Raw genomic sequence first — 288,358 nt, forward strand, 5'->3', positions numbered from 1 at the left:
GAGTTTTTTAAGTCTCTATCTCCTTCAGTTCTGTTCTGATCTTAGTTATTTCTTGCCTTCTGCTAGCTTTTGAATGTGTTTGCTTTTGCTTCTATAGTTCTTTAAATTGTGATGTTGGGGTGTCAATTTTAGATCTTTCCAGCTTTCTCTGTGGGCATTTAGTGCTATAAATTTTCCTCTACACACTGCTTTAAATGTGTCCCAGAGATTCTGGTATGTTGTGTCTTTGTTCTCATTGGTTTCAAAGAACATCTTTGTTTCTGCCTTCATTTCGTTATGTATCCAGCAGTCATTCAGGAGTAGGTTGTTCAGTTTCCATGCAGTTGATCGGTTTTGAGTGAGTTTCTTAATCCTGAGTTCTAGTTTGATTGCACTGTTGTCTGAGAGACAGTTTGTTATAATTTCTGTTCTTTTACATTTGCTAAGAAGTGCTTTACTTCCAACTCTGTGATCAATTTTGGAATAAGTGCAATGTGGTGCTAAGAATGTATATTCTGTTGATTTGGGTTGGAGAGTTCTGTAGATGTCTGTTAAGTCTGCTTGGTGAAGAGTTGAGTTCAATTCCTGGATATCCTTGTTAACTTTCTGTCTCTTTGATCTGTCTAATGTTGACACTGTGGTGTTAAAGTCTCCTGTTATTATTGTGTGGGAGTCTAAATCTCTTTGTAAGTCTCTTAGGACTTGCTTTATGAATCTGGGTACTCCTGTATTGGGTGCATTTATATTTAGGATAGTTAACTCTTCTTGTTGAATTGATCCCTTTACCATTATGTAATGGCCTTCTTTGTCCCTTTTGATCTTTGTTGGTTTAAAGTTGTTTTATCAGAGACTAGGATTGCAACCCCTGCCCTTTTTTGTTTTCCATTTGTTTGGTAGATCTTCCTCCATCCCTTTATTTTGATCCTATGTGTGTCTCTGCACGTGAGATGGGTCTCCTGAATACAGCACACTGATAGGTCTTGACTCTTTATCCAATTTGCCAGTCTGTGTCTTTTAATTGGAGCATTTAGCCCATTTACATTTAAGGTTAATATTGCTATGTATGAATTTGATCCTGTCATTATGATGTTAGCTGATTATTTTGCTCATTAGTTGATGCAGTTTCTTCTTAGTGTCAATGGTCTTTACGTTTTGGCATGTTTTTGCAGTGGCTGGTATCGTTTGTTCCTTTCCATGTTTAGTGCTTTCTTCAGGAGCTCTTGTACGGCAGGCCTGGTGGTGATAAAATCTCTCAGCATTTGCTTTCTGTAAAGGATTTTATTTCTCCTTCACTTATGAAATTTAGTTTGGCTGGATATGAAATTCTGGGTTGAAAATTCTTTTCTTTAAGAATGTTGAATATTGGTCCCCACTCTCTTCTGGCTTGGAGAGTTTCTGCCAAGAGGTCTACTGTTAGTCTGATGGACTTTCCTTTTTGGGTAACACGACCTTTCTCTCTGGCTGCCCTTCACATTTTTTCCTTCATTTCAACTTTGGTGAATCTGACAATTTTGTGTCTTGGAGTTGCTCTTCTCGAGGAGTATCTTTGTGGCGTCCTCTGTATTTCCTGAATTTGAATGTTGGGTAAGTTCTCCTGGATAATATCCTGAAGAGTGTTTTCCAACTTGCTTCCATTCTCCCCATCACTTTCAGGCACACCAATCAGATGTAGATTTGGTCTTTTCACATAGTCCCATATTTCTTGGAGGCTTTGTTCATTTATTTTTAGTCTTTTTTCTCTGAACTTCCCTTCTTGCTTCATTTCATTCATTTGATCTTCAGTCACTGATATCCTTTCTTCCAGTTGATCAAATCGGTTACTGAAGCTTGTGCATTTGTCATGTAGTTCTCATACCATGGTTTTCAGCTCTATCATGTCATTTAAGGACTTCCCTTCATTGGTTATTCTAGTTAGCCATTTGTCTAATCTTTTTTCAAGGTTTTTAACTTCTTTGCAATGGATTCGAACTTCCTCCTTTAGCTCGGAGAAGTTTGATCATCTGAAGCCTTCTTCTCTCAACTTGTCAAAGTCATTCTCCGTCCAGCTTTGTTCCGTTGCTGGCAAGGAGCTGCATTCCTTTGGACGGGGAGAGGCACTCTGATTTTTAGAATTTTCAGCTTTCTGCTCTGTTTTTTCCCCATCTTTGTGGTTTTATCTACCTTTGGTCTTTGATCATGGTGATGTACAGATGCGGTTTTGGTGTGGATGACCTTTCTTTTTTGTTAATTTTCCTTCTAACAGTCAGGACCCTCAGCTGCAGGTCTGTTGGAGTTTGCTCGAGGTCCACTCCAGACCTTGTTTGCCTGGGTATCAGCAGCAGAGGCTGCAGAAGAGTGAATATTGCTGAACAGCAAATGTTGCTGCCTGATCGTTCCTCTGGAAGCTTCATCTCAGAGGGGTACCTGGCTGTGTGAGGTGTCAGTCTGCCCCTACTGAGGGGTATCTCCTGGTTAGGCTACTCAGGGGTCAGGGACCCACTTGAGGAGGCAGTCTGTCCATTCTCAGATCTCAAACTCCGTGCTGGGAGAACCACTACTCTCTTCAAAGTTCAGTTGGAAATGCAGAAATCACCTGTCTTCTGTGTCACTTGTGCTGGGAGCTGTAGCCTGGAACTGTTCCTATTCGACCGTCTTGGAACTGCCCCTAGAATGGTGTCTCTAGGTTTTCTTCTAGGATTCTTTTCTCTTCTCTTCTTCTTCTTCTTTTTTTTTTTTTTTTTTTTTCTTTTTTCTTTTTTTTTTAGGGTCTTCCTCTCTTGCTCAGACTGGACTACATGGCATGATCACAGCTCACTATAGCCTCAACTTACTGGACTCAAGCAATCCTCCCACCTTAGTCTCCCCAGTAGCTGGGACTACAGGTGTGTACAACCATGTATGGTTAATTTTTGCATTTTTTGTAGAGACAGGGTTTCACCATGTTGCTCAGGCTGGTCTCGAACTCCTGGACTCAAGTGATCCACCTTCCTTGGCCTCCCAAAGTTCTGGGATTGCAAGCATGAACCACTACAATCAGCCTCTTCTAAGAGTATTATGGCTTGAGGTCTTACATTTAAATCTTTTATTCATCTCAAATTTATTTTTGTATATGGTGACAGGATCCAGTTTCATTCTTCAGGATATGGCTAGCTAGCTACCCCAGCACCATTTACTGAGTAAGGAGTCCTTTCCCCATTGCTTATTGCTGCCAGTTTTGTCAAAGATCAGATAGCTGAAGGTGTGCAGCTTTATTTCTGGGTTCTCTGCTCTGTTTCCTTTGTCTACGTGTCTATTTTTGTATCAGTACCATGCTGTTTTGGTTACTGTAGCCTTATGGTGTAGTTGAAGTCAGGTAATGTGATGCCTTGCACTTTATTATTTTTACTTAGGATTGCTTTGGTTATTTAGGTGCTTTTTTGGTTCCACAGGAATTTTAGAATAGTTTTTTCTAGTTCTGTAAAAAATAATGTTTGCAGTTTGATAGGAATAGCATTGAATCTGCAAATTTCTTTGGGTAGTATGGCCATTTTAATGATATTGATTCTTCCAATCCATAAGCATGAAATGTTTTTCCATTTGTTTGTGTCATGTATGATTTCTTCTAGCAGTATTTTGTAATTCTCATGTAGAGATCTTCTATCTCCTTGGTTGGGGGTATTCCTAGGTATTTTTTTTTCTGTCACTATTGTAACAGGGATTGCATTCTCTATTTGATTCTTAGCTTGAATGTTTTTGGTGTATAGAAATGCTACTGATTTTTGTACATTGATTTTATATCCTGAAACTTTACTGAAATTGTTTATTATTTCCAGGAGTCTTTTGGTGGAGTCTTTAGGGTTTTCTAGGTATAGAATCATACAATCCTTGAAGAGATACAGTTTGACTTTTTCTTTTCCTACTTAGATGCCTTTTGTTTCTTTCTTTTGCCTGATTGCTCTGGCTGTCCATTCCAATACTATGTTGAATAAGAGGGGTGAAAGTGGTCATCCTTGTTTTATTCCATTTCTCAAAAGGAAATGCTTTCCACATTTGCCCATTTGGTATGATGTTGGCTGTGGGTTGTCATAAATGACTCTTAATGTTTTGAGTTATATTCCTTCAATGCTTAGTTTGTTGAGGGTTTTCATCATGAAGAAATGTTGGATTTTGTCAAAACTTTTTCCCGTGTCTATTCAGATGATCATATGGTTGGGTTTAATTCTGTTTATGTGGTGAATCATATTTATTGATTTGCATTTGTTAAACCAAACTTGCATCTCAGGAATGAAGCCTACTTGATCATGGTGAATTAACAAGCTGTTGGATTGGTTTGCTAGTATTTTGCTGAAGATTTTTGCATCTATGTTCATCAGGGATATTGGCTTGTAGTTTTTTTGTTGTTGTTGTTTCTCTGCCAGGTTTTGGTATCAGATTGATGCTGGCTTTGTAGAATGAATTAGAGAGGAGTCCCTCCTCACATTTTTTGGAATAGGTTCAACTGACTTAGTTTTGACTATCTTCTTATTATTATTACTATTGAGATAGGATCTCACTCTGTTGCCCAAACTGGAGTGCAGTGGCAGAATCATGACCCACCATAGTCTTGATTTTCTGGGCTCAAGTCATCCTTCCACCTCAGCCTCCTTAGTAGCTGGGACTATAGGCACAGCCCACCATGTCTGGCTAATTTTTTTATTTTTAGTAAAGATGGGATCACACTATGTTGCCCAGTCTGGTCTTGAACTCCTGGGCTCAAGCAGTCCTCCTGCCTTGAACTCCCAAAGGGCTGGATTATAGGTGTGAGCCACTGAACCCAACCCATTTTGTCTATTTTAAGTCTTTTCAAAGAACCAACTTTTGACTTTGTAGATTCTATTTATTGTACTTTCTGTTTTTGAGACCATGAATTTTGTTCTTAACGCTATTATATTCTGTCTTACAATTTATTTTGTCTTTTTTTTTTTTTTTTTTTTTTTTGAGATGGAGTCTTGATCTGTTGCCTAGGTTGGAGTGCAGTGGCATGATCTCGGCTCACTGCAAGCTCCACCTCCCAGGTTCATGTCATTCTCCTGCCTCAACCTCCCAAGTAGCTGGGACTACAGGCATCTGCCACCAAGTCCGGCTAATTTTTTTGTATTATTAGTACAGGCGGGGTTTCACCGTGTTAGCCAGGATGGTCTCGATCTCCTGACCTTGTGATCCACCTGCCTCAGCCTCCCAAAGTGCTGGGATTATAGGCATGAGCCACCGTGCCTGGCCCTTTTGCAGACTTTTTAAGTTGCATGCACAACTCACCCATTCTTTCTTGACATAAACATTTAAGGCTATTTTTCCCCTAAAAACTGCTTTTGCTAAGTCCTTTATGTTTTGATATGTAATCTGAGGTGAGGCATGCATTCCAGGCAGAGAGAACAGCCAAGACTGGAGACAGGTGTATGCCTGAAATGTTTAAAGAACAGTGCAGAGCTGATGTGGCAGAGGAAGGTGAGTGAGGAGCACAGTGGCAGGTCATGGGGTCAGGAGGGAGGGTGAGACCAGATCACTTAGGGACATGTAGGTCACCCTAAGAACTTTGGCTTTTGAGTGAACCAAAAAGACATTGGAGAGCCATGAGAAGAATTGTGATATGTCCATCTTGTCTTCTTAGAAGTGCCCTCAATTAAGGCCAGGGTTAGGAGTTTGATGAGAGAAGCTTCAGAATGCTGCATTCATTTAGTTTCATTTGCAGCCTTTAGTAAGTGATTACTAGGTGTTAGACACTGTGCTAGCTACTTTCCAAACATTTTATTTTAATTTTCAACAGCTGTATGAGAGAGCTATAACAATAACAAACAATAATAACAGCAACAGGAATAGTTGACGTTTACTGAGTAGTTACAATGTGCCAGGCACTATTTTATGAACTTTCATCACTTAATCCACCATCAAACCAATGAAATAGATAAAACTATTGTCCCCATTTTATAAATGAGGAAACTGAGGAATAGAGAGACTAAATCACTTGTCCAAGGTCACCTGGCTAAACCCAGGCAGTCTGGCTGCAGAGCTTTACCTCTTGGCCAATACACAATACTGCCTCCCTTGCAATAAGCTTTTGAGGATGAAGAATATTGGGCTTAGTGAAGTTAAAAAACTTGCCAAGTTCACATCCTTGTAAGTGATGGCTATGGATTTTGAACCCAGGTTCATCTGACTCTTGATTCTGATTCCCTGGTGGCAGATGGTACCAGCTGATAGCCTCCCTGAAAATCCTGTTGGACATGTAAAGTCAGAGTGAGAGAGGGTAGGCAACATCATCTTAGAAGAGAATGGCCAAACTATTCTGAAGGCCATGCATTTTCTCCTTTTGCTCCATTCTACCTTTCAGATAGAACTATTTTACTCTGTGTAACACTTGATATGCTTGTTTCCTTCCATTCCTTGAGAACACTGGCCACTTCTTGTCCTTCTTTGTATCTTGAGCACCTAACACAGTGCTAGGAAGTAGGTGCTTAATAAGCGCTTGTGGAATGCTAAAAGATTATTTAACCTCTTTCCTAGAAAGAAGACCCAGATTCATAGGAGCTTAACCTAGTGCATGAAAAAGAGAGATCTTAACACATCCGGTGTCAAGTAGGGTACCCCATCTTAGTCAATATAGTTTTCATCATGACAAATAAGGTGAGAAAATGTGTGGTTAAATTATACACATTGCTCAAAACAAAATAAAATACATGGATCTAAGCTGCTGAGCTTTAAATGATTTTTGGTAAGTATTGAAATAAATATATTAAGAAAGTTAAAAGTTGTTTTTTTAAAAAACACCTTTTTAATAACACGGTGATTAATGTCAAGTGATAGGTAAATATTACTGAAACAAAGAGATACAAACTAAATCTGACTTTTGGTGTGATATACAACTCTATCAATAATGCTGTATGCAAATTCATCAGAACTAGAAATTTTCTGGTTCTGTTTTCATCCCTTCATCCACCATCCCTGCAAAAAAAAAAAAAAAAAAAAAAAAAAAAAAAAAAAAAAAAAAAAAAAAAAAAAAAGGAAAAAAATCCCAAGAAGTTTCTAAACTTTTAAAATTGTTGTGAAGATGGAAGTAAAGACCATGGCTGACAACTGTTTAAAATGAGGGAAACTCAATGGAGCACAGAGAACTTTGCTTTAGACATTGTATTAGTTTCACTGCTATAAAGAATTACCGGAGACTAGGTGATTTATGAAGAAAAGAGGTTTTTTTTTTTTTTTTTTTTTTTTTTTTTTTGAGACGGAGTCTCGCTCTGTCACCCAGGCTGGAGTGCAGTGGCCGGATCTCAGCTCACTGCAAGCTCCGCCTCCCGGGTTCACGCCATTCTCCTGCCTCAGCCTCCCGAGTAGCTGGGACTACAGGCGCCTGCCACCTCGCCCGGCTAAGTTTTTGTATTTTTAGTAGAGACGGGGTTTCACTGTGTTAGCCAGGATGGTCTCGATCTCCTGACCTCGTGATCCGCCCGTCTCGGCCTCCCAAAGTGCTGGGATTACAGGCTTGAGCCACTGCGCCCGGCGAAAAGAGGTTTAATTGACTCACAGTTCCACACGCTTTACAGGAAGCATGACTGGAGGCCTCAAGAAACTTACAATCATGGCAGAAAGCAAAGGAGAAGCAAGTACCTTCTTCCCATGATGGTGTTGGGGGAGAGAGAAGAAGGAAGTGCCACACACTTTTAAACCATCAGATCTCAGGAGAAGTCACTTACAATCCTAAGAGTAGTAAGGAGAAAATCCACCCCCAAGAACCAGTCACCTCCCACCAGGCCCCTCCTCCAATTCGACATGAGATTTGGGTGGGGAAACAAATCCAAACTATATCAGATGTTCTGACTAAAAGGACGTATTACGTTTTACATTTAGTCTGTAACTCTGCATCATGTCATGAATCACATTGCTGCCAAGAATGTGTAGTGAGCTAAATGCATTATAGGAGTCAAATTACAAGGGAAACTCTCCATTGTCTTCAGACACTCTCTTGAGGTCTTAGATAACCTCTTCTCAGCCCTCACATCTCCATTTCAACCAAAGGGGACCGAAGGAGGAGCAGAATATTTTCTCAGTACAAGTAATTTTAATCCTTTATCAGAACTCAAGACTGTCCCACTGGGGGTTGGAGGCTAAGGGCAAATCACACTCTGTACCTTGTTCCTTCTCCAGTACCTTGTTCCAACTCCACTTGCCCTTCCCTAGCCCATTTCAGTAAACAGGCAAAACTGGATTTAAGTAAGCCTCAAGGAGAATCTTGCAAGAGAAGAATCACAAAGCAGTAAACTGTAGCAATTAATTATATGCATTTTTAATGAAACTTGGGTGTGTTTTTTTTAGCATTATCTTCATTTATTCCCACCACTACCCCTAGAGTTACTAGTATCTTTGGCTTTCTGAAGAGAAGGGAAATTACAAAGCCCTGGTCAGGGCAGTGGTTTTTATTAATGATAGCCTGAGTAGGATATATTATTAATAGTTGAGAATATAAGCTTTATAACTGACTGACCCAGTTTTGAATCCTGACCTTTTACTTTATGGCCTTGAACAAATCACTTAACCTCTCTAATTCTTAGTTTTTAAAATCAGTTAAATAAGGTAATAATACCAATTTATAAGATTTGTTTGAGAATATTACATAAGAACATTGTATAAAGCATGATGCATGCTACATTGTAAATACTCAACATGGTACATGTTAATATTACTATTATTATTATATTTTATTTATTCAATAAAGGTTATTGATTAATTATGAATCCCATAAATTGTGCTGACCGGACTCACTTTAAATTTGTAACTACAAATCTCAAATGACTCAAAACAGTCCCAGATTATTCTATCTCATTGCCCTGGTAACTTCATTTTCCTCCTTCCCAAGATAACTATTTCACAATGTTCCCTTCTCTCAAATCCCCATACCTCCCACATATACACACACTCACACTCAACTGATACTCATACTCAGACTTTCGTCATAGACAATAAATGTCAACATGCAAAATACCCTCTTTCTCATTACAAAACCCACTTACCTTCCTGCATCCCTGTTTATGAACTTTGTCTTCCTTCCTTTTCCAGGAAAACAGAGTTCCAGGCCCCTTAGGCCACCCTCCCCTGCTCTTGGAACACATCGTCTCAGGCCTTCCCAGTCACCTCACTTCTGTACTCATGTACAGGCTTCTTCTGCTCCTCTAGAACTTCAGTCCTGGAGTGTCCCAGGCTCTGTCCAGCCCTCTTTCCTTCTCTATTTGTGCTATCCCCCTAAATGATTTGACCAACTCTGAGGGCTCTAAATATCATCTATGCTTTAATGATTGATCTCCAGTCTTCCTCATTTCCATAAATATTACCAACATCTGCCTCATGTCTCCAGCCAAGAACCCAGGAGCCCACATATAATCTGTCAACAAGCCTTTTATGTCTTACTGGCTAATTCCAAACATACCCTAAGTCTAACTACTTCTGACAAACTTCATTACTACCACCTTGGTCCCAGCTACCATCATTTCTCTCTATATCAGGGTTTCTCAATCTTGGCATTATTGACATTTTGACCAAGTCATTCTTTGTTCTGAGGGCTGTCCTGTGCACCGTAGGCTGTTTAGCAGCATCCCTTCTCTCTACCCACCAGATGCTAGTCACACTCCCACTCTACAGTTGTGAACACCAAAAGTCTCTCCAGACATGGCCAAATGTCCCCTTTGGGGATTGGGGGGTCAAAATCACTCCCAGTTGAGAACCACTTCTCTAAATTAGTGCCAGCAACCTCTTAATTTGTCTCCCTGTCCCACTCTTGCCCTTCTAAAATCTACATCCTGTACAGCATCCAGAGTGATCTTATTAAGCATGTGCATCATCATATCCCACCCCTGGTGACAACATTTCAATGGCTTCCTTTGTACTTAGTGCACAGCTCAAGATTCTGACGTTATTTTCTTCTACTCTCACCTTCAGTCACTGCTCTACAGTCCTCTGGCATTCTTGTCATCCCCCAAACTTGCCAAGTTTATTCCCATCTTGGGGCCTTTGCCCCTGATGTTCTCTCTGCCTGAAATTCTCTTCCCACAGAGCATGCCTTAACAATTCATCATTCAAACCACACCTCACATCCTCCTCCCGCTTCTCCCGAACCCCCAGTGAAAGAAGTCTCCTATAGCTACTCTTCATCACATTACTCTATATTCTTTATCAGGGCCAGAGATTATATCACTTATTTTCATCGACTTATTGTCTTCCTGCTAAAATGTTTACTCCATGAGAGGAGGGACTTTATTTGGTCTTGTTTGCCACTTGCCACTTTAACCTTAATTTCCTGAAAAGTACCTGACTAAAATAAGGATCTGGAAAATACGAACCAATATATTTTTGTCTGATTAATTAGTTGATTAAACACCTATGGGATTCAGGTTTGGGGTTTGGGGGCTGTGACTAGAAAAATAAATAATAACACATGGTTCCTGTGCTCAAGGAGTTAAATCCAATGGAGGTTTTGGAGAAGTAAAAAGGAAATTACAATATAGAATAGGAAGTGCTATAATAGAGGGAAGTTTAACTCAGATCTAGGGCTTCAGAGACTTCCCAGGGAGAGTGACATGAGCAAATGCATCCAGAGGGGTGAGTGAGAGTTAGCTGGGTTTGTGGGTGCTAGGGTCTGAATTGTGTCCCCTCCTGAGTTCGTATGTTGCGGCTCTAACCCCCAGTACCTCAGAATATTACTGTATTTGGAGATGGGCCTTTAAAGAGGTAATTAACTTAAAATGAGGTAGTTAGGTTGGACTCTAATATAATTTGACTAATGTCTTTATTATAAGAAGAAGAAATGTGGATACTCAGAGAGACACCAGGGTTGTACACACAAAGGAAAGACCATGTAAGGCACAGCAAGAAGGCAGACATCTATAAGCCAAGGGGAGAGGACTGGAATGGATCTTCCCTTATGGCCCTCAGAAGAAACCACCCCTGCTGATGCCTTGATCTTAGACTTCTAGCCTCCAGAACTGTGAGAAAATAAATGTCTGTTGTTTAAGCCACCCGGTCTGTGGTCCTTTGTTACGGCAGCCCTAGCAAATGAATACAGCGGGATGGGAAAGTGAGGCATGTGGGTGGGGTGGAAAGCACCTGGGTGTGGAGCACAAGCTGTATGGTGGTTAGAGGGGGAGGCTGGAGAGGTCGGCAGGGCTGAGCTCATGGAGGCCAGGATAGGAGTGTGAGCACTATGGTGAAGATTCTCAAGAACAATGAAAAATCACAAGCAGCACAGTAAGGTGATCATACTTGCCTCTGAGAAGAATTTTAGTGGTAGTGTGGTGAGTAGAGCGTAGGTGAGGAACACCAGAGTTCCTGAGAGCAACAAGGAAGCATGTGGCTTTGCAGTTCAACAGACCGAGGTTGCCATCCAGGCTCTGCCATTTAGAATCTCTATGACTTTGGACAAGTTCTTACCCTTCTTTGGCTTCTGTTTCCTCATTTGTAATTATAGGTACAATTCTTACCTCAGGGGATAATATGAGAATTAAATGAGACAGCATGTGTAAAATACTTGGCATAATTAGAAACAATGATTGCCGGTAGTTAAAATGTTCAAGACAGTAATAGTAGAGCTGGGAAAAAGGGATAAGCTTGAGATATCCTAAAGATGAATAATCTTTAAAACTTGGCCATTGATTTTATGTTTGGTGGTGTGAGAGAAGATGAAGTAAAAAATAACATTTAGACGTTTGATTCGGGCAGATTTTGGATTGTAATGTCATTCACCAAAGTAGGAAATGAAAACAAAGAAGAATGTGGGGAAGAGGAAGAGTTTAATTTTGGATACGTTGAATTTGAGGGATCCTTGGTACATATCAGAAGAATATCTCATAGATAGCTGAATATAGAGATCTAGATTCAGGAAAGAGGCTTGGAATAGAGACGTAGACTAGATTGATAAACCATTTCATTGAAAGTGTGCAGAGTGAGAAGAGAAGCAAAATAGAGGTAGAACTCCAGGGACACATCCACCGTCAGAAGAAGAGAAGACAGGATAGGAGGCTAAAAAGGAGGCTGCAAAGAAAAAGGAGAAAAACAAAAAGTTAAGCCAAAGGAGGAAAGACATTTTAAAAAGAGAGTGGTTAACAGTGAAAAAGTCAAAGAGAAATCAAATAAGGTAAGAACCAAGCCATACACACCAGACTGTATAATGCCTAGATATCAGGCAAGACTTGGAAAAGGATGATTTTAGGGCGTGATAGGGATATAATCCCTATTGTAATGAGGTAAAGAAAAAATGAGAGATGGGGAAGTGAATATTGTGAGCTTTATTGTTCCATTTTTATTTTGTTTTATTATTTTAGAGATACGGTCTTACTATATTGCCCAAGGCTGGTCTTGAACTCCTAGGCTCAAGTGATCCTCCTGCCTCCAGCTCCCAAAGTGCTGGGATTGTAGGCATGAGCCACCACACCTGGCCAATATCATGAGTTTGAGAATGAGAGAGAGAGAGTGAGAGAGAGAGAGAAAACCCTGTCTGTAGAAGAAAAATCCTTTTGTTCCCTTACCCTTCATAACTCCTTGCTTCCCACCATCCTAACCTCTATTCAGCCCAGGGGTTCTTAACCTTGGGTTCATAGATCCACCTCAGGTGGTTCACAAATAGAATTTAAGGGGTCTATGTAATTTTAGAAAAAAATTACAACTTTAATTTCACTCGACTGAAATCTAGCATTTTCACCAATTGTGAATTTAGAAAAAACTACAGAAGATCAGCAGTACCTGTGACTGTCAAAAATATTTTTTCATATCATGTTACAGTTGTCGCAGATTTCTCAAAATATCATTTATACTCTTCACTTTTATGAAATTATAATAGTTATTTTAAGCCTGCTGCTAGATCTTATAAATAGTTTTAAATATTTTGATAACTATATTTAAATTCAATTAGTTTTCTTTGTAATCTTATGTGTTTTATGTTTTTAAAAACATTATTTGGAGAAAGGGTTGATAGGCATCTTCAGATGTCTTTGGCACAAAAAGGTTAAGACTTCCTGCTAGTTCATTCCATAAGCTGTGTATCTGCCCCATTATCTCAAATTTTTGAATTCTGTATGCTTCTGCCCTTACTTCTTCTTTCTATAAGTCACTATTATCCCATGTGTTTTTCCAGGGAAAATAGGCATATGTCTCTATGTGTTTTTCAATTGATCTCACCACCACTTAGTCCTGGTCATAGAAACACCACCTATTTCGAGATGGTAAAATTGTTTCAAATATTCATTTACTTTTTTGTTCACCATCAGCCAATTATTGAGCACAAGATACTATGCTGCATGCTTGGGTACGCAGCACTGGTATAACCCAGGGATTTACGGTTTGAAGAGTAGTCGAAAGAGATGATAAGTATATTTATACATAAATAGTTATAAGACAGCATGGAAGTTGCTTTACTAAGGATACATAAAGTTTTGTGGTATCAGAGATGCCAGGGGAAGGCTTCATGCAGGGAGTGACACCGAGAATGACAAAGATGCTGTTTCAGGACTGAGTATGTCAAGACCGGGTAAGTAATGCTCATAAAGTCATTGCTCTGCTTCCTAAAAATCTTTGAAACATTAAACATCATGGAGTAAAAGATATTTTTTCCCATCGTGATGTATAGATTGAATTAGCATACCTAATGAGGACTAAGAAAAACACGGAGGACCAGATTGAATTTTTAGGATATCTTCCTTCCTGTAAGCATTTACGCAGAGAAACAATGTTCATAATCGCTACAAATGAAAATATTAAGCAAACATTCATTTAAAAAAGCATTTGGATATGAGAATTATCAGTTTTTCGTAAATGAGTGAATGACACCTGCTGGCCACATTGAATAATTACCCGCTCTAAAGGAATGGGGAGTGCTAATAGTGAATACTGTGAAACCCATTTCTCTACCAAAGCAATTACATATGGTTCTTGGGCTTTTCTTTAATGACCAGCAAGGGGGAGAATTTTTGGAACGGTGAACCTCATCTTTTTTGGGGTTTGTTTTTTCTAGCTTGAAGAGTTCAAGAAGTTTAAAGAATTTAAATGTTTAATGCAATTTATTTAATAGTAAGTTAACTGAGACTTGGAGAGAAGTAATGCCTCACTCAAGGTCACACAAGTGGGTTGGCAAGCTAATTCTAGAGCCCTGGTTTCTGTTCTCCTGCATTCCCAGACTAGGCAAAGGTTCAGATCGTTTGTTAACTTTTCTTCTATCTTATTGTTTGACTCAACTCTTCAGAAATTTTATTAGTGGTGACATCACTAACACTTTCTATATGTCTAATATCTTTCACTTTTTAAAAAAATGTCTGATATGTTGAAGTAAAATTTACATAAAATAAAATTGACCAATGTTAAATGTACAGTTCTATGAGTTTTGATAAATGTATATAGTCTCATCACCACTCACCACAATCAGATCTAGAATATATCTATCATCCCTGGAGATTTCCTCATACCCTTTTAATAGCCAATCCCCCACTTCTACCTCCTGGTCTTGGCAATCACTGATCTGTTTTCTGTACCTAGAGTATCGCCTTTTCCAGAATGTCATATACATGGAAGCATATGGTATATGGCTTTCTGTGTCTGTCTCCCTTCACTTGGCGTAATGCTTTGGAGGTTCAGCTATGCTGTTGCATGGAAAGGTAGTTTGCTTCTTTTTATTGCTGAGTAGCATGCTACTGTATGGATAAACCACAATGTGTTTATCCTCTAACTAGTTGATGGAAATTTGGTTTTTTTTTCAGGTTTTGATGAGTATGAACAAAGTTTTGATAAATATTTGAGTATAGGTCTTTGTGTGGATATCTATTTCATATATCTTAGGTAAATACCTAGGCATGGGATTGCTGTTATATGGTGAGTGCAAGTTTTACTTTATAAGAAATTAAGGCTTTTGCTTTTTAAAAGTAATTGTACACATACGCCTTCATTTTATTAGTGTACTTCTAGTTGTGTGCCATATCATTGTTGTAGAAATATTTTGTATAAAATATAGTTTTAGTATGAAGTGTAATAAACAAATGATGAGAGGCCTTTTCAATTCAAGGTCATAAAATAGCATTTTTAAAGGAATGGAGTATTGCATAAAGGGAAGACTACAGCCTTGGAACGATCTGAAGTTTGTCATTTTGGATGCTGTGTAACTTTTATTAGAAAAATTACCTAATCTCTTTGAATGTTACTTTATCCTCAAGATGTGGGTGACACAGGCTTCTACATGACAGGGTTGTTACAAAGATTATATGGGATAATATAAGCTGAGTGTTCAGTACATAATAGGTGCTGCTGTTATTGTCATTACAGTTACAATTTTTGCTAAATGCAAAAGGCTGCATTGTAGAAAACAAATGGTATCATACTACTAATGTTTAGTATTCATTGGGAATTAATGGGTTCTTCCAAGGCTTTGTACATGTCACCCAGAGACAATTAAGTTACGTTTGGCTCAGGTGTCTATGATATGTGAGTTTTTAAAATAATGTGCTAGTCTAACACTTCGCCACAGCTTAGCATTTTGTATTTAATTAAGGTCATGTCTTCTGTATGTCACTGAGAAATGCTATTGTCACACAAATTATAACAAGGTGTCATAACTTATGTAATATGATTTACCTAGGCAAGGACCCATTAACTTAACTTTTGAAGGATTGATATTTTCTATAGCTCTACTTAGATATTCTTAATGAAAAACATTGACAGTAGGTTTTTAACTTTGCTATTTTAAGACTACTTCACTTAGTTTACTGGCAGGTATTTAAACTACTAAAAATGTTAGTTAATTAGGTTGCACTGACATCTGCTGGTCAGACAGTAAATTCTATAAAAATCGTGTTTCACTAGTTTAAATGAAATCAAATAATTTAATTGTTTTTACAACTCATATTTGCATTCTGGGTTTAACAAATTAGCTTCTGTATACGATAATTTCTGATTCATAGTTCAATTTGAGTCAAGTGGTTTGTTAGCCTGCCGTAACTCTCTTTCAGTTCTTCATAATGACCAGTGGTACCCATTAAATAGCTTTGTTAAGAAGTAGAATATCTGTGAAATCACAACCTCTCCCAGTTGGTGTTTACCACCGAGTTATGACATCATCATCACGTATTTTGGTCCTAAAACACTGCAAACAAGCAGCGACGTTTATTAAGTTAGAATTCACTTGGAGACAGTGTTCCTGGGGAGATAGGCTTAGGATGTAGAGGAGGTTCCAACAGAGTTAAACTCTATGGGATGATTTTTTCTTGCCGGGAAGTGTAATACAGCTACTTTAAAACCTACTAATTCAATACTCACATTTAGGGTTACAGAATTTTACAATGGGAAATAAATTTCCTGACCATTTAGTTTGTCCCTCTCTTTTGTAGATGTGGAAATTGAGACCCAGATAAATTTAATTAACTTAGTCACCTAGCTGATACTAGAAAGAAAGTTCCCTGATTCTCCCACTCCAAGATTATTTTCTATATAATTGTCTTCACTAGTTATATATCATTTATTGTTTAGACCAAAAATATTTGGACACACATATTCACACATATGTATGCTTACTTGAGAATTTATATTTAGCTTATTTTAACTCAACCATGCTGACTTTCTCGAACTAGAGACATGATTAAAATACGCAACATATTATATAATATTTCTCTGTGGTGCTTCAGAAATATATATATTCATTCATATGTTCCCTCCCAGAAAATCAAGCTCCATTGTCTAATTCTTCAATATGAGAAAATAGAAAGAGGTATGTGGATCAGAAAAAGAAAATGAATCAAAAATAAACCTTAACCAGGGAAATTTCTGGCTCTTTGATCAGGTTGAGGGTCATAGAATCATGCATTAGATAGCTTATCAGGAATACAAGCACATTTTCCCTTAATGTTCTGTTCCAATGGCATTGTTATACAGGATAAAACTTTTAAAATGCAACTTTCATTGCGATAAGGAGTGTGATATGATACAAGACTGATGAAATATCCATAATATAATGCCAAATATATTTTTTCTCAACTTTAGCACTACTGACATTTTGGGACAGTTCGTTCTTTGTGGTAAGGTCCTGTCTTGTGCATTGTAGGACGGTTAGCAGCATCCCTGGCCTCTACTCACTAGATGCCAGTAGCAAGCCCTGCATTGTAACAACCAAAAATGTCTCCAGACATTGCCAGATGTCCCCTCGGGGGCAAAATCAGTCCAGGTTAGGACATACCGCTATAAAGTAGGACTGATTTCTTCAGATGTATATATATTCAAATTACTCAAAATATTCCAATCAAGAATTTGATTTTTTCTTTTTAGATAAAAGAAATATTGACATATGAAAAGGAAAAGAGGCTTGAGGAATCTCTAGATTAAATAAATACTTCCTTTACATATTCCTTCCGAGCTAGAGCTAAAGTAGGCTCCTTAAATTGCTTTCAGTAATTGCATATTTACTCTCGCTTCTTTTTATACTCTAAGGTATAATTTTGACACAGTTACTACTTCACAACCAAGTTTTCTTTTTAACTATTGGCCAAGCTGCTGTTTATCAGTGATGGCTTTTACAATATTCTTTAATTTTCCTCATATTGCAAAGTTCTCTTTACACATATGGCCTGTGAAAGCAAAAAAAACCCACAAAAAAACAAAAAACAAACAAAAAACCTGTGAATCTTAGGGCAGGTATTTTCATCCCTATTCTGCAGATGAAATTAAGTCAGGCCAGGACTCGGTGCATGTTTCTAGGGTACCAAATGGTCTTTTTTTTCATCTATGGTAGCTATATATTTGAGTTGTATATTAAGAGGGCTTTCAAAGAATGGAGGAAAGAAGAATGAGGGAGGGGAAGAAGGGGGGAAGGGAGAAAGTGAACAAAGTTAAAAGCATCCTAGTGGAACAATAAACAATGAAAGCTGGCATGGGATAGAGGATGATCTAATCTCACTGTTTAAGTCATTATAGCAACCCTTGAGATTCAGTACCTTCATCCTCCTCCTCCATCACAGCAATATCCTCCACTCCCTCTCCCATTCCACCCCCTGTCCCTCCTGCACCCTCAAGTGCATGTATTCTAGCACACACAGATATCCCTTCCTGACCTCAGGTTCAAAGCTTTAGGTCTTCCCAGGGGAAAACAAATGTGGCCATTTCTGTTGCTTCCAAATGGTTTCTAGTTGGTACCAGGAAATTTTCATTGTTTATTCTCTAAACCTTGGAGTAAAGCTTTTAGAAGCCGTCAAATGCTTCCTAAAGCTTATATTACCCTCCAATGTTTTGATAGTTGATTGCTTGCCTTTTTAGCCTTCTCAATACAGAGTTCTATGAATAAGCAGCCTTTCAAATCAGCACCATTTGAGTATTTTATACACAGAAAAAATATATGAAAGAACCTGTTACATAATACTCAACGTTGGGACAACTGACAGGAAACAAGTCCTCTCAGATGTGGTATTAATAGAGTAGCCATGTCAACACCTCTGGAAGCGTTTAGCAGTATGTAGCAAAACCCTAAAAGCACACACACTACTAGATAGACCCAGGTATTGAACTTTGTTGGACTTGATTTTAAAGAAATAATTATAGATATGCTCAAAGATATCTTTTCAAGGCAAAGATACTTATCCGAATGTTTCTATAATGGTAAAAAAGTGTAAAATAAAATGGTAGTATGATTGAGCACATAAATTTTGGTTTATTCATATAATAAAGTACCAGATAAATCATGCTAGTAAAATATAGGCCTAGAAGTCTGCAGGAATACATACCAAAATGCCATTGTTAATTGGGTTAGTGGGTTTTTAATTACTTCTTTACACTTTTCTGAACATGCCAAAATTGCCAGAATGAATATATACTGCTTTGATCAGAAGAAAAATTGTATTTGACAGAGCGAGACTTCACCTCAAAAAAAAAAAAAAAAAAAAAAAAGAAAAAGAAAAACAGTATTTGAAATAAATAAAGAAAAGGAGATGAAATTGCCATGGTTCCTTGCCCATAGTTAAATGTAAATAAATTCCTGAATGTCTCACCTGGTGGATGCAGGGCCTTCCTAACAACTAGGTGGTGAGTGGAAGGATTAATTCTGTCCTTATTATCAATAACACTGTCATCCCAACAGCTTTCATTTATTGAACATCTAAAATGGGCAAGTCACTGTGCTATATTTATGCAAGTTATCTCCTTTATTCCTTAAAACAAACCCCAGGCAGATTGTATTCTCATTTTGCAGTTAAGGAAACTGAGTAGTTAAGTGAAAATGAGGTCTAGCAAGGATTTGACCCCAAATATTCTAATGGCAAAGTGTGCACAATTGACCCGCTACGCTGCACTGCTTCTCTTACAAAGTTTTAAGCCTGAGCATCTCTTCTCTGGATCATCTGAGGCAAGAAGAAGAGGTGTTCAGGGAAAGACAGCTTTAATAGGAGTCTAGCTACAATGCAACAGTCTTTGTAATGTAGACTGAACTGCATTTTGGTTTCATAGTATTTGCTCTATAATATCTGAAAACATGATATGATTAACTTATGTGATGCTTAAGACAAGTTTAAAGACACAAGATGGGAAATAAAATCTGGGAATATTTTTTCATGGGTAATGTGGCTAATGTCTCTACCTTATTCTCAGCAAAATTTTAGAGTATCATATCTAGAAATGTGTAAGAACACCAATCACAAAAACATGAGTCTGCTTAGTTAACACAGAAAACATGGATGGCAAAAGTTTTTTATTTATCTGCTAGAGGAATCATAAGAGGCAAAAAAGTACTACCAATATTGGACAAAACAGATAATTGACATTATTGATTTTTAGTAACGTTCTAAGTTTCTTTGTTTTTGTTTTTTACAATCTGACTGCATTAAGATACATATACTCTTTAATGTAAAAAAGAAAAAAACATAATATACTGAACTAAATGCACAAAGACCTCATTATTGGAACATTAGCCATGATTATTTTAATATTCTCACAGCTTTGCAATTTTGAGAATATACTGGCATTATATAAGAAGAAGGAAGAGGAGAAGGAGGAAGAAGAGGGAAAGGAGGAGAAAGAGAAGGTGGTAAACAGAGGCCTAGTTAAGAATTCCTTGCCCTAGTAGTGAACAAGGACTAAACACAGACAATGGGTGGAACACAGATGCTAATTCACGTAACAGAGAGTAGACAACCTTAACAATGAACTGATGCAGACTCCCTATAGAATTCCTCTGTTATGACTGGGTTCTTGTTTTCTCCTCTTTGTATATAGTTGAAATTACATCATTATGAATAGTATCTTGGATCTTCTTTTTTTAAAGTTGTGAATGCAAGTGTTTGGCTTTGTAATACAACTTTTTAGTATCCAGAAGATAACCAGTGCTCTAACAATAAAGATCTTTTGATGCAAAGGGTTTTAACTTCTGCTAGTTCTTATTCACTCATTTTTTTCAGAAGGTTTTTTATACATTTCTTAAACAACACATACATTACGTAAAATATAAGAATTAATGTACATTCTCAAGGTCAGATTCAGTGACAAAATGCACTACCCGAATCTAGTAACACATTTACTCTTTGCTGCATGTAAGTTGCATATAAGAAATACAGGGTATATTGTTTTGTGATCCATGCAGTAAGTGTTCACAAAAATCAAGCAAACAACTAGACGTTCTTCAGCTACTAAAATTAACTGTCCCAGTCACAAAATACTTCGCAAAGATAAAAGCACTCATGGTTACATGAAAACCATGCTGGACTGAGTTTGTCCTGGAAGAGCTGGTTGGCAGGGCCACAACGAAAGCACTGGCAGCTGCAAATTTTCTTCCTCATATGTGACTGAGACTATTCTCTTCTCACAAGGCTTTACCCCATACCACAGGCTTTTGCTGAAGAGGCATTTCAGGCTTCAAATTAAAACAATCGACCTTTAGTGAAAAAGCAGAGATACGCCTCTCTTGAGTTTCTGATCCTAGAAACAGCTTGCTGTAGGTCCTTAAGGCAAATGCCAGGAGTCAAAGAAACTGTAGAACAGTCTCAGGGTGTAAACAATAAAATCACTGACCAAGGAGTTACATCCCTGGATGAAAACTCTTCATCTAAGACCTAACTGGATAAGACCAACTTCTTGGCTTTCAAAAGTAATGTGAATTTTATATCCTAGAAGCACTGCACATTTTTTCCTATTGTAGAGACTTCTGGAGTAGATAAAAGTTCATGATGTTGCTTAAAAAAATACATAGCATGGAGAAGCTACTCAAATGCCAAGCAGTTTTCAGGTTTGTTTTTGTTTGTTTTACTTTTATATTTTTCTTTTGTAGTTGGCATATGGAAAACCAAACTGGGAAATCATAATGTTGGAGTATTTTAAGGGCATGCTGCCATAGATATTCACAAGCTTATTTATACAATAAGACCTCTGCAGAGCATGCTCAGCTCGATGCCACATTCCAGAATAGCCACTGTTGGTTTCTTTTTCCAAATTGTCCATGTTTACAGGCTTCACAAATATCCCTGAAGTCTTCCCAATATGCTTGGCAATGATAAAATTCATGGCAATATCATCACAGTTTTGAGTATCATCTATCAAAGCATGGACAGCTGCAGGTTGCCTCTGAAAGAATTCAAGATATTTGCTATTGAAGAATGAGGCTCCAATCAGCACCATAGAGTACTGGTCACCATTTCCAGACCCTGGTGCTTGCATTTCAAAACCTCCATAACTGTAGATACCTGATGAAGTAGAGACATGCTTTCTAGGAACAAATCCTACAATTTGATCAGGAAATTGCTGAAAAGAGGGAAAAAGAACAATTAAGTGTCACATATTTTTAGAGACGATATAGTCAAAAAGGCAATGATTTGTTACAGAGAGAATGAAACTGATTTGTCAACTCTTCCTTATTCCTAGTTTCTACATTTCAGTTTTATTTAGCTCCAGGTAACTTCATAAATCTGTGTTCTGATATGTTTACACGTCAAATTGCATCACAACCCAAATATCTCTGAAAACAAATATTCTACCCTTACAAATGTTCTCCTAATTCAAACATTATCTGATATGAACAAATTCCAGTCACCAAAGAGTCCAATCCTTCAAAATCTGCCGCGAGAAAAGTTGAGTGCCTGAATGCTATTTATTGTAGGAGATAAGAGATAATGGGATCATTTTGAAAATTTGTTCTAATCTCTTAGGAGTATATAAAATTATCGATCTACATGTGTGACTATCTCTTTTTCATGTTGATTTTGATGTTCATAAAACTTACTGTTGATTTTAAGCAATGTTATATTTTATCCCATTTCAGCTTGGGTGTTTCCTTTTTCAAAAAAATGAGATAATATAAATAAATGTTTATATTTATCTATATAAAATAAATGTTTATATTATATATGTGAGAGAGATGCATCAGAATCTTTGATGAAAGGATAGATGGTAGATGAGCGTGACTAAAAATAAAACAACAGTCAGCAAACAAAAGAAAAAGACAAAAGCATGCGAAAGAGGTAAGAACTTATAGGGTTGAAAGTTTCATTCGCTCTCATAAATAATTTGAATTTCATTCATTTATTGAACAGATGCAGAACTAGGGATGCACACACACACAAAAGCAAATGAGGCTGAGTTAAATCCTATTTAAAAGCACTTACAGTCTAGAGAGGGTAGAGGGGTATGATACAGATATGCAAACAAGGAATTACAATACTGTGAGAAAGTTGTTAAGTGCAGCTGGGTAAATCCGATGGGAACATTGAGGGTAGAATGACAACCGTGTTGCTGGGAGGCAAAGGGCAAGGTCAGGGGATGGGGGATAAAGGCTAGGAGGCTTCAGAGAAGATGTGCTATTTACACAATCTAGGAGAATGAAAGAAATTTCACAGTTGGCTAGAGGCGGAAAAGGGAAAACACTAAAAGCAGAGGTAATGGGCAAATACAAAGACACAGATGAATGCCTACTCTAATCTTGCTTGCTTATACACAAACCTCAGATCATTACATTATGCAGGGTTTGGGTTGGACTGAATTTAAGTTGGTCAATGGATTGAAATTGTTTTTGATATTTTTATAAATAAAACCTGAAATCATATTTACATATCTTTAATTTATAGTTTACTCAGATGGTTCCAATTAACCACAGTCCCCATATTCTGCCTCCATTTTTACATTTCGGGCAAATTGATTTTTAAGCATCAATAGAAATCTCATAGTTGAAGTATTACATTAGAACTTTTTCCCCAAGAAGCTTTCATTTACAGCGCTGGAAAAAAAAAAACAAAACTGTTGATATGAAAAAAATTTCAATTTGTTGATCAGCACACTAGGCATTAAAAACTGAAGTTTTAAAAATGCTGATATCTGTTGAGTATTGTGATCACTTACCATTAATATCTAATGCTGTTATATCCCAAGAAGCTAATTTAAAGTTACCATGGTATAAATGAGATCATTTACTGGGTAGCACAGTGTTTAATTATTGGACACGGCTTCTAAGTATGTCTATGCAGCTCTGGTTTCAGGTAATGGTAGTGCAACTTGTAAAAGTTAGCTATTACTAACACATATTCAATAGGAGAGAACTGCTTTTATAGGATACTGAGCAATTTATGCCTGCTTATTCAAGCTAGGATTTAGGAAAAAACAAAACAAAACAAAACAAATCCCTCATACCACAATGGTACATGGAAAATTATTACTGCAAAATTTCTAAACAATGCTCTCAGAACCAGGATTAAATTTTGTGGGGGTAACAAATACTTCCTTTTACAAAAAGTTACATACAATATTAATATAGAAATATACTTATCATTTGAGACACATGTCTGTGGTCTGGGCAAAATATCTCCTCATTCCAGCTTTTGCTGGACCACGTCATTTCCCCATTGTTCTCTGGAAGGCAGTTCTAGCTCTTTTCCCCAATATACCAAAATATAAATTAAATCTAGATAAAAGATACCATAACTTTCAGGTTGGCTGAACTAAGCTCAGGAAATCTTGATTAGCCTATAACAAATTCATCCATCTTTTAGATAAATATTATCTAAAATATTTTAGATAACTTCTATATTAACCATGTTGCCCTGGTTAAGTACTAGTCAAGATCTTATAAAGACGGTTTCATAAAGGAGACAGCAACATTACCTGCCAAACTGAGAAAGCAAAAACAAGGTCTGGGGTGCTGATGAGTGTGTCATCATCTACCATCAACACTGCTAAAATGAAAGGACAAAAATTTAAGTTGAATAGTTTGCAAATGAAAACAAAAGTAGTAAAATACGATAGTGTCTACATATATCATTCAAATGAAGTCTTTTCTGACCCCCAATAAGTAAATAAGCAATGTATTCTTGGGGAGATTTGTCCAGTAGAAAAAAAATTTTTGGTATCAAAACTGATTGTATAATTGCCTGAAGGGAAAATAATCAAGTAGTTATCATCCATCATCCTAGAAACTATTGGGCCTATAAATAAATAAAGTCAAGATTCTTTTAAGCAAATTGCAACCTCATGAAACTGTCAGGAATGGGAGGAAAAGAGGAGTGTCAAAAAAATATATTAAGCATAAGCTAAATGGCATCTTACTATCAACTGTAATGCAATAATATGTAATTATAGCATATCCTTTATTACAATATTAACCTCTTCGCCAGGAAACCACTTCTTGACATCTTGGAAATTGTCCCTCAAGCTTTCCAAAGTGCTTTCTTAGAACTAACTTCCTTCATTTTTCTCCGGACAGTTAAGACAAGCAGAAGGCCAGAAATTCACATGCCCGTCCCAGCTCTGGATAGTGGCAGCCCTTCCAGGCTGAGAACCCCACCGCAACTCACCACTGGTTTCCAGTTCAGGAAAGACCTGGAGTCGATTTCTCATCCTGTTTGCTGTCTGTTGTTTGAAGATCACAGGGATAGGGTGGGGCCCTAGAGAATTCCATAATTCATCTGGTGCCTTCTCTCCAATATTGTTCCATACCACAATCACTTTGTGCAGATTTGGTACAGCCTGATAATGATTTAAAAGTTTCAATAAGAGATCTGTTCTGTTGTACGTCTGCATTATGAGAGTAAAGGAGTCCATGGTGGACTTGCCCTGGGATTTTATTTCCCTACGCAACATGAGCATCTTGTCTTCTTTGACACTGGGAAGCAAGGCAGTCAAAGCACCAGCTACCAGTAATAATACGAGGATGACCACCAAAGAGAATCGAAGCACTCGAATCCCCATTACTCTCCCAGGAAGTTTGCAGATGTGGCAACACCTAGAGTAGAAATGGAAACAACATACAAATGTTAGCATTCTTACTAGTCCCTGTGTTTTCATGTTTTTTTCCAATGAGGAAAGATACCAATCTTACTTTAGTTGATTCAGATTCAGTTCTCCCTTCCTCCTCAATAAGGTAATTTGGCCTAAGAGATTTTTAAAAACCAGTTTAATACTTCCTGCCTTCTTGCCCTGCTTGTTATGCAGTTGCAGACAAAAGATGCTATACATATGAAATTGGAAAAATTAAGCATTTAAAAATTTGCCATCATTTTATCACTAAATCTCCAGAACTGAGATTATTTTTCAACTGGAATTTTATTTCCCTTAGTAATATATTAATTTCAAATCTACACTTCTGTAGTAGCAGACTTTTTCCCAAACAAAATCATACAGGCCATAATACACGAGGCAGCAAACAATTATGGTAGGTTTATTACTTATTAGGCCCTGTACTATGTGCTTCATCTACCACAGTATGTACTTATTCATTCAACAGATAGTTACTAAGCACTTACTTTGTGCCGCCACTGTTTCAGGTTCTGTGGATACAGCAATTAATGACATAGAAAAGGTGTCTGCTGTTAGTAGCAGAGGAGATGATAGGGAGAAACAGGTAACACAATAAACAAATTCAAAAGATAATCTGGGGTAGTGGGTATGAAGAGAATCTGTTTATAAAGAGAATAGATCAGAATAAGCAAGGGCCAGATTATGTGGGACCTCTGACCCTCATTAAAGAGTCTGGATTTTACTCTACGCCGGAAGAGAAGCCATTGGAGGGCTCTTGGATCTAATTTATTATTTATTATTGTGATTCCCATTTAATAGTTTAGATGCTTACAGAGATCAAATGACCTTCCCAAGATTACCAAGTAATTTCAGTACTAGTGCTAGGATTTCGAACAGGAAAATCTGCCCCCAGAGCCCAGGTTGTTCATGGGCTTGGGGGTGTATTGCCTGGCTTTACATCCAGGTTGAACTGAGGCACAGTCTTTGAGCTTCCACAACTCCCTTTCTCACAGTACAAATCACAAGGTATTATCAGCTATGTACTCTCCCATCTTCCTTATTGTACCTAAAGGGTCTTCCAGAGATAGCCATAGAACAGTAGTGGACAAATGGATAAGTACAGTCTAGCTATCCACTGTCAAAAAATTTTGTGGAATCAAATCCCTCGCTTATATGAGAAAAGGTTAAATCTCACAGACAGTTTTATAGATGTCTAAAACTCTTATTCCCTGGATTCCAATAACATTTCATTTCCATGCTTGCTGACTCCTACTGTAGTACTGTTGGCTTTCAATTATTTCTGTTTTTCAGTCTTCTGCTATTTCTGCATCTGATTCCAGGCTACTTACTCTTCCACAGGCTACCAGAAGCATTTTAGGTATGGTCCTTGTTTTGTACTTTGGCAACTGAGTCTTCACGCCATTTCAGCCTATCATGGATCTATTTTACTACTCTATTCAAGGGCAAAGCCAGAAGTGAGGAAAATGAACTATTCAAAGAAATTTACTGAAGAAAAGAAAGACTGGAAACAAAAACCAATCAGGAGTTTCTAAACAACATATTTAAAGCACCTTTAAGAAAAAAATAGACCTCTGAGAAAGAATAGATGAGATGTTATTCTTGGTGATCTTAATTAACCCATAGTCTATCCCTTTTCATCCCCACTTCTAGTACAATTTCTCTTCTTAGGCTATATGATAAACAGTTCCTCTCATCTATTGCTTAATACTGACAGATGTAAGACAGCTGGAAAAGACTTCTCACTGCTAACCACAGCTAAAGTATACTAACTGCAAAGAGCTACTGTTACTCTTCTTTTCGGTATAACACTGCCTCTGTACATTTTATTTTTGGTACTCCCCCTCTTCTTGGAAAAGTGAACTGTATGTATACTTACACAGTAATATCTAAGCTCTTGATTTCATGTCTCGCGGCTAAAGTTAGGCAACTGAAGCTAGGCCATCATTCCATAGGTAATTCTAAGACTGTAGTCTACATTTAGTTTGGAATAGAATAGAATAATCTTGGAATATTCTGTTCCAAACTAAATCTCATTTTACTTTCCTAATGATACCTATTCAACATTTTCTTTTTCACTGAGGAGACTTGGCAGTGGTTGGGTTATTGACCATCATATTCCTGTAAGCTTGTTTCATGTTGTGAGGTGCGTTTCATAATTGTAGAAAGTTTCCTCTCTATAGTTCAAGGACATAGAGAGATCATATATGCCATGTCTTTAACATTTTCCTTTGAAGTTTATGAGAATGGGGAATAGAGAATTGCAAGAAGGACAAGGGCATACTCTCCATGACGGGACAGCATGCTCAGGCATATGCAAGCAAAGGAAGAGTTTGTTCACAAGGACGAGGAGAAGATCATTGCCATTCAGCAGCTCTCACTTTTCAACAGTCCAGATTTGAAAAGTAATGTCACCTTTAGAGTAAGCTTTTGAGAGTGCTTTTAAGGGTATCTCTCCTGGACTTTCTCTGCAGCTTGTTCTATTAAAAAGAGCAATTTTGTGTTTCTGCTTCTATCATGGGCTCACTCTTAAGGTATAAATAAAATAAATTATTTTCAAGGTATCTTCAGCTTTTCTATGATTATTTTACAAGGATAGTAACTGAAAGCTTTAGTGTACCATATTTTCATTTTATGTACGCTCTTACTAAAACAACATGTACCATTAATGTGGTCAAAGACAAATCATTATGAATTAATAACCTTGGTTCAAAGTCCTTGAAAATCCTTTTAATACTGTATGAAAAGTAGGTCCCATAACAGATATTTTCAGTTCTACATAAAAATGACCAGTTATAAGAACTGAGAGTAAAGAGTCACTTTGCCTAACTGTATTATAGTATACCATGATTAAGATCTTTATATTCATTTTCTGCAGCTGAGTAGGAATAGCATATTTTAAAACTTACATAGAAGTGTTTCTGATCTCTAGACACTATCTAGCAGTTTTAATCTAGAAAAAGTAATAAGATTAATTACTATAGCTTACTATAAATATACACTGTTGAAGACACTCATGAGTGACTGCTTCCCTCTCATGTATTCTTTTAAGTAGGAGTTTATCCCCTGTCTCTGTCATAGACAGTTCCTTCCAGATAGCTTCTAATCCCCCAATTTTACCTGTATCAGAAAGCTTTCAAGAGATATGAATAATTTATGTCTTTAGAAACATAGTGTAAATATTTCAGGTGGTATTTATTAAATAATGCAGCCCAATAAAATTATGTAAATTTTTTTAGTTTGCATAGTAAAGTACGAAGAGCAAGGACTTCATAGACAGTAGTGTAAGTGGCACACTGTACTTTAAGAATAGCTGAGATCTAGAACTCCATTGTAGGCCCATTAGAAAGAGCTTCAGTACAATTTGGAGAATAATGATGACTTTTTGGCTATACGGATCTCAGTTTTTAGCGTTCTTCTGTTCTTCTTTTAGAGAAAGAACCTATCATCTAATTTGCAGCTTTGAGCTCTGAATGAGAGATATGAGAAAAAACACATCTGGATGACCTAGATCGTACTTGGGAAGAACTAAGAAGTAAACATCAGCACCTCTCAGTTCTCTTGCCCTCAATTCCTAAACTTTCCCTTTAGGTTTTGGTTTTTCCTTTTTTATGTCCGTATATATTTGCTGACACCCTGCCTCATTCCAAAAAGGATCTGACAGCTCTTAGTCTATTCCCTTTCTGTCCTTCTCCCATCCCCATGACTACAGTAAATATAACTTAAAACAAAAATCCTTCCTCTTCTCCTTATCAACTAAAAAAATCCAAGATTTCCCCCAATGATATTTTCTGCACATTAATTCATTAGTTCTTTATAGGTAGAGAACACATCCTTTTAGTTATTTTGATACATTGTTACTTAGCGTCTTCTACACCAGAGGTCTCCAATTCCCAGGCTACACACCACTACTGGTCCGCAGCCTGTTAGGAACTTGGTGGCACAGCAGGAGGTGAGCAATGGGTAAGCAAGCATTACCATTTGAGCTTCACCTCCCGCCAGATCGGCATTAGATTCTCACAGGAGTGCAAACCCTATTGTGAACTGTGCATGTGAGGGATCTAGGCTGCATGCTCCTTATGAGAATTTAATGCTTGATGATCTGAAGTGGAACAGTTTATCCCAAAACCATTCCCCACCACCCGTCCATGGAAAAATTGTCTTTCACAAAACAGGTCCCTGGTGTCAGAAAGGTTGGGGACCGCTGTTGGGGATACAAAGGGTTTTCAACCGGGGATGATTTTGTCTTCCAGGGGATATTTGGCAAAGTCTGGAGATATCTCTGATTGTCACAACTGGAGGGGAGATACTATTGCTATCTAGTGAGTAGATGTTGGGGATGCTGCTAAATATCCTACAATGCATAGGACAGCCCCCCATGGCAAAGAATTATCTGACCTAACATGGCAACAATGCCAAGGCTGAGAAACCCTGATCTACATATAGGTTGCCTAATAAAACACACTTAAATATCATGAGGAGGACTACTAGAGAGGTGGCTTCTGAAAATCCTACTGCTATTAGTTATACTCAAACAATAAAGGGCAAAGCCCTGTCTCTCAAACTGCCCCAGTAGGCCAAGCAGGATGGCTCACATCTGTAATCCCAGCACTTACGGGGGAAAAGGCAGGATACTGCCTGAGCCCCAGAGCTTGAGACCAGCCTGGGCAATGTCTTGAGACCCCATCCCTACAAATAAATTAAAAAATCAGTCATTGGTAGTGGTGCATGCCTATAGTCCCAGCTACTCAGGAGGCTGAGGCAGGAGGATAGCTGGCGCCAAGAGGTTGAGGTTGCTGCAGTGAGCTGCGATTGCACCACTTCACTCCTGCCTGGGGGACAGAGTGAGACCCCACCTCATAAAAAAAACAAAAAACAAAAAAACACAACAAACTAAAAACTACTGTCCCAATAATTACATAATTATATGACTTATTGCACAAACACAGAAACTCAGAGAGCTGAAAGGGACTTCAGAGCCCTCCTTAACCAGTTTCCTTGTTTCACAGATAAAGAACTCAAGGTCCAGGGATAAGGAACTTGCCCAAGGTCATGCAGTTGCATGTGGCTAATCAGCAGCAGAACCAGTGGAAGACTCTAAACCTCCTGATGGCACAGTCCACAACTCTTTCCACTAGGTTATGGTAAATTCTGCACGGATGTGTCAAAAAATTAATAAGCAAGACTGTCACTAAGGTACCTGCAAAATAATATAAAAATTTATACTTGTTACGTTGGAGTTTTTTTTAGTAGCTTTAAGGAGATCACATACCCATTTACATTTACCCATTTAAAGTATACAGTTCAGTAGCTTTTAATATAATCACAGAGTTTTGCAACCATCACCACAATTTAATTTTAAAACATTTTCAATGCCCCAGAAAGAAACCCCAGACCCATTAGCAGTCACTCCCCATTTTCACTTCCGTTAACCCCTGACCTCCATCCCAGCCCCAGAAAACCACTAATTTACTTTCTGTCTCAGTGGATTTGCCCATTCTGGATATTTCATATGAATGGAATTATAGAATATATGACCATTGTATCTGGCTTCTTTCACTTAGCATAATGTTTTTGAGGTTCATCCATGCTGTATATATCATGAGGCATATATCAGTACCTCATTTTTTTTGTTGCCAAGTAACATTCCATTCTATGGATAGACCACATTTTCTTCATTCATCAGTTAATGGATGTTTGAATTGTTTCCACATATTGGCCATTCTGAATAATGCTGCTATGAACATCCATGTACAAGTTTTTGTGTGAACATATGGTTTCATTCCTCTTAGGTGCTTACCTAAGAGTAGAATTGCTGGGTCATTATGTCAGTAATATTTAAATATATGAGAATTGAAGTAGCTTTTGAAAGAGCATTATTTGAAATTATAAGTAATTTTCTTAAATGTGGACATAGAATAAGAAAGTAAATAATACATAGTCTATTAAATAACAGTACAAATTCTGTCATGGATGTCTTTAAATGGACCAGGCAATTTGAATTTCCAAAGATGTGCTATAGAGTTACTTACTACATAATCTATCAAAGTTCCCTAGAAGAAACACTGTTGAAGGATTCTTTTCTCAAGGCTAGTTCCTTCAGACTGGAAAGCAATAATTATCCAGAGAGAAGTTGAAAACAAATATGCCAGTGCACAGCGTGAACGAAGATTATGTTCTCTGACTCATAAGGTAGAAAAGCAATGAGCAATGTGGTGTTGTACAATGAGAAGCTGTCATTTTCATTTTGATGCCACAGATGGTAGAAGAAAGATAACTATTCTGCCATTTCACTATATTTGCCTCACACTGTCCAGATTGTTTCTCCTCTGGCTCATCTTCCAGAATATTTACTTGCCTATAAACTGATGAATATAGAATATAGATGCTCAGAAAAGGGGCCTCAGCTGCCAAGAGATAAAATCATTCCAAGGTGGAATACAGAGGCCAATGCAGAACCTGGGCTGATGCACGTAAGAGGATGCAAGAAGAAAGTTGGAAGAGACAGCTCTACAAACAATGACCAGTTTCTGACCAGGTTTACGGCATGCAGATAACCAACACTGTTTAAACTGAGGCAAAGGGGCATGTGGTGCCATATTCCAAAAAGACATTTCCCCTCAATGGTACCCACATACAGTGAACCGATCCACGACTCCGTGTATTGGTACATGCTATTTTCTCTACTTCAAAGTCCTTCTCTCTCTCTATCTGACAAACTCCTACTCCCTACCCCTCAAATCTCTTTCAAATATCACATCTCCTATGTTTCCCTCACCACTCTCCACCCTAAGTATTCCAGTGAACTCTGATCACTGTGTTTCTAGTTCTTGTTTTCAGGTATTTCAACTATTGACTGTTCTTTGTCTGTTTTTGTTTTCAGTCTTAACATATCTTGAGGGAAGTTTCTGTCATTCTTTACAACCCAGAACAGTGTCTGGCCCATTTTTTGACTAAGTGCTCACAACACGATAGTTGATTTAAATGAGGGAATTTATGTCTAAATAGTCCAAAATGTCAATGAATGCCTGAAACATTAACAGATAAACTCAGATTAAATACAAATTAAGGCCCAATTAAGACTAGACAGTACCAAAGCAACTGTTCCCTACATAGAAGAGCTGGGTCATCACCTATCTGGTGACTAGAAGAGCATGTCATGAAATGTGACCTCAAACACAGACCACACAGGCCCCCTTTCTACGTGCAGTTCTGTGGCTAAGTCACTTGATAAACAAAAGATGTCTCAGATTTCTGATTTTTTTCACATCTTTTCAAAGATATTCTGCATTAAAATATATTTGAACATCCCTGTTTCTATGAAAGCTCTTGGTGAATGAGTGATTTGCCTTGGTGGAAAAGCATCATCTGATGAATAATATCATCACTGTGAATTTCCCCAAGGAAGTTTAGCAGGTCATGATAACCAGAAGCTATATTACTTAATCCGGCAGGCAGCATACATGATTTAAGCACACAGAAAATGTCTTACTTGGTTGAGGAAAGAAAATTTAGTTTGGGTTCAGAAAGTGACAAAAACTACAGACGTCATGACAATTGGCAGAAAAAGAAAACTAAGTCAGAACACCACACAACTCAATCAATATTGCCCATGGTAAGCTTCTTCCATTAAAATTATAAGCAGCATAAACTAGAATTTATTTCATTGCAAAATACAAAATGCCAGAAATGGTACATGAAAGGTCACTTTTCTTCACAAGTCTTTTCCAGGTGCTATACAAGATTCTGGGAAGAGTTTTTGACGTAAGGTTTTTATCCACATTCAGGAAAGTCATTCTTTTCATTGTTGTTTTAGAAATGTCATACAGCTTTTCTCATTTTCTACCAGTTCATGCTCTCCTTCCTAAATGATTTCCCCTCCCTTTTTCCTAAGGAGCTCTTCTATTCTTACAAGGTTCTTCTTAACTCCTGTTACTTTTTTCACAAGTCTAAAACAAAATAATTTAAATTAGTTTGTGTTAATAATAAATATAGTAGTAAAGGCAGGAATAGGAATAGATTTATAATAATAAAAGAGTCCATGTAGTGTCACAGATTCATCTTGTGATCTTGTGTTTATGGCCAATTCCAGTGATACGAATGGATCATTTAGATGACTACAATCTGAATCAACTGTGTTACAGACTAGTTATTAGGGTGGAAGTGATCCATCTTTTCTATTGACAATAGAACTGGCTATACATATATATGATTGTTGATAGCCAATTTAAACTTTGTTATTTAGAAGGCCTACTCCTGCCCTTATTACACTTGTTAGACTACAGTTCTGAAACAATTGCTAAAAGATTGAGAAGTAGCTACACGAACTTCAATATCTTAAATAGAATGATGTTGCTGCAATAGGTCATTTAGCACTGCAAGCTGTGAGGAAAGCATCTCTGTGCTGATTACATTAAATATCAAGTCTTCCTTCTGGCAACCAGGTTGAGTAAGCCATTTCTTAACAGGTAAATCAGGCTAGAATGAACAACAAGGGCAGCACTGAAAATGGGATATCAGACACTAAGTACCTGTGTTTCTATTTCCCTCCTCAATCCTAAGCTCCTATGCACTGCAAAAGCTGCTCATCCGTCCTACCATTTTCTAGTTTTCCTCTTCCCCTTTCCTATACAAAGGATCTTATTCCTTCTCAACAATGCTTCAGGCAGTTATTATCAATGAACTAGAGTTTGCTTTGTTATCACTTATTTACAGGGAAATAACATAAATATTATGCATAAAGTTATTTTAAAGCACCACTTGCTTCCTTCAATCCAGCTATTTGCTACTGAGGTAGACAATGAGGCCCTTTCTACTTTCAAACTGTGCAGGTCTGAATTATGCTAGATAAAAGTTCTTTCTAGCTTTGCACCTATCTCCTGGAATAGTCAATTAATTATAGCTATTGATGATGATGATGATGTTTGGAGATGACCAATTCCATGGACATATATTAGGGCAGGAGTAAGAGTGGCCTTATTCCTAAGAAGAACATATCCATGACTCATAGGATCCAAGGAGTCAACGCATCCTAAGAGGAAAGCCTAGAAATAGAAAAGCATTTTTAGCTCAGTACAGTGCCATGCAAAATTAGTTCTAGAAATGGGTCAAAAAGAAACCAAGTACATCTGCAAATATTGTACTTTTACCGTTCCAGGATACTGGAGATTTTCATTTGAATCTCTGTTTTGTCAGACAACAGATCCCTGTTCTGTTCTATAGAACCCTTTCTCTTTTATCCAATATTGGTTTTCAGCCATAAACTCACTTTCCAAAATCACTTCTGTAAGAGAAATGGATTTCATACAGATGAATTATGGCTTATAAATATTTTTAGGTATCGAACCTAAGATGGAAGCAATGCCACTTCATGTGAACTTTCTTACTTTATTAGGGGAAGGTCAAAATATCCAGCAAATATTTATAGGTATTTACCATGTGCCCAGCACTATAAGTGCTAGGGATGGTAGTCAGCAAGCAGAACCAATTCCTGCTCTCACAGAGCTGAGCATTACTAATGAAAGTTGTCAGAGCTCTCCCTGCTTCATGTTATAGATTACCTCAAATTGATGTTTCAAATTTTGCAGACAGGACATCTGAGATTGAGAATATAGTATTAAATGATTTTTCCTGAGCCACAGAAAGAATGGCAAGTCCAAATCAAACGCTCGACTCTCTCACTTGAGCCACATGGTATTTTCTATGTCTTCTGAATAGTCTCTATTTCCAGCTTTGTTCTGGTCTATAAGAATATTCAACTCTATAGGTACTGACTTCATTCTGTAACCTGGACTACTATTTCAATGGACCTAAGAGAGGTCTCTCAGTATTTTCTAAGATTTTGGCTTAACTAAGAACTATTGTTTCCAAAGAAATAAAACCAACTCTAGAGGAAATAATTTTTCTCAGACAAAGTACTGGTATTTCACCCATGTTCATTGTGGCCTTATTTGTAAAAGCCAAAAGGCAGAAGCCACCTAACGGTCAAGTGACAGATGAACGAATAATACATTCAGAAAATGTGACACATAGGCATAAAAGAGTATTATTATTCTGTTTTTACAAATTAGGGAATTCTGATACATGCCACAACATAGATGAATCTTGAAGACATTATGTTAATTGAAATAAGCAGTCACAAAAAGACAAATACTGTATGATTCCATTTATTATGAAGTACCTAGGAAAGTCAAATTTATAGAAACAGAAAGAATGGCAGTTGCCAGGGGCTGGGAATAGGAAGAAATGGACAGTTGTTTTTCAGTGGGTATAAAGTTTCAGTTTTACAAGACAAAAAAGTTCCAGAGATCAGTTGCACAACAATGTGAAAACAGTTAACACTACTAAACTATATACTTAAAACCCGTTAAGATGATAAATTTTATGTTATATGTATTTTACAACAATTAAACAAAAGCCAAAAAATATTGGTACCTACCTCATTGTGTTGAAGTTTAATTTTAAAAAAAATTCCTTATGTCTTCAGTGACTGATAGAAGCAGGCTCTCTGGTCACTATTAAGAGAAATCAAAGAATTTTCTGTGATGTTTCTGTCAGCAGGAAATTAAAACAAAACAAAACAAAACAAAAAAACAGTGCTTTCAATGCCATTGTCCATAAGACTTGAGTTATTTTAGAAATTAAAATTTGTTATTCTGTCTTTTAAAAATTATATTTAGGCAATGAGGTAGATGATGACTTCCAGTGAGGTTGGTGCTGTATTTTGGTTTTCATCTTTCTATTGAGGGTTGTATTAGTCTGTTTTCACACTGCTACAAAGAAATACCCCAGCCTGGGTAATTTATAAAGGAAAGAGGTTTAATTGACTCATAGTTCCACATGGCTATGGAGGCCTCTTATGATCATCATGGAAGGTGAAGCAGGTACCTTCTTTGCAAGGGGGCAGGAGAGAGTGAGTAAGCACAGGAAAAAACTGCCACCATCAGATCTTGTGAGAACTCACTCACTATCACAAGAACAGCCTGGGAGAAACTGCCCCCATCATCTTATCACCTCCCACTGGGTCCCTCACACAACAAGTGGGGATTATGGGGATTACAATTCAAAATGAGATTTGGGTGGGGACACAGCCTAACCATATCATTCTACCCCAGCCCTTCCCAAATTTCATTTCAAAACACAATCATGCCTTCCCAACAGTTCCCCAAAGTCTTAACTCATTCCAGCATTAACCCAAAAGTCTAAGTCCAAAGTCTCTTCTGAGGCAAGGCAAGTCCCTTCTGCTTAGGAGCCTGTAAAATCAAAAGCAATTAGTTCCTTCAAAGATACAGTGGGGGTATAGGCACTGGAAAAATATTCCCATTCCAAATGGGAGAAATAGGCCAAAAAAAAAAGGGGGGGGCCTACAGGCCCCATGCAAGTCCAAAATCCAGTGGGGTGGTCATTAAATCTTAAGGTTCTTAAATAATCTCCTTTGACTCTGTGTCTCACATCTAGAGCATGCTGATGCAAGAGGTGGGTGCTCAGGGTCTTGGGAAGCTCTATCCTGTGGCTTTTCAGGGTACAGCCCCCCTCCTGGCTGCTTCCATGGGCTGGCATTTGAGTGTCTGTGGCTTTTCCAGGCACACAGTACAAGCTGTCTGTGATCTACCATTCTGGGGTCTGGAAGATGGTTGCCCTGTTCTCACAGCTCCACTAGGCAATGCTCCAGTGGGGACTTTATGTGGGGGCTCCAACCCCACATTTCCCTTCCACACTGCCCTAGCAGAGGTTCTCCATGAGGGCTCTACCCCTGCAGCAAACTTCTGCCTGGACATCCAGGCATTTCCATACATCCTCTGAAATGTAGGCAGAGGTTCCTAAACCTTAATTCTTGACTTCTGTGCACCCACAGGCTCAACACCATGTATAAGCTGCCAAGGCTTGGGGCTTGCACCCTCTGAAGTAATGTCCTGAGCTGTATGTTGGCCCCTTTTAGCCACGGCTGAGACGCAGGGCACCAAGTCCCAAGGCTGCACAGAGCAGGAGCGGGCCCTGGGCCCAGTCCATGAAACCATTTTTCCCTCCTACACCTCTGGGTCTGTGATGGGAGAAATTGCTGTGAAGGTCTCTGACATGCTCTGGAGACATTTTCCCCATTGTCTTGGTGATTAACTTTAGGCTCCTCGTTACTTATGCAAATTTCTGCAGCTGGTTTGAATTCCACCCCAGAAAATGGGTTTTTCTTTTCTATCATATAGTCAGGTTGCAAATTTTCCTAACTTTTATGCTCTGCTTCCCTTTTAAACATAAGTTCCAAATTCAGATCATCTCTCTTAAGTTCAAAGTTCCACCGATCTCTAGGGCAGGAGCAAAATGCCACCAGCCTGTCTGCTATGCTAAAGCATAACAAGAGTGACCTTTGCTCCAGTTCCCAATAAGTTCCTCATCTCCATCTGAGACCACATCAGCCTGGACTTCACTGTCCATATCACTATCAGCATTTTGGTCAAAACCATTCAACAAGTCTCCAGGAAGTTCCAAACTTTCCCACATCTTCCTGTCTTCTGAGCTCTCCAAACTTTTCCATCCTCTACCCGTTACCCAATTCCAAAGTCTCTTCCATATTTTGGGGTATTTTTATAGCAATGCCCTACTCTCTGCAGTACCAACTTACTTCACCAGGTAAAAAACTATGAGCTGCTGAGGTGCTTGCTGAAAGCAAAGGGAATATAGAATGGGTAGAAGAAGGTAGTGATGAATACCAGCTATGACCACATGACCAGCTGCAGAAACTAGGACTGTAATTGTCATGAGTTTTCCTCCTTATTTTGTTAAGAATACGTTTATAAATGTATACACTTGTACTAAGAATATATCTTTATTTCCCCTCTTTTTCCTGTATCATGTGACATTTATTGACATCATATCAGCATTTAAGTGTTGTTAACTTTATGTAATAGCATTTAGGTTAAGGATTAGTATGCTTCCAGTTGTATAAAGGATAGCTGTATTGTTAGGTGTAATTATGACTGTATTGTTGTTTTTATGTAACCATGTAAGGGTTCACCTTGCCTGCTGCCTAGACAGAACGAATTTATCAAGACAGGGGAAATGCAAAAGAGAAAGAGTAATCTATGCAGAGCCAGTTATGCAGGAGACCAGAGTTTTAGTGTTACTCAAGAGCCTCCTGAAAAACTCAGGGATCAGAGTTTTTAAGGATAATCTGTTGGGTAGGGGGGTCAGTGAGTTGGGAGTGCTGATTGGTTGACTCATGGATGAAATCTTAGGGAGTTGAAGCTGTCCTTTTATGCTGAGTCAGCTCCAGGGTGGGGGCCACAGAACTGATTGGCAGGTCCAGGTGGGGCCATCCAGTTATCAGAAATTCAAAAACCTGAAAAGATATCTCAAAAGGCCAATCTTAGGTTCACAATAGTGATGTTATATTCAAGAGTAACTGGAAAAGTTGCAAATCTTATGACCTCTGGAATAATGGCTGGTAATATTTAGAATTCCAGCCCCTCTCATCCTAACTTGGTGCCTGGTAGCCTTTCAATCATTTTACAAGAACAGTTTAGCTTTGGGGAAGGGCTATTATTTAAACTATAAACTAAATTCCTTCCCAAGGCTAGTTTGGCTTATGTTCAGGAATGGACAAGGACAGTTTAGAGGTTAGAAGCAAGATGGAGTTGGTTAGGTTTGATATCTTTCACTGTCATAATTTCCTCAGTTACAATTTTTGCAAAGGCAGTTTCATTTATTTGGAGATTAGGTATGATTTTGAGAAATGTGTATGGGTTCAAGTTGACAAGGGATGGACTTGTGAAGGTTAGTATTGTCAACTTCATTGAATTAAAAGATGTAAAGTATTGTTTATAGGTGTATTTGGGTGTTTCTCGGTGTTGCCAGCAGAGATTAACATTTGAGTCAGTGGATTAGGAGAGGAAGACCCACTCTCAGGAAGACCCACTCACAATGTGGGTGGGCACCATCCAATCGGCTGCCAGCATGGCTAGGAAAAGCAGGCAAAAGAAGGCAGGAGAAGCTGACTTGCTGAGTTTTTGGGCTTCATCTTTCTCCTGTACCGGATGCTTCTTGCCCTCGAACATTGGAGTCCAAGTTCTTTGACTTTTGGACTATTGGACTTACACAAGTCATTTGTCAGGGGCTCTCAGGCCTTTGGCCACAGACTGAAGGCTGCACCGTCGGCTTTCCTACCTTTGAGGTTTTGGGACTCTGATTGAGCCACTACTGGCTTTCTTGCTCCTCAACTTGCAGATGGCCTATTGTAGGACTTCATGTTGTGATCGTTTGAGTAGTTCTTTTTAATAAACTCACTTTCATATACACATCTATCCTATTAGTTCTGTCCCTCTAGAGAACCCTAATACAAGGATCTGGAAGCAAAATAAATGCACACGATCCCAACTATCTAATGTTACACATTTGAAACCAGAGGATGTATGCCATGGAGCAAAACATCTGAACATGTTAGCAATTTGCACTTGTATCCAATTTCTAGATTTATATGAATTTGTATTCTTATGTACCTTTACAACTCTTTCTTCACCAACAGTTCCCAGGGCACTCAATCTGAAGCATCTAAAAGGGTCAAATAGGGTTGCAGACAAATGCCAGGGTTGATTACTGAGGAATGACAGATAGCATCTTTCCTATTCCTTGCTGACCATTGCCCAAAAGGAGCTGGAACCATGACTGGGATGAGCTTCTGCCCCTTAATTCCCTCTGTTGTCATTTCTCAGAATCCTTAATCACATGTCTGAGCAGCTGGGGTTTTTCCACCCATAGAGTCTGCATAGCTAACCCAATGCAATTAGTTGGTAGGAGATGATACAAAAACGTATTTAAAAGTTCAGGGTAGAAATCCATTTTTTAGTTTAAAAACATTCAATAGTATATGTATGTTATGATCTTATAAACCTATTTAATCTTGTAACATACAAAGGAATTAAGAATTCTGATTGGTGACTTGCAAGATACTGACCATTTGAACAGAGTGGAAGAATCATTTTTGATTTTCCAATACAACATATTGAAAGGGCAAAAGGAATGGCTTGGTATATATAGAAAGACTTAGTGATAGCTGTCCCTCCACATTAGTGATAGCTGTCCCTCCACACTGCTCCAAGGACATCCCTTGTATACATTTTAAACATCACAGAGTTCTAAAATACTGGACTGATTTGCCTGTTACAACCCCCCTCTCTTCACAACTTCTCTCCATAAAATTCCTCCAGGGAAATAACTTTCAATTTATCTGGCTTTGTATCCCCAGTGCCCAGCACGGAGCGTGGCACATAGAAGACATTCATTAAATGACTGTTGAATGAGTGAAAGAAACAAATTTGATACGACAACAAAGACAGGTTAACATATGTGGGACAAACATTATTTCACAATGACAGAAGAAGTGAGAGACAGCCTAACGTTTTTCACTCAGAGAACTTTTCCTGATTTAAATAGTGTCCACCCACACTTTTATATTGCAAATAAAATGTCTTTTGTTTTAAATTTGGTCATTATGCTCTTCAAGACTGGAAGATGTGAAGACATCACTGTCACTTTTTGAAAGGAGAAGGTCCTCATGGAAATACCTATCATATATCTTTGGGGGTGGGGAGTGGGGGAATTGGGAGTCTCTGGAAACTGATGTAACTGAAATTAAACTTCAATTTCTCGTATCCGTTTCAAAACTATTTGAAAACGGGTAATGTAGGTTTCTTCATAAACCAGTTAAGCAATTTCTGATTTGTAGCAATACAGTATAAAATATAGGACTTATTTTCAAAGGCAGAATACAAAAAAGTTCAAAATGCAGCTGACCTTGATGAGTTAGGATTATGCTGGAAATCAGTTGCTAAAATTTAATTACATCTATTACTTCCTGCTCTTTACCCCAAGTTAAAGCATATTGAATAAGGGCGTTTTAGAGAAAAATCCAATTACCACAGAATTATTTATCTTTAAACTATCCAGTTTGCACCTAATTAATTTTTCCTCAGCAGTGCAGTAGAGTAAAATTCACGCTCTACTGCTAATACAAAAACTTCCTTCCAAAAAAAGAGTAAATGCTACTAATTTTAAATATTTCTACATTTAAATTAAAAGAATGAAATATATGCTAACAAAGGCAAAGACAAATTACTCTTCCCAGAACTTACTTCTGAAACCTAGCTGTTTTTACACAGTTTTAATTAACATTAACATTTTTCAAAATTGTAGAATAAGTACATATTTTCAAAAACAAAACTACAGAATTACTACCCCATACACACACACAAAGTTTCAAGAACGAGAGCAAAACATGCATATATCCTCACTGCAAAAAAAAAACAAACAACAACAACAACAAAAAAAAACCACCATTAACACTGGAGCATTTTGCTGTGTCTCCTTACCTCGAGTGCAGTAGATTGCAGTAAGGCCAGCCGATTTATTTCCTTGCAGCTTGGTTATCACAAAACGGAAGGGGCGTATCGTTCGCTCATTTTTTTTTTTCCCCCTAAACCAAGCAGCGTGCATCTATCCTTCCCCATTCGCTGGATTAACAACCTGGAATAAGCGCCGCCCGCAAAGTGAGCGCCTGGAGCAGGGGACAGTCCCCGAGTGGCCGCCCCTCCCTTTCGGTGACGCTCCACTTCCTGTTAGCCTAAAAGGCATTCCCAAGAAGCTCGGTTTTGTAGTTTCCAGCCCACCTCCGAAAGCCAATCCTTTCCCCCATTTCTTCTCCAAGGTAACAACTTTTAATCATTCACGTGACGGACCACCTGCCCTCAGCCAAACAACTTCCTGGGAAGGCGCCCGAAGGAGCGTTCCCATCCACCGCGGGTGCCCTGGAAAGGCCAGTGGGGCTCTCTTCCCCGCGCTCCGCACGCCCTCGCATCCCACCGAGGCGCCAGCTTCTGCCTGCACGTTGCTGAAACTGGGCCTGGAAGTTCTGACAAGAGTTACAGCGGCGGCCGTTGCCCCGAGGATGACCTGGAAGCGAAAGGGACCTGCACGAATTCTAGAATTTCAGGTTTCCGTGGGTTGAGATTTTACAGGAAACAATGCATTAACCAAATCTAAAAATAAAACAAACACGTCTGGTAGGACCTACCATTAAACAGCTTCTTTTCTATAACACGTTTAACAGCCTTTGTTTTGAAAGACATTGATTGATGCCAGGCGTGGTGGCGCGCGCCTGGGGTCTCAGCTACTCCCGAGGCTGAGGAGGATTACCTGCGCCCGGGAGTTCCAGGCTGTAGTGAGCCTTGATCCTGCCATTGTGCTCCAGCCTGGGTAACAGGGCGAGACCCTGTCTCTTAAAAAAATAAGCAAAGAAAGAAAAACATTGATTGCCTCCTGCGTGGCAGTCCAGAAGGGTCAAGCGCTGTCTTCGGGGGGGCGTGGGATGGATTCCTAAGATTTGGGCGCCCATAGAGTTAACGCAGCAAAACGATCACTTGCGTGTCCTGCGGACTGGCGGCAATAGAACACGTGGCTGCCTAGACTCTTAATCACTGATAACTACTACACCGGGATTTAATGCCAGTTGGGAGGAAATGGCGAAAGGGCAGGCGCTGGAGCCCATGCATCCGGGAACACTGGTAGTAGGCGGTCGGGTGGGCGTGAGCGGGCTCTCCATCTCCTGACAGCCCAGTCTGCAGGTCAGTCCGGGTGGCAGGACTCTACCCCAGGTCAGCCCCTCACACCCCCTCGTAGTTGCCACCTCCTGGCGTTCCTCCAACAGCTCCAGCACCGTTCCCACCCTGCCCCCGCAGCAAGCCCCGCCTTCCGTCGCGCAGGCCCCGCCCGCGACTGGCCTCCCTCCTTTCCCGTCCCAGGACGCGTTGCGCGGCCCGGGCCGGAAGTAAGCGAATTCCCGGGTGTGTGTCTGTGTCTGTCTGTGTCTCGCAGCGGCGCGCGGCCCGGGACAAGCGCTGGGGATTCCCGTTTGAGGCGTCACTACTATCACTGCCATCACCCCACGGAGCCACTTCTAGAGGGGAGTAGACCCGGCTCTTCGCCGGGCAGAGAAGATGTTGCCCCTGTCCATCAAGGACGATGAATACAAACCACCCAAGTTCAATCTGTTCGGCAAGATCTCGGGCTGGTTTAGGTGCGGGGTGCTGTGTTTGCGGGGAGGGGGTGTCCGGCAGAAAGGGAGAAGGCCCAGACCTCAGGATGGCCCGAGGTCCAGGGAGGGAGCGTCGGAAACTCCCCGTCAATCCCCAGCTGTGAGGAAAGGAGCATGTGAACTGGGAGGAACTTGAAAGGGGTACCCGGCCTCGGGGTCCGGGCACCTCCTTAACTCTCCCGGCTCTTTTCCACGTGTATCATTCCCAGGTCTATCCTGTCCGACAAGACGTCCCGGAACCTGTTTTTCTTCCTGTGCCTGAACCTCTCTTTCGCTTTTGTGGAACTACTCTACGGCATCTGGAGCAACTGGTAACCAAAGGGGAAAATGGTTTGGGCGGAAACAGGGTGTGAGGGAGACGAAACACTGTTTGCTTAATGCCACGTAGCTCCTCACCAGGAGGTTCAGGTCCTACCGTCATTATCTACCTCTGCTGCTGAGTTGTTTTCCCATGCCCGCACCAATCTGGTAGGGCTACAGTTCTTGAGTAAGATCTGAGGCCTATGCTGTGCAACCTCTGTTGTCACCCTCCCCTCTGGTTCCATCAGGCAAGACTGACAAGCCCCCTCCTTATTTTAGCAGACGGACAGAATCCTTCATTTCTAATTGCAGGCCTTAGCTTTACCCACTTTGTTGGAATTGGGAGAAACTTGTTTGCTGCCTCTCTCAGGGGGGAGTGGCATTTGGATTTCACCCTTAAGATTCCGAGAGTATATTTGAGATGTTCTACTTAGTTTGTTATTGGGGCTGGGAATGGGAGGTTTTATAAAGGGATATCCGGAGAAATATGTGTCATTCTCTTCTCTCTTTAATGCCGAAACTGTCTCATGATTTTCCTCTAGTATTAACTGCGATGTAAAAATCCCATATAGTTTTCTAGAAACAACATTTCTTGGGTTTTGGTGGCACCTTTGAGGGTTTTTCCTTTTTGTTTTTGAAACATCCTTAGGAGGAGGAAAATCTAGTGTGTAAGTCTATGGCAGTGAAGTTACTATTATTCAGGTATTTGCTGTTGAGTAACTTAAGGTCTTATGAAGTTGTTCTGCTGACAATGAGACTGTCACATTCCTAGGTGTACTAATTCTGTCTTTAGATCCCATACTCGTTCAAAACTCTGAAGAAAGCCAATACTCAGAATTGTACATAAAGCTTCAGGATGTTGTTGAGTTCCCTGTACTAAATCTTGGACTCTAGAAAGAACCTGTTTTCTATTTGTTAAGTAGACTTAGTCTCTGTTCTTTAAGACCCAGTTTCAGAGAAAATTGCTGTCCTTGATCTTCTGTTGAGATCAAACATTGACAGGTAATATCACCAGGTTTTGTGACATGTATACTTTTATGTAATGCGTGGGCTTCTTTCAATTCAACCATCAATTCAGCTCTACAAAAAATACTCAATAACCAGCAGATTATGAAGGTTATTGGTTTAGTCAACAGTTGTGTATAAAGGCATATTGGCACAATGATATCTTAATATGTGTAATAACCATTTTGAATCCTTTGGGAATCAGATGTATTTATTTCAAGGATACCCCATCATAGATTAATTCTTTAATCCCATAATATTAACACACTTTAATATACTGTAGAAGTTGAAAGCACTTGTACTTGAATAATCACACTTTATCATAAATATGTATTACAGTATATTTTACATTTTTCTCTTCCTAAATTATGCCATAATTTTGGCATAGGTGCTGATTGTATCAAGAGTGTATCATAACTTATATATGCATATTTTGCTACAGATAGTTTCTATTGAAATGTTTCACTATGGCTTTCCATTGCATAAGTCACTCTGTGAAATATCTGATTCAAGAGATTCATACTTGAAGTTCCTAAACCACCTTTCATGGAAAGTTAAGTATATAGTAACTCTTCTGATCTGTAGAGATCTATTGGGGAGATTACTAAAACCGTTATTTTTTAAGTCACTATGCATCAGTGCGTAACAAAAACATCGGTTGTAGGTGCCTTGTTCTTTTACCCTTAGGTGACTTGCTCTTCTTTACTGGTACAGCTTATACTGCTTTTCATTGTATTATGTTTTCTAGCTAGATTTGAAATCTAGCTCCAGTGTGTGCTGTACTTAGATCATTTAGCACGTATCCGTCATCTCATGCCCATTTATGTTAATCTCCATATCTACAACCAAATATTCTTAAATATTAATTTTTAATACAGATCTCTTCTTATTGACATTTGGGCAGATTTAGACATTTCTCTGGCCTTTTAATAATCTGGCTTTCTGTGTTTTTTATTTAGACACCAAAATTTTTAGTTCCGTTTGTTGACTGATCAATAATTTCTTTACATGACCAGAAGATTATCTATGTTCCCGTAGGTTCAATTAGCTTTTCAGTTCCTTGATTAAATTTCTTCCAAAACTCATTTTTCCCATAGAGGACTAAAACATGAATAAAACACTCACTTCACAAATAAAGGTTCATAGAAACAGTTGATCTAATTTTAACAAATGTTAAATTGTTCTGGTTCTTTTTCAGAGCCTTCATTTTAAAGGAAGAACTTATAGTTGATTTATATTTTTGATGATGAGTAGGTATCTTCAGTGGAAGAATAGGTAATTGTTGTATGTTTTTCCCCCTCAATAAATATCTGCTACCTTTCACCTTCCCACTAGAATGTAAACTGTATCAACGTACGGATCTTTTCTATCTTATGCACGCACTTCAGTACATAGAACATAGTGGATGCTTAATACGTATTTGCTAAATGAAAGAATGAGGGAATGATTAATGTATGGAATTACATTACCTATACTAAAAATGGTAACTACCCCTGTTAAGGAAAAATAGCAATGACAAAGCATTACATTACATTCTGTCACTCTTAGAAATTGGGAGGAATATGGTAGAAATTCTGTATGTGATTTTTCGCTTCCTTCTAGTATTTTATTTTTCATTTACTAATTTATTGTTGAGTAACTGACTAATCTCAAGGTAACATAGTGTAAGAATGTGGTTTTGTATCATCTAGGGTTAAGTTTGTTTTCAAGTTACAGAAAAACTCTGCACATCTGTAATCCCAGATACATGGGAGGCTGAGACACCAACATTGCCTGAACCTGGGAGGCAGAGGTTGCAGTGAGCCGAGATTGTGCCACTGCCCCGCAGCCTGGGTAACAGAGTAATACTCTGTCTCAAAACAAAACAAAAACCTAAATTAATGGTTGCTTCAGCAAGATAAAACTTCATTTCCAAGATGGGTACTGTTTGAGCCATCCCTGGCAGCATAATGTCTGGAATGCAGAGAAGAAGAGGTAAAAGGTGTGCACATTGTTTTTTTTTTTTTTAAGATTTATCTGGATGCTAACACATGACGCTTTCACTAAAACTTTATCACATGGTCATGCCTAGTTGCAAATGTATTCTTTATTCTACTCAACCATGTATTCTGTGGAAAGTCAGGGATTTTTTACTAAGGAAGAAAGAGAATATGTAGATAGTGTAGGTTCTGGAAGTGGGACTTGAGAGAGAGAGAGACAAACTAACGTATCATCTTCTGGAGGTGGAAAATTGAGGCCTAGAGTTTTTTACTTTGCAAGTGAGCAGCAGAGCCTACAGCACCTATTATCTAAGTTTGATGTCCAAAAAAATCACACTTTTTTTCTAGTATCTCAATATAGTTTCTGTGTTTTTATGTTCTTACATTTTTACTTCATTATTAACAGATTTAATTTCAGTAGTGTTTCTTACCAAAGCTGTTGCAACCATTTTTCCCTTAGACATAGAAGACACTCAGGTAACTCTGAAGGTTAATGTCTTTGTGTTAACAAAGTAAATATTTGTTGAAAAAATGTTTAAGACAATACCAGACATTTTTTTGGTTCTACTTCAGTATAATATTTCACAGCAGATGTTTGTAAAGTAATTCCTTACTGAAGAAAAATAGTTCTATCAATCACATGTTTTTCTATTAAAATTTTCATATATCTTAGTCTTTTAAAATCAACTTTTTCCTTCTCAAAAGGCAGCATTACTTACCAGCTTATGGTGGTGCCTTTTGCTTTCCTATAATTTTATTTTCTACCTTAAAAATATAGATAAGTATTCCATTTTGCTTAGACTTTTTTTTTTTAAAGTAAGGGACTATATAATGGAATGTGGTGGAGTTGTGGGTTATTTCACTGTAACTCATTTAGTTTACTGACTTTGCTAATGTCAAGATTCTACGAATTTTCTAATTTCCTGATAATACATTGATAGTTAATGTTTTTCCATGACTTTGACTTTCCACATCATGGAAACTACCTGATAAGGGATTTCTGAATTAGGATCATTCCTTATTTTCAATTTTGAACACATGTTTAACAAACAGTAGAAATATACTGTTAGCTTAGTTACCAATAGACCTTTTAAACCATTTTTTATCATTGGCTATTTTAAACATATATAAAAGTGGAGAGTTTAATGTACCCCATGTACCCATCACCCAGCCTTAACATTTATCAATACATGGTCTATCTTATTTCATCTGTTGTCCCTGTTCCACTATTGGAGTGTTTTAAAGCAGACACAAGATGTAATTTCTCCTATAACTATTTCATTATGCTTCTCTAAAAGATAAAATCAACCCCCTCTTTAACATAACAGAAAACCATTATCACCTATGAAAGTTAATGACTCATTAATATCCAGCTAGTGAGTATTCAGGAGTCCCTCATTGTCTCATAAATTCTTTTTATGTTTGGTTTTACAGATTAGAAATCAAACTAGATCCATACATAGTATTTAGCTTATATGTCTCTTGAGTCGCTCTTAATTTATAGGTTCTCTTTCTCCCTTTCTTTGTTTTTGCCTCCAATAGACCCTAAATAAAGTTCTTTTCAAAAATGTCTTTTGCCATATATTCTATTGACATTTGTGCTGTTTTTGCTTCTGTATTCATGTATTGAGGTTTCTCCTTTATACATGAAGATGTTTTCTTTTTCTTTTTTTTAAGGCGGAGTCTTACTGTGTTGCCCAGGCTGGAGTGCACTGGCGTGATCTTGGCTCACTGCAGCCTCTGCCCCCTGAGTTCAAGCAATCCTCCTGCCTCAGCCTCCGAAGTAGCTGGGAGTACAGGTGTGCGCCACCACTCCTGGCTAATTTTTTTTATTTTTAGTAGATAGGGAGTTTTGCTGTGTTGGCCAGGCTGGTCTTGAACTCCTGACCTCAGGTGATCCACCCACCTCAGCCTCCCAAAGTGCTGGGATTACAGGTATGAGCCACTGCGCCTGGTCAGTTTTCCATGTTAAAATGTCTTTAGAAGGTAGTCATTTAAAAAAGTTTGCAAATACGTTTTAGAGAAACTAGCAGTGTTTGAAGAGGAGTCTACAAGTACATGGATTTTCACAACCAGCTTTACTTTATCATGGTTTACTTTGGTGTTTCAGTCATATAACCTTAGGTATTCTCTGTGCTACCTTTATTTATTTATTTATTTATTTATTTATTTATTTTTTTTTTGAGACGGAGTCTCGCTCTGTCGCCCAGGCTGGAGTGCAGTGGCGCGATCTCAGCTCACTGCAAGCTCCGCCTCCCGGGTTCCCGCCATTCTCCTGCCTCAGCCTCCTGAGTAGCTGGGACTACAGGCGCCCGCCACCGCGCCCGGCTAATTTTTTGTATTTTTTAGTAGAGACGGGGTTTCACTGTGGTCTCGATCTCCTGACCTTGTGATCCGCCCGCCTCGGCCTCTCAAAGTGCTGGGATTACAGGCTTGAGCCACCGCGCCCGGCCCGTGCTACCTTTATTTTTTAAGGAAATTTATGCCATGTAGTTTAAATATAATTCATAATCAGAAACATTTTCTAAAATTGAATATGAGCAGTAAAATTGACATCCCTCATAAACAGTATTTTTAAATGTGATAGGTGAGCAGAGAACTAAAAGTAGACTGTTTTTCCCATGAGTTTGTGTATTTGCAGGTAGGTGATTTTTAGATCATGGTATCAGGTTTAAGGGAAAAGATCTCATATTGCAGTGTTTTAAAAGAACATAATGTTCTTCCATCTCAGAAGAGGGAGTAGTTTTTCAGTAGTCACAATTTATTAAGTACTAAAAATAATATTTTAATGCTAATTAAGTTTACTTAAAATTTAAATAAAATTTCATTTTGATGAGTATTAAAATTGCCGTGCTATATCCACACCTCTTTAAAAGGAACTTGACTGCTATTGTATGCAAAAGAAATTTACTTTTTTTTTTTTTTTTTTTTTTTGCATTACCGCAATGTTTGGTGTATGTTGGATGCATATAAAATAAATTTGTTAAAAAAAAAGGAGTGTGGCTGGGCGCGGTGGCTCACGCCTGTAATCCCAGCACTTTGGAAGGCCGAGGCGGGCGGATCACAAGGTCAGGAGATCGAGACCACGGTGAAACCCCGTCTCTACTAAAAATACAAAAAATTAGCCGGGCGCGGTTGTGGGCGCCTGTAGTCCCAGCTACTCGGGAGGCTGAGGCAGGAGAATGGCGTGAACCCGAGAGGCGGAGCTTGCAGTGAGCCGAGATCGCGCCACTGCACTCCAGCCTGGGCGACAGAGCGAGACTCCGTCTCAAAAAAAAAAAAAAAAAAAGGAGTGTGTATTAGTTTGCTAGGCTGGTGTAACAAAACACCACAAACTAGGTGGCTTAAACCACAGAAATTTATTGTCTCACAGTTCTGGAGATTAGAAGTCTGAGATCAAAGTATCATCAGGGTTGATTTCTTCTGAGGGCTCTGAGGAAGAATCTGTTCCATGATCTTTCTGTAGCTTCAGTTGGTTTGCTGGTAATCTTGGACAGTCTTTGGTTTGTAGGAGCATCACCTGATCTCTTCCTTATCTTTGCATGGTGATCTATGTGTCTTCTTCCAAATTTCTCTTTTTTATAAGGACACTGGATGAGGGCTTACCTTAATGACCTAATATTAACTAATTATATCTGCATTGAGCCTGTTACTAATAAGGTCACATTCACAGGTACTAGAGGTTAGGACTTCAACATATGAATTTGGGGGCAGGAACACAATTTAACCCATGACAGTGTTTTACTGAATATATAGTGAAATAGGTAGTAATATATAGATCAATAAATCGGTAAATGTTTACTTTTATTTATTTAGAATGAATGCCCTGCCTTCTAAAACTGATTAGTCATTTCAAATAAAAGCTATATATACTAATAAAGCACTTACATTAAGAAATAAAAACATTAAGAAACCATACCTAGGGAGGAAAAACTAAACCTATTAAATATGTAGTCTAGTTTAGCTCCCCAAATTGACTTTTAAATTTAGTTATAAAATTCCATAAAGTGAACACAACTCTATCATTTTATCAGAATAGAAAGATAGTTTTCTGAAACCATATTTTAACAGTATTTTGCCATAAGTCTTTTCATGGAAAAGATTTCAGAAAACAAAATCATAGACAATGTCTTTATTAGTGGTTTTATCACAGTATAGAGAAATTCTTCACATGAGTCTTTCATACTTCAAAATAAAGTTAAATCATTATTTTCCATGTTACATAGATGTTGTGGTTCAAGTGTGTAATTTTCGGTAATCTATCCAAGGGCAAATCTTAAAATATTAAATCTAAGAGAATTGCATGAATAACATGCCCCTTACCTTGTTCTCATGTATCAGTTTTATTATTCTGTTTTTCCATTTATTCACCAGTTCTCATTCTGCTTTGAGTTAGATGTCAGATGAGATGGTTAAAGTACTATCTGCACTTAAACTAATATATCTATTTCAGTGGAATAAATAAGGTTCATGATAAAAGTTTAAGACGATTTCTAAAATCTTTTGTAGTGATTTGGCAGAGGTTTATAAAAATTATTGTGCTTTTTCTTGTTGGTAAATAAAGTGCTTTGACTTAGTTTCTAATTATATAATTCCAAATTATGAGAAAAATTTAAAACCGTGCTTTTTCTGTATGTGTGAAGAATGTTTTTGACTTTTAGTTTGTAGCACTTCCAACTGATGAAAGCTCTAGCATCTAGCCAAATATTAAGAGGTATGGGTTGTGCTTGGGAACACCAGGTATTGTAAGCATTAATAAGAGTTAATAATTAATAATCAAGGTAATTTATTAATAATTAGTAGTAACAGGAATATTAATGTTGTTTTAATGTGACAAGCATTGTGGTAAATGTTTCACATATATTAACTCAATTATTATAACAATTATGTTACTTTTATACTATTACTCTGTTTAAGTAATGGCTAAATCGAGGCACAAAGAAGTTAAGCAACTTACTGGTCACAGAACTAGTAAATATGGAGCTGGGATTTGAACCCAGGTACTCTGACTTCAGAAGCTTGTTTTTAAAGACTGAACTGATGATTGCTTTCAGAAAATTTTTATTGACTTCAAGTTCACGGATTTCTTTCCTCAGCTGTGTCCAGTCTGTGATAAGCCAATTGGAAGAATTCTTTATTGCTGATAACTTGTTTTTTGTTTCTAGCATTTCCATTTGATTATTTTTTGTATTTCCCACTTCTTTACCAAATTTCCCATTGGTTCATATATTTTATCCACTTTTTCCATCGATCCTTTAGCATATTAATTACAGTTTATGATAGCTCCAGTATCTGGGTCAGTATCTTGGTCTGGTTCTGTTAACTGCTTTCTCCACAGTGACTTCTTTTTTTTTTTTTTTTTGGCTCTTTTTGTGTATCTTGAAATTTTTTATCAAATATTGGACATTATGAGTAAAAAACAGTAGATACTAGGGTAATAGTATTTATGATCAGAAATAGGTATGCCTTGTCTGTCAGACCAACAGTTGGTTAGACTTTGTGCTTTTAGTAGTCCCTGTATGGTGCCTATGCCATAGAAGCTCTTTTCTTTATGCTCTTACCCCTACCCAAGCTATAGACTGCTATTGCTTGTTACTCAGTACCCAGTTTATGGTGAAGGCAGAGGGGTATTTGTTGACTTTGACCCAAAACTTCGGTCTTTGGTAGATTCTGTAAGCCTAAACCTTAGGAGTATGATTTTTGTCAACATTTTTACTCCTCCTGTGAAGCCAAACTCTACTCTGTGTATGTGTATGGTCCTGGATGGAAACAACTTTCCTGCTCCATCCCCAGTGGTAGCAGAACGTCTGCTTTGTGTTGGTAGAAGATTTCCTGCCCTTCTTTTGGTGGCTTTTCTTAGTGGGTGCTTTAGTATGTATAATATTAATCTTTAAATTATCACAAATAATATATCATTTCATGTATCTGATAAGAACCTTAAAATAATACACTTTGATTTTTTTATTCCGTTCTGTGTGCTATTATTGTCATACCTTAGGTTGTTGACAGTATTTTTTTTTTTTTTTTTTTGATTTTTCAATACTTTAAAGATGTTGCTCCATTGCATTCTGGCTTGAATAGTTTCTGAAGAAAAACATGCTATAAATTGTATTTTTATTTTTTTAATTTAATTTTTCTCTTTTTTCCCCTCTGGTTTTCTAAGATTTTTTTCTTTCTCTTTGGTGTTCAGTGGTTTGTGAAGTGTGTAGGGTTTTTTTCCTTGCTTGGGATTCATTAAGCTTCTTGGCTCTGTAATTTATTTTCTTTTATGAATTTCAGAAAACTCTCAAACATTTTCTTTTTAAATGCTTTTCCTTTCTTTTTTTCTTTTCAGTTCCCGAGACTCTAAATACATATGTGTTAGTATGCTCAATACTTCCAGACTGGTTTGGGAAAGTTTGTATGTTTGTTTCTACTCCCTTTTCTCTTTGTGTTGCACTTTGTATAACTTCTTTTGACCTAACTGATTCTTTCTGTGTCCAGTCTGCTCAGAAGCCCATGACTATTACTCCATATTGTAATTTTTAAAAAATTATCATTTCCATTATATTATTTTATAGTTTTTATCTGTGGAAATTCTTCATTTGTTAATGAATTTTCTCTGATTTTATACCACATCCTTTGACATATTAATTGTATTTGTTTTAAAGTCCTATCTAATAGTTCCAATATCTGGGCCATTTCTGGTTCTGTTGACTGTTGTAACTCTTAACAATGAGTCTCTTTTTTTTTTCTTGATTTTGTCATTGAGTGCTGGACATTGTTTAGAAGAATAATAGAGACTGTATATGTCTGGAAATGGGCACACCTATTTTTCTGCCTGGCCATTAATATGGGAGTTTTGAAACTATCTGGTCAATAGTTGAACTGGGGTTGAGCTGGGTTTTGTGTTTTGTTGTTGCTGATTTCAACAAATCACAGCCTTTAAATTTTTCAGTGGTTCCTAGTACTTTGTGATTAGTATTGCATTTGGAGTACTGGAGGATTTTTTCAGGGTTCTTGCTCCACTCTCAGCTTTTAGCAAGTTCTGCACATATCTCTTTGTGCTCTCACTGGTAGTTTACTGTTCCCTATACTTTATTCAAGGCTTGGTGGGGAGGGTAGGACTCGGTTCTCTTGTTGTATCCCTAGTCAGGCAAGCCTGTGCACCTGAGTGTCAGAGTGAGTATTAATGATCCTGCAGCTCTCCCTGTCTCTCAGCCTGTCCCCACTGTCCTCAGCCTGGTATCAAAAGGGAGGAGCAGGATACTCAACAATAGCAGACCTTTGCTTTGTAAGATCCTGGGAGCAAGTAGGTATCAGCTTTGTCCCGTAGTAGATGGCTTTTTTTTCCTACCAGTCTTTCAGTGGCAGCTGAGCTTTGCAAGTGACCAAGGGGTGGTCACATTCCTACCCCTCACTCAGCAGCAGATGGTTTTGTTTCTGCCTCTCACAGCAGCTGGGCTTTTCCTTGTGCAGGAGGTATGAGGGTTTACTTTTTAGGTATTTGAAACTTATCCTCAATAGCTATCTATATAGCATATTTAAATTGTTGTTTTAGATGGTTAATTCCTAATGAACAAAAGCTGAATCTTAGATTTTCAGAGAAGGATGCCTACTATTAGGTTTTTATTGTAATTTGTCAATGTGTTTGTTCTTTTCCAGCTTAGGCTTGATTTCCGACTCTTTTCACATGTTTTTCGATAGCACTGCCATTTTGGCTGGACTGGCAGCTTCTGTTATTTCAAAATGGAGAGATAATGATGCTTTCTCTTACGGGTAAGACTTTAAGAAAAAAATCCTTTTTATTGAAATATAAGATAAACACAAAAACCACTAATCTTAAGCTCAGTGACTTGTTAAAAATTGAACACACGTGTAACTTTTGAATCTTTGAAGTCCCCACTCAGGCGTCTTTGAGTTCCTACCTCCTCAAGGGTAACCGCTTTCATAACTTCATGGATGAGTTTTTAAACAGTATATAATTGGAATCTACAGTAATTTGTTGAGATTGCTACCATATAAAGGAATTTCTCAACTTTTTTTTTTTTGAAGAAAGTTTTAATATATGAAAATAGGCTTTTTTTTTGCTTTTGCTTTTGCTTTTTTCTTTTTGAATGCGTACTTTGCTGTTGATTTATTTAAAATCATTTTCTAATATGGTTTTATATTATCCTCTTTAGCTCTGCTTTTATGTAACAGTTCTTATATGCTTGCTGATTTGGACAATTAATCAAATATTTGTAGAGTATCTTTATGCTGAAGGGATTACATTGGATCATCATAGAGGCATAATTTGATTTCCGCCACCTCTGATTGGAGGAAGCAATGGATTTTTTCATTATTTGATTACACTAAGTGTTTCCTGTTTTGAGTTCATAGAATATTTGCAGTATAACTGTATATACGTGTAAGCAGAGCTCAGGATGCATACTCTGTTTCTTTCTCTTCCCCACCCCTTTGTCTTTTCTATTCCCTCTCTCTTCTTTCTGATTCTTCCCCTTTGTCCTTTTCCTCCTCTTCTCTTCCTTTCCCCTGCAAGTGCTCTTTTACATTCTCTTCCTTCTTCATCTGTCTCTCATATTTTCTTTCTCTCTTGTTCCCATCCTCATCCTCTTACTCTCTCTTATCTTCTCCTGAACTCCCTTTTCCTTCTCTTGTTCTTTGCCTCTTGTACTTGGGCTTGTGCTCGTGATCTTTTTTTCTCTCTTCTTCTGTGCCCCTATACCTTTCCTGTCTTATTCTTTCTTTTCTTCTGCTCTTTTCCTCTACCTTTTACCCCTTTATCTCTTAGGCTCTGTCTCTCCTCCTCCTCTTCTGTTAACTTCTTTAACTCTGTTTCTTTTTTGTCTCCCTTTCCAAGTCTCTCTTTCCTTCCTTCACTGGTTCTCCTTCCTTGAGCTCTCCCTTTCCTGTGCAGTTTCTCTCACTCTCTCCCTGTCCTTTTTACATCCATCTTCTTACATGCACTCTCTTAGGCCTCTCGTTATGTTTTTTACTTTTGGTCCTTCACTACTCCCTCTTTCTCCCTGGCTTTGCTTCTTTCCTTTAGCAAGCACACACTGTTTCTTTCACATGTTCTTGTTCTCTTTAGATATTTATTGAGGGTTCATATGAGTCAAATACTTTTCTAGTTCTAATGATGTAAAAATGATCTAATGATGTAAAGACATGCCTCCTGCCTTGCAGGAACTTGTCTCTTGGGGAAACAGTTTAGTAAAAATATAATAATAGCTTTATATTGTGACAGTTGCTAAAAAGGAGATGTGAAGTTCTGTGGCAGAACTTGCTGATTTTAGTTATAACCAAGGGATATGGTTATTTGTTTAATTATAAAAAGTGAGCCAAAAAATACTAATTGTGCATTTTATAATATAGAGCAGTAGATCCTGTATATCTATAAATTCAAACAGCTTGACAGCTCAGATAAGAACACTTTTTATGGCATGATATTGGTGATTTGCAAATAATTTAAACAGTGGTTACTAATAGATGCCTAAGTATATTTTATATTATTAAAGAAAGATTATATCCAAAGTTATAATTTTTTGTTGGAAAATTAGTAATCTATATTATATATCAGAAATCTAATTAGAATAGCTTATTCAACAATCTTTCTGAATAAACGGTAGCCGACTATTAAAAATTCTCAGTTCTTTAATGCTTAGAGTTTCTTTTGTTTCCAATTTAGAATGTATTGTCTCCTGCTCTAAAATGGATTTTAGGAATAGCTTTGAATACCTTCAGTACCGTAGCAGATTTTAATATTCAGCTTTAGCTAGTTGATACAAGAGAATAATATTCTTTCCACTTTTAATTTAATCCTGTCCTCTCCTTCTGTATGTGTTTGTGTGTGTGTGTGTGTGTATGTGTATGTGTGTGTGTGTTTTCTTTTGGGAAAGATTAACGAATAAAAGCTGGTACAATATTTAACACTATGAATAATTGGTATAGTAATAAGTAGCATCATTTGTAAACTACTGGTGGCAGTATATCAAAATGACACTGATTAATTCATGTTAAACATGGAGTTGAATTCTCATAAAACCCTCCCAGTTCAGGATAACCGCGGTAGTGGACTGACTCTGCAATAGAAGAAAGAGTTGGGGAATATGAGAGCAAGCAAGGACTCTTAAGTATTTCTTTAAATAAAAGTCATCTTTGTGTCTTGCCACACTCTTATTTTTTAAAGAGCAAAGCCAGCATAAAAGTAATATACATCCAGTAGGTAGATAGATACATACATACGTGCGTATATCCATATGTACCTATACTTAAATCTTTTGTATTTTTCTTCCTGGCTCAAGAATCTAAACACTAACCATACTTAATTAGGCAACAGCACATTCATGAATTACATGTTCTCATTCTAAAACCTTCTCAATCTGTTAAGTAAACACAGCTATTTGTAAAGGCAAGTGTGTTTAGTTTTCATGAGTTTTTGTTTTGAACCTACAACCAAGTTTAACAAATATATCTTAAACTCAAGCTAATTAAATCACTCCAACAGCTTATCTGCACTTAGGGAGCACACCTACTAAGCTAGGAATTAGAAACAAAAAGATGCCTGAAAAACATTCTTGCCTTTGATCTTGAAATCTGGTAGAACTCAAGCACAAAAGACTTTCAGTAAAGCATTAGTTATGCGACTACAAACGTAGATTAAAAGAAAATACTTTTTACTTTTGGATAGTAACCCTGCTGATTTATTACATAAATTCCTAAGTGTAGGTTATGGAATGCTGGCTGCAAATTATTTGAATTTAATGAACTTTTCTCCAGGAAAAAAAAAAAAAAAAAAAACGTTTTGACAAGTAATATGTTATTTGAATGTGTTAGAAGATAGAAATATGCATTATTTCTGGGATAGAAATACATGCTATGTTGGAATGCGCTTGACAGGACAAACTCCAACATAACTTTAAATAGAGTACATTTTCAGGAATTCTCTTTAAAAATATTTTTATAGTAAAAATTGTATTACCTAGAAGTTAACATAGAAACCTAGGAAAGGCATGAGTTTTGATGCTCTCATTATATTGTTTAAGGACCAAAGTGGTTAACTGCTGTTAGCATCCTTTGAATGATGTTTGAACATGTAAAAATGCTAAGTTAAAGTTGTTCCTGATTACTTTAACTAAGCCAAATACACCGTATGGAAAAATAAAATCTTTCCCCAATGCTTCACACAGGTAGGAAGCAGAAAGCTTCAGAACTCCATGGAACAAAAGACAGGTATTTTAAAAACAGTTTAATTAGAATTATGTGAAGCTAAAATTGGTTCTAAAAATAGGTAATTGAAAGTTTATTCTAAATTTATTAATCTTAGAAAAAGTGTTAGAAATATAAATCTCAAGTTGTCTCTGGGATAAATCAGAAATAATTTTATTTTCCTTCAGATCAAAGCTCTACTTTCCAAAGATTTGAAAGCTAAAAGGTACAAAGCAGAAAGCATAAGGAGTTCTTAGAAAAAGAGAAATTAATAAGTTAAAAAAAAAACCCTTTTCCAGACCCTTTGTTTTACTTTTTATCTGTTAATCCTTCTTTGTTTGTCCACTTGTCTGGTTCTGTTTTTCCTTCTCCAGTAACAACTTGAGATTTAAATTTCTGTGAAAGGTCTTTCTAAAACTACTTACTCTTAAGAAGATCTTTTGATTGGCTTGTAAAAATCTGTGTTTTGTGGCATTCTGCTTTTAAACAATTCATAATAATTCATTTCCTCATTTCTACTGTATATAAAATAAAATGCACTGTACTATAAACACTAGGACTTTGCTAACCACTTATAACCATATAATATGGTTTGGAATCTCTGAATGTATGTAATTTTATGATTTAATTTTTAAGAAATAACACAAGAATTAAGTTATTGACTTTGTTCCTCTTTAGGTATGTTAGAGCGGAAGTTCTGGCTGGCTTTGTCAATGGCCTATTTTTGATCTTCACTGCTTTTTTTATTTTCTCAGAAGGAGTTGAGGTATAGTAGATAATGATTAAAGTCAATAAATTACATTTCTGTAATGAAAATGTTTATTAATTAAAGATATATAACAGAGCTTTTTCTGACTATTATTAAATATCGTGAACAATCTTGGATTAGATATTTTGTGTGTACAAGAGGAACTTGCAAAATAGTTGGAAAATTAAATATATATGAATCTTCTTGGAATTGAAAACAATTAAATGATAGTGCTTTACAAGTTATGGATGAAGTGTTAACGCTGTGAAATGTAGAGGTATAATCTGGATAGTGAGGTCAATAGGGAAGTATTTCTAAAGAAATTAGAACCTGAGAGTTTTGCCAGTGAATCTTTAACATTTGGTGTATTTTTTAAAAAGGAAGAAAATGTAAAGATTAGTGAACTTAAAATGAAAGGCAGTATTTTTTTTTTTTTTTTTTTTTTGAGATGGAATCTCGCTCTGTTGCCCAGGCTGGAGTGTAGTGGCACAATCTTGGCTTACTGCAACCTCTGCCTCGTGGGTCTAAGCGATTCTCCTGCCTCAGCCTCCCGAGTAGGTTGGATTACAGGCACCCACCACCATGCCCAGCTATTTTTTTTTTTTTTTTAGTAGAGATGGGGTTTCACCATGTTGGTCAGGTTGGTCTTAAACTCCTGACCTCAGGTGATCCGCCTGCCTCAGCCTCCCAAAGTGCTGGGCTTACAGGCGTGAGCCATGAAAGGCAGCATTTTAAGATACCAAATAAGAACAAGTTTTGGACGAAATATTTATGCTTTTAAACATTTGTATGTATTGTAAAATAGTAATTGTTCATTTTTTTACAGTATGTGAGCACTGGTTTTATTTCTATGAACTGTTTTGGGAGGTTTTTTTAGTGCTTTTAATTCCAAAAATAACTGAAAGTGTTTAATATTGTCTTATGATTTTGTTAGTTGATCAATCAGAAATAATATCAATGCCATTTGTTTGTTTTCTAGAGAGCATTAGCCCCTCCAGATGTCCACCATGAGAGACTGCTACTTGTTTCCATTCTTGGGTTTGTGGTAAACCTAATAGGAATATTTGTTTTCAAACATGGAGGTCATGGACATTCTCATGGCTCTGGTATGACGGTTAGAACGCTTTGTTTCTTCATTTTCTACTAGGTTTCTGTCATAATTATTTACTTGAGAGAATTGTTAATTTAAGGTAAACTATATTGATTTCTGATAACAAAAGTAATATGTCAACAGACTATATGAATATCTTCCTGAACTATCCCTTTCACTTCTTTATGCCCCTCCATCTCAGTGCCTTCTCAGAGCTATGCTTGTTATCATGGATCCCACCAGACCGCAGTAACTTATCTTTTTAGTGTGATATCATTTATGTAAGATAAACAAATATCAGAAAACCACAAAACAAATCTACTTATCAAAAAGTTTTGTGTGGGCTGGGCACAGTGGCTTACATCTATAATCCCAGCACTTTGGGAGGCCAAGGCAGGTGGATCACTTGAATCCAGGAGTTTGAGACCAGCCTAGGCGATATGGCGAAACCCCATCTCTACAAAAAACACAAAATTAGCCAGGCATGCTAGGCGACAGAGCGAGACTCCGTCTCAAAAAAAAAAAGCCAGGCATGGTGGTGCATGCCTGTAGTCTTAGCCACTCAGGAGGTTGAGATAGGAGAGTCGCTTGAGCCCGGGAGGCAGAGGTTGCAGTGAGCCGAAATCGTGCCACTGCACTGCAACCTGACTGACAGAGCAAGACTCTGTCTAAAAAAAAAAAAAAAAAACAGAGTGTGTGTTTATGAAATGTACTATGTAAATATGTCTTGGAGATCCTGATAGTCATGATTTTTTCATATGGTGCAGTGCTAGATTTAATTTACTGGTATTTAGAATTTTTGTAAAAGTCATAAAAGACTTGGATAGCATCCACTCTTTTTCTGTCCTTTAGAATAGCTTGTATAAGATGCTTCTCGGTGGTTTAGTCGTTTTTAGGTATGCTGTGGAGAGAGGATTCTGCGTTCTTTTGCATTTAGCTTTTTCTACCTGCTTTAATGTAATTTTACTGATTCTGTTGCCAAATGCAGCAACTTTCTTGTGTCTGCCTTAATGTGAGCATTTCCGTATGTCTTGTTAATCTTTATTAGTGTGTGTAAGAGTACTTTGAAAACTTTAGGCCATGAATTTTGTCTTTGTTGTTTACTGCCTCATCTCCAGTGCCTAGAATGATTCCTATAATATAAAATGTTACAAATAAATATTTCTCAAATGAATGAATAATATTATCTGACCTCTTTGGATATATCTGTATACTTCCAGTCAGTACTTATTTTCATTTCCAGTAATGTCTATTACTTTCCTCTATGCTTTCCTTACCTTTTGGTACTCCATAGCAGGAACTTAGGATTGTTTTAATAAATCTATAACACTTTTTACAAGTAAATGTTTATTGAATTGATCTGAGTTTAGAGCTTATTCTTTGTACTAGTGTCAGTATAATTGTAACCATTTATATATTTTTACATACCTTCTGTCCTAACATTTTGTCTTCTAGGCCATGGACACAGTCATTCCCTCTTTAATGGTGCTCTAGATCAGGCACATGGCCATGTCGATCATTGCCATAGCCATGAAGTGAAACATGGTGCTGCACATAGCCATGATCATGCTCACGGACATGGACACTTTCATTCTCATGGTGAGTACAGCCTAAAGACAAATGGACAGCCTCCAAATAAACAAGAGTTTTGTGGAATACTTTTCCTAGTTGAAATAGTTTATTAAAAAGATACTCGATCAACTTCTTTTCTAATGAATCAGTCTAAATGGCTCCCAGGGCTAGTTTATTTTTTGTATAGCGTGAAATTAACTCAGTATAAGGCAGTGGATGCTAGCTTTTTTCCAGGGGGTGTATCATAATACAGTGCCACTCTCTTATGTATTTATTTTTAATTTTTGTGGGTACATAGTAGGTATATATATTTATGGGTTACACGAGACATTTTGGTACGGGCATGTAATACATAGTAATCACATAAGGGTAAATGGGGTTTCCATCCCCTCAACCATTTATCCTGTGTTAAAATCAACCCAATTATACTCTTAGTTATTTTAAAATGTGCAATGAAATTGCAATTTGATAATAGTCACTCTGTTCTAGCAAATACTAGGTTGTATTCATTCAACTATTTTTTTTGTGCTCATTAACCATCCCAAATGTCACTATTTTAAATGAGTGTTAGTGAATGAGGAGCAATTGCATTTTAGGAAATGAAAGTCATAATTTTTTAAGCATCATGAGGCCTTTTGTGCTATATTGGCTTATAAAAATATGGTAGAGGTTTTCAATTTTTCACATTTGTATTATAATTTTTGATGTCTGTCACCTGATGTTTACCTCTATATTTTTTTTAGAAATCTTTGGATGCTTACTTTTATAGCATTGGGTACTAACTTACGAGGTGTTTATCAACTTAATATTTTATTTTGAATTATATTTTACATAGTTTATAAAGTATAGCTTAATAGAAGTTGCTTGGGTGACACAATTTGATTACTCTCAATAGAGTGTATACTTAGGTATTATCTTGTATTGGCCGGGCGTGGTAGCTCACACCTGTAGTCCCACTACTTTGGGAGGCCGAGGCGGGTGGATCACCTGAGGTCCGGAGTTTGAGACCAGCCTGACAACGTGCAGAAACCCCGTCTCTACCAAAAATACAAAATTAGCTGGGCGTGGTGGCACATACCTGTAATCCCAGCTACTCCAGAGTCTGAGGCAGGAGAATGGTTTGAACCCGGGAGGCAGAGGTTGCTGTGAGCCGAGATCGCGCCATTGCACTCCAGCCTGGGCAACAAGAGCGAAACTCCGTCTCAAAAAAAAAAAAAAAAAAAGGCATTATCTTGTATTTGCAACATAGACAGAATCTTACAGCTTTAGAATTGAAAATATGAAAGGGACCTTGGAGAGTGAGCCTTCTAAGCCCTTCATTTTTCAGTCTTTGAAATTTTTCCATGAGGCAAGAAAATAGCTTGAATCCAGGAGGTGGAGGTTGCAGTGAGCTGAGATCATGCTACTGCACTCCAGCCTGGACAACAGAGCTGACTCTGTCCAAAAAAAAAAAAAAATTCTAACTACTCTATTGAGATATGATTGACATTGACATATGGAAAGAGATAAATATTTAATGTATACAACTTGATGAGTTTGAGGTAAGTATGCACCTATGAAACCATCACCATGATTTCTCCAGTAAACATATCCATTCCCACTGAAAGTTTCCTTCTACTCTCAATTCCCTCCCCTCCCCCTCCCCTCCCTTCCCTTGCCTTCCCTTCCCTCTTCCCTCCCTCCCTTCCCTTCCCTTTTCCCTCCCTCCCTTCCCTTCCTTCTTTCCTCCCTTCCCTTCCTTCTTCCCTCCCTCCCTTCCTTCCTTCCTCCCTTCCTCCTTTTCCCTTTCCCTTTCCCTTCCCCTTTCCCCTTTCCCCTTTCCCCTTTCCTTTCCCTTTCCCTTTCCCTTTCTTTTTCTTTCTTTCTTTTTCTTTCTTTCTCTTTCTGTCTTTCTTTCTTTCTTTCTTTCTTTCTTTCTTTCTTTCTTTCTTTCTTTCTTTCTTTCTTTCTTTCTTTCTTTCACTTTTGCAGTAAGAGCACTTAACATAAGATCTACACTCTTGGCAGATTTTTAAGTGTACAATACAGTATTAGCTATGGGCACTATGCCATACAAATCCCTAGGACCTATTTATTTAGCACAACTGAAACTTTGTACCCTTTGACTAAGATTTCCTCATTTCCAACTTCCTCCAGCCACTGGCAACCACTGTTCTATTCTCTATTTCTATGAGTTTGACTGTTTTAGATTCCTCATAAAAGTGGTATAAATGTAGTATTTGTCCTTCTGTGTCTGGCTTATTTCACTTAGCATAATGTCCTTCAGGATCACTTATGTGTCAAAATTAGAAGGATTTCTTTCTTTAAGAAAGAAATGATATTGAATGATATTCCGTTGTATGTATATACCACATTGCTTTACCCATTCATCCATTGATGGACATTTAGGTTGCTTCCATGTCTTGGCTATTGTGAATAATGCTGTAGTGAATATGGAAGTGCAGATATCTCTTTGAGATCTTGATTTCAGTTCTCATGGGTATATACCCAGTTTGCTGATCATACGGTAGTTCTATTATTGTTTTTTTGAGGACCCTCCATACTGTTTTCCATAGTATCTGCACCAGTTTACATTGCCACCAGTAAAAGAAAAGGAAACAAGGGTTTCCTTTTCTCCACAGCTTTGCCCTCACTTACTGTCTTTTGGTTTTTTGGTAATAGCCATCCTAACAGGTATGATATGATATCTTATTGTGATTCTGATTTGCATTTCCCTGATGATTAGTGATGTTGAGCCTGTTGGCCATTTGTGTGTTTTCTCTGGAGAAATGTCTATTTGATTCCTTTGGCCATTTGTTATTTTTTTTAAATTTTTTAATGAATTTTTTTATTTTTAATTTTTGTGGGTACATAGTAGGTGTACATTCTTATGATTTATTTATTTATTTATTTATTTATTTATTTATTTATTTATTTTTGAGACAGAGTCTCACTCTGTCTCCCAGGCTGGAGTTCAGTGGTGCGATCTCGGCTAACTGCAACCTCTGCCTCCCAGGTTCAAGTGAATCTCCTGCCTCAGCCTCCCAAGTAGCTGGGATTACAGGCATGTGCCACCACGCCCAGCTAACTTTTTGTATTTTTAGTAGAGACAGGGTTTCACTGTGTTAGCCAGGATGGTCTCAATCTCCTGACCTTGTGATCCACCTGCTTTGGCCTCCCAAAGCGCTGGGATTACAGGTGTGAGCCACTGCGCCCAACCAGTAGGTGTATATTCTTACGGGGTACATGAGATGTTTTGATACAGGAATGCAGTGTGAAATAATCACATCATGGAGATGAGGTATCCTTCTCAGGCATTTATCCTTTGTGTTACAAACAATCCAGTTATACTCTTTTAGTTATTTTGAAAGGTACGATTATTATTGACTGTAGTCACCCTGTTGTCCTATCAAATAGTAGATCTTATTCATTCATTCTTTCTTTTTTTTTGTACCCATTAAACTATCCACTCTCCCCCCGCAGCACCACACTACCCTTCCCAGCCTCTGGTAACCATCCTACTCTCTGCATCCATGAGTTCAATTGTTTTGAATTTTTATACTCCACAATAAGTGAGAACATGTAATGTTCTGTGACTCTTTGACCATTTTAAAATCAGGTTATTTATTTACTTTGCTGTTGATTGTGAGTTCTGTATATATTTTATCATATACATAGTTTGCAAATATTTTCTGTCATTTTGTAAGTTGCCTTTTCATTTTGTTATTTGGTTCCTTTGCCTTGCAGAAGTTTTTTAATTTGATGTAATCCTACTTGTCTATTTTTGCCTGTTGCCTGTGTCAGTCTCTAAAATATGCTGTATTTTTATAATAGTTACACTGGCATGCTTTAAAACCTTGCTTTTCCAACTTTGCTCACATGCATCCCAAAATAATGTTGAAAAATTGCGTATCTCTCACACTTTTGGCTATCAGCTGGATTTTTCAGGGTAGCTACTTCTTCATTCCCACACAGCAGTACAATATCTAGATAGGAAATATTATATGGTGTTATGCTTTTATATTTCTTTGTTACATTATTGCAGAACATTGTTACAGTGCTCTATAAAAGCTGTACTGTTAAGGTTCTGTGCTGTGGGCCGTGAACAAATGATGATAGCAGGTACTTTGTTGGTTGTGATTAGAAAGCTTGTCAGTCTTCCTGATAATCTGTTTAAACAAATATTGCTCATCTTTTGCCTTGTCTTCCTGTATTTTTCTGCTTTAATGTTAAAGCTGATTAGTAATTTTCAAGATATTTAAAGATAGAAATTATAGCATTTTTTTCATCATAAAGGCAAAATGAAAAAAATTATTTTTATCTCTTCTGTATCAAGAATTTGCCACATTAATCTAGAAGCTGTTGAAAAACTATTTACCATAGTCGAGTTATCTTTCTATCCTGGCTTCGTTTCTTGGACCTCATAACTTCAAGCAGTACATTTGGTTTTCTCTGAATTTTCCAGTTGTAAAAGTATTAAAAGATATTTTATGAATATTGGAAAATTTTCACAATGTTTTTAATTTTCTGTGCTTTTAATCTTTTTAATACAATAATTTCTGAAATACTCCATACCTTTGATGAATTTTAGAACTACCGCCGCTAAATTTACCTCCACTCGATTATTTCATTACATTTTAAAAATAAATTTGTAAGTTTGATGTGGCTGTATAGCTATGAATTCTTCGTGATACATTTGAGTGAAAAGGACTCTGAATTGTAAAAATTTGAATGAGGAATTGAAAACATGTTTTAAAATAACTTAATTCTCTACAGATGGCCCCTCCTTAAAAGAAACAACAGGACCCAGCAGACAGATTTTACAAGGTATGACAAGCAATCTTTGTGTTTCTTAGTTTTTTGGAACTGCTTTTATAGTTTTGAAGTTTTAGTTGTCTGAAGTTTTCCTTTAAGAAAAATATATAACACAGTGTTTGTGTTTAGTGTTAGCCTTTCTAGTGATTATTTTTTATATGCTATTAGATATATTAGCAGACATTCTTTTAATTATCACTTGACTGTTTTCTCTGATTTGATAATAAAAGCAAAATATTGAGCTGGGTGTAGTTGGCATGTCCCCACAATCCCAGCTACTCAGGAGGCTGAGGTGGGAGAATTGCTTGCGCCCAAGAGTTTGAGACTACCCTGGGGAACCTGCGAGACTCGCGTCTCAAAAGAAGATGATTCAGAAACTATTCTGCTTAAATACAAGTAATACCCACGCCTGTGACTATAAACATTGTATAGATGCTTCTTGATTTACTGTGGGGTTGTGTCCTAATAAACCCGTGGTAAGTTGAAGATACTGTGGGTTGAAAATGCATTTAATACACCTAACCTACTGAGCATCATAGTTTTGCCCTGCCTACCTTAAGTGTGCTCAGAACACTTGCATTAGCCTATAGTTGGGCAAAATCATCTAACACAAAGCCTATTTTGTAATAAAGTGTTGAATATCATGTCATTTATTTAATACAGTCCACTGCAGAGTACAATATCAGTTGTTTACCCTTGTGATTGCGTGGCTGACTGGCAGCTGCTGCCTGCTGTTGCTGCCCAGCATCATGAGAGATGATCATAGCACATTATTGCTAGCCCAGGAAAAGATCAAAATTCAAAATTTGAAGTATAGTTTCTATTGAGTGCATACTGCTTTCGCACCATCATGAAGCCAAAAAGTCACAAGTTGATCCTTTTAAGTCGAGGACTGTCTGTAGTAGTATATTTGCTTTTACAGGATTATTACATCGTTTTTCCAAGAATAATATTTAATATGTTTTTATGTTGTGAGAAAATTTAGAGCTAAAAATTTAATGCAAAGTGAGAACTCCATCATATTTGTAGGCCATCAATAGCTAATACCTGTAGGAGCTTACATGTTGTGTAAAATTGTATATTACAAAGTTTTACAAGCCAGAGAAAATCAATCCTGTCTATGAATTATATTAGTTTTTGGGTTTTTTTTTGTTTTTGTTGTGGGGGGTGGTTATGAACCTATCTCTGGCTCTGAGTTTCCATTTAGACTTTATTGTCAGGGTTTCCTAATTCCCAGCTATCTACTTGCCTTTATTAACTTTTGACTTCCGTCTGACTTTCTGAATGGCTTCTTACCCAATCTCAACTACACATATTTTTCTTCACTATTTCTTTATATAACTCTCGTTTTGTATTTTTCACTGTGAATATATTCCTTCATACTGAGAAATTTATTTTCAGAAGGCTTAAATGTGTCTTCCAAGCACAAGTTTTCCATTTACAAAATATGGAATTGTTTTAGAATAACATTTGCTGAAATAGCATATAATCATGCATATTTGATGCATCTGTATCAAGTAGTATAAATTAGCCTTGATAATAAGAATTTAATTTTGAAAGTCATCACAAGTTGGAGGAAAGGAAGTTAGATTTGCCTTCCTAATTCTCTTTTATATAAGTTATTATGAAAATAAGTTTATATTTTCTGAATACTTATCAATTTATGGTGGCTGAAGAGCCCAGTAAATAGCTGAAGAACAGAGATAACTAGCTGGCATTAAAAACTTCTTGTAAAATGACCAGGTAGATAGATACTCATACGTGAAAAACTTGAATTAATTAAGTTTTTCAATTATTTGCTACATTTTGACTCCTGGCTTACTAAGGTTTTGGGGGGTTAGGTTATCAGTATCCTACCACATCTTCTAAGACTTTTAACTTTGTGTAAGTTAAACATCCTTGTTTATATTTCTTTCTTAGTGGTTTTTTTCTTAAACAGTTTATATAGTAAGAAGGGCTTAGGTAGTTTTAATGACACTTACTAATAAAACCAGTTTTCAGGTTAGAAAATAAATTGTAGCCAGGGACTTTCCAGTCTAAGGAAAAGCAAGAACAAATCATTATTTTCTTTTTCCTTTCATGTTTAGAGTTATTTTCATTTTGTATTCTACCAAAACACTGATTAAAGGATATAAAGGTTTAAAAGCATGTATCATACATAAGAGTTTGTAGTTAGGGACCTTCAATCTGCTTTGATGTGTATTTTTTTTTCCAGTTTTAGTTTTAAAAGTTAAAGTGGCCCCAACATTATTAACCTATTTAATTCACTGCTGTTTGAAATACCTAACAGGAACTGAATATTCTATAAGTATGACAAAAATCTGTATATCTATGTCTGTAAGTATGACAAAATTCTTTTGCTTTGGAAAAATTTTTAAGAGAGTTCTTAAAGAACTGTTCTTTTTGAAGAAGAGTTATAATAATAGAGTTAAACTGTATATAAATGAAAAGTTATATGTAGGTAGTGAGGGATGATTTATATTTAATATAATATTTGATATAAATTTCCATCAGTGGCAGATAAAATGAAGTATAATTTCCCAGAACACAAGATTTGATTTGACTCATTAGCAGTCAGTTTTTAAATTTTGAGAACATTTCTTGAATTTAAGTTTGTATTTCTGTACCTCCAAATAATTATGGTTCACCTTTTTTTGTGCAGTGAATACTAAAAACGAAAACTCAAGTATTCTCAACTAGATATGTGCTTTTTATGCATTAACTATTTCTTTTCAGATAGGGCAGGTGATGGTATTGAAGAATGTTCTATTTTTAGCAAGACATGGTTGAAGTTTAAAAGAATGTTTTGCTATGTAGAAATTTTGTATTAAAGATCTAAACGTTGAATAATTTGTCTTAGTTGAGTTTTTTCAGAAAATATTGTACATAAATCTTGACATCTTAAATGGTTTTCTGGGCAACTTTGACTTACTAAATGTCTAAGTTCTTAGAATATCAGTATAACATCAGTATCTTACCAATTTAATATTTAATTATTAAAAGTTCAACATGTATTTTATATTTATTTAAAAATATTGAAATTAGCGCCTGCTTTCACATCACCTCTGAGTATAGTATGTAACCAATTTAGATAGAGCTTTTAGGATAATTAATAAGTGTAACAGGATAAGTTATGGTTTATAGGAAATTATAGTCCCAAATGGTAATAATTTTAATCACCAGCAGAGGGCTCTGTATGTACATATATCTATAGTTAAAATGTTTCTTGACCGGTTCTTTTAGCCTAATGCAGTTTCCTTCCCATAACAAATTACTGACTTTTGGACTCCTTTTAGCCAGAGGTGAATGTTCACAAATAATTTTTAAAATCAACTTACTTCTCTGCTTCATTTATATCATTAAGAAAAAGTATGATTTACCAGTCAGATATTTCAACCCCTGTTGATTTGAAACAGAAAAATTGATTTTAATTCATAAATGTACTATTACATGGTTACTAAATGGTGAATATACATGCTTACTTATTTTTGAAATTGGTATCTAGTTTTTTGTATATAAAATTAAGAGTCTAGCTCTAGGATATATTTGTATTTTAAATTAACCAAAAGACTGTTTTGATTTTTATGATGGTTTATTTCTAGGTGTATTTTTACATATCCTAGCAGATACTCTTGGAAGTATTGGTGTAATTGCCTCTGCCATCATGATGCAAAATTTTGGTCTGATGATAGCAGATCCTATCTGTTCAATTCTTATAGCCATTCTTATAGTTGTAAGGTAAGTGTTATTGTTACTTTCAAGTATTAAAGTGAGACCAGGAGATAAATATGTTACTTAAATTATAGATCTAAAATACAAATATGTAATTATGTTGATTTTCCTTTGCTTGCTTTTTTTTTTTTTTGGAGACAGAGTCTCTGTCTGTCACCCAGGCTGGAGTACAGTGGCACGATCTCGGCTCACAGCCATCTCCGCCTCCTGGGTTCAAGCAATTCGTCTGCCTCAGCCTCCCTAGTAGCTGGGATTGCAGGCACCTGCAACTGGCTGTACATTAGTGCCCAGCTAATTTTTGTATTTTTAGTAGAGATGGGGTTTCACTACATTGGCCAGGCTCGTCTCAAACTGACCTCAGGTGCTCCACCTGCTTCAGCCTCCCAAAGCGCTGGGATTACAGGCATGAGCCACCGCACCCAGCCAGATACTCTTTTCATCTTCATATGTCTTCTGTGTTTGCCATGTATTTCTTACCTAGAGTTTGATGTTTCTTTTTGATATTTGGCAGTTAAACTTTTTGGTCATAATTCAAATCAGTAGTAATTTTCTTGAATCCAACATTATATCTATAGAATAAAATAATGGAAATATAAAATATGTTCACTATAGTTAGTGTATTAATTCTTTGACATCTGCATCTTACATTATTAAATGCAAAAGAATATCAAAGTCTCCTCTGCTAGAACCATTTTTATTCATAAAGTCACATTATCATTGTAGAAGTCTTGTAAAAGTGCTACCTGAAATGAATTACGTCTTTCTTCCCATCTAGCTTACAAAATTCTTGAGGCAGCATCTGCCTCCTAGCTCTTTATCTTTCTATTGCCTACTATAGTGCCAATGTATATGGAAACATGTATGTGTATAGGTGTATAAATTCTCAATAAATATTTGCTGAATTAGAGTGTACAGTTGTTATCTTTTAAGTTTAACTCATCCTGAGATACATTTTATTATTGGTCTAATGTTTATAATGATAAAACAATATGTTCCATTATTTTAAAGTCTTCAGTTATTTAAAAATTTACATATACACTGTATATGTCTTGACTGGACTATTTTTATTTTTTCATTGTAATTTTACTGTCAGGAAAACTTTTATAATGATGACAAAGATCTGCTGGAGGCCAGACTCAAGATTTTTATAGCTCATAGTTTATTAGAATAGATTTAATAGAATATGATGAAATCATAATGTAAGATGAGTCAGAAATGGAGATTTTTTTTAAAGCTTCTGCCTAAAAAAATAGGATATACATTTTAAACATACAGATGATTTTTAAATTTTTTCTAATTATTTGAACAGGGAAATAACTCTGCTACGTAAAAGTCTGTTATAGGCTCAGCACAGTAGCTTACAACTGTAATTCCAGCACTTTGGCTACTTGGGATGCTGAGGCAGGAGGATCTCTTGAGTCCAGGAGTTTGAGGCTGCAGATAGCTATGATGGTGCTCCTGCATTCCAGCCTGGGTGACAGAGTAAGATCCTGTCTCTATATAAAAAGGAAAATAAAAGGATTTCATAAAGTTTAAAATGCCTTTTCTTCTTCTTTGGAAATCTTACTGTACCTTCTTGAAATTTCAACTTAGATGTCCCATGTTCTGTGAAATCTGGTAATTTATTCACTGTTACAACTCTACCTCTGTATTTGTGCTTTTAGTGTTCACTTAACTGCTTCTAATACTTCTTAGAGTAGAATCTTAATATTCACTTTTGATTGTCTCCACTCTTACTATTCTAATTCTGGCTACAATTATGTCTTGCCTGGAAAACTGTAACAATCTCAAGGTTGACCTTTCTGTCTCCCTCTAAACACTTCACATTGGCTAAAATTATCTTTTGTTAATAAGGGTTATATTACATATAAAAATTATTTAAATCCTTTAATGACTCTTACCCTTAGATAGAGTCCGAACTCCTTAACAGGCTTCATGATCTATAACCCTTGTTGACCTCTTTGGTCTTTCTCAGTACTTCTCAATTCATACTTTGCTCTTCAGCCACAGTAAATTAGTTTTAGTTCCCTGAGTATGTTGTCAGCTCTCTGGATTCTGGGCTTTGCTCATCTTTCCTCTATTCAAAATACTCTTATACTTCATGTCTTCCTTGCCACACCCCCACCCCTTCCCACAGTTACTCATCCTTTAGATCAGATTCAGTTTAAATGGCATTTCTTTGGGAAGCATTTCCTGATTCTCTACCTCCCAGGTTTGGTTAAGTGTACGTATAGCACCTTATACTGTAGTACCCTTTTCATGGCATTTACTTACCATAGCCTGTTTATTACTGCCCTCGAGCTCCATTAGGGCAAATTGTTTTTTCATTGTTTTAGTCAGCACCTAATTCTCCCTGGCGAAAAAAAATATATATATATAGGTACCTTTGAATTTGAATCAAAATAAATTTGTGGGTTTTTTTCAACCTCAGAGAATTACTTTAATTCCAAATTGGGAATTCTTACTTAGTTCTGTTCTCACTCATTTATTCCTCTAATATAAATAAATAAACACACACAGACACACAAAGTAAACTTGTTTTACTGAATATGACACACATTATAAACTGCACAAATCATCTTCACTAAATATTAAGTAGGCCTCTCGCCTACTTACTCTTAGGATCTTCACTGTCTTGATCCTATATTATAATAGGGTAGTGAGACAACAAACAAATTGATAAATTAGACTGCTCAAATGCCAAACAGTTACTTGTATTGTGTAGATTTAAGATAGGATTATGTGATAGTGACTGAGTTGCCACTTTAAATTGAGTAGATCTGGAAGACTTCTGAAGAAGGGGCCTTTAACATGAGATCTTATTGTCGTAAGAAAAGCTTATCAGAGGAAGAACATTCTAGTCTAGGGATCAGTTGGTAGAAAAGCCTAGTGGTGAAAGCAGTTTTGATACTCAAAGGAGGCCAGCATGGCTGAAGCATAGGCAGTAAGAGGAGAGTGGTTTGAGATAAAGTTGGAGAAACAGACTGGGGAAGACTACCTAGGGTTAGGAGTTTGGATTTTATTCCAAGTGCAGTGGGACACGATATGGGTATTCATTTTAAAAAATGATTTTGGCTGCTGTGTGGATAATAGATTATAAGGGGGCACAAGTGAGAACAGGTAGACCAGCTAGAAGGCTATTATATTAAAGTGGACCAGGTGAGAGGCCATGGTGTCTTGGTCTTAGGTACTAACCTTAGAAATGGAGAGACACAGAAAAGTTAGCAAATGCTTTGGGGTACAGCTAACAAGATTTGCTTGAGAATATAAATGTATGGGTTAGGGCTGAGTGAAAGAGGGGAATTAAGGATAGTTTCTAGAGTTTTTATCTGGGCAGCTGAGTGAATGAGGTGTCATTACTGAAAGAGAGGGGACTGGGGTAATGTTTTTGTTTTTAAAGGGGACTGTAGATCAAAAGTTCTGTTTTGGATGTAAGTTTGAGATCTCTCAGACATTGATATGGAGATTTCAGATTGACAAAGAGTGTACAAATAGGCATTCTTGGAAGCAGCCAACTGAAGAGAAAGGGTTGAAAATAGTCCACACCTGGATTTAAAGTCATGGAGTGGCATTCATCTGGCATCGGAATTCATCTAGCATGAATGCCACTATTCCCACCCCTTCTGTTTTCCTGGAAAATATCCCTCAGTATGGTACTCCTGCCTGCTAAAACTGATTTAGTGTCAGGGGCCCTTTCAATATAGTGCTTCAAGCAACCACCTTGGCTTCCAAGGTAAAACTTATTTGTCATCCTTGTCTAGGTCCTACTGACCTACTTATAAACTTCTCTGTAACTTACATGAATACATAGTTTCAGGTCATATAATTGGATTCCTTTTTGTTATTGTTAAGCTTTAATATTTTTATTATTTGCTCTTGTTTTTCTGATACGCAATTACATATTTATTAGTCATTTCTTGCATTGCTATAAAGATACACCTGAGACTGGGTAGTCTATAAAGAAGAGAGGTCGTATTGGCTCATAGTTCTGTAGGCGTTACAGAAAGCATAGTGCTGGCGTCTGCTTAGCTCCTGGGGAGGCCTCAGGAAGCTTACAGTCATGGTGGAAGGTGAAGGCAGAGCAGGCATGTAGCATCGTGAGAGAAAGAGAAACAGATATGGGGAGAAGATGCCACACATTTTTAAATGACTAAATCTCGAAAGAACTCACTTACTATTGTGAAGACAGCACCAAGCCATGAGGGATCTATCCCCATGATCCAAACACCTCCCACCAGGCCCCACCTCCAGCATTGGGGATTACAGTTCAATATGAGATTTGGGCAGGCACACATATCTAAACTATATCAACATTTTTATTGTAAAAATTTCAAACATCACTGAAATGTATAACTTACCTGTTGAAAGGTTCTCATAATCCCACCCTTTGAAGATAACAGAAAAGTTTCATGTATCTTAAAATTCAACAAATGTTTTAGTACCCACTCTGTGCCAGGCAGTGAACAACATGGGCAAATGGCCTACCTTCATGGAGATTACATTTTGATATGGAGACAGTCAGTAAAGCAAATGAACATGCAAATAGATAATGGACTGTCAGTTGGTGACAAATGCCATAGAGTAGGCTAAGAAGATACTATTTTAGAAGGGCTTGGAAAGTCTTCTGCATAGGGTAATATTGGAACAGAGACTAAATGGTGGAGGAGAAGGACATGGGACTGCTCAGAGGAAGAATATCCCTGGTGAGAGAACTTCAAGTATAAACACACAGGCAGGAGCATGCCAGATATGAGGATGACAAGAAGGGCAGTGTAAGTAGAGTGCAATGAGCAGGGCAGAGAGTGGTAGATACATGTTTATATATCTGCATCTCTGGAGTTCAGGGAGCAGGTTGGGGTGGAAGATAGAAATTTGGGTGTCATCAGATTATATATGTTATTTAAAGCCTTTAATACACAGTTTGCCCTGAGACCGAGTATTGATAGAGGAGGGGAGGCCTGAGAACTGAGCCCTGGGGGTGGTCAGGAGGCAGTTGCAACCAAGAAGAATAAAGTGGAGTGACCAGCGAGGTGGGAAGAAAGATACAACCATTTGTTGTTTCAGAAGGCTTGTAAAGAAACCTGTTAAACAGGAAGAACTAATCAACTCTGCTAAATGCTGCTGGGACTAAGAAGAGCGATGAGAATGAAAGCCTGATCAGACAGAGTAGCTTCAAGAGAGAATGGGAGGGGAGGAAATGGAGATGGCAACTAAGTCAACTCCTTTTCAAAACCTTTTGCTGTGAAGGGGAGCAGTGTGATTGCCTGGCAGCACAGAGGGCCCATTTGAGGTTTGTGGTCATGAATTTAAAGTGAACACAACCAGAATAGTTGTATGTTTTTCTTCAGTCTTGTTCAGCTACTTGGTAAGAGGTATGGAATAGACAGAGAGTTGGATTTAACAGGTTTGGGATTTTGTCAGGTGAGTACTAACAGTGAGAAAGGGGCAAGGCAGGGATTAGAGTGGTGAGAAATTAAGATTTAAAGGTAATTGATACATGCTTAAAAAAAAAGTGTTAGGTTCAGTGGTCTAATCCACTTAGTGGCCTAAGACAGGGTCAGTCTAATCCACTGACCCTATCTTCGCTGTTTGGGAAGAAGTTTTAAGAGTAGAGGTATTAGGGGAAGTGATCCAGAAATAAGAAGGGTTGTTCAGATTATGAGATGCTTGGAATTGAGATCTTAAGGCCTAAGGTGTGATTATAGGGGCAGAAGATAGCTTAGCGTATAGAGACCTGGTGTTGGGTGGATTGCCCACATGGATAATTTAAATCAAGAGTAATGGAAAGAGTAGAGGTGGAAAGATAATAAGCCCATTACCAAATTTTTCAGTGACTGAAGGGGGACAATCAAGAATTGTAACCCTGATAATCAAGATGGGTAGAGGGTGGAATGATCTAATGGCATGGGCCTTAAGGAAACTGTGCCGTAGGGAAGAAGTAGCAGGAACTGTGATATATAGGGGTAGTGACAAGCAAGAAGGACATCTGCCTTACCACAAGCCCCAACAGTACTGGAGTGTAGGAGAGTCAGCACGTCTTAATCGTGCTCTAGGGAAGACAGTACCTTCCGTTGGTGGTCAGTTTTCAGGTAGAGCATGAACATGCTATATGGCTATTTAGAAAAGAGGCTGAGGATTTAATGAAATTGCATATTTAAAAGTAGTTTTTTAAAATTATGGTAATAATTATGTTGACAAACTTGGTAAAATATAGAAAAACATAAGGAAAAAATTACCTTAAGAGACCCATGTTAGTATTTTTGTGGGTTTTCTTTTGGATTTTTTCTTTTATTCTGAGATTCTTTTGTTTTGTTTTATTTTGTTTTTCATAAGATTTTTGTTTGTATTATGCATATGACATATTCTTTGTAAGAAAATTTTTAATAGTTTTCTGATTATAAAATGTGATCATGGTAGAAATTTTGAAAATACTGGAAAGCATAAGAAGTAAAGAAAAACTAGGATCACAACACGCAGAGGTCGCATAACCACTATTAGCAGTATTTCTTTACAATCATTTTTAGGCATATTTAAAAAAATTACTGAACTTCTACTATATGTAGATTGTTAAGCTTGGTCAGCATCAGAGAGCTTTCACAGGTTTCAGATGAAAGATAATAGTATAGTCATCATTTTAAGTCAATATTAAGTTTTGGATAACTAAGTTGTCAGCAAAGGCTTAAATTCAATGGTAATAAATGACAACAAGGTACAGAGAAACACATAAGAAAAATTCTTTTAAAAAGTCTGTGTCTAAACTATGCATTTATCTTTATATGTATGAGGGAGAGACTATATATAGAGAGGGAGTATGTGTGTGTGTGTGCGCGCGTGCGCGCACACGCATGTACACACCAGATCCCAATCAGCATTCATATATAGAGAGAATGTATTTCCCAGAATGTTAATTGGCCCTCTATGGGTAGTGTAATTTTAAAATTCTGTCTCTTGCCTAATTTCTCTATGGTAAGTCAACATTTTTGACTTAGACTTTAAACAAGCATAAGTTTTTTAATGGAAGTCAGTTAAGAAGTAGCTCCAAAGTACAAAATAAAGAAATTCTAGTTCAACCTTTTTTTCTTTTAAAAAAGAAAACAAACTGAATTTATTTAAATGTACACCTGATAATGAAGTATTTGCAAGGAGATCACTCTGAGATGATTTTCAAATTGGTAAAAATTTGCCTGATTTTAGGAAATAGTGAAAACTCTTTAAAAAATCAACTGAATAGAGTATAAAGAAGTATTTTTCCCTACCATTAATTTTTATATATTCAGTATTTGCAGTTCATCAATAGCAAGAGAAATAGTGGCACTCCTTATATTTTCTCTGGGTCTACTGTTGCTCAGTTGAAAACATGCCATGGAAATATACGTCTTTCCCTTCTAGGTTGCCCAGTGTTCCATTTTCACTTCCACAGTGAAAGTGATTTCTTAGAAAAAGACAGGTTTTTTTTTTTTTCCCAACATTTTCTACACAGACAAAGGGTGATAATAAATTTTGTGGTAAAACTGAGCTGTATTGTGATGAATTTTATTTCCCAATGAAAAACAGGAGATTGAATATAATGTAAGAGTGTGATTTTTTTATTTTCTGAAAATATGGTTCCTATAAGAGCTTTCAGAGTAGTTCTGCTCCTTTTTTCCCTAAGGTGAGTTGGGATAGAAGATGAATTCATAACTTAGAATGCAGAAATCTGAACAATTAGTTGTAGCTTTGAATCTGACTGCGATTTAGAAATGAGGCAATTTACATAGATCTGTAGCTTGATTTTTTTTTTTTTATTCACTTAAATGAAAGGGTTACCTATGCATGATGGATAATTATAAAACTAAGCAGGATGTAGAAATATACTTCGTTGCTGGTGTGGTATTTCTGAAGCCTTGCTAGTTTTTTTTTTTTTTTTTTTTAATCAATTTTCTGCAACTCACCAGTTACCATCTTGTGGTACTTTGTACTTTTTTAATATATATAGCATAAAATCATTTGTAAGTACAAAGAAAAGCTTTTTAACCAAAATAAATCTTTTTGTTAGGTCTAAAAAGTTTTAAAATAGTAGCTTAATTTTAGAGGAAACAAATTTTTAGAGGCAAACTAAGGTACAGACTTTAGAAATGATAAATAATGGTGTGTATAAAATAGAATATGTACTAATGGAAACAAAATGATAGACTTGAAATTCTAAATTATAAGAGATCATCATTGTTCATGAATACAGGATTTAGACCCTATACTGATTTTGATAAATCTTGTTGATTTCATATTTAAATAGAAAGAGTAGAATAGAATAAATTTGTGGCCTGTATGAAGTAAAAGGTAAGCATTTTTGTTTTTTTAATATGTAGAAAGTTACCATATGACACATTCTGAAGATTTTACTTTTTTCAAAATTGTTTTTGGGTGTTCCCTAACAATTTCCTTTGTGGTTTGCCTTTCAAGTGGTTATAATTTGTGAACTATTACTTTTGGGGACTAAGATAAAGGTAAACAGTTTGCCAAGATTTTAACTTGCTGCTTGTATATGTGCCTGTATTGTAAAATTGAACATATGGGAACATTATTGCATAGTTATTGTATTCTTTAACCATATATAAAACCATCATAGTAAGAACATTTATAAAAACTGATTCGTCTAACAGCCTTTCTCAATAGGGAAAGAATACCCTAATTCTATAAAGCCTCAATTTGTATGGAATTATTAACTTCTTACCTATTATCTAGATAAGTACAGTTATGTATTATCCTTGGGGGAACTGAGAAATAGTCGCTAAGATCATTTTCTGTGTTCATTGGTTCAGATGAGAAACCCTAGTTAAGAAAGGCTGGCAGAGGGTTTTATAATATGGAAAGAACACACTGAACATAGTAATGGTAAACAAAACTTTGAACTTAAGAACCTAATTATGTAAGAATATCATTTAGCAAAAATTCAGTAGTTTTTATTGAAACATCTGCTTTGTCCTCAACACTTTCTTAGGATCTGAGGATACAGTATCAGGTATTAATTCAGTACAACTACCAGTAAAGCACCATTAAATATATTTTAAAAATTCCTGACTTAAGCAAAATCTCCATTCATTTCCTCTCTCTGCCATTACATTACTACACACATACATGCACACATGCAGAATTCGTAAATATGCCTTAACTCTCAATGCCTCCAAAAGGTTGTAACTGCTAGTATTAGAGGTAAGGTTGTCTCCTGGCCAAAGAAGAGGGAGCAGGTTTTTTGGTTACTAGGATTGCATACTGGGTTTTATTTTCCATGCTCTTATTTGAAACTCACTGAGTATTTTTTTTTTTAATTTCTACTGTTCAGTTACCATACTTTAGTATCAGAGTTTAGTACTGTGCTCCTATTAAAATATTTACTGTAGAACCTAACTGCTTTTTGCATTATTTCTTGTGGGAAATTGGTGATTTTTAAACATCCAACTTAAAAATACCTTAAAATACAACCAATTTGTAAATTAGGAGTCTATTTGTAAACTGGATTTGTAAATTGGAGTTAAAGTGTTCTGAGATACCATCTTCCAATCAGTTATTCAGGAATTCATTGCTGAAATGTATTTGGTTTCTTTTTAAACATCAAGCATACTGTATTATTTTTTTCTTTACCCTAAAACCAAAAACTCCTCAAAATGTCAAATAAGAAGAGCTGTGGACAAACAGCAGAGCGTGCTATTTCTGCTTTTAATCTAACCCTACCATTTTTGTTGTTGCTATATTTAAACTGTAGTTTTTCTAAGAAATGCTGTGTGTTTCATTATTGACTTTATTGGAGTTTAAAAGCTAAAATAAAGGAAGAAATTTAAAAATCAGAGTATTATTCCTTTTTCACAAAAGTTTTAGAGCTGTCAGTCCCATAAGAAACTGCTTAATGGCCAGGCGCAGTTGCTCATGCCTGTAATCCCAGCACTTTGGGAGGCCGAGGCGGGTGGATCACCTGAGGTCAGGAGTTTGAGACCAACCTGGTCAACATGGCGAAACCCCGTCTCTACTAAAAATACAAAAATTAGCCACGTGTGGTGGCACACATCTGTAATCCCAGCTACTTGGGAGGCTGAGGCAGGAGAATCGCTTGAACCTGGGAGGTGGAGGTTGCAGTGAGCCGAGATTGCGCCACTGCACTTCAACCTGGGTGACAGAGCAAGACTCTGTCTCAAAAATAAATAATTAATAAGAAAGAAATTGCTTACTATGACCTTTTTGTGGTTTGTAACTGATATTTCTGTTACAAAGCATGAAAAAAATAAGTCAGTGGTGTAATAAAACTAGATATATATGTTAGTAGTAATTTAAAATCTAATGATGGTATATATGTGTAGGTCTGTTATTAGAAATCAAGTCAATGCTTTTTCCTTTTTATTTGTGCCTTATCATTGTATGATATGGGATTGCTTGGTTAGTGTAGGTTTATTTTTGAATTAAGGAAACTTACTGCAAGTGTGATAGAGTGCTCTAGAGAAGTGGTATACAAAGATCTCACCAAGTAACATGAGAGAGAGAAAAAGCTATACGCAAATAAAAACAATACAGAGCTAGACTATAAAAATGAACAAGGTACAGTATAGATGGTAATTTAATCAAGGGCCCCCTCTTCAAAAATTGTTGATGTCTTATCTCTGTTTACAGAATAAATCTTATGGTTAAAAAGAGCTCTGTTATCTGCCCCAACCTCCCTTTCAGCCATAGTTATTTTCCATAGCAGTTTGTATATATTATACCACTCTTTTTCTTTTTCTTTTTTCTTTTTTTTTTTTTTGAGACAGAGTCTCTCTCTGTCGCCAGGCTAGAGTGCTGTGGTGCTCACTGCAAGCTCCGCCTCCCCCTGGTTCAAGGGATTCTCCTGCCTCAGCCACCTGAGTAGCTGGGATTACAGGCATGTACCACCACACCCAGCTAATTTTTGTATTTTTAGTAGAGATGGGGTTTTACCATGTTGGCCAGGATGGTCTTGATCTCCTGACCTCGTGATCCGCCAGCCTCGGCCTCCCAAAGTGCTGGGGTTACAGGTGTGAGCCACTGCGCTCGGCCACCACAGTTTTTTTTTAGCTTTATCACTTGTTATTTATGGAGGATACTCTCTATATATTGCTGCCCTTGTACCTTTGCTCATAGTATTCGTATCTAGAATGCCTTTCTTCCTCATGATTCCCATCATTATCCTAACAATTCTTTAAGGTTCAATTCTAATACTGTTTCTTCCATGAAGCCTTTTCTTCCATCTCTAAGCTATTTGTTTTTACCTTTAAATTTATCAAGTTATTGTTTTCTTAAATGGTGGCATAGTGTATCTCTATATACATTCGTATACATACCAGTACATGAGCATAGGACTGAGTCTTGTTCAGCTTTGTATCATTGTGCTTTGTGCACAGTAATATTTGTGGAATTTTGGTGACCTAGATTGAGATTCAGGAGACTTGACTTACAGTTCTGGCTGTGTGGCATGCAAATTTCTGGACCCCTCTGTTTTCTCAAGTGTGGATTTTTGACTTTATTCTAATTTTCATGGTTGTACAAATAAGTACCGCTTTATGGAGTGTTTACAATGATACCTTTAGCCAAGGCTAATAATGGAAAGTAAGAATTCTCAGAATATAGCCTACTTCAAGGATATAGAGACAGTAAGTTATCAGGACCTGAGAACAGAGATAACTAGAAAGTAGAAATTAAATATTGCAGACTTAGAGAAGGCAATAGGAGCCATTTAGGTTATGAACTATAAGAATATAGGACTCTCATCTTTTCTTTGCTCTATTATCCAAATAAACCACTTAGATATTTTCATATTATGGTAAAAAGAATAAGGAAGTTAGAGGTTACATGTTCTTAAGGTGTGGAGATATAATATTTTCCTAAGAAATTATTTAAACTATCTCTGTGTAAATGGAAGAAGCAGAACACATCTAGTGAGGTTACACATAGATTATCTGTATCTATATCAATGTATGTAGGAATGCTTGTGTAGCTCTTCATTTTTGTTTAGCATTTTACATGTTCTTGTAATTTATTTACCTTCTCAATATTGCTGAGAAATAAATCAATGTTAAAAACAAATAAAAATCTGCTATTACTACCTACAGACATACTGTGTACCCATGTAAGAAACTACTCAATTGTAAATTTTTCTCAATAATTCAAAACATCTGTGGGAGGATCGCTTACGCTTGGGAAGTCGAGGCTGCAGTGAGTCGTGATCATGCCACTGCCACTGCACTCCAGCCTGGGTGACAGACCGAGACTCTGTCTCACAAAAAGAAAAAAAATTCAGTGCCATGATTTTCTATTTTTAGGTCGTATTTGAAGCTTCAAACTATTTGTGTTTAACATATGCTAATCAAAGCCTTCCCACTACAAATTTAGCTCATTTATTTTTAGAAACACCCTCTATATAACCTAATTGTCAAAACTAGCCTTCATTATGAACCCAATCCGTCAAATCATACTTTCAGAGAAAGTTCTTTCTGTCAGAGAAAGTCTTGCTTCATTTTTGAGTTACACAAATGACAACCGTCTTGACTGCATGAAAACCTGGGTTCCTCACATGGTACTTTTTATAGGCATGAATTCTAGTATGTTTCTAATAGTTACATCCAGTGCTTTATGCAAGTCAGTTTAAACTTTTCAGAAACCAAAACTAGTTCTTTACCATTTTTGCTACAATCTGGTGAAGTGTATCTTCTGCCATTTTATGCATTTTATGAAGCAGAGTGGTGTTGGAATAGGGAATGGAGTCTATCTAATGATAGACTTGGTGTCTAATTTATTTTTGGCTATCACCTATACACTGGAATAATCACTTATCAAATGTGATTTCTTAATTATCATAGTGAGCAACAATACTTTATATGAGGTTTTTAAAGCCAACTTTGTTGATGGCTTGGAATTGTTCAAGCTGTTTACTGTTTTTTAACCAATACTCCCAGCTTTCCTCTAAAAAAAAATTAATAGCTTTATTTTAAGGTCTGTATATTGTGTAAATAAATGACATTAAAGAGATACAGGTTTTTACTATCGTTTGACAGAGGTTTCTTGGGACTTCTCTCAGGAGTGATATATTCTTTGTCATTATCTGGGGGACAATAGAATAGAGATTATCACTAAACCTATCATTACTTTAGTCACCCCACTTCACAATATGTCTGAACTCAGAATATTCCTAATCTGGGCCAGAATACCTTGTTCTTAATACCACTCTTTGCCCTTAATAGGAATTACAGAAAACAGGGAAGCCATAAAACTATACCTCAGGTTTATGAGCAGAGACAAAGGCTTTTATTAAAGGCTTACCAGATACCAGTATTTCAAATTGTCTTCTTTTTTTCTTTTTCTTTTTCTTTTTTTTTTTTTTGCTACTCCAGTGATTTTCAAACTGGCATAGTTTACCATGGTAGTATTTTTTTATGGGTGAAATACATGCTTTTCTTTTGTCAAGTGGCTGAAGTGGTAATTGTGAGATGGGAAGGGAGCAATAGAGAACTTACTGATTTGCTAGACCAATTGTCTCAGTCTGGTGTCTGGTCAGTTTTGGAATGAGTACCTATGGAAGTGGAGGATCTGATATTTTATTATCTTATAACTATTCTAAACATCTTTCAGAAAGTATATGGGTATCCCCAAGGGTATTTTTTTGTGATTGGTGTCACCAGAATTGTGAAATGTAGTACACATTCCTATATGTACTCTAATTTGAAGACTTCTGCCCTAAATCTCAGTGGTACCAAATTGTTTGCACTTTTTAGAACATGTTAAGTTAGTTTATACCTCTGTATCTCTGCTCATCAAGTATCTTTTCCTTAGAAAATCTTGCCTACTAATGTCTACCTTTTCAAAATAATTGTGATAAACGTAACATAAAATTTACAATTTTAATCATTATTTACCTTCTCAGTATTCCTGAGAAATAAATCAATGTTAAAAGTAAATAAAAATCTGCTATTACTACCTACAGACATACTATGTACCCATGTAAGAAACTGCTCAACTGCAAATTTATGTCAATAATTCAAAACATTTGTGGGAGATTTTGAATTATTTATTTAAACATCTGAGTATTTACTCAGAAGTGGAATTGCTGGATCATGTGGTAATTCTGTTGTTAATTTTTTGAGAAACTGCCATGCTCTTTTCCATAGCTGCCACACCATTTTACATTTTCACCTACAATGCAGAAGGGTTGTAATTTCTCCACATGCTTGCCAAAACTTGTTATTTTCTGTTTTGTTTTTTGTTTTTATTTTTGTTTTTTGTTCCTGTTTTTATATACCAGAAAACCCATAATGTAATGCATATCAAGTGGTCTTATTGTTATTTTGATTTGCATTTCCCTAATGATTACTCATGTTGAACATTTTTTCTTGTAATTGGCCATTTTATATATCTTCTTTGGAAAAATGTCTATTCAAGTACTTTGTCCATTTTTAAATTGTTTGTTGTTGTCGAATTGTGGGTGTTCTTTATATATTCTGGATATTAACTTCTTATCAGATGTATAATATGCAGATATTTTCTCTTTTTTGTGATTTGCCTTAATTTTAATGTTTTTTCTTTTGTTTCCTAAGCTTTTGGTGGCATATCTGAGAAATTAACCACACCAATGTCATGAAGCTTTCTCCTATGTTTTCTTCTAAGAGTTCTATAGTTTTAGGTCTTACATTTTATTCTGAGTTAATTTTTATATATGGTGTGAGGTAAGGGTCCAGCTTCCTTCTTTTGCATGTAAAAATCCAGTTTTCCCGTCACCATTTATTGAGAAGACTGTCCTTTCCCCCATTGAATTGCCTTGGCATCTGTGTTGAAAACCATTTAACCATGTATGTGAGAGTTTATTTCTGGGCTGTCTATTCTATCCTAGTGGTCTATATGTCTGTTTTTATGTCAGTGCCACACTGTTTTTATTACTATTGCTTTGTAGTAACTTTTGAAATTAGGAAGTATGAGACCTGCAACCTTGTTCTTTTTCAAGATGTTTTTGACTATTATGGGTTTCTTGAGATCCCACAGGAATTTTAAGATAGATTTTTCTATTTCTAGAAAAAATGTCACTGGGATTTTGATAGGTAGCTAATGTCTACCTTTTGAATACCTCTTATAAAATTCAGCTCAAGGAATATCTCCTTTGTGAAGCCTGTTTTAAACTACTATATAGAAATAATTGTTTTTTTAATTTTGTGCTCTAAGCATTTCTTTCTTTTTTTTTGAGACAGAGTCTCGCTCTGTCGCCCAGGCTGGAGTGCAGTGGCCGGATCTCAGCTCACTGCAAGCTCCGCCTCCCGGGTTTATGCCATTCTCCTGCCTCAGCCTCCCGAGTAGCTGGGACTACAGGCACCGCCACCATGCCCGGCTAGTTTTTTGTATTTTTTTAGTAGAGACGGGGTTTCACCATGTTAGCCAGGATGGTCTTGATCTCCTGACCTCGTGATCCACCCGTCTCGGCCTCCCAAAGTGCTGGGATTACAGGCTTGAGCCACCGCGGGCTCTAAGCATTTCTAACACCTGTCACACTTCATTAAACTTACTTAAGTGTTTCTTTTTACTAGACTGAAGAATTGCCATATGTATTAGTTTTCTGTTGCACATAACACATTGCCACAATTTTTCCAGCTTAAAACAATACTCATTTATTATCTCACAGTTTCTGTGATCAAGAGTCTAGGCAGAGCTTAGTTGGCTCCACTGTTCAGGGTTTCACAAGACTGAAACCAAGGCGTTGGTTGGGGCCATAGTTTCATCTGAGGCTCAGAGTCATCTTGCAAGCTTACATGGCTGTTGGCAGAATTTGTTTCATTACAGCTGTGTAACACACAGCAGCTTACCTTTCCAAGGTCAGCAAGAGAGCATCTGATCTCAGGAAGAGCTCCAGTCCATCTGTTAAAGGCTTTGCATCTGATTAAATCAGGCCTACCTGGAATAATGTCTCTCACTCGCTCTCTCTCTTTCTGTCAATTTCAGCTTTTATTTTAGATACAAGGGGTACATGTGCAGGACTGTTACATGGGTATATTGCACCCAAGTAGAGAGTATAGTACCCAATAGGTAGTTTTTCAACCCATCCCCCACTTCCTCCTCTCTCTAGTAGTCTGCAGTGTCTATTGTTCCCATGTTTATGGCCATGTGTAAATCAATAGTTAATTCCTTAACATGATAAATTACATACATCACAGCCCTGAAGCCTAAATTCCTTTCTTAAGGTGTAATACTAGAGGCATTACTACCAAAATAGGGAACTAGACAAGGATTCTCTCTGTTGCCTCTGGTATTTCACATAGTATTAGTGATCATTATTAGCCAGTAACATTAGACAAGAGAAAGTATTTGAGACTTAGAAATTGGAGCAATGGTTTTTTTAATGCAAAGTATATAATTATATGTCTGTACAGCACATGAAAGTTGATGGGAAAACTATAACAGACAATTAAGCAATGTTACAGATATAAGATTGATATACAAAAATCAATGTTCTTTATATGTAAACAAATTCCAATTGAATGATGTAATTAAAGAGAAGACACCTTTTAAGCAGGAACAACAAAGATAATATAGAAGTTAAATGAGTAAAATTTACACAAGGAATTTAAACTCTTTAAAAAACACAAAAGTAGACTTAAACCGAGCCTTTTTTGTCAATTATGACATTTTTAAAGAATCAGCTGGCCAGGTGTGGTGGCTCACACCTGTAATCCCAGCACTTTGGGAGGCCGAGGTGGGTGGATCACGAGGTCAGGAGATTGAGACCAACCTGGCTAACACAGTGAAACCTCGTCTCCACTGAAAAAACAAAACAAAACAAACAAACAAAAATACAAAAAAATTAGCTGGGCATGGTGGTGGGTGCCTGTAGTCCTAGCTACTCGGGAGGCTGAGGCAGGAGAATGGCATGAACCCAGGAGGCGGAGCTTGCAGTGAGCTGAGATTGTGCTACTGCCCTCCAGCCTGGGCAGCAGAGCAAGACTCTGTCAAAAAAAAAAAAAAAAAAAAAAAGAATCAGCATCATAAGCATGTCAACGCTTTTTAGGTTTATTTATACAAATTTTAAAATATTCTAATAAAAATGCCAGTAGGTCCTTTTATTCTGAGGAAGAAATAGTAAAAATTGATTTTAAAGTTTATAAGGAAAAACAAACAAACAGGAGGAATAGCCAAGTAAATCCTAGAAAAGAAGATGTAAAATATAAAGCCTTTATAATTAAAATAATGAGATACCTGAAAGAGCAAGAAGACTAATGGAGCAGATTAGGAGGTCCAGAAATGGGTTTATATATAGATAGTGGCTTACTAATGATAAAGGCGGCACCTCAAATCAGTGGAAAAAAGATGGCTTTCCTAAAAACTGGATAGCCATTTGGAAAAAGATAAATTTAGAGGTCTATCTTATACTATATACCTGGAAAAATTTCAAGTGGGTTAGTGTTTTAAAAGTAAAACATAAAACCATGCTAGTATTAAAAGAAGGCATGGCTGAATTATTTATGGTAGCATGAGAATATTAAGGGGTAACTGTAGCTCAAAACTAGAAAATCAGTAAGAGAAAATATTAATGAATTAAGCTACATTTTAAAAAAGAATTTTGGCATAAGAAAAAAGCAGCATAAGGAAAGTCACAAGATGTAATAAACTAGAGTAAGTATTGGCCACTTAGATCATGAAGGGCTAACATTTCTAATATAAAGAAAGCTTCTAAAAATAAAAATAATTTAATTAAGAGACCAACTTCCTGATAGAAAACTGGGCAGAAGTATAAGTTCATTTAATTTACATGAAAAGAAATACAACTTTAATGTAATTAATTTATTTATTTTAAAAGACACATTCAGTGTCACGATTGGACTATAACATTTGGCAGTCAACAGCATGGATGCAAAAAAAAAATCTTACATTAAAACCCTTCGGTAGACTGCTTTACATTTTCCACAGAACATAAAATAAGATAACCTGTTGTTAATTTTTATACAATTAATCACAAATATAGTCTTCATGTTTTTTGCCCATATACACAAATATTGTCTAAAATATGTCTTCTTTGTAGCAGCTAGATCCTGCCACCACTGTGCTTGGCCGAATTCACAAATCTGTTGTAACCTGTAGCTTCCCTCTCACTTCTCTGGCTCTTCTCTCCCGCTAAGCTTTATTTCCTAGCAGTAATTAAAATCTTCTGCCACTGCCATAGCTTCTGAAGCTGTTGGAACTGCCACAGCCACCTTGGTTTCATAGTTTGGCAAATAATTTGCCTCCACCACCATAGGGGCCAGATCTGCTGCTGCCAAAGTTTCCTTCCTTCATGGGTCCAGAATTTGAAGACTGTTGCAATTGCCAAGATCATTGTAGCTTTCACCACCTCCAAATTTGCTTCTATTATTACAAAATCCATTTTAACCATCCCACTGCCACCATATCCACGACCACCAGGGCTACCACCAAAGCCACCATGACCACTAAAGTTTCCACCACAACCAACATTGCCATTCCCACCAAAACCACCTCCACAACCACCACCAAAGTTTCCAGAAGCACTTCACCCTTTTTGGCTAGATAAAGCACTAGCCATCTCTTGATTTGACAGAGCTTTCCTAATTTCACAATTGTGGCCATTCACAGTATGACATTTCAGAATGACAGTCTTATCCACAGTCATGCTTACAAAGGCCAAGCCTTTTTTCTTGCCACTGCCTTGGTCAGTCATGATTTCAGTCACTTCAATTTTTCCATACTGTTCAAAATAATTTCTTAGGTGATGTTTTTCAGTGTACTCTTTAATGCCAGCAACTAATATCTTTTTCACAGTTAAGTGGGCACTGGTCTTTGAGAGTCTTCTCTTGAGCCAGCTCTCTTTGGTTCCACAACTCTTCCATCCACCTTCTGTGGCTTTGCATTCATGACTGCATCCACCTCCTCCACAGTGGCATACATGACAAAGTCAAGGCCCCTGGAGTGCTTGATATTTGGATCTCCTATTACCACACAGTCTGTGAGTGTTCCCCATTGCTCAGAATGGCTCCTCAGATCTTCCTCAGCTTTGTTTCAAAGCTCAACCCTCCAGTGACAATGAAGAGCTTCCATAGCTGTTTGGGCTCTTTAAGAAACTAACTGCGATATGACAGCAGTGGGAAGAGAGATTTTCACAGTGCCTCCTTGGCGGCATCCTCTGGCAGGAAGCACAAACAACTTTTAAACATAGAAGAGTGGTTCAACTCACCGTATAAGGAAGAAATAGAAATTAAAACTGCATTGAGACACCACTTCTCACCCATCAATAGATAAATGTCCAAAGGTTTGCATAATCTTTTGACAAGGCTATGGGTAAAGTAGGTACTCTCATACTTTGCTGATAGGAATGAGAGTAGTATTAACTCAGAGAAATTTGGCAATGTCTAGCAAAATTAAATATGCATATGCCTTTAATTAAGCAATCACACTTTTAGGAATATATCCCAAAGGCAAATTTGCAAAAAATATGAAAGAACGTGTCTATAAAGTCATTCTTTGTGCCTTTATTTGTAATAGCAAAAGATTGGAAGAACACAAATGGCCGTCTCTGTGGAAAAAACACACTCAAGGTGCTTTTTCTGTTCTCTCACCCAGCAACAATCAACACAGTCGACTTCTGTGAAATGTGTGGGTTTTTTTCCTCAGACACCAAGCAAGTGTTAACCTGAAATAATCAAAAGAATCAGAGTCTAGCTTTATTCAAGTGAAAGGCTGAGAATGGCCATCTGGGAAACACAAACTCCAGAGAAATGGAGTCTGTGCTCCCAAATTAAAAGTTAAGGTCTTGCTTACATAGGCAGAAAACAAATGTATTAGGATTATAGCATTTTCTATGCAAGGCTGGTTTATGAGTTACAACAATCTAATGAGTTACAGCTTGCTTTCATTTCCTTTTCAATTTAAAAGTGTGTGTTTAACATTTCATCTTAGACATGATAGTCTGTGTGTGAAAAAGGTAAAAGGGCAGTCAATCTACAGTGAAGAGAGAATGGGGCTGCCTAGGTGCCCTTGAATCATTTACAACATTTTATAAAACTATGTGGGTAAGAGAGAAGGCAAATCTAATCAGAGAAACAATGGTTACAGCTCCCTATTATGTAACTGAGGTCCTATAATACCATTCCTTTAAGGCTCAAAATATTTTGAAGTTCCGACAGCTTATATTTGGAATTACTTATTTTCACACAAACAATCAGTTCTCCAGCAGACACTAGCTGAGTATCCTCTAATTCAGTTCAATTCTGACACTACCTGGAGACAGTGTGAGATCTTACAGGTTGAGGGATCCCACTTCTGATGCCATTTTCAAGCCCCAGGTTAGTTTGCCTGTGCTTCTGATTGACCGGCTATAAACTGGGGATCCCACAACCCCCTCCTTAGATTTGATTAATTTGCTAAAGCAGCTCACAGAACTCAGGGAAGCATGTTTACTGGCTTATTATAAAGGATATAACAAAGTATACAGATGAAGAGATGCATGGGGTAAGGTATTTGGGAAGGACAGATCTTCCATGTCCTTTCTTAGGTGAGCCATACTCCAGGAAACTTCATGTCTTCAGCTATCTGGAAGCTTCCTGAACCCTGTCCTTTGGGTTTTTATGGAGGCTTCATTACATAGGCATGATTGATTAATTGGCCATTGGTGATCAGCTTAACCTTCAGCCCCTCTCCCTATCTGGATCTTTCTAATCATGCCTTGATCTTTCTGCATGACCAGCCCACATCCTGAAGCTACCTACAGGCTACCAGCCATCAGTCAACTCACTAGAAAGACATCACTTTAGAGATTCCAAGGATTTTAAGAGCTGTATGTCAGGAAATGGGGTCAAAAACCAAATGTGTGTTTTGAAATATTACATCATCAGTAAAGCAGTTCTGTGCAACCTTAAAAAGGAGAATAAAGATGATCTTTATGTGGTAATGTGGTATGCTTTTCAAGAACGTTATTAAGAAAAGAAGATAGCACTTAATATGTAGCACATGATATCTAGGTTTATAGCGTAAGCTATATAAAAGCACTGCTACCTTTTATATAAGAAGAAGAGACATACATAAAATCTATATGTTTTCATATAATTTTGAAAAGAAACACTGGAAGAATAAACCAAAAGCAAATATAGTTACCTTTTAGGCAGAGGAAAGGGATTAGAAGTGAGACTTTGAATTTTCATTTTATTTTATTTATATATTTTTGAGACAGGGTCTGGCTCTGTCGCCCAGGCTAGAGTGAGGGCAGTGGCACAGTCTCAGTTCACTGCAACCTCTGCCTCCTGGCCTCAAGCCATCCTTCTACTTGAACCTCCCAAGTAGCTGGGACTACAGGTGCACACCACCACGCCTGGCTCATTTTTATAGAGATGGAGTTTTGCCATGTTGTCCAGACTGGTCTCAAACTCTTGGACTCAAGCAATCCACCCTCCTCAGCCTCCCAAAGTGCTGGGATTACAAGTGTGAGACACCGTACCGAGGCAGAATATGTCTTTAAAATACTTTTGATTTGGAATCATCCACATATTTAGCCCTTCAAAGAAATAAAAGTAAATCAAAAAAGTGAAAAGCATATTAAGATTTTTTAACTTAATTTACTTGCTGCAAAAAGAAAAAAAATTGACTCCTTTTGGTTCTTTAGTTTGTGTTTTTTTTGTTGTTGTTGTTATACTTTAAGTTCTAGGGTACATGTGCACAATGTGCAGGTTTGTTACGTAGGTATGCTTGTGGTTTGCTGCACCCATCAACTCGTCATTTACATTAGGTGTTTCTCCTAATGCTATCCCTCCCCCTGACCCCCACTCCCCGGTGTATATGTGTCACATTTTCTTAATACAGTCTATCATTGATGGACATTTGGGTTGGTTCCAAGTCTTTGCTATTGTGAATAGTGCCGCAGTAAACATACGTGTGCATGTGTCTTTATAGTAGCATGATTTATAATCCTTTGTGGGATCACTGGGTCAAATGATATTTCTAGTTCTAGATCCTCGAGGAATCACCACACTGTCTTCCACAATGGTTGAACTAATTTATACTCCCACCAACATTGTAAAAGCATTCCTGTCTTCCACATCCTTTCCAACATCTGTGGTTTCCTGACTTTTTAATGATCGCCATTCTAACTGGCATGAGATGGTATCTCATTGTGGTTTTGATTTGCATTTCTCTGATGACCAGTGATGATGAGCATTTTTTCATGTGTCTGTTGGCTACATAAATGTCTTTTTTTGAGAAATGTCTGTTCATATCCTTCTCCTACTTTTTGATGTGGTTGTTTGTTTTTTTCTTGTAAATTTGTTTAAGTTCTTTGTAGATTCTGGATATTAGCCCTTTGTCAGATGGGTAGATTGCAAAAATTTTCTTCCTTTCTGTAGGTTGCCTGATCACTCTGATGGTCGTTTCCTTTGCTGTGCAGAAGCTCTTTAGTTTAATTAGATCCCATTTGTCCATTTTGGCTTTTGTTGCCATTGCTTTTAGTGTTTTAGTCATAAAGTCCTTGCCCATGCTTATGTCCTGAATGGTATTGCCTAGGTTTTCTTCTAGGGTTTTTATGGTTTTAGGTCTAACATGTAAGTCTTTAATCCGTCTTAAATTAATTTTTATATAAGGTATAAGGAAGGGATCCAGTTTCCACTTTCTACATATGGCTAGCCAGTTTTCCCAGCACCGTTTATTAAATAGGGAATCCTTTCCCCATTTCTTGTTTTTGTCAGGTTTGTCAAAGATCACATGATTGTAGATGTGTGGTCTTATTTCTGAGATCTCTGTTCTGTTCCATTGGTCTATATATCTGTTTTTGGTACCAGTAGCATGCTGTTTTGGTTACTGTAGCCTTGTAGTATAGTTTGAAGTCAGGTAGTGTGATGCCTCCAGCTTTGTTCTTTTGGCTTAGGATTGTCTTGGCAATGCGGGCTCTTTTTTGGTTCCATATGGACTTTTAAGTAGTTTTTTCTAATTCTGTGAAGAAAGTCATTGGTAGCTTGATGGGAATGGTACTGAGTCTATAAATTAGCTTGGGCAGTATGGCCATTTTCATGATATTGATTCTTCGTATCCATGAGCATGAAATGTTCTTCCCTTTGTTTGTGTCCTCTTTTATTTCACTGAGCAGTGGTTTGTAGTTCTTGAAGAGGTCCTTCACATCCCTTGTAAGTTTGATTCCTAGGTATTTTATTGTCTTTGTGGCAATTGTGAATGGGAGTTCAGTCATGATTTGGCTCTGTTTGTCTATTATTGGTGTGTAGGAATACTTGTGATTTTTGCACATTGATTTTGTATCCTGAGACTTTGCTGAAGTTGCTTATCAGCTTAAGGAAATTTTGGGCTGAGATGATGGAGTTTTCTAAATATACATTCATGTCATCTGCAAACAGGGTCAATTTGACTTCCTCTTTTCCTAATTGAATATCCTTTATTTCTTTCTCTTGCCTGATTGCCCTGGCCAGAGCTTCCAACACTATGTTGAATAGGAGTGGTGAGAGGGGGCATCCTTGTCTTGTGCTGGATTTCAAAGGGAATGCTTCCAGTTCTCGCCCATTCAGTATGATATTGGCTGTGCGTTTGTGATAAATAGCTTTTATTATTTTGAGATATGTTTCATCAATCCCTAGTTTATTGAGAGTTTTTAGCATGAAGGGCTGTTGAATTTTGTCAAAGGACTTTTCTGTATCTTTTTAGATAATCATGTGGTTTTTGTCATTGGTTTTGTTTATGTGATGGATTACGTTTATTGATTTGCATATATTGAACCAACCTTGCATCCCAGGGATGAAGCCCACTTGATCGTGGTGGATAAGCTTTTTGATGTGTTGCTGGATTCGGTTTGCCAGTATTTTATTGAGGATTTTTACATTGATGTTCATCAAGGATTTTGTTCTAAAATTTCTTTTTTTGTTGTGTCTCTGCCAGGCTTTGGTATCAGGATGATGCTGGTCTCATAAAATGAGTTAGGGAGGATTCCCTCTTTTTCTATTGATTGGAATAGTTTCAGAAGGAGTGGTACCGGCTCTTCTTTGTACCTCTGGTAGAATTTGGCTGTGAATCCATCTGGTCTTGGACTTTTTTTGGTTGGTAGGCTATTAATTATTGCCTCAATTTCAGAGCCTGTTACTAGTCTATTCAGAGATTCAACTTCTTCCTCGTTTAATTTTGGGAGGGTGTATGTGTCCAGGAATTTATCCATTTCTTCTAGATTTTCTAGTTTATTTGCGTAGAGGAATTTCTTGCCTTCTGCTAGCTTTTGAATTTGTTTTCTCTTGGTTCTCTAGTTAGTTTAATTGTGATGTTAGGGTGTCGATTTTAGGTCTTTCCAGCTTTCTCTTGTGGGCATTTAGTGCTATAAATTTCCCTTTACACACTGCTTTAAACGTGTCCCGCAGATTCTGGTACATTGTGTTCTTGTTCTCATTGGTTTCTAAGAACATCTTTATTTCTGCCTTCATTTTATTATTTACCCAGTAGTCATTCAGGAGCAGGTTGTTCAGTTTTCATGTACTTGTGTGGTTTTGAGTGAGTTTCTTAATCCTGAGCTCTAATTTGATTGCACTGTGGTCTGAGAGACAGTTTGTTGTGATTTCTGTTCTTTTAAATTTGCTGAGGAGTGCTTTACTTCCAATTATGTGGTAAATTTTAGAATAAGTGTGATGTGGTGCTGAGAAGAATGTATATTCTGTTGATTTGGGGTGGAGAGTTCTGTAGATATCTATTAAGTCCGCATGGTTCAGAGTTGAGTTCAAGTTCTGGACATCCTTGTTAACCTTCTGTCTCATTGATCTGTCTAATATTGATGGTGGGGTCTTAAAGTCTCCCATTATTATTGCGTGGGAGTCTAAGTCTCTTTGTAGGTCTCTAAGGACTTGCTTTATGAATCTGGATGCTCCTGTATTGGGTCCATATATATTTAGGATAATTAGCTCTTCTTGTTGAATTGATCCCTTTGCCATTATGTAATGGCCTTCTTTATCCCCTTTGGTCTTTGTTGGTTTACAGTCTGTTCTATCAGAGACTAGGATTTCAATCCCTGCTTTATTTTGCTTTCCATTTGCTTGGTAGATCTTCTTCCATCCCTTTATTTTGAGCTTCTGTGTGTCCCTGCACGTGAGATGGGTCTCCTGAATACAGCGCACTGATGGGTCTTGACTCTTTATCCAATTTGCCAATCTGTGTCTTTTAATTGGGGCATTTAACCCATTTACATTTAAGGTTAATATTGTTATGTGTGAATTTGATCCTGTCATTATGATGCTAGCTGGTTATTTTGCCCATTAATTTATGCAGTTTCTTCATAGCATCAATGGTCTTTACAATTTGGCATGTTTTTGCAGTGACTGGTACCGGTTGTTCCTTTCCATGTTTAGTGTTTCCTTCAGGAACTCTTGTAAGGCAGGCCTAGTGGTGACAAAATCTCTCAGCATTTGTTTGTCTGTAAGGGATTTTATTTCTCCTTTGCTTATGAAGATTAGTTTGGCTGGATATGAAATGCTGGGTTGAAAATTCTTTTCTTTAAGAATGTTGAATATTGGCCCCCACTCTCTTCTGGCTTGTGGGGTTTCTCCAGAGAGATCCGCTGTTAGTCTGATGGGCTTCCCTTTGTGGGTAACCCGACCTTTCTCTGGCTGCCCTTAACATTTTTTTCGTTCATTTCAACCTTGGTGAATCTGACAATTATGTGTCTTGGGGTTGGTCTTGTCGAGGAGTATCTTTGTGATGTTCTCTGTATTTCCTGAATTTGAATGTTGGCCTGCCTTGCTAGGTTGGGGAAGTTCTCCTGGATAATATCCTGAAGAGTGTTTTCCAACTTTGTTCCATTCTCCCTGACACTTTCAGGTATACTAGTCAAACGCAGATTTAGTTTTTTCAAATAGTCCCAGATTCCTTGGCGGCTTTATTCGTTTCTTGTTACTCTTTTTTCTCTAAACTTGTCCTCTTGCTTTATTTCATTAATTTGATCTTCCATCACTGATACCCTTTCTTCCACTTGATCGAATTGGCTATTGAAGCTTGTGCATGTGTCACAAAGTTCTCGTGTCATGGTTTTCAGCTCCTTTAGGTCATTTAAAGTCTTCTCTACACTCTTTATTCTAGTTAGCCATTTGTCTAACCTTTTTTCAAGGTTTTTAGCTTCCTTGTGATGGGTTAGAACATGCTCCTTTAGCTCAGAGAAGTTTGTTATTACCGATCTTCTGAAGCCTACTCCTGTCTAAGTCATTCTCCATCCAGCTTTGTTCCGTTGCTGGTGAGAAGCTGCAATCCTTTGGAGGAGAAGAGGCGCTCTGGTTTTTAGAATTTTCAGCTTTTCTGCTCTGGTTTCTCCTCATCTTTGTGGTTTTATCTACCTTTGGTCTTTGATGATGGTGACCTACAGATGGGGTTTTGGTGTAGATGCCCTTTTTGTTGATGTTGATGCTATTGCTTTCTGTTTGTTAGTTTTCCTTCTAACAGTCAGGTCCCTCAGCTGCGGGTCTGTTGGAGTTTGCTTGAGGTCCACTCCAGACCCTGTTTGCCTGGGTATCACCAGTGGAGGCTGTAGAACAGCAAATATTGCTGCCTGATCCTTCCTCTGGAAGCTTCGTCCCAGAGGGGCAACCCGCCTGTATGAGGTGTCTGTCAGCCCCTACTGGGAGGTGTCTCCCAGTTAGGTTACATGGGGGTCAGGGACCCACTTGAGGAGGCAGTCTGTCTGTTCTCAGAGCTCAGTCCTCATGCTGGGAGAACCACTGCTCTCTTCAGAGCTGTCAGACAGGGAAGTTTAATTCTGCAGAAATTTCTGCTGCCTTTTGTTCAGCTATGCCTTGCCCTCAGAGGTGGAGTCTATAGAGGCAGTAGGCCTTGCTGAGCTGCGGTGGGCTCCGCCCAGTTCTAGCTTCCTGGCTGCTTTGTTTACCTTCTCAAGCCTCAGCAATGCAGATGCCCCTCCCCCAGCCAGACTGCAGCCTGGCAGGTTGATCTCAGACTGCTGTGCTAGCAGTGAGCAAGGCTCCATGGGTATGGGACCCACCGAGCCAGGCAGAGAAGAGAATCTCCTGGTCTGCTGGTTACTAAGACCATGGGAAAAGTGCAGTATGTGACTGGCAGTGTCTCCTTTTTCCAGGTACTCTGTCACGGCTTCCCTTGGCTAGGAAAGGGAAATCCCCTGACCTCTTGGCTTCCTGGGTGAAGTGATGCCCCACCCTGCTTTGGCTCGCCCTCCGTGGGGTACACCTACTGTCCAACCAGGCCCAGTGAGATGAACCTTAGTGGGAAATGCAGAAATCACCCGTCTTCTGTGTCGGTCACGCTGGGAGCTACAGTGGTTCTTTAGTTTTAATGGTCACTCTTAATCTGTGTGTAATTTCAAACTCTCCACCACTAGGAATAGCCTGCCATTAAATTAATTTGTTGTTTTGCTTAATTAATCTTTTGGAAACATAATTTCCAGTCATACCTCAGCAACTAAATATTTTAATATAGTTAGCATCCAATGTAAGTAGCAATTAACTTACTTTGAGATGTTCAATATAAAGTATATTCTCACAGTGATATTTAAAATTTTATATTTTAGGTAATCAGTTAAATAAGAGTTCTTTTTCTTTGTTTTATTTCACAATTTAGGTTTACTTAAACATGTAACTTTGGAAGTCAGCATGGAGTTTGGGCCCAGAATGGAAATTAGGTGTCAGAGATTTGTTTTTGGTCATGTCATTTGACTGTACCAGTCAGCTCTATGATGGCAGAAAACTTTCACATTGTTTTCTATCACTGCCTCTTGCCAAGGTCCACTGGGGTTATTTTTACTGTTCATGTTTTCCTGAGCTTTTGCATTTTCTTCTGTGGGCTGGTCCTTTTATACACTTTAAAAATCAGCTTCTCCTAAAATCAGGACTTTACTGTCGGCAAAGGTTCTCTAAAAGAGCCAACAAAGTCACTTTTATAACTTTATCACAGACTAGTTAAGAGCACTCACTATATTGATGAAATCCTATTTTAGTTTGGGTTGCCCTAGAGACATGATTCATATCCCCCTGTGACATGGATTCAAGTGCAAGTAGTTTATCTGGGAGGTGATCCCAACAAACACCTGTAGAGGAGTCAAGAAGTGAGACAGGGAATGGAAGGAGCCAGCATCAGGTTCTGTGTCAATGAGGTTACCACTATAGACAACTGGAGCTTAAGTTGCTGAGTGATTCAGGGAGCCAAGTGTAGGAGTCATGCTTCAGAGTTATTTCACTGGAGGGGAAGAAGGGAAATGGGATTTATAGACCAACTCCTCAGTCATTGGAAGAGAGCTGCTGAAAAGTCAGGGAGTGGTGAATCAGATGTTTTTCCACTTGGCAGATATGCAAAGCAAGCTTTGGGGTCAGAGAAATGCTGACAGTTAGAAGGAAAAGGGGTGCGAAGCAGGGGAGGGGTATGTCAGGGTACTAACACAAAGTACCCCTTTGTCTATTACAAAGTTAGAACTCATTTAGAAAAAGCAAAGCAATAACAACAAATAACAACGAAAAAGGGAATCAGGAAAGACAGAAAAATGCTAATCAGAAAAAAAAACTTTGTTATAGAATCTTAGTTAATCCATTCCTAATTTTCAGCAAAGAACATCCACAAATTATACTAAAATGTTGCTTGTGAAAAAGGGGGCACTACCCTCCAAGTCTTGTAGTTGAAGAAGAATGGAACCCAACTTTTCCACAGCGTTACCTCCCATAATGCTTCAAGGTGCACCTCTTTTCTTCAGTTCGAGCTGTCTCCCTACTGCCCAGTGTGCTCATGCCAGGTTCGCAGTAACTGCTGTGCCTTTGTTGGTGCTGCTCAGCCTGCCTGGAATTCTCTCCATGTTGTGAAAAGTCTTCCCGCCTGGAAGACCTAACTCAGACCCTCCTCTAGCCAGTGAGGTCCTGCCAACAACTTCCCGATTTCTCCCTCCTTGCCCACCTGGCTACAGTAAGAAGAATGGCTGGGCAGAAGAATAGCCCCAAAGATGGCCAAGTCCTAATCCCTGAAACCTGTGAATATATTACCTTACTTCACAAAAGGGACTTTTCAGATGTAATTAAGTTAAAGATTTTGAGGTGGGAGATTATTCTGTATGATCCAAGTGGGCCCAATATACCATAAAAAAGGGGTCTTAAAAGGTGGAAGTGGAAGGCAGAAGAGTCAGAGTCAAAGAGAAATGTGAAGAGGCTATGCTGCTGGCTTTGAAGATGGAGGAAGAGGCTGGGGCCAAGGAATGCAGGTGGCCTCTAGATGTCAGAAAAGTCAAGGAAACAGATTCTTTCTAGAGCCTGTGACACCTTGATTTTAGCCCAATGGAATATATTTTGGACTTCTGACCTCCAGAACTGTAAGATAATAAATTTGTGCTATTTTAAGTCACACACACACACACACACACACACACACACGCACACACACACGCACGCACAAATTCACTATATAGCCAGAGTGCCTGGGTTCAAACCCTGTTTTAACTTTTTAGCTGTGTGAGCTTGAACAAGTCATTTAGCTTCTCTGTGACTCAATTTTTCATCTTTAAAATGGGGACAATGAGAATACCTACCTTATAATTTGTTGTGTGCGATTTAAATGGGTTAAGATGTGTATATAAAATCTTGAACAGCACCTGCCACACTTGTAGTAAAAGTGTTAATTGCTTGCTTACCTTTCTTAAAGGAAGGCTATTGGGAAGCAGACACCATCCACTTAAATGTAGTCTTCTCTCACTACCGTGACATGCTGTTTTTTCCTGTAATTGACTGTTATTCACTCATCACCAAATGGGGAAAGGCAGAGAGAAAAAAGGCAAGAAAAAAAAAAAAAAGAAATATAGTTCATCTGTGTCTTCCCTAGTTACGTTGGAATGATTAGTTCTTGGCTACCTGATGGGCCAGGTCCTAAACCAAATCCTAGATAGGTTATACCTGCATCATTTAAGAGGACAAAAGATTAACTGTACTTTCAATGATGCCCTTTTCTCCTTTTCTGCAGTGTCCTTCCTGGATGCTGGATTTCTTCACAGCAACATACTCGGCCATTAAGAGTCAAAGCTCTATTACCATTTTGTGAGGAAATGATGGGGTTTGAACACTATGTAGATTGGATCAAATATACCATTTTAAACTTATATTAGTGATATGGTTTGGATTTGTGTCCCTACTCAAACCCCATGTCACATTGGAGGAGGGACCTGGTGGAAGGTGATTGGATCTTGGGGGAGGATTTCCCCCTGCTGTTCTTGTGATAGTGAGTGAGTTCTCATGAGATCTGATGATTTAAAAGTGTGTGGCACTTCCCCCTTCACTGTCTCTCTCTTTCCTGCCAGCATGTGAAGAAGGTCCTATCTTCCTCTTCACCTTCTGCCATGATTGTAAGTTTCCTGAGGCCTACTCATGCTTCCTCTTAAGCCTGTGGAACTGTGTCAATTAAACCTCTTCTCTTCATAAATTACCCAGTCTCAGTTTTTTATAGCAGTACGAAAACAGACAAATACAACTAGGTAGACATAGTTTAACTCAGATTCCTGATAGCCAGTTGAAACCAGAGATTAATTAGCATTTTTTTTTTCTTTGAGACAGAGTCTCCCTCTGTCGCCCAGGCTGGAGTGCAGTGGCACAGTCTCAGCTCACTGCAAGCTCCGCCTCCCAGGTCCACGCCATTCTCCTGCTTCAGCCGCCTGAGTAGCTGGGACTACAGGCACCCACCACCACGTCTGGCTAATTTTTTTGTATTTTTAGTAGACAATATTTCACCATGTTAGCCAGGATAGTCTCGATCTCCTGGTCGTGATCCGCCCATCTCGGCCTCCCAATGTGCTGGGATTACAGGCGTGAGCGCCAGGCCGATTAATTAGCATTTTGTCCCTATTCCTTTTGGATTTTTCTTGCTGACCTTTTTGTTCTGGGCTAATACTTGTCATTTCTGAAGCTACCTGAATGGTAATTAATTCAATTTTGATAGGCTTAAGTACTTGTTGTTGTCGTCTCATGTGGTTTTTCTAAACAGGTCCTGTTTCTTGACTTCTATGCTTTTTAAAATGCAGATTTCCTTACAGAGCTTCTCCTGCGGGTGTCCATCCTTACCTAACTGCTGCTTTCAGATGGAGTGGGGCGGTTCCTCCAGGTCTCATTAGCATTTCAATACAAATGTTACCATATTTAATAGGAATAATATGCATTTATTCCTGCCTGATCTTCTCTCAAAGCTGTGTATATTTTGTGGAGCTTTTTGCCCAATACAATACTATATTGACTTTAGTCTCTTCTCATTTTAAGATTTAATTTTTACTTATATTGCTGGTGTGATTTTAGTTTCTTCTTCATAAAAATGAAGAGAAGAGCTTTTATTAAGATAAATTGCACATTGAGAATTGAGAATGCTGATTGTTCCTAAGTACAATTCTTTCTAATGTATGTTTGAATGGAAGATAAGATACTTTGCTTTTTGTTTATTAGAGGTTCTTTTTTGGATGTGACTGAATTGGGAAGCTCTTCACTGTTATGCTATTTAGCTATTATTGTGAAGGGTTGAAAGTCATGTCAAACCAGGGCTAGTTTAAATGTCAGTAATCTGCCATTTGAAATTTCTAAGTACATAATACATTCAGCAGATGTGTTAAGTGGTTGTAAGCATTGTGCTGGGCACTAGAAATAAAATGAATGTGGCATTTTATTGCTCTTCTCTTAACTCTAGAGAACATAACTGTGATGAGATACTGCAGTGTGTGCAGAGCTTTTGTCTTGGCAGTGTCACACCCAACTCTGCCACTAACTCTTGCCTATGTATAACAACAAGTTATTTTAACCTCTCCAAGTCAGTTTTCTCATCTGTAAAATGAGGGAGTGATTCTAACATTTTCTTAAAGGTTACTTAAGGTTGTTGTGAGGATTAAATTAGAAAAAATTTATGAAAGCATTTTAAAAACTATTAAGTGCTATCTAAACAATGACATTACTAATTATTTACAAACTTGACATTATACACTGGTGTTTTGGTCCAAAGACCAGATGTATTAGGTGTTAAAACTAAGTTCCAGAACTAAGTTTATGGAAAAGGATGACTTTTTCATGACTTTGGCTGTAAGTTCTAGGGGTATCTTAGGGTATCTTAATATCCCCATTATTGAGTAAGGTAGGTTTTCTGTAAATATGGATTGATTTGAGCCACAGGTTTCAGAAACACAGCATTATTATGAAGTAAACCACAATCCCAGGTGATAAGATTTTGGGTTATCTATTCTATAGAAGGCTTATGAAATTTTAGATTAATAGGTAATTATCCATCACTATGAATTAATTGTATTTATGCAAATGTGACCAAATATTTAATTTAAATGTGAATTGCATTACCATTATGGGTCAATTTTCTTTGGCTTTTTTGTCCCCTGAAAATATAGTATACAACATTTGCCAAATTTATTTTTAAAATTTATTTTTAAAAGTATAATTTTCTTTCTTTACGTTTGTAGATTGTAAGAACCCCTACAATATACAGGAAAACTTGGTTCATAAGCTGATTCATGAAGATAAATCTGTAATTATGTTTTAATTAATATTACTTGACATTTCTTCTCAGATCTAAGTAATAATTTTAACTGAAATTTTTTATTAAACATTATGATTGTCAGTAGTCTGGTCTTCAGAAAGTTTTGTAATGTATACCCTTTTTTGTTTGGTTTGTTTATGACTACTGGTAGATCATTTTATTTACTGTTGAAGTAGTGAGGCTCTTTCACTAGAAACTACTTCTGAAGTAAGATTTGAATATATTTTAATTTGTAAAATTACTGGCAGTAAAGAGTAGTAAGTAACTACTGCTCATTTAATATGTTAGCATTTAAGGGTAAAGCTTTCAAATTAATTTTATGTTTATGATTTTATGATTATAAATTTGATTTACCATCAGCTTTTGAAGAATAAAATTATTCCCCTCTTTTACTGGTAAACTCATACCTAATGACTCATCTCTTTTTATTTATGATAGGGAAATGGTGCTTCATTGTGAAGGCTAGAATTGGGTTAGTCAACCAGAAGTGAACCTCTAATTGTTTCCAAATGCTTACTTTTTGGGTTTGGATGCAGCTCTAAGTCTTAGCTCAGTCAGGAATTTGCTAAGCTTGTCTTTTTCTACATATCCTTTCATTATGGCTAGATAGATCCAAGCTAAAATCTGGTTTATGCTTCTCCATTACAATAGTTAATCAGAAAAATATGGACACAAACTCCTGAGCTAAACACAATTTTAAAAGGCAAAAACTAGAGTTTCTAAAGGTTTCTTTTACATTTTTATGACTCTTTAAATTATTATAGAAATTGGCCTTGTTCTAAGTTGCGTATCACCACGTGATTTAGCAAGTACCGTTATTCCCTACCATAGTTGTATGACGTAGTTATGGCTCCTATAGCTGAAATTCTTGCATTATTTTAAAATTGATATTGGAGAAAGTTAGCGTGACATATCTGTTTGCTTTGGTGAAATGCTTGCTGCTGTTGAGTGTAAACATTTTATTAAAATTCTACCTAAAAAGGCAACCATTCCAAATTTCAGTATAGGCAAATCAATAAAAACCACAATTGATCCTTATGAAAAAAAGAGATAAAAATGCACTATAATTTTTTTCCTTATATCAGTTATGATGTCTTATAATTTAGTTAATTTTAAAATATGTTTATTTCTAACATTAATTTTATTAAAACGTTTATCTACATATGGTTCTTGAATTGTGTTAAAATGAGTGATCTCTAATTTCCCTTTTAATTCTAATATGATATTATCTGTGATCATGTAACTTCTTTACTAATTCTAGAGTCCTTAAACTAAGGGCCTCATGTGAAAGTGAATTTTAGGAGGAAAAAAAAGAAGTACTAGGTTCTTTTTTAAAAAGGTGGTAGCAAGGAGTAGCAGACTTTGGAAGGCAACACGCATGGAATACACACATAAAAATTTGAACAAAGATTTGGATAAATCTGTAGATGTTTTTTCTAGGTGACTTATTAAGAGACTGTTGGACTGTCTAAGAGAATCTCTTTAATGTTTTAAGGCTGATCTCAAGGATTATTATAGATGGGATTCACCATCTCTTACTGTGTTTTAGCTCCTTGGGGGAAACAACTAGACTAAACCTGAGTATTCTGAAACAATAAATTTTTAAAACTTGTTCGCACCAGTTATTTCACCCCTGTTGCTTAAGTAATGTTATTTCTCATACTGTATGCCTTCTGTTGCAGTTGAGTCAATGCCTCTTCTATTCCTTTTTCTCTTCCTCTTTACTTTTAAAGGTATGTTTAAAAAGAAGTTATCAACATACCAATTAAGAAAACCATTCACCAAAAGTTCATGGAAAGTGAAAATGGATACAAGCATAATATGTAGTTGCTTTAAATTCGTATGTGCCTTCTTCTAAATGGTGTACCCTAAATAAGTTTGATACCTGATTTCCATTGCCTTCTCTGCAGGCTTATTAAAAATAAAATTATGAATTTCTCTGAACCAAAATATTCTATATTATTTATTTTTGTATTTCCAGTGTCTAGCACATGCTTGCTCCATGGTTGGCATATAACAGATGTTTGTTGACTTGAACTTTTCAAAACTGAACTTGGAGTCTAACGACCTGATCTGTTCTAGTTCTCCTGCTCATTAGCTGTGTCTTTAAACAAACATTTCACACCTTAAACAAGTTACTTTGGTGTTCTAGGCCACCATTTCCACAACTCTAGAGTAAAGTCCCATCTGGTTCTAGAAAATCTGATGCCAGATACATAGTAGTAGATCCTTAATAATTGCTTAATATTGATTACTTAATAAAATTCATTTGCTGGATTATCTATCGTGATAGAATAAATCATTTTGCCAAGTATATCTATGTGTCATTTGGTGACACTACTTTTTTCCCCTTAGTATATAAAAACAATTTATATTTTCTTTCATTTCCAAATATATTCTCTCTCTAGTATTCTTTATAGTTTAACCACTTTTTCTTATTGAATGGAAAATATATAAAAGATAAAAGAAATTGCCTGGATGTTTAGCCTACTCCTTCATTTTATAGATGAGAAAACTGATGCTCTGGAAGAATATGTGATTTGCTTAAAGCTATTTAATGGCAGAATCAGAACCCAAGTGTCATGGTTTCCATTTGAGAGTAATTTTCATGTCAGATATCTAAACATTGTTAGTAGTTCCCTAGATTAAGATTGGAGAAGAAATTATTAAAATAACTAAACTTAGGATGTAGGTAAGAAAAAAACTTTTTTTCTTATTCTCAAACAGTAATTCAAGGAGAACCATTTTTGTGCCTCATTTTCTGAGTACAGTTAGGGAAAGATAAAAATTTTAAGTTTAATATATAAAAACATTCTGTGATGGATTCTTTCTTTTTCCTGAGAAATGAGGATGGAGAGAGTAAAGAAAAATGATGGTTGAATTGTACCTAATTAATATGCCATCATTTTTTTCTTTGCCTTTTTTGTAAACACAGGAAGTCGTCACCTATTTAATAGCAACACAGTAGGTAGAAACCGATACCACTCTTCAGTTTAGATGAATGAATAACCAATATTCTTCACTGTCAAAATCCTTAAGTCCATTTGCAGTTGTTTTCTACTCATTTTTTTTCTCTTTCTCCAACCTGGCTTTTACTGTTCCTGAAATGTTACAGTGGATGGACTCAAACAATATTTGCATTGTTTAATCTGATGGCCTTTTTCTGTTTCTGTTTTTCTTCATTGAGGCATTTACTATTACTGGAAATATGTTTCCCCTTTTTCTAGATGTTTTACTTACCGTGCCTTTACTTTCTTTACCTAGTGCCTTTTCTTAACTGCTAATGATTCCATATATTATTTAAGATTTAGTATTGATCCCGAGCCTTAGATATACTTTTTAAATTTATGAATTAATTATGTTTAATAGATTCAGCTATGAATTCTGTTCCATAAACATTTATTTGCCAAACACTGTCTGAGATGCTGGGTTTACAAACATAAATAAGATAATTCCTACCTTAAAGCAACTTTCTGTTTAGAGGGAGGGGGAAACACAAGCTGGTAATTATCATGCAATGTAGTAATAGTGTAGGTAGCACAGATTGTTTTCATAGGAGCACAGAGAAGACACTTCATGCAGTGTAGAAGGCAGTTTGCGATCAGGAAATATACCCTAAAAGAGGTGACATGTGAGATTTCAAAGAGTGAATGTAAGACTGTAGGGCAGCTTAGGGACATTCTAAGCAGAGGTTACAGTTTGAGCAAAACCATGAAAGTAAGAAACAGTATAAGGTAAAGTACAAGTATGTTTTATTTGGAGAGCTTAAAATATGAAGCAAGGATTAATAGGAGGTGAAGGTAGAGGGCCAGATCCAAAAATATACCATGTTAAAGAGCCAGCACTTATTCCCTAGGCAGTGGGGAGCTTTTGACACATTTCTTAGTGGGAAAGGGATAGGGTCACATACCTATTTTATGTCTATTAGTCTAACGTCTCTATAAAATCTGGTTGTATCAGCTATCTGTGGATACGTAAAGCACTCGAAAACCTAGTAGCTAAAATAATACACATTATTATCTTATACTTTCTGTCTTTCAGGAACCTGGGTATAGCTAACTGTGTTGCCTGGCTCAGGGTCTCTCACAAGGTAGTAATCAAGGTAGCAGCTGGGGCTACAGTTACTCCAAGGTTCATCTGGGGGACAGTCTACTTCTGAGCTCACTCAAGTGGTTACTGACAGCATTATGTTCCTTTTGGGCTGTTGAACTGAGGGTCTGTCTAGTAGCTCTCAAGAAATATCCTTCAGTTTCTTGCCACATGGTCCTCGCTATAGCACAGCTCACAACATAGCAGCTGTGGGAGAGCAAGTGAAAGCAAACAAGAAGGGTATACAAGACAGAAGCCAGAGTCTTTTTACTTAATCTTGGCAGTGACGTCTCATCACTTTGCCATACTCTGTTCATTAGCAGCAAGTCGCTAAGTCCTGAAACTTTACATAGGGCATGAATACTACATAGGGCAGGGTCATTGGGAGCCATCATTGAAGCTGCTTGTTACGTGGACTTGAGGAAATAAGACTAGAGCTGAAGCGACCACTTAGGAAGCTATCATAATAATCCACGTGGAAGATATGGAGATTATTGTGGACATGCATAGTACAATGAAGGGGAAGGAATTGAGTCAAGAAACCTTTAGGATATTAAATCATGAGAACTTGGTGATTTAAGGGAGAAGAAGGAATTAAGGGTGACATCTAATTTTTCTTGATTTGATTATCTGTATTTCTGTCACTCATTTAACCAACAATTGGGCCTACTTTATGACCAGCACTTTGCTAGATCTTGGGAATGTAATAGTGAGCCAGATAAGCACTGTGTCTATTCTTTTGGGTCTTTCTTGGTACCTCTCTTTCCTTTCCATCTGTCAAAATACCACTAGTCCTGAAAGTACACTTGCTTCTACTCTTCTTATGAAACCTTCCTTGAAAGATGGATGTTCTTTTTATCTTCTTCAGCTACAGCTATTATCAGAAGTTTTACTTGAAAATTTTGAAATTCTCTAAGTTTAAAAGTGAGCACTGACTTAAGCTAAGTGTAGGGAAGCCATTTCTGACCTCCTCTCTCAACCTACTTCAAGCAGTAGAACAGTGCATTGCCACTCTGAATCATTGGAATCACATGGAGAGCTTTTTGGACATTCCCTCAAAGATTCTGATTCAATATATCAGAAGTGAAAACAAAATGAGACTCTAAGGTGAATTGGATATTGCTAGACTGGAAAGCCATTACATTCGAGTAACCGTCACCATTCTACTATTAATTGTTTATGTACCTTTTTTTTTTTTTTTTTTTTTTTGAGATGGAGTCTCACTCTGCCTCCCAGGCTAGAGTGCAGTGGCACAATCTAGGCTCACTGCAAGCTCCGCCTCCCGGGTTCATGCCATTCTCCTGCCTCAGCCTCCCCAGTAGCTGGGACTACAGGTGCCCACCACCACGCCCAGCTAATTTTTTTTTTTTTTTTTTTTTGTATTTTTAGTAGAGATGGGGTTTCACGGTGTTAGCCAGGATGGTCTCAATCTCCTGACCTCGTGAGCTGCCCGCCTTGGCTTCCCAAAGTGCTGGGATTACAGGCGTGAGCCACCGCGCCCAGCCTGTTTTGTGTACATTTAATCATCCAAATAGCCTAAAACAGTAGTTTCAAATACTAATTGAAGACTAGTTACAGCAACACATGCAGACTTTTGGGCACCATCCCTAGAGGAGCTGAGTTCATTTCACTGCATCTGTGGTTATCGCCAGGCTTCTATATTTTTTAAATAATGAAATATGACTGATATTGAACAAATAGACTGATGTATTCTTTTTTTTGTATTTTCCTTATCAGTGCTATTCAGATAAGTGCATGTAAATATTTGATAAATATTAAGGACCAGTTAGCATGGTAGGCTATGATTACTTTGGAAGGTTCTGACCATGTGGAGTCATATTTTAACTAACAGTTGAACATGTGCTGGGTTTAGATGATATTATATTATTTCAGTTTTATAGCTTTACTTTTTCATACATTAATACATTTTCTCTAGGTCTTTTACTTTTACTTTGGATAATTTACTGATCACATGGAAAATCTAAAACAATGGTTGATTGTTTTTTCTTATATTATTCTAAGTCCTTTTATATTCTACCATAGGAAGGGATATTATTACTTTCTTGCTGGATGGGATTGTCAGAATGTGACTTTAACAAATTGTTTTTTTCCTTTTCCTTAGTGTTATTCCTCTTTTAAGAGAATCTGTTGGAATATTGATGCAGAGAACTCCTCCCCTATTAGAAAATACTCTGCCTCAGTGCTATCAGAGGGTGAGTTTCAAATATTCCAAACCATTGGGTTTTATGCTGTTTTCAATCTCTTGATTTTCAGCTTTCACAAATATGGGTAACATGTGTGTATAATTGAATATTTCTTCCAAGATTGAATGCTGACCATGAAATGTCATTTATACAAGCCAGAATAAAATTGTCGGAAAATGTTGAACTTTACTAAAGAAAATGTAGTAGAAATTGTTCTGATCTAGAAATTGAGCAGTTTTTTAAAATATAGAATATCTATAGCAGAGACATAGCATTTATTCAACATAGAGTTTTTGAGCTCCCATTCTACCAGATATTCTTCTAAAATACTGGGGAGGTAATGGTAAACAAGACAGACAGTGCCTCTGTTTCATGGAACTTACAGTCCAGTGGGGAAATATAGGAAATAAACAATAAGTAGATAAATAAGAAAATATCAATGAGAATTACTATAGTAGAAATAAAACAAAGTGATGTGTTAGTCATGGATGGCTACCTTAGATTCACTAAGGGAGTTATATGCAAGGAAATTGAAACCTTAATGACAAGAAAGAGCTAGCCATATGAAAATACTGGAGAAGAATGTTCCAGGCAAGGGAGATTGCTAATGTAAAAGTGCTATGGCTGGATTTAATTTGTGTTTGAAGAACAGAATAAAAAAGGCCATTGTGGCTGAAGTATATTAAATAAAGGGAAGAATGGCTTGAAAGCCTGGAGAGAATGGCAGGAGCAAGATCATTTAGGGTTTTGGGTCATAATAAGAGATTTAGATTTAATTCTAACTCAGTGGGAAGCATTGGAAAGCTTTTAGGCAATAGAAGTGTCATAAATCCTATGTTTTCAAGAGATTATTGTGTTTTCTATGAAGAGAACATATTCTAGGGAGGATGAAAGCAAAGAAAACCAGTTATGAAGTTATTGTCCTCTAAGTGAAAAACAATAGTGGTTTAGATTACAGTTGTAGCAGTGAAGATAAATATACATTTGGGATATGTTTTTGGAAGTGGATTATATTAGCAGAGGGTAGAGAAAGTGTTGGTTTATTACTTGGTAGATGGTAATGCCACTTACTAGATGGTAATGCCACTTACTGAGACTGAGGCCTTGGTACAGGTTTGAGGATGGAAAATCTCCCAAATGAAGAGTTGTATTCTGGATATGTTAAAATGGAAATGGCTACTACACTTCTAGGAGAAATGTTACTTAAGTGGTTGGATATGAAAATCTTGAGTTTTGGGGACAGATTAGGACCAGAAAGAGTTATAAGTCATCAATATATGAATAACTTCTAAAACATCAAGATTGTATGTGATTACCTCCAGAGAAGTTCTAGTTCTACTCTTTTAGCTCTGCTTTCAACTCTAAATTTGGAGCACAGGTGACAAAGCCAGGAAAGGTAGTGGTTAGTGGGGTGCTGGAAAACCAAAAGAGTGTAGGATCACAGAGTTGAAGAAGGAGGAAGTAATTAACTGTGTTGAATATTTCTGTGGGGTCAAGGAGGGTAGAAACAAGAAGTGATCAGGCCGGGCGTGGTGGCTCACGCCTGTAATCCCAGCACTTTGGGAGGCCAAGGTGGGCAGATCATGAGGTCAGGAGATTGAGACCATCCTGGCTAACACGGTGAAACCTCGTCTCTACTAAAAAAAAAAAAAAAAAAAAAAAATGAAATACAAAAAATTAGCCAGGCATGGTGGTAGGCACCTGGAGTCCCAGCTACTCGGGAGGCTGAGGCAGGAGAATGACCTCAACCCAGGAGGCGGAGCTTTCAGTGGGCCGAGATTGTGCCACTGCACTCCAGCCTGGGCAATGGAGCGAGACTCCGTCTCAAAAAAAAAAAAAAAACCAGAAGTGATCATTGACTGGCCTTCTGGATGCCATTAATGACCTTTAAGAGCAGTTTCATTGGAGTGTTGGAGAAGGGAGCATGATTTGAATGAATTAAGGAGAAAATGAATGGGGAAGTGACAACTCCTTTACGAAGTGTTGTTAAAGGGAGCAGAGAAATGAGTTGATAGCGGATATGGATGTAGTATAAGGATAGAGGGTATTTTTTTGTTTTTAAAGTAGGATGTTTTAGAACAGCATTATCCTGCAGAACTTTCCCCAATAATGGAAAGTTTCTATAATCTGCACTGTCCAATATGGAAGCCACAAACCACATATGGCTAGTGTAACTGATTCTTTTTAACTTAATTTCCATTCATTGAAATAGTTACATGTGTCTAGTGACTTTTGAATTGCACAGCACAGTTCTAGAACATGTGCATTAACTAATGGTAACAGTCTAACTGAGAGGAAGAAATTGTTATAGTACTAAAGGACATTATTAAAGGAATAAAGTCATGGGAAGTTGAGAAAGGATAGAACCCAAAGCACAATGGAAGGATTAATTGTTGATAGTAACAGGGGTACTATATCCTCTGAGGGAATGCAGAAATGCTGACATAGATAAGGAGTCATTGGTAGATCTAATGGTAAAGGATAAGGGATTTTCTTTGTACTTCTGTTTTCTCTATAATGTACCAGGCAGTGTAATCATGCAGAGAGATCAGAAGGCTAGAGGAAAAAGGAGAAGGTATAAAATAATCTTTTGATACAGGGAAAGTACATATTGCCCATTCAAGATTTGTGGTTATTATTTTAAGGTAGCATCAATCAGCATAATTGTTACTAATTGTTTTACATATATATATATAAAACTATATATATATATAATTGTTATATATATAACTATATAATTGTTATATATAACTATATATAATTGTTATATATAAATAACTATATATAATTGTTTTTTATATATATATAACTATATATATATATATAGTTTCTCTTCTTCACAATAAACTACAAGGTGAGTGTCATCTTCCTTTCCCTAGATAAAATTGAGGCTCACCTTAGGTCCAAATGCTAGTGGCTGAATCAGGATTCTAATCCACGTCACTCTGACTCTAAAGGTCATGTTCTTTCTACTCTACCACACTGCCCTTTTCATCTGTAACTACAGTTTCCTCCCATTTTTTAATTGGTAAAATTAAAGCCAGTTTCTACAGGAATTATTCTTTAGTTTGTGTTTTAAGATAACTGCAGTCATGTACTTGTACTGCTACATATGGAAGTAGGAGAAATCTTTTCCATCAGGTTATTTTATTAACAGTAGAACTCACCTTAGGCCTCATCCATGAGGATGTCATGTAGAAAAAATGTGGAGGGATATCTGGCTAAAACAGCTATGTTGTCAGAATCCAAAAAGAGGAAGAAAAAGTATACCTTGATCTTTTTCCCCAATAAAAGCGGTTTTTAAAGAAGGCACAGTAGATATTATCTCAATTTCCCATCAACTGTCGTGGAGTTTATAGAAAAAAAAATGACTACATTCATCAAATTCTAACAAAAAATAAATAGTTTTGATAGATATAAGATCAACATTTTCTTAACTTCCCAAGTAGATTATGTAAAATTCAGAATCTCCGAACTGAAAAAGATCTTAATGTGCGTTTGGCCCAGCCTTCTGTCTGTTGCAAAATCTCCTCTATGACATCAAGTTGGTATTACAGCTTCTTGACCATTTCCGGAGATAGGTAGTTAACACACTCCCAGAGAAGCTTCCCTCTTTATTTGTAAACTGCTGTAATTGTTATAAAGATCTTTTCACATTGAACTTTTTTCTTTTAACTTCTGGTTGTTGATCTGAGTTCCACTCCTCCAGATCAATATAGAGATGCGGAACAATAGCAGTGATTTGGGTATCTGCCTTCTTCCTGATCTTCAGGGAATAAATCTAATGTTTCATCCTTATTTTCTGTACATTTTTGGTAGTTAGCCTGTATTAAGTTAAGGAAGTGTCCTTCTAATAGTTTTTTTAACAAGTCATAAATAGGTGTTGGACTTTATTAAGTGATTGTTACTGTAAATTTCCCTGTGGGGCACACACTCAGATGTGTCCTACATATTTTGATATGTGTTTATTTATATTTCCCAAATACTTGTCATGGTACCTGGCACATAATTAGTACTCAAGAGTATTTATTTATTTATTTATTCAAACATCCTCCTTTCCTTTTTTTAAACTAGAGAATAGAATCCATGTTTACTGATATATTGCATAATAACTTAAGTAGAAGGGAGTACTTAATTTGATTATGATGTTAATATCTCTCCTTTATATTTCAGGTACAGCAGCTGCAAGGAGTTTACAGTTTACAGGAACAGCACTTCTGGACTTTGTGTTCTGACGTTTATGTTGGGACCTTGAAATTAATAGTAGCACCTGATGCTGATGCTAGGTGGATTTTAAGCCAAACACATAATATTTTTACTCAGGTATGTCTTTTTTACTAACTTCTTCTTAAGGGTCTTAAAATTTTTTATAACTAGTAGTTTTAAAAATATTTACAAGGCCAAGGTGAGAGGATGGCTTGAGGCTAGGATTTCTAGATCAGTGTGGGCAACATAGTGAGACCCCATCTCTACAAAACGTAAAATTAGCTGGGCATGGTGGCACACGCCTATAGTCCCAGCTGCTTGGGAGGCTGTGGCAGGAGGGTTGCTGGAACCCAAGAGTTTGAGATTGCAGTGAATTATGATCCAGTTGCACTCTAGTGTGGGCCACAGAGCAAGACCCTGTCTCAAAAAAAAAAAAAAATGCTATTTAACATAATAAATATATATATACTAAACTATAAGGTAAACATAAAGCCACATTTTTTTTTCCAACCACAGAGTTGTTTTGGAAATACCTGTTTTAGTTAATATTCTTCAGGAATAGGAAGATAGTTCCTATATGCTCATCATTGTACTTATTTGAGTTCTTCAAGAAAAAGTATATTATCCTTTACTGCACATTTCTTAGAAGATACATTAGGTACTATCTGAAGCCAAGAATTCTAAAACAGTGTTTGGAATAAGAATAAGTGGCTTTAGCTAAAAGCAGACTGTTAACTTTTTTGTGTGACAGCAAAACTATGGTCACCTACTGAGTGATTTAATAACTTTATATGCTGTTGAGTTTTTCTTAATAGTGCAATTGGAATCATGAATTAGTGCATGGTCTACAACCAAATTATTTCAGTTAAGGCTCGTGCCATCATGAGTTAACATAGCTATATGACTGACAATTAAAGACTGATTACTATGGTATGCATTGTGTATATATTGGGAGAATAAGAACGTCATGTCAGTAACATCTAAGAAAGAGGTAGAGAGAATATAAATTCTTTTCTCAGTCTAGTTTGTTAGAAACATTTGGCAAAAAAACCTAGACATTGATACCACTGTCAGAATCATCTAACACAGCAGTCCCTAACCGTTTTGGCAACAGGGACTGGCTTTGTGGAAGACAATTTTTCCATGAACGGGGGTTGAAGGTGGTGGTAGGAGGGATGGTTTTAGGATGAAACTGTTCCACCTCAGATCATTAGGCATTAGATTCTCATAAAGAGCACACAGCCTAGATCCCTCACATGTGCAGTTCACAATAGGGTTCGCGCTCCTATGAGAATCTAATGCCACAGTTCACCCGCCACTCACTGCTGTGAGTGGCCTCGTTCCTAACAGACTATGGACCAGTACTGGCCTGTGGCCTGGGGGTTAGGGACCCCTGATCTAACACATAGATGTAATGAAGAAACAGGTTCCATGTGTTAAAAATCTGTGGTTGAAACTGACATTATATTCCTCCTGGTGTGATACCATGGGGAATACAGAACATGACCTATGGGGTACTCCTACCAAAAACGTTTAACTTCAATCTAACCATGGGCAAACATCCAGACAAATACAGCTTGTGAGAGCCTCAACAGCATATAAATCCAAGGCTGTTAACTTGGATTATTTTAAAAGTGTCAATGTCATAAAGGAGAAAAAGGTAGGGGATAATTCTAGATTAGAGGAAACCTCACAATTAAGTGCAATGTGTGGTGTTTGATTGGGTCTTGGACTGGGGAAAAAAAGCAACCACAAAGGAAAGGGCTGGATAATCAAGGAAATTTGATTATAGACTGTAGTAGTTCATTTAATTGTATGAGTGGTTAAATTTCTTGGATGTGATAATGGTATTGTGTTTATAGAAGACTGTTCTTAATTCTTAGGAGATACATGTTGAAGGATTTAATGGCAAAATATCCAGATGTTTAATTTTCAAATGTTTTGGTAAAATTAAAAAATTGCATATAAATATATATGTAGAGATGAAGCAAACTGGCAAAATATTAACAATTGGTAAATATAGCTGAAGGGTTCACAGGTATTTATTGTACTATTATTTTGACTTTAAATTTTTTCAAACTAGGCTAGGCATGGTGGCTCACACCTGTAATCGCAACGCTTTGGGAGGCCAAGGCGGGCAGATCACCTGAGGTCAGGAGTTCAAGATCAGCCTCACCAAAATAGTGAAACCCCATGTCTACTAAAAATACAAAAATTAGCCGGGTATGGTGGTGCCTGCCTGTAATCCCAGCCACTCGGGAGGTTGAGGCAGGAGAATCGCTTGAACCTAGGAGGCAGACGTTGCAGTGAGCTGAGAGCACGCCATTACATCCCAGCCTGGGTGACAGAGCAAGACTCTGTCTCACACAAAAAAAAGTTTTTTTCCAAAATAAAAAGAAAAATAGAAACTTTGGTGGCACCTCATTGCCATCCAGATAAAGCCCAGACTTTCTAGCGTGAACCAACTGACTTTTAAAGTCTCTCTCCTGCTTTACATTGCCGTGTACTTTATACTCCAAACCCACTAGACTGTGTACTTTTCTGTGTGGGACAAAAATCCTACTCTAACTTGAAGATCCAATGCAATTGTTACTTTCTCTCTGAAGCCTTAAGTGTCCCACAAAGCAGAATTACTTTATTCTATGTCATACATATCACATTGTACAACTTGTGTGCAGGTTCTTACCAGCTGTCATGATTTTGCATTCCCAGTGCTTAGAAGAGTATATGTGTATAATGAATTTGTTGTATAAACAGATTTTAAAGACTGTATTTGATTAAAGCCATCTTTATATATGCTAAGTATGGAAAAATATTATTGGGTTCCCATTGGTCTTTTTTAACCACAAGCTCAAAAAGATCTTAATGAGATCTAAAATATATCTTTCTGATAAAGAGAAATGTGTCATTAGGTCCCTTTGGGAATAAATTAATGAAATAATCTTATGTATAATTAGGATTTACTTCAGTGCTAATCTTATGTGTAATCAAGACATACACTACTACAAAACAATATGCTGATACCACTTATTTCAGAATTTTAACAACTAGGTGTCTTTCTTAACAGACACTGTAAGTCTATCTCATGACCTTCATAATGAAGCATGCAAGACCTTCACAATGTGTCTGAATCCTTCTTATACCTTCTACATGTTTCCAGGACAACAAGATAACCAGGCTAGCAGTAATGTTTCTTTTCACTGATGTTTCCAGATTATTTTTCCCTCCTTTACCTTGAATTTTCTCCTAGATATGCCATGTCATTTCACCCTCATAGTGTGAGCTTCTGTTGAGCCCTAGGACACCCCATACTCTCCTAGGACTTTGGCACTTACTCACAATTTGTCCTCTAAAAAGGAATGCAATTTCTAGTTTTAGAAATGTGCAAGCAGCAGTGTCGGGGCTTAGGAACTGCTGAAGTTGCCATTCAAGTAAGTGGAAGGAGGTTCTTCTGGTAACTTTAGAAATGTTGGCTTTAAAAATGACTGAAATTGAAAGTTTATTCAACTGCTTCTTTGGTTTTGGAAACTGCATTTGAGCTTTGAATATTTTAAGCCCTGAAAAAGTATTTTAAGCCTTTTTGTCACCTAATGATTTTAAAATTGTTTTATGATCACTGCTTTAGTTCTGACGTATGCAAATTGAAATTTTCATGAATTTATTTTCCTTTTCTGTGTATACCCTAGTAATGCATGATCCTTATGCAATTAGTATATGCCAAGGCTTGCAGGAGCATTTTTATTTTATGAGAGGAAATTTAAATTAAAAAAAATTAATCTTAAATTATATCTTGTAAATTTTACTTATCAAAAATAACAAAACTCAAATTGCTCCCTTTTTGATCACACAGATGCTTCAGGTGTATTTCTTATAGACAGATTTAAAATACTGGTGGCCTTAGTTCCAAAAGACCAAAAGAAGGATTTTTTCAATAATTTATAGCTTTTTGTTTATTACATTTTTAGGTATCTTTCTTATAGCCAGTCTTAAATTAGAATGTAAGTGATAGTTTTTGGTTAAAAATATCTAAAAGTCGAAGAATTATAACTTTCTATTTTGTTAATAAAACTATAGCTTTGTGACTATATCTTAGGCATTAGCTTTTTTAATTTCGTTTTTCAGAGTTACCAATTAATCTTTAACTGCTAAAGAAGTTGGCTTGCTGTACGTGAATATAAACTAATGCAAGTGCATTGCTAAAAGCCACTTAGTACTTAGATTGCTTTGGGATTAAGTGACAATACAGTTTGTAAAGTACCAGGTTTTGTGCTGGCATAGAAAAAGTCCTCTCCCTTTTCTTCCCCTTGCACCAATTCTTTTTAATAAGTTATCATTTGGGAATTGATAAAATGGAAAGTTTATGTTTTGTGTTTCATGTACAAACAGGAAAAGAAAATGGGATACTAGATTAGGAAGGCAATTAACATCTTATGTTTTAAACTGGCCAATAGTATTTGTTAATTTTTTAAAATAACACACTTCACAATCATAACTGTAATCCTAAAAATTTAACATACTTTTTGTTAGAAATAATGTTTGAAGGAAACGTATTAAAGAAACATCTAGAAATATGTTTGAAGAAAAGTCTAGAATATGCTTGGGGTTTATTACCATTCTCAGTTCCACAAAACACAAAAGACGGTCTCGCCTAATACATATTTATTCCTTGATAGAACTTCTACCTTTATTTCTTCCGTCTTTTCTACTCTTCTGCCTTTCTCCCTTGTGCCTAATAAGTCCTAAGCCCCCAACTTCCTGCTACAGCTTTTTGTGCTCTATTCTCTGTCCTCAAAATAGAAGTTAACACTGATACCCAGGAAGGAACCAAAAAGCCTCCTCACAAGCCCAAATAAGAGTGCCCCAAGTTTCAGAAACTTTCTGCCTCCGTTAACTCTCCTAGGATCATAATCCCTTCCTGTGGCTCATCTAACCTTGCTCTGTCTGCTTGAGGGAGGGGGTAGGAAGTAGGAGAAGGTGGATTACTATTTTTCCACTTTTCCTTTTCTTTTTTTTTTTTTCTTTTAAACTTTTGGTCAAGGGCTTTAATGTTTCCTAAGTATTGATTTTGGTTGCCTGCTCTGCAGTTTTTCCTTATCCATCTTCCCATTATCTTTCTTCATCATTTGTACTTGAAGTCCACCAGAATCTGACCTTCTTTGGAAGTTGGAGAGAACAGCCACAGGTTGTGAGGCCAACAGATCCCTAAGTTTATTGTTTTTAAGTAATCCACATGATTTAAGTGTTCACTGGTTGATGAACAGAGGTGGAAATAATAACAGCATCAGCAGCTAGCATTTATTGAGAGCTCATCATGTGCCAAGTACTATGATCAGTACCTAACATATTAAATGAGCCTCAAAAGACAATTTACAGAAAAAGAAACCCACACTCAAGTTACTGTTATTGACTTGTAATTTAGTCACAGTTACTCATTATTTTGCTAACTCTGAAATGATTTAGGTTTCACAAGGAAGAGTAAGGCAATTTGTCAAGACTTCATTTTAAAGGGATAAAGATGAATATATGTTCAGTCGAAATAATTTTCTGTAGTCATATTCCTGTTTATTTCTCTAAATTTTTTACTTCTGATTTGTTATCCTTTCTACAACAATAAATATGTATTGAAAATATTCTAAGCCTATGGCACCAGGTTAACATTTATTTTCTTAAGAGCATAAAAGTGTTCAAAATAACTAGGTGCCTTTCCAATTTATAAAAATATTGACTGGAGTATAGTTTGTACATTATTCTCAGGATATGCAATGAGTACTATGTGGTTTTCACATTTTAAGGACCTGTCAGCCAGCCTCTGGCTCCTGGTCCCATTCTAGGGGTAGAATTTATGATGGACCTGAGCAGTGTTTTCATCTGTTGGAGTGTCTGTCATGTCTTTGTGATGTGAACAAACTATAGAAAACTTAGTTTGCATTCAGGGAGTAGGTGACTTACCATAGGATTCTTCCACTTTTCTCTTTACTTTGAAGGAAACTGGAAGAGGAAAATGAGAATCTGTAAAACTTGAAGCTGTCCTCATCAGGCCAGATGGATAAAGCAAAATGACTTTTTTTTTTTTTTTTTTTCCCCTGTTAGACTGAGCTTTTATGGAAAGCTGTAAGCCCTTAGGGGAAGGTTATCAGCTTGAGTAATTAACTCATGATTATGCAAAGATAATTTATCTAGCCTCTTTGTTTTTCCTTTCTTTTTGACTGCCTTGGGCTACTTCATTTTTTATTACCATATTATCTGTGTTAGGGCTAGGAGTAAGGAAAATGACAGAGACAATAAAAAGAGCCCAACTTATTTTGCCCGTTTTACTTTACCTAACAATGTTGTTGAAAAATAAAATAAATTAAGACAATTTATTTGAACAATATTTGTTTCCTCTTATGGTTTGATATATAAGAATTTTTAAAGAGTTTCTAAGTACAGTCATTTCAGGTGTCATCTGGATAATGTCAGATCATATAATTGTAATCAATCATAATAATTTGTAATAGCCTTTTATAAATGCCTGGTATATAGCAAGGATTTATTGAATATCTGTCAAATATTGGATGAATACGTAACAATTGTGTGAGATTAGTAGGGTTGGTGTTTATCAACGCTTTTAAAATGAGAAAAAATGAAGTTTGATTTTAATTTGTAACTCAAGAACATATAGATACTAAATTCTGTCTTTTTTCTGCCACATCATCTTAACTGAGGAGCAGATACTATTAAATATATTTTTCTTAAATTTGAGTAACAACTTTACCTTTCCACAGGAAGGCCTTTTATTTAAAAAAAAAGAAAAAGAAAAAAAAAGGAGAAGCACCAGCAAAATTAAAATATGTTTCTTTTGCTGGCAAGCTTCTAGAGCCTGTCAAGCCTTTTATCCATTTGAGTAGTTCCTGAATCCTTTCAAGCACTTAGTATTGTACAGTGCCCTCCTACCTGAATTCTAGAAAAAAGTCAAGCTAGAAAACAGTGCTTTGAGGAGTCCAGAAATTACTGTGAAAAGGTAATGCTAATAGATTTTTTCCCCACTCTGGTTTTTTCCTATTAAATATTCCAATTTACCTTTTATTCTGTGGTACTGAGAAAAAAGGGCTTATTGTGACTGACGGGTTCCTTTAATTAAAAATAGATCATTTTGGGTTGAAAGAAGGAAATTAGTGGAATTTCAGTTAATTCAACAAATACTTATTGATCACTTACTGTGTGCTGGCTCCCACTTGAGGTTCTAGGAGTCAGCAGTGTAAAAAAGAAGACCAAATCCTTTATCTCGGAGAGATTATATTATAGTGAGAGGTCAATAAACAATAAACACCTTGAATAAGTTGTATAATACATCACAAGGTGGTAAGTGTATTGGGAGTGAGTGCTGAGGTATTTACTAGCTCTTGTACCAAGCTTTTTTTTTTTTCTTTAGCCTTTGGGGATTTCAATTTTCAGAGAGAAGGAAGAACTAGCAAAGGAGACTGAGAAAGACTGATAAGTGAGGTGAAAGGGCAGGCAGTGAATATTCTCTGGAAGCCAAAAGGGAAAATATACATATATATATGTTTAGTAGGCGGGAGTGACCATCTGTATTCTCACTGATAGGTGAGGTAGGAAGAGGCCTGAGAATTGGTATTAATGTGAGCAATGTGGACGTGACCTGGACAAACAGTTTTGGGGAAGTGTTGGGAAGCAAAAGATTGGTTGAAATGAGTTCAAGAGAGAAGTGAGAAAAAGGATTTTAGACAGCAAATATGGATAACTCTTTTGAGGCTTTTTCTGTAAAGAAGAGTGGAGATTGGGAGCCCAAAAGGAGACGTAGGGCTAAGTAAAGGGGTTTTTTGATTTTGTTTTGTTTTTGTTTTTGTTTTAAATAGCTTTAGGGGGTACAGGTGCAGTTTTGTTACTAGGATATATGCATAATAGTGAAGTTTGGGCTTTTAGTGCAACTGTCACCTGAATAGTGTACATTGTACCCAAAAGATAATTTCTCATGAGGTTTTTTTCAAAGCTAGAAACAGCTACAGTGTGTTTGTATGCTAATAGAAGTGATCCAGTTGAGAGGGAGTAAATTGATAATACAGAAGATATTGGGGAGAATTTAGAGAGCAGTATCCTTGAGTAGCAAGTTCGTATCCAAAACAGAAGAGAGGACTTGGAGTGCAAAATAATTCCAATAGATAGTTATACTTGCTAGATTGTTTACTAATCATTTATCATAGGAGGATTTAGACAGGGTTGATGTAGGAATTTCAGCTAGGAGCCAACCAGTCAAGCATTGTAGAAAGGGAATTACAATTCTCTGTAATTACTCTGTAATTACTCTGTAATTGTAGAAAGAGAACTGCATTTTTCTAAGTATCACCTGGATATCTGGATAGGGTGTGTGACTGTTAACATGGCTCTTTTGTTGTTGTAGTTGTTGTTTTGTAGTGGTAAATGGAGATTCTTTTTTGTAGCTTATGAATATATTTGTTTCTGAAATAATAATTTCTTTTTTTTTCAAAGCGAGATTTATAAAAGAAAAGAATTACTTTCCTGAAATGTGTAGGGTGTTATTAGTTTGTTTGATTTTCTAACTTTTTTTTTTTTTTTTTTTACTTTTCAGGCTGGAGTGAGGCAGCTCTATGTACAGATTGACTTTGCAGCCATGTAGTGAATGGAAAGAAATTATGCACCTTTTATGGACCAAATTTTTCTGGTACTGTACGATCCAAAACATTGTACCCAGCTTTTTAAAAGAGAGAAATTATCACTACAACTCCCGAGCACTAAGTAGACTGGGTAGAGTCAGCCGTTTATGCTCTGTGGGGAGTTCACAGCTAAGCGATCAGATTTAAGAGGATATCTCCTGGACTTTTGGTCTTTTCTTTTGTGCTCTTTCCTCCAAATCTTTTTGACTTCTGAGGTTTTTGGTTTAGGGTGTTGATTTGTCCTTTTTCTTTCTTTTTTTGTGTTTGGTTTTTGTTTGTTTTCATGTTGAATGCCCACACCATCATCCTCTCATCCCAGCCAGTAGGAATTTCAGATTGTGGGCCTCCAGTCTTCTGGAACGTCTTCACTGAAGCTGCTGGAAACCACTGCTTTCATTCCCACAAAACCAGTATTACTTTTTTAAAAAAAAAAAAAAAGAAAGAAATTGGAAATCTGTTCTATAAGTAATGTCACAATTGTTGACGTTCTTCAGTATAATCATGTTTGTAAAATTGTTTGTACCTTGCAAACTTATGAACCAAACCATATTGGGTTTTCAAAGTGCCTTTGTATCCGAAAATGTATTTGCCAGCATAGAAATGTACCATCAAAAGTCATGTATGGTTTATTTTTATTTTTTATTTTTTGAGATGGAGTCTTGCTCTGTCGCCAGGCTGGAGTGCAGTGGCGTGGTCTCAGCTCACTGTAACCTCCACCTCCCGGGTTTAAGCTATTCTCCTGCCTCAGCCTCCTGAGTAGCTGGGACTATGGACATGTGCCACCACACTCAGATAATTTTTGTATTTTTAGTAGAGACGAGGTTTCACCGTGTTGGCCAGGATGGTCTCAATCTCTTGACCTCGCGATCTGCCTGCCTCAGCCTCCCAAAGTGCTGCGATTACAGGCGTGAGCCACCATGCCCGGCTATGTTTTTTTTTTTTTTTTTTTAATGGATATTCTGTAATCTATACAAAGCAAGACTATCGCCAGTAATGTATACAAATTGTCTTTTTGTGTACTTCCAGCATAGGTTTGGATATATGAACATTTTTCTTTGATTGTTTTATCTTATCAGAAAATAAAAGCTCTTAATTTGCTTTTTAAAACAAATTTAATTATCACATTTTAAATTACTTCATGGACTGTGTTTTCAAAACTTTGCAAATTCATCTGTTATACAGAAAATTTTGACTTAAAACATCTGCTGAATTTCAAATTTCTGTAAAAGCTACTGTATCTGTGATAAACTTCCCTATATCTTTCCTTGCCATTTCTATGGATTTTATAATTAAAGAAAAAGGCATTGGAGACTGAAGGCAGAAATGATTGTGACAGTGCCGTTTGGCTTTTTCATTCTTCAAATGCCAAGTCATCCACTTTGTTTTCCTGTTTAGGCTTTGCACAAATACAATTGCTTTCAGGAATCCTAAAGCAGCATTTTATTGAGTTTGAATTATTAAAGGTACAGAGGAAATGTGGTGATGTAGAACTTTTCCTAACACAGGCATCTAGGAAGTAAGTACTAAGTTGATTTTCTAGGTTCTTATATATCTGAAAAATAAAATTGCAATTTGAGATAAGTGCTTGAACACTCTCCTTAAGTATTCTCTGTGTTTTATGAATAGATAATGATCTGATTTTCCCATCATACTTCATTTTACCATACGTATTCCCTTTTAACTTTAAATAAATTGTAAATGTGGGAGAAAAAACCCTGCAGGATGGAAATGATGATTAAGAATGTAGATCAATAAGCAGAAATCCCTGTTGATTCTAAGTTTCAGAGTGTCTTTTCCCGTATTTCTGACCTACATCTATAAACTACTCTCTGTTAGGAGAACTAGACCACTTTCTTCATTCTTTTCTAAACTGCTGCAGATTGCCATGAAGTCTATCAATAGTCTCTTTTCTGCAGGCAAAGTAGTATTTTCTAAACATGTTTGCTTACTGCCAGGTGGTTTGAAAGCTATGATTTACTGCAGTAGTATGTGCTTAAAACAACTGTTGAGGTCTTTTAAGAGGGAAAGTTCAAAAGGAAGTGTCCTGATAATGGTACTGGTTTTTCTACAAATATAAGTAGTCATTTAGAAGTTTGCAACTACCACCAAGTCTGAGAGAACTCTGGGATATTTTGTGGGTTTTGGCATATTAGATAGAGAAAATGACAGATCTAGATGAAGGGAGATTTTGGATGTGTGCCTTTAAAAACTGAGTATGTATAACTACTGATATTTCACATATGGAGATATTTGAATACCCAAGTCTGCCTTTCACAGAGCTCTCCATTCTAAGTTTAGTTTTTGTCAAAATATGAATCATTTTATTTGTACTATCAGTACACAAATGCATGAGTATGTTTATATAGTGTTAGACTGATGTGAATTTGCATTTGTTACATGATATTGCCAGCTCATATCAGTTAGCAAGTCAGCATTAACATTTATGCTTTAATTAAATGCCAGTATACCTACGTGTGCAGCAGTAAAAAATTAGTGAGAAAAAGCAACTTTTTTTGTCACTCTTAGGAAATATTTTGTCTTATTAGTGTTCTTGGCACATGTGTATTACTAAAGTTGATAATTCCAATGAGAAATACTACCTGATTATTATTATAAAATTAATTTACAATGTCCCTGATATTGGGCTAACTCTTACCAAAAAAACAAAAACAAAAACACACAAAAACCCCGTATCTGAATATAACTTTGCCAATATTTTTAAAATTCAAAATATTCTCTGGACAACAAATTTGTATTGCTCAGGGACAGTTTACCTTGCCTGGTAAACCTTCCCAAACAGAAATATAGCTATACTAGCTTTGGTTTTTGGGGGTTTTTTGTTTGTTTGTTTGTTTTAGATGGAATTTCACTGTTGTTGCCCAGGCTGGAGTGCATTGGCGCAATCTCAGCTCACTGCAACCTCCGCCTCCCGGGTTCAAGTGATTCTCCTGTCTCAGCCCCCTGAGTAACTGGGATTACAGGCACCCACCACCACGCCTGGCTAATTTTTGTATTTTTAGCAGAGACAGGGTTTTACCATGTTGGCCAGGCTGGTCTTAAACTCGTGACCTCAGGTCATCCTCCTGCCTCGGCCTCCCAAAGTGCTGAGATTACAGGCATGAGCCACCGTGCTCAGCCACGAGCTTTGGTTTTCTAAACACAGATTATATTCCTCAAGATGAAGGGCTTAACATATCCACAGCTTCCTCAGTTTGCTAACTCCCCATGCGTCTTTGTGAAGGACAGTATCTAGTTTATTTGTAGGTCAGTGTTCTTGTGCTGTCATTTCCCTTATATTTGGAATTTGTCAGCATTCCTGAAAACCTACACATGTATATCAGTAACCAAAATGCTATAACTTTTTTGCACCTTTGTACAGCAGCCAAATCATGAACTCAAAATGTGTTTGATCACAGTTCTATGATGTTTTTACCTACCTACTATGGAATAATCAGTTTTTACAGAGATTATTAATATGGTAGAACCCTGTTATGTAATGCCAAAATTTAAGAACCATATTTACATTGCTTAACATAGAATTTTACATCTAAGCAAGGACTGGCCTTAGAAGCAGTCTAGTTCTACCTCTCATTTTACAGATGAGAAAACCGAAGCCCAGAAAAGCTCTCATTTGCTCAAAGTCACAGAGATAATTAGTGGCAAAGCCAAAAAGATTCAGATCTTCTGACTGAAAGTCAGAATAGAGTTCTTTATACTCTATTATGCTGCCTCTCCAGTGTAATATTTGCCTTTCTGTAAATGGGATTAAATATGATTTGTAAATAAAGGACATCTAACCTCCTTTTTTTGGTACATTAAGGCACTTTATAAATGGACTTTTATTGTCTCATTTTTCATATATAATTATTTCCATAATATTCTTTATGGAAGATGTTGTAATTAATTTTAACTTTTTTACTCTTATAAAGCCAGTTCCTGACATTTTAAAAAATGGTATCTGTAAAATGGATCCTTTTATGAGTGAATTTTTCTGTTAATTGCCCAAGGCTAAATCCATTGTAAGGATTGCTTAGTTTCTTTATTTTGTTTATGTTCTCTGAACTGGTATTTTTTTATAAACCAGGCTAATTCACAGGTCATTCCATTTCAGTCTTGTCATGTTGGCTTCCAGTCACTGGAAAAGCTTTTGCATGTTAAAGATTTTTAGAGCCATGCAAAACTGGGCATTAAATGTTACATAAAACAAATCTTTTAAGTAAGGTAAAATGTTGAAGTCTTAACCAGAATTCCAAATACTAAATTCTAACTCTTCATAAAAGCATTACCTTTGGAAAGTTAAATTTTTTTTTTTCCTTTCATCACCATCTTTGAAACAAATTATTTTCCAATTCATAAGAACTTTGGTAAAAAAAATAAATAAATAAAAGGAAATTATATTTTGTTTGGACATTCATTGGAAGGCTTGTTGAAGACATGATCCCCCAGAAGCCTTAGTGACCCAGATCTCAACCAGAGGCTCAAGACAGCCTCAGATACAATGAAAGATTATGAATCCAAAAAAAAAAAAAGAGAAAAGGAGCAGAGAAGGACAGTTCTGTTTAAAGCCAAATGGATGTGAGTCTGACCAGGGTGTCTTTGGTTTATATTTCCTAACTGCAGATTACACAGAAGGCAAGGTTAGTAAGTATTTATGTGCCAGACGCTTAGTGTGGCCTTCATGTTATTACATTTAAGCCTCAAATTTCTACAAAGGAATAATTTTGTATGATTTTATGATTGACAGAGCATTTTCAAATCTCCTCTAATTCTCATAACTTCTCTGTGAGGAAGGGATTTGTATCCTTTTTACAGATGAGGAAGCTGTTTGGAGATAATTTAAGTGACCTGCCTGGGGAATATAGCCAGTAGTAGAGCACTGATTAATCAGGTGCTGACATCTGCTCTGCTTTGTGTATGTCATTCAGCAGTGCTTCAAAGATCCAAGAAGTTGTAGCAGATCTCAATAGACTCTCCTGTAAAATTAGTGAACAATCACCATGACAAAATTGGTATGGGGGAACAGTCATTATACATTATTCAGACTCATTCCTTCTTCCAGTGCCCTTATGCTTATTTCCTACCTTTCCCATTGGTCTTAAACTGTGCAGGCTAAAAAGAGGAACCAGAACTCCCTTAAGCACTTTTAAGACTATTTAAAACATAGAGTTTTGTTGGTATTGCAGAGTAAGCTGCTTAAGGGACTAAATCAAAAGATAGTACCCTCTATGGCCGTATGAAGAGAGAAACTGAACTTCTACCCGAGAGACCTTAATTTAGTTTATTAGAGAATTATCTTCCCCAAAAGTACAAGCAATTTTGTACTACAGGAGAGGGATAAGTACATTACATTTTATGCACACCTTTCAAAACCAAGAACTATGTTGCATAAATAGTAGTAATCTATGCTTAAACTTAACATTTAATGTTGACTTCTTACAACAGCCTTGAAAATTATTTGTAATTGTGATCATGATGTTGGAAAGCTTGTAATAAAGAATATCTTTCTCTTATGCACTCTTTTATCCTCATGGATTTACACGCTCAGTAAATGGTTAACTAGTGAACATTTTAGATAGTTGTGTCAAAAGTAAGAGTTAAGGATAGGTAAAACCAATAATTTACTGTTTTTTACAGCAGACATCTCAGCATTTCTTTGGCATTTTTGCACAAATAAATGACTATATATTCACCTTGGCCATTTTTTTTAAGTAGCCCTGTGAGCTGCTCATTCTTTTTCATATACAGTGGAAGTATAAAGATGTTACCCATTTTACAAATTGTTGGATCAAAATTTGACAGAATTGGGACTGTGGAACCTGGGTCACTTGAATTTTCTGTATTTTGTATGGCCAAGTCAGGAACCAGACAGTCTCCATAGTCTCCTTTGTTTTTATGGAAAATTGCCATATTCACATATTTCATTTATCCTAATGTATTGTCATCCAAAACGAAAGAGGTCTTTCTTGAAGGTACTTTAAAGACAACACTACATGTATTCAATTACTGATTTAAATATTCCCATAATTATTTTTTACCTTTCTCTTTTTCCCCTCAAACACATTTTAGTAGCACCTCCCTCTATTTCTTCACTGATTTTTCATCTGTTTTCATTGTTATTTCCATTATAGAACTTCTACTTTATACTAGCAGGGAAAATTTTTTTATTTTGAGTTTTAATATTTGAATTTTGTTTATGTATCACATATTGTGCTACAGTTAGCCTCAATGAAAATTCTATTTTGAACTAGACATCCTGTCAATAATTTGTCAAGTAACTTCATTGCTTCCCTTAATAGCAATTCAGTGAAATTTTTTCCCAAGTGATATTCCCCCCAACTTTGTGAGTTTGATAAACAGAATGAGTCTTTTATATTGGAAATACTGTGAATGGAAAATTGCCAAATCCCTTCTTAGTATATTTTAAACACCCCTACAACACTTTACCTCCCTGCCTTCAGTGGTGGTTAAACATATGGCCAAGTTAGAATTTGGGTTTGATTCTTTTGGTGAAGACTATGGCATCAAAACATTTCTTAAAATGTTTGAGTACAAGGCTAAGTTATAATGTCAGCTTTAAAAGACTATGTTGTGATTTGGTTTGAATATGCTGAAGTGAGCAAATATGATTTGCCCAAGTGCAATACAACAAATCTATAATGTATATTTCACATTTTCTACTTGAACTCATTCATGTATATATTTTGTTAAACTTCATATGTATTTAAAAAGAATCATGAACTGTATCAAAATTCTTTCAATAAAATTTCTGTTTAAAAATCTCTACCTGAATTGTGTCTATCAATCAGTTTGATGAACTGAAATGAACACTGTGAATCTTACAGGTATTGGAATAGATTCTAGAGGACTTAAGGAATGAAAGGCAAAAAAGGATTCTCAGAGCCAAGAAACGGCAGAACTCATTAGGAGAGAAGAGATGGTAGGAGGTTGGAAGTTTCTCTACATTGTGAACAGCCTCATTGTGGCTCTTAGTCAGCATTTGACCTCATAAACATGTCTCAAAGTATTTACTTCCAGATATTTCCATCACTCCCAAATTGTTCTCTCATCTCAGTTTCTATGGATGACTTAGTCTTATATGACATGAAAGCCAAAGCATCTGATGTGAGCCTCCATTATCCTTCCAAATTTTTCTCTCTAATTAGAAGCAATTCCTTTTTAAAATAACTTCTTCCACAATATCTCAGGCACCACTCATGTCACCTTCCTTCTCAAATGTCTTCTTACCAAAGCAGCTTCTTTACTATCAATCTCTGCCATACTTCAAGGCTTTATCCTCAGCATGTCTGCTGTCAGATTCCTTGTATGTGGTCTACATTTGCTGCTTCTACCTCCTTTCTAACCATTTCCATAGCTCGTAGTAGTATAGCTTCACTCCTATCTTGTAGAAGTTGCTTCAAGGCCATCAGTGGCTTCTTGTCACATTCATGGCGGAACTACCAGCATATCCCATTCAAAATTGAAGAAAACAAATCTTTCCCATTCAATTCTCAACTACCAATTTGTCGGAATTCTTCATAGAATTCTTAGAAAACTGAGCAATGCCTTTATCACCTCCATTTCCTGAATCCCTTATCATAAAATGTCTTTCTTCCTTTGAAATCGTTTACATTCTTTTCCATTCCCACTGCCCTATTCCAGGATTTCACTGATGATTGCAAGCAGAATCACTTTCCTTGTCCAGCTCTAGTCACCTCCATTCCAGCCCCCACCCAAACAATTCTGGCTTTGGCAGAGAGTACAAGGAATTTTCGTTGAATCCAACTTTTGTCCAGGCGCTTTTGAAAGATTTGCCCTGTCCTGGCTTCCTGAATGCCTGGGGCTGGCCCCTCTGCATACCTGCTAGATTGAGACTCCCTACCTATCCTGTGTTCTCTGGAATTAGCCTCTGGCCGAATTCTACAGTGGCCTGTCAACACTCCTACAGAGCAGTCTCTTCTGTTTATACACTGGGTTAGGAAGTTGTTTGGCACAGTACTGCAGCGGCCAATCTTATGTAGAGTTTTGGTTTTCCTAACCACAGAAGCCACCCTCTGTTACACTGGTCTTGCTTTCCCAGTTTCCACTTGCAGTCCTCTAGCTCAGGAATCTTGAGTGGCTCTCTAATGCTTATCAAGTGTAAACTCTTCTGAACAACTTTTGAAACTTAAATGCATTTCTTTCCCCTCCTTATTAAATCAAACCCTTGATTATGGCACCAAACTTTTCATTAGTCTAGAGCAAAAATAACAGCAGAGACAAGGAGGAGCAAACAGGTTCAATAGGTGTAGACAGAATGATAGCAGTTTACTATTTTTTTCCATTCTTTCCAAAAAAAAAAAGGAAACAGCATTTTAATTGGATTCTCGTTCATTAAAACATTATCAGGTCATCCAGTTCTACTTTGAGGCAAAAAAAAATCTACCATGAAATTCAGGCTTAGCACATGCTACCAACATTTAAATTCACAATTCAAATTTATCTGCTAATGTTAACAGTAAGAAATGCATAGTCTGGCACAGTGTAGGCAAGGCAATTTATTGAAAATGGATGATTTTTGCTTTTTAATGTAAAGTTTAACTCTTCGAAAAGTGATTATGTATGAATTGTTAAAGTGAATAATACTCTTTGTGAGAGAGCAACTGCTGAAACTAAAGAATAAAACAAAATAATACAAAGACATCGTAAAAAGTATTTCCTGAACGTAGCCACCAAATGGCATTTTTTAAATGTGGTATTTTTTAAGTAAACAAGATATTCAGATTCACATATAAGCAGGAGCACTTTCATAGCAATTAAGGCTTGGCTTGGCCATTTGGCTTGGACTTTTGTCATTTTGACTTGTAAAATTACAAATAAAGTAAGGTCCATCTGATTAGCCGTTGCTGTCTTCCACCCTAGACAATAAGTTAGATCATAATGTTCAGCTTTACAGGGTTTATTGTCCCGTATGTGCATCATACTACTTTCCCCATGAGCAATAATTTGTACATAGGTCATGTCGGTTTCTACAGTCTTCAAAAGAAGGCAAAGTTACTACATTTGTTGTTAACATTAGTTGGAGGGAAGACTTCCCACTGCCTTCCAAAAGCTTCCCCCAGGCAATCCTGTGGTGGTGGCCAACAGTTATGGAAGCCCACAGGAACTAAAACTTTGAGGGAGGGGAATATTTCTGTTTGGTCGAGTTATGGTTTTAAAAGGGTACAGCAACCCTGTTGCTTTTTTTTCTCTCTGTACCCCCTCCACATGGGTCAGAATGCAGGCCCAGTCATGAAGGTATGAAATAGCAACAGAGTAGAGTAACTAGATCCCCAAGTTTCTGGCCAGAGGACCAACCAAGAAAGGGAGCCCAGGGAACCAGGAAGTAGTGGAGAGATTATGGAGTGGGAGGAAACTAGGAAAGCAATCTCATAAAGTTGTTTACAAACGCCAAGGATCATCCTCAAATCACTAATGCTTGGATCTGGTTCTACTTAGCCTTGAGAATCTTGAGAACTAAACTATCCAACAGACTACTTCGTAAGTCCCAAACTGCAGGCCACAAACTTGAAATAGATCCAAAGAGAACTGCAGTCTTTGAAAACTGAACTTACACTGGAACTGTAGCCCATAAAGAGCAATCTGATAATTGTATCCTGAACCTAACAGGTTGGTTGCCTGCTAAAACAAAAAGATTGATATTCTCCATTAAATCTGAACAAGACCCAGCAACTCACAACGTAATATTCAAAATGCCAAGCTATAATCCAAAATTACTTGACAAAGTGCTGCAAAAATTTCAACTTACAGAAAATCAATAGATGCTAAAACTGAGATATCAGTCTTAGAATTACCTAACAAAGACCTTAAAGCAGATATTTAAAATGCTCAAACAAGCAATACAAAAATGCTATATGAAATGCTCAGACACCTACAGAAAAATACTTGACAAAGAAATCAAATAATCTTGCAACAAATGTTTAAAAAACAGAAGATACAAAAATAACCAAATGGAAATTTTAGAACAGTAACCAAAATTTTAAAAACATACAGAATGGACTCAACAGCAGAATGGAGAAGACAGAGAAAAGAGTCAGTGAATTCATAGATGGATAAAAATTATCAGCTCTGGGCAACAGAGAAAACAGACTGCAATAACAATGAACAGAGCTCAGGAACCCGTGGGACAGTAAGAAATGTCTAACATTTATATTTATCGGAATTTCTCAAAGACAGGATAAAGTATATAGTGCTGAAGGAAGATCTGAAGAAATAATGGCTGTAAACTTCCCAAGTTTGGTGACGTACACATAGAGTCAAGAAGTTGGGCAAACCCAAAACAGAATAAACCCCAAAATGTCTACACCATCTCAAACAATTCCAATCAAAATCTCACAAGCTCTTTTGTATATGTCAACAAGCTCATTCTAACATTTATATGGAAAGGCAAAGGAACTAGAATAGCCAAAACTACTTTGAAAAAAGAATGTTAAAGGAACCACACCACCTGTTTTTAAGATTTACCATAAAGCTAAAGTAATTAAGACAGCATAGTATCACAGAAGGGAGAGACACACAGATCAACAGAACAGCAAGAGTTCAGAAAGAGACCTACATAAATATGGCTTAATGATTTTTACAATGGTGCAGAAACAATTCAATGGAAGACTAGTCTTCTTATCAAGATGTTGTAACTAAACATCTACATGCCAAAAAAAAAAAAAAATGAGTGTGGATCTAAAACTCACTTCATACAAATATTGAGTCTGTTGAATTTGGTGATGGGATCTTAGACATGGCAACAGAAGCATAATCCATATAAGAAAACATAAACTGGATTTAATCAAAATTTAAAATGTTTGCTTTATCAAAAATGGTTAAGGGAATGAAAGGACAAGCTACAGATGGGGAGAAAATATTTGCAAGTCATATATCTTACAAAAGCTTTTATCCAGAATATGTAATAAACACTCAAAATTTAACCATATGGAAACCATCCAATTTAAAAGTAGGCAAAAGACATGAAGAGATGCTTCATCAAATAAGATAAAAGAATGGTGAATAAGCACATGAAAAGATGATCCACATCATTAGGCATTGGGAAATACAAATTAAAACCACAACAAAGACACCACTGCGGCCAGGCACGGTGGCTCACGCCTATAATCCCAGCAATTTGGGAGGCCGAGGCAGGCAGATCACCTGAGGTCGGGAGTTCGGGACTGGACTGACCAACACGGAGAAACCCCGTCTCTACTAAAAATATAAAATTAGCGGGGCGTGGTGGCACGTGCCTGTAATCCCAGCTACTTGGGAGGCTGAGGCATGAGAATAGCTTGAACCCAGGAGGCAGAGGTTGTGGTGAGCCGAGATCATGCCATTGCACTCCTGCCTGGGCAACAACAGCAAAACTCTGTCTCAAAAAAAAAAAAAAAAAGACACCACTACACACCTATCGGGATAGTTCAAAATACTGCCAATATGAAGTGCTGGCAAAGATAATACAATGCTGGCGAGAATGCAAAATGTACAAGCACTTTGGAAATCATTTTGGCAGTTTCTTATAAAATTAGGTGCACACTTAATCATGTAATCCAGCAATCCCTCCAGATATCAGGCAAAAACCTGTTATGTTAATGTTTTAACAACTTTATACATAATCGCTAGAAAGTGGAAACAAACCACTTATCTCTCAAATAGTGAATGGATAAAAATGGATAAACAAACTAACTGTAGTCTATCCATATGAGAGAACACTACTTAACAATAAGGAGGAATGAACTAGGGGATGAATATAAAGGGAGAGTGGGAGATCTTGTGGGTGATGAAACTGTTCTGTATCTAGATTATGGAATGGGGTTTCACTACATGATAATTTTAAAGAACTTTATAGTATTAAAGAGCTAAACACTATTAAATAAATAAATGTATGCAGCCTTCAGGTATTTCCATTTTAACTAACACTGGGATTTCACTACTGTTCATCCTTTCCCTGCTGAGTAATGCAGTGTTCATTTTACAATTTCATTAAATTGAGATTAAGTTACATACAGAACAGGATTGCCAGATTTAGCAAACAAAGGAACCTAGTTAAGTTTAATTTCAAATAAAAATTTGGTAGGTTCCCTACTAACACCCGTGGTAGCTTTTTTCTTTTATCATTGGTTTTCATCAGTTTTACCTGTTATGTTAGGTATGATTTTCTTTATTTCATTTGGGGTTCACTCAGTTTATTGGATCTGTTGACAGCTTTTTGGCTTTGACAGAATTTGGGGTAATTCTGGCCTGTAAGTTACTTATATTTTCTTCTGCCCTATTTTCCTTCTATTCTTCTAGAAATCCAGTTACGTAAGTTAAATTGCTTGATATTTCCCCAAATGGCATTGAGGCTCTGTGCTGTTTTCCTTCTAATCTTTTCTTCTCTCTTCCTCAGATTGGACAATTTCTTTCATGTATCATCTGTATTCTCCAGTTAAACCCATTTTTTTTTTTTTATGTTTCCACTTTTGGGGTGAGAGTATACACTTATATGCATTCATTACAACCACACTACCTTTTCTTTTTTTTGAGACTGAGTCTGGCTCTGTCGCCCAGGCTGGAGTGCAGTGGCCGGATCTCAGCTCACTGCAAGCTCCGCCTCCTGGGTTTACGCCATTCTCCTGCCTCAGCCTCCCGAGTAGCTGGGACCACAGGCGCCCGCCACCTCGCCCGGCTAGTTTAGTTTTTTTTTTTTTTTTTTTTTGTATTTTTTAGTAGAGACGGGGTTTCACCGTGTTAGCCAGGATGGTCTTCATCTCCTGACCTAGTGATCCGCCCGTCTCAGCCTCCCAAAGTGCTGGGATTACAGGCTTGAGCCACCTCGCCCGGCATCACACTACCTTTTCTTCCATGAACATAGTTCTAAAAACTGCTTTAAAAATAACCTTGTCTGCTAATTCCACTATCACCTAGTTTATGTTAGGATTTTTTTTTCTATTGTCTGCTCTTTTTTTAAAACCATAAGCTATAAGCCGTATTTCCTTATTACTTTGGATACCCTATAGCATTTTATTGTATTCAGGTCATTGTTTATATGTTATGCAGATTCATTTTATTATACTCTGAAGAGTGCTAAGCTTTGATCTCATTTAAATTATTGGCTAATCACCTTGATTTTACATTATGTTAAAGGTTTTATCCTTAGTTTTAGCATAAATCTTTAGTCTTGTGCACAGCCTTTATTAATACATGGCCATTCTGGGGCTTTGGGAAGCTCAAAGTTCTATCAAGCCCTTCTAACTTGTCAGAATTCAAACTTGAAACTCTGTCTTCTGTTGCAAAAGAAAACAGCCATCTCTGTTCAGCTTCTTGAGCCTTCCAACTGTGGCTTTTCACCAAGGTCCATGGAGTCTTCCTGGGGCCTGCACGGTTCGAGAGTTAGCTAAGGATTCAAGGAGAGATCATATGCAGACAGGAAGCCTCCTCCATTTCTGACACCTTCATTTCTAGGATCTGCTGCTTTAATTTTCAGTCCTTCTAGCAGCCCTTAATTCCATCCTAACACCTCAAGCCAGTAAGACCGCAACTTTCTCTTGAGTTCTAGCCATGCCTTACCACACAGTCTGGGAATGACCTAAGGGGAAAAATCATATATAGTTCACAGCTGGTTTCAGTGACTCCCTAGAGTTTTTAGACCATTGTTTATTATATTTTGTCCACAGTTTATAATTGGGAGGGTTTGGACATTACAAGCTATAACACCATTACTAAAACCAGAAGTTCTTCATTTTATAGTTCTTAAATGTTTAGTTTAACATATGAGAACAAAATAATATACAACTGGTATTTAAATGTACTTGGCTCTCTCCCCTTCTGTGTCTAACAGATTGAAAATGACACCAGGCATGGTGGCTCATGCCTGTAATCCCAGCACTTTGGAAGGCCGAGGCGGGTGGATCACTTGAGGTCAGGAGTTCAAGACCAGCCTGGCCAACATGGCGAAACCCTATCTGTACTAAAAATAGAAAAAAAAAAAAGCCAGGCGTGGTGCCGCATGACGGTAATCCCAGCTACTCGGGAGGCTGAGGCAGGATAATCGCTTGAACCTGGGAGACAGAGGTTGCAGTGAGCCAAGATTGCACCACTGCACTCCAGCCTGGGCTACAGAGTGAGACTCTGTCTCACAAAGAAAGAAAAAAAGAGATGTTTCATATATATATATAAATATATTTTATCTCGAAGTAAAATAAGTCGAATAATCTTTAGCTAATTGATGAACCCAGGGAGTAGGGAAATCTTTGTTCAACTTCCAATGGATTTATTAAGGGCTCAGAAAAATTGGTTAGGCCACGGAAATACTTAGAGTTGAACCAACTGAACTAGCATATTAAGAAAGCTATTTCTATTCAGAATTGACAAAAAATATAAAACTCTTTGGTCATGAAATAGAATGACCTGTGGTCATAAATGGAGTGTTATTTAAAACTAGTAAGATGTGTGACTACTCGCACATATACAATGGCGTATTAACTGAGTTAAGTGATATGGCATTATCTTGACTAATCCATTGTTGCCTTCAAACTTACATTTTTACAAATTTTATTTTTGTAGTCAGCAAGTTTTCCATTTGTCTGCTTGGATGTGAAAGATGCTATTTAAAACCAAACAGCAACTGTACAAGACTGGCTGAACATTTATAATTAAACAATTACATAACCTCCAAAATACAGCAGAATATGAGCCACATAATTAGGATGTCAGCTAACCAAGACAGTGAATTCAGAAGAATGTCATTTTGTGGCATGTGCTCAGCTGAGCTTTAAGTCAGACTGCTGGATGGAAATGTAATCTTTCTACCTTTGTTTATATACAGTAATACCAGCTGCTGTCAGGACAACTCATGCAGTCAGGACAGCTAACTTTTTTAAAAAGAAGAAAATTATAAACATATTTTGTGAATGTTTACTAATCTCTTATTTGCTTTTCTTGGCACTCATAACTTCTACCCTTTAAAACTGAGATTCAAGTGATTCAAATTCCAGTTACCTCTAAGTTATATTCTGTTAACAACCACCTTGTATAAATTGGTTTCATAAATAAAAACTGCTCTTAAATGATTCTGTCAGTGGATGTCTATCCACAAGCTTTCCAGCCTGGTCTGCTCTATATGTGTACATCCTGAAAAGTTGCCAAAATAGCAGCAACAACTGATGATATCATAGGGAAAAAACTCACTGCCACGGGAAACCAAGCATTGTTGAGTCAACTTCTTTTTGGTCGCTTGTTTTATACTTGCTAGATAAGCCAAAAGACCTGTTTGTTACACAAATGTGCATGCATCCATGTATTAGTCCATTCTCACACTGCTAAAGAAACACCCGAGACTGGGTAATTGTAAAAGAGGTTTAACTGACTCACAGTTCCACGTGGCTGGGAAGGCCTCAGGAAACTTACAATCATGGTGAAAGGCACCTCTTCACAGAGTGGCAAGAGTGAGAATGAGAGCCAGTAGGGGAAATGCCAGACGCTTACAAAACCATCAGATCTCATGAGAAGTCACTATCATGAGAATAGCATGGGGGTAACCCTCCCCCATGATTCAATTACCTCCCACAACACCTGGGGATTATGAGGATTAAAATTCAAGATGCGACTTGGGTGGGGATACAGCCAAACCATATCAATCCATATATGGTTGAAATTTAAATTAGACAATAGTAAATATCTACATTCAAAGTCCATCTACGCTTTGAGATTCTGAGCTATTTTCTGGTATGGAAAAGAGATTTAGCATCTCCATCTCTATTGGATGTATGCTGCCTCCTGTGATGATCAAGGAATGCAATGGTTCTCCCAAGTCCACAGTACACATTTGCTGTAAAGTGCCTGCTGCAATTTTCTGGTCGTCTGCTCCAACCCTGGCTAAGCCAACACAAAGTGTCTCCTCGGTGATTGCTATTAAAAAAAAAAAAAAAAAAAAAGATACTGCCATTCAATTCAGCAAATGCATCATCCTGTCCAACAGTTAAACAAACATCAGTACCACAAGTACATTTCAAGAAGCCCCAAATATCTTAAATCTCTTTTGCCACTTATGGACCAGTTATCCATTAATTCATCCAAGGGATTTTCTAAATCATTTGTATTACCTAATATTATAAAAGAGTACTTTCAAATTTTACCCTTTTCAGAATTCCAAAGGCTTACATTAAGCTTTTAGGACTTGACAGGCTATACTTATACTCTACAATTGCACAGCATTTGTTTTTAAGTTCTGAGTAAACAATGTTTATTACACTTATGTTTTTAATAACTTACTTATGTTCATATTGACCTAGCTATACTGAAGAAACCATGAGATTATGAAATAAATTCACAGATTTGAGTTTCTCCCTTGCCAATGTGATAAACTTCAGTTTTCTGTTTTTAAAATGTAATACTCTCTCTTTTAAATCATGGTAATGAGAGCTAAGATAGTAGATACGAGACTAGTAGATTATAGATTCCTTAACAAATAATGAGCATTTGGCATGATTTATGTCTTTAAGTTCAAAAGAGCCAGCCTTAATGAGCTTTAGTATTATTGACTCTGGTGCTACTGCTAAAGAGCTGACCCTTTAATGGTTGTATTGTTTAATTGGGAAAGGGGTCTTGATTGAACAATGATCAAAAGGGGGCAAATGATTTATCCAAGGACAAACGGGAATGCAAGCAACCTCTGTACCAAGTTATGGATATAGAACAGCCTTGCAGACTATTTGTTTCACGACTGTAACATGGCCTACTAATGAGAATAAAATAAGCAACAATCACTCAAGAATCTCTTGACCAGGCGCAGTGACTCGCACCTGTAATCCCAACATTTTGTGAGGCTGAGGTGGGCGGATCACTTGAGCTCAGGAGTTCGAGACCAGCTGGGCAACGTGGTGAAACCCCATCTCCACCAAAAATACAAAAAAATTAGCCGGGCGTGGTGGCATGCACCTGTAGTCCCAGCTACTCAAGTGGCTGAGAATGGCTTGAGCCCGGGAGGCAGAGGTTGCAGTGAGCCATGATTGCACCACTGCACTGTAACCTAGGCAACAAAGCAAGACTCCATCTCAAGGAAAAAAAAAGATCACAGTGGGTCGGGCGCAGTGGTTCACACCTGTAATCCCAACACTTTGGGAGGCTTTGGGAGGCCGAGGTGGGAGGATCGCTTGAGCCGAGGAGTTCGAGAACAGCCTGGGCAATATGGTGAAACTCTGTTTCTACCAAAAACACACAAAGAAATTAGCCAGGCATGGTGGCATGCACCTGTAGTCCAGCTAAGGTGGGAGGATCACTTGAGCCCAGGAGGTGGAGGCTGCAGTGAGCTGAGATCGCGCCTCTGCACTCCAGCCTGGGTGACAAAGTGAGACCCTGTCTCAAAAAAAAAAAAAAAAAAAGAGAACCTCCCATAAAGATTTACTGACAATAAACATTATTATTATACACCACACACTGTGTCTACATATTAGGAATATAATAACAAATTTTCTCATATTTACCCTGAAGAAAACTATTCCTAGTCTCAGTGTTAAGAATGAAAAGAGGGAAAATAAAAGTAGGATAAGTATATTTTTGCAGGACAGATCTCACCATTGATTAGGGATAACATGATAGATACATTTTACAAAAATATTTATATTCTAATATATTTATATCAAATGTGACTGATGTTTAATTTGTGAAAAATCCTCACGTTCTGGAACGGTGTTAATTACACTATAAAAGAATGCCAATTTTTTTTTCTTACAGTACAACTTGAAGCCTATGGGATTAAAGTTGGACAAAAATGACAAGAAATAGTACAATACGAAAACACTGACTCTTGCTTCCACAGTGGTATGAGTCAATATTAAGTCATATACACATCTAAATGCAGCAACAGAGGAATAATGTGAGAGCCCTTCTAGGGTCTTGAGTACCTGGTTCTTCTCCTCGTATTCTTTGATTTTGAATAATCTCCAGAAGCTGCTGGGCTGCTTGGTTTACACTCATATACCGTGGAGGTTCATAGATCTTCCTTCCCCTATAGGTAGAAAACTAGATGCCACTGTTCTTAGCCATTAAACTACATAATACATTATTAATGCAATTACTCTCCCAGGTATACTCAAGTACCACAGTCTACATTCTGTTTGATGTTTTTTACATATACTCACTTTAAGCATACACAAAAGCATGATGATTGTTCATTTCTTAAGCTTTTTCATTGTTCTACTTCAACTTTCCTCTCATCTCACTGAAATGATGGCAGGAACACATAAAGATAGATGTCTAAATGAAAGTTATCTTTATTCAAAGTGATACCTTTGGCAAAAACAATTCAAAATAAGTGGCAATTTGGTCTATACTCTAGCTTAGTCAGGTTTAGTGTCCTTTTTATGGCCATTTTTAAACCACATTTCTTCTTTTCACTGTTTCCTCTAAGAAAAGTAAACTAAAGCATCTTGGATGCTTAAAAGTCTCAGGTGATGTTTATTTCTGTATGCCTCAAAAGCCTATCAGGCTTGCCGAATTATCATATTAATAAAAATATAGCTATTGCAGGTCACGTGTGGTGGCTCATGCCTGTAATCCCAGCATTTTTTTTTTTTTAATCCCAGCTTTTTGGGAGGCCGAGGCGGGTGGGTCACAAGGTCAGGAGTTCGATACCAGCCTGACCCACATGGTGAAACTCCATCTCTACTAAAAATAAAAAAATTAGCTGGGCTTGGTGGCGCACGCCTGTAATCCCAGCTACTCAGAAGACTGAGGCAGGAGGATCAGTTGAATCCGGGAGATGGAGGTTTCAGTGAGCTGAAATCACAGCACTGCACTCCAGCCTGGGCGACAAAGTGAGATTCTGTTGCAAAAAAAAAAAAAAAAAAAAAAAAAAAAAATACATATATATACACACACACACACACACACATACATATATATATAGCTATTGTGGTTTATAATACATTTCATATAGATTATTTTAATGACTTTCAAAACAATTCTCTAAGTCAATGCTATCCAATAGAAATATAAATGAAGCCACATATATAATCAAGTTTTCTGTAGCCATATTAACAAAAAAGTTTGTAAAAAGGCATTTTTTTTTTTTTTGAGACAGTCTCACTGTGTTGCCCAGGCTGCAGTGCAGTAGTGTGATCTCAGTTCACTGCAACCTCTGCCTCCTGGGTTCAAGCAACTCTCTGCCTCAGCCTCCCAAGTAGATGGGATTACAGGTGCGCGCCACCATGCCTGGCTAATTTTTTTTTGTATTTTTAGTAGAGACGGGGTTTCACCATCTTGGCCAGGCTGATCTTGAACTCCTGACCTCGTGATCCACCTGCCTCGGCCTCCCAAAGGGCTGGGATTATAGGCGTGAGCCACCACACCCAACCAAAAAAGGCAAAAATTTCAATAATATATTTTATTTAATCCAAAATGTTGTAATTTAACACCTACTCATATAAAAATTATTAAAGAGATTGTTTTTATATTAAGTCTTTGAAATCTGGTATGTACTTATAGCACATCTTAATTTGGATATTAAATTTTCACTGGAAATAGTTGATCTGTATTTAAATTTCATAAAATTTATAGTTGTAAAAGTAGATTTATATACTAAAGCTGTTTCAAACATACTTAAAAGTTTTCCAACAACAAGAGTATCATTTTTCAATTAATTAAAATTAAATGAAAAATTCAGTTCCTCAGTCACATTAACCACATTTCAAATGCTCCTTAGTCACAAGTGGGTAGTGGGTACTGTATTAGACACTGCCTAAGTAAAAAAGGATTAGTACTATCATTATACATATGAAGAAAATAAGGCTCAGAGATGGAAGTAACTTGCCCAAGAGCACTCAAGTAGAGGCAGACTCAGGACTCAAACCCATGTCTTTTTTTTTTTTTTTTCCTCACTCTGTTACCCAGGCTGGACCACAGTGGCGTGATCTCAGCTCACTGCAACCTCTGCCTCCCAGATTCAAGCGATTCTCGTGCCTCAGCCTCCCAAGTAGCTGAGACTAAAGGCACGTGCCACCACGCCGAGCTAATTTTTTCCTTTTTAGTAGAGATGGGGTTTCACCATGTTGGCCAGGCTGGTCTTGAACTCCTGGCCTCGAATAATCCACCTGCCTCAGCCTCCCAAAGTGCTGGGACTACAGGCGTGAACCATCGCCCAGTCTCACACCCATGTTTTCAGAATCCCAATGCATTAATTCATTCCACAAGCACTGAGTGTCTGTTAGATGCTAACCACTGTTCTCAATGTTTAATCTATAAGATATATTGCTATTTCTACTCTATTATACTGCTTATCATTTCATAAGAATAAAAATGTTTAATGTTCACACTGTTAATGAGAGCTCATTTTCAACCATCTTTAGAACTCAGGTCATTTAAGTAGAATTTATTGAATTTGGTTCAAGGAAATAAAACAGATGTATGCATTCTCAGAATAATAACTTACTTGATTAGATTTTCCAAAGACTGCTCCTTTACTTTGATGTCTGTAGGAAGTAAAAATAGTTCTTTTAATTTAATTAAAAACTTTATCCAAAACCCTATGTGTAAACCTCAGTTAAGAGTCACCTAAATTTTGGGGAAACATTCTTCTCTCACACTTTAATTAGCCACTTTGTTACAGTAACATAGAGAAGAATGGAAGCTTGTGGTTGTGCCACTAGTTAGAAAACAAACATGAGCTTGGCCCTGAGACCATCCTGCTAACATCTAATTTCCTTTTGGAAAAGAAGACAAAGGAAAGAATTAGATAAACATTGGCAAATACACTACTAACAGCTAATCACAATCTTTGTTTTCATTTCTGCCAGCTAATAACTGCACAGACCCAACTGAAAGGCCTTCGATAGATATAAGTAGAAAAAAAATCTTTTCCACATTTAAAAAAGTCTTTTGCTTTCTTATGAATGTTAACACATGCCATAATTTTGAATAAATACTTTAATTCTAAGTATTCATGCTTTTAACAGGGATTTGAGCACCAACTGTGTGTCAGACACTGTGCCAGAGACTGGGAGACCACAGGGACCTGACCAGATATAACCTCTGCTCTCAAAAAGCTTGACAGTCCAAGCATCACAAATATTTGATTCGGTATACTTTTTAATCACTAATGCTTAACTGAACTATTTGGTAAAGGTAAAAAAGCAGAATCACTCTACATCCTCAAAGGAACTCAGTATACAACAGCAACAGCTGCTTCCTGCTTTACATGCTGAAACAAATGGTTCAGCCAAAGTTTGTTTTTGCAAAAATAAACATAGTGCAACTGAGGAGTCTTTAATAGCCTTATGCACATTTCCTAAGTGATTATAGAAGTGTTTCTTATAAAGAACATCCAAGAGTTTGCTTGGAAATTATAGCAGAGTTAATATTAAATACATATTTTTAAATGTTCTTGGAACCAGCACTGAAAGCCTTTTTCAGGTTTGAAATATATTTGTACTTGTCTGTCACATTATGGAGAAAAAAGTGAATGTCTGTTATTAAGAATGTGGCCTCCCTATAATCAATGGTGTAAGTCAACTTTTAGATTTCCATTAAATTATGTTTGTAAGATTTTAAAAATTTTAACCCATTTATTAATTCATTCACTTTGAGCTTCTGAAATGTTGTGATAATGAGATTTTTCATATTTTCAGTTTTCTTTACTTTTCAAATATGCTCTATAGAATCTGATTTTTAAAGTGAAGAGGGTTGAGGAGAATTTTTACAGGTAAATCCTTTTTAATCAAGGAATGCATTCGTGACTTCGTCTCAAGCCAGACCCCGTGTTACTTTTCCCTTGTCTTCAAACAGTCCATAATTTTTCTTCTCTATTTCTGCTTGCTAGAATGTAAGCGTCTCTGATTCATCTTAGTACCAGGACCTAGCATAATGTGAAGTACCCAGAAGACACTCCATAAATGTTTACTGAATAAATTTACTCATGTGGCTGCCCCACCACTCAGTCACCAACCCATCTTAAACTATCCGTCTTCTGGACAACCTAAGTCTAACTCTTTCATAAAGTCTTTGTTGACATCTCCTCAAATGCTTTTTGTTCTTGGAAAGATCTATACAATTAATGCTATCTTTTATTAACCTCTAATTATATCATATATATTGGTCTTCTCTTTCTAAGTAAATTTTAAATTCTCTGTGTTTTCCTACCATGATTTACCCACACTAATCCCTACAGAACTTAACCCACAGCAAGCATTCAATAAATACATACTAATTTAAATAATGAGAATGCCAGACGATAAAACGATAAGAACTATGGTTTGAGGATTTGAAATCATGACATCCTATACCTCACAGCCTGTTCCTGCTTTTGTTAATGGAGCAAGGAAGATATATTGTTTAACCTTGTTTGTCTTTTCCCAGGAAAGCTAAGAAAAGTGGCAGCTCTTAGAAAGAGAACTCAAGAGCCAAATTTCTGGTTTGTCCTTCCTGCCTCTCCATACAATAGAACTTAATTGTTCTTTAAACTTTCACATGCACAACACATTAGTTCCAAACTAGATTTCAAAGCTTTGAGAGCAGGACCCACGTCTATACTTTCTTGGTATTCCAAAAGAAACTAACTCTACATGGGGCATAGGGTAAGCACTCAATAAACACCTATACACTGATCTTCTATTTGCCTTTCCAAAGCTTCTGAAAAGATAAGCACTGCTTGCTCTCCTTCCTGTCACTTTTTCTTTTTTTCTTTTTTTTCTTTTTTTTTTTTTTGAGACGGAGTCTCGCTCTGTCGCCCAGGCTGGAGTGCAGTGGCGCAATCTCGGCTCACTGCAAGCTCCGCCTCCCGGGTTTACGCCATTCTCCTGCCTCAGTCTCCAGAGTAGCTGGGACTACAGGCGCCCGCCACCACGCCCAGCTAATTTTTTTATATTTTTAGTAGACGCGGGGTTTCACCGTGTTAGCCAGGATGGTCTCCATCTCCTGACCTTGCCTGCCTCGGCCTCCCAAAGTGCTGGGATTACATGCGTGAGCTTCTGTGCCCAGCCTTTCCTGTCATTTTTAATGGCTATAAGGGGAGGTTATCAGGTAGCCTGCCTCTCAGATTCTTCCTTCCCTGTTCTGTTTTAGAACCTTTCAGTACTGTTGTAAAACACACATTCTAGTATCTGAGCTCCAATGAATCCCCATTTTTCATCCCTCAGATACATCTTCTTCAGCAAAAGTCCTTTCAAAAATGATCCTTCACCTGTCATCTACTTTGACCTTCTACCCACAGCTGATCTTAACTGGATCGAACTTTGGGATAACAAGATAGATATATCTGATGGCATGGTCCACACCAACTCATAAGTCTTACAGTGTCCTTTTTAGTAAGGACTATAAAAAAGTAAGACCAGTCTCTTTTTACATGGAAAATTCAAGGACAAAATTATAAAGCTAATTAATGATGAATGAAGCACTAAATCACACTGGCAATAAACTAAAATAAGAAAACGTCATACTAGCTGATTGCGAATATTGGCATAAGACAAAAGAAAATGTGTTAGAGAAGAGTTTATGGCCTAATCTAGATCTATAATTAATTAGATGTCAAGAATAAAAGGAGGCCAGGTGCAGTGGCTCAAGCCTGTCATCCCAGCACTTTGGGAGGTCAAGATGGGCAGATCACTTGAGGCCAGGGGTTTGAGACCAGCCTGGTTAACATGGCAAAATCCCATCTCTACTAAAAACAAAACAATTAACCAAGCATGGTGGCACACTTCTATAATCCCAGCCTCAGGAGGCTGAGGCAGGAGAATCACTTGAACCTGGTAGGCAGAGATTGCAGTGAGCGGAGACTGCACCACTGCACTCCAGCCTGGATGACAGGGTAAACCTTATCTAAAAAAAAAAAAAGAGAGAAAAAATGGAATTAAAAGGAGTGTATTCTGGCTGGAATTGATTGAACTAGCAAGAGTTAAAAGATTTTCTGTGCCAATGGGTAATAAGACCAAGTCTGAGAATATAGACTAAATAAAACTTCAGTTAATTTCCATAAATATTTATTTAATGCCTACACTATGCTAGACTTCCAGACATTAGGAAGAGAATAATGAGCAAGATAAAGTCTCTGCTCTTACGACGCAGTGAAGAAATCAAGTTAATAAGGTAATTCATATGGCTGGTAAGACTATGAAAAAAGTAGCGTAAGGTTATAACACATCACTGAAGGGATTCAGGGTGCAGCACATGAGATTAGATAAAATTTCACTCAAGATCAGGAGTCAGCAAATTTCTGAAAAGGGGCAGACACATTTTAGGTTTTGAGGACCATATGGTCTCTGTCACAACTACCCATCACTGCTGTTGTGGCATGAAAGTGGCCATAGATAATATATAAATGAAGGTGCATGGCCATGTTCCAATAAATCCTTATTTACAAAACAAACAGCAGGCCAGATGTGATCCATGGGTCCTTGTTTGCTAATCCCCGCTCTAGATATTAATTTCTATCCTAAGAAATGCCAATCATTAGTAAAAATGTATAATAATATTTTCTATTAAGACATACGGCCAGGCACTGTGGTTCACTCCTCTAAGCCCAGCACTTTGCGGGGCCAAGGTGGGTGGATTGCTTGAGCCCAGAAATTCGAGACCAGCCTGGGCAACATGGCGAAACCCCGTCTTTACAAAAAGTACAAAAATTAGCTAGGTGTGGTGGCATGTGCCTGTGGCCCCATACCTAGAAGGCTGAGGTGGGAGGATCACTTGGGTAATGGGAGGTTGAGACTGCAGTATGATGAGATTGTGACACTGCACTCCAGCCTGGGAGACAGAGCAAGACCTTGTCTCTTAAAAAACGAACAAACAAACAAAAAACTTACTGTGTTGCTTAAAATTAAATATTGTTAAATAATAGAGAATTGGTTATATTATGCAAATAGCTTAAAAATTTTTGGCAAACAGGCCGGGCGCGGTGGCTCACACCTGTATTCCCAGTACTTTGAGGGGCAGAGGCGGGCAGATCATGAGGTCAGGAGTTTGAGACTAGCCTGGCCAATATGGCAAAACCCCATCTTTACTAAAATTACAAAAATTAGCTGGGTGTGGTGGCAGGCACCTGTAATCCCAGTTACTCGGAAAGGCTGAAGCAGGAGAATCGCTTGAACCCGAGAGGCGGAGGTAGCAGTGAGCCAAGATCGCGCCACTGCAATCCAGCCTGGGCGACAAGAGCAAGTCTCAAAAAAAAAAAAAAAAAAAAAGGCCGGGTGCAGTGGCTCATGCCTGTAATCCCAGCACTTTGGGAGGCTGAGGTGGGTGGATCACGAGGTCAGGAGATGGAGACCACCCTGGCTAACACAGTGAAACCCTGTCTCTACTAAAAAACTACAAAAAATTAGCCGGGTGTGGTGGCGGGCACCTGTAGTCCTAGCTACCCAGGGAGCCAAGGCAGGAGAATCGCTTGAACCCGGGAGCCGGAGGTTGCAGTGAGCCGAGATTGCGCCACTGCACTCCAGCCTGGGCAACAGAGTGAGACTCTGTCTAAAAAAAAAAAAAAAAAAAAAAAGTGGCAAACAGAAATCTTTTCTAATGTTCTGAATATCTGTATTTAATATACAGAGGCCAAAATCATGGGTTTATCTGCCCTGATGTTGTGCTATGTGATAGACATTTTGGTGAGTGACTTCACACAGTTTCACTAAGACAGTACAATTCAAAGTATGATCTCAGGACCAATGCCAGTATGTGAGCTTTGTGTTACCAGTAAATGATGAAGTAACTACAGGAGTAAGAATATGTACAAAATTTATGGTAACTTGACACTGACATAAAAGATTGAAAATTTAAAAATCAAACATATGTTTTAAACAACCCAACCATGGTTCTTTACCACAAATAGTTTGAGAAGTACTGCTCTATACAACTCCATGAAGGAGGAGGAATTATTCCTATTTGATAAGTATGAAAGCTAAGGAATGTTTACAGTATTCTCTAGCTAGTAAGTAGTAGCACTGGGATTTTGTCTTCTGATTCCAAGTAGAAGTATCATTTCAAAGTTATCAAAAATGTCAGTTAGCTGTGTTCTGTTCAGTCACAGATTAAGTCTTTGATACCAGTATTTCTTTCTACAACATATGCTACTAAAATAGGGGCTGATTAGCAAAGGTGAGTCAGTAAAATTTCAGTGCCTCTGCTAGAAAGAAAACACCATGCCTTTCTGAATCTCAGTACTATTATCTGGGTAAACAAAGACAGTGATCCCAGCCAGCTCTTTCCACACGAAACAGGAAATGGGATTTGAGCAAGATGGTACAGTGAAATGAGCTATTATTAAAAGGCTATCTGATTCTCCCAGTTCTGCCACCAACTGACTAGGTGACATTGGGGAAATAATTCAATATTCTGGGCCTCAACTTCATCTGTAAAACAGGCTTCAGTAAGATGATCTCCAGAGTCTCTTTTAGATCTATCATTGTGAATCTGATAGCATCAAGACTGCAGTATTCAAAGAACATCCCTAGGAAGGTGCAGGATGGTCCTTGGTAAGACTTGCTCAGTGCATGTCTATTGGATTGCAGTAAATCCTTGATGGACAAATGAGTAAGATATGGAATACTGGAGAGGATCTACTAGGGCATAAGAGGGAGCAGCATAACTATGGTGTGTATGCAGAAATAAGCACGTGGTACCTGAAGCAGAAGATGCATGTCTCTCTAAGAGTGTAGGAAAGAGTGTGGTCTGCATAGAATGGCTAGACTGTGTCTTTTCTTACCTCTAGCTAATTATCCATACAACAGTTTTTACCTTAACACAAAATCAAAAAAAAGAAAAATATGATAGTTCCATATTGTTACTTCAAGGAAATTCCCAAACCCTTACCGAGTAAACATAATGTGTGCATGCCATTTTGTCTGTTCTTCTTCACTTTGTCAAAGAAGCTTTCTGGTCTCCAAGTGTCTGTCCAAAAAACAATAGAAACTGTCTCTCCAAACTTATATAACTAGAAAAAAAAAAGCACATTAATTAATGATGGAACAATTCGCTACTATTTCATAGATAAGGAGAGAATTTAATCATTTTACAACCAAAATAAAACATGAAAACCCAACTTGATATGGGTTGGGGATCAAATCTGTCACCAAAAAAGGTAACAGGAACTTCTCTTTGGTTCATGGTAACTGGTGTCTTTCTGACGCCAGTAGTAGGTAAATTTCAGTAATAAGTTTCTAGTATTTCTGCATTCTGTATAGGAACATGTATAACAATTTCATAATTTAGCTATATAGTGTTACTAAAAATACTGAAATGCAAAGAACCCAGGAGAGAAAAAAAAAAAAAAAGAGTTCTGAGCAATCAGAGCAGGGTTCACAAAGTTAATATTGTTCTCATTTTACAGATGAGACCATCAAGGCTTAGAAAGATCAACTGACTTAGCTAGTCACATAGCTAACTAATATAAAAACAAATACTTAAATCTAGTCTGAGGGAATGCTCCTTTTCATCACACTATCTCAATAAAACCAAGTATATACTCACTCCTGCCATTGTTCCAAACCTACAGTCCCTTAATTTGGCAAGATTCTATTTGTTCCTTCACTACAGAGTTCAGGGGTGAGGGTCTTTTTCCAAACCTCCTCTTTAACCCTCATGTGGCCTACCCCACTTCACCATCACTACAACCAAGAAGCTTGCTTCTCTGATCCAGACTGGCTGAACTAGTTCACTTAAGTAAGTCCAATTTCAAATCTTACGCTGAGAAAATCTACTTTTGAATTCTGGCTCTGCAACTTGTTGGGTGTGTGATATTACCCTAAGACTTTATCTCTAAAATAGGAATAGTGATAAAATTCTGTTCTTCCTACTCTTCAGGTTGTGAGGATCATATTACATGTAAAAAGTTATTCAAACTGTGAAACAATAGGTTAATATTAGTTCTTAGCACTGAGCAAAGGATATTTATTTTCAAAGACTTAATATAAAACAGGATACTAAAGTTGTATAAAGATTTCATTATTCAATTTAAATAGTACTTGAAATAATTTATAATAGAACTGGTAAGCACTAGACTCTGAAAGTCCCATCTAGTCCTCTGCCACAAATTAACTGTGTGCCTGAAATAGCCGTGTGACTTCAGGAAGTCACTTTTCTCAGCCTTGGGTTCTTCATTTAAAAATTCAGAAACTGGGTCGGGCGCGGTGGCTCAAGCCTGTAATCCCAGCACTTTGGGAGGCTGAGACGGGCGGATCACGAGGTCGAGAGATCGAGACCATCCTGGCTAACACGGTGAAACCCCGTCTCTACTTAAAAAATACAAAAAACTAGCCGGGCGAGGTGGCGGGCGCCTGTAGTCCTAGCTACTCGGGAGGCTGAGGCAGGAGAATGGCGTGAACCCGGGAGGCGGAGCTTGCAGTGAGCTGAGATCCGGCCACTGCACTCCAGCCTGGGCGACAGAGCGAGACTCCGTCTCAAAAAAAAAAAAAAAAAAAAAAAAAAAAAAATGCAGAAACTGGTCTGGAGCAAGGATTAGTCATCCTCTGCTTCCAGTAGCCTAAGGCTTGTCAAATCAGTTTCAGAGGCTCCGCAAGAGATGAGGGGAAGACAGGCAGGAAGGAAACAGAGAAAGTGGGGCATTCAGGTGCTTCATCCTTAATTCCCTAGAGCAGCTCAACGTTTCTCAGTTTTTACATAATGAGGTCCTATAAACTATAATCAATACTCATAATGGTGACTTTGAGTTCTAAAGGGAAGGCTCATCATGTTCCTCATAGGCCACAGTCTACATCTTACCTACCAAGAAGCTTTACTCCAAAGTCCATTTGAAAGCTGCCTAAATACGTATTCTCTCATAGAAGTTATGCTATTCAGTAGCAATCGAATTCACAGGTCAGTGTACCAAGACGTACCAAGACCCATGTAACTCCAAATATTCAGTCATGAAACTTCCTGCCACATGTGACAAGGTTTCTCTGTAACAAATGTATTTCTGGTTCTAATGTGGAATGCCAGGAATATGTTCACTCTGTGCCAAGCTACCAGGAATGGTCCGGGCCCTGCTGAGAGGTTCCATTATTATTATTAGGTGATGAGAGGCAAACTTAGCCAACATATACTTGTTACAGATCATCTACTATGTACCAGGTATTATGCTAGTCACAGGTTTAAAATGACAGGTAAAACATAGCTCCGGCTCTCATGGATTGTGCAGTCTTGCTCATGTCTCATACAGCAGGGAAAGGCTCTGCAGTCATGGCACTGGTTCTTATTATGATTAATCACGGACAAGTCAAGTAATGTTCCCAAGCCTTGGGAGGAACCCTTCTACAAAATGGGTATAATAACTGTAAACATAAAAATGTGTTTTTTTAGGGTTGAATGACACAAAGTATGCAGAGTGCCTAGCAGTGCCTTGCACATGGAAAAGTCTCAGTGTTAGGAATTTGATGATATAATAATGATAATGTTTTAATAATGATGATGTTCTAACATGCTGTGCCCTGCTATAATCCAACTGCTTTTCTTATTGGAGTAAGCTCAAAAATATTAAATATTTGAAACTACATTTATGATTTCATTCTGACAAGTTCAACTGTTCACATTCTAAAAAGGATTTTTCACGTCTCTGATCAAATTATGAAATATTAGTATTATTCCATAAAAAAACTTCAAGGTAAAATTGTTAAAAAATTATATATGCAATAATACATACTTTAAATGAGTCTTAAATAGTTTAAAAGTCATGGGAATACAGTCATGGAAGGAAATAAGTTCTTCATTCAAAAAGAAAGTAATAGACCACTTAAGAAAGAACTGAGATGCAAGTCACATATAAACACTATCTAAAGCATTTTGTGTAGCAGTGTCTTTGAATTGTCTAATTTGAGAGATTAAAGAAAACCTCACACAAGCACTGCTCTCCAGGACCCTGATTTATAAACTGTAACCACTCCTATAGCTGTGGTGCAAACTTCTTCAGTGAATCCTGGAATATTATGCAAACAATTTCACCATATGTCAATACCTCAAAGAACAAAAGAACCAGTTCTTTGTGTTTCACAATCCAAGGGCTCACCAGTGAACTATACTAGAGCAAAATCACACACTGATGAGAACTGAAATTGCAGAAGCCTAAGTATTGAGCCATCCTATAATACTAATATAAGCCTTTGTGCTGTAATCACTTTTCCTCCAAAACATTATCTGCAAATCTAAATTTAAAGACTACAGAAACAGCTGTTTTATAAGAAACAGTAGGTAAACACAGGCCTTTTTAAATTTTAACCTGGAGTAACCTATAGAGAAAGCAGTTTACCTAACTTATATTGGATTATGTTTTATCTAAGACAAAACCCAAAAAAACTCAACTCAAAACATCCACTTATTAGGCATAAGGCACAATCTAGTCAGAAGATGCACAAGACAGACAATAGCAGGTAGTAATAATTATTATTAAATATGCTATAGACTCTAAGCATTATAAGAATTCAGCATTTCCCCCACTCAGAGGGCATCTGAAGGCATCTTCTGAAAATACAAGGTGTAAGCTAGACCTTGAAAGACAGTTAAGATTTAAGACTGGAGAAGCCAAACATGGGGAAAGAATGAGATACTATGAACAAAGTAACAGAGGTGGGAAGTCTTGGGCAATATTTAGAATGGCATTAAGCAATTACCTAGAAATAGCTAACTGTACCTGACTTCTCTCTAAACATATATCTAATTCCTGACGTCTTATTTAGTGCCAATTCCTGTAAATTCTGCTGTGTAATTTATGTAGCTGACTAGTCATTTCTTTTCCTACAACTATGGTTTGAGCCCTCAATGTCACTTGCCTGAATAACCTTAACAGTCTCCTAACTCATCTCATAGCCATCAATATTTATTTCCTTTTAGAAGCATAGATGCTTTGTAAAACTCCATTTTAGACTTCAATGCTTTTGTTATTTTGTATAATAAAAATATTTTCTGTGGTATTTAAGTTAAAAAATCTGTTAAATTAAGAAAAATTAAACTTGTTAAGAACTCTATTAAGCCCTGCAAGTATCATATATTTATATCCTAAATTAAATCAGTGAAATCTGTGAAGTAAAAGAAAGCCAAGCCAGCAAAACTGTCAAAAAATGTACCACAAAACCACATAATCAAGAGTGATTAGTTTTCTCTTCTATACAGAATACTGGTCTTGGGGTTGGGTTTTGTTTGTTGTTGTTTTTATCCCCACATACAATCTGCTTACCACTGATGTAACACTGATTTTTGATGACACTAAGAAAGAGTATGCACATGGCCACACACTAGGTACATAAAGTTGAATGACTATGTGGACAGAAGAACTACAGGATTTATAATGAGAGCCACTTGTAAATTAAATTTTAAAATGACAATTTAGAGCATATAATTTCAAAGACAAGATCGAACTCCATGGTGGAAGGCAGGGGGTTGGGGGAAAAAAATAAATAAGAAATTCAACCCAGCAAGTACTTGTTACATATTGATTATATGCATGGCACTGTGATAGACTGTAACGGCAGACAGGAAAATCAGTAAATCAAAGCATTTATAATATAAAATCATAAACATATATAACATGGCTTGGGTGTGCCCCCAACCAAATCTCATCTTGTAGTTCCCATAATCCCCACATGTCGTGGGAGGGACCTGGTAGTGGGAGGGTGAAGAGGGGGGCAGTTACCTCCATGCTGTTCTCGTGATATTGAGTTCTCACGAGATCTGATGGTTTCATAAGGGGCTTACCCCCTCTTTACTCTGCACATCTCCTTGCTGCTGTCATGTGAAGAAGGCTGTGTTTGCTTCGCCTACAGCCATAATTGTAAGTATTCTGAGGCCTCCCCAGCCATGCTGAACTGTGACTCAATTAAACTTCACAGTTTATTGACCTCAAAGTCAATTTAACCTCAAAATTGAGTCAAAATTGACCTCAAAGTCAATTTCCCAGTCTTGGGTATGTCTTTATGAGAAGCATGAGAATGGACTAATACAACATACAAGTAACTGAACATTCTATATAGGATGGGGATTAATTTACCAAAATTGTTTTAATAGAAGAATGGCACAATTAGATTTACAATTTAAAAAGAAAACTATGAAGTAGGAAAAAAATGATGGTAAGGTGGCTATTAAAAAAAATAATGATTAGAACCAGTAATAAGTGGAAACAAAAAGGAAGAAAAAAAATTAAGTATGCTCATGACTTAGCAGGTAGTCAAAAACTGTTGCTAAGTGACTAAAAGAATAGAAAGAGCTTAGATTGTTTTCTTCTAAGACCACAGAAGGATGTAGAACTCTAGATGATAAAACCTAGCTTAATACAAAGAACACTAAAACTACGTGTTCTTTGTATTAAGCTAGAGTTTTTCATTACTACGTTAGTCCCTGGACAACAATGAAACCAATTAATGATTCTGAAAACTAACAAGAAGAATCACTACAAAGTTGACAATGCTGACTATCACACTGAATGTTGTGGTATTAAAAAAAAAGGGAGGAAATGAGTTGTTACTTTCAGAAAGTAACATACATTTTTCCAAACTAGAAATGCATTATATAAACAGATGAACATATGGCAATACTCAAGGTCACTCATGCAATAGCAAGAGAAAGTGGAAACATTTCACAATGATAGGAAATTATACAACCTTTTCTCTGAAGTCAGCCACAACTGATAATGCAGTTTTTATCTAGAAATCATTGCTACCTAGTTTCATGGAATTGTCTCATTTATCTGCCTTTCAAAATGTTTTAAAAACATTTCAGTCACCAAATTTCTACAAGAGAACTAATATATTCTATCACACAAATGATTAAGATAATAAAGTTATATATAAAGAAGTATTTCAGAATTTTTAATTTCTTCTAATATTTGTTTGGCCTATAAGATTGAGTAAATATACACATACTAAGTGTTGAATAAAAAGACTGAAATAGGCCAAAATTGGTAATTGTGGATACCTCTAGGTGGTGGTACTATGGATGCTTTATTTTCTTTTTATAATCAATATAGCTTCCTAATTTTCTATGAGTATAGAAATCATTTATTATCAAGGAAAATGGTTCTTCTAAAGCAGGAACAATGCTAAATGGAAGCAATTCTGACTATGTCTAAGCTGCTTCTGCAGAAATGTTAAACTCAAGAATTCAAGAAAAGGGCTTTATTCTCCTATCTTCTGTGTATTGAGAAAAATCTCTGATTTATTAAGATTGATCCTCAATTTATTAAGCAAATTTTCATTACCACGACATCTGAACACAACCAACATGCCTGGCTTTAGACATACAAATAGGCTTTTCTTTCATTAGAAAAATCTGAAAAATGTTAAACAATTACAAGTGTTAGAAATGTCTGTTAGGAATTTAAAAACATGATTTTAAAGTATATGTGTTTATAACTATTATTTTAATGTAAAAAATCCTAAAATTTATTGAATGAAAATTTGAGTACCTAATAGTATCTCAGTCAAGATAATCTTTCCCAAATGTTGGTAAAGACGCTGGCTTTTTGGCTTCCAAATCTATAAGATATTAGAGCTTATCTAGTTTAGTAATTTTCATACATTTTACTGGCACTTAGTGTACATTTAGTTCTTTTTTTCTAAATGAACTACTCTTAAGTAGAACATCAATAGAGTTAAAGATAATAATTGGGCTCCCTGAAGATCTAAATATTTGTTATTTGTTGTTATGTCACTACTTCATTATCTGCAGAATCCCTAAAGCATCTTCATATATCATGGTGTGGTTTGAAAACCAGCTCTCTCATCCAATCACCCTCCCAATCCTCAACACATACCCTTACGGTAAAGAAATCTGAGATCCGGAGAAGTAAGATGATGCCTTAGTTACTGCCTAGGCAAGAAGTAAAACGAAGGCCTTTTAATTTGAAGTTAAATTCTAAATCTTTTCCATTATATTTTTCCTCTACCAATTCTACCCAATATGTGGTCAATTTTTATTCAACATACATATTCTAAGCCTTGTGTTAACTGACTCCCTAGATAGCCAAGGTTTCTTTGGTATTTATTTATGTGAATATTTGTATGTATGTGTGTGTTTCTGCAATACCTTACAAATTCCCTAAAGTGCTTCTAAGACTCTCTCTTTTAACTACACTTCTCTCTCTGTTGGGAATGCCTTCTGCCCTTTTGCCTATCTAGCTAACTTCTTATAATTCATTTTTTTTAACCACTTTACTGCATTATCATTCACATAACAATGACCCTTTCAAGCGTATAATTCAACACTTTTTAGTAAATTACCATGCTGTGCAACCATTGCCATACTTAGTTTTAGAACATTTTTCATCACCCAACTAAGACCCCTTATGTCCATTCACAGTTAATCCCTGTAATGCCCAGCCCCAAACAACCATTAATTACTTTCTGTCTCTACAGATTTGCCTTTTGGGGACACTTCATGTAAACAGAATCAAATAATACATGGTCTTCCATATCTGGCTTCTTTCATTTAACATACATGTACTTAATATCTACCCCATGACTTTAACTCTTCCCAAGACATTAGTAGAGCCTTCCAAGCAACATCCATACCCTCAAGAGTCTAGGAGTAAGATAAACATAATACCACTCTTCCACATAATCAATTCTATGATTAATCTATGGTCCTGAAAGCACAGGAAGACTGGCACAGGGCTCTTACTGAAAGGAGGCAACTGCTCTAGCAATGACAAGTTTAACAGAACCAACCAAAGTAGGAAGCCAATTGAGCAATAGTAATAGAAGAGTCCAGCCCTACACACAAGTTTTTGTGGGGTACAAACCATAATAACAGTGATAGTGAAGATGATGCATAAAGACCCCAATTCCTTTCCTAAGACTATCAGTAAGGCAGAAGTGGCTCTCTACATCTCCCCAAATCTCAATTCTCTTAATAGAAAATGTTCCTAAGTTCACTTTCTAAATCTTCTCTTATGCCATACTCCATGCAGTACAAGCCAACATCATCTTTCCTCTAAATGACTATAATTAGCCTCCTAATTGATTTCCTCAATTCAAATCTTGCCTGGCAGTAATTCAATCTTCACATATTGGCCAAAGATTATGTTTTAAAAAATTTATCAGATCAAGTATTTCTATTGCTTAAAACCCTTCAATGTCAATCTATGTCACTTACGATAACATCTAAACTCCTAATGTTGGATGAGAGTCTAGTGATCCAGCCCTGTCCACCTATCCAACCTCAGGTCACTCTTCCCCTTGCCTGCTACGGCCCAACAGCCTTTCCTTGGTTCCTTTAACAAGCCAAGCTCATTCTCACTTCAGGACCTTTGTACCGACTGTTCCCTCTGTATAGAATATGCTGGTTCCTTCTTGATTCATATCTAATCTTAAATGTCACCTTCTTAGAGATACCTCCCCGACCTCAGTAGTGACTTAGTCACTCTCTAAATTCCAGTCTACTTGAATTTCTTATACTTACCAATATCTAATATTTATCATTTTATTGTTGTTGTCTCTTCTGCCCACTAAAATAGAAGCTCTTTGAGAGCAGGGACTCTATTGGTCAAGTTTATTACTGTATCCAAAGGCACTTAGAAAAATAAGTAGGTTAACAGTATTTGTTGAATGAATGGATCACTATTCTCTTTAAAGATGTCTAACTTAGAAGCCTCTAATACACTTTTTATTTTACAAGGAAATTTTTCATCAAGAATATGGAGTTTGTGGTAGATAATTTTATTTTATGGCAAGCCTCTAAGTGCATATCAACTGGCTGTGTATGTGAATGTCTGTGTGTATGAAGGAGTGTTAGATAAACAACTATTTTTACCATCATAGTGATAAACAAAAATTTTCTGTTGGCTAATAAAACTACAAAGGTAATGAACAAATACTCAGTGGTTGATTCTGAACTCTGCATGTTATTTCTTTAGAAAACAACAAAAACAACAGAATAGTTCAAAGGGGGTTGATATGTTGATAGCTGAAAAGTCTGCCTATTTCTAGGTTAGAAATTTCACACTGCTACTCTTTAAGTCAAAGACGTTAGAAAGCATATATGGTTCAGGTTTGTCACAACATCCAAAGTATATTTCTGTTCAATAACTTGATGACTGTTTTTGAACTCATGGAAAGCTCTTTCATGGAGATGACAGAATGCCTTTTCACAGTGGTTCTCACTTCCCTTTTAAAAAATTGAGCAAGAGAGCATGGCAAGATAACCCCTCAACAGCCTACATTTAACAAGTGTATACTGGGAATTAAACACCTACTCTTCCAATCCTGCCATGTCAAATGAAAGATAATACAGTTCTCTCACTTTCTAAGTTTTTAATTTGTCTAGGTTGGTGGTTCTCAAAGTATGGTACCTGTAGCAATAGGTTCAGCATCATCTGAGAATTTGTTAGAAATATAAATTATCAGACCCCATCCCATATCTACTATATCAGAAAGTCTGAAGATGAAGCCCAGCAACCTGTCTTACAAGCCCTCCAGGTGATTCTAATAAATACTAAAGTCTGAGAACCACAGATTTAGGTTATGGTTTCTTCCATAAGCACTAGTCCAAATAGTAAAAAGGCCAGCTATTATAAGGAAGAAGACTTTGTCAAAGTACTTGCATTATGCAGGATATCTATACATTTATTTTAAAATTTAAGTGTTATGCATATGATTTGTAATGCTTTTTATATTAGAAAACTGTATAAAATGAATCAGTAATTACCTCTTCTGATATGAATTTTAGTGGTACAAGAAGTATATCCTCATGGAAATCTCATCACTATATAAGACAGAACCTACAAAGGCACCTCCTGTTTCTCACACAAATAGTCGTTTCATATTCAGATTATATAATAAAACTAAGCTGGGGTAAAAATGGTGTGTGGCTGTTTAGAGAAATCCCGCACACAATTGTGAGAAAGTTTTTTGAAAAATAATATATTATATATGGATATGACTATAGGTGCTTATATGAAGACTGCTAATTCTCACAGTAAATTCCCACTCAAATACCTTCACCCATTTTAGACATAAGAACAATTACACTTTACTTGTCTATCAATGTAGAGGATCAGAAGGACAGGATCACCCAGGTTTAGTTTTAACCAGTTTATAAAACAGATTTAAAAGGGATGTGTTCTATTTTTATGCTTAAAAAAGAAGCAAAAAAAATAATTTAAAATAGCTATAATTTAGAGCAAAATATGATGGAGAAAGGGCTAGTTAACTTTCTTTACAAGACATAAAATTATATGAAATATGATAAAAATGTATGTTCTATTAGCTTAAGGTTTACACATCTTTATTTATCAAATGATAATTTCTCTCCTTTTTTTCTTTCTTCTAGCATTTATCAATTCTTTTTTTTTTTGAGAGGCAGTTTTCATTCTTGTCGCCCAGGCTGGAGTGCAATGGTGCCATCTCGGCTCACTGCAATCTCCGCCTTGCGTGCTGGGGTGATTCTCCTGCCTCAGCCACCCCAGAAGCTGGGATTACAGGTGCCTGCCACCACGCCTAGCTAATTTTTGTATTTTTAGTAGAGACGGGGTTTCACCATGTTGGCCAGGCTGGTCTCGAACTTCTGACTTCAGGTGATCCACCCGCCTAGGCCTCCCAAAGTGCTGGGATTACAGGCGTGAGTCACCGCGCCCAGCCATCAGTTATCAATTCTTAAAAGGCAGCACTGTCACAAGCTTGTCCAATCCGCCTTATTTTGTGGTTGTTTTTCTGTTTTATTGTGTTTTAGGCTTTTAGCAGCCTGAAGCCTTGGTTTTTAGTTTCTGTCTCTAGTGATAAGCAGAAAAGAGGGATGAGGAAGCGGCTTTATTGGCTCAACCAGCAACAGAAACTAAGATTTCTCTCCCTTGGACACCCGCAGAAGGGAAGAATACTGGACTAGGGATCAAGAGTTTTAGCTCCATCTATGCTACCACCTACCTGAATGACCTTGGGAACATATTTTGGCATCATTTTCTCCATCCCTATAGCATTCTTTGTAGCACTAACACTTTATGGTTTTATGAACAGCATTCAACTTACTCCAACACAGAAATGTTCAGAAGGGTTTCAAATTGTAAAAAAAGACTTGAATGGGCAAGGTTTTTTAAAAGTATGCATTCTGGGCAAAAAAGATAGCAAAATTCCAAGCTAATTTAAACATAACAACTAAGAGCAAGTGGTGAATACTGTCAGGTCAATCATTTATACTTTTTCTCTAGTTCTTCACAAACACAGGCAACATTTTGACATAAAAAGCCAGTATTAGTCAATTAAATTGAACTATTCTCTCCAAGTCATACAGAAAATATAGTCCTCTAAAGCTATAGACATAGAATTGGTGCCTGATGCTAACATATCTTCTTGAAAGTATCTATTTTTAAATTATGTGTTTCAGGAAGACACACTGGGGAATACTTTATTTCATAGATTCTAAGATGCATGTTGTTTTCATGTTACGATATATCTGAAAATAGGACTATGTCTTAACAATCGATGATGTCTTAAAACCACTGTTAGCCAAGCAGCAGTCATAGTTGTCATGGATTATCCATGTGTGAACATCAGAATACAAACACCAAGCTTGGAAAATGAATGTCAGTAGCTAAGAAGTAAATCTTGGAAACAATTGTGGGGCACTCTAACCCCTTAGAACCAAGACTGTTGGACACAAAAATGACCAACTTTACACATCAATAACTGCAAATCCGGTTTAAAAGCCTACATCCCTGGCGTTTAGCTTTTATACTGATTCTATTAAGAAATGCAGCATCACAATGCTCTTGACAGCACACAAAACAATACTGTATGAAAAATCATGGACCTTGACAATGCTGAGTAAGTCATTTGGATTAGTTTATATTTTCCTTTTTATGTAAGTACAAGTTGGATATAAGGTTAAAACAATTTTCTAGTTAAATCTAAATATTCTACTCCAATAAGGTGGAAAACCTAGCATAAAAAAATTAGTGTTAAAAAATTCAGAATATGTATATACTAAGTAGTCTAGTATCAAATAATAGTATGTTTTATGATTCATAAAATACAAATAAACGTATTTTCAATTTGTGGAAAAATAAAACCTTTTTGTTTAATTCCACTGAAAAACCTCCTTTGTTGCATTACCTGTAAACCACAGCAGCCTACAGCATTCATTATGGAGGCATTGTGAATAACTCTATAAGGAATTCCCAGCTTTGTTGCTCTTAGGACAAGATCACTGTGTGTTGTAGCCCTGTAGTGAGAAAAGATTAGATTGGATTAAAGCAAACAACACTTTCAAGACAGTAAAGCTATAATATTTCCTGAGTTCATGTCAATTAAAGAGATAGGAGCACTGCATTTCTTCAAATTCTTCTACACGCCTGCATAAAGGTTTCATCTGAGCTTTTTAGCAAGAAAATGCAAGACTAAACCTGCCCTTCAAAATGTTGAGTTGCTACTATAACACTCCAAAAGCAGCCTTGGCAGCTACTTAAAGGGACCTTTACTTGCCCTTTGTCCTGTAAATACCTGAAAAGACATCTAAGAAATATAAGCTCAGCAACTTAACTCTTGAGCAGCAATTCTTAAGCTCTTTGGTCTCAGAGCCCTTTTAAATTCTTAAAATTACTGCTCTAAAATTCTAAATTAGGGCACAACTAGAATCACTGCTCTATTTTGAAGGCTTTGTTTTTGTATTTAAAATATAAGGCAGAATATACAGATATACCGTGAAGGATACTGCAAGTTTAGGTCAAGATAACCACAATAATGTAAATATCAAAATATAGTCAGCCACATTAATTATTTTAGTTTCTTATACATATAAAAGTTATGTTTATACTAAACTGTAGTCGGTTAAGTGTGTAATAGCATCATGTCCAGAAAATGTGCACATCTTAGTTTAAAAATACTTTATTGCTAAAAAATGCTAACAATCATCTGAGCCTTCAGTGAGTCGTAATCTTCTTGCTAGTGGATGGTCTTGCCTCCATGTTGATGGCTGCTAACTGATCAGGGTGGTGGTTGCTGAAGATGGGGGTGGCTGTGACAATTTCTTAAAATAAAACAATGAAAACTGCTGCATTGATTGACTTTTCCTTTCATGAAAGATTTCTCTGTAGCATGCAATGTTGTGTGATACCATTTTACCCACAGTAGAACCTCTTTCAGAATTGGAGCCGATCTTCTCAAACCCTGCCAGTAATCTAATCAACTAAGTTTATGTAATATTCTAAATCCTTTGTTGTCATCTCAGCAATGTTCACAGTATCTTCATCAAGAATAGATTTCATCTCATGAAACCACTTTCTTTGCCCGTCCTTAAAAAGCAACTCTTCATCTGTTCAAGTTTTATCCTAAGATTGGAGTAATTCTGTCGTATCTTCAGACTCCACTTCTAATTCTAGTTCTCTTGCTATTTCTACCATATCTACAGTTACTGCCTGCAATGAAGTCTTGAAGTCCTCAAAGTCATTCATGAGGGTTGGAATCAACCTCTCCCAAACTCCTAATAATGTGGATATTTTTACCTCCTCTCATGAATCATGAGTATTTTAAATGACATCTAGAATGGTGAATCCCTTCTGGAAGTTTTTCAATTTACTTTGCCCAGACTCATCAGAGAAATCACTATCTAGGGCAGCTATAGCCTCACAAAATGTATTTCTTAAATAAAAAGACTTGAAAGTCAAAATTACTCCTTGATCCATGAGCTGTAGAATAGATGTTGGGTTAGCAGGCATAAAAACAACAGTAATCTTCTTGTACACTGCCTGAGCTCTTGGGTGACCAAGTGCATTATCAATGAGCAATAATGTTTTGAAAGAAATCTATTTTTTTGAGCAATAGGTCTCAAGGGTGAGTTTAAAGTATTCAGTGAACCATGCTGTAAACAGATGTGCTGTCATTCAGGTTTTCTTGTTCCACTTACAGTACACAGGGAGAACAGATTTAGTTTAATTCTTACAGGCCCTAGGATTTTCATAAGGTTATATATATGAGCAATGGCTTCAACCTAGAGTCACCAGCTGCATTAGCCCTACCAAGAGTTAGCCAGTCCTTTTAAGTCTGGCATTCGCTTCTCCTCTCTAGCAATTAAAGTCCTACAAGGCATCCTCTTCCAATAGAAGGCTGTTTCATCCACACTGAAAATCTGTTATCTTAGCTAGACCTTCTGGATAACTTGTTTCCACATTTTGTTATCCATAAAAGCTCACACATTTATGTTATAGAGACAACTTTTTTCCTTCAACTTCATAAACCAATCTCGGCTAGCTTGGAACTATTTTTCTGTAGCTTCCTCACCCCTGTCAGCCTTCACAGACTTGAAAAGAGTTCGGGCCTTGCCCTGGATTAGACTTTAGCTTAAGGGAATATTGTGGCAGGTTTGATCTTCTATACAGAATACTAAAACTTTCTCCCTATCAGCAATAAGTCTGTTTTACTTCCTTATCATTTGTGCATTTCTAAGAGTAGCACTTTTAATCTCCTTTAAGAACTTTTCTGGCCGGGCACGGTGGCTCACGCCTGTAATCCCAGCACTTTGGGAGGCCGAGGCAGACGGATCACGAGGTCAGGAGATCAAGACCATCCTGGCTAACACAGTGAAACCTCATCTCTACTAAAAATACAAAAAGTTAGCCGGGTGTGGTGGCGGGTGCCTGTAGTCCCAGCTACTCGGGAGGCAGAGGCAGGAGAATGGCGTGAACCCGGGAGGTGGAGCTTGCAGTGAGCCGAGATCGCACCACTGCACCCCAGCCTGGGCGACAGAGTGAGACTCCTTCTCAAAAAAAAAAAAAAAAAAAAAAAAAAAAAAAAAAAAAGAACTTTTCCTTTGCATACATAACTTGGCTGTTTGGTGAAAAAGGCCTAGTTTTCAGCCTATCTTGGCTTTCTTTTTTGAGACAGAGTCTCGCTACGTCACCCAGGCTGGAGTGCAGTGGAGTGATCTTGGCTCACTGCAACCCCCACCTCCCGGGTTCAAGCAATTCTCCCTACCTCAGCCTCCCGAGTAGCTGGGATTACAGGCACCCGCCACCATGCCCAGCTAATTTTTGTATTTTTTAGTAGAGACGGGGTTTTGCCATGTTGGCCAGGCTGGTCTTGAACTACTGATTTGAGGTGATCTGCCTGCCTCAGTCTCCCAAAATGCTGGTATCACAGGTGTGAGCCACTGCACCCAGCCTCTTGGCTTTCTATATGTCTTCCTCACTAACTTTAATCATTTCTAGCTTTTGATTCAAAGTGAGAGACATGTGACTCTTTCATTTGAACACTTTGAGGTCATTGTAGGGTTACTAATTGGCCTAACTTCAATATTGTTGTATCTCTGGTAAAAGGGAGGCCCAAGGAGACAGAGAGAGAGTTGGGGGAATGGCTGGTTGGTGGGAGCAGTCAGAACACACACAACATTTATCAATTAAGTTCACCATTTTATATGCACTTGGTTTGTGGCAACCCAAAGCACAATAGTAACATCAAAGATCACTGATCACAAATCACCATTAACAGATGTAATAATGAAAAAGGTTGAAATATCACAATAATTGCCAAAATGTGACACAGAGACAGGAAGTGAGAACATGCTGTCAGAAAAAATGGCACCAACAGGATTGCTCAATGCAAAGTTGCCACAAACCTTCAATTTTTTAAAAAATGCAATGTATGTGAAATGAAATAAAGCAAAACACAATAAAACAAGGTAAGCCTGAGAATAAATTTTCACAGCTTGTCACTCAGTCTTTACATGAGAGTCCTATCTCATATAATATTGGATTTTATACCTGTCTAGCAGTCATTTTATTTATAACTGTTTTCATTTGATTACTGTGTATAATTAGGATGTGTATATGCACATGTACATGTGTGTGCATATCTGACCTGCTGTCTTTCCTTTTTTAAGATAAATCTCAAGATTATAAGTAGGTAGATTGGAGTAAAGAGAGAATATAGATAAATATGAACACAGTGAAATGTAACCCCTTATCAATTTAGAACTGCATTTTAAAGACATTTTTCCCTCTTGATAAAAATTCCAGGCCCTACTGGGTAAAGCAACATTAGCATGTCTGAGAAATCACATGCAAACAAGCAGAACCTGTCGACTGGTCAGTGCATACCAAGTAGGAAGATCAAGGGCTTTCACCCCATGAAGCAGTCAGATATATATTAACAAATGCCCACCAAGGAAGCTTGTTTTTAATCACATACATAAAATAAAACTAGTATGAAACATAATCATTAATTTGATTTCAAATAAGCTTTAAAAAAAAAACATGAATATCAATTATAAAGCATTTTTTTAAGTATCACCTTCAACAGAATCTCACTACTTAACATTAAGAGTCAAGAAAACTAAATTACTTACTTGGTGAGTTATTTAAGTACATGAAAAAGAAAATCTGGTTCAAAATTACATCTCTATCACAAGTTTATTTAAAATGAGTAGACACATACATACACACACACACATTTACTATTTCTAGGTATATGGCTCTATCTAAAATCATATATGTGTATATGTATGTATGCTCAGAAATAGTAATAAATCTGTAATAATATGCTTGTTACTTGAAATTGTTCTAAAGGCAATTTCAAAAAAGGAGACCCAAAAATGTTTTGATTAATGGAATCGATAAAAGTACACAAAGGTGGCCAATTTGAATATACAAAATTTGATTTTTTTTTTTTTTTGAGACAGAGTCTTGCTCTGTTGCCCAGGCTGGAGTGCAGTGGCACAATCTCAGCTCATTGCAACCTCCACCTCCCAGGTTCAATCAATTCTTCTGCCTCAGCCTCCCGAGTAGCTGGGATTACAGGCACCTGTCACCACACCTGGCTAATTTTTTGTATTTTTAGTAGAGACGGGGTTTTGCCATGTTGCCCAGGCTGGTTTCAAACCCGTGAGCTCGGGCAATCCACCCACCTCAGCCTCCCAAAGTGCTGGGATTACAAGCATGAGCCACCGCACCAGCCGGTATGTTTGTTTTAAATGTTATAGTGCCTCCCTTTTTGACGTAAGTATGGCTGGTGGTCCAGAAATTCAGTAATGTTTGCAATGATATAGTGAAAATGATGTTTTCATGAACTATGGAAGCACTAACAATTGGCACTATCCTTTTGAAAAATAATTGACAATATGCTTTTTGCTAGAAAATCTCCATGTCCACACTTTTTGATATTTTATTCCTAAAAAAACCTATTTTGGAGGATCTACCATAAGGAAACAATCTAAAATATGGGGATAAAGAAGTGGGAGGGAGGAAGGTATTATATACATAAATTTATACGTGACAGCTTTATTTATATTGAAGAAAAATGGACTAATAATAATGCTGACATTGATTTTATAGTTATTAGGTGCCAAGCACTGTTCACATTCATTACATGGAAATGGAAGCAGTCACACAGCCTACATCAGGACATATTATCTGTACATGTATGCCGCTAAGGAAAAGGCATACAACATAGGGATAAAAATTATGTATTCATTATAATAATATAGTTACAGAGCATATTGAAATACAGAATGGAATAATAAAACAGAACCATCATTAGAAACAGTGTGTTTAATAAAGACTTCTTATGCAGAGATTTAGGGATAGAATGTTTGAGACCGTCAACTATCATAATGATTAAGTTCTATTGATTTAGTATTTTTTAAGACTCGTTTACTTTCTTTGTGTGATCTATTTCCATATTCCTTTCAATAACCTGGGTAGAAGAACAAAGATGAGACTACATGAACTTACTTTACCATGACTTTTAATTGTCTTCAAGAACTTCATATTGTTGGAGATGGACAGTGCTGATAATTGCACAACCATGTGAATGTACTTAGCATGCCACTGAACTATACACCAAAATGGTTAAAATGACACATTTTGTCATGTGTCATTTTACCATTTTAAAAATATTGAAAAAAAGAATTTAAGATTCAGCATCTTAAACAATCTTCTCTTTTTATATATTTTATTTAAATAAGAAGGGGTCTTAAAATTAAATAAGGGATATTTTTGGCTGATATCTAAGAATTTCAATGCCTTGCTGCCGTCTATATTCCTTACCTGACTTCTCCTCCATTTAATCCACTCAAATTCCAATTAAAATTACACATTCCCCACCATGCCATTTTCAACTATTACATCCTAACAATAATCTGCTCTTAAATAAAAAATAACTGTAGTACAGTAAATATTCCTTAAATCTGAATTTAAACACAAGGTTATATATGATGAATCACTGAGAAACAGCAAATTAAAGGAGTTTAAAATGAAAAAAAAAAAGGCACTCCTGAATAAAACAGGAATGAAACAGGTAGCATCTGAGCTGTATACTAATTTTATAGTACAATTAGGTATAATTAGGAACTGAGAAGAACTGTTTTAAGGAAAAAGCTTGAGCAAAGAAATGGGGGAAGAATATTATAAAACACTTATGAAATGGAAAGTTGCACAATTTGGTTCTAGCATAGCAGTTAGAGTAGCTAGAGAAAAAAGAAAGACTTCAAGATTTAAGGTCATGATAAGTCACTGAAGGTTTTTGAGCATGGGAGCAATTACATTAAGGTACTTTCTCTGTACCTCAGTTTTTTCATTTATATGAGCATTCTTCCTTCTACCTTTCTCCTGACCCACCCCATAATCTCTATCTGTTGAACCCTAGCCAGACCCAGCTCAGGTTCCAACCCCTCCATAAAACCACCACTAATCAACTCCAAACATCGTGTCTTTAAATTCATACACATACTTCTATCCTCATCTTACAGTCAAACTTTCAGTATTATATTGAAGCTATTCAGTCCTTCCTTTTTGAAACAGTCTCTTTTCCTGGTTTCTGTGACAACATACTCTCTTGCTTTTTCTCCCTCCTCCTCTGGCTCTAGGTACATGATGAAATTCCAAGGTTTCCTAGGGCTATCCTAGGTCCTCTTCTTTTCCCATTCTTCTCTCCTAAGCTGATTCTACTCATTCCTCCAGCTTTAAACACCATAAACATACTGATGACTTCGAAAGCCATTTATCTAGGATGACCTCCCACCCCCAAGCTCTAGCAGCAGCTAACTGCCTACTTGACATCTCAAAGTTAACATATTTCCAGAATCAATTCTTGTTTCTCCAAATCCTGTTATTTACCAGTTTTCAAGTGACACTATCAACCACTCATTTATAAAGCTAGAATCCTGGGAGTCAGATTTACTCCTTTCCTTTTCCTTATCTACCACATCCATCTTGGCATTCTTCTTCTAAATATGTTCCCATCTTTTTCTCTTTTCCACCCAAAACATTCCTGCCTCCCTGAAATCCATTTACCTAAGCATTTAGAGTGATCTTTTAATGCTAATCAGATTTTGACTTTTTCTGCTTTGAATCCTGCAAAAGTTTACCACTATATTTAAATTAAATTCCTAGTCCCCTCCAAGGTCTTACATGGTCCTTATGTTCCTTAAATCTGTGATATAAATCTCAGGTAACCAGCTGTAGACAAAAAACTCTTCTGTTTGACTTGACATTAGAGATTGATGATGCTTGACTAGGCAGTAGAAGCCCATCTTCATGGTAATGACAAAGAACAGGGTTCCCAATGGGTATAATAAATTGAAATCAGAGACTTGATAAACGATAAATTCAAGGCAAGCAAAGTGATGGCAGTATTGCCAAATGGTAGATGATTACAAAAGGGAAAAAAAAAACCCAGGACAAAAGAAGTCAAAGATGCTTGAAATTATCAGCAGCAAATGGCAGGCGTGACTTTTGATAATGTAACGAACTGTAATGAACTATTTAATAATGATATACCAGTTAAGGCATTTGTTGCCCTACATGACCTTCTAAAACAGCAGAAGCAATGATACAAACTTTACAGTTGACACTTGATAATACAGTGATACATATGATGATATATTTACCAAGTAGCTTTTCTTCATTAATCTCAAAGATCATGAAAGTTTAAACTACAACATTTTAGATAGAGCTTAAGTAAACAGAGTTCCTGGCAGGTAAGTTTTAAATGCAATAGAATAATTCTTACTGATTAAAAAAAAGTAAATGAGTTAAAAACTCAAAACTATCTGCCTTGACTTACCCAAACGGATCGCCAACCACAAGGAACGCAACATCACTGATATCAGCATCCTTTAAAATATTATCTGCTTCTTGTTCCACTTCTTCTCTATCAGCAAGAATCAATTTTCTTCCGTAAAACTCTTCCTACAGATATAAGTCCAATATCAAGATAAAAAGACAGCAGGTGACCATTCTAACACACACACACACACACACACACACACTGTTTGGGACTGGTGCATATCTTGGCAACCACCCAAACACAGATCGTTCAATACAACTCATCAGTGAGCCAGTACTTTATATCATGTTGCAATTAAACTCTGTCTTTGGGGCTGTCTTAATATCCCAAAGGAGACAGACCTCTAAACATCTGAGGCTTTTTGCATTTTTAATTTATTTATAAATTTGTTTCTAAAGGCCAAGTAGAACACTATAGGATGAATACGGAATATGTACACACATGAGCCCTACTTCAGAAACATGATGTAATATGGAATAAATATATTAAACAATAAGTTTAAACAAACATGGTGGTTTAGCTTTTATTAAATTTTCAGTGGTTAAACATATGTAAACTCAGCTAAAAAAAAAAAGGCAGCACCAATGAAAAACAATAGAAATTTAGCTGTTTACAGAACCAGTGAACATTCCTACATAAATACAGAAGATAGTAATTTAAAAGTATATTCCTTAGTTTCTGCTAAAAAGGCAGAGTTGCAGGAGCAATAACTGAATTCTAAATATGTAGGAAGTTTGCAAACAAACTGCTTTGTGATTTAATTCCCTACAGCTCAACTCTAGAGAACAAATTCAGTAGAGAGTGAGCTAGTAAGCTGGTAGTCATCTGATAGTGGTTACAGGCTGTTATGCAAGATCATGAATCCTTTTTTTTTTTCATTTCATCAGCCAGTACAGAATGAAGAGGCATGAATCTTAAAACTGATTTCCTGAGAAGTAATAAGTAATTCAAATGGAGTAAAACTGGATGCATAGATAAATAATACGGTTTCTTACATACTGAGAACTTTGAGTGAGTTATTAAAAGTTATAAGGATTGCTGTAGTGCAGTGGTATCTGGTACTCAATAATATCTGTCAAACAAAGGAGTACATGAATAAATTATTAAGTAGGGCAGGATCCAGCATTGACCATTTTGCTTGAATCCTACCTTCTCTGTAGGTGTTCTGTGAAGTTACACTTTGTGTAGCTATTATCTATCCTTAAGAATACAGAGACACAGTACAGTGTAGAGGTCAAAAGTGGCAGACCTCGGCTGGGCGCAGTGGCTCTCACCTATAATCCCAGCACTTTGGAGGCCGAGGCAGGTGGATCACCTGAGGTCAGGAGTTCGAGACCAGCCTGGCCAACATGGTGAAATCTCATCTCTACTAAAAATACAAAAATTAGCCAGGCACAATGGCACACGCCTGTAATCCCAGCTACTCAGGAGGCTGAGACAGGAGAACTGCTTGGATTCCCACTTGACAAATGAAGAAACTGAGGTTCAGAGAAGTTTGGAAATGTGACCATTGACAATTTCTATTTCTGAACACTTTTGTGCCATGTACCATAGCTAAGAACCTATGCTAAGACCTATGCTCAACACCTAAAGTAGGTGGTTTTTACCCTATTTAGAAAAGTCACTAAAGTTAAAGGACTTGTCCAAGGTCACAATAACATGTAACAAAGCAAAGATAAAACTTTATCCAAACTTTCCTCTATGCCATCCCCTGATATGTCATTCTATCAAACTGCTGTTTTGTTATTTGTCTCTCTTTTCTTGATGGTATTAAGTTCCTTCTACTTTTCCTTAATCACTGATTAGAGAGGCACATTTCTATCATTCTGAGCTTAGATATTTTGGTTCTATCCTAAGAGTGAAAAAATGAGGAAAAAAAAATTTTTTAAATGAAAGCTGGTCTTAGGCTGGGTGTGGTCGTTCATGCCTACAGAATCCCAGCACTTGAGGAGGCTGAGGCAGGCGGATCGCTAGAGTCCAGGAACCTGTGACCAGCCTGGGCAACATGGCAAAAACCTGTCTCTACAAAAAATACAAAAAAGTTAGCTGGGCATGGTGGCACCCACCTGTAGTCCCAGCTACTCAGGAGGTTGAGGTGGGAGGATACTAGAGCCCAGGAGGTTGAGGCTGCAGTGAGCCATGATGGCACCACTACACCGCAGCCTGGGCAACAGGGCAAGACTTACTTTCTCTCTCTCTCTCTCCACGTATATGTATATATCAAAGTTGGTCTTTACACACAACTTTTATTTAAATGCATGGCCAATTCAACTAGCAGTTCTTAATTCCTTCTTCAAATGTTAAAGTAATCTAAGGCCTAAAAATTTTAAATCAATTTTTTGTTTGGAAGACAGGACAAAGACAATTCTAAAAATCTACTCTCTTCTCCCATAACATATGTATTAATCATTTGATTTACATTCTACTTAGAGTTTGACAATGAACCTGAAGTTGACCCTTCCCCCAAATTTACTGGGCCCTTATGAGGGCCAACTAAATGTATAATACACTAACAAATATTCTGGTTACTTAGTGTATACTCATATAACTGTATACTCATACATTTGTATATATTAAGTCCAGGCTCACTCAATGTATACAAGTGTATCAGTATAAGCCTTATTGGGAGATAGTCTATTTAAGGTAAGATCTCTCTGGATATGATATAGAAAGGCAATCACCATTCCCTATGGACATACTTCAAAGGAGGAAGCTTTCAGCTTGGTTTCTGAATATATAACCAACTCATTAAGGCTGTGTCAGCACCTCATTAGCACTCAACTCAGAAAGGATGTCTTGACTACCTCATGAAATAAGGGGTTTTGATAACTATCCCCCAAGAGTATAAAATGGCTTTCCTATTTACTGGAGAAAGCCACAAAATTAGACTTGTAAAATAGGACAAAGCACACTTTCATTTTCCAAGTCACTTGGTTGGTGTATAATTTCCATTCTTCTGCTCCTCAGATCATTAATGAACAAAGGATGCGTTTCAAAGGGTTTAAACAAGCAGACCTGAAAATTCTGTTCAGCTTAGTGTATGAAAATCAGATGTTAGATAGCTTTCTTCCCAGGAGGCTGGGGAACGCTCAGCACCTACCAAGGCTTCCTTCCCTACAGTCAGGACTGAGGTATAGGCTTCTAGATACACTCGACTGCAGCGTCTAACAACTTCCAGGCCCTTGACTGTGATGTCCTTGGCATCTCCCAGGCCCAAGCCGATGAGATAAAGCATTTCAAACTTCAGGAGAAGAGAGACTGCAAGACGAAGTGAACAGAAAAACGGTCAGTTACACCGAGGACACCTAAAATCTAGTGATGAACACGAAGGTGACAACCAAAGTAGCACAAGAGAAGCGGCAAGTCACAAGGAAGGGTTTGGGAAGCATATGTCACGCTTAAGGACTGGGATAAGAGGTTTTAAACAACCCAACCACTTTTACCGCTTGTTACACAAACCTAGGAGCAGCCAATTACCCGCTGACAGAATCGTACCTAGTTCCCTGGCCTTTCCAAATTCCAAACTACCGTCTTTCCGCAGAAGGAACTACCAAAGCGCCGGCTCCACGCACCGCAAGTACCCACGCCGCCGGCCTCACCTACGGTGCCGCAAAATGCTGGTGCCTTTACTGCACTTTACGACTAGCGGGAGGGGGCCGGGCTAGCCGCTAGCGGGCTGCGGAGACTAGAGCCCCCGCTTCACGGGTAGAAACCCGTCGGCCGCTGGGGCAGGGCGGCGAAAGGTCAGTCGGCCGAGAGGAGTCCGTGGAGCACCCCTTTCATTGCCTCAGGGAAAAGATCGGGCGTGCTCACGATCCCCCTAACCCATGGCTTAAACACCCGCTTCCTAAGCCTGGGTAAGTGCAGTAGCTCTTTGCCGGAGAGGAGCCACGTGGGAGAAAGTGTGGAGGGGCCTTGCGTCCTACTCCTCCTCTCCAGAAACTGGGAGGGCGGGAAGGATTTTCCTGATTTGTCCCCGGATTTTCCCGAGTGCACAGATTTTAATCCCCCCTTCTCATCCTCCTGTAGTTCAACTAGGTGTCTTCTGGTGACGCGTCAGATTGGCAAACCCAGCAGTGAGTGTGCTTCTGATTTGACCTTATGCCTGGAGTGCCCCAAGGATGCTTCGGTCACCCTCAGTGTCAGGAATCCCAGATCTTCCTGTACCTAAAGAAGTGACCTTTAATAGCGCTCAGGGAGTTCAGACCTCTCAAGTGTTTCTGCCGGGGGAATTCTTATAAAGCTGTTGGTTACATGTGATTATGAATAGAGAAGATTTGTTTTGACTGAAAATGCTCTTCCCAAGGTGACCTCATCCAAGTTGAAAAGACAGCTGTCATTGCTTTTCTCAGCAGGCAGTGCTGGTTACTCAGAATTTTCCTGTTGCCTCCCCCACAATGCCGAACTCTGCTTCCTTGAATCTTGGCTTTTTTTCATTCCCAGGTTCCATCCACATTTTTGCACTTCCTATCTATAAACTCTTCCTGGCTGGTTTTATCCCCTCTCATTACGTTGGTCTATTCCTCACACCACATACACGCCCCAAAAAACTCAAAATGGATCATAGATGTAAATGAAAAACCTAAACCTATACCAGAAGAAAACATAGGAGGAAATATTTGTGACCTTATTTAGGCAAATATTTCTTAGACCAAAAGCATGATGAGAAAAAATTGACAAATTGGACTTCAACAAAGTAAAAATTTATGCTCTTCAGAAGACTGTTGAAGCCACATGCTGTGAAAATATTTACAAAGCATGTATCTGATGAAGGACTTGTGTGGAGAATATATAAGGAGCACTCAAAAAGCAATAATAAAACAGCTCATTGTTTAAAAATGGGCAAAAGATTTGAATAGACACCAAAGAAGATACACAACAAATAATCATTTTAAAAGATCCTAAACAAACAAAAAAAGATCCTAAACATCATTAGATATTAGGGAAATAAAAATTTAAATTACAATGAGCTACCACTACCCACCTATTAGAATGGCTTAAGTAAAACAAACAAAACCCCCAAAAAACTGGCTGTTCTCTCAAAATTCCTAGTGTCTCTAATATTTTGCAGATTCAAATTTCAGCCTGCTATCCAGACTTCCTCCCTCTTGGCTTCTTGTTAACTTTCTGCTGGAAATCTTCACCTAGGTAACCCGGAGTCATATTCAGCACTTCCAACATTGAATCCATAACCTTCCCCTTCAATTTTGCTTTTCTTTCCATATTAGCTACTTGGATGGAGGGGGGAGTAGGTGAGGACAGTATTGTCATCAACAGATTAACCCCAGCCAGACACTTGGGAGTCACCCCTACATCCAGTCTGTCCTGTCTGCCTGTATATCTCAATGGAAACCATACCCTCTGTCACCATCTTGGTTTTCAGGTCCTCATTTTGTCACTCTTGTAGCTGATCATCATGTCTCCTTCACTCAAGGGAGTCAGAGAGTTATAGTTGGTACACAATCTGAAAATATCACACCCCTTTTAGATCCTTCTGAGACCAAAAGAAAGTCCAGGTTTGTTAACATACCCCACAAGATCATTCATGGTGTGGCCACTGCCTACCTTTTTAGCATCAGCTCTCTCCACTCCATACCGTGAGCTTTCTCTCCAGCAATACTGAATTGCTTATAGTTCTCTGCCCACAACATGCTGCATTGTTCCTCTGTGCTGCTGCGTCATCATAGAATATTGTCTCCCATTCTCTCCTGCCTAGATCACTAATACCCATTCTTTAAGACCAAGCTCAGGAAGCCTTCCCAGAGACCCTCACCCCGCTAAGCTAATTTAGGTTTCTCCTCTATTACAGTATTACTCTACATATACTTACTAACCAATGTATGAGATTTTATATTTGTTCATTTGTGTTTCTTCTTCACCAAACTCTTGATTTAGTCAATTCAGGGACTGCATCTTATTTGTATTCTCATCTTTAAGGTTTAGCACTATCCCTCGCACATAAGGTATTAAATGTTTGTTGCATAAATCATTATTATCCACTAGTAGCTGAGTTACGTATTTTTCCATCTTTATTAAATACAGAGGGTGGTATGTTTTAAATAACTACCAAAAAGTCATTAATGGAATATCAAACATAAATATGCCTGTCTCAGTACCACTTTAGAAGGTCATTTGTAGTGAAAGGCTTGTAACACACAAAACATATAGTTCATATGCACGCTATTGAGTAGGTAAACACATTTTCCAACGTGTTGATCATTTGTGTTTTTTATTTTCAGATTTAAAAAAATAATATTTTCAGATAGATTCACAGCGAAAGGACACTGCCAAAAAGGATGATTAAGTAATCCAAAGAAGGTGTGGTTTATCTCCTTTCAGGAAATATATCTGTATTGAAATAAAGTTATTCTGGGTAATCAAGGAAGTGAAACATTGTCTGAAATAACAGTAATAATTTGTTTTTAAGCTTCAAAATTTAGCCAGAGGAACTTAGTTTCACCACGTAGAATTCTTAACAAACAACGCTTTCACCTGCCATTATTTCTCAATAAGAGTGGAAATTTTTTGTACTTTTCTGGAGCTAGACAGATAAAGGGATTATGGTAATCTTTTTTTTTTTTTTTTTTCCCCTCAGCTCAACAAACATAAGCTGCAAAAGTCTTGCCTATTGGTTTTTGCAGAATTCTTCTGTGGGATTTGACATTTCTCCCTTGCCATTTAAAACGGGTTTCAAATGTGGTAATATTTTCCCCAACAATTTATTGTGCAAAATTTCAAACATATAAAAAAGCTGAAACAATGTCACAGTCAACACCCATATAGTTGCCTCCAAGGTTCTAAAGTTGTTAACATTTTGCTGTTTTTGCTTTATCACTTACTCATCCTTTTACCCAGACATCAACCCCTCTTATTTGTTGATGCATTTCCAGGGAAGTTGTAGACATCAATACACATATTACATTTTGCTTGAAACATAAACTCCTCATCTAGGTAATAGATTAACAAAACATACCTGGTCATATAGCTGATTAAATGATATCATTGCTTTACCTAATTTAGGCTGGGTTTTGAAAATTTTGCTGTAAAACGGTTTCAAATTAGTTTTTAACAAATATTGTAGTTTTATAATGATAATGAAAGCAGTTAGAGGACAAATTCATTTATGTCAGCAAATTTGTAGTCTCATGTCTAGCAGAAGAGAGAGTGATGGTTAAAGAGAAGGGTGATTATAGGACAAAAGAAAAAAGATTTTTAGCCTTTTTTGGCTTCAAGAATAACATGGATAGATTAGACCTGAAGAGTTTTCTACTTTGTATTCTTGCTTTCAGGTCAGATGATGCCAAGTCATCCCTGAGGGTGAACATTTATGCTTTTACTGAAAGATCTTTAAGATATTTTTATAACCTTTGCGAGTAACTCATTTTCACTGGCAAATTCTTCCTTATATTTGAGACCTACAGGCAGTAGTCATAAAATGTGAGAGAGATGCAGATAGTCATAAGAAGTTAATGCTGATGGCTTTTCCATTCCATTGTCATAAACACATCATATGCTACTTTTATTTTGAAGTAATAACATAGTCGAGTCACTGCATTACATTATGGACAAGTTATAATTACCCTACATTGAAGAGAAGTCATCCTTCAATTGTCCTGTTTAAGTAGTTTGTCTATTGAAAAGAAGACATCAGGGCGACTGACTAAACTCCATCTGACCTTACTGTGAATAAAGAATATTATTTTACTCTGAAGCTGGCCTTTTAACCTACATGTTCCCAGAGATTGCCTTTGTTAGAGGAAATCTTGATTAATATTTGTAGAACTCAGACTCTGAATTGATTGATAGTCATTATTTTCTAACAATTCACAAATAAGTGATAATTAAAGATAGCATTGCTTTAGGATAAGGACCTGTGTTTACTAAGGTCAAAAGATTTGAAGTTACTTTATTGTACACTTGTTTACTTAGAGAAAAAGTCACTTTTTATAAACTCAGTGATTTTAAATACTCATCCACGCATTATATGTTAATCATATGATGTAAAATGCATAAATAGTAAACAAATCTAGAGCTATTTTCTGTGTCTAATGTGGAAATTTTTATTGTCATTCATCCTAGTTTAATAGATTGAATGAGTAACAATATGGACTGTCATAAAGAAGTCACCTAGAGCCCTGCATTTTTGTGTAAAGTAGCTCCCAGAATGTTCCCTTCAGTGCCTGTGTGTATGTGCATGTATGTGTAAACTTTCTGTGTGTTTCTAACCCATTTTTGTATATGGCAGTTCCTTCCTGCAAAATCTGTTGCTAAAAAGGTTCAATCAGGGATACATAGTTCATTCTTTTTGCACTTAAAAAAACTACAGTGTCCCTTTAAGTTTTTTTAGGGAAATATAGCTAAACTAGCCAAGATTTGGTGGGAGAAGGGGAGCGGTTTCCCTTTCATTCAAAAGCCAAAACATAAAAAGCGAACTACCAGGCTGTATATTAGCCACACATGCATACCCTCACTGTCTACACCACTCCCCTAGTTCTCCAGCCTCACCTCCTCGTCTCCGTCCCCCTGGCCCCTACAGATAGCTGTGTGGCTCTGGCTCTACTTCCTTGAAGTCATTGTTCAGAATTCACTTCCTCAGTGAGGGCTATCTTATATAAAACTTCAACCGACATTTCTAATCACTTTGTCCGCCCATTTGCCCCTGTAGCATTGCTCACTTTCTAAGACAACTGTATAATTTACTTATTTATTATGATGTTTTTTGTCCATGTCCTAAGAATATAAGCACCACAAAGGCAGGATTTTTTTGTCCATGTTATGCTCTAATGTGAAACAAACAGCTAGAACAGTGTTTGATGCTCAGTAAATATGTATTGAATGAATGAGTATACATCTACACTTGGTAATAAGTTATAAATAAATTTCTTGAGGAGAAGAACTGAGCAGAGGGGATTTTTTATGATGGTTGAGATCTCACATTTTGGTGTCATTCAGACCATGTTTTAGTCTAGGCTTTCCACTTGGTGTATTCCTTGCATTCCCTTTTTAAACCTTAGTTACTTCTATAAAATAGGGATAATAGTAACATCTTTCATGGGATTATTGTGAGGATAAATGAAAAAATACTTCTAAAGGGCTTAGCATACTTTCAGACAACTAGTAAAGACTCAGAAAACATTGGCAAATATTGATACAGAGTTTGAAATTAATTTTAGAGTTATCTACAGCATCTGTTAGATTATAATATGAAAGTCAAGTCCACCTAGATTGGTTCTCATTCTTTTCCCCATTCACAAAAGTTCTATGAGTCATTTACATAATTCAGTAATTATAGACCAATCCACTAAATAGTTTATTGATTGACAAAAGTCTTCTTAAGCAAACATTATTATTTTAATATTATACTCTGAGGTATTCTATGAGAGAAACTGTCTTCATTTCAATTATTCTGTCACTGAGTTCAACTATAGACTTTTTTGGCACCAAAGAAATGTTGTCTGGCAATTTGTTAAGACTTAAAGTAGAACTTAAAGGAAATGGAGCCAAATGTAGTTTACAGCTGTATAATCCTAGCACTTTCAGAGGCTGAGGAGGAAGAATCACTTGAGCCCAGGAGTTTGAGACCAGTCTGGCCAACATAGCAAGATTTTGTCTCTACTAAAAATAAAAAAGTTAGCTGGGCATGGTGGCATGTACCTGTAGTCCCAGCTGCTCAGAGCTTGAGGCAGGAGGATTGCTTGAGCCCAGGAATTTGAGGTTGCAATGAGCTATGATCACATCACCACACTCTAACCTGGGTGACAGAGTGAAACCCTGTCTCAAAAAAAAAAAAAAAAAAAGTGAATGGACTTTTCTTCTTAGTAGTTAAGTAAACAAAATCTGCTAGTTAGCAGAGAAAATGTTCATTTGGGAACTGAATTCTTTTTTAAAAAAACTTTTTTAGATGCCCAACAACAATAAAAAGAATCATTGTGTTTTGTGATACATTCATATAATACAATGCTATACAGCAATCAAAAAGAGTGAATTACTGCTACATGAAACAACCTGGATGAATATCACAGAAATGGGATATAGCTTACATAAAGCAAAGTCCACCAGATTTTAAGTATACAATTTGATGAGTTTTTACATATGTGGATAACCATATATCCATTATTCTGATAAAGATATGGAACATTTCTGGCATCCCAGAAGGTTCCCTTTTGTCCTCTCCCAGTAAATGCCCTCCTCTCCCCAAAGTAACCGAACCACTATTTGACTATAAATTAGTTTTGGCTATTCTTATACATGGAACCACATAAGATGTACCCTTTTGCATCTGGCTTCCTTGGCTCTGCTTTACTCGTCCATGTTCTGTGTAGCAGTCGTTCATTCTTTGCTAAATAGAATTCTGTTATTTGAATGTACTACTATTTATCTTTATTTTTGATGGATGTTTAAGTTTCAGTTAAGGGCTAATATGAATAAATCTGCTATGAACATTGTTGTATTTGTCTTTTGTTAGACGTTTAAGTATTCATTTCTGTTGAGTTATATTACCTAGGAATTGGAATTGCTGGGTTATAGGATATATGTTTTCACTTTAACACATTGTGCCAAACAGTTTTTCAAAGTGTTTGTACTATTTACATTCCCACCAGAAATGGATGCAAGTTCCAGTTGCTCTGTATCCTTGCCAACACTTGATGTTGTGAGTCCTTTTAATTTTAGTGGGTGTATAGTGATATATCATTGTGGTTTTAATTTGCGGCTCTGTGGTGGTTAATGGTGTCAATTGACTCATATGTAATTTTTTTCAGTTATTTTAAATTTTCAGTTATTTAATTTTTCAGTTATTTTCTTTATTCTTCAATATGAATAAAATCAATATCACTTTTTGTATTGGATGGAAGTGCTTTTAAAGTCATTATTAATTGAAACCTCTTCAAAGTCAATTTATTTATTTTTAAGACAAAAATATTTCTTCTACCACAGTGATATTTAAATGTGGAATCTATACTTGTAGTTGAGTAAATTCATTTGTGAATAAGATACTTCCTTTAAAGGGGGCTTAATAGATTCACTAATAAATATGTGTGAAATATGTTTTAATGTATAAAAAGCACTTAGTGCCTGAAACATAGTAAGTGCTAAAGTTTTTTTTTAAATAATTAAAATATACTTAAAAAATTATATATATATTGTTTTGCCTGGAGAGAATACCTGTTGTCAGGACACCCACTTCTCATTCTGCCTCTGCTGCCAGTAACTATGTGGGTTTGGACCAGTTTTTGCTATCAGGAACATGAATGCTTTTAGTTAGATGATTTCTAAGTCACCTTGTAGGATTCAGTAGCTTCCTTTGGGGTTAGAATGGAAAGAGCACTAGACCAGTAATTAGCCAATGTAAGCTATTTACACTTGTGGACCTTTGCTTTGTTTCATGACTCAAAACCCCAATAAAAAGTGTCTTTCCCTTCCTCCTCCTTTTCTACCCTTCTTCCTTTAATAGATGTTGATATAAAACTGCAAGCAATACAGTAATTTCTTAAACCTGGAAATTAGCATAACCAATATAAATTTTTTTAAATGTAAGTTGTTACTAAATTTTATACACTAATAAACTGTGTAGACCTTGGGTTATTCTTCACATGACTGTACTTCACTGTAAGTACAGTGATTTTTTTCGTGATAACTAGAAACTTTTTCAACCAAAGTTAAACTGATATCTATATCAAGTTGCAGAATTTTCACAGATTTAATTTTCTCAGAGTGATTTTGGTTTGTATTTCTAAATCCTGGGTAGTCATAGAATATGATTCACCCTAATCTTATTTCCTTACATTTTGCTTTATTTTATTAGGGTCTTTTGTTTGTTTTGCAGTAATATGTTCTATTGTATACTTTTAGTAGCATTGTTTGTTTTTTTTTCCAGCAATTTTTACATCTTATTATCAGAGCTCATTACATATTCTGATAAAGGCTTATTGGGATTGAGACTCAAACTCATACAGATTCTATTTTAATCTTATCTTTGCTTCTGGCTATTGCCTGTCTTCTGGTGTTCACTAAAACTTGATGAAATCCTATTATATCAAAATATTAGTAGTAGTATTAGTGGTATCAAAAATACTGTTTTCTCCATGCATACCAATTGCAGAAGCAGTGAATAGCAGTGGTTAAAAGCCTGGACTATAATGTCATGGGCTTTAGAGTCAGACTACAGAATTTGAATTTTGGCTTCTCTTACTAGCAATGTGACCTTAGGAAAATTCTTGAACCCTTAGTTATATTGCCTGTAAAATACAGATAATAAAGGCACTTATAGGACCATCATGATGATTAAATGAAGTAATACTACATATAAACAGTGTCTTTGAACAGTGTTTTGCACTTTGTAAGTGTTCAATAAATGTTAGTGATCACTATAAATATTACCTTTAGGGTTTTGTGAAGATTAAATGTGATAAGTAAACTGTATATCAAAAGGCCTGCAATATAGTGCACAATTAACATTAGCCAGTATTACTACCAAAAATATTCTCTAGCTCGCTGGTTTCTGTGTGGTCTAGGTAAAATTGCAGTTTAGGACCGTCATCCATCCCCCTTGACACCAAACAAAAAGTGAATTTGTAATTAGAATATTTAGTACTCAGAAAACATGGACATCCAGGCTAAAGCTCAAAGCTTTAAAAAATTATTATGTAGCTGAAATGTTATTTGCAATGAAAGGAAACAGAAAGTGGTATTAGTAATTTTAAAGATAATTTTTTTCTTGAATAAGGTGTGATGTTTAATTCCTAATAATCTTGTCCTGTGACCAATTAAACCCATCAGTAGATTGAAGGTGTTCAGGGCATGGTGATCTGAGACTGAGGCCAGTCACTTTCTTAGACAGAGAAGCTATAAGAAATCCTATGTAGAAATTACTTAGTATCACACTAATTTTGATGTTTGCATCACTTAGATGTTATTTACTTTCCTGTTATCTGTGCTCCTGTCTGGCCTCCCTGCCATCTCAGTAATAGAGTTCCTTGCCTTATTCCTAGTCATCAGGACCTGTCTCTCTGCCTTGTTATTTCAAGAGGTTGAACTTTGCTACTGATTTCATTCTGAGAGACTTAAATTCTTGCCTTGGCCCCATCTCCCCATGATTGGGTTCCCTTTTACAAAGCTAGGCTCCCGCAAAGGTAGACACTCACCTATCTGAAATTGCCAGGGTCATTGAGTACTTTTGAACATGTGTAGGCACAACTTCAAGAGGTACCATTCACATAGATGACATACAGCTGCCCAACTGTACATGGTGGCTCAGTGGCCAGTTGCCTATTTCTCGAACTATGGTTGATCACCTGCTGTGTTCCTGCTTGATGGTCTTCATTAGACAGCACATGCTGAGATTCTTGCCCCAGTGTTTGTGGTCTTCAGTTTTTTTAATTATGTGATCTCACCTGCTTTTTATCTTGCTTCTGGTTAATTTATCTCAAATTTCATGGCCATTCATTGCTCAGTGTATTGCCTCTACCGGGGAATACTTCCCTACTTTATCTCATAGGAATCATCCTTAGAATTTAGTTCAGAACCCTCTCATCTGTAGTGTTTTCCCACCTCACATAAACTGCAAATTTTTTTCTTATTTTGATTTTCTTTAATAATCTATTGCTATTGTGTGTTTTTCTTAAGTAAGACTATAGATTTTAAGGGCAAGGCCAATGTTTTATCTTTATATTCTCTGTAACTCCTGCATGGTGTTGTGCTCATAATAGATGTTAAATGAGTATTCATAGAATGTCTTGATGAAAGTGCTACTTAACAAAAGGAGGCAAGTCAAGGTGTACTAATGAACTGAGAAAAGAGAGGCTAGAAACAAGGAAAGAGACTTGATAAACTATTGCAGCGATCTGTACCTGAGGTGATAGTAAGTCTTGCGTCTTCTCAGTGACAAAAGAAGTTGAGATGTGTTAATAATATAAATTAGTGGGGATGACCATGAACATAATTAAATGGTGGAAGGGAGGAAAGGGATTGATTAAAGCCAGAGGATGATGCAAACTGGATCCTACTTCTTACTTTTAGAAGTTTATATCAAATGTCAAGAAAATAAAAGTAAGTTCAAATTTAAATTAACAGTATTCTATATTCAGTTTAATAATGTTTAAAACCACAAAGAAATGGATCCTAAAAAAACTCATTTAATCTTTGTGGAGCTGTCATAATATTTGATGACTATAAATGTAAATTCCATTTAATGGTGAAATTTCAACAAAACTGAAACGAGCTATGGGATTTTTCTTTCACAACCAGATAGACAAATAAATAGGCAGAGAGAGTTGAGATTATTACTCATTTTTGAAAATCATTTGAAATACTTTTATACTCCCTTCCCAAAAAGGCTTTTGAAAGCTAGAGTTATTTTTGGAGCATCACATTTTGACAGATTTTTGCACATTCTTCAGTGGTCATCACATGTAGAGATTTAGCTTGATTCCCTTGCACAACGAACTTGAAGTCTTATGATACCTAGTTGACCTTAATTGTGCCTTGTTCAGTCCAACAAATGCTTACTATCTATCATGCATAAGGCTATGTGCTTTTTGTTCCCAGGGATAAAAAGAAACATAAATCACTATTTGTACCACCTAGGGATTATATTCAAATGAAGAACGCAGCACACCTGTGCTCTATAGGGATATCACAATATGTACAGTGATACCTGCTATAATAGAAGTGCAAGCAGTAAGGCAGAAAAGGAGGAAAAGATTAATTAAACTGGATACTGTTCTAATAGCTTGATCTGATCTTATTGTTTATAATATCTAGGTAACACATAGAAGCTATTTCTGGATTCTTGATGATTTAGAAGACTCATCACAAGATCACCAAAGTTTATTTATGTCATGGTTTAGAGAGACTAAATTGGTATAATGTTGTCCAGGAAGCCCAGACATGTTGCAGATAGGACAGCATTGCAGCATTGCAGATGGCCTTCATCCTTACAAACATGCTAACTGGATTTTTCTTAGAATACCCAGAATAGCCGGGCACAGTGGCTTATGCCTGTAATCCCAGCACTTTGGGAGGCCGAGGCGGGCGGATCACAAGGTCAGGAGATCAAGACCATCCTGGCTAACACGATGAAACCCCGTCTCTACTAAAAATACAAAAAATTAGCCGGGTGTGGTGGCGGACGCCTGTAGTCCCAGCTACTCGGGAGGCTGAGGCAGGAGAATGGTGTGAACCCAGGAGGCGGAGCATGCAGTGAGCTGAGATCGCGCCACTGCACTCCAGCCTGGGTAAGAGTGAGACTCCGTCTCAAAAAAGAAAAAAAGAATGCCCAGAATACCAGTTGCTTAACAATGGACTAACACTAGCTGTGTTTATCTGTTGCTGGTATACAAAAGTCTGGCTGCCATTTTGTCCACTTCCATTAGGGTCTAGGAAGAGGTGAATAATATGTATTTCTTCCTTTTTTTTTTCTTTTTTTTTTTTGAGATGGAGTCTAGCTCTGTCACCCAGGCTGGAGTGCAGTGGAGCAATCTCAGCTCACTGCAACCTCTGCCTCACGGGTTCAAGCAGTTCTCCTGCCTCAGCCTCCTGAGTAGCTGGGATAAAGGCACACACCACTATGCCCGGCTAATTTTTTTGTATTTTTAGTAGAGACGGAGTTTCACCATGCTGGCCAGGCTGGTCTCGAACTCCTGACCTTGTGATCTGCCTGCCTCAGCCTCCCAAAGTGCTAGGATTACAGGCATGAGCCACTGCGCCCAGCCAGTAATGTGTATTTCTAATTAGAACATCCCTTCTTTCAGATGCCAGTTTGCATATGATAAGCATAAAATTATAACAGGTAAGTGGGTCTAATTACCTAGATGCTTGGAAGACGCAGAAAATATCTTTCTTCCACATAGTGTCCTAGTTAATGGAATTCTTTTGAGCCCTGTAAGTGCCCTTTCTGAACTCTGTTTTCTGGACTAACCTTTTCACATTAGTTCTTTCTGTTAAAAATACCGTTTAAGCTACAGTCCAGTTGCTGTTTCTGAGGGCCTGGAAGAATTCAGCCTCATCCGATTAAGTGTAGGTATATTTGACCAGCTCTCTGTCCTCTTAGGCCCATCCCTTTATTACAGTCTATATTTTAAGTTTTAATGTTTATAATTAGGATCTCATTTATTCTTTTCCGGTACTGCTGAATAACCACAGTTTTACTAACAATAACATAAAAATATTTCAGCCACTACATGAGCCCCATTTAAAAAATTAGTTTCAAGTTAGTTTGTTGGGTGGAACTACAGTGGCACTAATATAACACTTGCTCCAAGATCTATGATCTAATGCTTTAATCACACAGGATGTATCTAGTTACTCAAATCAGAGATTCTAGAGTCACCCTGACTGTTCTCATACTCTCCAGGTAATTTCTCTGTCTTGTCAGTTTTGTCCCTTGCTTATCTCTTGACTCTTTCCAGTGTTCTCCATGCCCACTATTCAAGCTTTAATTCTGGCCTCTGTCCTTTTTCACCTATACTGGGTAGTAGCCTGCTAACTAGTCTCCCTATCTCAAGTATTGTCCTAGACCATCTTTACCCTGCAATAGTGTTTTCTCTAAAAAGATTCATCATGTAATCTTAAACTTTTTTAATCCTTCTATGATATCTTATATAAAAGTTCAAATTCCTTAGAATAATATACAGACCCTTACTATTTAGATTTTGCATATCTTTCCAATCCTTTCTCCATTCTCCTATTGTATACCTCTTACTCCTGCCATACTGAACTAACTTTCCAGAAGTCGAGTTTTTCTTGCCATCACCATTTTGCACATGCCGTTTCTCTAGAGAACTCCCACAACCATCTTCCAGGTAGATTTCTATTTGTTTTCAGGAGTCATCTTAGACATTCCTTGCTCCAGGAAATCTTTCTCATGCTCCCAGACATAATGTGATACCTTTTCTGTTTCCATTCCTATGTCTAATAGCACATGCCCTCTTAGAGTAATTAATTATTTGTGGATTCACCAATGGACTTTGTACTTCGGAGAGATAGAGACAATGTTCTCTTCCTTTTTGTGACTGTCACAATACTAGAACATAGTGATAATATTTGTTTTGAATGAAGTAGAGTAGGCACTTGGCATTCTAGATTTAATTTCCTAGCTTGCAAGCAACCTTGAAGATTCATCACTTGTACTAATTTGTATCATAATGTGCAGAGGCATAACTTTGACTCAAGTGCCCTATGGGGTTGGTATGTAGGAACAAGTCAGTAACCTTGTGAGAATTCTAACCAGCTACTTGATGCCACCCTTTCAGAGTGGCTTTGCTTTTTTCTTTATGAAAACTGTCAAGGTTCTTTTATTAGTTTTCATACTGCTGTAAAAACATACCTGAGACTGGGTAATTTACTAAGAACAGAGGTTTAATTGGCTCATGGTTCTGCAGGCTGTACAGGCTTTTGCTTCTGGGGAGGCCTCAGGAAACTTACAATCATGGTGGAAGGCAGAAGGGAAGCAAGCATGGCCTTCATGTGGCCAGAACAGGTGAGGGGAGTGGGGAGGTGCCACACACTTTTAAACAACCAGATCTTGTGAGAACTCTATTATGCACCAGCACTAGGGGAATGGTGCTAAAACATGAGAAACCACCTCACGTGATCCAATCATCTCCCACCAGGCCCCACCTCCAATACTGGGGATCACAATGCAACATGAGATTTCAGTAGGGACACAGACCCAAGTTGTGTCATTCTACCCTGGCTCTTCCCACATCTCATGTCCTTCTCACATTTCTAAACACAATCTGGCTTCCCAATATTCCCCCAAAGTCTTAACTCATTCCAGCATTAACTCAAAAGTCCAAGTTCAAAGTCTCCTCTGAGACAAAGCAAATCCCTTCCACCTATGAGCCTGTAAAATCAAAAACAACTTAGTTACTTCCAAGATACAATGGGGGTACAATTCTCTCATTCCAAAAGGGAGAGATTGACCAAAATAAGGGGACTACAGGCCCCATGCAAGTCCAAAACCCTTCAGGGCAGTCATTAACTCTTAAAGCTCCAAAATAGTATTTGATTCCATGTCTCAAATCCAGGCCACACTGATGCAAGGGATGGGCTTCCAGGGGATTGGGCAGCTCTGCCCCTGTGGCTCTGCAGGTTACAGCCCTTACAGCTGCTTTCACAGGCTGGTGTTGAGTGCCTGAGGCTTTTGCAGGCACCCAGTGCAAGCTGTCAGTGGATCTACCATCCTGGGGTCTGGAGGACCCTCTTCTCACAACTCCACTATGCAGTGCCCCAGTGAGAACTCTGTCTGGGAGCTCCAACCCCACATTTCCCCTCTACATTTGGTAGAAAAGAAAAACTCATTTTCTGGGGAGGAAATGCCCTAGTAAAGGTTCTCCTTAGGGCTCTGCCCCTACAGCAGATTTCTACCTGGACTGTCAGATGTTTACGTACATCCTCTGAAATCTAGGTGGAGTCTCTAAGCCTCAACTCTTGCTCTCTGCACACCTGTTGGCTTAATACCATGTGGAAGCCGCCAAGGCTTATGGCTTGTACCCTCTGGATCAGTGGCCTTAAACATATCTGGGGCCCTTTTAGCCACAGCTGGAACTGAAGCCACTGAGACACAGGGTGCCATGTCCTGAGGCAGCAAAGATCAGTAGGTCCCTAGGCCTGGCCCACGAAACCATTTTTCCCTCCTAGGCCTCCAGGCCTGTGATGGAAGAGGCTGCTGGGAAGGTCTCTGAAATGGCTTGGAGGCATTTTCCCCATTGTCTTAGTTATTAACATTCAGCTTATCTTATGCAAATTTCTGCAGCTGGCTGAATTCCTTCCCAGAAAATGAGTTTTTCTTTTCTACCACATGGCCAGGCTGCAAATTTTCCAAACTTTTATGCTCTGCTTGCCTTTTAAATTTAAGTGCCAGTTTCAGGTCATTTCTTTGTTTATGCAAATGAACATAGGCTTTTAGAAGAAGCCAGGCCACACCTTGAATTCTTTACTGCTTAGGAATTTCTTCCACAAGATACCCAAATCATCTCTCTCACAGTACTCACTCTTTGCTAAAGCATATCAAGAGTGACCTTTACTCCAGTTCTCAATAAGTTCCTCATCTCCATCTGAGACTACCTCAGTCTGGACTTCATTGTCCATATCACTATCAGCATTTTGGTCAGAACCATTCAACAAGTCTCCAGAAAGTTCCAAACTTTCCCTCATCTTCCTGTCTTTTTCTGAGCCCTCCAAACTGTTTCAGCCTCTGCCTGTTATGCAGCTCCAAAGTTGCTTCCACATTTTCAGCTATCTTTATAGAATTGCCCCACTCCTGGTACTAATTCTCTGTTATAGCCCATTCTCACATTGCTATGAAGACATACCAAAAAGTGTGTAATTTATTAAGAAAAGAGTTTTAATCAGCTCACAGTTCTGCAGACTGTACAGGCTTCTGCTTCTGGGGAGGCCTCAGGAAGCTTATAGTCATGGTGTACGGCAAAGGGGAAGCAGTCACATTCTTCACATGGCCAGAGCAGGAGAGAGGGATTAGAAGGGGGATGTGCTATACACTTTTAATCACCAGGTCTTGTGAGAACTCTATCACAAGACAGCACTAGAGGAGTGGTGCTAAACCATTAGAAACCACCCCCATGATCCAATTATCTCCCACCAGGCCCCACCTCCAATACTGGGTATCACAATTCAACATGGGATTTGGGTAGCGACACAGAGCCAAACCATATCAGTTCTATTGTAAAATTTTAGTTACAGGATGAAGTTATTCCATTTTTATGGACTTTTTATGAAACTTTTCATAACCTACATATCCATTTCAGTGGTTAAAAGGAAACACAACATGGAACTGTTTCTTACTCTTTGGTTTATTTATGCATGATATTCCTCTTTAGAGAATGTATTAAATTGTTACTTGGTTTGTATCATTTTCAAAGATTAGCAGGTTCAATAGTATTTCCATTGTCAGTGAATTCCATTTTCCAGTTGTAATGTAAGTGTTCTCTTTCTAACGCCCTCCCTTACCATTGTTTTGTTTTATTTTCACTCAGAATGTAGTATTCCTCATCTTGCCAAACACAGATCCCTCTACCCCTTTTCTGAATTTATTCTCCCACTTTCACAGAGACCTATTATCCTCTTCCATAATTTCAAGTACTCCCTCCCCACTGACTTCTCCCCTTCAGCATATTAGAATACTCCCATCTTAAAAATAATCAAAACAACTGTCCTCTAATCATTCATTGCCTACTTCTAGCTATTTCTCAGTACTTTTCCTTTTCACCATAAGTATTTTGAAGAAATGTTCAGAGATCATCTCACTTTCTTCATCATCTCTGCTGTTTTCTTAATTGATTTTATCTGACTTCCACCCCTACTACAATGAAACTATTTTTGCCATGGTCTCTAATTATCTGAATATTATTAAAATAGGGACAGTCGCTACTGGATCTCTCTGCATTTTTTGACTCTGTTGATCAATCCTTCCATGGTTTGTCTGACACCATTTTCTCTTGAATTTCTTTCTATCTGTTCTAAGTTAGTCTACTCCTCAACTGCTGGTATTCTCAGCATTCTGTTCTAGATCTTATTCTTCCCTCATTCTGCAAAATTTCTACTTAGTGATCTGATTTACTCCCATGGCTCCAAAATCACTTTTAAAGTTATGACTTCTTTCTTTCTCTCTCTCTTTCTCTTCCTTCCTTCCTTCCTTGCTTCCTTCCTTCCTTCCTCTCTTCCTCCCTTCCTCCCTTTCTCCCTTCCGTTCTCCTTTCTTTCTTTCTTTCTTTCTTTCTTTCTTTCTTTCTTTCTTTCTTTCTTCCTTTCTTTCTTTCTCCTTTCTTTCTCCTTCCTCCTTCCTTCCCTCCTTCCTTCCTTCCTTCTTTCTTTCCTTCCTTCTTTTTTTTCTGAGACAGAGTCTCACTTTGTTACCTGGGCCAGAATGCAGTAGTATGATCAGCTTACTGCAGCCAGAAACTCCTGGGCCCAAGTGATTCTCCTCCCTCCACAATAGCTGGGAATGCAGATGCATGCCACCATAGTAGGCTAATTTTTTTTTCTTTCTTTTTTTCTTTTTTTTGGGCAGAGATGAGTTCTCACTATGTTGACCCAGGGTGGTCTCATACTCCTGGCCTCAAGTAATTTTCACGCCTCAGTCTCCCAATGTGCTGGGATTACAGGCATGAGCCACGTAATACCCAGTTAAAGCTATGACTTTCATACGTGTTTTTTCACTTGGGATTTCTTTCCTGAGCTGCCATCTCATATATTCAACTGCATTTTCCACAGCAGCTCAATACTGTGTGTGCAAAACTGAACTCCCATTTTCCCACTGTATATGCATTTCTTTCTGATTTCCCTTTTCCTCTTCCTATCATAATTCTAAGACCTTATTTCTTTCCTCCAGAATTGCTTCATCACTTCCTAAGACTGATTCTAGTCTCATCTGACATTTAATCTTCATCTTCATCACTGCTGCCAAAATGATTTCTTTTTCTGAAACACATCTTTATTTTATTCCTCTGCTTGAAACATTTCTGTGCTTCCCATTATATTCAAGATAAAATGTATGTAAATATATGTACACCGTGTATTTAAGTCCATTTATGATCTGGCTCCAGTGTTGCTATGAAACCACAATTTTTGCCTCTCCTGTGTGCTAGTCAACTTTATATCAGGTCTCAGGGAGCAATCTACTGTCTACCTTCGGTGTTATGCACTTTCCTCGCTCTGACCTCTTCCTCCTGTGCAATTCTCATTCTTGAAGCCTGATGTCACTACTTCCAAGCCTCTGCTTTTCTTCCCCATCCACTCATCTGGCATTGCTATTCTTCCTACTTCATATTTCTTTTGTAGCACTGACTAATTCAACTATAATGGTTTGTCTGAGTGTTTCCTAAACTATAAGCTTTCTGACAGCAGGAATTATGTGCTTTATCCTTGTATCCTGACAAGTAGAATGTAACTGTGGAACATATTTAATAAAAGTTTGTTGGATGAATAATGTCTGTGTTTAGTTTACTTCAAAAATAATGAGTATCTACAATTACAGTGGTTTCTTTTTCATTGTATAGTGAGAAATAGGTTCACTCTTTTAAAATGACCACAACTCCTATGCGAACTTAGAGATATGAGAAGGTACCTCAGGGTAAATGTAACTACAAGTGATAATAATATGATAAAGCCTTTGCAATACAATTCTGACCTGAATTACCCAGAGGTAAGCTAAACTTCATAGGTTAGGGGCATAGTTCTCCACAAAACTGCCCTCATTTCAGACACCAGTCACAAGCTTGGGGGCTTCCACGGCTGCTGTCACTTCTGATCAGCTGGTTACAAATACATGAGGATAACCTACAAACCCTTCAGTTTCAATCATTAACTAGAATTATTACACTTACAGAATACAGGAAAGCACTATAATTATGACAAAACTTTTATTACAGCAAAAAGAGTACATATCAGAACCAAAAGAAGAGGTCTGGGAGGGCCCAAATATGAGGATCCATGTCCTCTCTCCATGGAGTTAGAATTCATCATCTTCTGGTGGATTGTTGTGCGACAATTGCTAACCAGTGGAGCTTACCTGAGCCTTGGTGCTTAAGAGTTTTTATTGGGGTTTTATTACATAAGTATGATTGACTAAATCATAACCATGCAGTGGAACTCAACCTCCATACTTCCCTCCCTGCAGGTCAGGCTGGTATCACATGGCTCAAAGTACCAACCTTCTAATCACATGGTTGCCCTTTCTAGAATGTCCAGACCCCATCTTGAGTCACCACATTAGTTTAAACTATCATTAGCCCACCATAAATAATGAAGACACTCTGATCGTGGGGAAATTTCAAGGAGTTACAGTCTCCCTCCTAGGGACCAGGACAAAGGCCAGCTACATTCTTTTTTGCAAAACCTAAATTATATTGGTAGTACAGAATTCTTGTTCATTTATCTGTTTTAATCATATGATCATTAAGGAAAGTCCAAAGAATTTGGAATTCATGTGCAGATTAGAAGTCTGAATGGCACTATAAAAACTGAGTTGACAGCATTAATTTCCATTTGGAAGAGTCTGCTAGAGGTTATTCATACAGGAAGAATTTATCAGAATTTGGAACTATTTCTAAAGTAGATCACACATATCTTATTTGGTGAATGTTCCAGAAATTGTGTGTGAACAGTTAAGAGAATAAAACTTAAATGATCCTTATAAAGCTGATGGTCTGTGAAATCCTACCTACATCAAACAGATTCAATAGAGTTATCTTTATCCATTAAGTGTTATTTCCTGTTATTTGATATTACTGATTTCATAAATTTAAAATCTATTATTTATAACAGACAAGTATATCTAGGTTTCATTTATGATTAGACTAATTCAATCTTGATTAAAGTTTCTGCCTACATTATAGGTATCCTAAGCAGCCCGATTAAACCCATTGCACCAATAGTGACACTTTCTTATTAAGAAAGCCTGAGTGTAAAGTATAATTCCTGGGAAGGAATTGAAAAGTCTCTCTAAGACATTAACCTCCAAAACTTTGAAAACTTATGTAAGGTAATAAAAGAAGGTGCACCAACACAGTGATTTAAGTAATGTGAGTAAAAATCACTTGTGATTAGAGGGTCACTGTTTCTAGCAGAATGACAAAATACCCTGAATAATTCTGCTACTGAAAATGGCCACAGATGCTGGATAAAATATATAACTGAGCTGAGAAGAAATTTAAGAAATTCACAGGTCAAAAGCAAAATGAATGCAGAAACCCAGAGAGATAAGGTAGGACTCAAGCTGCCTTTTCTAGGGATTTGTGCAAAAGCCTCTTTCTTTACCCTGAGCTCAATTTGCACATTGAGGCAGGTGACAAAGTCTAAAGCCTATCAAAGAATCTAATGATACCTCTTTTGTAAACAGAGCTGTACCCAAATGGCTTTACCAGCATATTTAGGATGAACTAGAAATAAACCTGTCTCACAAAAGGGGACAACAAGGAACATTGACAGAAACAACTTTCTCTAGGCCATGGGACAACAAACTATAACCCCTGGGCCAAATCTGCCTACTGCCTGTTTTTATACAACCCATGAGCTAAGAATGGTTTTTATATTTTTTAATGATTTTTAAAAATTAGAAGGACAGTACTTAGTGATGTAAAAATTATTATGAAATTCAAATACCAGTGTCCATAAGTGGAGTTTTGTTAGAACAGTCACGCTAATTCATTTATGTGTTGTCTGTGGCTGCTTTCACACTATAGCACCTCAGCTGGTACAGAGACCATAATGCTTGCAAAGCCTAAAATGTTTGCTATATGGCCTTTTCCAGAAAAAGTTCACCAAACCCTGGTTTAGGATTTATAATGGTTAGAAATAGTTTTCTTCAGATTTAATTCAAATCTCTAGCCCATTTGATAATACTACATAATCCTTTGTTTAGGTAATAGATTCAATTAAACAATAGCACAGTTATTGTAAAGGCAAAGAAATAGAAATTAAATTACTTTAAAGCTGCTATTCTTTGTGACCACTTTGAATCTTTGTGTTCAAAACAATGAAATAGTGGAAACTTTAAGGTATAATACATATTTGATCTAAAATTTATTCACAAAATATCTTGCTTAATTTTTCTTTACAGTAGAAATACATTCTTATTCATTAACTGTTAATTTTTTAAGCTAAAGAACAAATTAAAAAATGATTTATTACAGAGGGCACAAGCCACTAACCTTAAAAGAAAAAAATTGCTAAATAGGGCTTCACTAAAATTAAAAGATGCTTAGCAAAATATATTGCAAGAAAAAAGTAAAGCCAGAGATTGAGATAAAATATTCAAAATATATATACCTGACAAAGGACTTACATCCAAATAAATAAATTCTACTACCTAAAAATACAATAACTCAAATTTTAAAATGACTTGAATGACACTTCACCAGAGAAGATATATTCATGTATGTAATCACAGGAAGAAGGTATGCAGCATCATTAGTTATTAGAAAAATGCAAATTAATATAACAAGGCTAAAATTAATTCTCATACATAATTGGCATAGTGTAAAATGGTGAAAGGACTTTGGAAACCTGTTTAGCAGTTAAATGTATACTTTGTGGCCTAACTCATTTGACTCCTAGTATTTATTCAGAGAAGTGAATACATGTGCTCGCAAAAATACTTGTACAAGAGTGTTTGTAGCAGTTTTATTTGTAATAGCCTCAAACTGAAAGCAATGAAAATATCAATCAGAAGGGAAAATATATATGTGATATAGTCATGTGACAGAATACTATAAGCAATTTAAAAATTATCTACTGATACAATCTGAAAGATGACTGAATATCAGAAACATTATATTGATCAAAAGAAGCCAGACACAAGGGAATAAATACTGTTTGATCCTATTTATGTGAAATTTTAAAACAGGCTAAACTAACCTATGCTGATGGAGTAAGTGGTTGCCTACAGGGGTGAAGCTTGATTGGAAAGGTGCTCTAGGGAAATGTCCAGGGTGATACCCCCTTTTTTTCCCCCAAGACAGGGTCTCACTCTGTCACCCAGGCTGGAGTGCAGTGGTACAATCCTGGCTCACTACAGCCTCGACCCAGGTTCAAGCAAGCCTCTCATCTCAGCCTCCTGGGTACCTGGGACTACAGGTACAAGCCACCACACCTGGCTAATCTTTTTATAAAGATTTTTTTGTAGAGATGAGGTCTCACTATATTGCCCAGGCTGGTCACAAACTCCTGGGCTCAAGTAATCTGACTGCCTCGGCCTCCCAAAGTGTTGGGATTACAGGCTGTGTCACTGTGCCAAGCCCCAGGGTGATGATCTTGATTAGTTATTGGTTATATGTGTGTATCCGCTTGTCAAAACCTATCCAGTTTTGCACTTAAGATTGCATTTCTGCAGCCACAAAAAGAATGAAATCATGTCCTTTGCAACAACATAGAGCTGGATGCCATAATCCTAAGTGAACTAACTCAGAAACGGAAAAACAAATACTGCATGTTCTCACTTATAAGTGGGAGCTAAACAATGGATACACATGGACATAAAGATGGAAGTAATAGACACTGGGGACATCCAAAGGGGGAGGTTGGAGGGGGCAAATGTTGAAAAATTACCTATCAGGTACAGTGTTCTCCATTTGAGTAATAGGCATGTTAGAAGCCCAGTCTTCACTGGTATGCAATATACTATGTAACAAGCACATGTACCCCCTGAATCTAAAATAAAATAATAAAATAAATCTGTGCATTTCGCTATGTAAATTAATTAAGCAAAATTTTAAAAAACTTGATATTCACATAACTTACAATCAAAATATTCCTAGGACTAATCTAGAGCAAAGATCTTGCTTAACATGTTAGTTAACTAGTACCTCTGGATACCATTATACATATTGCATTGTTTTTTCAAACGGCATGTTATGTGATAGGGTAAAAAATAATTTCCAAATGGAAAGCCGCTTGTCTAAAAATAACTTGAATAAATCATGTTCTCTTCAATTTACCTTCATCATAAATTAAGTGCCTATAACTAAATGAGTAATAAAAATAAAGCATACAGGAGATCAGCATCAAACTGTCAAGTCAAAATTAGGATCACGAGAGGAGCTTACTATCAGGTGTTTTATGTTCATTATCTCAGTTATGTCAGTTAACCGTAATAATAACTCAGGTAAATAGGTTTAAGCTCCCTTTTACAGTCTGTTGAAGTTTAGTAAAGTTAAGCAACTTGATCAGACACAAAACTAGTGTCTAACACTCAGTTTTATAACCTAGTTCAACCAACTTCAAATTTTAAGGTCTGTCCAGAGTACCCCATATTTCAGAGATCAATGAGAAGGGGATAGAAAAGCAGTTTAGGATTTACAGGCTGAAATACAGCAGGGTCTGAAGGACAGATAATTCCAGTAAGGCCGAAGGACTTTGACTACTTGACTGCACCTTCAGATATCTCTTCCACTGCCAGACCCAGGCCTCCAAATAATCTCTGCACCTCATCATTTTCCTTTGGGTGCTCTGAAAGTCAAAAGCTAGCCCATATATCAGGAGTTCAGTTACAATTCTACCGATGTGATCCATCAGTACTAAAAACAGAGATGTGTCAAGGGGAACAGTGAAAATAAATCAGTGCAATACATTCTTCAAAAGTGGAGGAAAATACTGTGTTTCTATATTGTGATAAAGAGTAGTGGAAGAGAAAAGCAGAAAAACGAAGGACAAATGGGAAAGTAGACTTAAAGGCAATTGAAGGTATACTGAAACAGGTGTATTTTTCTATAAAGTCTAGCATTAGAACCTATGTTCTAATGAAAAGCAATGGAAAGAATTATGAGATTAAATAGTTGCTGACTCTGAGACCAAACATTGGTATTTGTGCAGATCTCAAAAAGAAGTAAAGTGTGGCTTATTGTTATTTTAGGAAAAGTAGTAAGAATTAAATAAGTGTTTTGAATGTTTAGACTAATGTGGAATATATGAAACGTGCACCAGCACACTTTGAAGAAATGCTTAGTTCTCAGAGTGAAGCTTGCCCCCAGTTAAAGCATTCCGAATTTATTCCTAACTTGTCTGCCACTCGCCGTAAACATTCTTTTGGAGACTCAATGTCACCATCTAGTAGATGAGAGGTTTGGACTATATATGTTCTAATAATAATAATAATAATAACCACTATATTGATTATCTTCCATGTACTAGGACCCACACACTAGATGCTTTAAGTTTTCACAATTGATGTGTGTGTGTGTGTGTGTGTGTGTGTGTGTGTGTGTGTGTCTGTTATTGCCTATCTTATTAATGAGGAAACTGAAATTCAGAGTGTTTAGCTCTGGAATTTGACCCTGACTCTATCTGGTTCCAGAGCTTTTAACCGCTGTGTTATTTTGCCTATCTATGGGTCCTTCAACTTTAATATGCTAAGATTCTATTTCCTTGAGTCAGATCGATAAACAGATTAAAGTTAGATATAAATCCTTGAAAGTCAGAGGACTTGATTATTGTCCTACTTTTATCTTTATCTTCAATGCCAACTACATTTTCGGCCTGGCTGCATTCAAGTGAAAGGAACCAAACAGATTCATCATAATCTTTGTCAGGAGGATCGTATTTTATCATTGCATTCCGTTTGCCACCACTCATGCGGTCCTCTTTCCACCATGTTTAGCATGGTATTTTGCATGTAAAGTACACTCAGCAATTTTTGACTGATTACAAATAGAAAAAGGCTCAAAAATGATCAGCTCTTTTTGGTATAAATTAGACTCAGTGCTTTCATCCAAACACAACAGCTGTTTAATGTGGTGGACTGATAATAGTGGCCACAAGTTTGAGGTTAAGAGTGACCTTTCATAGCCAAGAGAGGCTCAGTAAGGTCACTCTCAACAAAAGAAATATTTTGTAAATTTTAATTTATAGAGCCAATGGACTTTCTCATGAATGCCAGAAGAAGCCTTTCAGAGAATAGTTTTTGCCTTAGGGAGGCCCAAATAATTTGTGTATATATTTTCAGTTAAGAAGAAACATACATAAGATTATTATCTTACTGAGTAGATATTAAGATTATGTGTCAAAAAACTTTCTACCAATTGTGGAAGTTAAGTATTTTAGATGGCATTTTTATTCCAAGTAACTGTTCTTCTTGACTTCATTAGAGACAAATGAATATTTACCTTGATAAACAACCAATTTAAGTTCTATTTACTCATGATGAAATAATCCTATGCACCCATGTATCCTAAGTGTACTCTATATGAACTGTGTTTGTTTTTAATTAGCCAGACTTTAAGTATGACCACTTAACAAAACTTGTCATGTCACAGATAGTTGCAATCTTTCCTGATACCAGAAAAGAATATAGATGACAGCTAACTTTTTAAAGTAATATTATTTGATAATGAATATATTTCCATGTCTTTCTACAAAAAAATAAAAAACTTTTTCTAGGGATTCTCTAATATATCTTAAAGTATTACTAATAATGTCTAATTTGTCATCTGTGACATGAAACTAATTTCCATAATGCTTGGCATCTAAACAGCCGTGACTGCACCTGTTGCTGGGTTATCCCCTCAGGGAGTGGTTTTAGCCCTGGGGAAGACCCAAATAATTTGGTGGTAGAAGGAAGGGAAAGTGGTTTTTAGAACATTTTGATTATTGTTTCTACAAATATATTGCAATAATGTCCTTACTCCCTCAACTCCCTTTCATTTATCAGCTCATTGCTATCTTGCTTCCTTCTCTAAACTATACTGAAGCAGATCTTGCTAGGTCACAACTAACTAAGTGTCAAATTCCAGGAAGAGATTTAGGCTCTTAACTTATGTGACTTCTTAATAGGACTTGACACGGTTGATCATCTTGATGATCTCTGCCTTTTGGCTTCTCTGATCCCTTTCTTCACATTCTCTGCCCCCCTTTCTTCATGTTCTCTGCCCCCTTTCTTCATGTTTTCTGCCTCTCTGACTAACTACCTATCAGTACAGACAGTCCCTGACTTACAATAGTTCAGCTTATGATTTTTAACTTTATGATGGTGAGTAAGTGATACATGTTTAGAAAAGGTGTGCTTGGAGTATCTGTTCTTCTTTTCACTTTCAGTACAGTATTCAATAAATTACATGAGCTATTCAACACTTCCAAAATAAGCTTTGTGTTAGATGATTTTGCTCAACTGACAGCTCATTTAAGTGTTCTGAGTATGTTTAAGGTAGGGTAGGCTAAGCTATGATGTTCAGTAGGTTAGGTGTATTAAATACATTTTCAACTCAAGACAATTTCAATTTATGATGGGTTTATTAGGACAAAATCCCATCATAAATTGAGGAGCATCTGTATTTCTATACCTTTGTTTTCCTATTAATTGCTGGATTTGTTCTTTACTCCTGTGAAAGTTAGTTTTATTTGTCAACTTGTCTAGGCTAAAGTATTTGGTTATTTAATCAAACCCTAATCTAGATGCTGCTGTGAAAGTATTTTGTAGATATGGCTAACATCTACAATCAGTTGACTTTAAAGGAGATAATGCAGTGGGTTGTATGCACTCAGTTGGAAGGGTTTAAGAGCAAAACTGAGGATTCCTAGAGAAGAAGAAATTTTGTCTCAAAACTGCAGCATTAACTCCTGCCTGAGTTTCTGGTTTTCCTGCCTGCTGATCAGCCCACCTTAAAAATTTCAAACTTCTTGCCCTACAGGCTTCAAAGTGTCAGCCCCTACAGCCACACAAGCCAATTCCTTTAAATAAATATCTTTAAAAAAATACACACTCTCATATACATATACATGTACAGATACAGATACAGATACAGTTATGCCCCAGTATTTGTGAGGGATTGGTTATATGTCCTCCCTATGATACCAAAAGCCAAGGAAGCTCAAGTCCCTGATATAAACGGCATAGTATTTGCATATAACCTATGCACATTCCCCTGTATAAATCATCTCTAGATTACTTACAATAACCAATACAATGTAAATACTATGTAAATATACCATATTATTTGGGCAATAATGACAAGAGAAAAATGCCTGTACATGTTCACTACAGATACAATATTCAAATATTTTCAATCTAAAGGTTTTTGAATCAGCAGATGTGGAACCCACCAATACAGAGGACCAACTGTACATCCTATTTGTTCTGTTTTCCTGGAGAACTCTGATTACAAATCCTTTTATCATTTTATTCATCATGCACTCTATATAATTCATCCATTTCACTTCTTCAACTATGTTCATAATATATCTTTTACTTCAGAATATTTACCCCGTTTCCACCTCCCGGGTTCACGCTGTTCTCCCACCTCAGTCTCCCGAGTAGCTGGGACTATAGGTGCCCGCCACCACGCCCGGCTAATTTATTTTGCATTTTTAGTAGAGATGGGGTTTCACCGTGTTAGCCAGGATGATCTCGATCTCCTAACCTCGTGATCCGCCCGCCTCGGCCTCCCAAAGTGCTGGGATTACAGGCGTGAGCCACCGCACCCTGCCAACCCCAGTCTTTTATTTGAACTCCTAATCAACATTTTCAACTACTATGCCTCCCTATATTGATGTCCCAATCCCATCTTAAATTCAGCATGTCCAAATGAAATGGTTTTTTTAATCCCCACCTCAACTCCCTTCTCTCTTTAATTCCAATCTCAATTAATGGCAACTCTACACCTAATTATCCTATGTAGAGATCTCTGAGCTATTCTTCATAACTTTCTCTGAACTCTGAAGCAGCTGAAGTTTTTTCTACTTGGTTGAAAACTGTTCCCCCAAAATTCATGTCCATCAGGAATCTATGAATGTGACCTTACTTGGAAATCGGGTCTTTGTAGATGTAATCCAGTTCAGATGAGGTCACACTAGATTAGAGTGGGCCCTAAATCCAATGGCTGGTATCATAAAAAGAAGACGGAAAGTTGGACATAGAGACACACAGAGGGAAAATGGCCATATGAAGAAGGAAACTGAGATTGGAGTGATGCCGCAGCTCTAAGCCATGGAATGCCAGGGACTGTCTGAGGTCACTGGAAACAAGAAGAGGTAAGGAAAGATTCTTCCCCAGAGCCTTTGGAAGGAGGATGGCCCTGCAGAGATCTTGATTTCAGGCTTCAGTCCCCTGGAATCGTGAGAGAATAATTTTCTGTTGTTTTAAGCCAACTAGTTTGTGGTAATTTGTTACTAGAAAACTAATACAAAATTCATAGTCCCTTCATATTCCTCATTTTCCTTGGTTTAAGGAAGACTTAATCATACCTTTTAAAATTTATTTTTACTTATTTTAGAGACAGGGTCTCACTATGTTGGCCAGCTTGTCTTGAATCCCTTGCCTCAAATGACCCTCCTGCTTCATTCTCCCAAAGTGTTAGGACTACACAGTCCTCGTACCTTTCATAGTAAAATTCTTGCATTAAATTTTAAGAGTCCACTAAGATCTTCATGAGCTCTTTTCCCTCCTCTTTCACTTTACTGTGGGCTTAATCCAAAACCCTTTGCCCTTCTCTTCATTCTTTCTCCCATTGGAACCACTCCCAATCTTGTGATTTTAATTGCTGCTTCTATGTTAACTTCTAAACCTGAATTTCCAACTTTGACCTATCTTTTTAGCTTTAAATCCTATGTTTTCAGTAATGGTAATTTTAAATTTTGTATTTTAAAAAATGTTATAGGCATTTTTCTAGCAAAAACCACATAGCCACTTAGCCTGTATGCTGAAGACTTTACATACATGTTAAATATTCGCAAAAACCTTATCAGGCCATTACTCTTATTATCCCCCAATTTAAAGATGAGAAAGTTGTGTGAGGCACTGAGTGGTAAAAGAACTTGCCAAAGGTCCGACAGTCAGTAAGTAGTGGAGCTGGGATGCAAACCCACCACAGTGCGCTTTCAGCACATAGGCAGCCCAGACCTCTTTGAGAATTTGGTGAAAACTATGGTCATTCACCACAGAAATAATACAGAAAGTTTCCTATAAATATTAGAAAGTTTATACATCTCTTAGAAGTCTATTTATGGATCCCAGGTTAAGAACACCTGTACCGGATTAGCCAGGTGTGATAGCACATGCCTGTAGTTTTAGCCACTTAGAAGGCTGGAATGGAGGGTCACTTGAACCCAGGAGTTCAAGACTGCAGTGAGCTATGAGCATACCACTGCACTCCAACCTGGGCAACAGAGCATTGTCTCTAGAGAAAAACAGAAATTAAACAAAAAACATCTGTTTTGGAAAGATCCGAGTCACAATAAATATACTAGTAATAAGAAAAACATAGCTAAATTCAATGGTCTAATTTTCTTCATCAATTTGATTCTCCAGGAAAGTGTAATTTATTTTAGCAAATTAGTAGATCTTTATTTTAAAGAAAATAGTGAACATCATGCTCATTCATTTGACACAAATGTAGTGAATGCCTCCAAATCAAGAAGGGAAGACAAAACATGTAAACCAAAAATTACAATATGATGCAACAGTTAGACAAGAACAATAATCTTTGTGAACTGTGCAGAGTAATATGAAAGGAAAGTACTGTATTGAACACAGAGATCAGGTAAAAAATTACTATAATCAGGTAAGAATAAAATCCATGCAAGAGATGAGTATGGAGTTTCTAACCTATGGCAGTGGAAGTGGTGAGAAAGGATTAAATCCAAGGGTTACTAAGGAGGAAAATGCCATCTGAGTTTAGTGGCTGATTAAATCAAGATGAAAGTGAGAAAGGAAAGAAGAACAGCTCAGAGATCTCCACATAGAATGATTAGGTGTAGAGATGCAATTAACCGAGTAGAAACAAGGATAGAAAGGAGTGAGGTGGGGAGAAAAAAACATTCCATTTGGACATGTGATGAATTATATAGAGATAGAGATTCAGAAATAGATATATAGACACAGATATTATATAGTTATATAATCTAAGCATATTTTTAGGCAAAAGTGGGTGACAGAGGGAAGGTTATCAGGCATAATTGTGGGAGGGTTAGTTGGATAGGAGACAGGATACCTGTTTTTCTGAAATAAGAGGACAGACTGCATTCTGCAGTTCCAGTAACAGTTCAAGAAACAAATGACTATTATTAATCATATATTATTTAAAATAGTATCCACTTGAGTGTTTGTCTGATTTTAAATTGTGGATGTCAGTTACATATTTAGCCAAGAGATCTGCTTTTTTTAAAAGCAAATCTGAAAAGCTTATAATTAAAATTGACTATAGCCAACATGTTGGAATCCAAAGTGTATTTGATAATTTTCTTACAGAAAATGTCGTAGGCCTACCAAGGAACTTAGTCTAGTATAGTTAGAACCTGTAATTTCACACTCTTTCAGAGTAAGTGTACTAAAAAATAGTTCTTTTTATAAAAGTGTGCAAGTGATTAAATCCTAGTCAATTGCAAAATGTGTATTTCTGTGATGGCATGTGTATTTAAAAGCTTTGACAATGTTAAAATGCAACTTGATGCTCTTCCTTAGTATGTTTAAATTCAGTATGACATCTCCCTTTGTGGGAATCTTCATGAAGGTAATTACAGCTAAAATAAGTGAAGTTTCCTGATAATGAAATGGCTTTGTTTCTGTGGGTCTTGATTTAGTTTTATTTGTTTATGCAATCAAATGAATAAATATACATCCGCAGAGACAATATATTCAGATTATACATTTATATTTAAAACCTTTCTTTCCAACTTTTTATTTTACAGATTTGTTCAGCTTACTTTAAATCACCAGAATGTAATTAAACATTGCCTTCTCAACTGGAGAAAATAGGCTGTTCTCACATGGTTGGACTTTGTTAAAGAACAATAGATTTAAATAAAACTTCAATAGACTATGGTATGTTTCTTGAGATACTACATGGCTTGATTTTACAATATTAAGATTCAAAACATTGACAAGGTCCCTCCAAGTTGTAAGAGACCACAGAGGTTATCAATTTGTGCCCTTTTTCAGATCAAGAAATGACAGTTCAGAGCAGTAGTTTACCCAGAGCCAAGAAGTATTATATAGTGGATTCTACATGCCAAGCTCTGTTCTAAACAGTTTACATACATTTTATATATTAACTTATTAATTCTTAAATTCATCATTTTACAGGTGAAAAAATAAACACTCAGAGGTGAAGTCACCCAAGAACCCTCACCTAGTAAGTGATGGCCCTGGGATTTGAACCCAGGTATTCTTCGTTTGGGTCAGTGCACTTAACTATGCTCCCAGTTTCTACAAAGGGCAGTGTTGAGACCCTGAAACCATTTAACCTTCTGATATGGTTGGGCTTTGTGCCCCCAACCAAATCTCATCTTGAATTGTAATCCTCATAATCCCCACTTATCTAGGGAGAGACCTGGTGGGAGGTGATTGGATCATGGGGGTGGTTTCTCCTATGCTGTCTTGTGATAGTGAATGAGTTCTCATGAGATCTGATGGTTTTAAAGCATCTGGTATTTCCCCTGCTCATGCTCTTCTCTCTCCTGCCACTACATGAAGAAGGTCCTTGCTTCCTCTTTGCCTTCCACCATGATCGTAAGTTTGCTGAGGCCTCCCTAGCCATGTGGAACTGCAAGCCAACTCTCTTTCCTTTATAAATTACCCAGTCTCAGGTATTTCTTTATAGTAGTATGAAAATGGACTACTATTACTAGTACACAAACACACACACACATATGCTAGGTGTAATACACTGATTTTATTGAATTACACTTATTTATGTAAATGCCAATCTCTTTCACTTGACTGAGATGTTCAATAGATCTTCGATAACAGGAACCATGTTGTATTCACCTCAGTGAAGAGTTCATTACTTGGTACATAGTAGGTGCTGCATAATATTTTTGGATAAATAAATGAGCCAATTTATACATGAAGGATTTTTAGGAAGGTGAGTCTAGAGGTAAGGAAACAAGTTAGATGGAGAGTGATCTCTCTTTGGGAGGTAATATAATACAAAATTCAAGTGGTGAAGTGATTTTGTTAAGGGAAAACACTGAACAGATGAGAAAAGCATTACAAAGGTTGGAGTTGGTGATTGACTGCTGTGAGTGACAGAGAAATCAAAACAACTATATGACCAGTTCAGTCCATCACAAAATTTATTACTTTGATTAATCTTTTCTAAGTTGGACTGAAACAAGATATCTTGTTTTGTTTGTTCATTTTCTATGCATTGAACAATACCATAAATTTTGTCACATCCTTCCTTCTGCTTATTTTAGGTTTCATTTGTTCTTCTTTTTCTCGTTTCTTCAGGTATATGCTTAAGTCATTAATTTTAGAACTTTATTCTTTTTAAATATAATTATTAAATGCTACAAATTTCCCCCTAAGAACTGCTTTAGGTATAGGTAATGAGGTTTTGACTTTTTCATTTTCATTTGGTTCAAAAAAATTTTTTGAAACAAAGTCTCACTCTGATACCCAGGCTGGAGTGCACTGTTGCAATCATGGCTCACTGCAGCCTCAACCTTCAAAGGTTCAGGTGATCCTCCCACCTCAGCCTCCTGAGTAACTGGGACTACAGGTGCATGCCACCATACCTGGCTATTTTCAAAATATATTTTAAATTATTTATGATTTCTTCTATAGTCTATGATTATTTAGAAGGGTTTTTTAACGTTTCTAAATATTTAAAGTTTTTTTTCAGATATCTTTTTGTTATTAACTTTTAGTTTCATGCAGTTTTGGTAAGAGAAATAGTCTATTTGATTTACTTTTAAAAAATTCATTGAGACTTCTTTTGTGACCCAAAATCTGTTTTTTCTTGGTGAATATTCCATTTGCACTTGAAAATAATGGATACTCTGTATTGATTAGAGTGTTCTATATATGTCAGTTAGGCCAAGTTGGTTGATAGTGTTGCTTAGGTCATCTACACGCTTAATGACTTTTTTTTTCATTTACTAGAGAGGAGTGTTAGAATATCGAACTATAACTGTAGGTTTATATATTTTTCTTTCAAGTTCTGTTAGTTTTAGCTTTATGTATTTTTAAGCTCTGTTATTAGATGCATGTACTTTAAGACTGTTATATTTTCTTGATTAATTGACTTTTTAATCATTGTGAAATGTCTCTTTATATCTAATATATCCCTTGTTCTGAAGTCTGTTTTAGCTGATAATAATATAGCTACTCTGCCTTTCTTTTGAGTAATATTTACAAGGTATATCTGTTTCTAGTCTTTTCTTTTTAACCAATCTCTGTCTCTTTATTTAAAGTGGATTCCTTGTAAACAGCATATAGTTGGATCCTGCTTTTTCAGAAATCCAATCTGTCATTAAAATTATATTGTCTATTGTCTGCAACTCCTGTGCTGTCAAAAGTTCTTAACTTTGTAAATGTACAAATACATGGTACAAATTCTCAGCAAGCTGTTGAGAGGGATATAAGAGAGGATGGGGTGAAGAAATGCCTGAAAGTTTCTTCAAATTAACAAAATTTTAGTCAGTACTGTCTGATATCATTAATGGGTGGCAAACATTTTTGGACAAGCATAAAAATTATTTTTGTCATATCACTTCTATTTTACAAAGTAATAATTATATTTAGCATATATCTCAGTTACCAGAACTTTAGCCTGAAACAAACTGTTGACAAATCTGGTTCTAAAATGCTACTGACACTTACTAGGCTACTGAGGAAAAAACACAAGAATGACCATGCTCAAATAGCCTAAAAACTTTATGAGAAATCACATTCTTCACAGTATTAAAATTAAGGAGTTCTTATCTTTTCCAGAGTATCTTCATCAAAAGTTGCATTAGGATGTAGTGTAAGCCACAGTAACAAGGTATCCTAAAGTGTATTGACTGAAACAAGATTAACATTAATTTCTTTGTGATGAAACTCTTCTGGCAGGTGGTTTAGGGTTGGTAAGTTGCCCTAGAGGGGTCAGGGACACAAAACACTTTCATTCCTTTTGTTTTGCCATCTCTAGGCTCTTACCTCATCAGCTTGCTTGAAATTAGTTAGTATCTACCTTACAGCCTGTGGGAAGGGTAAAACAAGAAGAAAATACTTTGTATACTCCTTTTCTTTAGAGGGCAAGATTCAGAGAAGGGTGTATTCTAAAGGCCTTTTCAGGATGCATAAGTTTCTTAATGGAAGAACAAGTTTTATTCACTGTCATTATACATAAGATGTAGAAACATAGTTGGTATGAAATAGTGTAATATGATTTATTACTATAAAATAAATTATGGCATAAATATAAGGGGTATTGTTAAAGTATTTAGATATAAAACTAGTTATTTTGCTTCTGTTTTGACTTTCTGATTTCTTATAATGCAGTCTACAATTCATTTCACTACTCTCTTTCCCTTTTAGTGCATTATTCCAGCAAACTTTTAAGTTATCTATTGCTAAACGAGAAATATTTAGTAGTATGTGAGACAGTCACTGTTCTTTTTGTGATAACTAACCTTCAGGTAAAAAGTCTCCTTTTCCAGGTTTTTGTTTATTTCCATTGTAACTTGCCTTTGAAGCTCTTCACTTGCTTAACAATGTTAGTTCTTTTTGAGAACAAACAAAAAATATCTAGCAAAAGAAAAAAAAATAAAATAAAATTATAGTGTCTAGAGCATTTAGAATTAATGTAATTATTGATACCAATTGTCTTATGTCTACCATCTATTTGTTTTATATTTTTCTCATCTGGTCCTTCCCTTTATTCTCCTTTAAAAAACTTATTAATTGGGTATTTAATTTCTACTATTAGATGATTTTTTAGTTGCTGATTTATTTTTAGTACTTATCTTTAACTTGTCATAGTCAACATTTAAATTATATAATAATACTCCTCCTTATCCTTTATGCTCTTATTATGTCATACATTTTAAGGCTATATATATATATATATATAATCAACCTCATAAAACATTATTATTTGCTTTAAACAGACATAAATATCTTTTTAAGAAATTAAAAATGAGAAAAATTATATTTTATATATGTTCACATATTTACCATTTCTGTTGCTTGTCATTCTTTGCTGTAGGTCCATATTTCTATCTGGTATCATTCTTCTTTGGCTGCAGAACTTCCTTTTACAGTTGTGTACGTGTGTGTGTGCATGCATGCACGTGTGTACGTGCATGTGTGTTCATGTGTGTGTTCATGCGAACGTGTGTGCTGGTCTGCTAGTGATAAACTCTTTTGAAAGAATTCATCTGAAAAAGTCAATGTTTTCCCTATGTATTTGAAAGATATTTTTACTGGGTTAGAATTGTAGGTTGACAGTTTTATTTTGTTCTGTTTCCTTTCAGCACTTTAAAGAGGTATTTTCATTATCTTCTGGTCTGCATGGCTTCTGATAAGAAATTGGCTGTCAGTTTTCTCTTTGTCCCTCTGAATATAATGTGTTGTTTTTCCTCTGGGCATTGAAGAGTTTCTCTTTATCACTGATTTCCAGCAATTTGATTATGATTTGTCTTAGAGTGGTTTTCTTTGTTTCTTCTGCTTGGAGTCATTGAGATTCTTGGATATATCTGAAAACTTGCTTTATGTATTTTTTCTGGTTTACTAGCTGTTTACAGTGAAAGTGCAATGCCCATGGCAAGTGTCTTAGTCTCTCTGGGCTGCTATAACAAAATGCCATAAACTGGGTGGTTTATAAACAACAAATGTATTTCTACAGTTCTGAAGACTGGGAAGTTCACAATTAAAGTGCTAGCAGATTTGGCGTCTGGTGAGGTCTGCTTTCTAATTCATAGATGGGTGCCTTCTCACTGGGTCCTTACATAGTGGAAGGCATGAAGCAGCTCTCCCGGACCTCTCTGATAAGGACACTAGTTTCATTCAGGAGGGCAGAGCCTTCATGATTTAACCTACCTACCAAAGACCCACTTTCTAATACCATAACATGGATGGTGAGGTTTCAACATATTAATTTGGGGGAAACATGAACATTCAGATCAAAATAGCAGGTAATATTTCATGTGTGGAATCAGAAGTCTTATTTTGTTTTTATTGGTAGAAAATGGCTTTTTGAGCTTACAATTCATGAACTTGTTATTAATAATGTCTTCCAAAATTTTCAGATTTTGTTGTCAAATTTGAGAAAACTTCTCTCATTTTTTCTTGACTTAGCCACATACTTTCAGTGCCCGGCACCATAAGACCCATTCATATACCATGACCACGTCTGGACCTGCATCTTTGTGTCATGATTCTAGATGAGTCAGTACTTGGGGTGATAGAAGTATTGCTAGAAGCCCATCTTGAATTTGCTTAGCTAGTTATAATATAACCATACACAAGACTCTGCAGTCCACATAGGCCTATCCCATTAAATCCAAGCTAAATATATCCTTTACTCAACTTCCACTTAGCTGGATCTTTGTTGTTTTTCTTCTTAAAAACAGGGTCTTACTCTGTCATCCAGACCAGAGTGCAGTAGCTCAATAATAGCTTACTGTAACCCCAAATCCCTTGGTTCAAGCAATCATCCTGCCCCAGCCTCTCAAGTAGCTAGGACTACAGGTGTGTGCCACCACATCTGGTTAATTTTTTAAATTTTCTTGTAGAGAAGGGGTAACACTATGTTGCCTTGGCTGGTCTCAAACTCCTGGCCTCAAGCAGTCCTCCTAGCCAGGCCTCCCAAAGCACTGGGATTACAGGAATAAGCCAACATGCCCAGCCAGGTGGATATTAACATTTGCGTAGCCACTCCAACATCCCTACCATGAGGAGAAGTAATGGAGAACCCATAATGAAAAGAGACGCTGGTATTAATTGATTGCAGTTAATATATCTTACTTTTACAAATTGTACAAAAGTGTATGATCACTAAATACAATGCTTGTGTTTCTCTCTGGACCTTGGGAGGGGTTTGTGCAGAGAAGCCCTGTCACTTATGCTTTATTCATTCACTTTACACTAATTCTGCTCTGACTTTACCATTGGTGTTTTAAAAGCAGGATCATTCTATGTCACATAGCAACTCAAAATTTTGGAATTATCTATTCACTAGTATAATCTTGCGCTGTAATAGAAATTGTTGTTCAGCACCGAAAACAGGAATCAGGAAACGTGCTGTTGGTTTGTCTCTTACCTCAGCTGTTTGATTCTGACAAAATCCAAGTCAGTACTCAGTTACATACTGTTTCCCGAGCCCTAGTGGAAAAAGAAAATTGAGTTTAGCAGAGATTTGGATTAAGGAAAAAAAAAATCCCTTTTGCAGTTTAGAGGTCTTAAATGATTACAAAACAAAAATAAGTAAAACTTTTGATTCAAAAGTAGAAAGTGTGTATTTCATTTTACTTTTGTACTTAGTGGTATAGTTCTCACTTGTTTGTGGTTTCATTTGTCCCCTCAGTCTGTCACTCAGAAATAATGAATATGTAAACTTGATATTCACGACTTGGTTTGCTGCAATATAGCCCCCCAAAGTAATTGGACTTTTATTAGTTTTTTCTTGCAAGTATTCCCGTTTTAACAGCTTTGATAGCAACTATATCTTAATTTTTTCTCCTATAAAAATACCGAGAATCCCTTTTCATAAACAAGTGTTTTTTTAAAGATAACTTTATCAACACGGTAACGGTCTCTAAGTTTCAGAGGTGGTGCTGCTCATAAAGAATGAATGGGGGCCGGGCGCGGTGGCTCACGCCTGTAATCCCAGCACTTTGGGAGGCCGAGGCGGGCGCATCACGAGGTCAGGAGATTGAGACCATCCTGGCTAACACGGTGAAAGCCCGTCTCTATTAAAAATACAAAAAATAAGCCGGGCGTGGTAGCGGGCACCTGTAGTCCCAGCTACTCGGGAGGCTGAGGTAGGAGAATGGCGTGAACCCGGGAGCAGGAGCTTGTAGTGGGCAGAGATCGCGCCACTGCACTCCAGCCTGGGCGACAGAGTGAGACTCCATCTCAAAACAAAACAAAACAAAACAAAACAAAACAAACGAATGGTGTCGGGCGTGGTGGCTCACGCCTGTAGCCGAGATTGTAGCACTGCACTCCAGCCTGAGTGACAGAGCAAGACTCCATCTCAAAAAATAAAAAATAAGAAAAAGACAAATGGAATTCTTTGCACACTTAATAGCAACACCTAGACTATAGTCATGTCTGGCTGCTGATAGGAGGTTTAGAATCCTTTTCCTGTTTTGAATGTTCATTCCTGCTTTGAATTGTTATTAAGAAAACAGATTTATTGACAGATTTCTGCTTTTGATTTCAAGTATCAGTGTTGATTGACTGTCTGCTGTAAGCATAATAGTGATGGATACAAAGCCACTAGTATTACCTTTCAGAATAATAAGATTTAATTACATTAAAAGATAAAATGCTGAGGTAGATTTCAAAGGGAGAGATTTCTGTGACCTAAATATTCTAGAACTCAAACTGGGCTTTAAGGTTGAACAGAATGTGAAGAAGGACATTCCATGGGGCAAGCAAAAACACCTCATAAGAGTAAAGGCTTATTTATGTCTCATTTAATTTTGTTTAATTCAACATTTATCAAAAGCTTATTGTCTTCTGAGTATTTTTCCAGTTAAACATACCAAGATAAATATGGAATAGTCTTTACCCTCAAAGAATTTAACAATCTAGGAAATGGGAAATGACATTGACGCAACTACTAGAAGACAGTGGATTTCTTTGAATAGAATTTATAGCATAACCTTTTATTTAAAGGTTGCCTGAGCAACAAACTTTGGGTCAGAAAGATCTGGGCTTAAGCTTTAGCACTGCCTCTTCTTAGCTGTGTAACCTTGAGCCCCTTTGAGTTCAATTTTATCTGTGTCTATCTTCCACAGTATTTCACAGATATAATCTGAAGCTCTCCATCAGCAAACTCATTCTCACCAGGTCAGAGAATTTCACTGCCAGCTGTACTATCAAATAAATGGAACCTGGACTATCTTTCACACCATAGGCTTTGTATCATGTTGCTGCATACATACCCCCAAGGCTACATTAACCCAGTCCAGATTACTCCAGTTCTTGATGTCTGTCTACAGTCATTGTCATCCTGCCTCACCAGCTAAATTAACTGGCCCTGACTCTTCTCAAAACCACATCTGCACTTACCATTCTTTTCAAAGTAGCTCATTGGACTACTCCAAAATATCAGGGTGCTTTCATTTCAGTTTCCTTCCACCTCTCGCTCGTGAGACAACTGTCTCCTTTTGCCCAGGACTCAGGGAATTCCGGGAAATTGGGAATTTCAGGGCTAAACAAGTGAAACAGGATGAGTTAGTCATCCTAACACCAGCCTGGTTCCGGCCTCTAGCCCTTGTTTCTGAAGTGTCGACATATCTGCTGCTTAACCTAATCCAAGTTTGGCAGTCTTCTCAATTTTTTGGTGGGGAGGGGGAGGTGGGATGGGGTCTCACTATGTTGCCCAGGCCAGTCTTGAACTCCTGAGTTCAAGTGATCCTCCCACTTCAACCACCTAAATAGCTAGGACTACAGGCACACACCACTGCACCCAGCTACCTTCTTAATATTTTGAAGGTGAAAAGACATACGTGTAAGAGCCGATTCCCAAAATGTATTGGTTAGTGCTGAGTGAGAATGCCAAGCCAGTTTAAAACTAAAAGCAATAGCAGGTTGCAAATTAAAACTTCTTGCTGCTCAAAAAAATTAAAGACTTGGAACGGCAGCCAGATGGCTGGGGTGAAAGGTTTATGTGATGTCATAGATAAAGCTGGTAAGTAGGTTTGACCAGGATCCCTTTCCTGTGTGTGTACTTGTGCAGATGGGCTTGCACGTGTGTGTACATGAGTATGAGGGAGAAAGTTAAATGCTATGGACAAATTTTGGAAAAATCAGATTGTAGAACTAAGATAGTAACTGGATATAGCAGGTAAGAGCAACTTAACTAGGAAAATGGATTAATTAATAAATTGTTCTCAAATTTTATTTTTATCATAAATTTAAGTAAGCCCTTGGTTCCTTTTATTACATTTCTGTGATAATCTAGTATAATACCCGATATAAATCCAAAGAAGGTGACTGGTTATTTCTAACTTAATATATCAGTATTTCACAGGCAAGTTTGAGATGCATCAAATAATTGTCAGAAATAGGGAAAGAAAGATGAGTAGGCTGGGTGCAGTGGCTTATGCCTGTAATCCCACACTTTGGGAGGGTGAGGTGGGAGGCTCACTTGACCCCAGGAGTTCAAGACCAACCTGTACAACATAGTGAGACCCTGTCTTTATTTAAAAAAAAAAAAAAAAGGATAGTCGAAGTATATATTTAGAACATTTGTGCAATTGATATTTTTAAATTAAAATGTTTTAGAAACTTTTGATATTCTTTTTCTTCACAACCTTATGATAATTGGTCTTTTCTTGCATTTGATGACTATAACTAAACATATTACAACCACTGATTTATTTCCATAGCTGGTTTTATAAAAAGTTCCCTTAATAGTCAATGAAATGAGTTTCTTAACTGAGAGCGCTTTTTTTCCACTCAGAACTAATTAGTTATGCTTAAGACTTTCTCACAAGAATTTCTCTACAGAGGAAACAGTACTTTGACTTTGAGGCTCTCCACTAGAATAAAACTGTCTATGGGAAGGATCATGTCTCCTCTACCATCCCCATTTTCATATAGGCTGTTAAATGTTCAGGAATCTGTTGGTGTTCACAGAACTGCCTTTTCTAATACAATGATTTTGAGGCAAGATGATTCGGGGAGGCAAAAAGTGCAGGACTACAGTTTTGGGCTTCTAAATCAGCAATAAAATGCGTATCAGATATTCAAAAAACTAAATTCCTAATGTATAAATTCAGGGGGCTTCTATTACCATATTAGTCCGTAGCTGTTAACACACCACAATAGAGACAATTAATACTGAGTATACAGTTACAGATAAATTGATCAAATTCATTCACTCAATAAATATTTATGGGGTACTTTCTATGTTTAAAAACATTTCTAATCACTAGGAATATTGTCAAAATATTAGCCCTGTAGAGTTTACAAAATAGCTAGTAGAATTTACAAAAATCTCTAGCCTTGTAGAATTTAAATTCTAATAGAGGAGACAGATAAAAAACCCAAAAGTAAATAGTATGTCAGATGGTGATACATGCTATGAATAAGTAAAGCAGCCTAAGAAGGTTAGGGAATGACCCAGAGTGGATAGGGCAGGTATGCTGCTTGAGATATGGTGTCAAGGAAGGCCTGTCTGAAAAGGTGATTTGAGCAGAGACCTGAAGGAAGTGAAGGAGTGAGGGAGTGGGCCTTGAAGGTATCTGAGGAAGAGCAGATGAGGGAGCAGCAAGTGCCAAGATCCCAAAGCAGAATTGCTGGACATATTCAAGGAATAGCAAGGAGGTTAGTTTGGTAGGAGCAGGATGAGAAGGGAGAGAATGGCAGGAAATGAGGTTAGAGAGGTGGGAGCAGGGTGGCAGATCTTGTCAGGTTTACAGATTACAGTAGATATTTTGGGCATTCAATCCCAGGGAGATGCCTTTAGAAGTAGAAAGTTGCATTTTTTTTCCCTTCAATTTTTATTTTAAGTTCTGGGGTACATATACAGGATATGCAGATTTGTTACATAGGTAAATATGTGCCATGGTGGTTTGCTGCACAGATCATCCCATTGCCCAGGTACTAAGCCCAGCATACATTAGCTATTTTTCCTGATGCTCTCCCTCCACCCCCTCAACAGGCTCCAGTGTGTGTTGTTCCCCTCCATGTGTCCATATGTTCTCATTGTTCATCTCCCACTTATAAGTGAAAATATGTGGTGTTTGGTTTTCTGCTCCTGCATTAGTTTGCTGAGGATAATGGCTTTCAGCTCCATCCATGTCCTGCAAAGGATGTGATCTTGTTCCTTTTTTACAGCTGCATAATATTCCATGGTAGATACATGGAATATTACATTTTCATTATCTAGTCTATCAGTCACTGATGGGCATTTGGGTTGATTCCATGCCTTTGCTATTGTGAATGGTGCTGCAATAAACATATGCATGCATGTATCTTTATAATAGAATAATTTTTATTCCTTTAAGTGTATACCCAGTAATGGGATTGCTGGGTCTAATGGTATTTCTGCTTCTAGATCTTTGAGGAATTGCCACACTGTCTTCCACAATGGTTGAACTAATTTACACTCCCACCAACAGTGTAAAAGCATTTCTATTTCTCCACATGCTCGCCAGCATCTGTTGTTTCTTGACTTTTTAATAATCACCATTCTGACTGGCATAAGATGGTATCCCATTGTGGTTTTGATTTGCATTTCTCTAATGATCAATGATGTTGAGCTGTTTTTCATATGTTCATTGGCCACATGAATATCTTCTTTTGAGAAGTGTCTGGTCATGTCCTTTGCCTACTTTCAGCGGGATTTTTTCTTGTAAATTTCTTTAAGATGCTTGTAAACTCTGGATATTAGACCTTTGTCAGATGGATAGATTGCTAGAATGTTCTCCTATTCTGTAGGTGAAGGTTGCATTTCTTAATTAAAATATCCTCAAACCAAATGGGTGTTCCTTCTCTTATGTTCAGGTATATAATGACCCCTGCTTTTGCTAGAATGTCTTTCCCTAACAAGGGAGTGGGGCTTTCTAGCATAATTAGAAAAGCATGTGAAAAGAGTAAAGTTCCCCAGTCACAACTTAGTGGCTGGGAGAAGTATCTAGTGACTGGCCATCCTAGGACCCTTCAGATAGTGACAGATCTGGAGGACAGTTGTCCAGGACAGGAGAGTAAGACTGAGAAGGCCGTGCCAGTGTCCAGGAGACAGTTAACCTCCTGGCCCTCAATGGTCAAGCATACCCAGGGCTCTGTGAAGGTGATGGAATGGGCTGGTGCTTGTCCCGGGCACCCCTCCCAAGGAAATCTTAACTGCACAACCCCTACTATGCCCCAATTCAGCAGGAAGCAGTTAGAGTGGTCATGGGCCAACCTCTCCAACAGCACTCGGATTTTCCTGTTGAGAGCGGGGACTGAGACACCGGACTAGCTGGATTTCCTAGGCTGACTAAGAATCCCTAAACCTAGCTGGGAAAGTGACTGGTTCCACCTGTAAACACCGGGCTTGCAACTTAGCCCACACTCGACCAATCAGATAGTAAAGAGAGCTCACTAAAATGCTAATTAGGCAAAAACCGGAGGTAAAGAAATAGCCAATCATCTATTGCCTGAGAGCACAGTGGGAGGGACAATGATCGGGATATAAACCTAGGCATTCAAGCCGGCAACGGCAACCCCCTTTGGTGCCCCTTCCTTTGCATGGGAGCTCTGTTTTCACTCTATTAAATCTTGCAACTGCCAGGAAAAAAAAAAAAAAAAATCCTCAAACCAAATTGTCACAATACTGGCCTTAACCAACCCATTTATGCCCAGTGTTCCATTTTTTGATTGCCACATAACAATGGAACACAATAAAAACTTTTTCTCTTCAAATTTTTGTTCCTTAAATTTTTCTAGGTAACACGTATGAATTTCATGCAAAAATTCAAAAAATTGCAACCTCAGGCATAAATGGGTTACGAAGACTGATTTCTACTTTGAATTATTTTCCAAACTTAGATGGATCATTCTATAAGCATATTAATTCAATCTTGGGAAAAACTTGCCTGGTAATATGGCAGAAACCCTAGTTGTAAAAACATCTTAGAACAGCTTGACTATTTCTCAGGTTTTCCATCTTTCACGTCTCTAAAATGTTCAGTGCAAGTTTTTATAGTGAAGCAGGGCTGATATTTTTGTAAACTTATGGTATATTATTGATAATTTTCAAATAACAGAAAACCTAGTCTATTAGCTAGCATATTTTCATTTACTTCAATTGTTTATTCAAAAAACATTTACTTTGCATTTATTATATTCCAGAATTGTGTTAGGTCCTCAAAATACAAAGATATATAAAGCCTCTTTCCTCAAAACAGATTCATAAGTAAATAATTGCAAGATGATATGGCAAGTGCCTACTATATAGTAATTGCTCATTAGAGACTTGTTCAATGGATGAATGATGGTAGGACTGAGAATGAAATTATTATCTTTGTCTGAGGAAGTCAGGGAAGGGGGAAGGAATCACTTTTGACCATTAGCTCCATGGGAAAAGGGGGAAAGGGCATTATCTTGTTCACTCCAGCATCTAGCAGAGAATCCAGCAAATAATCAGTGTGCAGTAAAAATGTATGGAATGAATAAATGGGTGAGTGAACGAGGAGATGAGTCAGCAATGTCTGAGGAAGGAATAAAATTTGGGAGGCAGGTGCACATTGCTTGTAAAGGAAACAAAGTATACAGAAGGCATAGAGATGTGGAAATGTATTATTCCTTTCCAGTAATAATTTTGGATTTTCATTTAAAGCACTCTGTCACGTATACACTAGAGACGTAATTGCTGGTACACATGCTTCTTTTTGGTGTATTTCATATGAATCTATATGCATCTAAAAATTTTCTACAACACTATTGGTATATATGTGTGTGTGTGTGTATGTATATATACATATATATACATATATACATATATACATATATATACATATATACATATATACATATATATACATACATATACATATATATACATATATACACATATATATACATATATATACATATATATACATATATATACATATATATATATATGCCGGATGAAATATCTATGTTTTTAGCACAGAAACTTGTGTTGTCACAACTTATTTTAAATAGCATATTTACAAGCAAGAACAACTCTGAAATCAGAACACATAACATTGTCCTAATAATACAAAGATTAATTCACAGAGCACATTTGGTGGGAAAAAAATTACACATTTTACCACATAGTTAAGTGTATTATCTTGTCCATTAGTTGTGCAGTTAAACCTTTATCAAGGTATAACAAGCCCTCAAAGTGATTTCAATTGTATGACAAAAGGGATGGAATAAAATTCATTTAAAACTGGTTCACACCAGCTCTCCTGCGTGTACTATTAACTGCTAAGATCAAGTCACAAAACATTATTTTGAGGAGAAAGGGTTTAGTGAACCCTAGAAATTGGGTTTGATTTATGCCAGAAAATCTGCCTTTTCACTGCTTGAGATTTCTATGGAAGAAAGCCACAGTCTTTTACCAAATGGTTTCTAAGGAAACCCCTTATAGCACAGCATTGGAAAACAATTTGGTTGTTAATGAGAAATGGTTCTCACGGTGGGAAAGTGTTGACTGAAAGAAAAGGCTTCTGGAGTTGGCGGTCAGTCTGTAAAAAGAGTTTACCGCTCTACAGTTACATTTATGAAATTTCTAGATACGGCAAACATTTTTAGGTCCCATTTTCCAGTCATTCTCGCTTGTAAATATATTTTTTAAAGAAGCTAGGGCAATAGAAAAGCTTTGTCTTAAAGTTTAGATACTTGAACTTGCAAAAATATATTCAAACAAGTTGTCTTCCAGAATCTTTGCACTCCAGTGAGTTTTTCAGTCTGTTTTGGAATTGTAACATTCCAGAATTTATATGTTAGCATTGAAATATAAGTACATTAATTTTGCATAAAATATTTCTAAAAATCCTAAAATACAGTAGAGTATTTATATATTTTTAAAACATTTTTAAAATGTATTCTGAAATGTCCCATAAGTTTTATTTATTTTACTTCTTTAATTTCTCCATAAAAATAAAATAATTAATTGCAATGAATATTTTAACTATAATCCTTTTGTAAGAATTTCAAGATTAAATTTTAATATCTAATGAAGCACTAAACCTTGTAGTTAAAAAATAAATGCTAAATATACACGAATTCTTCTAAATGTACCTATTGAAGTCAGACTCCAAAATAACTACACCTGTATTTTCCTGATAATCTTTAAGTAATGAAAGCCAAGGAAACTGATGCAATAACTTTAAATAGATTTTCATCGGTAGCATGATTCAGAAACATGAATAAATATATGACAGGAACCAAAAAAGTGACCATCAGAAGTTCAGAGGAAAATATTTAGAAATATTTCTTGCTTTGGGATTGTTAAAAGTTTTCAAGTCTGTTTAAAAATATAATACTCAGTTGTTAAGTCACTTGAAAGCATATTGCTATATTGCTTTGCCCAAAGCTGCCATCAGTCCATCTGTCCACAAATGTGTTTTCTGCTTTAGACTTTCATACAAGGCAGAGTTGCCAAGAGTCTTGGTGTTGTCTTCAGTTGTTTTCCTCATTTGACCCCCACCTCCTTTCTCTTTCTTCTGTGGTCTTTGAACTTCCTCCACTTTGGGCAGCTGCTTTCATTTGCAACTCTGCTTTGAGCAGGGAAAAAATTCTGCCAATGAAAACAGGAAAAATAAGAAAACAAGAAGGTTTGCAAGTGTTTTGCATGTGTTGCAGCTCTCCGGCTGTCCACTTTGGGGATCTTCCACCATTGGGTAGTATACTGAGAAGGAATCTGCTGTTGGAAACTGACCCTAAGTGACCAGAGCTTATCTAAGGGACATTTTTCTTCTCATCTTAGAATCAGTAAATTTAGAAATCATTTGTGTTAAAAAGAATTTTGAAAGTGATATTTTATGTTTACTCACCCACTCCATATTCTGAGGGTGTATATTCATCATTTGGTTTGGTCAGATCCATGCTATTGTTAAGTTACAGTTTTATATATATATATATATACACACACACATATATATATATATATAAAATATTATATTTTAGAGACAGGGTCTCACTGTGTTGCCCAGGCTGGTCTTGAACTCCTGGGCTCAAATGATCCTCCAGCCTCACCCTCCCAAGTAGCTGAGACTACAGGCGCTTGCCACTGTGCCCAGCTATAGTGTTTTTGATTATGACAGTTGAGAGGGAGAGAATATGACCTTTCTTTTTAACTCTCCTTCATTCCCTGCAATACACACAAAAAACCTCACAGGGCAGAAACTTCCCTAACTTTCTCAGAGTAGTATATGATAGATATGCATGTACAATACATGAGAGTACTTCATAAATATTAGTTCATGAAGCTAATGAAGAAAACATCTTTTCTAAGTCAAAAAAATAGCAAGCAAATTCTTAATGGTTGCTGTTATTATGCCAATATGCTTGATTTTTGAAGTTTTGTGAGATCTTTTTTGAGTGGCTATAAAAGGGAAGAGATGTAAGTCTTGTCTTCATTAATAAAACATCGGGAGGATTGATTGATGGTGGTATCTGAATAATATACTCAAAATTGTAATGTAGTTTCTGACTTGGCACATCTGTCTTGTTTTCACTTCTTTGCTTCCTCCTTTTTCCACAGTATCCACTGCAGCACCACAGGATGGTTCCCCAGATAAGGCAATAATCTAATAAGGCAGCTGTAGATCTCTGTGTTAGAATTAAGGAAGGAGTATTTGTCATTACTTCTGTAACCCACTCTGCATCCACACTCACATATAATATGTAGCTAAATGAAGAAATCGCTCAAGCAAAATGTTGCCTCCCTTTGACCTTGTCTGAGTGCCATTCATTGTTGTTATCAGAACTGAGCAGTAAATGGCAGGAACCACACAGAGTTGTAAACAAGTACACGTGAGAAAAAGAAGTAACTGTATTTGCTGAGTCAAGATCCATGTAAAGGAGAGGATCACATTTCCCTTTCTTGGAAACACTTTTGAAAATATTTACAGTCCCAAGTTCAAGTTAAAATATTCTCATTAATTGCTGTGTGTTAGACTCTTCACTAGTAGCTGTGAATACAAAGATAATGTATCTTGCTCATGGAAGAACTCAGACTAGACTTATGACAACCTCTCTTCTCCTTAGAATTTGAAGGACTTTAGATGGTTTCCCCTAGATTTTTGTTTTGTTGCACAGTGTTACTCGTATTCACTTAATGAATCTCTAATGAAAGGCCTATTTGGTGGTATAGTAGGAGTCCTAATGATGAATAAGTCCTAATGATGAATAATTCCTAATGATAAATAAGACATCATTAGGACTTCTACTTTATCAGTCTGTTTTACAAGTCCCACTCCACTAGACTGGGGCCTTCTGGAGGGTAGGTTCCAGAAGGCCCCAGTCTAGTGGAGGAGCGAGACTTGTAAAATAGAAATTATAGTACAATTTTTATAGAAATGATCAAATCGTATACTTTCTGGAACATTTAACTTCTGAGATTGATAGATCTTACTAGTTAAATGAGAATACACATAAGGTGTTGTAGCATTGTATCTGGCAGATTGAGAGGACACAAAAGATGTTAACTGCCTCCTTTACCATTATCACCTTTACCTTTCCTATTTCACTATTCTTATGCTAGATATTGAATACAAATCTAGCCCTTCCATATTTGACCTCTTTAAATGTCTCATTAACAAAAGTCAATCTACTTTCTAGGTGACATGAGACTCCTTATGTATCAGCCTATCATTATCACTTATGTTCTTCCACAGTTCCTGAATATCACGTGTGGCGATAAACACGAAAATGTATGAAAAATTGTGTTCATTGAGAGAAAATGGAAGGCTTTTCATTCTACTTCCACATTTTCATTCCAGCAGCTTTTCTCTTTTGGAAGATGAGTACTGAATCTTGCAATGAAATTTTTTAAACTTAAGGTATATTTTAGTGAGTTCCACTCTGTCTGACTGTCTGTCTGATGCCGTCATGAATATTCAATTAACTTTTATTTTATTGTATTTATTTATTTATTTATTTTTGAGACAGAGTCTCACTCTGTCGCCCAGGCTGGAGTGCAGTGGCATGATCTCGGCTCCCTGCAACCTCTGCCTCCCAGGTTCAAGCGATTCTCAAGCCTCAGCCTCCTGAGTAGGTGGGACTACAGGCATGCACCACCATGCCTGGCTAATTTTTGTATTTTTAGTAGAGATGGGGTTTCACCATGTTGGCCAGGGTGGTCTCAAACTCCTAACCTCAAGTGATCCACTCACCTTGACCTCCCAAATTGCTGGGATTACAGGCATAAGCCACTGTGCCCAGCCAAATATTCAATTAACTTTTAGATCAGGGTTTCTGAACCTCAGCTCTACTGACATTTCCAGCCAGATAATTCTTTGTTGTGTGGGCTGACCAGTGTGCTGTAAGATGTTTGGCAGCATCCCTGGCCTCTACCTACTAAATGACAGCACCCCTGCACAGCTCTGACATTCAAAAATGACTCTAGACATTGCCAAATATCCCTGGGGGATAAAATCATCCCCAATTGGGAACCACTGCTTTTGATCATCCGGCCACTGATTTTAGGCCAATAGGTTGGAGCTATGTGACTACAAGGGTGTGTGGTCTTTCTTCTGGTAGGTGTAGGACTTCAGTCTGCCATGCTCTTTCACACGCTCAGTGCCTAATTTGTGCAAGGTACCAGCAAACCATGAGGAGAAACGTGGTCCATGTCTCGAAGAAACTCATAGTCTAACAATTTGTAAATTAAGTTGATTCTTCAGGTTTTGGAAATATGCTAGGTGATTCTTGGTAATGCTTTGAAGTGGTACCTTGAGCTTCTTAGGTAGCTGTGATAAATTTCCACAGTTGGATATTATTACGTGTTATCAAAATACTTCCAAAGCAGTGGACAACCCCTGTACTTTTCTTGAAATTTGTCATTGAATAGTTGATTCTTGGGTAAGGAATGGATTGAAATTTGCAGCTTTGTTTTACTGGGATATTTGCTTGTTGTTTTAATGTTTAAACCTTATCCCTCCAAATCTTTTATAAATCAACACTTGTGTTGTAGATTTGGAGGATAATAACAGCACCTGGCCTGATACATAGAGTTCTTATTGTTTAGACAGCTGTCTACACTCTGAATATCAGCTGTCTGTACTCTGATTTCAGGGGTGTGTATGTGATCTAGGTTTGAACAATAAAAATATTGAACCCCCCTTCCCTGTACCTACAATTGTTTAAGAGATGAAAACATGCAAAAGTTGGTATAAATTTCAATTCTAAAAGAATATTTGTATAGTAAAAATCTTACAATTGTGTAACTGAAGCTAACCTAAGTATTCAGCTTACTATCAAGTATATAAAAACCTTAAAAAGCCTTTAAAAATAACAAAAAAATTCCAAATACTATAATTAAGCATTTGGTTCACTTAAAATCAAGTATGGAGCAACATATAGCATTTAATATCACATTTGAACTGATAAATCATTAGGACAACTTAGTTAAATAGTAATAAAAGAATTAATCCCCAGGAGTATAGCATTTCTCTGGTATTTATCTAGTCCTTTGTATATAACAAAGTGGTTCAGCTCTTCATTCATAAAACTGTATTAGGAATCTGAGTCATATGGTTTTCTATGTGACAATTTAGACACTTTAGCCTTTGCATTTCAGAAACACTAGGAAAGTTTTTATTTGTTTGAAATAGATTCCAATGATCTGTTCTAATTTTTTCTGATGAAAAGAGTAAAGGGAAATTTCTCTGACTCCTAAACTAACGAGAGATTTCCCTGTTGCCTCAGTCTGTCCTCCCACCTCTAAGCTAGATAGAAAGACAGATATGTGTGTACACACTATAACATTGTTTAAGTGATACTCGTATTATTGTTCTGAAATAGCCATACTTTAAATGGTTTCAGATAATTAGCTTCAGTTTTGCCAATATAATTTATGTAAGTCATATGGCTATGTCAAACTTAATAGAAAATTTAGGAAGAAAGGTATTTAAAAATATATTTTATGATGAAAACTATCTTGATAAATTTCCTTATTTATTTTATATGATAAAAATCATTAACCCTAATAAAATATCACTTAACTTACATTACAATGCTGGGCATGTATTACAAGTTGCTCATTTTTAGAGCTAATTTATGTAGCATATTTGCGTGTGTGCATAAAAGATTGTGACAGAGATAAGAGAAATAAGTGAAACATGTTCACTTATTCACAATATAAGTGAATATAATCTATTAATATTCAAATTAAAAGTTAGATAGCAAGTCAGTAGTTCATTTAGTTGAGAACCTTAGGGGAGGATGGGGAACTAACAATAATGGTACGATTATTATCATTCCCATTTTACAGACAAGGAAAATGAAGAAGCACAGAGACGTTAAATAAAACTCTCTCAACGTCATGCAGCTGAGAAGAGATTGGACTTGAACTTCAGTGCCAGCCCTGTTAATCACTATGCTGTACTGTCTCTCAGGTTCTTTTGCCTTTGTTTGAAAAACATGGTTCCCTGTGAAATTTTACATGTAGAAGAAAGCTTCACACTGTGAGAGCTCTCAGGATATAATTATTTCAGACAGATACCGGGAACATAAGATGGCTTATCAATCTAAAATGGCCTTCCTGTCCTTTGGATTGAACTGAAACCATCCCTAATTCCAGGGATAGGTAGATGATCCAGGTTTGGACAATCAAAATATTGAACCACCCTGGGCCTACAAGCGTTTCTGGGATGGAAACATGCAAACGTTGGTCTAAATTGTTGTTCTAGGCAGCCCAATACATTTCTCCAATGCCTGGTGAGCTCTAAATGTCTCTACATGTTTGTTGCAGAATGAATGAGAATAAAAGTTTTCTCTTAGAACATATCCCTGACATTAGGTATGGGATAAAAGTGGAAAATGCAGTTTGCCTTATAATAATACCTTTCAGAAATGACTTTTCTATAACAGCCATTCACCAGTATTCTAAAGGGCACCTGTCAAGGAGTCACTGCATTTTCAAAAGTACATTTATTTTCACATCACTTGCCAAAGTTGATCTATTATCATCACATTATGCCCCTAGTATAGAGATGGCCCCTAAATTAGAAGTAGATATGAATGGCTGAGACCTAGAAGCTTAGTTCCCTTAGAAGCCTTTTTACCTGAGGGCAGGGAGTATAGTGAAGATCACCTGTTTTGAGTCATACTGGCCTGAGGTTGAATCGTAGCTTTGAAGTCAACTGAGGAATCGCATACTATGCATAGCATGACCAGCGGCATACTGTGCAATTCCTCAGTTGACCGAGTAATTATAATCACCCATAGGATTGTTTTGTGAGTTCAGGGAAAGCTATATATACTTACATAAAATAAGTTGTATTATTTTACTTTCTTTTACAACTCTCAGTTGCAGGGATGAAAGGGAAGGAAAGAGGGAGGGATGGAAGGAGAGAATAATGGAAGGAGGAAGAGAATGATAAAAGAAATTGGCTAAAAAAATTAACTCATTACTGAAATATTAAGGGTTCAAACAATATTCTCAGGACTTGGTCTCTGCATTTCTCCAGCCTATTTTTCTTAATACTTGCTTTAACTCTCAAAGAAGTTATTTCCTAATGTCATCCTTTAGCAACTCTAAACTTACACATCTTGCCAGTTTCTAATATAACATAAAAAAGAGCAACTCTCCCCAGAAATATCTATAGAAGTCTTGGCCTCACTTTGATGAGACAAACTTGCATGTTTCTATTCCTAAAACAACTGTAAATTCAGGGGGGTTCAATAGTTTGTTAGATCACATGTCTGTCCCTGGAATTGGATAGTTTCAGCTCAATCCAAAGCAGGGGGACCGAAGGCACAGGAAGCATGGTTGTCCAAAGAAAATTGTTGGTAGTGTTACCAAAAGAAAGGGAATGAATATTAGATGGTAAAATCAGGAAAAAAAAAATGTCCACTACACTGTCACTCAACTAAATAGCAGTTATTATTGTGTTTTGTGCCACTTACAAATTCCTATTAAACCTACTACTATATTTTAAAAAATCACTCTATTTAACAACTTTATTCAGAAAATATATTTAGATTTCCAATTTGGGATATTGCAATACATCTTCTACCTTTGCTTCAAGATGAATATAATTAGCAGGAATTCCTTAATAGGCCTATGTGGAACTCTCATTTAACTTTTATGAACCTCAGTTTTCTTCCCATTGTCTAAAGAGTTACAATTTTCTTTACTTTTGGCCAAGGTATCTCTGCTCCCTGCAGAATATAACAGATTGTTGTCTTATGACTTTTCTCCTTTCCTCTTGTTCCAGAAGCAACAATTACTTCTTTTAGGCTAGGTTATTTTCTTTTTTTTTTCCCCCTCAAACTGCTGATAACTATATACATACCACTACTTCTGGCTTCTCTTTTTTTTTACTTTGGCTGTAGATGGAATGATAGGGTACACATAAATGTTCACGTGGGCTCTGGAGTATACCAGGAACTGAAGTAAGGTACATGGACATCTTGAATATTGTTAACTGTGAGATGGGCAAGCCTATGCCTTTGCAAATAAAGGAGGATTGGGAAAGATTAAGGTGAGCTTTCTTGCAAATAGATGGGTCATGGTAATAAGGAATTCTGAATGCATGAACAGTGATGCTCAAAAGCAGGGGGTCTTCAAACTATACTCAAGGACCAAATCATTGCCTCTTTTTATAAGTGAAGTTTTATTAGAATACAGCTCTACCCATTCATTTAAGTGTGGTCTATGGCTGCTTTAGGACTTAAAATGCCAGAATACTTGTGACAGAAACCTTCTGGCCCTCAAAGCCTAGAATATATGCTGTCTGGCTCTTTAAAGAAGTTTGCCAACACCTGCTCCATTGTAAGGAAGGTATTAGTCGGGTTCTAACAGAATTGTTTGTTGAACTAGGGTTTAAAACACATGGTAGAGACTCCACTGTTATAACCAGAGAGAAGACTGCCAAGAATTAGGATAACTTGTTCTCAGGCAAAAGGGCTACATAAAAGGCAGAATCTTAGTTCCGCAGGGCCAGTGCAGGAGGTGAGGAGGCAGGGGTTACACTGGTGTCTGTGGGTCATTGTTCATGCAATGGATACTCAGTCTGATTGAGGGATACATGCGAGGCTAGAATTTGTGCCGAGTCACCAGATTTAAGATCTGAGAAAAATGACGTACATTTCTTCACTTCAAAGACGTGGGAGCCATTAATCCAGGTTTTCCCCTTGTTGAACTAACTCAGGAATGGAAAACAACCTTGGTGAGGAAATGGGACACTGAATAGGGATACTTCCTACCAGCCCAAGACTAGGGTTAAGGAAGGACTCACTTGTTGGTAAGAAAGGATTTTTGCCTCTACAGACCTTTACTTAGACCTGTACTTAAATGAGGTAAAAAGTGAGAAAGCAATATTTCTGAAGTGCCTACAAACCTGAGGAGTCTTTCTCCATTTGTATGTTACTCAAGATCTCAAAATGCCACAACTCTTTAAAAGGGCTCCTTCTCTCCTTTGTATCGGTGACTTGCAACATGCTATTTGAATCTTTCAGTAGGCTGACCTGTTTGGCTAATGCCATAACCCAAATTAATTGTTCTTTCCTCCATGTTTTTATCTTATCACAGTAGTCAGCATATCTTGCCTTGTATTGTACTTATATGTGTACATGTAGTCTTCCCCCAGACTAGCCATTACTTGAGAGTGAAATTTTAGCCTTACCCATCTAAATATCCCCTGAGTGCTTGTCTAGTGAATGCCTCATTGTAATGCCTATTGACTTAAATGGAATTTAATTAAATGGGGTTTGTTTTATTCTGCTAAGACTGTAGTAGATGTAGGCACAAGTCTGATTCTTTTCTTATAACCACCATTTTCCCCTGTTATGGATATATCAAATTACCACCCTTAACATCTCCTCCAGATTAATTTGTCTTGAATGAGCCCCTACTTGACCACAGCTGATTAAATTCCCCCAAGGGAACTCAGCCACATAGGTTTTATTTGTTTGTTTGTTTGTTTTTTGGTTGCAAAAAGCAGAACGGTGCGTATGCAGCAGAGACCATCTTAAATACGAAAATTGTTAGAGTAGCTCACAGAATCGAAGGTATCACTGAACAAGCGAGCTTCAGGAGGTTAGAAACCAGGACAATTCTGAGGACTCGAGCATTGAGAACTCATGAACTCTTTGACCCAGAGCACCCCAAGGCACCTCCACTTAAGACTCAAATTCTAAGGATCTGTGTAAGCCAACTGGATTCAATAATGTAACGCTGTGCTCAGGAAACAGGTGGTTCCTTTTTTTTTTTTTTTTTTGTAATCAGAAATTGGAGTTAAGAGGATGCAGGGAGAGTGGTAGACAAACGGAAACAAGTGTTACCATAGCAATCTATTAGAGGGCAAACTAAGCCACCAGGAGTCTCTTAAGAATGTAAATTTAGAGGCCAAACAAACAAACAAATGTTATGAGTGACTTTTGGCTTAAATATCATGTAGACTAAGACTGGAGGCGCAGTGGAGAAGCAGGGAAAACTGAGAGCTGAAAGAAACAAAATGAAGGATAGGAGTGAGCATCCCCTAAGATGGACAAGGTGGCTTCATTTCCTAATGGTTTCTCCTCTTCTTTTCCTTGAACCTACCAATGTGTGGTTATTTTCCTTGCAATATTGTGTTGTAAGATATCCTTCCAATTTATAAACAGAAAGGATAGTAATTGCTTCATGTTAGAGTATTTAGCTATAGAATAATAGGAATCAAAATTATCTTAGACATCAAAGAGTACAGAAAATCAAAGATAATCTGAGGCAACAAGACACAAATCCCACTTGTCAATTCTGCCATTTGGTGATCATGATGGTAGTGATTTGAGATATGTCTAGCTAAGTACCAATCACTATTTTAAGCATTTACATGTATTGTTCTCTCAAAAGCTCTGAGGGATAGGTAGAATTATTAGCCTCATTTTACACATAAGAGAGCTAAAGTATAGAAATAAAAAGTAATGGAGCCAGGGTTCAAATTTCCCAATTCAACATCGAAGCCTAAATTCTTGAAAGTGCAGGTCTCTTCACAAACTTCAGAAATTCCACAGCATACAAGAAATCTTAAGTTTTAGGGTTTTTCAAAACCTTATAAATCCCTTTGAGTCAAAAATTTCTCCTTTTTTCCAGATCCTATTCAAATGTCAGTGTTACTATTTAGCCTTGGATATCTCCATTAAAGGCAACTTCTTTCTGGACCAAGAAACAAAGCTTTACATCAGCTGCTTCCGTAACAGCAATAACATGAATGACCATTTACTGAGCAATTGCAATGCACCAGGATTATGGTTTATGAGCACTTTATGTTTATTATCTCACAACTCACTGAGTTAGATACTCTTCGCAACCCAGTGAGGTAAATACTATTACTTCCACAGTGTATATTATTATATAATAAAATGCTTAGAATATACACACAGTAACTAAACAATACTAATAAAATATGGCTCTAGATATGTTTGATAAATATTTGCCGAATGAAAACATGAAGGACTCAATTAGCAATATCTCTCCGCAGCCTTTAGCCCTTGAGAAGCATGTAGAAAAGAGGAGCTGTCTTCTCTTTTAGCAAAACTTCTGTCAGAGATGGTTTCCCCTGACTTAGGCAGTTGTGTTTTTTCCCTACAGAATGATTCAGTCTCAGAATTGTTCTTTAATCCTCAATATTTCCATTAAGAAGAGCTTCTATGAATTGCTTCAAAAGTACCCAATGTGAAGGAGTAATAATGACTCCCTGCTGGTGAGCGAAGTGTGGAGGACACAGGTCCCTTAGCCGTCCACTGGATGCTGCCCTGTTTGGCCTGAGCCAGTGTGGGCAGAAATACAGGCAGCAGCATAAGCAGATGCCAAGAACCTGTCTTGCTTCTATTTTCACTGGGTTACTGTATCTCCTTTGTAGTCCAACCTGCAAATTACTTTGAGAAGAAGAGCTACACCTCTGTACCAATATGGGAATATATTTGTATTCCTTGCCAAAGTAGGAAAAGAAATACAGAATCTTTCAAAATTGAACTCGAGGGCAACTAATTTAAATTCCTTTCCTTTCATGTTGAAAATCTTTTGACTGGGTTATTCTGAAGCCATAGCATTAGGTTACAGTGTACTTCTCTGTTACTTTACCATCTTTAAATTTGGCACCTTCAGAAGGTTATTCTGTGCGTTTAAAAAAAAAAAAAAAAAGGAACTACAGTTGGATATTGTATTGTTGATGACCGTTATTTGATTTTGGATTCTTTTGTGTATTTGGGTCTCGGTTTTTTTGGTTGTTGTTTGTTTTCTAGAGACGGGGTCTCACTATGTTGTCCAGACTAGATTCGAGCCCCTGAGCTCAAGGGATTCTCCAGCCCCAGCCTCCTGAGTAGCTGGGACTTCAGGCACCTGTCACCACGCCCAGGGACAGTTACTTGATTCTTAATAGTCCAGTCATAATGAGACAGGATACTGCATAAGCCAAAGACCACACAAAGTATCAATGTTAAGTGTCAAGAGGGTGTGGAGGAAGTGGGTTACAACCACTTTGTCTCCCAACTGTTGTATGTTTTGCCTTTAAATTTTTTTTAAAGTACATTAAACCGTAATGTATTCAGATGTGGCTGAAACAACGACAAAACATTAGTTTTCTTTAGATATGCATGACTTTTAAGCTTTTTCCCTTTCCCAGTGACTTGCTTCTCCACTAAGCTCTTTCTTTCTCTTTTTTTTTTTTCTCAAATATTATTGTTTCATGTCACTGTGACAAGTTTAGTCTACTGGAAATTCCTATGTTCTCTGTAATTTAGGTTTTAAGCAACATATGATTTATCTTGTTATTTTAAAAAAACTGTCTGCCTTCCCTAAGTGGGTGACTCTGGCATCCTTAATACTCTTCTATAGAAATTGTGATGAAAGAACAGATAAGCCTAAGTAAATCTAGCGTGTGGAGCTCTTTAAAATGTGAAGATTGTCAACTGGTTAAAAGTAAAACTTGGTTTTGTCCTAAATATCCTTGCTGGGCCTATTATGCATTAAAAAAGGGGCCACAGCCCATTTGCAAGGCTTCTGAATGAACTCCATTCATTCTGTACTTGGAAATGTCTCTTCAGCCACAAAAAGAAACAATAGTTACAACCTAATTTCTTTGGCGCCAATATCAGCAGAAGAAGAGCAAAGAGACCATTATGAAAACTCTAGTAAGTTCTCTTGGTGATTATATAATTCTGTATTCATTGATCATATTTCTGTATTTAAATAAGTACATTTTTAAAAACATTTTAAAGTGGATCGGTAATGCTGTAATATCACATTTCATGTATTATGCAACGTTTTTAAAATGGAGTACTCTAATTTGCTTCTTACGGTTACCAAAGTTTAAAAAATACTCTAACATGCACTCCGAGATTTTAAGAGGAAAGCGTTTGTGCTTTTCATCACTATATTTTGAAACCTGAGAGTGCAAAACCAGTTTTCTTAGGTAAACCCCTTAGTCAGTTTCCACATTTACTTGTAAAAGTCAGTGGAGGGCATACATCTGGAAGTAGTAATGGTGGTACACAACGTGTGTTAATATCATTTCCAAGGGGTATCTAGAGTGAACTTTCTTAAGCACAGATCGGATCTGAGCATGCCGCTCCTTTCTTAAAACCTTTTGTTGATTTTCCATTTCCCTAGAAGGAAAGCACACTGGAGCATGGGCCTTGCGAAGTGCTCTTTCTGGCTTCTGCCTACCTGCCTTTGCAGCTTCACCCCTACCATCTTCCCTGAATGAACTTTTGTCAGTGGCCTCACTCTTTCTTCCTATGGGATGTTGTTTCTGCATGTTCTTGCAGGGAATTCTCTTTCTCCCAACCCTGTTTCATTCCTTTAATCTGTACAACTCTTTCTTATCCTGAAGTCTTTACCTTAAGGTTGCCTTTTCAAGAAGACTTTTAATTGTATTAACTAATTAATTAATTAATAAATAGTCTGATGTATTTGGAGCTGAGTTTCTATGGGGATTAGTTGCTGGAGGGTAGTTTAGAGCCAGATTGTGAAGGACTTTCTAAACTGTGCTTTCAAGGTTTTGAACAGGAAAATGCTGTAGGCTCTCTGTTTTTTAAAAGTTTGGAGGATGGCTTGTGTCTTAAAAGAATATGTAACATAACCATTTAATTTGTGAGTAGAGGACTAGGGAAACCACTGTAACCTTTTTCTCTCTGCAATAATCCCATCTTCAGCCTCTCAAGCACTGTGAACAATCACTTTCTCTGGCTGTCTTCTTGGAGTCCCTGCTAATTCATTATTGAAAAATACCTGCGGCCTGCATTTGGCCTTATGTTGTCATTTACTTGGTAAGTAATGCTAAATATAATATTAACTAAAATTAAAAGACCATTAAATTATTGGATAGTGTCTACTCTAGTGGTTTAGAGCACAGGCTCTGGAGGGATCTGATTTAAAATTTGCTTTGCCCTGCCACTTGCTAGCAATATAGATGTGGACAGGCTATTTAGATAAGTTTCTTAGCAAAATAAACTTGAACTGAAGGGTAAGAGATTGAGGCAAGGAAGGTAGACCCTAAAGCAGTTTGCCAAGTACAAAATCTCTTGGAATTTGAGTGTTATCTAAAAATCCATGTGAATCTTGTATTCTCTTCCACAATACATTTCTGTTTGTTTTAATATAAAAATACTTTTAAGTTGGAGGAGGGGGTTAAGTGGGTTGGTGATTATTGTCTCAAATTTTCTGTACAATTATTTCTCCAGGAAAACACACATTGTTTATTCATGGCTTGAAGCAGTCTTTTTTTTAAAACATACTTTTATATTACACAAGCATGTGAACAGACTAAGGATATTACCAGAAATGTAAATATAATATCTCATTAGAGCAGAAATTCTGCATTGATCTTCAGCCACAGATTTACAGTGTTTACCCCAATATTACTATATTCTAGCTAAAATGTTAAAAATCTAGCACAATAGTGTTACAAAATAAACTGATTATTTCCTTCCCTTCACCATGTATACATCTAGATTATTCCATTCTTTCTAGTTACTCTTACAGGAACCTCAAGAGGCATGCTGGTTTATCTCTTTTCCTGCCTCCCCCCAAATATTTTAGTTAAATATTTTATTCTTTATACAATCCATCCTAAACATGTAATTCTTTCTATCACTTCTTTTCTTTTCTGTTTATTTCATGCAGTCAGCAGTCCATTTTAGGCTTTTGCCATTTTTTCTTGCCTGTAGTATCACTGTGAGTTCAAGAATGAGTTTTCTATATACATTCTCTTTCCTCTTTTAGTTTGACCTATGAACTGTATTCCTTCATTGTCTCTGCATCGGCTACAAAATTAAGTATTGATTTCCAAAACAGGCCTGCCTTCCCCATATTATGCTTACCTTCTTTTCCAGCCCAATATATTCCTTTACTCTCCTGAATGGTCCATCCTTTACAGCCAAAATGAACCTTCCACTCTTCCCTGAGCATCCACCGACTCGCTTGTCTCCAGGCCTCAGCACCAATTATTCCCACTGCTTGTCACTACTGTGTACATTGCCCAAAGCCTGTCGCACAGGCCTCCTTCTCCTCCATAAATCCTTCCTTGATCATCCCAGCTGAATGTGTGGGGTCTTCCTCTCCTTTCATTGTTTCATTTATGGCACAGATGTTTATCAAATGCCTGGTGTACATCAAGCGATAAACCAGCGCTGAGGATTGAGTAATAACTAGGGCAGAATTATTACCCATTCTAATGGAGGTTATAATCCAACACAAAAGTGGCGTTGATAACTAATTTCAAGTTTCATGTGTTCTCCGGGGTCTGTGCAGCGTGTTTAGAAGGCTACACCTTAGGCTGGGGGTCAAGAATGTCTTCCCTGATGTGAGGTTTACACAAAGATCTGAAGAATGAAGAGTCCAGCTAAGTGAAGTGGGAGCAGATTAAGGGAATGCAAGGACATGAAAGAGTGTCCTAGGCAGAGGGAACAACATATGCAAAGGCCCTGAGGTGGGAGTGAAGAAGGAACATTTGAAGAACTGAGAGAAGGTCACTGTGGAAAGCCAGATGCTGTGTGATATGAATAATGCAAGAGGGGAAATTGAGATATTAGCAAAAGAGGGATTGATGACCCATGGGCTTGAAGATGTATTGGAATTAAAGTAAGGGGCAAGGATAAATTAAAAGAGGGAGAAATTGGAGAAACAGAGTGCTTGGAGACCGTGATGAATTTGAAGAAAAGGATGGTGATAGAGTTGACCTAGCCAGCTAGAAGGGTAGTGCTTTTTAGTCAGTGAGCCCTCCATCCCATTTCTCATTAAATCTTGTAATGCTTTCTCACTTCCTATATTCTGTCATATTTTATAGTTGTTTATATAATTATCTTATTTTTATACCAATTATAGTTTCCCTGGGTGCTTATTATGGGTTAACAATTATATTATTATTAATAATATGGGTAAATGTTCACAAAGAAAGAAGTCTTTGTTGCTATTCTTATTTCTTTCTTTAATCTTTGATCAGGGCTTTTTATTTATGAATTCATCTTATATATCACTTGACAGACACTGAATGCTGAATGCCACAGAGTACATGACACTTTAGCAGCATAAAGAAAGGCTCCAAAACCAAACAGCAAACTACACGCTACAAAACAACAATTTTTGGAATTAATGAATGAGGCTAATTTTCTGGAGTCCTCTCTTTCAAAATGTAGGAAGTGTTAGTATGGCCGGGCATGGTGGCTCATGCCAGTAATCCCAGCACTTTGGAAGGCCGAGGCCGGCAGATCACCTGAGGTCTAGAGTTTGAGACCAGCCTGGCTAACCTGGGGAAACCCTGTCTCCACTAAAAATACAAAAATTAGCTGGGCATGGTGGCACGTGTCTGTAATCCCAGCAACTCAGGAGGCTGAGGCAGGAAAATCACTTGACCCTGGGAGGCAGAGGTTGCAGTGAGCTGAGATTGCACCACTGCACTCCAACCTGGGCAACAGAGTGAGACTCAAAAAAAATGTAGGAAGTGTTAGTATGTCTAGATCTATTCACAGGTTTGGAAGGAGAATGGGAATAGAAGACAGAGCAGAAAATTAGTGGTAGGATTCAGTAGATCACATCTCCAGCTTCTTAGTACCTTTGATATTTAGTCCAGTTACTGAATTGCTCTTCAATTCTCCACTCAGAACTTCTTTTCATTCCAGTGGGATTGCTTCACACTTATGAGAATTAAGGTACTTATACAAAGCCATTTTCAGAAAGGAATCACTAATATTATTAATAAACACATATTTGTTTGTTTTTCTACATTGAGTTCATTGAATCTCATTTGTATTTTCTTCATATGTTACCTTATACAGATATAGGCAGGATGCCCCTGTTTTTCAGCTGGCTGTTAGATAAATTCACCATACATTCACTTTCAACCTTGTGTGTAAAAATAAAATTAGTTACATGAAGTAGTCATCCACATGACATAAGAGACCTAATTTTAATAGGAAATCATATTAAAAGTGTAACTCTTAGAAAATGTTAGTGATCATCATCTTCCTCTATTTTTTCTCCTAGGTACTTCCTAAGGGTGGCTACTCCAATGTAGCTGTAGTATATGTACTGAAGGAAGATCCTCTCATACTGCCACAGCCAACAGATAAAGTTGTGAATCTTTTTTGGGAGAAGCCGTTAAGGACAGGTCTGTGAAATGGAAGGATCTCTGGATCACTACAAAGTCTGGCTCAGTGACTATGGCTTTGCAAACACTAAACATTCCTATCTCAAGTCCTGTAGATGGCTTGAAATAGCATACATAAGCATGCCTTATAAACATCTTCAGTCTTTATCAACTCTTTGGAGATTCAGCCATTCTTTTTTGTACTTTAGGGAATTAAATAATTTTATAATGTGGTATAAATCTGAGCATGGCAGATGGTAGAAGAAATTTTGTCATATATTTTTAAAGAAATAAAAATGTATTATGTTTTAAAATTCCTTTAACTGTTTTTCTTACAAAGCTCCCAACAACGTAGTTACCAAGTAAACTATCTCAGATGTGATTTTTCAGTCTTTGCTAATCTGTTTATAAAATCTTTTGCTATTTTATAATTTTATCATTTATGTCTGTCTTTAAGTGTTCATTTGTTTTTGTGTTTCTATATGTCATGTTTATTTGAGCTGTTTAGTGTAAAGTAAAGCAAGAACTCCCTGCATCTTATAGCATAAAAAGCAATGTTTTTCACATTCTTACCCTAATAGAAACCCTCATTCACAGATTGATGGCTAATGCTCTACCTTTCTGCAATTCCTAGTCATAGAACTGTCCAAGTCTCACATGACCTGCCTCTTGAAGAAGGAATATACCACGAGTTACTTCTTAGCTATACAGGTTAAGAAACTCAAATGACCCACTAACTAAATCTTGTTTCTTAACAAAAACACTATGGTCTATCATCATAACATTGTCAACTTCTCACATCATCATTTTGAATGAACAACATGCCATCATGTCAAAGAGAACTTATCATGTTAGCATATTGAATATAGAATTACAGTACAGCTATTTCCAAGACCTGAATGAGTGTAGTATATAAGAAGAGCAGTGGTTTAGAAATAAGGCAATCTGACATGCTTATCTCAGTTCTGCTATGGGTATTTAAGGCTAATTATTTAAATTCTCTGGGCTTTACTTAAAAAGGGAAAAGAAGTGGAGGCATGCCCATTCCTTTTAAGAATATGACCCAGAATTTCCATGCATTATTTCTGCTCATGTACCTTTGGCCAGAGCGTAATCAGTTTGTCCCAGGTAGTAGGAAAGGAGGCTGGAATATGTGGCCTTTAGCTGAAACTTCGAAGATTCTAAAGGAATTGGACTATTGAAAGACAAGTAACAGTCTTTGCCATTGCTCTCTTATCAGGAAAGCAAATGCTCTCTCAGACCCTCCTCCCCTGCCCCACTGAGTGATTCCATCAGATGAATCACTGTCTATGGCAGCATACCATTATGAAAACTGTATGCAGCAGATTTCTGCTTAGGCCATAATTGAGCATATAGTTACCCCTAGATTTAAGGAAGCTGGGGAAGCAGGAAACAGGATTGACATGATTGGCTTTGACCAAAGTTTCACAAACTTTCTTGGTTCACAGCTCCCTTGGGTTCTTAATAATTTTTTTCATGGTACCAAAAAAATACATACAAGCTTCATTTACAATTTAATTACCATTTGAACTATGATACATAAGTTGAAAGAAAAGTAATACCTTGGTCATTCTTAGATAACCACAGTTACTACTGGGTTATATATACCTGTGGGGCACTCTACAACTTCTCAAACCTTGGACTCAGGATGGTGCCACCCTTATGTCTTGCCAGGCAGTGCTTGCTTTTAATCACAGCAACTCCTGAAAACCCAGCTTTGCAGTGACATAATATTCTAAAGAAATGTAGCATGGTCTAACATGGAAACTGTGAATCACCCCAAGCTAAAAGCTAACAGTGGGCATGCTGTCTGGCAGAGGTTGAGTCCCTATTTCCCTTGAAAATTTGAATATATTATAGCCTCCCCAGTGAGTTTACTTTAACACCTTTGAGGGCTGGGCACACAGTTTGGGAACTGTGGGTTTAGACTAATCATCATTTATTTTCTGGGCTGGACATATTGCTCCCTAGACAAGAATTAGTCTTTTAGGGGGGAAGAAAGAAGAATGGAAACTATTTAGGAAACTGACTATTTCGGCCCCCCTGTATTCCACCTAAACTGCATGATCTTTAAGAAGAGAGGCTATGTCTGTTTTTACACACTGTTTTCTGTGTGGCATAGTTCTGGGTACTTAGAAGGAACATAGAGGCTGGGTACAGTGGCTCAAGCCTGTAATCCCAGCACTTTGGGAGGCTGAGGCAGGCAGATCCCTTGAGGTCAAGAGTTCAAGACCAGCCTGGCCAACATTGCAAAATACCATTTCTACTAAAAAATACAAAAATTAGTCAGGTGTGATGGTGCACGCCTGTAGTCCCAGCTACTTGGGAGGCTGAGGCAGGAGAATTGCTTGAACCTGGGAGGCGGAGGTTACAGTGAGCTGAGATTGTGCCACTGCACTTCAGCCTGGGTGACAGAGCGAGAGCGAGACTCTGTCTCAAAAAAGAAAAAAAAAAAAAAAAAGAACATACACATTTATTAAATGATTACAAAATGATTATATGATCAATGAAATATGATTAATAATATTAACCAACCATAAAATGCCAGCTCATAGGAAATTTGTTGCCTATACAACAGGCTTCTGTGTACATTCAAGGACCTGGACTATGCCTTCCTAGTTTCGTACCCCCAGTGCCCAATAATTATTTGGTATATTGTAGGTGAAAGAAAAATGTTGGTCAAATGAATGGGTGAATGTCTCAGTGAGAGCTAGTTCTGTCCCAAACACCATTACAAAGGAGTTTCATTACATGCTAATAAAAATGCTTATTAGTGGATTCTTAATGTAAATCCTCATGTTGACTGCCAAGAAAGAAAAATAACCACTTTCTCTTATCACTATGGATCTAAGGCTTTTTTTTGTTACCGCAGTCACCACGAGAAAAACTGACAAAAGGAGAAAAGCAGAACTATTCTGAGATATAAGATGAAGTTTTCTTAAAATGGTTTATATTATCAGCAGCTAAACTGTTTCACTATTCAGGATTATTACATAAAGCCCAGAAAGTGACTATTTTCAAAAGAGCTACCAAACTTTATAAGTATGATAGTCATTTGAGCAAAATGTATCTTTTTCCTTTTTCTTGTTCCATAGCCCGAATTGACTTTTGTCTATTTTCATGGTTTTGCCATTCTAGCTCATTCTGTTTTCTTGGGAAGCCATGCAAGCTCTTTGGTTTCCATGATGTAAAGTGTATGGCTCTGTGACAACTCCATAGAAGAATGTGTATGTGCTAGTGCGTTAGATTTGTCTAGATCTAAAAATTATCTATGGTTAGTTGATTGTTTTCAGTAATATATTTAGAAAACTAGTTATGTGTCTGTCTCTATTGCTAAATCAAAGGTATTTTGAAGGCAGGGACTACATCCTTTTCGTTTTTGAATCTCCAGAGCATTGCATCTGAACCCCCAAGACCTGCTACAGAGTAGGTGCCCAATTCATATTTGTCGAGTTAATAAACTCTTTCTTCACAAAATTTTCCCAATAGCACAGTACAGAGTTTGTTCATAATAAATATTGAATGTATTTTTATTTTGTGAGAGCCTAAATCATTTTTAATTCTTTCAATGTTTCTGAAAGCTAAGAGACAGGATTTATTCTTCCTCTTTTCTAAATGGAAAAATATAATTATCCTTAATGATGGATATCAAATATTGAATTTGTAGTATACAAGAAATAATTTATTGACTTAAAATATTTTAGCGTTCTTTCTTTTTTTGAAGAATATTATATTTCTTTGTTAATGTATTTCTTTTTTTACCATTTTAATAAAAGCTTTTGCTGGGCATTTCTACTTGTTCAGGAGCCAGACTGATGTTGCAGTTGTATGCTCCTATATTTTATTTCAAAAATGCATTTTTATTTATTTTTTGAGTATGAAAGTAATATATGCTCAGTGTAAACAATTAAGTCATTATAAATATATTTAACAGGAATACCAGAGATAACTTCTGTTAATAATTCAATGTATTACTACAATTTTTTCTATGAATTTAATATAATAATATTGTTGGAAATTTTGATACAATTATTTAAGTGAAATTTAATCATACTGCACATACTATTTTGCAGTTTTTTTAATAGTGTATTTAAACTTTTAAGTGCAAAAGATTTTCAAGACTAGCAAATATAAATCTACCTTATTCTGTGTAATTGCTAGAGCCTACATTCAGATGTTTGCAGGACCCGATCCTCCTACTTTAAATTACTTACAAATTTAAATTTGTAATTAAATTGTTTATATAATTGTAGTTTTCATATCTGTATCCCTAAACATATTATAAATTCCATGCCTAACACATACCACATGAAACAATACATATAATGGCAATAGGTGCTCTGAATGAATGAATGAGTAAATGGTGGTATTCCCCAGAACTTTCTTCACAAAGCCTGTGCTCTTTCCACAATGCCACACTTCCTCCTCTTAGTGGTTCCTTTATATACTATGGGAATTTTCATAATATCATTATTAATGGTTACATTATTTTGAGTTTTATTACATATGTTTAGGTCAATTGTGAAGGCAGAACTAAGCAATTTAGAAATTCAGAAATATAGGAATTATAATTATATACAGACACACCTTGAAGATATTGTGGATTTGGTTCCAGACAAGTGCAATAAAGTGAATATTGCCGTAAAGCCAGTCACATATATTTCTTGGTTTCTCAGCACATATGAAAGTTATGTTTACACTATACTATAGCCTATTACATGTGCAATAGCATTGTCTAAAAAAGTACGTAACTTAATAAAAAATACTTTATTGCTAAAAATTGCTAATGATCATCTGAGCCTTCAGGGAGTGAATCTTTTTGCTGATGGGGGTCTTGCCTTCATACTGATGGCTGCTGACTTATCAGAGTGTTCAAGACTGGGGTGGCTGTGGCAATTTCTTAAAATAAGACAGTGAAGTTTACCATATCAGTTGGCTTCTTTCACAAAAGATTTCTCTGTAGTATGCAGTGTTTTTTTGATACCATTTTACCCATAGTAGAACTTCTTTCAAAATTTGAGTCAATTCTCTCAAACCTTGTTACTGCTTTATGAACTAAGTTTATATAATATTCTAAATCCTTTGTCATTTCAATAGTGTTCACAGCATCTTCACCAGGATTACATTTCATCTCAAGAAATGACTTTCTTTGCCCATTCATAAGAAGCAACTACTCATCCAAGTTTTATAATGAGATTGCAACAATTCAGTCCCATATTCAGGCTTAATTTTATATTCTTGTTCTTTTGCTATTTCTACTACATCTACAGTTACTTCCTCCAGTGAAGCCTTGAACTCCTCAAAGTCATTCATGAGGGTTGGAATCAACCTCTTCCAAACTCCTATCAATGTGGATATTCTGACCTCCTCCCATGAATCATGAATGTTCTTAATGGCACCTAGAATGGTGAGTCCTTTCCAGAAGGTTTTCAATTTCCTTTGGCCAGATCCACCAGATAAATCACTATCTATGGCAGCTATAGCCTTATGTGTTTCTTAAATAATAAGACTCAAAAGTCAAAATTACTTCTTGATCCATGGGATGCAGAATGGATGTTGTGTTAGCAGGCATGAAAACAACGCTGTAACTTCCTTGTACATCTCCATCAGAGCTCCTGAGTGAATAGGTGCATTGTCAATGAGCAGTCATATTTTAAAAGGAATCTTTTTTTCTGACCAGCAGTTCTCAACAGTGGGCTAAAAATATTCAGTCAACCATGCTATAGACAGATGTGCTGTCATGCAGACTTTGTTGTTTTATTTATAGAGCACAAGCAGAGTAGACGTCACATAATTCTTAAGGGCCTTAGGGTTTGCACAATGGTAAATTAGCATTCGTTTCAACCTAGGTCACCAGCTCCATTTGCCTCTCATGAGAGTCAGCCTGTCTTTTGAAGGTTTGAAGCCAGCCATTGACTTCTTCTCTCTAGCTATGAAAGTCCTAGATGGCATCTTCTTCCAGTATAAGGTTGTTTTATCTGTGCTGAAAATTCGTTGTTTAATGTAGCCACCTTCATTTATAGTCTTATCTAGAGCTTCTGGATAACTTGCTGCAGCTTCTACATCAGTACTTGCTGCTGCTTCTACATCAGTACCTTGAGCTTTTATGTTATGGAGACAACTTCTTGATCTCATGAACCAAGCTCTATATCTGTAAGCTCTTCTGCTGCTGCTTCCTCACCTCTCTCAGCCTTTATAGAATAGAACTGAGTTATGAACTTGCTCTGGATTAGGTTTTGGCTTAAAGGAATGTTGTGACTGCTTTGATCTTCTATCCAGTCCAATAAAACTTTCTTCATATCATCAATAAGGCTGTTTTGCTTTCTTATCATTCACGCGTTCACTGGAGTAGCACTTTTAATTTCCTTTAATAACTTTTCCTTTGTGTTCAAAATTTGGCTGTTTGGACACCTGGCTTTTGACTGTTTTGGCTTTTGACATGAATTCCTCACTAGATTAATTATTTCTTGCTTTTAATTTAAAGTTAAGAGCCAAGAGATGTGACTCTTCCTTTCATTTGAACACCCAGAGGCCATAGTAGGGTTATTAGTTGGCCTAGTTTCAAAATTGCTGTGTCTCAGGGAATAGGGAGGTCCAAAGAGAGGGTGAGAGACAGGGAAACAGTCATTTCGGTAGGTCAGTCAGAACATACAAAACATTTATGGATTAAGTTCACTGTCATATATAGGCACGATTTATGGTGCCCCCAGACTAATTACAATAGTAACATGAAAGATCACTGATCACATAGCATCAGAACAGATATAATAATAAAAAATTAGAAATACTGCAAAATTTACCAAAATATGATTCAGAGATAAGAAGTAAGCACATGCTGTTGGAAAAATGATGCCAATGAACTTGCTCAACACAGGATTGCCACAAACCTTCAGCTTATAAAAATCACAGTATCTGTGAAGCACAATAAAACGAAATATGCCTGTAATGACAAAAAAACACAGATTTTAAAATTTTTAAGTAATTAGATCTTATCAATTGTGTCAAGGTTTACATGACACAGGCTAAGGATTTTACTTTTTAATTTAATGCTTAATTCCTTGACTTTATAGCAGGAAAAAAAGTAATATCTTATGGATATTTTGTTATAGCATGGCGCACAATTTATACCAAATATTTTTATTTTCAAGTGTCGCTTTAAAATCTTGTAGAAGTCTATCTTTCTCTTCCAGAGAGTGGTACATTTTAAACCTTTTTTAAAGACTTTATTCTTATGGAGCAGTTTTAGATTTATAGTGAAATTGAGCAGAAGGTATAGATATTTTCCATATACCCCCTGCCTCCACATGCGTGGCTTCCCCCATTATCAACATCCCCCAGCAGAGTGTTAGATTTATTACAACCAATGAACCAACATTGACACATTGTTGTCATCCAGAGTCTATAGTTTAGTGTTCATATTTCGCATCATACCCGCTATGAGTTTGGACAAATTTATAATAATGCATATGTGAAGGATAATTTTGCAAGATATAGAATTCTTGGTTGCTGGTTTTTTTCTCTGCCACTTTAACTATTTCACTCCACTTGCTTCTTGCTCCATGGTTTCTGAGGAGAAGTCAAATGTAATTTTTATCTCTACTGCTCTATGTGTAACGTATTCCTCTCCCCACCCCCACTGCCAGCTTCTTTCAGTTTTTTTCTTTATCTTTGACTTTCTGTAATTTGAAAATGATATGTATATATATGTAGATATTCTAGCATTTATCCTGCTTGATGTTCTCTGAGCTTTCTGGATCTGAACTTTGGTGTCTGGCATTCATTTTGAGACGTTTTCAGTCATTACCATTTTGAATATTTGTTCTGTCTGAGTTTTAGTCCGTTCAAGCTGGTCTAACAGAACACCATAGACTAGTTGGCCTATATATAACAAACATTTTTCTCCCATAGTTCTGATGGCTGGGAAGCCTAAGATCAAGAAGCTAGCAGATTTGGAGTCTGGTGAAGGCTTGCTTCTTGGTTCATACGTGGCTGTCTCTTGACTGTGCTCTCACATGGCAGAAGGGGTGAGGGAGTTCTCTGGGGTCTTTTTCATAAAGGACTAATCTGATTCATGAGGGCTTCACCCTCACGATGTAATTACCTCCCCAAACCTCCACCTCCAAATACCATCACACTGGGGATTCAGTTTCAACATAAAAATTCTGGGGGGACACAAACATTCAATTTATAGTATTCTATCCCTGGTCCCTTAAAGTTTACGTTTTTCTCATATGCAAAATGTCCCCATTCCATCCCAATAGCCCTAAAGTTTTAACTCATTCCAGCATTAACTTTAAGTCAAGAGTCTCATTTAAATAGGTCAGGTACTGGTGACACTTGAGATATAATTTATCTTGAGGTAAATTGCTCTCCAGCTGAAATCAGACATGTCCTGTGCATTATATACAATGTTCAGACAGGCATAGGATGGACATTCTCCTTCTAAAAGGGACAAATAGAAAAGAAAAAAGGAGTGACAGGTCTAAGGTAAATGTAAAACCTAATGGGGCAGGCAACATGAAACATTAAAGCTTGAGAATAATCCTTTATGGCTCACTGCTTTGCCTTCCAGACCCACTGCTGTTGTGGTCCCAAATCCACATCTCTCATGGGTGAGAGTTGCATGTTTGTGACTCTTGTGAGCAGCAATTCTGGCTCACTGGGGTTCCATGCTTGCACCTCCCCCAGGCTGGAATCATACACTGGTGGCTCTGCTGGTCTGATGGCATGGAGGTAGCCTCACCCCCTTGTCTCCACTGGGCATTGCCCTAGTAGGAACTTTTTGCCATGGCCCTACCCATGCTGCTGCTCTCTTCCTGGGCCTTTTGGCTGTCCTTGTTGGGGTCTTGTACCCGTGGCTCTGCTGGGAAGTCCTGCCTTTGAAATATACGTGGAGGCAGGAAGGCCCTCCTGGCTTTGCTGGGTGCACCCCATTTCACAGGTCTCTGTGTGGGCCCCACCCCTGAGCCACTGGAAAGGGATATCCTGGCCCATGTGGACTGGAGACATGGCCCCATCCTTTTGAAACTATTCTGACCTAGACCCTTGCACTCTGGGTCTATGATGGGAGGTAAAGCCCTGATAACCTCTGAACTGTTATTTTTCCATCATCTTAGAGAGTAGCTTCTGGCTTCTATTGAGATGGCTGATCAGTACTAACAACCTTTTCAAATAGTTGCCTGGCTACGCGCTTAGTGTTTTCTTCTGACCATGATTTCTCTGTTTTTACGGTATGGGTATGCTGAGAATTTTCCAAATCTTTGAGTTCTGCTTCCTTTTCGCTTAATAATTCTGTCTTTAAGTCAGTCATTTCTTTCTTTCTTAAATTTTACTAAGAGCACTAAAGAGAAGCCAAGCTGCACCTTTAAGACTTCTCTTTGAAATTTTCTCAGCCAAATGTATCCAATTTTATTGCTCACAAGTTCTACCTTCCACAAAACACTAGAACACAGCACAATTCAGCCAACTTTTTTTTTAACCACTTTCTAACAAGGATAGTCTCTCCTCCAGTTTCCAAAAGCATCTTCCTCACTTCTTTTTGAGACTTCATCAGAATGACCTTCACAGTCCATATTCCTACCAATATTCTGTTCAGAATTACTTAGGCATGCAATAAGAAGGTTGAGGCTTTCTCTACCACTGTTTAGTTTTGTTTTTTTTTTTTTTTTTTTTTTTTTTTTTTACCACGACCTCACCAGAATCACCTTTCAAGGTCTGCTCCCAGCAATGTAGGCTTTTTCTAGCATGCATTCCAAGCTTTTCCAGCCTCTACCCATTCCCCAGTTCAAAAGTCGCTTCTGTGTTTTTAGATATTAATTACAGCATCACCCCACTTCCAGGTACCAATTTCTGTCTCAGTTCATTCAGGTTGCTAGAAAAGAGTACCACAGCCTGGGAGGCTTTTAAACAACATTTGTTTCTCACAGTTCTGGAATCTAAAATGTCCATAATGAAGGCGTGGGTAGATCTGGTATCTGAGGAGGGCCCACTTCCTGGTTCATTAACAACCTTCTGTTTGCTGTGTCCTCACATGAAGGAAGGGGCAAGAGAGCTACCTGGGGTCTCCTTTGTAAGGACACTAATACCATTAATGAGGGTTTTATCCTTATGACCTAATCACCTCCCCAAAGCTCTACCTCCATATACCATCATATTGGCAATTAACTTTCAACATATGAATTTGGGGGAGATATAAACATTCAGTATATAGTAGTTTTGTCTCTCTTCTTCTTCTTGTATTTTTTATTATACATATCTTCTATCTTTGTAATTGTCACACAGCTCTTAGATATTTTGTTCTGCTTTAATTTTTTTCATTCTGTTCTCTTTCTAGTTTTGGAGGTTTCTCTTGATATATATCCTCAAGTCCAGAGATTCTTGCCTCAGCCATATCCAATCTACTAATAAATTTATCAAAGGTATTCTTAATTTCTCTTAAAGTATTTTTTATTTCTAGCATTTCTTTTTGGCTATTTCTCTGAATTTCCATCTCTCTGCATACATTGCCCATCTGCTCTTGCATGTGTAATTTATCCCTTGGAGCCCTTAGCATCTTAATCACAGTTTTTTTCCTTCTTTTTTTTATACTTTAAGGTCTGGGATACCTGTGCAGAACGTGCAGGTTTGTTACATAGGTATACACGTGCCATGGTGGTTTCCTGCACCCATTAACCCATCATCTACATTACGTATTTCTCCTAATGCTATCCTTCCCCTAGCCCCAAACTCTCCCAATAGGCCTTGGTGTGAATCACAGTTGTTTTAAATTATTTGTCTGATAATTCTAACATCCCTGTCATGTCTGTCTCTTTACTTGTTAGAACAGAGTGGGAATATCCAAGCTCTGATACTTGCTGTCTCTTCAAACTTTGCTTTTGCCTTTTAGTATATGCTATGGTTTGAATATATTTCCCAAGGTTCATGTGTTGGAAACCTATTCCTTGCTGTGACAGATACGGTTTGTTTGTCCCCACCAAAGCTTATGTTGAAATTTGACCCCGAGTGTGATAATATTGGGAAGTAGGGCTTAGTGGGAGATAGTTGGGTTACGGAGATGGATTCCTCACAAATCGTATGATGCTGTTCTCATGGAGTGAGTTCTCATGGGAATGGATTTAGTTCCTGAGAGAGTGGGTTGTTATAAAGCCAGGACGTCCCTCAGGTTTCCTTCTTTTTGTACATGTTCATTTCCCCTTTGACCTTCTCTGCCATGTTGTGATACAGCATGAAAGCCCTCACCAGAGTCAAGGCCAAGCCCTTAAACTTCTCAGCCTACAGAATCATGAGCTAAATCAACCTCTTTTCCTTTTAAAGCACCCATTCTCAGGTATTCCTTCATGCCAACACAAAACAAAGACAATCCCCACTGCAACAGTGTTGAGAGACGGGATCTTTAATAAGTGATTAGGTCATGAAGGCTTTGCCCTCATGAAACAATTAATGCTGTTATCGCAGGAGTGGGTTTCTGATAAAAGGATGAAGTTGACCCCCTTCCCAATCCTGCATGCTCTTTTGCATTTCTGCCATTCTTCCATGGGCTGACACAGCAAGAAGTCCTTTGTCAGATTTGCCCATCAACCTTGGACTTCCCAGCCCCTAAAACCATGAGCTGAATAAATACCTATTCATTGTAAATTACCTAGTCTCAGGTATTCTGTTATAGCAATACAAAGTGGGCTGAAAGAGTATGCCTTGTAATTTTTTCTTGATAACTGAACATGGTGTACTGGGTAAAAGGAAGTGCTGTAAATAGGCCTTTACTAATACGGTGATAAGGTGTTGGGAAAGGGGAAACTTTCTATAGTCCTATGATTAGGTCTCTATCTTTTAGCAAGCCTATTTCTCTGGACTCTGAATATCACACTTGTTTCTTAGCCCTTCCCTTTTTAAGTAAAATAGGACAGCTAGAGTAGGCTGGGGTTAGTTATTTTCAATTCCCTTAGGTTAGTTAGGCTCTGACGAAACCCCAGCAGGTGGCTCTGGTTAAACAGTTTCTCCTAAGAGTAGACCTTGTTAAGAACAGAGTGCTCTGGCACGTATCAAAATGATTTTTCTTTCCTTCCTACTGCCAGAAGCACAATGTAATTTTCTTCAATAGTTAGTCTGATAATCTGGTCATGCTGCTGATGGTAAAACATACAAAAGCATGGTGGTCCCCTTATGACTAGGTCTTCCAGAGTTTTTATCTCTCAGACTTGTCTACACATAGCCTCCAGCAATTCATCAATTAGTTTAGGTTTTCCTACCTCCGCAGTGGCTCCAATGGAGGTTTCTGCTCCAGTATATTGTGATTCTCTGTATCTGCCTGTCCATCTTGCTAATTCTGGGGGCAACAGTTTGCCCTGTGACCTCACTTCTCTTATGGACCCAAGAAGACTTGATTTTTCAGTTTGCTCAGCTTTTACTTGTTAGAACTGAGTGGCAACTTCCCAGCTCCTTAAATGTGAAATTGGAACCTGGAAGTCTTGGAGATTACTTTTTCAAAATTAAAAAGACAGTGATAAACAGTCACAAAGCAGCTTTATTTAACTTTTCCAACATATTTCTCAGGCCATTCTCTTTCAGACATTCAAAAAGGAAAAGTTTCTAACCTTAAAATAATTAAATGACAAACGGTAACAGCTGCTAGTTATCTCCCAGTGGCTGTTCCCATGGTGATAGGGCCTCAGATGTGTGGCCATTTGCAATGGACACAGCATTTCTAGCTTGCAGCCAGGCACAGCCAATAGCAGGAGAGAACAAGGTGTGTTCCTTTCCTCTCTTGTCTTCTGACCCTTTCCCTGTTCTGCTCCTCTGGAGTGTGATGTTGCCATGTTGAGACCGTGAGGTTGAAGCCTTCAGGAAAGAACATCAAGATGAATGGAGTCTGAGTTCCTGACAACATGGAGCATCATGCCAGCCATGAACCACTTCCGAGACATCCCTGTGAGACAAAAATAAACTTCCATGTTCTTTAATTTGTCATTTTGGAGGGTTTTCTGTTATTTGCTGCAAAACCTGATCTTAACTAACACAGACATTGAATCTGAAATTCCCAGGAGAATCCCTGTAAACCTGTTGCTTGCCACAAATAACTGGCCTCTACCAGTAGCATTCTACTAAAAAAACCATATGTGGCATTATCCCTTATTTATAGATAAATAAAATAAAGACCAGAGAAGTTTCCATTCAGATTCTGAATCTAATGCTCTTCATAAGAAACTGTTTTGCATGCTAACTAATGAGTAATAAATTAGAATACAGAGTCAATGTCAGCCTTTTGTATACAGTTCTGTATTTGTTTCAAGATATTAATCTCATCTGGTTACTCACAGCCACCCTTAAAGCAGGTTCTTAAATGACAAAACTGAGGCCCAGAAAGTGTCATCTGTACAAGGTAACACAATTGGACAGTGCACTAGCTTCCTGGTTTCCAGCTTTTATGATTTGTGTCATATTCTTCACCAATCTTTTAAAGCCTCATCTGTCATAAAGTATATTATTTAACATTTTATCCACCAAGTGTGATCAATAATATTTTCCATCCCCATTGTAGACTACAGGCTGTCCTTTTCACACTTAAATCTATAAAACTGAGAGAAGGGCATGAGAATCAAGAAGATGTTATTGTTTATTCAATAAGGTAATGTTTACTTCCACATCTGGGAAGGAGGAGATTTTGAAAGGAAGAGTAGACAAGGAGTATATATGACTTAAAACACTCTCTGAGTTCAGGGAAACAATCCTTCTAATTGTTACTGATACACTGGACATAGATAACAAATAAGATATCATTTCCATCCTGCAGAAAATCAAGCAGTCTATTCATTGACTGAAATAATAAAGCCTGATTGAAAAATCCACAGGCAGAAAAATCCCAATGGCTGCTTTGCGTGCTCTAGTTAGTTCAAGCTGAAAGTTTTAGTATGCGGTTTGCATTTGCTTTCATGCCCCAGTGCACTCAAATTTCAGTATTATTCAGTTTCCTGAGGAGCCCAAATATGAACAACCTTAATAAACAATATTTTCCTCCACTTCCTATATGAGTGTTTAAGGTAATTGCTCTATATTGCTTCTGCTGTAGCCTGAGATCATCAAAAGGATAATCGGTATATGTAATGAGCTGACCTTGACCTTTTCTTCAATCAACTTTAAAAAGAAACCATTTCTGTTGGGTCTCTGATGGATTCTCTTTTTAATTTGTCTGCTTTTGTTGTGTATTTTATTCCTTTTTGCTCGTGTGGCAAAGGGACTGAATGTTGATGACTGAAAGTTTGGATCTTTTCCAGGCATTTATTTTGGGACAAGTTCTCAGTCTCTTGGCACAAATACCTACCTGCCACCCCCGTCCTGCCCTCTCCTCCCCACAGTATGACCGACATACATCTACCCTTTCTCCCTTATGTAGTGGGAAGAGTGGGAGTTCTTTTGACAATCTCTATAAACTTAAGTATTTATAGCAAATTTCTGGGTAAACATAGATAAGGCCTAGGGAGTTTGTTAAGGATAATAAAATTAGTTGCTTTACTTTTTTTAAATAAAACATTCTTAAACCACTTCTGAGCCATTCTATCATTAAATTTGCTTCTATCTTGAAACTTTCCTTAATAGTCAATTCTTATGCAACTTCCTTTTTCCCTTTGACAGCATGAAGCATTTTATTCACATGAGTTTTCCTGGTATAAACATTTGTATTTGAAGGAGTTGGAAGATGCAGCTCACAGTAGACTCTTCTCTCTTTTGTACATCCCACTATTCATTTAAGGATCCTAATTCTTAGAGTTTGCACTTTCACATTCTCACGCCATAATATTCTGAGTATGGTGAAGCTTTGAAATGCAAGTTAGAAGTTCTGAATGTTACTGGATTGACTTTGATTAGTCAATAACCTCTTTATTTCTTATTGGTGAAACGCATGTATAATAACTAGAAATCACCTGATCTATACATTTGCTTTGACAAATAAATATAACTAAAATTAGAGAAACAGTGCTGGGTAAATAGTGCATAAAAGAATTGCAAAGAAAGGGATTCTTGTTATTTAATTGGCTTGAATTAAAGAAAAAAAAACAGTTTTTTCAATCATTATAGCATGATTAGCTTAAAAAGACCTTCTTGCTGAATAGTGTAAGATATTTTTTCAAAATATACCTCAATAATAATAGCAATTTTTTCAGCAGTCCTAAGAGGGTAGGTAAAATAATATTATATGTTTTGTTTTTTTTAAAAAAGGTAAAGTACTCTCTTTTATGACTCCTCAATTCATTTCCTGTCTTGCAGGTCCAAGTTCATTTCCATATTAGGCATACAAATTCCTGTAATTATTTCATATCCCAACAGTTTCTACCTCTGAACTATTCATTATATATTTCATATAACTTATTACATTTATTCTAATACTTTCTTATACACAATATTATTGTTATTATCTAGAATTTTGAAAAATGTCCTCCATCTTCTAAACTGAATTTTAATTTGCTGGAAAAAAATGATTGCATAGTCTCATTTACTCTCAAAGTTTTATCTACTAATGTAGAATAAGTCTTAACCAATGATTCGAGATTTAGCTTGCTCTGCAGTTCTTTTGCATTGGAATGTATAAACATTACTGTAGGCTCAATTCATATTAGTCTACTTAAGTAAACAAGAAACAGTTAATTATGATCAGTTTCTCAAACTTATATACTATTTCCTTCAAGAAAAGAACTTTGTTTTGACATGTGTAACATTCAGTGTAATCCACTGTAGGATCAAAACATAAAAATCTTTGTGTTATGGAAAGGGAGGCAATAACTAAAGTTTTACAATAAACATATTTTACATTGTACAGTGTTCTATGTTTTTTGAAAATGTTTTTATGTGCCTTTTGAAGGTAAAAACGAAACACATTTTAATGTTATAACATCATTTAATAATGAATATTAGGTTTTACCTGGAGTTCTTTGAGAAACAACAAGGCATGGCAGAAATATTAGAATCAGAGTGCCTAAGTTTGGATCTTGACCCCACCACTTGCAAGCTGTGTGACCTTTGTTAAGTTACTTAACCTCTCTGTGTCTCATTTTCTTCATCTGTAAAACAGGAATGATTACAATAATTGGTTGTAATATATTAATGTATATCATGCATTTAAAGTCAGGCCTGGAACTTAATTAGCCCTGGGTAAATTTCTGCTTATACTATTATTTCGGGAAAATTTTCAATGTATCGTGATTTTTTGTTGTATTCAGATTTATTATCTAAATTATAATATAAAAATGGATCTACTGGAGTTGATAAAACAGTTTTATTCCTCTAACTGTGATGCAAGAAACATAGGTATAACCACAGTGTCTTAAACTTTCCTATGAGCTATGCTTCACCAAGTACATCAGACAATTCATTATCATGTGCTCAATAAATACCTGCTTATTGTCAATTAACTGCGTAGCTGACTTCCTATTGCTGGATAAGTGTTAAAATTTAGTCTCTTTAAATTTATTTTGCTTGCTTAAGTGGCAGGCTTTTTTGGACAATTGAAATGTACACACAGAAGTTATATATATAAAAACACACACACACATATATATATATCTTCTTTAGTCTTATATATGACTAAAAATATATGTTATAAAAAGTGTTAATCTCTCCAATGCCACTCTATTCCTCTTATAAGCATCCTTATAATCCCATTTTCCAGAGGTTTGCTTCCTATTCCCCCTAGGTTTTGATATGCCATGTAAGCATAGCTATGTGTGTATATATATGCATACACAGGATGTTTTTTCTCATAAAATTGGTATTTACCACACATAATAATCTTCTATTGTGTTTTTTCATATCACATACTTCTAACTTGATTAATACATGTAGACTTCACTTTATTCTTTTCTAATTTTTTTGAAAATTCAGAAGCATGTAAAAACATATGTACAATGATATATGTAGCTATATAGTGAATATCCATACATCCATTACTCAGGTTAAGAAGAACATTGCCAGTATATCAGAAACCCTATCTAATAGCTACAATAGTGTTCCAGTTTATGTCTATATCTTAATCCATTTCACATTCACTTATCAATAGATATTTAAGTTACTCCTAATATTTTGCAGTTACTAATAATGCTGTAATGAACATCCTCTGTTTTACTTTTACATTCTCATGTAACTGTGCCTACATGACGGATTCTTAGATGTGAGATTTGTAGGTCATAGGATGTACACTTTTCAGATTTGAACAGCAAAAACTAAATTATCCTCCAAAAGTTTGGGTAAATTTATACTTCTATGAGCAGTATAATAGAGTTTATTCCCCCAGACCCAGCACATATCCAACAGTTGTTGTGTTCAATATTTTTAATTTTTCTAATCTGATTAGAAAAAAGTTTTATTTATTTTAATTTCTATTTCTTAACTGGTGAAGTTTAGCACGATTTCATATATTTATTAGGTACTTGTATTTCTTTGGTGAATTGCCCATTCATGTACAAAACCCATTGATACTATTGGATTTGTTTATGCTTCCTTACTAATTTGTAGTAGTTCTTTATAAAACAGATATATAAGTCATTTGTCTGTTATATGTCACATGGATTTTCTTCTGGGTACTATTTTAAAGTTTTAATGTATCATTGAATACATGAAGGTACAGGTACTGTAAGGCTCAAGAATTAATATTTAATAAGCTATTTTTTTCACACATATTTCCTCACAGTATTTTAACCTCTTACAGAAAGGTTATTTAAAGCAGTTGGATTACTGAATCTAAAATTGCATTTGCCATTTTGGTTTCCATTTGTGAATATGCACCTACACATCAAGTAATTTGTGCTTAATTTTTTTCATTCTCATGGACAGAGAATGTTAAATTGCTAAGAACCCTGTAGTGTTAGTGGACCATTTTAGAGGTGTGTATCTACTTTTCCAAAGAGGCGATTTATTTCTATATCAAATGAATCATTATATAAAAGCTATCTATTCTTCAGTAAAAGTACAATTACACTAGTTTAGAATTAAATTAGTTCTCAATACTTCAAATCACTTTTCTTAACAAACTTTTATGTTGTTTTTTTTTTTTTCATTTGTTTGTTTTTGAGACAGTCTCATTCTGTCACCCAGGCTGGAGTGCAGTGGCGTGATCTCGGTTTACTGCAACCTCCGCCTCCTGGGTTCAAGCGATTCTTGTGCCTCAGCCTCCCGAGTAGGTAGAATTACAGGAGAGCGCTACCACACCCAGCTACTTTTTTTTTTTTTTTGTATTTTTAGTAGAGATGGGGTTTCACCATGTTGGTCAGGCTGGTCTTAACTCCCAACCTCAGGTGACCTGCCTTCCTTGGCCTCCCAAAGTGCTGGGGTTACAGACGTGAGCCACCATGCCTGGCATTAACAAAGGTTCTTATATGTACCTCTAGTGTGTCTCTTGGTATGTTTTTAGAATTTTTTTTGTTTCTAGTATTTGTTTTATTTCTAGAATTTGTTACTAAAGAAACTTTGAATGTGATAGAAAGGTGAGAAAATCCTAGAAAAACTGATAATCTATTAAATAATAGCTTGGACACTTTATATATTGCTAATATAAAAGAATAATTGCTCTCCATATAGAGAAAACTATGCTTGACATTATTTTTACAAGAAAAAGAACACGCTTTTTCAAAAGTAATGACATTAAAATTATAGCCAATTTTTTAATGGGTTATATACCTCTGAGAAGTAAGGAGTGTGTCTTATTGACAGCCTGTAAATAGAACAGATATTCTGTCACTTGAGTTTTTAAAATTTACTATTTTCTAATTTGATTGAAAGTTTTTTGGTTTAGTATCTATAGAAAAAAATGAAAGAATAACATATTTTGAGAAACAGGAAAATCTGATCTATGCTTTCTAAAGACTTTAACATGCTTCACGATATAATTTCTCTTCAAATATGTTTAGTACATTTAATGCGTTTTTAATGTGTTAGAAAAGAAATATATTCTCTCTGTTTTTTCATTCTCTGCTAATTGTATGCTGCTTGTTGTTTAGTTCATATGCATGAAGTAGCTAAATGTTGGCAAGAACTTTTAGCTGGGCTCAGCTTTTAGTAAGCCAAAAAAATTTGAAAGAAGATGGGCATTCTTTAGCTTCCAAAATGTTGACTCTGGATTTAGCAGCCACTAAGTAATAATAGACTACCCACTGACTCAAAGGTCAGAACCACAAACTGATTAGGACATCATGATTATGTGAAGAAAGAAACATTGGGTTATCTAGTGCCAAGTTTGAACCGGATTGTGTCCTGTGACCTACTTTCCTTGCTCTCTATGGATGGAACATGCAGCCGTATTCTCTGGAGACTATTCACAGTTATTATTCAAAATGTAAAGGTTTTAAAGAAGTCATATATTAATTATTCTAGCCTACCCAGCAATATTATTGATGTGGTTAATTTGTTTGAGCTATATGATATAAATAACATTGTCATGTACAAAAATAAAGGCAAGCAATGTTACTGGAAGACTTGATGTAGGCAAGTATTATAAACTTCACTGCTACCTATGTAGGTTACACAGATCATGTTACATTGTTGATAGATACACATTTAAACAGCAGTTTTAGTCACATACATAAAATTCATCCTTTTAATATGTACAATTCAGGGTTTTCTTAGTATATTTACAGAGTTATACAACCATCATCACTATTTAATTTCAGAATATTTTTATCAATCCAAAAACAAGCCCCATGCCATTAGCAGTTACTCCCCAAAGTTGGTTGTTTGGAATAATACGCAAAATTGATAAGCCACTGACTAGATTGACCAAGAAAAAAAAAAAGAGAAAAAAACACAAATAAAAAATGCAGACTTGAAAGAGATAATAAGAGAATATTTTTATTATATTATCATAAAAAACTTTGTCAATAAATTTGAAAATTTAGATGAAATTTTCAAATGGACAAGTTCTGAGGAAAACATACTATACTAAAGTCAATGAAAAAAGACAAAAAACCGAATAGTAACTATTCTAACAATTATTACAGAAAATGAATTCATATTCAAAATCCTTTCCACAAACAAAAGTCCAGGTTCAGATAACTTTACCAGTGAATTGTATCAAAAATTTAAGAAAAGATTAATCTCTTCTGTTTGAATCTATTCTGATAGATTAGGATCTGTTCTAATACAAACTCTTCCGTGAAACAGAAAGTAAGCAACTTACTTTCTGTTTCAGAAGACCAGCATGACCTTGTCACCAAAATTCAAGGACATTATGAGAGGAGAAAATTATGAGGGAAACATATTATTATCTCAATGATGCAGAAAAAGCATTTGATAAAATATAACATCCTTTTTTGATAAACAGAAAAATTGTATCTAGGAATATAAAGGAACTTCATTAATCTGATAAGGGTCTCTACAAAGAAACAATTAGCAAATATACTTAATGGAGATATGCCAAAAGCTTTATCTTTAATATCTGGAGAAAGGCAAGGATATTCACTATCACCACTTATATTCAGCCTTGTTCTAGAGGCCTGAGCAAGTGCAGTAGGGTGAAAAAAATACACTGATTGGAAAGGAATACATAAAATTGCCATTATTGGTGAATATGATTGTGTTGAATGAAAGTTCAAAAGCATCTACAGATAAATTATTAGAAATAGCAAGACCGATGACTATAAGGTCAGTATTAAGCAAACAACTACCAATCTTAAATCTCTACTTAGGTATCTCAGAGTGATCTCAAACTTAACAAAGTTCCAAACTCTTGTTTTTTATCCATCACAAATCTATCTCTCCTCCATCCCAATGTCCCCGTTTCTGTCAGTGGCAACACCATTTACCCAGTTACTCAAGCCAGAATTAAAGGGTGGTCTAGCCTGTGTACTGCTTTTGTACAAATTAGAAAAGGTCTCCATGGTGGTAGCCCCATGCCAGGGGACATGACTTGGTGGACCAAGTGTGAGCTGGGTTTCAGCTCCTATTTGCCTTTCTCAGTTAAGTGCTCTTATGCAGTGAACATCCTGCACAACTGTGTATGACAGCTCTGCATTGATCTTCCTCTTTTCCTCAAACTCAATTAATTCACAAATACTGCCAAGCTTATCTCCAAAATGTATCTTGAAACCACTCTCTTTTCTTCCTCACTCCTTCTACCTTAGTTCAAGCCACCATCACCTCTCACCTTCACTACTATATAACACCATTGTAACTGGTCACTCCATTTCTGTTCCTGCTCCCTCAATTTCCCCATAGCATGTGGAGTGATCATCTTAAGACATAAATCCAATAACATTCATCTCCTGCTGAAATTCTTTAATAGGTTCCCGTTTAACTTAGAAAAAAGTCCCAGCTCTTTACTATGAGCCACAAGGCCCAGCATGATCTGATCCTGTCTGTGTTTCTCACCTCATCTGTGCCACTGCCTCTTTGCTCTTCTGCTCCAGCTGCATTAATCTTACTTCAGTTTAATTAACACACCAAAGATCTTTCCTACCTCAGGCTTTTGCGCATGCTGGTCCCTTTTTGTGAATAAAAACATAATATTATAATTAATAACTAGTATTTGTTTTGTTCATGCTATGTGCCATGTACTGTTCGAAGTACCCTACAATCATTAACACGTTTTATCTTTACAATAGTTTTATGGAATAGGTAATACTGCCCTCCATATTTCACAGATGGGGAAACCAAGGCATAGAGAGGTTAAATAGGTTGCCCAAGGTCTCACAACTTGTAATCGGTGAAACCAGGATGAGCTTCTTCACATTCTTTGTACAGCAGCCTCTTCTCATCCTCCAAGTCTCAGGATATTAGTCCTGTACCTGGGGAGGCCTTTCCTGACCACTATATCCAGGATAGGCCCCACTGTTAGTCGCTATCTCAGCTCCTAGGCTGTATCCTTCATAGTGCGGACTACAACTTATTGTTATTATTTTTATTTTTCCCCATCTTCCCCACTAAAATGTAAGTTCCATGAAGACAGAAACGTGATATTCAAGCATCAATATGCCAAACACTTTAAAATATAAAATGATGAATGAGAACACCTTTTCAACATCTAGCACATTACTTTGGACACAATAACCACTCAATAAATGTTCACTGAATTTATAAGAGCGATATCCCTTTCCTATTCAGATATTATTGACTTGCAGAAAAATAAATGTTTTATAATTTAAAACAAAATAAAAAATGCTACTGAAATTACTCCTCGATCAGCTTAACGGGTTTTGCTAGAAACATCCTACCTTTGCCTGACTCACTGTAGAGAGTATAAACCAGACAGGAAGCAATGTGTCTTGCTGTGAATTAAAGATAAGCTAATAAAATTATCTTTTAAAAATAACTCACTGTTGAGATTTTTTCTGATTATGGGCCACATTCTATGGGTTTAGTAGTAATCATTACTTTATTTCAATGGTAGATTTACTTAGGAAATAAATAGTATTTTCTTATTGATTGAATGACTTAATTTATTCTGATGTTCAGCCAGGTTTCTTATCAAAAGTGGCAGAAACTAATTGGCTAATTGAAGTGAAGGAAATTTCTTGAGAAGGCTTCAGGGTCACAGAACTTAGAGGAGACCGGGGCATGGGACGCTTGGAAATAGGCAGGAACCAAAAGGTCACCAGAGCCAAAAAGTGTGAAGCAGCCCGGAGTTACTGTGTCCTCGCTGGATGGCCTGATCAGGGTGCCGCCACCACTGCTGCCACCGTCCTCCAGTCCTGGCATCACTCATACATACGAAATGCCATGAGCAACCATCTGACTCACCTCACTCATGCGTTGGGCTGCCCAAGTCTTAGTTCTCACTTTAAGACTACTCAGTTAATTCCCCACAAAGAAACTGACTAAGTGTCTTTTACATAGGGAAAAGCAGAAACATATGTTTTCATCTTTTAAAAATAATTTTGAATTGTGTTAATGGCATAGGTTTTACCCAAGCATACAGATCACAACATTAGAAGGGACTTTACTCTTCCTTTAGCCAAAACTCTTATGTTGAATTAGGCATTAAACAAGAAATAAAAGTGAGTATTGTCATTGAAGAGTGAAATATTAATACATGATGAACCTTTGTGAATAAGTCATTCCTACATGATTCATTGTAGGAATCAGAAGGTAAGAGTGCCATCCACATTCTTTGCAGAACTAGAGAAGAGTCTTGCATTCGGGTCATGACCCAGCCGTATTTTCAATTACCTATCTAGCCTCTTCACATGGTTTCCCACATCCACACATTCAATTTGGGACATTCTGCGTTTGAGCTCAAGCTCAACATGTATAAAACTGAACTCATCTCTTCCACACCTGCTACTTCTCCTGTTTTCCCAATATTGATAAATGCACCACTATCCAATCTAGTCACATAATCCAGAAACTCAGGATTCATAGATGACCATTCTATATCTCACCCTACACATGCTGTCATATCATTACATTCTGTCAATTCTTCCTCCATCTTGCTTTTTGAATGTATGCCTTCCTCTATTCCCTTTTGCTAGTATCTTGGTTCAAATTCATGGTATCTGTATTTCTCACCACCCAACTTATCTTGCAGTTTAGCTTAATTTTAGTAGGTCCCATTGTTGCCAGTAAGCCGGTTCAGGTTCTTGTTTTTGCTTCACAAAGTAATTTGAGAATGAGTCCAAAGTAAGAGTAAGCAAAGAAGTTTATTGCAAAGCAAAAGTGTACTTTGAGAGGCAGAATGGGTTGCTCTGAGAGAGAGACAGCAGTTAGTGCCTTAGGAGGAATTTCTTTTATGGGAGTATTATATACGTATGCAAAAAATACTGATGAGGTCAAGTATGTAAAGGAAGACCTGCAGCTGGCACATGTGCTCAATATCTAGAAGCTCTAACAGGCATCACATGTAACATTAGCAAATAAAATCTCCACCTAGGGCTGTCTTTTTTACTATTAAAATGAGGAAAATGTTACTATTAATATAAGCTAAAACTTGACACTTGTTGCACATGCGGGATCCCGGAGAAGTCCCTGCCCCCCAACCTCCAGGCAGGAATTTGTAGCTAATAGCTTCTTGGGCTTTTGGTGCTGATTGGCTGGAGATTGCGGAAGCTACATCAGGAATATGGGGCTTCTGTTCTCTTTCCCAGGCCATACTGGGTATCAGAAACATGTAACCATCGGGCAGTCTGCTCATATACTGTAGGATCACCTATCTTGCAAAAGAATTAGGTGCTGATGCACAAAAGTGCAGGTGAAAAGGACCCCTTGCGAAAGGTGCCTGCTAGGCTTCACACAGGGGGACAAGTCTGTATGGCCTTCTAGCCTCGCTTATCCTGCCTCACCATAGGATATCAAGTTTAGGCTATTAGTTACAGTGTCAGCCATATATCCCACAACTTATTCCCATTTTACCTGGACTACCTAAATTCTGAATATATTCTGCATTTTCATGTGACTTAGATTTTAATATGCTGCTGTTTAGTTAGTTAATCTTTCTACCTGCTTCAATCACTCCTGTCCTTCTTGTTTGCTTGGTAAACTTCTACTCCAAACTTCCAGTTTCAGTTTTATTGAATTTTCCCTGAAGACCTTCCCATATCAACCTCCACCTTCCCAGGTAGTCTCAGGCGTTTCCTCTGAGCTCCCATAGCACCTGTACACACTTCCCTAGATCGCTTCCTTGCTCATTATTTGTTTATATGTCTGTTTTTCCTTTTGGACTGGACACTTCTTGAGTGCTGGGACTGTTGCTTATTTACAGTTGTGTTTTCTCCCCTTAACACATTCATTTAGTGCCTGGTTCACCACAGGCAATGAAACATATTTGTTTAATAAATGAATGAAGCACGCATCATTGAATAGAGCATGTAGACAAAGATGAGACTGTAGAAAACTCCAGAAGCCAAGCTGAGGGGGTGCCTCTGTACCCTGTGTCCTGCCTTTTACCCAAGCTGCACTCAAAATGGAGGAACTTCAGGAAAGCAGCCCTTATCAATCCCAGATTCTAAAACCTCTTCTCCCTGGCTTTCCTCAATTATTATTACCTCATTACATTTACCTAGAATACAAACTCTGCCTTCCGCTACCATTTCTAGCCTAGAACTTGCCTCAAACAGCTCACCATGGATTTGGTCCATTCACCTGTGAGCCTCAGTGTTCCTCTTTACACAGTTTATTTTATCTTCTTCTTGCCATTTTATCTCAAGTGACTACACCCTGAGCCAGCCTTTGACTCCCAGACTATGCTTCAGTGTTGGTTCTTACGGCCCACATTGCTTTGGGGGTCAGGCCTAAAGGTAGGGAGAGATATATAAGGCAGTGCCATGATAAATATCAGCCTAACTTCACGAGAGAAGTAAAAGAGTCATAGGGGAGACAGTCCAGAGTACAACCCTGACAATTTTATCTGAAAACACCTCTTTGTTTTCATGCCGCTTTTCAGAGCCTAGTATACACATACCACATGAGTCCACACATGCATGCCTTCTTCCTTTCATTTATTTCTTTTGGCCTTTATTGAGCTCTTTCTGATCACCAATCACTATGCGAGGCTCTAGAATAAAATATTTTAGAATAAAGAAGTTTCCCCTGCTCTTCCGATTGCTTATCATCTGGGACAGAGGGATAGTTCCACGAGTGATAATTATAGGATAATAAAATAAAATATCAGTTGAACACAAGCCCAATAGTAACAAAGCAAAGGGAAATGCAGCCATAAAGGTAACACCAAGTGTCTGACGAACCAAGAACATTAAATAGTTCATCCGAGGCTCCCCATAACCTGCCCTATCTTATCTTTTCCAACCTTAATGCTTTATACTGTTACATACTCTAAACTCCAACCAAATGTAAGACTACCATAGAAGATGCTCATTATGAAATTTAGACAGTTTATTTTTGGGATACATTTTCTTATAGTTCCATGAATACCAAAAGGGCTATGGCAACAGCTTATAATTTCTATAGTCTTGTATTTCAACGTGGCAAAGTAAGGTTGATTTATTTTGGGAAGGTATTTTGATAGGGTAACTTTGTGTTAAATATAGTCAACCTTCTGCTAGCATTATGTATAATGACAAATAATCTAAATGTAGTTTCACAGATAATCTAAAGTCACGTGTAGATTTATGATGTATTTTCTGCTTTTCTGCTCTGCCATCTCTCCTAGGAAGGATTTCCCATAGTTTTGGCCCTTTTAAGGCTAATGTCAACAATTAAAATGTAATATTAACAAACATTTTCTAACCACATGCCACTGTTGATATGTTTCTGATGGATAATGAGGAAGGAAACTGTTTAACGACTAAACATTGTCTTGCATTATCCCTAAAAGCATAATCAGATATGTGTTAAAATGACACATTTTTCTCGTGCGTGTGTGTGCAAACAACTTGCATAAAAATAGTCTAACTTCTGTACCAAAGAGGTGTACAATACATGTAACTATAGGGTTCACTTGTAGTATGTTAGAACCCACCTTTGGGTGGAGTTACATCACTGCCAACGGATATAGTTGTTGTGGTTTATTCTAACACTTTCGGTCACTTTGAACAATCAAGGTTGTTTGATCCAACGTTAGAAGACTGCATTTCATGAGAACCAAGACAACATCTACTACAGCTGTCTGGGCCAGCAGCGTGCGTCACACCACAGACAGCCTGCCCAGCCACTTCTTTCCGGTTCCTGTTTTTGTCTGAAAATGGCAAAGTTGGGAATTAAAACTTAGTTGTAAGAGCCCCCAAATGTAATACTTTTTAATCAAATGTAATTGTTAGCAAAAGCACATTTGTTTTTTTAATCAAATATAAATGTGCATATAGTATTGATTCCTTTTTAAAATAAATTTGAATACATCTGATGAAGCAGCACAGTTACACCCTTTTCCTTCTGTATTTTTAACCTTTATCAGAACACTAGCTCTCCAGACTTAGATTACAAGTGTGCTCTGTTTCCCTTTGCCTCAAACACTTTCCTTGGTAACTAACTGCACTGCTGCTTCTGTGTCCTCATTTTAATCTCATGCTTCAGCAAATGCAATCTGGCCCTGCTCTCAACAAACTGCTTAATCAAAGCTTGCCCATCTCCCAACCTCATTGGCCACTTTCAGGTCATCATTTTATCAATCTTTGTTTAAGTCTTCAACACCAACTATCTATGCACTCTTCTCTTGAGTGTTGTTAACTCGCAAATATATTTCAGTCCTCTTTTCCACTCTAACTCTTAGACTTGTGCTGAATGTCTTTGACCTTTTTCTGTCCCCTCTCACTTATTTTCTTCCACAGCTTTTTTTTAAGTGCTAAAATGAACTTAAAAACACAAAAGTAATGAAGGTCTGTTGTAACAATACAAAGAGTGCAGGGAGCTATCCAGTAACAAATTAGCAATCTTTCCTTCTTCCCATATGTATACACACGTACATTTATATATTTGTATTTACATACATGTATATCATATATTCATACATATATGTATTTACCAATGACTTTCTTCACAGAATTGGAAAAAACTACTTGAAAGTTCATATGGAACCAAAAAAGAGCTGACACTGCCAAGACAATGCTGAGCAAAAAGAACAAAGCTGGAGTCATCACCCTACCTGACTTCAAACTATTCTACAAGGCTACAGTAACCAAAACAGCATGCTACTGGTACCAAAATAGAGATATAGACCAATGGAATAGAGCAGAGACCTCAGAAATAACACCACACATCTACAAGCATCTGATCTTTGACAAACCTGACAAAAAACAAGCAATGGGGAAAGGATTTCCTGTATAATAAATGGCACTGGGAAAACTGGCTAGCTATATGTAGAATGCTGAAACTGCATCCCTTCCTTACACCTTATACAAAAATTAATTCAAGATGGATTGAAGACTTAAATGTTAGACCTAAAACCATAAAAACCCTAGAAGAAAACCTAGGCAATACCTTTCAGGACATAGGCATGGGCAAGGACTTCATGACTAAAACACCAAAAGCAATGGCAACAAAAGCCAAAATTGACAAAGGAGATCTAATTAAACTAAAGAGCTTCTGCACAGCAAAAGAAACTACTTACAGAATGGGAGAAAATTTTTGCAATCTACTCATGTGACAAAGGGCTAATACCTAGAATCTACAAAGAACTTAAACAATTTTACAAGAAAAAAAATCAAACAACCCCATCAACAAGTGGGCAAAGGATATGAACAGACACTTCTCAAAAGAAGACATTTATGCAGCCAACAGACACATGAAAAAATGCTCATCATCACTGGTTATCAGAGAAATGCAAATCACAACCACGATGAGATACCATCTCACACCAGTTAGAATGGCAATCATTAAAAAGTTAGGAAACAACAGGTGCTGGAGAGGATGTGGAGAAATAGGAACACTTTTCCACTGTTGGTGGGACTGTAAACTAGTTCAACCATTGTGGAAGACAGTTTGGCGATTTCTCAAGGATCTAGAACTAAAAATACCATTTGACCCAGCCATCCCATTACTGAGTATATACCCAAAGAACTATAAATCATGCTACTATAAAGACACATGCACGTGTATGTTTATTGCGGCACTACTCACAATAGCAAAGACTTGGAACCAACCCAAATGTCCGTCAGTGATAGACTGGATTAAGAAAATGTGACACATAGACACGATGGAATACTATGCAACCATAAAAAAGGATGAGTTCATGTCCTCTGTAGGGACATGGATGAAGCTGGAAACCATCATTCTCAGCAAACAATCACAAGAACAGAAAACCAAACACTGCATGTTCTCACTCATAGGTGGGAATTGAACAATGAGAACACTTGGACACAGGGTGGGGGAACATCACACCCCGGGGCCTGTTGTGGGGTGGGGGGAGAGGAGAGGGATAGCATTAAGAGAAATACCTAGTGTAAATGACGAGTTAATGAGTGCAGCACACCAATGTGGCACATGTATACATATGTATACTTTGTGCACATGTACCCTAGAACTTAAAGTATAATAAAAAATAGATAAATAAAAATAAATTCCATTTTTATCAAAGAAAATAAAACACACAAAAGTAATGAACGTCTGCCGTAATAATGCAAAGAGTACAGCGAACTATCCAGTAAAAAAATTAGCTATCTTTCCTTCTTCCCATATGTATACACACATATATTTATATATTTGTATTTACATATATGTATATCATATATTCATACATATATGTATCTACATGTACATTTTGTTACAAAAGTTGGGTCATACTAAATACTGTTGTACAACTTATTTTTTCCTTTAGAGAAAATCATGAATATCTTTCCTAATCAATGCATATGAAGACACCTAATTCTTTAAAAGGCTGCATAGTACTATACTTCTAAATTATTTATGCTCATCTCCACATGGTTATTCCACTAGCTAATCAAACTCAACAAACAAAACCCCAAGTTAAAATTTTCATTCTAAACTGTTTATCTCTAAACTCTATTACATATTTAGTTAATAGTATCACTATCCTTTGATGTATGTAACTTGAAAATGAGCGCTACAATTTTCCCTAAGTCATGAGCATGGATTTCTCTATTGGAAATGTTCCCTTGGGTGTGCCACAGATGCTTCGGGCTCTGCATTTTCCAAATTGGGTCTTCATTTGGTGGCACCATTCTTAGCCTAGTAGTTCAAGCCAAAAATCTGGGAATCAGCTGTTTCACATTCCATGTCCCTGAGTGTGTCCGGTTTTGCCAGCTATCTCCTGATTTTGTTCTATCCACTCTATTATTACTGTCTTAAATAGGGATTTCATTATTATTCATCTGACTTGTTGCAGCAGTCTCTTTACCATTTTCCTCTCAATCCCACCCCCCATCCATTCACCAAGCTTTCATCAATGTGTTTCTCATCTGCCCTAAAGGGCAAAATTGCCAGCTGCCAGGCAGTTTAAAAACCTTCACTGACTCCCATTCACCCAGGGAATAAAATTCATGCTCTTTAGCTTGCAACACAAGGACTTTTTATTCCCTACTCAGCTCTCCAATTTCATTTCCCGTTAGGTTCCAGTTACCTTTTGCATTTTATGCTTTTGCAATATCAAAATGCACATACACACACACACACGAAAAAATTTTGGGGGGGATCTATACATGCTTACAAATATTAATTTCTTTGTGTGAGATGGCACCCTATACCTCCTTATCCGGACAATTCCTATTTATTTTTCAAAGTCCTGCAGAACCATCCCTTCCTCAACGAAGTCTTCCCTCACTCTTCCCAGACAAAGTACATTACTTATTTCTTTACTTTTTGTGAACATTGTATGCACATTATTGCCTATGCATGCAGTATTATTGCATATTATTTTTATATATATGTTATTACATATCTTTACTTAAGTGTCACCTCCAGCTGTTTGATAGTGAGGGCCAGATATTAATTCATCTTTGGATATTTAGCACCTACCAAACTTCTGGCACAAAGTAAGTGCTCCATAAATTTTTATTGTGATAAATTGCATAGCATTTTTATTCCTTTGCCTTCCTCAGCAGCTATATCCAGCCAGTTAACAACTCTTTACAATGCTACCTCCTCAATAGTAGTATTTCTCTTTTATTTATTTAATCTCCACCACTATTAGCATAATACAGGAGCTTATTCTCTTTTATTCATGCATCCAGTGGTATTTGTCAAATATGTGTGGTTTGGGGGATATAAAGTTGTGGGAAACATGTCACTTGGCCTGGAAAAGCCCATGATGATTCACTGAGGGGACAGATAGACAAACAATCATTCAAGGAACTTCACTGATTTTCCATCCCATAGTTTTCCCCTAATCTTAGGTCTCCTTCGCAGCACCCTTAGACAAGGGTCTTAGCATGTTTCCCAAGCTGGTCTTAAACTGGCCTAGCATGATCCTCCTGCCTCAGCCTTTTGAATAGCTGGATTACAGGCATGTGCCTCTATGCCTAACTTCCCTCAGAGCAATCTTCATGTGATCAAATTATTATTATTTTTTGCCCAAAATCCTATAGCTTCCTATTTATTGCAAAGTAAAAACTCACCATTTAGATTGGCAGTCAGGACTCTATGCCTTTTATATCTTATTCCACAGCTCTCCCTTCCTCCTCTACTTCCTGATTTCTTGCCCATTTGTCAAAGATTAATTAAGATGATACCTTTTTCATGAAGTCCTCCAGGACCCTTCTAGGAATAATAAGCATGTCACTTCTTTTGTTACAACATTAATGTGCATCCTGCTTTGTGTTAAAATTATTTATGTATGTATCTATCTTCATTATAAATTGGGACAAGAAAAGGATTTGAGAAGGTTTTTTTTTTTTTTTTTTTTGACATCACAAAATGAGTACTAACAGAAGTATAGTGGGCTTTGAATTTGAAGCTTATGTGTTATTCTATGTAAAGGTTATTCTATTTTTGTATTATGTAGTTCTCAATGACATTTCCATCTATGAGCTTTATAGAATCAAACACCATGATGGTAAAATTTATTTTATTTATAAAGAATATGATTATTTTATGAAATAACTTCACACCAAATATAACTTAATTCTCTAGAAAGGATTTTATTGCCTAGAGTCACAGTGGAATTACATAGCAACGAGCCTTCATTAATGAAGAGTAATTATTTTACTGTGGTAATCTCAAATGCAAAGTAGTGTTACAATCGGTATATATATTATACTCGCCAAATGAATTAATACTGCTTACCCTTCTGATTAAAAGATCAAAGATTTTTTAATCACGTCTTTGCACATTTTGCATATAATCTGCTGAATCCAGTAATAAGTGATAACAAACCTATCATTTATGTAAATGTTCAGAAGCTTGACAATAAAGTAATGAAACTTGAATTCGCTCTTATGGAAGAATGAGGAGTCCAAATATATAATCTTTGCATATGCATGCAAGGTAGGATAAATTCTTTTTCTCTCCCCAGTTGAGAGCCCTTTTCTGATGCAAAAGTGATTTTATGTTGCTTTTAGATCTTTATTTGATACATTGGGCTGGAGGGCAGATTACTGGAAAGAGTTGTGGTGAAATGCAAGCAGAAACATTGGCAGCCATGGAAGAACTGCATAATAGAGAATAGTTTTCCAGGTTTATATCAGTTAAAATTAAATAGTATTTATCTGAATACACTATATTTCTTAGTGTTAGAATTAAATATTCTGATATGATATACATTTTATTAAAATATTTTATTTCTACATTTTATTGAGATGCAATTTGGCTGTTGTAGGAAAAGGAGCATGGACTTTAGAGTCAGATAATCAACTGTGGCTTTGGGCAAGGTACTTATATTCACTTTATTTCAGCTTCTTAATTTATACATCTTTAAAGGATTGTTGTGAGGATTAAATCAGATAAGATATATAAAGCATCTAGCACAACCCTTGGCAGCACTCCTTTTCTCTTTCTGTATGTTATATACATATACATTTTATTTGATGGTAAGTGGCCTCTAGCCCTTATATTCTTGAATGCATATTTTCTTAGAAATAGGGATGTTCTCTTACATGAACACAGCAGTTATATGCTTCAGTAAATTTGATCTTCATGTAATACTTTAATCTACCATTTGTATTCCTTTTTTTTTATTTTGTAAAGACTAGGTCTCACTATGTTGCCTAGTTAGTCTTGAACTCCCGGACTCAACAGATCCTCCTGCCTTGGCCTCCCAAAGGGCTAGGATTACAGGCATGAGTCACTGCACCCCGTCTGTATTCTAATTTTGTCAATTGGTCCAGTGATGTCCTTTATAGCACTTTTTCCTCCCCAGCACAGATTCCAGCCTAAAGTCATAAAATTGAATTTAATTGTCATGTTTCTTTAGTCTCTTGTAATCTAGAGCCTTTCTACAGCTTTTGTCTTTCATAACATTAATATTTTTGAAAAGAATATAACTTCCCTACGCCATTTCATAGAATGTGCCTCATTTACATGTTTTATTTCACAGATGTAAATTTCATGCCTCAAAGATCTTATCTACCCCTAGATTATAAAAATATTCAAGTATTTTTTCTAGTTCTTCTAATAGTCCATTTTGAAAGATCTTTCATTCATTAACTGATGATCAATAAACAAAATGTGGTATCTTCATATAAAAGAATATTATTCAGCCACAAAAAGGAATGAGGTACTGATACATAGTGTAACATGGGTGAACATTGAAAACGTTATGCTAAGTGAAAGAAGGCAGACAAAACACACAAGTAATGAGTCTCTTATAACAATACAAAGAATACAGTGACTATTCAGTAAAACATTAGCTATCTTTCCCTCTTCCCATGTGTGTACACACATACATTTATATATTTGTATGATGTGTATACAAATATATATAGGGCACATATTATGTGATTCCATTTACATGACATATACAGAACAGGTAAATCCATACAGACAGAAAGAAGATAAGTGGTTGCCAGAGGCTGTTGGGAGGGGAAGGACTGCTTATTCAGTACGGAGTTTCTCTTTGGGATAATAAATAGTTTCTGGTTGTGATGATTATACAACACAGTAAACCATATACCTTAAAATGCTAAGTATTATGTTATATCTATTTAATCACACTGTATAAAAAATCTTTGGTCCATTTACAATTGGTTTAAGGAATCAGATAGGAATGAGCTTTCAGGTTTTTTTAATTTTTTTTTGCCAGCTGACTATCCCGTCACCCCAGTGTCTAAATGATTAACCTGTTTTGATCTACTTATTGGAAATGTCTCCTTTAATCATATTATATGTTCTTATATACACTTGAATCTTTCTCTAGACATTCTTTTCTAGCCCAGAGTTCCATTTGCCTTTCCCAATTCCAACACCATAGCATTTTATGCAATGTAGGTTTATATCATATATTATATATATAGATTTATATCATATGTCATGATATTTTGTAGGACCAGTTTTCCTGCTCAATTCTTCACTCCCAGAACTCTTCCTTTTCAGAATTTTCCTGGAAATTCTTCTATGTTTATTATACAAGATAAATATTATAATCTCTTATTCAAGTTCCTTGTTAAGGCTGTTTATTTTTTTTATACAGACTTTATTTTTTAGAGTAGTTTCAGGTTCACAGCAAAACTGAGCAAAAGGTATAGAGATTTCCAATATATCCCCTGCCCTACACATGTACAACTTCCTCCATGATCAACAGCCAGCACAATAGTGGTACATTTCTTACAATTAATGAACCTACATTGACACATCATTATCGCCAGGTATTTATTGTTTATGTTATGTTTGGGCTCACTCTTGGTGCTGTATATTCTGTGGATTTGGACAAACGTAGAACGACATGTATCTGGCATTGTATTATCACATGAAGCAGTTTAACAACCCTAAAAATTATCTGTGCTCTGCCTATTCATTTCTCCCTGACCTCTAATCCCTGGCAACTACTGATCTGTTTACTGTCTCCACAGTTTTTCCTTTTCCAGAATATCACGTAGTTGGAATCAGACACTGTGGATTCTTTCCAGACTGACTTCTTTCTCTTGGTAATGTGCATTTAAGTTTCTCCCATGTCTTTTCCCGGCTTGATCACTCATTTCTTTTTAATACTGAAATATTCCATGGTCTGGATGTACCACAATTTATTTATCTATCAACCTAATGAAGGACATCCTGGTTGCTTGCAAGCTTTGACAATTATTAATAAAGCTGTTATAAATACCTGTGTGTGGGTTTTTGTGTGGATAAAAGTTTTTGATTTATTCATTTGAGGACCACGATTGCTGGATTGTATGGTTAAGAGTATGTTTAATTTTGTAAGAAACTGCCAAACTGTCTTCCAAAGTGGCTGTGCCATTTTGCATTCCCACCAGCAATGAATGAGAGTTCCTGTTACTCCACATTCTTGCCAGCATTGGTGGTGTCAGTGTTTTGGATTCTGGCTATTCTAATAAAATGTATAATAGTTCTTTGAAATCTTGATTTCAAAGTTTATCATCTAATTTGAGGTTAGCTCTCCATTATTCAAATCTTTTATGTCTTTTAGTGGAGATTTGTAGTTTTTTCCAGTAAGTGCTGAATATTTTTGTGAAATTTATTTCTACTTATTTATATATGTATGCTATTATCACATTTTCAAACTAATTTTGTGTCTGAGAGTCATTGATTTTTATATATTTCTTTTGTACTAATTACCTTATTGAACTCTACTTATAGATGACATAATATATCCTCCTTCCAAGTTCGTATCTTGTATCTATATGCATTCTTGAGTACTTCTCATTCTACACACTCTTCTTCCATTTGTCATGAATCCTTCTTTTTAGCTGTGATCCTCAAACCTATTTTGCATTCCAGACTTCTCCCCAGAATTTGAGATTCGTGTATTCTTTTATTATTCCTCCAGCAAATATTTACTGGGCACTGGCTGTGTACTAAACCCTGTTCTAGATATATCTCTTGGGAGAGAAAAACAACTAACTCCTAACAAATAAAATTCTATTTGTAAGAGAATAGCACGGCTCTTTGTTATTATGATGGCAAGTTTTGAAAGATAAAACGTTAGATAACAGAGAACTTACAGTTTTTCAAATAGTTTATTTTATAAAAATATGCCAAAATGACATTGAACCATTATCTTGCAATGTATTTTGATGTCCTTATCACTCTTTTGATCTTACAAACCTATTTTTACATATTTCAATTTTACATCACAGTAAGGAACTTCGAAATGTAATGTTGTCTTACCAAAAGAATATATGGTGTTAACTGTCATGAAGATTTAAACCAGTGACCCCAAATAAATGTGTTAAATCCTTTACTTGCATGGTTAACCAAGCAGATTTTAAGTTGAAGATTAAAATTTATTTTTTATATTTTTCCATTGGCTTGCTTTGATGAGTCATCTAAAGTCGGATTAGCTCATCTTCATACCTCTGTCAGAATATTAAATAATTAGTATCATTACTGAGAAAAAAAGTGTTTATGAAGCTGATTATAAGCTACTATGGTTATTCTGTAAGAAGAGAAAGTCAGAAAACCAAGATTTAGGATCCAGATCTACAGGGAATAGTTAGGTGATCTGGAAGAAGTCATAGCTCTTTTCTTTAGCTATAAGATGAGATTAAGTGTATATTAAGTACTTGCTCCTTTACTGCTGAGGAATGTTAAAAGAATAAATAAAATAATACATGAAGACCTTATGATCTCCTTGTTATTGATGAATCCTAGGAAAGGTCACCTAGTTAAGTCTTCTTTTCAGCGCAAAGAATCCCATCTCTTGTCTTCCTAACAAGTAGATAGATAGCAAGGCTCTCCTTGTGTATTACAGAAATCAAAGGTTATAAAGTCTTCTATTTAAAAAAAGGAGAGTTATTAATGTAAATCACTTTAACATATCCTCTAGTGGCTAGGGCTAAAATGAGGAAAATCATCTTGACTATCAGTTATTTCTTTATAAAAAATATTCTGAGGGCACATGGAATTATCTCATGTAAGACCGTCTGGAGACAATGCCAAGTGATATGGAAAATATAAATAACATAATAGATGTAAACCTAGTTCTAGCCACTGTACACTTAGAAGGGTTTCATTTCCACAAAAACAAAGAGCTTCAGTTTATTAATATTTAAAATTTGGGATAATTATGGGTTATATTTAACAAATGTAACATTTTCTACTCCATTGTAACTCAGTAAACATAAAATGTAGTAAGATTCTGAAAGCAAAATATTTGCTATCAGTGTAAGTAAAATGTGTTAAAGTTTTTGCTTTATATTCCCAAAATGAAAAAACAAAGCAACATTTAAAGTAGTCACAAAAAAAGTGCTTAAGGTAATGAAAACATTAATAATGGCCCAGCTAATATATTATCTATCAACCACTTCTATCAGTTAAATGAGAGCATGGAACATATACTATTTTCATTATAAAAACAATTGAGTACAAACTGGAAAGCGTGACTATATAGGTAAAGCTGTAGAAAAACTTGCTTTTTCTGGTTTCAACATCACTAACATCATTCCTCCTACAATAAATAAACAGCACATTTAACTAATGAATTTTCATTGTCTCTCACCCACAACCAAATTGGCAAACTAAAGACTCACATAAAATTCCCTTATAGTATTTTCCTTCCTCTACAAAAAATTTCAAATACAATCAGTTATTACCAAATACATCCTAAAATACTGTTTTCTTAAAATTATGCACATTTTCTATATAGCATTTACTAAAAACAATTCTACATTTTTAGGAAGAAAGTAATGAAGCTTTATTACTTCTTAAAATGGTTTCAGAGAAACTCTTGAAAGTTCCTTTACTATCTTTTTCTTTTCAGATGAAGTACATCCTCTCTGAAGCAGAATTACTAACAAACTGAAAGCAAGCACTTCAGGGTAACTGGATTAAAAAATATATTACATTTTAAAAGGTAACTCTGAACATACCAGAGGAAAGCCTTTGGTATAATAATAGAAAAAAAAAAAAAAAACCTTTGAGGGCTGTGGTAAGCCACAGTCGTTTTTAAAATACCTGTTAAACAGAAAGAGTGGCTCGTACTAGTGGTCAGTGTGTGAGAAATTCAAAATGCTTAGGGTTTCAAGAAATCAAATCTCAGAATTGGTGATCAGAGGTATTTTTCTCTACATGGTAACTCAATTTATAGAATTTTATAGTTTGTGATAAAGGGAATATATTTTCTGATAAGTTTAACAAAATTATGCATCTATGCATTATACTTTGGCAGAAGCAATAGGGAGCTTATATTGAAGAAGGTTTGCATCTCTTGGTGTTATTTCCCTAAAAATGAGACAACTCAGGGACCATTGCTATCAAGGAAGGGACAGAGCAGAACCCTGACACCATTTGTCACCCACACCCGAAACATGGACAACAGTGATGCTTTACCTTTCTCTTCTTCAATTCCCGAATCCAGATATTCACTGGTCTGCAAATGATGCCTATTCAGTATCTCTTGAGAGTATCCACTTTTCTCTCTCCCTGCCTCTCTAACATAAATTAGGCCACCATTGCATCTCACCTGAAATTTTGTAATAGCCTCCTGATCGCAGCCACTCTCACCTCATCCGGCCCATTCTCCCTGTGGCAAAGTGATTTTTCTAAACTGGAAATCTCCCTCATGTAAAACTCTTCAATAATTTGCAGCTGCTGTCATGAAGTCCATTCTTCCTTCCTTATATGGCTTATAAGGCCCTCCAAGATGTTAACCTCCCTCAACAAATACCTCACCAGACTCACTCCTTTACCCTCTTAATTACTAAAACTGCACTTCCTTGAATAAGTGATGTTCTTACCTCCGAGTCTTTGCACATTTCCCTCTTGCCTCTCCAGTGTCATCTCAGCATCTCCTCACTGGAGCATCACTCCACATGGGTCCTGAATGCATTAAACGTGTTCTGTCTCAGGGCTAAGTGTATCTTCTCTGACTCGAATGTCCCCCCCACCCAGTTATGAAGTATATTTATGTGACCCCGACATGTTACTCTCAACAGCCGTATGGAAAAACCGACATGAGGAAGAGCATATACTTTAATCATATCCTGAAAACAGATTCAAAAATTCGAACTTCTAAGAAACTGTAATGGAGAACTAGTAAACAGACTACTAGAAACATGACAATAGAGAGACTCTTTTTTCAGTAGCATTGAGAAAACTAAGGGGCTGAGCCAGAATGTAGACAGGTTTTTCAGGTAGTGCTAGTAGTTGCAAAACAATTTCAAATAATGAATTGCTTATATTACACTATAAGAACTTGCTCAGGGTCACTGAGCTGGGATGTTCCCAGACCGGTGGGAGGAGCAGAGGTATCCTTAACCAACTAGGAAGGCTGCACAGCAATAGCCCCCGATGCTCAGCTTCTACTCTGTCGTGTTTGCCTACATATCTCCAGACCTGTATCTCTAGTCATGTGTTGCATAGTACTTCTTGGGCGGGGGGCCCACAAGCACCTCAAAAACAACCTGTCTAGAACAGAATTTGTCATCTTTGCCACAATACCTTTTCCTATGTTCCCTCTCCTAGTTATGGCACCACCATCCACTCAAATAACCAAGCAAGAAAGCTAGATATTCATTATACCTCCCATCTTACCATCCACATCCAACCTTGTACCCTCTCCTGTTGATGTGACTTTTAAAATTTCTTAATAATGCTCAAATCCATTTACTTCTCTTCATCCTCACTGCCTCTGCTTTTATGTGAAAGTTACACTTGTCTCTGGGCAATAGCAGGTCTTAACTGGTTTCCCTCCAATCTTACCTCACCCTCATTCATTCTCCATACTGCAGCCAGGGTGATATTTCCAAAGTTCAATCATGTTACTACTCCTGTTTAAGACCTACAGTGATTGCCTATTACCCTCAGGATAAAGCAGTTGGCGGATATTTGCTGAGTGAATGATCAACTTTTATCTTTTCAAATCATGAGAATAACTTTAAGGTTGGACATTATTCCATTTTTTTCAGGTAAGGGCACTAAGGCTAAAAGAGCTTTAAGAACTTACCCCACAGTCAAATGGCCAGGTTTGTCTGACTTCTGAAGCTGTGCGCTTTCTATGTCACACTGCCTGTCTTTTTTATTCAAAGATGGCCTTTTCATGCAGACGGTGAAGAAAGACTGCTGATTGCATAGTGGATTTCTGTCAGTCATGCACAAGTAAATAATCTCTGATTCCAACAATGTTGTAGCAATTGCTTTACAAAATTATCTTGCACTGCAGTAAAACTGTAATTAACCAGAATCTTCAATTAAGCAGAGTTTGTTTTAAGAGCACTCAGAGGAAAGACATTGCAAACTTTAAGACAAAATAGCCATATTACCACCAAACACAAGCTGATATAATTTTCTTTTTTTTTTTTTTTTTGAGACTAGGTCTCTCTCTGTTGCCCAGGCTGGAGCACAGGGTACAAACACGGCTCACTGGAGCCTTCACCTCCCAGGCTAAAGCAATTCTCCTGCCTCTGTCTCCTGAGTAGCTGGGACTACAGGCATGTACTACCACAACTGAATAATTTTTAAATATTTTGTAGAGATGGGGTCTTGCCATGTTGCCCAAGCTGGCCTCAAATTCCTCGGCTCAAGCCATCTTCTTGCCTCAGCCTCCCAAAAATGCTGGGATGACAGGCATGAGCCACCATACCCAGACTACATAGGATTTTTAAGAGATGTTTCCAAGGTATAACTTTGAATTTTTATATATTGAGCTCCATGGTTTATATTGTCTTCTATGGCACGTATAATAATCACCAAATAGAGCTTGTATCAGAATAGTGCCTAGCACATAGTAAATGCTCAGCAAATTTGTGAATAATGAATAAATTAAGGAATGAGAAAAGCAAAAGCCTCAGCATTCTAAGATTCAGGATCATTTTCTTATTTATGGTTGTCATATTCTTCCCATGAAGGGAAAATAGTAAATGAATATATTTTAGTTAGGTTTTTCACTATGTGGGTCAAAACAACAAAAGAGTTTTCTTATCCTTGCTAAACTAGAAAACTCATTCAACCAAAACAACTTATTTCCTAAATATACTGGTAAAATATGCATATTAGCCTAGTTTTTAAAGTTTCTATTGAAGTTTAACATATACTTGTATTTATATTTAATATGGATTTGGCCACGTTGAGAAAGAAGATTGACAAAGTTGGTTGAAATGGAAGTTTTGAGCTTATTGGTAAATTATAAATATTAGAATTATCCCTATCTACATTAAGATTTCAGATTCCTGGCCTGGCACGGTGGCTCACACCTGTAATCCCAGCACTTTGGGAGGCCAAGGCGGGTGGATCACGAGGTCAAGAGATCGAGACCATCATGTTCAGCCAACATGGTGAAACCCTGTCTCTACTAAAAATACAAAAATTTAGCTGGGTGTAGTGGCACATGTCTGTAGTCCTAGCTACTTGGAAGCTGAGGCAGGATAATCGCTTGAAACTGGGAGGCAGAGGTTGCAGTGAGCCGAGATGGCGCCACTGCACTCCAGCCTGGGTGACAGAGCGAGGCTCTGTCTTAAAAAAAAAAAAAAGATTTCAGATTCCCTCTGGGTCATCTTTTTCTTAACTGTCTTCACAGTAATATACTGTGGTGTTACCTATCATAATTTTAATCAAGTTTAATTTATTATCATATTTGTTATATTAAAACAAAAGTAGAATGCTCATTTTCTGAGTGAAATATACAATAGATCATTTTTACTCAGGGAAAAGTTACCACTGGAATTGTATACATCACATTCTATACTTCTAGGCCTTTATTTTTATAATAAAAATTACATTTCTAATATTGTTTTCAATATTTTAATAAATAAAGCTCTAATATGAAGAATCTGAAGATGCACAACTGAAGGAAATTAAATCTTATCTCTCCTTTAAAACAATCAAATCATTATTTGCATTACTGGTTATAATGTCTGATCGGCTTTGGGGTCATGCTGTAAATAGGGCCAGAAAATGTGGGGGTTGGAAATCAAGCTTGAGTTTCCATTGCAATGAAATTATGATTTGGTTATGATACACTGACAACTTGTATCATCTTTTTTTTTTTTTTTTCTCTTTCACCCAGGCTGGAGTACAACGGCATGGTCTCAGCTCACCGCAACCACTGCCTCCCAGGTTCTATCGATTCTCCTGCCTCAGCCTCCAGAGTAACTGGGACTACAGGCACGTGCCACCACACCTGGCTAATTTTTGTATTTTTAGTAGAGACGGGGTTTCACTATGTTGGCCAGGCTGGTCTCAAACTCCTGACCTCGTGATACGCATGCCTCGGCCTCCCAAAGTGCTGGGATTACAGGTGAGAGCCACTGTGCCCAGCCCAGTTTGTATCAAGTTTAGTTACATCCTCATTGTTTATGAATGTAAGTCTAATATCCCACTACCTCTAAAGGAATCTGTATGGGAAATTTATATTTTTCAGCAATCTTAAGGGTTTCTGATGGAAATGAATCCCATCCTGAGACATAGATGAGATTATTTTAGTACTAAAAGTTTTGATACATTTAATAAAAATTCATTTTCAACCATGGCACAATATTGAAAAATTTGAAAAAAATCTTGGGGTGGGGTTAACAATTAGGTTAATAGTAAAGATGATAGATTTTTCAGAACCCCTTTTTGACAAGACCTGGGCTTCTGGAGAATGCGATTACAACTGTTTGCTCATCCACCTGGCTGGGGAAGCACAATGGCACACTATTTTTTGTTCGGGGAACCTTCTCTGATTCTTGAATCACATAAAGAACAGCCACAGTAAGCCTGGAGTAGAAGCACATCTTCACAACAGGTTTGAGAAGAGGAGGAAGTGCTGCATGCATTGTGCATCTATGCAAATTCACATGACTCTGTGTGTGGGGCACTTTGTGCAGGAGAATCCATCTAGCGTTGCTTTCCTCCCTGAGTCTCTGAGGGTTGGGCTTCCTTCCTGCTGTAAAGTGGGGTGGGAATCTCTCTGAAACCACTCTGTTTCCCTGCCTTGTTTTTTAACTCCCTGTGAGCTATGCAATAGATCAAGCTCATTCTCTTTGTTGACATGCTCAGCTTTGCCTTCTCATGCATCTGACTTCAATGTTTCTCGTAGTCTTCAAATGAACTTTGTATAAAACAGAGCAGCTGCCTGTAACAGATAACAGCAAAGCACCCGGGTCATAGACCAGTGTGGTCAGCGGCTCCTTCCTAAGCTGCAGTCTGCTTCTTTGAGGATTGCCTGAGTTCTCAACTGCCACAGATCAAGAAAATCTAATCATGGTTTGATTCCAGGAGAGAAAAAAAATCAGTTTAAAATTCAAAGTATTAATGTAATCATTTATGAAAACAAGAAACCTCTAAAAGTCTGTTTCAGAGAGTTTAAAGAGGGAAGGAAGCAGGAAGGAAATCCCCTCAACAGTTTTATCTAGAAAAAAATAAAATTGTATCTATGCCACCTCCATGTTGACAAAAATAATGCAGAAGAAGAACCTGGTGGACATACTTTTAATTAGATCAGTGATGTTCACAGGATCAGGTACAAGAGCATTGAATATAATCTATTTGATTTATACTCATTACTGCATACTTAAAAGAATTTCATACCCTGTGCTGCTCCTTCTCAGGCAGCTTAGTGGTTATTGTGGATCATGAACCACACCTTTTTGATCAGATAAAACTAAAATGTGATGATGAGGGGAGAAAAAAAGCCCTATGTTCATTACCATTGCTTATAAAAATATATAAGACATCAGATATCTGAGATGAAAATCAATTTATTAGACTTTTCGTTAAGTTTGTGGCAACATTTTAAACAATAGTATTGCTTATCAAGTCACCTTTTATTGGGTTAAAACCTCCTGCAGCATCTAAGCTGAAAGAAGACTTCACTGATTCATGCTTACATTTGAGTTTTAAAACACCACCTCTTCAGGTAAACTACTTTGACAGTTATTTTGCATACACCAATAAGACTTCACTTGTGCAGTGAACAATCTACATTAACATATTTGATGGTCCCCCAAATTTCCCAAAGTCTTTTTTCTTTTCTTTAAAAAAACTTTTTTTATTTCCATAGTTTTTGGGGAACAGGTGGTGTTTGGTTCCATGGAAAAGTTCTTTAGTGGTAATTTCTGAGATTTTGGTACACCCATCACTTGAGCAGTGTACATTGTACCCAATGTGTAGTCTTTTATCTTTCATCCCCCTCCTACCCTTCCCCCTCAGTCCCCAAAGTCCATTATATCATTCTTATGTCTTTGCATCCTCATAGCTTAGCTCCCACTTACAATTGAGAACATACGATGTTTGGTGTTTGGTTTTCCAATCCTGAGTTATTTCACTTAGAATGATGACCTCCAATTCCATCCAGGTTGCTGCAAATGACATTATTTCATTCCATTTTATGGCTGAGTAGCATTCCATGGGGTGTGTGTGTGTGTGTGTGTGTGTGTGTGTGTGTGTATCACATTTTCTTTATCCACTCGTTTGATGGGCTTTTAGACAGACTTCATGTATTTGCAAATGTGAATTGTGCTGCTATAAACCAAAGTCCTTTTTCTAACCCAACTGAAACCCTTAAACTCCTAGTATATAGAAATTTGGAAGCTACCACAGGCATCAAGTCTTTTGACTCTAGCCTTAAAAAGCTCTAGAATACCCTCCTTTTTATCCTCACCACTAACGACATATGACAAGCCTTTGAAGTCACTTTCCTACACTCTTCTAGGAAAGCTTCTAACTGATCGGATTGCCTCCTGTCTACTCTTTACATTGATGATGGAATTGTCCTTTCAAAAGTGGCACTGATAGTTTCACTCTTCCTCTTAAGAATCTTCAGAAGAGTGAAAACAAAATAGGTTACAAAAGTGACATGATATTTAATCACTTTAGCCTCTGAGGCACCCTGGGTGGGAGAAAGCAGCCAGAACCCCAGTTAATTGCCTCCGACCTGAAGCAACTTCTATCGGTAACCCAGCATATTATCCAAATATTACTATTTTTATGTAGGTCATTACATAAGAGCTCCAACAGCACTGCTGTAAAGCAACAGTTCTTAACTGAGACCTGAGAACCCCTGGAGAGCAATGTATGGGCATTAAGATATTTGAGATGCTCCATAGGTTTCTGGGGAGTGGATCCATAGAAAGGATCTATTCTTGAGGGGACCATACCTGTTAAAAAGTTAAAAACAGATCCACAGTACACATTAGTTTTAGGCGGTTCTATACTATCTGCACAACCTCAGCAACAACCATTTCTTCCCCATGCATCTTATATTCCAGCCACAGCAGACTACTTGGCATTCTTTTCAACCTTCAAAGGTTCTTCAGCCCCTATCCTTCTGCAGCGTTATCTCCATCGCTTCCTATTTCTTACCTTAGGCTTCACCAGTGAAGAATAGTTGCCAGTTCTCTGAAATCATTTTCAAGGGTCAGTGCCCTGTCATATAGTATCATCAGCTTGGAATGTTCTTACAATCTACCTGGCGAACCCCTCCGCATCTGTCAAGACCCACCTTAAACTCCACTTCTCCGTAAAACCTCCTCTTACTCCTATTAGAGGAATTCATTGCTCTTGTTTTCATGTTGCCACTTTATTCAACATTAATTTCACTAATTTCTGCTCATTCTAATGAACTTAATATGTTCCTCCCCACTAGACTTTATGCTACTTGAAAGCAAGGTCTCTAATTTATTCATCTTTATGTGCCTAGTATATTGTTTTTAGTTGACGTTTAATATACATTTGTTAGATGGCTGTTCGTCTGTCCCCACTTCCATATGTGAAACTTGGACTTCCTTTGAAGATCTGGATAAAATCCCACTTCTGAAAAACCTCTTGACTCCCCAAGGTCAGGGGCTACTCTCTCCTGTAAAACACAGTAGTTCACACACAAGTCTACTGTACCAGTTACACCAATCTCTTACCTTGCTCAGGAGTAGAACTGAGGGGCCTTCAGTTTGCAGGCTCAGCCCTTCTCGGTTCCTTGGCTTAATCCTGACAAAGGAAGCAATTGCAGCAGTGATTTCAGACCCACCAGTGAAATCCATCCCCTCCTCAACACCACCAATAACAACAACAACAACTCCTTTTTTTTTTTTTTTAGAGCTTTCATATCTTTACCTGCCAGCCCTCTCTCTCTAGAAACTGAACCTGTATAGCCCTTAACCTATTCCAAATGAGAGGATTTTGCAGGAATCATAACATTCTATCTTTCTGCTCTTAGTATTTCTACCCCACCTTAGAAATCAGTGCTCAACCAGACATTGCCTAATATTGCAGACTGACCTGCTTACCACTATGTTGAGGAAGAGTGACCTTACAGCCAGGGTAGTTTTTCTGATCAAAGCTGGCTACATCTGTTTTCTGCTTTGTTCCTTCCCCAAAAAGCCTGGAGCTAATTGTACAGTCACAATGTTTAATAATCCATAATGCTTAACACAATGACTTCCCATAGTAGATGCTTAACATGAGTGAATGGACAAATGAACATCCAGTTATAAATATAGAGAACTGGTTGTTTAAATTATATACAGTCATATATACACATATGTGTATATATATATGAAGTATATATGTACTTATATATATAAGCATATATATGAACTATATATATGAAATGTGTATATACATACACACACACACACACACACACACACACATATATATATATATATATATATATATATGAAGTAATGGGAACTGTGGTGAAAACCTTGTTTACAGGAGACAGCTATTCCTTGGCCCTAGTCATTTCTCGACACATGAGAACATGGGACCAAGAATACCAGATTTTCCACCTTTTCAAGACAAACTGAACACTCAGATTTTTCTGTGAATTTTTTGATATTTTGGCTGGAAGAAGCATGGTTCATGTCCAGTGCACCTGTACAGGATTCACATGTGGTTAAGTCAGATATTAACAAGGGTAAAACATATAGGCCAGTTGTCTCTCTGTGAGTTTGAGTGCTAGCTGAGTGTCAGTATTTCTGGAAAGAAGGGACAACAGCAAACATTCCATGTACAGGAGTTAGCATGATAGAAACCAGCTTGGTTCTTTTGATACTCTGCCACTGTTCTTTTCGGCTGATGATATGCCACTGCCAAAACAAGAAGATCCAGAAAGTGAGCGCCTGGTGGCATTAGTAATCTGAGACAGATAATTTGAGTGATGCTGACTGAAGAATAACTGTGCTCTAATAAGGAGATTAGGATGATTCCTTTATTGTCTTTTGCCAATGCTTTATTAGAAGAAGAGCCTGGCACAATATGGGCTCAATAAATACTTGCTGAATGCATGAATGAATGAACAAATATTGTTCTATATTTATGGAAATTTTTAGAAAAGAGTTCAGTGTTTTTTTTTCTGTGAAAATTTTCCCTAATCAAAAGAGCCTTACCTGGTACAGTGAAGACATTATGCTAAGTGAAATAAATCAAACACAGAAGGACAAATATTGTAATCAAACACAGAAGGACAAATATTGTATGATTTCACTTACATAAAGTACTTAGAATAACCACATTTATAGAAACAAAAAATAGAATGGCAATTACCAGGGAGTGGGAGTGTCGGTAATGCGGAGTTGTTGTTTAATGGGTACAGTTTCAGTTTGGGAAGATGAGAACAGTCTAGTGATGGATAGCGGTGATGTATGCACAAAAAATGTGAATATACTTAATCCTACTGAATTGTACACTTAGAAGTGGTAAAAATGATGGCCTTGGGAAAGGCTCCTGTGTTGTTGAACCTGCTCAGTTGTGGGTGCAGCCTTGCACCAGGCAGCCCAACCCTGCCCTAAAGTAAATTTCCAGGAAAAGTCTTTCCTGGGTTGTGAATCTGCAGTAACAGGTGTGCACATCCTAGCAGCAGTTTGATGATCATGGATGAAACTGCAAACAGGACAAAAACAAACAAAAACAAACAAACTATAAATAAATAAAATGGTTAAAATGGTAAATTGTATGTCATGTCTATTTTGCCACAATAAAGAAGTGAATTATTCATAATTGTGATCGGCATTTCTGGTTTATATGGGGTTTTTGGTCAGGCTCCTTTTTGCCTTTACCCTACTTCTGCCCAAATTAATTTTTCTATCCCCTGTGTATTTCTACACACATAAAAATGGTGTGTGTGTGTGTGAGTTTGTGTAGGCACTTAGATAATCCAGAGACTGAAATACATAAGAAAAAGTATATATTAATCTCTTTGCAATTTCACAACTTGGTCTTTAGAGAGTCTTATTTCTCCAAATATGCTTTGTTCTAGTTCTTCATAGTTTTTTATTTATTTTTTGCTTTTTTTTGTTTGTTTATTTTTTGAGACAGAGTCTTGCTCTGTTGCCCAGGCTGGAGTGCAGTGGCTCTGTCTCTTCTCATTGTAGCCTCTGCCTCCTAGGTTCAAGCGATTCTCATGCTTCAGCCTCCCAAGTAGCTGAGGTTACAGGCGTATACCACCACATCTGGCTACTTTTTGTGTTTTTAGTAGGGACAGGGTTTCACCATGTTGCCCAGGCTGGTATCAAACTCCTGGTCTCAAGTGATTCGCCTGTTTGGACCTCCTAAAGTGCTGGGATTACAGGTGTGAGCCACTGCAGCTGGCCTAGTTTTAGATAGCTTTAAATATTGATGTCATGTGGCAATTACCATGGAATGGATATTGTCTATTGGGGTTTGTTTACTGGAAGTACTGCTTCTGACTTTCAGAAAAATATGAGGAAAGAAAAGCATGATGTCAACCTCTCTTTCTCCAACTTCATTTCTAATCACTCCACTTAAGTCCCATATAACTTCATGCCTAGACAATTATATTAGTGTTCTACTTTTAACTCTTAGCTCATTCAGTGTTTACTGTACTATTCAACCATATTGATTTTCTGAAACATAACCTTTTCCTAATAGATGACTTTATTTCCTATTTCACAAAGGTTATATCAAGCATGGGTGCTGTTAACTTCCTGCCCTTCCCCTACTTCTGTATACTTCTATAAACATCTCTGCATGCTGTGACCTTGCCTGCTTTCCCTGTTCCAGAAGGAGAATTTCACACTCCTACTTCCTAGCAAAGGCTAATCCAGCCACCTGTGCTCCGGCTTTCATTCCTCCCACCTTCTCCAAGACCTAGAGCTATCAGCTGTCTCTTTTCTTTCCTGTGTCTTTAGCTTCTTCCTCTCTTTCAGCTCCTTCTCTCTAGCCTATAAACAAGCTCCAGTCTTTTGCAGTTTGCAAAACAAACAGTGCTTTTCTCACCATCCTGAATTTCTCCTTCTATTCATTCTTAAGCCTCTTGAAAGACTGAGGTCTGTTCACTTTCTCCACTTTCTTTCCACTCCTACAGTCTCCTGCCACCCCTCAGCTGAAACTGAGCTATGAATATTACCCATGGCTGCTTAGGCACCACATCCAGTAGGCAGTTTTCATTATTTATCTATCCAACCTGTTTGCAGTTTTGACAACGTTGACCTTTAAAATCATTCTTTCCTTGGCTTCCAGGGAACCACGTCTCTTAATTCTATAATTTTTCCTTCTCCCTTTTCCTCTGTCTACCCTCAACTATTGTGCATCCTATTTTGCCCTTTGGAGTCCCTTCTCAGCCTGCACAGAGGTGACAATTCCAGGCCAATGCCATCACCATAGGCTAATGACTCCAAAATCTCTCCCTTAGCCTCCACATTTTCCCATTTTCTAAACTCAGTTGCAAACTGAACATGTCCACCTGGATGTGCAGTTTAATTCCCTTTCCCCTGATCTATCCCCCAACCTCTGCTTTCCATAGCTTGGTACCTGGCTATCAAGTGCCCATGCAGAAACATGGAAAAGATTCTATTGTCTTCCTTTTCTAAATAACTAATCCAATTAGGATTGTGTGCTGTGTGCATTTCACTAAAGTGTCTCTTTAAGACTAGTTCCCTTATTTGTCTATCCTGCATGGCTCTTTAGCTATTTAGCTAATAGTTCTTTAACTATTCACTTCCTCAAATAAGTTAGCACCACGTTAAGAATCTTATAAAATATTCTTTATTTACTATAAAACTGTCTATAGTAACTTCCAAATCTTTTTTAAGAACATCTGGAAATTTAGGCCAGAAATTTAATTTATTAATAATTAAAATATAGCAATGAAATAGCACTTCACATCCATTAGGATGGCTATTTGAAAAAAAAAAAAAGAAAATAACAAGTGCTGGCAAGGACGTGGAGAAGTAGGAACCCTTGTGCACTGCCAGTGGAAATGTAAAATGATGCCGCCATTGTGGAATGCAAAATGGTGATTCCTCAGCAAATTTAACATGGAATTATCATACAATTCAGTGATTCCACTTGTATGTCTATACACAAAAGAATTAAAAGTAAAGACTAGATCAGATATTTGTACACCAATATTTATAAGAGTATTATTCACAATAACCAAAAATGGAAATGACCCAAATAACAATGAATGGATAAATGGATCAGCAAAATGTAGTATATACATATATACAATGCAATATTTTGGGCTTTCAGAAAATTAACATCCTGATAATACTACAACATGGATGAATCTTGAGGATATTATGCTAAGTGAAATAAGCCAGACACAGAGGACAAATGTGATTGCACTTATCTGAGGTACCTAGAATAGTTAAATTCATAGAAACAGAAAGTAGAAATAGTGAATTCCAAGAGGTGTGGGGAAGGGATAACAAGGAACTATTTTTTACTGAGTGTAAAGTTTCTATTTGGGATGATAACAAATGTCTTCAAGGTGAATATTGGTGATATTTGCACAACAACATGAATGTATGTAACACTATTGAATTGTACACATAAAAATGGTTAACATGGTAAATTTTATGTTATGAACCTTTTCCTACAATTAAAAACATTAAAAAATATATAGAGAATTTTTCGAAACTTTCATTTCTTTAGTGTTCTGGAAGAATTTACTCTGTCCTGAATGACACAAAGGAATGGGAACTAACCGAAGCACATGATCTCTTGGCAAAATCAGAGATGTCAATGGGCAATTTGAAACCTCTGAGTGAAAAGAAATAGAGAGCATCTATAGATGTGAGGGTGATCTGCTGCAAAACCTGTCCCTCTAGCGATTGCAGAAATTCCTTCTTTCCTTGTCTGTTTGCATCTCCCCAGATGTCTGGCAGTGGAGTGTGAGTTTCTCCGCTTGAATTGGACTCTTCCTACTGCTGTTAAAGGAAACCATGAATACAGTGCACCCAATAACAAAATAGAACTATTCCTAGGAAAAAGAAATTTTAAAATACATACATTTGTAGAGTAATTATAAAGCAATCCAAAGGCTGAATAACAGACAAAAGCAACTCAAGATCAGAACAAAGCTTTGGGAGGTCTAACAGGGAAATACATGCATCATTGTTAAGCGGCAGAGTAAATACAGCATGAAAACTCAAAACTGCTTATCTGTGTGGTTTTCATAGTGTCAGTATATATGCAGAGTTGGTCTGACTGCACTGAAAGCCATTAAAGGTCATGGAAGTAAAAACAAAAGTCAGACCGTCTGTGTGAAACTTTGGCAAGCAAATGCCAAGTTTCTTCAACATTTTCTCAGTTCTGAAGAAGTGAGCGAGAGGTGGCAGTAATGGTCTTCCTCTTTCTCTCTCTGTCTCCCCCCTCTCTCCCTCACTCTCTCAATTGTAAATTAAAGCATTATTTTCTTTGTGGCCCCACAAATAGAATTCAATATTACAGTGAAGGTTACCAATGAAAGAGATGATCTGTTCCTTTTAATATCTATTTATTTCCATGCATATTGCACCATAGTTAAACTGAGAACTTTGTCCTTTTAAATTGACCTGCTTTGGGGAAAAAATACGCACTCCCTTAGAAAAGACCTCCTCCTTGTCAAATCAAAATTGCTTCAGATCAGTGAAGACCACAGGAATACTCACTGCATCCACATAGAATCAGGATGCCAGAAATAGCAGATCACATGTTTTTCTTTAGTTATGCAACACAGCTTTTGAGTACAGATCAGGAAGCTGCTGAAATGTTAGGTAGATATGGGTGACAAATTATGTTGGTTGAAAAAGTAGCTACACTCAGTGGGATGAACATGCCTAGGTATTTACATTTACTCAGCAACTGGGTACTGGAGATAGTGTTTTGTTTTGTTTTGTTTTGCAGGGGGGTGGTAAAGTATGGAAAGGAAGCAATATGTCAATTCTGCAAGCATTTACAGAATGATTACTATATGTGGGACACTATGCTAGGTACAGTTGTGAGTTACTTAAAGCTCAACAAGTGTTGAGTAATTTCCCGCAAGGTCTCATTGCTAATAAATAACAGAACATAGGCCTTTGTAATTCTAAAGTCCATGTTTTTAACCTCTATTCTATGTTACTGCTCAATTACATTTGTTAAAAGGGCAAGGTTCTGCATTATATGTTCCTCTATCTGGACTCCCCCTGTAACACCTGGATCAGTCTTCCCCAGTAGTTTCCCTTTCCTCAGTCCTCTTCTATAAACCAAGACATTCAAGAGGTCTTACTCATTGACCCTAAGTTCCATGTACCTCTGTTGCTGCTACTACAACTACTATTGCTACAGTTAATAGCACTAGTTCTATTATAATGTTACTGTTACTAACCATGAGAATTGATAAAATTCATTGAGTACTTACTATATGGATGGAACTCTGATAAGAATTTTGCACTTGATCTTAGCCAAAAGCCCAAGAAGTGATTTCTAGGGATTTTGTAAACCTTATTTCATGTAACACTTTCAATGGTAGTTGGAGGTGCATGCGCTGGAAATAGACTTTTCTGGGGTTAGGTGCTAGCCTCTTCATTCATTAGCTGTGTGACCATTGGCAAGTTGTTTAACTTTATGGACTTTTGATTTCCTTATCAGTACAAATGAAAATAATAAAAATATCTGTCTAAGAGAAGTTTGGAGAAAATTGTACAATGTAATTTAAAGAAATGGCTAGCATACCTGATAAATATTGGCTATAAGTTGTCATCACTATTAATAAAAATACTATTAATATTTTCATCCATTGGTAAAATCCCTGCCATCTTCATACTGCCCATCTATGAAGAATTTTACCTTGGTTTATTTTTTGTAACTATTTTTTTTTAATTTCAGTTCCCTGTCTGAAACTCTATTTTGATCCTCTGTCCAATTGCCTGGATTCCTAGCCCTCTGTTTTATTCCAGGGGACTGGATATTGTCCCTAACTGCTGCTTAGCCTCTGACTGGGTTACTGCACATCACCCACTTCTGCCTAACATCTCACGTAAGGTAGAGCATGCATCATTACAGTTACAGAGGATTCAAAGATGAAAAGAAATAGCCCTGTCCTAAAACAACTTATAATCTTTAAAAAATAGAAAATATCATATCAGACATAACTTATACATCTCCTTGGATACCAGTGGCCTTGCCTCTGCTGCCTCCCAGGCCATTAGCTTCTCCTTGGAAGCCTCTGAGGTACACTTACTTTATTACTCATGCAGTTCTGCTGAATGGAGCCAACTAATTGCTTCTCCAAGATTATCGGCCCTCCACCGTGGTTGCCACCGTGCAACCAGGTAACCAGCCATATGCCCAGAGTCTCTGGCTACTTCTGCCACTTATAGGTTCAGATGAAACACTTCATCACAGGGCATGGTTTTTGGCTTCCTGATCAGCTAGATATTACATCTGGAAGTACAGGAAAATTAACTCCCTGTGGGATCAATTTGAGTCAAAGAAGGGAAGCAAATAATAATTCTCTCTCCTCTCTCCCTTCCAACCAGTTTTCCAGGGTGGCTGAGCAATAAGCGTAGCAAACGATTCAGTCTCTCTGTGGCTTATTTTGAAGCAGTGGCTGGCATGATAACCTTTTATTACTTCTCATCCTTCCCAGACTCACTTCCTTTTCCCTCACTCTCACTGCCCTGGGATTGCATCTTCCATACAAAGTTTAATCATTTAATCCATGCCTCAGGGTCTGTTTCCTAGGGAACTCAGGCTAAGAAAAACATGAGTAGAACTATTAGGCACATTCTGATAACCTCCCTAATAGGGTTACTAGAAGCACTCTGGGAAGCTGGAGGAGGAAGAGAAGATTAATTTAGCTGGATTTTAATACGAAGAATGGTTAATATTTACCTCTTCCTAAATGCCAGTCACTATCTAATGAGCCTCACATGTACTATGATTTTCCTCATTTTACATATGAGTAAACCAAAGCATAGCAAAGTTAAATAACTTACTCCAGGTCATACAGCCTACTGGTAGAAGTTAGGATTCAAATTTTACCATAAAGACAATGCTCTTAATTGCTAGTCTTTGAAAAAGTTATGCAAAATGCAATGAGGGGCCAGGCTTGGTGGTTCACGCCTATAATCCCAGCACTTCGGGAGACTGAAGTGGACTGATCCTTTGGGTCTAGGAGTTCAAGACCAGCCTGGGTAACATGGTGAAACCCAGTCTCTATTTAGAAAGTTTTAAAAAAGGCAGTGAGGGAAGAGGATCAAGTCGAATGGACTCTGGAGCTCCAAAATTTGAAACTGGTGAGTCAAAGAATGAAAGGAGAGTCATTAGGCTTAAAATAAGAGAAGATATGGAATAATGAGAGATCCTTATGTAGCCTGGTGCTCTTTATGATCATTCCTCTTCACACAGCCATCTCTCACCACACCTTTCCCCTTCTCCAACACACAACACACTAATATAACTGAACAGTTTTGTCTTCAGGGTTAGCACGTAACCCCATGTTTCCCTCCCACTAACTGTTTGCCTGAAAGGAAAAAAAAACATACACTTCATAGATAAATCCTCTCATTCCACACTTAGAGATAAGGAGCTTCTAAAAGCAAATATCAGACTTCGTTTTAGCCATAAATGATGTTATCAAACTCTTTCCTGTTTTGATGGAGGGGGACAGTTAGAAGGCAAGAAAGCCCTGAGTCCCTGGAAGGGGACAGAACATTCTGTAGGCAGGAAAGATGGCCTTACTAATTATACAATTTATTCATGGCTCTTCATGGTTCATCTTCATCTGAGAACAAGCAAGAAAGAGCTAGCCATAGCAGTCTTGTGGGGCCATGCTTTGACAA

General features: G+C 37.0%; 3 protein-coding genes, 1 long non-coding RNA gene and 1 other non-coding gene across 13 annotated transcripts; 3 read left to right on the forward strand and 2 right to left on the reverse strand.

Annotated features, from left to right (window-relative positions):
* Positions 1–19,643: 19,643 nt before the first annotated feature.
* EXTL2 (exostosin like glycosyltransferase 2) lies at positions 19,644–42,919 on the reverse strand. 8 transcript variants are annotated; one of them, XM_050745403.1, is made up of 8 exons: positions 42,260–42,919; positions 41,559–41,712; positions 36,378–36,452; positions 35,639–35,714; positions 24,741–25,168; positions 24,052–24,122; positions 21,645–21,702; positions 19,644–21,525 (listed from the first exon to the last, which is right to left on the reverse strand). In XM_050745403.1, the coding sequence occupies exons 4-8, from the start codon at positions 35,641–35,643 to the stop codon at positions 21,491–21,493; spliced, it is 597 nt and encodes a 198-aa protein (XP_050601360.1). In that variant the 5' UTR covers positions 35,644–35,714; positions 36,378–36,452; positions 41,559–41,712; positions 42,260–42,919; the 3' UTR covers positions 19,644–21,490. The 8 variants fall into 8 exon arrangements, with proteins under 8 accessions (XP_050601360.1, XP_050601323.1, XP_050601315.1 ...); XM_050745366.1 differs by adding an exon at positions 39,690–39,741 and having other exon boundaries at positions 19,644–21,702; XM_050745358.1 differs by having other exon boundaries at positions 19,644–21,702; positions 42,382–42,919.
* Positions 42,920–42,994: 75 nt separating this feature from the next.
* SLC30A7 (solute carrier family 30 member 7) lies at positions 42,995–128,137 on the forward strand. The gene is made up of 11 exons (XM_050745306.1): positions 42,995–43,261; positions 43,489–43,590; positions 54,208–54,321; positions 58,432–58,519; positions 59,481–59,607; positions 61,047–61,190; positions 65,919–65,969; positions 69,560–69,695; positions 108,397–108,487; positions 112,652–112,801; positions 121,272–128,137. The coding sequence occupies exons 1-11, from the start codon at positions 43,182–43,184 to the stop codon at positions 121,317–121,319; spliced, it is 1,131 nt and encodes a 376-aa protein (XP_050601263.1). The 5' UTR covers positions 42,995–43,181; the 3' UTR covers positions 121,320–128,137.
* An 8,562-nt stretch (positions 128,138–136,699) lies between these two features.
* On the reverse strand, positions 136,700–221,500 carry DPH5 (diphthamide biosynthesis 5). The gene is made up of 9 exons (XM_050745414.1): positions 221,491–221,500; positions 171,798–171,877; positions 171,403–171,560; positions 168,300–168,424; positions 160,359–160,467; positions 148,144–148,264; positions 141,785–141,824; positions 139,260–139,363; positions 136,700–137,265 (listed from the first exon to the last, which is right to left on the reverse strand). The coding sequence occupies exons 3-9, from the start codon at positions 171,535–171,537 to the stop codon at positions 137,042–137,044; spliced, it is 858 nt and encodes a 285-aa protein (XP_050601371.1). The 5' UTR covers positions 171,538–171,560; positions 171,798–171,877; positions 221,491–221,500; the 3' UTR covers positions 136,700–137,041.
* Positions 171,922–240,902, forward strand: LOC126929234 (uncharacterized). Of its 2 annotated transcripts, XR_007717114.1 has the most exons (4): positions 171,922–172,159; positions 202,828–202,876; positions 233,843–233,966; positions 239,237–240,902. It is a non-coding gene; the product is annotated as an uncharacterized LOC126929234 (long non-coding RNA). The 2 variants fall into 2 exon arrangements; XR_007717112.1 differs by lacking the exon at positions 239,237–240,902 and having other exon boundaries at positions 233,843–234,259.
* A 40,112-nt stretch (positions 240,903–281,014) lies between these two features.
* Positions 281,015–281,201, forward strand: LOC126945385 (small Cajal body-specific RNA 16). Its single transcript, XR_007722434.1, has one exon. It is a non-coding gene; the product is annotated as a small Cajal body-specific RNA 16 (non-coding RNA).
* Positions 281,202–288,358: the final 7,157 nt, after the last annotated feature.

The sequence above is a fragment of the Macaca thibetana genome, chromosome 1, assembly GCF_024542745.1.
Source record: "Macaca thibetana thibetana isolate TM-01 chromosome 1, ASM2454274v1, whole genome shotgun sequence".
NCBI lineage: Eukaryota > Metazoa > Chordata > Mammalia > Primates > Cercopithecidae > Macaca > Macaca thibetana.

Excerpts from the sequence above, each read along its gene's own strand:
- EXTL2 (XM_050745358.1), bottom strand. Across the intron at positions 24,123-24,740 it reads TCCTGAACTGGAAACCAGTG|CAGTGTTGATGGTAGATGAT; the intron begins GTGAGTTGCGGT and ends CTTTCATTTTAG. Across the intron at positions 21,703-24,051 it reads TTGCTTTCTCAGTTTGGCAG|CAATTTCCTGATCAAATTGT; the intron begins GTAATGTTGCTG and ends CCCTCTTTTCAG.
- SLC30A7 (XM_050745306.1), top strand. The coding sequence starts at position 43,182 with ATGTTGCCCCTGTCCATCAAGGACGATGAATACAAACCACCCAAGTTC. Across the intron at positions 43,591-54,207 it reads TACGGCATCTGGAGCAACTG|CTTAGGCTTGATTTCCGACT; the intron begins GTAACCAAAGGG and ends GTTCTTTTCCAG. Across the intron at positions 112,802-121,271 it reads CACATAATATTTTTACTCAG|GCTGGAGTGAGGCAGCTCTA; the intron begins GTATGTCTTTTT and ends TTTACTTTTCAG.
- DPH5 (XM_050745414.1), bottom strand. The coding sequence starts at position 171,537 with ATGCTTTATCTCATCGGCTTGGGCCTGGGAGATGCCAAGGACATCACA. Across the intron at positions 148,265-160,358 it reads TAGGCTGCTGTGGTTTACAG|TTATATAAGTTTGGAGAGAC; the intron begins GTAATGCAACAA and ends TTTTTTTTCTAG. Across the intron at positions 141,825-148,143 it reads GCACACATTATGTTTACTCG|ACATCAAAGTAAAGGAGCAG; the intron begins GTAAGGGTTTGG and ends TACTTCCTACAG.